A 288,358-nucleotide genomic window follows, 5' to 3' on the forward strand; every position below is an offset into this window, starting at 1 on the left:
GTGCACTGTTGCTACTTAGAGATACTGGTAAGACTAAATACAATACAGAACATTGAATGTAGAGTTCAGGAACAATATACTTAAGGGGCTGTTTAATTGTTTGAACTTGTATTCAGGCAAATATTAACAACAGCTCCCCACATCTTTTATGATTACTGCCTCTTGAGAAGCACTGCCACAGTGACCATTTTATAGAAGGAAAAACTGAGCCCCAGCAGACAGCTAAAGACATCCTCCTAAGGGCCTACAACCACTTTGGGAACATCTGCTATTAATATTGTGCTGTGTTAGCCCTGCTAGTCTCAGCCTCCCCTTGCAGGGATGCATGAGATAGGTAAATGCAGAATGGAAGACCAGGGACACGGAGGGAAGCCTTCCTCCCTTATTAGTAAAGGAGAATCAGTCCTTCATTCATATTTTGCAAGACACTGTTTAATCTCTATGGCATTTGCATATTTTATAGTTTTCAGTTTTACAAGGCCAGTCAGGGTTCTCCAGAGAAACAGAACCAATAGCATATATTCATATGTGTGTGTATAATGGTAATAAATATTATTTATTGTAAGAAACCGGCTCACACAATTATGTGGGGCTGGAAAGTCTGAATTTTGGAGGGAGGAAGAGGACCAACAAGATAGAGAAATGGCCCACAGAGTGGGGCAGGAAGGGAGTGCCCGCCAGAAAATGAAGGCAGGGCAGCAGCTGGGACAGGGCTGCTGTCCAGGACCAGGGCTCACCAGAGCTAGCAGGTCATTAAGGAGACTTGTTGTCAAGTGCACCCATCTAACATGGGCTTTCCCTTGGGTGCAGCTAATCCTGCTCTTAAATGGGCAAGAGTTGTTTCTAGGACTGTAAGGAAGAGATGGAGTCTGGTTCCATAAGGACAGTGTTGACATCTCCTTTGGTTCTGGATTAAAAGGAAGTACATCAAAATGTTAAACCCTAGTTACTTTTGACAATGCATAGTTTTAAAAAAAGTGCCTGTCTTCTGACAGATTTATAAGGAAGTGTTAAAATCAGAAGTCCGTAGAGCATAAAATACTAGAAGGCCGTTTGTAACTTCATTACATTTCAATGTTTTAATACAAGTTCATGCATTATCAAGTATTTTACTAGCTGCATTCCCAGTGTAGAAAGTTTTAAATAACTGGTTGCTTGTGATGTTTCTTATTCTAAAATATTTATGTTTAAAACCAGAAAAAGCATCAAAATGATAGCAGTCTTCAGCAGTAGGTTGGAGTTGCAGAATGGTTTGGAAAGATGTGAACTATACCTCCCAGCAGGCACCATGTTTTGAATCTCATCTTAGGTTTCTTAAATCAATCTGGTTCAGGAACCACAGATAAATATGATGAATTTTTAGATCCTGGTGGGCTGAGCACCAGTGGGGACAATAAATTTGCTCACAAATGATCTCAATTGCTTTCCAAAACCCTGTGAGGGATGTGCTATTCCCCTCATCTTACAGGTGGGGAAACTGAGGCTCTCAGAAGCTCAGTGATTCAAAGCATGTAAGGATTTAGCTGCCAGGATTCAAATTTGAACCCAGATCTTCTGACCTTGAATTGTCCATTGTTCATTCCATCTCCTTTGGTTCGTTTTGTTTATTGATTATTTATGCCTGTCTTTTTTCTTTAAAAAGGATTTGAAACGGCTTGGAGGTAAATATGGGTATCTTAAATACATGAAAGTAGAGTTTCTTATTTTCTTTTTCTCCCCAAATCAGGAAAAGGGAGAACGAGTTTCCCGTGGTGGTGGCCCCATCAGAACTGCTCTTTTCTCTGTTCCCATGTCTTCCATATGCTCTTTTTTTTTTTTTTTAACTTCTCTATGGATTCCTGTTTTCCCTGCCCCAGATTTAGATTTATAATATATTTGTTAGCACCCCAGTGCCAGACACTGTGTGAAGTTCTTTTACAGTATCCTTCATCCAATCTGAATATTTGCAGTTATACAGGGGCTGGGGGGGGGGAGATCTTTATTGTAATAACAAGAGTAGCATTTACTATTAGGTTCAGTTTCTTTTTTTTCCTTTAAGGCATTAAAATTGATACACATTTAATTTGTTGCTGTAGGGAAGGGGGAGAATGTGCAATATGGTGGGTGCATTGTTATAGGCAGCTGAGGGTACTTGTGTGATGAAAGACTTTGAGAAGTGCTTCTCCATTCTTCCTTCCATCTTTCCACTTGATGACTTACATTTTCTCATTTCTGTCCATTCAGGTTACTTTTTCTTCTCTTTTCCTTTTGCTCCTCTAATCACTAAAGTTTAATTTTCCTAGTCATGTAATTCACATACTTTAAATCTAAAATCTTCATTAATTTTAACAATCTACATTACAATCAAAACCCAAGCCAGAATACAGAGCTGAGTGAATTAAGAACTGTCCCTACCAAGATGCTACACGTCCTTTAGTTAATGACCAGCACTTTATTTCTTCAAAGACTTCATAAGTAATTTACACAATGCTCCTATAAGACAAGTACTGCTATCCTCACTTTGCAGATGGGAAAAATAAGAGATAGCTCACCCAAGGCAAGAGTGAGGCAGAATATCAGCAGAGAATAAAACACAGAAATCTTTTGCTTCTCATTTCATACCTTAAACAATAGATAAGGCTTTGTGGGAGCAAGTGCAATGTTTAAGACTATAACTTAATGTCCACTAAAGTTCAACCAGTTTGAGCTCTAACTCCTAAAGGGGTATTCCAAGAAACATCATTCTTTCTGTGGTTAACAGATATGCAATGAAGAGAAGAGATCTCCATTCACATGTGTTTAGGAAACTGTGGACTTAATGGAGTTAAATAGGTCTCCTTTCTACAGGACATCTCAGAGCCTTTTTTTAAAAACAGTTTTATTCACACACATACATTCCCTCCTGAATAAACAATCAGTGGTTCCTGGTAGAATCACATAGTTATGCATTCACCACACAATCTGTATAAGGACATTTCCATTTCTCCTGCAAGGAAAGAGGAAGAGGAGAAAAAAGACAAAAAGAAAAAGAAAAAATTGACGACTAAAAAATAAAATAAAAAATAAAATAAAATACAATAAAAAGATCAAAAAATACCACCACCACCGAGAATCCCATACCCCTCTCTTATATCCCCCTCTTATCGACAATTAGCTTTGGTATATTGCCTTTGTTACAATTAATGGAAGCATATTACAATGTTACTGTTAACTATTGACTGTAGTGTGCAATGATTGTATTTTTCCCCAATACCATCCCATTTCAACACCTTGCAAAGTTGACATTCATTTGTTCTCCTTCATGTAAAAGAGTTCTTGTGAAGAGAAAGCCACTGAAGAAAGAAGCTGAAAGCAAGAAAACCCAGAAGAAAAGGGAGACACCAGCAGACACTGCCATGAGCTTTGCCATGTGGTAGAGAAGCCAAGGATCACCAGCAGCCGATCTTTGGGAAGAAAGCATTGCCTTGATGAAGCCTTGATTTGAACATTCTCATGGCCTCAAAGTTACCTGGTGGTGGAGGGGCAAGATGGCGGCATAGAGAGGAGTGGAAGCTAAGTAGTCCCCCTGGAACAACTACAAAAAAACCAGAAACAACTAGTAAATAACCCAGAATAACTGCGGGGGGACAAACGAGACCATCCACTCATCATACACCAACCTGAATTGGGAGGAATGCCTGAGAACACAGCATAAAATCTGTAAGTAAAACCTGCGGATCCAGTCGTGAGACCCCCTCCCCCATTGCCCGAGCTGCAAAGCCTCGTGGTGCCAGAGAGAAGCTCTCTCCCAGCAAGCGAATACAGCTCAGCTGAGCTCCAGCTGGGGTTTTAAGTAGCGAGTGTGAACTGCTCACTACAGGTACGCATCCCCAAAAAACAGACAGAGGCTTTGGGTGACGACTGACCTGGGAGAGCCGGAGGGTCGCCTTGGACTCGGTCTGAAGGGGACCATCTGTTTCTTTTTTGGCTCAGTGGAGAAAGCCCCAGTCATTTTCAGTTTCCAGGGCTGTGACTCTGGGAAGGGTGGAGACAGCACAAGCAGAGAGAGAGACCATTGAAATGCTAATGACCTCCACCTGGGGGCTCTGTCTTCTCTAGGAGGAAAGGGGTGGGGCCCTTTCCATTCAGAACCGGACCCCAGAGCCTGGGGGAACACGGCCATACCTCCTCACACCAGTCAAGAATTATAGGCTAACAAGCATCACCTGCTGGGCAGAAAAGCACAGTGACCCGAGGCATCAAAGGGTGGAGCAATTTTCTAAGACACACCGGCAGGGAAACCAGATACTGAATATTTCTTCCCTCTGGGACCTGAGCCTGTTCTGGTCTGGGAAAACCTGATTTGGATAACCAAGGAAACCATGCCTACACAACAGAAAATTACAACCTACACTAAGAAAAATAAAGCTATGGCCCAGTCAAAGGAACAAACATACACTTCAACTGAGATACAGGAATTTAAACAACTAATGCTAAATCAATTCAAAAAATTTAGAGAAGATATTGCAAAAGAGATAGAGGCTGTAAAGGAAGCACTGGACATGTATACGGCAGAAATCAAAAGTTCAAAAAAACAACTAGTAGAATCTATGGAAATGAAAGGCACAACACAAGAGATGAAAGACACAATGGAAACATACAAGAGCAGATCTCAAGAGGCAGAAGAAAACACTCAGGAACTGGAGAACAAAACACCTGAAAGCCTACACGCAAAGGAGCAGATGGAGAAAAGAATAAAAAAATATGAGCAACGTCTCTGGGAACTCAAGGATGAAACAAAGTATAATAATGTACGTATCATTGGTGTCCCAGAAGGAGAAGAGAAGGGAAAGGGGGCAGAAGCAATAATAGAGGAAATAATTAATGAAAATTTCCCATCTCTTATGAAAGACATAAAGTTATAGATCCAAGAAGCACAGCGTACTCCAAACAGAAGAGATATGAATAGGTCTACGCCAGGACACTTAATAATCAGATTATCAAATGTCAAAGACAAAGAATCCTGAAAGCAGCAAGAGAAAAGCGATCCATTACATACAAAGGAAGCTTAATAAGACTATGTACGGATCTCTCAGCAGAAACCATGGAGGCAAGAAGGAAGTGGTGTGATATATTTAAGATACTGAAAGAGAAAAACCGCCAACCAAGAATCCTATATCCAGCAAAGCTGTCCTTCAAATATGAGGGAGAGCTCAAAATATTTTCTGACAAACAGGCAATGAGAGACTTTGTGAACAAGACACCTGTCCTACAGGAAATACTAAAGGGAGCATTACACGGTGATAGAAGACAGGAGTGTGTGGTTTGGAACACAATTTGGGGAGATGGTAGCACAACAATGTAAGTACACTGAACAAAGGTAACTATGAATACGGTTGAGAGAGGAAGATGGGGAGCATGTGAGACACCACAAGAAAGGAGGAAAGATAAAGACTGGGACTGTGTAACTTGGTGAAATCTAGAGTATTCAACAATTGTGATAAAATGTACAAGTATGTTGTTTTACGAGGGAGAACAAGCAAATGTCAACCTTGCAAGGTGTTAAAAATGGGGAGGCATTGGGGGAGGGATGCAATCAGCATAAACTAGAGACCGTAACTAATAGAATCATTGTATTATGCTTCCTTTAATGTAACAAAGGTGATATACCAAGGTGAATGCAGATAAGAGGGGCGGATAGGGGAGGCATGTTAGACACTTGACATTGGTGGTACTGTCTGATTCTTTATTCTACTTTGATTTAAGGTTATTTTTCCTTTTGCTGCTTCCTAGCTGTCTTTTTTTTTCCTCTTTCTTTTGCCTCTCTACCTACTTCGACTCTCCCTCCTGCCTTGTGGAAGAAATGTAGATGCTCTTATATAGATAATGGTGAAGGTGGTGAACACATAAATGTATGATCATGCAGAAAACCATCGATTATTTACTTGGGATGGAATGTATGGTGAGTGAACAAAACCATATTAAAAACAAATGGGTTGATGACAAAACCTCGAGGGCAATATACTGAGTGAAATAAGCAGACACATTAGGACAATTATTGCAAGGTCTCACTGATAGGAACTAATTATAATATGTAAACTCATAGACATGAAATATAAGGTACCAAGATATAGGACGAGGCTTAAGAATGGGGAGTGGTTGCTTAGTATGAGCAGAATGTTCAATTAGGATGAACTTAAATGTTTGCAAATGAACAGGGGTGTTGGTAGCAAGATGTGAGAATAACTAACAGTGCCGAACGGTGTGTGAATGAGGTGGAAAGGGGAAGCTCAGAGTCATATATGTCACCAGAAGGAAAGTTGGAGGTCAAAAGATGGGAATGTATAAAACTGAATCCTATGGTGGGCAATGTCCATGATCAACTGTACAAATACTAGAAGTCACTTCCATGAACCAGAACAAATGTATGACAATACAATTAGAAGTTAATAATAGAGGGGCATATAGGGAAGAACTATATACCTATTATAAACTATATACTACAGTTAGTAGTATTTCAACATTTTTTCATAAACAGTAACAAATGTACTATATCAATACTAGGAGTCAACAATTGAGGGGGGTTGGTTAGGGATAGGGGAGGATTAGAGTTTCCTTTTCTTTTTTTCTTTTTTCATCTTTCACTTTATTTCTTGTCTGGAGTAATGAAAAGTTTCTAAAAATTGAACAAAAATTAAGTGTGATGGATGCACAGCTGTATGAGGGTACCCAGGGGCAAGTGATTGTACACTTTGGATCTTTGGATAACTGTATGGTATCTGAACAATCTCAATAAAAATGGAAAAAAAAAAAAGAGTTCTTGTATTTGTGCATTTAATCGCAATCATTGACCACTCTATATTTCAGTAAGTTATACAGTCTCATCTTTGTCTTCTATCTTTCCTTCTGGTATCATACATACCCCTAACCTTCCTCTTTCAACCATACTCACAGTTATCTTTTTTCAGTGCACTTACAATATTGTGCTACCATCAAACAGTATTGTGCTATCCATTTGTGGATCTATACAATCAATCCTTTTGAACATTCTGTACTTCTTCAGCATCAAATGCCTGATCCCCACCATCTTTCTATCTCCCGATATCTTCATTTCTACACTCTTCTCCAAACCTCTCTCTCCTGTCTTTTCCTATCTGTCTGTAGCACTCCCTTTATTATTTCTTGTAGAGGGGGTCTCCTGTTCAAAAACTCTCTCAGTGTCTGTTTATCTGAAAATATTTTATACTCTCCCTCATTTTTGAAGGACAGTTTTGCTGGGTATAGGATTCTTGGTTGGCAGTTTTTCTCTTTCAGTTTCTTGCATATATCATACCACTGCCTTCTTGCCTCTGGGGTTTCTGCTGAGAGATCTGCACTTAGTCTTATTGAGCTTCCCTTGTATATGATGGGTTGCTTTTCTCTTTCTGCTTTCAGAATTCTCTCTTTGTCCTTGATATTTGAGAATCTGATTAGTAAATGTCTTGGAGTAGGTCTATTGAGATCAGTTATGTTTGGGGTATGCTGTGCTTCTTGGACCTGTAATTTTATGTCTTTCACAAGAGTTGGGAAATTTTCATTAATTATTTCCTCTATTATTCTTTCTGCCCCCTTTCCCTTCTCTTCTCCTTCTGGGACACCTATAACACATATATTCATGTGCTCCATGTCTCATTCAGTTCCCTGAGACCCTGCTCATATTTTTCATTTCTTTTCCCTATCTGTTCTTTTGTGTGTAGGATTTCAGATTCTTGACCTCCAATTCACTAATCCTTCATTCTGCCTTTCCCAGTCTGCTGTTGTATGTCTCCAGTGTGTTTTTCATCTCTTCTGTTGTGCCTTTTATTCCCATAAGTTCTGCCATTTATTTTTTCAAGCTTATGAATTCTTCCTTATGGTCATGCAATGTCTTCTTTACATCTTTCATCTCTTCTGTTAAGTTTTCCTTCAACTCACTGATTTGATTTAGAAGATTTGTGTGAACATTTTTAATTAGTTGTTTCAACTCCTGAATCTCAGTTGAGTTGTTAGTTTATGAGGCAGAGACCCAAGTTCTAGGACATAGAAGGCAGTTGCAATATAGCTAAGCATACCTACAGAGGCCAACTGGGTTATATTTTAAAAGGAAGCTCTAGCTTAGACTTCTAGAGGACCAGCCAACTGCTCTACTCATCTCTCATTGATCTCCTGAATGCCTGCTTCATGACAACTCCTGCCATGGAAGAACCTAGCAATGATCATCTTGACTTAGCACTATTTTAGGAATTTAAGGGCATCTCAGATTGGGTACACATGCCTGTAGGAAGGGGTGTGCAAAGTCACAGGATAAAAATAGGACAATTTTATCTGTAGATTTAAAAAAATTATTTTTGTGTTAATTTTCATATAGGGAAACATATATGTTGACCTAGAATAAAACACCTAATGAGTTTTCAAGATTTAATGTGAGATTTCATTGGAATTTTTGGTCCTCTATGGGCTTTGCCATTGGGATGGGAATGGGATAAAGATTTGGCTCTCCTGTACTTTTAGGGGCTCTTTGATGAAAGTTTTTGGAATTTTTAAATCTAGTCCAATTCTCATTTTAACTGAAGAAACTCAGGCCCAGAAATATTAAATACCTTGTCCTAAACCTTCAGCTTGGTCAATTGCAGATTGCCTACCCAATATCCATTCTCTACCCACCCCCCACTTTTTTTTTTAAACTACAGAACCCTAGTTCTGTTCAGACTGGCAATGTGCCTGGTTAAAAATACTTGCTTCCTCAGAATACCTTGCAGTTAGGAATAGACATGAAGTACAGTTCTGCACAATGGAACATAAATTGAGGTTGTCTGGAAAGTTTTTTTCTATCATGATTTAGATATTTCTCCTTCTCTCTCTCTCTCTCTCTTTTTTTTTTTTTTTTTGCTGTTCTTTCATCTTTCTGCCTGAAACAGAGGTGTGAGGTCTGGAGGTGCAGCAGCCATCTTTTAACTAGGAGGTAACAAGCTTAAGGATGAATGTCAACATGCTGAGGATGGTGAAGCAGGAAGGTAGAATGATCCTTGGCCCCCAACATTGTTGAGTAGTCACTCCAGCTCTGGACTACCTGGATCCAGGCTCTGTGATATGTGAGAATAATAGATGCTTGTTTTGAAGTCCCTTTAATTAGGTTTTTATTATAGCCAAATGAATTCTTGACTGATATGCCCAGCTAATTAATTTAGGCAGACAGAGTTTTTGGTTTCTTTTACAAGATACATAGTTATGTAAATATATCCAGAAAGGAATTTGCTTATAGAAGTTTGTGATTTATAAAAAAAGTACTCAAATAATTAATAATATTGATGACAAGATTTCTCACTAAGGTGTCCTTTAATTTGTATATGTTATAATTATGATTCAATATTATTTCAAACAGAACTATTAGCAGTTGTATAGGGTGCAATATTTTTGGAATGCTTTGTGGTGAATAAGTGGCCTCCTTCACTGACCAAGCCATAGGAATTACCTTGGGAATTGGTGGTTAGTACCATTCTGATCACTCAGGTCCGCAGGGTAGAGAAGAAGGAAGCCATGATAGAGCATAAGTCCCCACCCAACAGGAAGGGGAAGTGGAAGTTATTCTGGTTTGGAAGGAAAGTTTCATAACGTGACATGTCAAATGTGAGGATCCTGACTCTTCTCCTGGAGGCAAATAGCTAAGGGAGACTATGGGGAAAGGTAGGCATCCAAGGCAGACCAAAAGGAAAGCAAAAGAAGAAGCTCTTTTCCCCTTGTTTCTTTCATGGGACTCTGGGGAGACACCATCTCAAAGAGTGTTTCCTCCATCATCATGGAGAGGTCCTGACAGAAAAGAAATGGTGGTATAATGTGTTTAGGCAGAGAGAGCTGGGAGCATGAGCTGGAATCTCTGTTGATTCCAGGTTGGAGGGAAGCTAAGAGCTGAGAGCTAGGGAGCATACCAAAGAGCAGTGGCAAAATGTGAGGTGACTTTGTGCAGAAGTTGTGGGGTCCAGCCTAGCCAGGGCTAGCCAGCAAATATGGTGGATGCTTAGAGGTGGCAGAAATGGGGCTAGGTCCATAAGAGGGGACCAGCAGATCCAGCCTCTCCATAGCAGCCCTGAGCAGGCAGTGCCAGTAGGATGTCCAATGTCTGGCAAAAAAGAGGAGGGAGCAGGAGAGACCCTAAAAGAGAGGACGTTTACCTAAAGAAGCTTAGTTACCCCAAGGTAACTGAAAGAGGCTGCACTTCCTTTATCTGGTGAATGTAGGTCCTTGTGCCTGTTTGGATATATTATGTCCAAAACGCCATGTTCTTTGTGCAGTCTTGTGGGGGCAGCCATATTAGTGTTGACTAGGTTGGAAACCTTTGAGTGTTTCCATGGAGATGTGACTCAATCAGCTGGGCGAGATCTTTGATTAGATAATGTCCATGGAGGTGTTACCCCACCTATTCAGGGTCGGTCTTGATTGAATCACTGGAGTCCTATAAAAAGTTCACAGACAGAAGGAGCTTCCTGCAGCTGAGACAGACATTTTGAAGATGGCCATTGAAAGCTGACATTTTGGAGAACACCATTTTGAAATGCAACCTGGGAGCAAGCAGACACCAGCCACGTGACTTCCGAGCTAACAGAGGTTTTTCAGATGCCAGTGGCCTTTCTCCAGTGAAGGTACCTTATTGTTGATGCCTTACCTTGGACATTTAATGGCCTTAAGACTGTAACTTTGTAACCAAATAAACCCCTTTATAAAAGCCAATCCATTTCTGGAGTTTTGCAAAATGGCAGCATTAGCAAACCAGAACAGTTATCTTCCCGACAGCCTTGCCCCCCAGGGCCACTGACCCTAAATAGGAATGGTTACTTCAGAACAAACTCAAATCACTTCCAGGAAATTAAAAATGCCTTATGTATTTTTTCTGTATATATGAAAATACAGATATACAGAAAATTTTTTGTATATTTGTGGAAAATGTTCACCCCACCACATAAACTTCCATAATTAGCACAAAATAAAAGAAAAAAAAAGATGGAAGGAAAGAAGAGGGGAAGATCATAGTTCATAGTTCATTTTTTTTTTCAACAAGGCAGCGAGGGTGGAAAGATGATTCCCAATTGTGGATTCAGGGATGTGGCGGCCAAAGGCTGTCGCTGTGGGGAAAGCACCCTTTTGTTTTCCTGGCCCTCCTGCCTCTTTTCCGAACAAATGAGAGACAATGCTGCACAAGCTGGAAGGGCCGGAGGCCAAGGTCAGGGCTGATTTGTACTTTGCCTTGGCTTTGAAATCACGTCTTATTCTGTCTTTGGAAGTCAGAGGCAGCTGAAGCTGGAAGGCAAGAAGAATCGTGTTTGAAGCCACTGGGGGAGGTGAGTGGACGTGCGTTCTGACCGCTTGCTGACTCCTGCTGTTGGTGGAAGTTTCGGCTCTGTTGCCTCCATCCGTCCTGTAACATTTTCAATCCGTTTGTTCACAGCCAGCAGCTCTGCGGTCCCAGCCTCACGCCTTGCATCGCCATAGAAACAATCTTCTACCCTTTGGTATTTGTAAGGTATTTTCTTTAAAGGTCCTCTGTTCTTTATGTATCCATTTCATCTACTGTTTACTAACCCCTTTTGCTGTTTTTCTCAAGTCCGGATGTCTTTTATGCCTCAGTTCTAGCTCTGAATCCTGGGCTATTTCTTGTTTCCGGTACTGATGGGACTGACAAAGCTGCTCTCATCCCTCCTGGAAAATAACAGAAACAAAAAACAAAAGGTCGGCACTGATCTAGCTCAGTGTCTGCTTGACTGTGAGGGAGGAGAAGGAGATGGAGGTGGGACAGGGTAGGAGTGGCCCAGGACAAGTCAGCAGGGCAAGATTTCTCCAGTTCCAGACTTGCTGTTGGCAACGTGCCAGGGATTGCACCCCTCGCCCAGTGTCAGCTTTTAGGTGCATCATGGACACGGCTCCTGTTCACGGAAAAGGCAGGTTGACTCTTGTCTCCAAAACGATGACTACTAAGATGTGGTGTGTTATAGACAGAGTAATGAACGCCCCCATCCTGGTCCTAGAACCTGTGAATATATTACCTTACCTGGCAAAAGGATCTTTGCAGATGTGATGAATTAATAAGCTTGAGGCAGGGGGATTATCCTGGATTAGCTGGGTGGGTTCAAAATAATCACAAGGGTTCTTGCAGGAGGGAGACAGGAGGGTTGAGTCAGAAACAGATGTGAGCAGAGGTCAAGGTGAAGTGAGGAAGCAGCTACAAGCCAAGGACTTCCTTGCAAGAGGCATCCTAGAAACTGGAAAAAGCAAGGAAGCGGATTCTCTCCTAGAACCCCACTGAAGGAGCACAGCCCTGCTGACACCTTCGTTTTAGTACTTCCGACCTCTAGGCCTGTTAGAAAACAAATACGTTTGTGTTGTTTTAAGCTACTAAGTTTGTGGTAATTTGTTAAAGCACCTATTGGAAACGAATCAAGGGTGATATATCAGTTAGGATGAAATTTGGCTATCTGTCAGTGAATACTCAAATGGAGAGTGAATTTAACTCACACAGGATAGAAGTTTATTTTCTCCGTAAATAGGTGCCCAGAGGTAGGCGGTCCTAGGCTGGTGTGGTTGCTTCACCAACATCAGGGTTCTAGGTTCTTTCCATCTCTCAGCTCCACCTTCTTGGTGTGGGGCTTCCATTCTGAAGGTCACATCATAGGCAAGTTGGCTGCTGGGTTTCCAGCCAATCCATCTGCATTCTGGGCAGGAGGGAGGTGGGAAGGGGGAAAGGGCAAAGGAGATTTCCTCCTCAGTCTGTCTTCTTTTAAGGAACTGTGCCAGTTGGAATGTAGTATGTCCCCCAAAATGCCATTATCTTTGATGTAATCTTGTGTGTGCGGTCGCAGTTGATTCGTCTGGGGGGGGGGGTGGCGGCCGGTTGCTAAATCCTAGGCTCTCAGGATTGCTCGGAGGGTACCGGCGGCGGGGGCTCTTTCCCGGAGGCGAGGGCGAGGCGGGGGACTTGGCCAGGTCCCCGGCGGAGGCGTGCAAAGTATGGAGGGCGGCGAGAAAGGAACAGGCGGGACACGGTTCTTTTAGGGTGAAGAAACCAAGAGAGTTTATTAGGGGAGAGTACAAGCTTATATTGGGCGTTTAGAGGGCGGGGTAGCTGTAGAGGTTAAAGGCTTGGATTGGTTCTGAGAGGGCGCGGAGGTTGATTGAAAAGGGGCGAGAGTTGCTCCGGTAACGGTGTCTGGCAACAATGTATGCGCACTGGTGGTAATGGGAGTTGCACTGGCAACGGGGAGTGTCCGGGCAAGATAAGGGGGTGGGGAAAAGGCGGTTCCCTCCGGCAAGCCTCCCCTAACAGTGTTATTTTGGGTGAGGAAATGGGGCCTGCCTCCGGCCTCACTTTCCCAGGCCCGGGGGGCTGCGGAGGGCGCTGTCGCCCGTGCCCACCACCCTCCCCAGGGGCTGATCAGGTCCCCCAGCCCAGGCCCGCCAAGTTGAAGCACGTAATCAGTGTCCCGCAGTGTGGGCAGACGTTATCAGTGTTGATTAGATTGTAATTCTTTGAGTGTTTCCATGGAGATATGACCCACTCAACTGTAGGTGATAACTCTGGAAAATTTCCATCGAGGTGTGGCCCCGCCCATTCAGCGTGGGCCTTGATTAGTTTACTGGAGCACTATATAAGCTCAGACAGAAGAAGCGAGCTTGCTACAGCCAAGAGGGACACTTCAAAGAATGCACAGGAGCTGAGAGAGGAACTGCAGATGAGAGACAGTTTGAAGATGGCCGTTGAAAGCAGACTTTTGCTCTGGAGAAGGTAAGAGAGGACAAACACCCCAAGAGCAACCAAGAGTGATATTTTTGAGGAACTGCAGCCTAGAGAGGAACGCCCTGGGAGAAAGCCATTTTGAAACCAGAACTTTGGAGCAGACGCCAGCCACGTGGCTTCCCAGCTAACAGAGGTTTTCCCAACACCATTGGCCAAACTCCAGTGAAGGTACCCTTTGTTGATATGTTACCTTGGACACTTTATGGCCTTAAGACTGTAACTGTTTAATCAAATAACCCCCCTTTTATAAAAGCCAATCCGTTTCTGGTGTTTTGCGAAAAGGCAGCATTAGCAAACCAGAACAGGAACCTTCCCAGAAGTCCTTCCCAAAACATGTCCAATTAAATGTCATCGTCCAGAATGTAGTCCCATGGACACACCTAATAATAAGGGAGTCTGGGAAAATATTGTCTTTTAACTGGACATATCGCCGGTGCTGATGACATATGGATTCTGTAGTGAGGAGGAAGGGGAGAGTTGATGTTGGATAGTGACCACCACTCTGTCCTGGGTGGGGTGGGGTGAGGGTGGGCGGACTTCCATAGACCTTCTCCCAATAGGACCAAGCTCCTTACTGTATTCACACATATTCTGGATGCTTATTGCATTGAAAATGGGCTATTCAATTTTCCCAACTGGAAATGGGGAAATGGTAGAAGCACATGTCTGTGAACGCAAAGCACTGGGCCTGACTTTACCACTGGGAGGCAGAGAGCGGCATTGTCTCTGGTCATCTCTAATGCCATTCCAGATAAACCCCTTAGCAATAGTCTCCAGCAGCTAATTGTGCTTGGCTGCAGGGGCTCAGGGTGCAGCAGTGTCCTGAATGAAAAATAAAATCCTTCCACTAGACAGGGATCCCAGGACTGTTGATTCACTTTGGTTACCAAAGATAGCAGCAAAATAAAGGCTGCAGAATCAAGCATCTATATCAGAATTCAGCATAGTCTTTCTCCTTGCATTCCACTTAGCTGGATGTGGGCAAATAGAACCTATTAAGGAAGCATTGACCCTGGAGGCCTTTGCTGGGTAAAAGGCAGAGGTTTAGTAAGCGAGAGTGGAGGTGGGAATGGAAAACAGTTCCCTAAAGACAGTGGATTCTGCCTGAACCTTCCATTCAGTCAAAAGAAGTGTGCATGAAGCAGAACATTTGACCTGGAAGGGATTAAGAGATCATAAGGTCCAATCCCTTCATATTCAGATAAGAAACTGAGGCCTCGTTAGATTATGTGACTAGCCTGAAGACACGGGGCTGGAGACAGTAGGAGCAGAAGTGCAAGGTGCCCCCTGCTCACAGAAGCTTGTCTTTGGGGGCTAAGCTCTGGCTGGAGTTTGGTCTCTATCCCTGATTTGAGGGTGACTCGTACCTTATCAGTTCTCTAGCTCTGGCAGAATTATCGGTAACATGACAATAATGTCACCAGGAAGCCATCCCTGGAAGAAACGGAAGATGCAAGTACTAATGATTTGGCCAGCATGACTGTGGGATCTAAATACTAATGTGCATTTTTAATTTTATGCCCTCTGTGTCAGGCCGAGCTCTCCATGAGGTGCCAGAGTTTATTATCTCCAAAGGAGCTCTCAAGCCGAGCAATGCAGCTGCAGAGACTCCGTCAGCTCCACCTGCCTGCCCCTGGGCTGCAGCCTCGCTGTCAGACGGGGCTGTGTGTGCCGCATAGTGTTGCCCTGGAGTGCTTTCCTCCAGCAGGGAGATCACCATGTGGTTTGCACAGCAGGACATGCCGCCAGGCAGCTCCTGATGTCCCTCATGGGTGGTTACAGGCCTCTGGGTGACTTCATACAGAGCAAGTTTAATTACCCCACCCGGATCTTGGCTCAGCTGCCAGTGGGAGCATTTAGTTGCTGGAAGTTCTTGCTTTTCTTTGTCTTGCCACATGAGTTTTTACTCAGTAATGAATAAGGAAATACTGCCCCCCGCCTCCCCCCCCATATAAAGACTTGATGCTAAAGAAAGAAAAGACATCAGAGACCTCTGAATGCTTTATTCAATTTCATGATTGAATTGCTATATGAATTTGGGCCTTCCTTGCTCTGAATTTCATTTATGGAATGGAGACTGCTGCTGATATAACCAAAGTATGCTCTAGGAAGACGCAGTTTGGAGAGATGCTTGCCGTGAAAATACCTTGAGTGTCTTTATATGCTTATTCAGTGCTTAAACCTAGGCAAAGAATACCTGCCCTCAAGGAGCTTCCATTCTAGTAAAGTGTGGTAAGCCAAGACCCAGGTAACTGAAACACAAGCAGAGCATGATGTCGCTGGGTCAGGAGCGCCCCAGCCTCCGTGTGAACAAAGCAAGCAGATCACACGCTGTGCTGGAAGGAGTCAGGGGATGTTTCACAGCAGAGAGAGACTGAGCTGGTCCTGGGAGTATGGATCCTATTTTGACCAATGGAAATGGTGGAAGACGACATTCAAGAAAGAAGGAACAAGGAGAACAAATTTGTGGGGTCAAGAAAGGGTGCGGCACTCTTGGAGAAATGTTAGTAATTCATCAGGCAGGAGTGTTTGATAGAGCAGGGTGATGGGAGTAAGCTCCAAGGGAGATTGGGCCTGTGGAGAATAAAGTGTGACCCCATGGTTCAAGCTTCCAAAGAGGAAGAGATAAGGTGATGCATTGTGGTTTTTGGGGACTGATTGGTGCTGATGCAGGATAGATTGATGTAAGGGGAGACTAAGGGAGAAAGAGTCTAGGTAAGAAAGTCAGTGGTGGTCATCATGGAAAGCAGGGGATGGAGGGTAGTGACAATCTAAAAACAGAATCTACAAGAGAACTAACTTTCACCAAATGGCACTCTGGTCCTCTGGTCCATGCCATGCACCTACCCTGAGGGACATTACTAAAAGTAGCCTTAGGATGCTTCCATTTTTCTTCATCTCAAGCTCTTGGTCTGAAGCTTCATGTCATGGCACCAGGAATAGCTGGGTCTCTCTTGAATGATTTGTTTTTATCTTTGGGACATTGTGATTAGTGATACTGAACATGGTTTCCCTTTGCGTCAGCTGCTATGCACCTCAAACTGAACTCGGAGAGCTCCTTTAATAAGGGCCATTGTGATGTAGATTTTTGGTACCATATCCCTGGCTTTACCATATTTTTCTTGTGCTCATTTTCTCTCCCATCTCCCCCCTACTTATATGCTTTGAAATGTGTTATAATGTATGCAACTTTGCAAGTTACTTCAAGTCCTCTTTGGAATAAAGTGAGTATACATAGATTAATAATCAAATGGTCATGTCAACTGATTGCATGAAAGGTGCGATGGTTAGGTTTGTGTGTCAACTTGGCCAAGTGATGGTGCCCAGTTTCTGATCAAGCAAGCACTGGCCTAACCATTACTTCAAGGACATTTGCGACTGGTTAATAAATCAGAATGCTGATTTAAAGTCAATTGACTGCACCTGTGACTGATTACATCAACAAAGCGTATGTCTTCCACAATGAGAGAATTCAATCAACCAGATTTAATCCAATCAGTTGAAGACTTTTGAAGGAGAAGAGAGAACTTGCACTTCTTCAGCCATCCAGCCTCTCATGGGGAGTTCCTCGAAGACCTTCATCAGAGTTGTGGACTGCCCTACAGAATTTGGGCTCATACATCCCCACAGTTACGTGAGACTTTCATAAAATCTCATATTTACAGATATCTCCTATTGGTTCTGTTTCCCCAGAGAACCCTGACTAATACAGCTTAGTACCGGGAGTGTTTCTTGAGAAACAGAATCTTAAAAATGGGTTTTTGCCATTGGTTTCCTACTCGGATTAGATTCAAAGGCACTGATGACTCTATTTCCAAAATTCAAGATAGGACTAACAGTCCATGGAGTGAATTGACAATAGAGGGATACACAAAATATGACCATTTTATTCTGCTAATCATGTGCTTAAACAAGGCAAGGCTCTGAGTGACTGTTTTTGACACCTTAACAGAGTTTTCTGGAGTTAAAAGGTATAATGATGTTGGCTGGTTGCTCCTAGATATGCTGTATACAGTTATAAAAGAAAGCGATGAGTTGAAGGCCTCAAATTTGTGACTTAAATGCCGTATGAAAGAGGTAAGTGTTTCTATGTGTGCCCTAAAAGAAAATCTTATTTCCTGTGTCCGCAGACATGAGATCTCTGAAAACCAGACCTAGAGTCTCACTGTGCAAGTCACAGATTTACAATGTAAACTAAAATCTCAACCTCGTAGGGTGTCTGCTATTAAAGTAAAGGCATTGATTGGAAAAGAATGGGATCCTGAAACTTGGGATGGGAACATATGGATTGTTAATAATGGTAGTGAGGACATTGGAACCCTGGATTCTGCTGAGTCACTGTTAGATATACCTGTAGTGGTCTGCCCAGAGGAAAGAGCCCCCCCACCTCCAGTCTGCCCCGAGGAGCCTGCCATCCAACCTCCACCTAAAGAGATTAACCCTTCAGTGCCTGCTAAACCTGTAATCACCTCCCCTGAGGAAGCAGCCCTCACTCCTCTGTCTGGAGAGATTAATCCTGTTTCACCAGATGAAACTGCAGTGGAAAGCCCTGGGGTAATTTCCTTGAAGGACACTTTTAATTCTTTTCATGACCCATGCCACCACCACTCTTTTCGTCAAGATCTATAATTAGACTAAAGTCCCAAAAGGCCCCAAAAGGTGAGGCACACTCCAAAAGAACTGCATGAGTTTTCCAACTTATACAGACAGAAATCAAGAGAATATGTGTGGGAATGGATATTTAGGGTATAGAATAATAGTGGAAGGAATAAAAAGTTGGATCAGGCTGAATTTATTAATATGGACCTACTTAGCAGAGATTCTGCATTCAATGTTGTAGCTCGAGGGGCTAGAAAGGGCATTAATAGTTTGTTTGGGTCTTTGGCCGAAACATGTATCACAAGTTAGCCTAAATTACGTGAGGTTGAAATGCAAGAACTGCCCTGGTATAATATAGAGGAGGGGATCCAAAAGCTTAGGGAAATTGGAATGTTAGAGTAGATTTATCATGGAAGACCTGCTCACACACCCTAGGAGTGTCCAGAGGACACACCTTTTACCAGGACTGTGAGGAATAAATTTGTGAGACTGGCTCCTTCATCCCTGAAGAGCTCTGTAGTTGCCCTTCTCTGTAGGTCAGATATTACTGTAGGAACTGCTGTCACTAAGCTGGAATCCTTAAACACAATGGGGATAATTGGATTCTGAGTTGGCAGAAGCCACATGGCAGCAGTTAATTGCCAAAGACAAGGTGGGCGTGGCTACTATAATGGACAACAGACTCAAAACAGCAGTCAAAAGCATCTGACTCGCAGAGACTTATGGTGTTAGCTAGTAGATCATGGGGTACCTAGAAATAAAATAGCTGGGCAGCCTACTAAACTCTTATTTGATCTGTATAAACGGAGGAATAGAAGGTCAAGTGAACAAAAGTCTAACGTGAATTGCAAAAACAGAGAGTCATGGCCCCTTAATCAATTCCCAGATTTGAGAGTTTACAGACCGAGAGCCTCTTGAATGAAGGGAAGGCCGGGTACACTTAGGGAAGGACCTTGTTACACTGCCCCAAATTTATACTGTTAATCATCCTCTCAGCCTTCCCCAAGGGGACTTATGGCCGTTTACCAGGGTAACTGTGCACTGGGGAAAAGGAAATGATCATATATTTTGGGAATTATTAGACACTGGCTCAGAAGTGACATGAATTCCCGGAGACCCAAAACATCACTCTGGTCCACCAGTTAGAGTAAGGACTTATGGAGGTCAGGTGATTGATGGAGTTTTAGTTCAGGTCAGTCTCACAGTGGGTTCAGTGGGTCCCTGGACACATTCTTTGATTATTTCCCTAGCTCCAGAATGCGTAATTGGAATAAACATACTCAGTAACTGGCAGAATCCCCACATTGGTTCCCTGACTCATGGAGTGAGGGCTATTATGGTAGGAAAGGCCAAGTGGAAACCACTAGAGATTCCCCTGCCTAGCAAAATGGAAAATCAGAAGCAATACCAGATTCCTGGAGGGATTGCAGAGATTAATGCCACTCTTAAGGACCTGAAGGATGCAGGGGTGGTGATTCCCACCACATCCCCATTCAACTCTCCTATTTGGCCTGTGCAGAAAACAGATGGGTCTCAGAGGATGACAGTGGATTATCGTAAACTTAACCAGGTGGTGACTCCAATTGCAGCTGCTGTCCCAGATGTGGTATCGTTGCTTGAGCAAATCAACACATTCCCTTGTACCATGTATGCAGCTATTGATCTGGCAAATGCTTTTTTCTCAATAGCTGTTAGTAAGAACCACCAGAAACAGTTTGCTTTCAGCTGGCAAGCAGTATACCTTCACTGTCCTACCTCAGGGGTATAAGAACTCTCCAGCCCTATGTTATAATCTTGGCTGCAGTGAACTTCATCATTTCCCCTTCCCACAAGACATCACACTGGTCCATTATATTGATGATATGTTGATTGGATCTAGTGAGCAACAAGTAGCAACAACTACTCTACTTATTGGTAAGGCATTTGCATGTCAGAGGATGGGAGATAAATCCAACAAAAATACAGGGGCTTCCACCTCAGTGAAATTTCTAGGTGTCCAGTGGTGTGGGGCATGTCAAGGTATCCCTTCTAAGGTGAAGGAGAAGCTGTTGCATCAGGCCCCCGCTATGATCCAAAAAGAGGCACAATGCCTTGTTGGCCTCTTTGGATTTTGGAGACAGCATATTCCTCATTTGGGTGTGCTACCCCAGACCATTTACCGAGTGACCAGAAATTATAGTTTTGTGTGGGGACTGGAACAAGATGTGGCTCTGCTACAGGTCCAGGCTGCTGTGCAAACCACTCTGCACTTGGACCATATGATCCAGCTGATCCAGTGGTGCTGGAAGTATCAGTGGTAAATAGAGATGTTTTGTGGAGCCTTTGGCAGGCTCCTATAGGAGAATCACAATGCAGGCCCTTCAGCTTTTGGAGTAAAGCTTTACCAACCTCTGCAGATAACTACTCTCCTTTTGAGAAATAGCTTTGGCCTGCTATTGGGCCTTAGTAGAGACAGAATGCTTAACCATGGGCCACCAAGTTACCATGAGACCTGAATTGCCCATCATGAGCTGGGTGTTGTCTGACCCAGTAAGCCATAAAGTCAGGCATCCACAGCAGCACTCCATCATAAAGTGGAAATGGTATATATGAGTTAGAGCTCGAGTGGGTCCTGGAGGCACACGTAAGTTACATGAGGAAGTGGCCCAAATGCCTATGGCTCCCACTCCTGCCTCATAACCTTCTCTTTCCCAGTCTACAGCTATGGCCTCTTGGGGAGTTCCTTACAATAAATTGAGGAAGAGAAAACTCGGGCCTAGTTTACAGATTGTTCTGCACAATATGCAGGTACCACATGAAAGTGGACAGCTGCAGCACCACAGCCCCTTTCTGGGATGTCCCTGAAGGACGGTGGTGAGAGAAAATCCTCCCAGTGGGTGGAACCTCGAGCAGTGCACCTGGTTGTTCATTTTGCTTGGAAAGAGAATGGCCAGAGGTGCATCTGTATACTGATTAATGGGCTGTTGCTAATGGTTTGGCTGGATGGTCAGGGACTTGGAAGGAGAATGATTGGAAAATTGGTGACGAAGAAGTCTGGGGAAGAGATATGTGGATAGATCCTTCTGTTTGGGCAAAAAACATGATGATATTTGTGTTCCATATGAATGCCCACCAGAGGGTGACTTCAGCAGAGGAAGATTTTAATAATCAAGTGGATAAGGCGACCCATTCTGTAGATACCAGTCAGCCTCTTTCTCCAGCCACTACTGTCATTGCCCAATGGGCTTATGAACAAAGTTGTCATGGTGGTAGGGATGGAGGTTATGCATGGGCTCAGTAACATGGACTTCCACTCACCAAGGCCAACCTGGCCACAGCCACTGCCGAGTGCCCCATATGCCAGCAACAGAGACCCACCCTCAGTCCCCAATATGGCACCTTACCCCAGGTGATCAGCCTGCTACCTGGTGGCAGGTTGATTACATTGGACCACTTCCATCATGGAAGGGGCAGTGATTTGTTCTCACTGGAATAGACATATACTCTGGATATGGGTTTGCCTTCCCTGCATGCAATTCTTCTGCCAAAAGTACCATCCATGGAGTTACAGAATGCCTTATCCACCCTCATGGTATTCCACACAGCATTGATTCTGATCAAGAAACCCACTTCACAGCAAATGAAGTGTAAGAATGGGCACATGCACATGGAAGTCTCTGGTCTTACCATGTTTCCCATCATTCAGAGGCAGCTGCGTAGATAGAACAGTGGAATGGCCTTTTGAAGACTCAATTCTAGTGCCAACCAGGTGGCAATGCCTTGCAGGGCTGGTGCAGTGTTCTCCAGGAGGCTGTGTATGCTCCAAATCAGTGTCCACTCTGTGGTGCTGTTTCTCCCATAGCCAGGATTCACAGGTTCAGGAATCAATGGGTGGAAATGGGAGTGGCACCACTCACTATCACTCCTGGTGATCCGCTAGGAAAATTTTGCTTCCTATCTGTGCAACTTTAAGCTCTGCTGGTCTACAAGTCTTAGTTCCAAAAGAAGGAGTGCTCCAACCAGGAGATACAACAATAATTCCAGTGAACTGGATGTTAAGAATATTGCCTGGTCACTTTGGGCTTCTCATGCCTCTGAATCAACAGGCAAGGAGGGAGATTACTGTACTGGCTGGGATGATTTATCCTGACTATCAAGGGGAAATAGGACTGCAACTACACAGTGGAGATAAAGAAGAGTTTTCCTGTAATACAGGAGATCCCCTAGGGCATCTATTAGTACTACCATGCCCTCTAATTAAATTCAATGGAAAACTGCAACAACCTAATCCAAGCAGGACTACTAATAGCTCAGAAACTTGAGGAATGAAGGCAAAGAACCATGGCCAGCAGAAGTGCTTGCTGAAGGTAAAGGTAACATGGAATGGGTAGTGGAAGAAAGTAATGGTAAATAGGAACTACCACCATGTGACCAGTTACAGAAATGAGGACTGTGAGGTATTTAAGTTATAGGATATCAAGTTTAAGAGTGAATGTTACCCAAGGACTTGCACCCTATTCTGGAGAAATTTAGTTCATTTCTGGTTGTATATGGGACAGTTGAGTATTGTTAGGTGAAATTTATGTCTGTTATTGTGTTTGATTTAGAGATTAAGTATGGTTTAAGATGATGTGTCTGGCTGCCAAGTTGACACGGGTGGACTGTGGCGGTTAGGTTCATGAGTCAACTTGGCCGGGTGATGGTGCCCAGGTGACTGGTCAAGCAAGCACTGGCCTAACCATAACTGCAAGGACATTTGTGTTGGTTAACAAACCAGAAGGCTGGTTTATTAAATCATCAGTCTGTTGATTGAAACTGTGACTGATTACATTAACAAAGGGAGTGTCTTCTGCAATGAGAGAATTCAATCAGCTGGATTTAATCCAACCAGTTGAAGGCTTTTAAGGGAGAGAAGAGAGAACTTTCACTTCTTCTTCAGCCAGTCAGCCTCTCCTGGGGACTCATCAGAGTGCCAGCTCACAGCCTACCCTATGGAATTTCTCTTCTTCTGCCATCCAGCCTCTCCTGGAGAGTTCCTCGAAGACCTTCATCAGAGAGGCATCCTGCCCTTTAGAATTTGGACTCATACATCCTGATGGTTGCATGAGACACTTTTATAAAATCTCATATTTACAGATACCTCCTATCGGTGCCGTTTCCATAGAGAACCCTGACTAATTCAAAAGGTTTGAGAAAAAACAGAGAATCAAAAATGATTAAAAAAATCCTCATTACAGAGAGGAAAATCAGGAGTCAAGTTGGGTTTAGGGATGATTCTGAAAATGCATTTCATTTTAGAAGGGAGAGTTCCCCTGGACCCTGCCAATTCCTGCTGCCCAAATGATGTCTTCTCCCTGCAAGCTTCTCTCTTCCTGGGCTTTGGAACAATGAGAGTCAGACCTGTGTCAGCATACATTGGAAGCCCACTCCTTTCTCAGATTTGTCTGCTGCCCTCACAGTCTGTGTCTTTATGTGAACATGGACCTTCAGTCTCTTGAAACTTGCCACTGTGTTTGTAATACTGATCTCCTTGGGCCTTCTGCCCTGACTCTACTGCCCAGCTCTCTAGAGGTGCCCTGATCCTTTTGAGGAGTTCCTGCCAGTCCCTTTGCCCCCTGAACTGGACTTTGTTTATCATGAAAATCAACGCATACTAAATAATTCTCCCTGGTTTATTACTCAATAGACCAAATGTTGAGACTTACTTTGAAATGTTATATCAGAGCTTCCTGGGCTATGAATCCAAGTCTGGATTAGACCGAGTTTTCTCTGCTACCTTTGATTTGGTTTAGGATTGCCTTTTTCTCCCTGCAGAGGAGGATCTGCCTATGTTTGCCCAGGCTGTTTTCTCAGTCCTCACTCCACTGTAGCCTTAGAAAGGCCCCATCTTTCTGCCTTCTTCCTAAGGTGAGCTCTCAGCATATCTTGCAGCTAGGACCAAGCCAAGTGTCTTAAATTTGAGGTGCCAAAGGTAACCCAGGTTGAGATATGAGCCACACAGCTCAGAAATACTGTTTTTAGGCTACAGAGAATGGAGGGAGCAAGTTATATTTGTTTAGGAGATATCCTTATGGAAGGAATTAACTGTACAAATGGGAAAGTATTAAATTCCCCAAAGACTGATATTGGAGTAAGAAGAGAAGAAGGCCAAGAAGAGAATCTTGGGGGCAACATGTCTAATATGGAAACAGGAGAAGAGGGGAAGTCAGTAAAGTAGACATAGATGTTGGGATTAAGAAGACCCAGGGATTAATGAAGAGAATGTTTTCTGGGCCTTCTTATGGAATGTAGTTGAGGGTAGTTGTGTAGGTCACACAATAAATGTATTACAACATTCTTAATTCCCCAAGCCTTTGGATTGCTTCCTTACATCATGCCATGGAACTCTGGCATCTCTGCCACATTGAACATGGGTGTGCTGGTTTGGATATATTATATCCCCCAGAAAAGCTATATTCTTTAATGCAGTCTTGTGGGGCAGACTGATTAGTCTGTTGATTAGGGTGGAAACTCTGATTGAATTACTTCCATGGAGGTGTGGCCCTGCCCATTCAGGGTGGGGCTTGATTAGTTCACTGGAGTATTTAAAAGAGAAGCTAAGAGCAGACACAGATTCAGATGCTTGCTGACACTTAGAGATGCTTGGAGATGCAGACAGAAGGATGTCTGGAGATGCTAAGCTAAGAGATGAAGCCCAGATTTTGCCCTGGAGAAGCTAAGAGAGGGCTCCCAGATACCTAGAGAGAAAGCCACTGGAATCAGAAGCTGGAAGCAAAGCAACCGGGGAGCAAAGGACCAGCAGACGCCAGCCACGCGCCTTCCGAGCTAACAGAGGTGTTCCGGATGCTATCAGCCATTCTTCAGTGATAGTATCCTCTTGTTGATGCCTTAGTTTGGAAATTTTTATGGCCTTAAAACTGTCACCTAGTAACCTAATAAATCCCCATTGTAGAAGCCAATTCATTTCTGGTATTTTGCATAATGGCAGCTTTAGCAAAAAGGAATAATGGGCCACCACTGAGTTCAAGTATTAGTCAACCAATCAAGTAAGCTGTTAGCGTCATCTCAAACTACTTGAGCTAGCACATTATAATCAAGACTCTCTAGAAAATATGTCCATATCTATGAATTTAATCCTATCTAGTATTCTGCTTTTCTTGGTCTGATATCAATAGAATCCACTCCTACACATGTCACCTAGATTTCTGGCAATATATGTTAGCAAGATCTTGCAATTATTTTGGTGTGTAGGCTATTTGGGGGAAAAAAAAAAAAGACCTGTGGGGGACCAAGTGGGTAGAGTGGGTAGGAAGCCACTAGAGGAGAGAATTTCCAGAAGGAGAAGGCAGTGAGCAGTTACAAATACTGCAGAGAGGTCAAAGAAGAGAAGAAGGAGTGAGACCAGCTCATTGGACATGGAGACCACAAGGACACTGGTGACTTTTGTGGGTGTGGGTTCAATTGAATCATGGGCAAAAGTTTGACTGGATGGAGTTAAGGTATGAAAAAGTGATGAGGAAATGGGGAATTTATGGAAAGTCTACACTTTAAGAAACTCTTTGAAGGGAAAAAGAAAAAGAACTTTATCCAGGGAGGAAGAAACTGTAGGAGCACAGTGCTATAAAGCCTTTTATTATTGGTTTGTTTAATAGCAAACTGAGACTGCACAGTTCACAAAAGCTACGTGTCCATAATTTGGAGGGGAAAAAAAGCAACACAGTAAGTCTATATGTACATCTCTCACAAGACTGTATGCCCTTCCAAAATCTGATCAAAGGTATGAATTTCAGTATCTTTGAATACTCTACAAGGGGACCCAGGACAGATTTTTGATTCCTCATGAAACAGTTAACTTTGAGCTCTTAACCATGCTAGCTAATTGGGCAGGAGAATTTCATAGACATAGTCCTTGCTTTTTAGGAACTTGCAGTGCAGGACCTGGCTAGAATACCATTTAAATATATTCTATAATCCTATGTTGAGTCATATTTATGTGGACAATGGGACAGGATATTGGGGAAATCTGTGGCAAATGGTCATTAAAGGAGAGACCATATCATGAAATTAGAAATGAGCAGAGTTTGTGAGCAACTACACAAGAAGAGATTTGACAATTTAAATTCATATCCAAAAACATATGTAGTTTTATTCACTTGAGAATAAATTACTTTTAGAGTGACAGAAGATTAGCTGTGAAAGTCTCATCTGAATTTTAAGTCTTATCTTTCTCTATTTAATACTCTGAAATACAAGTCATGGGGAAATTGAGTTCTGCCACCTATAAATGGTCTCTATTGACCTTCACTGATCAAACTGGAAAACAAATTCAATTCTATAAGTACTAATGATGCTTTCACATTTTGGGGTTCCTCTTTCAAAGATATAGGTTGGGGGCAGATTTTTTAAAGTTGAGGAACTGAAAGATTTCTCTCCACTGGTTCCCTACAGCCATGTGCCTTGAATTCAAACTCTTGCTTCAAGGCTGCTCCTTATCCTTATCCGGCCTTGCCTCCAACTTTGTGTTTCCCGTGACCTGCAGGCATCTTGCCTCAGTTGGGCCATTCTGTCTACTGCTGGGCCCAATTTTTCCTCCATGTTGTTGTTTCTGTTGGATCTACCCCAATTTATCCATCTTTGAGTCCACAGCAAACAAAGTACATTCCATGACCAATAATGGTAAGCATCAGTCCCTTTTGCTCTATTTGAAGAGAGCAGTTTCTGTGGTTTTACTCTGGCTTATATTCAATTTCTGTCCCTCCTCCACCCCCACCCCCACTTTTTTTTACACATTGGGTTTATTAATTGATCTTGATTTTTCCAGTTCATCCCTTGGCCTTCCCCAGGTGACTTCAGCTGGAATTAACTCTGGCTCCTTTGCTCTGATTCTTTCCAGCAGGACACCACATTCTAACTCAGTCCCACTGAGCTCCAAATTATGTACTGGCCTGCTAGGCTAATGACCTGGACCCCTGAGTGAGAGAGAGAGAGAGAGAGAGAGAGAGAGAGAGAGAGAGAGAGTGCATGTGTGGCAGATGTGGTGTTTTCTCCATTAGGAATGACCACCTTCTTCTCTCTTACCTATCCAAGTCCTATTTTGGGCAAGTTGAGTAACCGCTCAGCACTTCGATATTCTTATTTTTTAAATGGGGTTAATAATCCTTTTTTTCCTAATGCTGTTGTGAGGATTTAACTAAACAACAATTACATTGTACCTAGCAGAGTCCCTGGCAAGTGTTAAATGCTCAAGAAGTGGATGATCATCTCAAATTTACCACTGTCATCATAATCATATTTCTCCAGCCAGACTTCTGGTGTTCTCTTCCTCCTCTGATATTCTGTAACACTTCAATCTGAACCACATAATTGATTATCCTCTTTTTTTCCAAATCAGATTGTAAAGACATCAAGAACAAGGATTATCCACTATGTTTTTCTGGACTCTCCAAAGAACTAGGCACACGAAAGACCCTCAATAAATAATTGATGACAATAGGGAAATAGAGAAGATAAGAAAACCAAGAGAGATCTAGGAGAATGCTCTTTAGAATGATGCCTGTAAAAGAGGTCCTTATCGAGAGAAAAGCAAATACTGATTAGCATACCAGATAAATTTCCAAGCTGCATTCCATTACTTTTCATTCTTCCCACTTTAAAACTCATAAAAACTCCATTCAAAGATTTTTAACGTTCATCCTTCCAAACCAAATATACCAATTTTTTACTTGTCTCCTTTTCTCCCTGTCATAGACACCGGATCTCAAGGACTCAGAAAACAGAATGCAGTACTTCCTCTCCAATAGAGTAGGGAGGGGGGCACCATCTAAAATGTTGTTGACATCCCAAATATTGCTATTTAGAGTCATAGGCCTGAAGGGGATGTAGAAACTCACCTAGTCTTGTTATTAACAGGATTCCATGAGCCATCTCTTTATCTTTACAATAACACTTCATCCCCTTTACTTGAATTAGTCAGAGGGTATCTGCTCCATGACTGGAACACCTGGGAAGGTGAATTTGGAAGCTGGAGGGTCTGTTTTGGGTGTTGAGAAGCTATGTGGGAACCACAGAATGGTGCTGACCCCCCCCCCCCCACACACACACACACAACTCAGGTGCATTTAAGACGGAATGCATGCTCCCTTCTCACCATTTTCCATTTGTCACAATAAATGATATTTTGCAAGAACTTACCCAGGGAAATGACAACAGAAAACCATTTGCAGAGAGCTTCTGTTGGTGGGCTCCCCTGGATGGGGGCTCATTTTGTCACAGAAGATACTCTACATTAGTGGGGTTACGTCGCATTTGAAAGGCTTGAGAATGAGCTCTTCATCTTACTCATCTTTGAAAGAAAGCCAAGTGAATACTAAGCACCACCTTGTTCTAATTCTGCTCATACAATTAAATTTTCTTTCTTTTCAGTCAATCCGATAACCAACAGCAGATTAGCAGATTCGTCGGTGTAGTTTTTCTGAATATTTCTAGGGTGGCTGCCCTTTTTTTTTTTTTTTCCCCTTTGTGTGGAAAGCCAGAGGAATTGGTCTGAGTTCATTATTCCTGTAAGAGAAAAAGCAGCATTTGCTCCCATCTCTTCTCTGCTGGAGTAGTAATCAGTTGCACCATTGAGTTCTTTTAGCAATTACAGCATCTTCTATTATGAGCTTGTTGAGAATTAGTTTGGATAAAATTTTGCCTATTTTCTTGCTCCACAGGAAAATCGAATTCTGTTCCTTTGCCCAAAGCAACTATGCCTCTAAACCTGTTTAGGGTATCTGGCCATTGAGATCAATGGTAACACAAACACAACTGGACTGTGTTTCTCTTATGAGCCAATCACAAATCTCAGCAGTGTCAGATTAAGTGAGCAACAACTGGGCAGAGCCATCCATCAAAACAAATCAGTCAACCCATAAATAAACTGCTGGTATACCTCATGGGGTTCAGAAGAATTTATTCTTGTCTCATTTTTCTTTTGTTCAATACACAATTCCTATAAAGAGAATAGTGGTACATGTTCCCTGCCAATTTACTCTACTGTCATGGGAGACTTGGCCCGAAGTATGGGCAGGGGCGATTTGTACTGAGCATACACCTGCATTTCTGCTGTTCAGTAGAGCCAGCTTGGAAAGAAATCATGTATCAAAGAGAAGGAATTTCTCAGTGTGTTCTGTGTATGACATCGATATGGGAGCCACACTTTCATCTCTCATAGCAGGTAATCAGTATTGCCTGAAACTGAAACATGTAGTTTAAAAAAGACACAAGGACTCAAAATTCTTAATGGTTCTTAGTCATTTTTCTTAAATGTGATAGAATATTTAAGGAACTTAATCTTGGGGAGAGGCATTTTTAAATCACCTATCCATTTGTCCATCCTCATGTTTAGGGTGATGTCACCAAATGTTGACATGGATTATTTCCAGGTATTGGGATTTTGAGTAAGGTGCTATTTTAGTCTTTTTACTTTTCTTTGTTGCTTGACTATTTAATGCTGTTCAAATGTTTATTTTGTAAAAACAAAGTCATTCCTCTAACAAAAGTGATGTGGCCACATGTCTTTAAGATTCCTACCACTTCATCAACCCTTTTTTTCTTATTGGTCAGATTTAGGTCTCAGGTAGCTTTCCTTCTAAGCACATCTTCTATTTTCTGAGACATGAAATTGTACACAAGACTAACCAAGAGCTTATCGAATTTCCTCTTTTTTAAGCTTATGAAGGTTAATGATATTACCATTTGAGACAGAATTTAGGAAAAGTCAGATGAATAGAAAAGAGGAGATGAGAAGGAAATTCTCCTTTTACCATGAAGAGTCTGACATGACTGTGAAAGTCCAGAGATGCTAAAGATGTCAGATTCATCTGAGTTACAGGAAGAACAAGAGATAAGGCATACCTTGGAGTCATGGTAACAGAGGCTGTCATTGAAATGTGTGACCACATGGGAATAAGATCAGAGGATACAGAGAATGTGAGACAGAGGATGGGGTATTAATGGGGCAATAAGGAAAGAGAGCGAGCTGTGTTAGGAGGAACACCAGAGTTCAGAGCATAAGAATCTTCAGTGCAGAACAGGATTAGTAAAATTCAGATTCTGCGCTGTATGTTGCCAGAGAAGGATGAGGTGTGGCTGGTTCATTGCAAGGCATCAAGATGGTAAACAATTAAAATATACTTCCCTCCAAGTCAAAAGTATGCAACCATTTTTAAATGTGAAGAATGCCAATATATACACAACTAAAACCTGAGGGAAATTCTGGGAAAATAAGACTTTTAAACAGTCAGTATAAGATCATTGGGAGCCTGATTGAAACCATTCATGGCCCAGAAATTCTTCTGAGAGACATCTTGAGTGGATGAGAATGTTATTTCATATACTTTATTTGGCTTTCTGAATGATGTATGTAAAATCCGGTTCTGGTCTCCTCAACTGGGGACAAAGATACAAGTACAAACTATAACAGCAACCACTACCACAAAAGCCACCAAGTGTCTAATTTTAGTTTCACAGCTATAAAAAGGATCCAGAAGAGAAAAAAAGCTGGAGAAAGACCTTAATCAATTGGAGTTTAACCTTTGGTTCAATGAAATTTTGTCTTGTGGTCAGAACTGAAAAGGCTGAGGCTGCTTTATTGTAAAAGTTGTGTTGATGACTTATCAAAAGTAGTTATATCTGGGAGATCATTCAGGTGCAAGAACACTCCAGAGTAATTTCTATTCTACTTAGCATTTATATAGCACCTGAGAGCTCTACCAGGTTATTAATATGCACTTTGTACTTTCAAAGCAATTTACAGTCATTTTGGATGGTACCCCTATCTGTGGGGCCCGAGGGAGTGGGTGGGCCCCAAGGAGTCAGACAGCTTGAGCCTCCTACTTTGGAACCATCTATTTACCATTCCTGTGGAGGGTGGGCCCCTCGGCTCGGAAATCCGCTTCCTCAGCAACACTGCCGTCATCCGTGAAGGACAGCCATCCCATCATTCTATTTATCCTCCGTGAGATGGACCAGTTACTGTCCATGAGGCCCAGAAAGGAGAGAAGGGACACCCAAAGGTACCCATCGTGTGGCCCTGGACAAGATGGGGGGTCGGGTGTATTCCCCTTGGCACCGACCTTGTTCCTGTTGAGACCAGCTCCTCATCCTCACTCTGACCAGGGCACTCAGGGACTTCAGGCTCCCCTGTGTCTTCCCAGAATCCCTCACTGGGCGTTCCTGCCCAGGAAGCAGCACCTCCTTCTCTAGAGGACTGCTGATTGGGCCTTTCTCTTGTCCTAGAATCAGAGCCAAAGTGGTAGAGCTGAAAACCATTCCCAAGTGAGCAGCTGGGGACTGCCAACAGCCTGGGCCAAGAAATCCCTCAGTGCTTAATAGAAGCAGCAGAACTGGCTCTATCTCACATCAACCGCCTTCCTCCAATCTGTAGGAGAAGACCAAGGAGAGAGGGGCGGGAAGGGAGAGAGCCCATGGGATTGTGCCCCTGGGGGAGGGGGTGTTAATAGTGTTCATTTTAAGAGGCCATTCCCTTCTTTTCCCAGAGCCAAATGAGGGGCCACTCCGAGAGAATTACTTCTCAGGGTTGGAGGTTCCCTTTGGAAGAGGAGACAGGCAGCATGGTCCTTAAAGGGTGTGCCAAGCCAGGGCACCCCAATAAAAAAATAATATGTCACAAGGTACAGGGCTTTGCAGCATCCTCTGCCCCCCTAGCAGAGGGTAGAGAGCAACCTCCCCAAGGAAACAAGCTCCTATTCCCTAGTTGGATACCTGTTTAAGCAATAAACTTGTTGATCTTCTCCTGTGTCTCCCAAACAAGGGTGGAGCGAGTTGGAGAGAAAGAGGTGGAAGAGGGAGAAAAGCAGTGGCTAAGGGGCAGCAGGTGACTTCAGAGTGTGATGTGACCAGGATACACGTTTCCCCTGGGTCGAGTGGGAATTGCAGAACATAGTAGGCCTTGAGCTATCTTGCTATACCCCATACAAGAGGGCTGTTTGCTGGGCCAGGTTCCTAGGGGTGGAATTTTAAGTGGGTGGAACATTCAGGCTAGCGCTGGCTCTCCCCCACACAGGGGAGGTATAATAATGGTCTTCAAGGAACCACACTAGTGACACTGCCACCCAGTGGGCTCGTCGGTGCAAGCCAGAGAAGCCAGGGGAGCCCCAGAGAGGGGCTGGAACAGCGCCTGGTCAAATAGAGACTTTACCTTTTGCCTCCATCCCTTCCCACTGCTACCAGAGAAATATTGGAAAATAGATATAAAATGCCATGTGAATCATACGACCTTGAACTTCTTTAACCTTCCTACTTCTAGACCTAAAGTCAAGTCATAGGAATATAAATTGTGGGCATATTGCTGTTCAGATTCTAATGTAACATTAAGTCTCATTTAACATCTGTAAGTTGTAATATCAGTGAAATGTACACATTAAAATCATCTTATTTTGGAATTTAAAAAGTAACTTTATATTTTTTGTTTGTAAAATGATACATATCTTCTATAGACCCTTTAGGAAGCACAGATACTTTCTTTTTCCATTTTTTTATCATGAACTTTAACATATATACATAACAGTGATAACTTTCAATTATGATTTCTCAAGTAGTTAAAGAGAAAATCTCAAAGAATGTCATGGGTCACAGTTCCACAACTTAAGCCAGTTCCATTACTGTAAAATATAACATACATATTGAAAGGTGTCATCTCTTGATGTAGAGCTCAACAAGCAGTCATATAGGTAATTTCAAAAATTGTTATGGGTTCCACAATTTCAGTTCTTGTAATACAAGGTATATATAGAAGGGTGAAGAACTTCAAGGCACAATTCAATGGCAGTTATAGAGCAAATCCCAAGGGCTAACAACAGAGTGGTATGGAAAAACTACCCATTATGTATTAATGGCTTCAGTTCCACCATGTCATTTACCCCCTTGCAGCCAAACTATATAAAGTTTCAGTATTCATAGACCTTTGTTCAATCTCATCTTGTTTGTTGCTACTCCTTCTTCTCACTTAATTTCTTTCTCCATCTTCAGGGTGTCTAGGCAGTGAGCATCCTAACTTGTTCATATTAAAAGGGGGTGTTGACAGTATGAGGGAGGGGGCTGCATCTGATAGTTGATCTTAAAGAGGCTATTGCCTCTGGGCTTTAGGACTTGTCTGGTATAGGAACACTCTAGTGGATTTAAGTTTCTTAAAATAAAACTTAGCAAGTGCATCTTTTATAGAATATCAGGAAGGGACCTAGGTATTTGGGGACTACTTTTGGTAAGGGCATGGCATACTGTGGCCATTTGGGATGTCTAGCTGGAGCTTGCATAACAGAAACCTCCAGGAATGCCTCTCAACTTTATTTGGGATCACTCAGCCACTGTGATCTCAGCTGTTACCTTTCTTTTTTTCCCCGTTTTGGTCAAGCAGGCATTTTCAGTCCCTCACTGCCAGGGCCAGGCTCATTCCCGGGAATCATGCCAAGGAGATTAATTCCCCTGGGAGCCATGTCCCTGGTTGGGGGCAGGTTAATGCCAACTTGGGCTCAGAGAGAGAAAGTCCACATCTGAGCAACAAAGGGTTGCCTGGAGGCACCTCTTAAGCATAATTATAGGAGGGCTCAGTCTCCTATTTACAACCCTAAGTTTCACAAGAGCAAGTCTCAAGTCAAGGGCTTGATTTATTAAGTAGTGGGTTTCTAAGTTGACTTAATAGATATTCTATCCCAAGATAAACAGTTGGTTTCTTACATTATCTTCACGTAGTTGTACAATCATCATCACTCTCAACTTTAAACAATTATCATAACATAATACAACCCAGAACTCTTAATAGCCACTAATTATTCATCCCTAGTATTAGTGTAGAGTTGGTAAGATATTCCTATTAAATATAGTCATTAATACATAATGGGTAGTTTTTCCATACCACTCTGTTGTTAGCCCTCCCCAGCAGTGTCATACCTTATAAGTATATCATGCTAACACTTATTTAGGTTTGTGGTGCTACCCTGTAGGTTACTAGCCTTTAAACAACCATTTACAAACGTGCTTACCTTCAATGCATCACTGATACTTATAATCCCATTAATGAACCATAGCCACTCCTGACCATTCCCATACCATTAAGAGCACCCTCATTATCACATCTGTACATGTTAGATTTTTGTTCCCTCTTCACTAGGTTCTGACTATTTCTAGGTCCCCTATATTCTACATTTTAAGACACTTATTTTACATTTTTCACAGACTTCACATTAGTGGTAACATACAATCTCTCTCCTTTTGTGTCTGGCTTATTTCACTCAGCATTACGTCTTCAAGGTTCATCCATGTCGTCATATGTTTCACGACCTCGTTCCTTCTTACTGCTGCATAGTATTCCATCGTGTGTATATACCACATTTTGTTTATCCACTCATCTGTTGAAGGACATTTGGGTTGTTTCCATCTCTTGGCAGTTGTGAACAATGCTGCTACAAACATCAGTGTGCAAATATCTATTTGTGTCACTGCTTTCAGATCTTCTGGGTATATACTGAGAAGTAAAATTCCTGGATCATAGGGTAACTTGATATCTAGTTTTCTGAGGAAATGCCAAACTATCCTCCAGAATGGCTGTACACATTATACAGTTTCACCAGCAATGAATAAGAGCTCCAATTTCTCCACATCCTCTCCAGCATTTGTAGTTTTCTGTTTGTTTAATGGCAGCTATTCTAATTGGTGTGAGATGATATCTCATTGTGGTCTTGATTTGCATCTCCCTAATAACTAGTAAAGATGAACAATTTTTCATGTGTTTTTTTAGCCATTTGTATTTCTTCTTCAAAGAAATGTCTTTTCATATCTTTTGCCCATTTTATAATTGAGCTGTTTGTAGGATTTCTTTACATATGCAAGATACATGGTTTCCAAAAATTTTTTCCAATTGAGTTTGCTGCCTTTTTACTTTTTTGACAAATTCCTTTGAGGTACAGAAGATCTTAAGTTTGAGGAATTCCCTTTTATCTATTTTTTTCTTTCAATGTTTGTGCTTTGTGTGGAAGGTCTAAGAAGTGACCTCCTAATACTAGGTCTTGAAGATGTTTCCCTACATTACCTTCTAGGAGTTTTATGGTACTGTCTTTTACATTGAGGTCTTTGATCCACTTTGAGTTAATTTTTGTGTAGGGTGTGAGGTAGGGGTCCTCTTTCATTCTTTTGGAAATGGATATCCAGTTCTCCCAGCCCCATTTGTTGAAGAGACTGTTGTGTCCGAGTTCAGTGAATTTGGGGGCCTTATCAAAAATCAGTCTACTGTAGATCTGGAGGACTATTTCCAAATTCTCAATTCAATTCCATTGATCAATATGTCTATCTTTATGCAATACCATGCTGTTTTGACTACTGTGGCTTTATAGGAAGCTTCCAAGTCAGGAAGTTTAAGACTTCCCACTTCATTTTTCTTTTTCAGAATGTTTTTTTAGCAATTCAAGGCATCTTTCCCTTCCAAATAAATTTGGTAACTAGCTTTTCCAAATCTGCAAAGTAGGTTGTTGGAATTTTGATTGGAAATGCATTGAATCTGTAGAACAGTTTGGGTAGGATTGACATCTTAATGATATTTAACCTTCCTATCCAAGAACATGGAACATTTTTCCATCTCTTTAGGTCCCCTTCTATTTCTTTTAGTAAAGTTGTATAATTTTCTGTGTAGAGGTCTTTTACATCCTTGGTTAAGTTTATTCCTAGGTACTCTATTTTTTAAGTTGCTGTTAAGAATGGAATCTTTTTCTTGAGTGACTCTTCAGTTAGGTCATTTCTAGTGTATAGGAACATTACTGACTTTGTGCATTAATCTTGTATCCTGTCACTTTGCTAAGTTTGTTTATTAGTTCAAGTAGCTGTGCCATTGATTTCTCAGGGTTTTCCAAATATTCAGTTACATTTTTAAAATTCTAAATGACTGAAATCCCACCACTGAGGAATAATCATGATTAAACTTTGGAGTAGTTGCTATTAATCATTGTTCTATGTATATGTGTGCTTGCATGCATGCATGTTTGTGTGTGTGTGTACAAGATGGGATCATACTGCACATGTTGTGTTGTAACCTACTTTTTATCATAACATTATAGTATAAACATGTCCCACAAAATTCTTCAGCAAAATTAATTTCCTGCTGGCTTGGCATTTTACTGTTGGATATTCTACAGATGGGAAAACCCACTTGGAAAGTCCTCATTGTTTCCCTAATAGTGTAGCCATTATTTTAATTCACTTTTTTAAAAGGAGATTTCATTTGGAGATCTCATATCATCCTATCTTTATAAACATGAAATCATCATTTCTTACAGCTCTTCAGTGACCCCAGGTCTGGTGGGCCTGCAGGGCTGGACTGCTGTGGGGGGCCTTTGGGTCAGGGCAGCAGGAGACAGGGTTGGGCTGGGAAGGTGGTGCTGCAGAACGAGGACAAAGCCCGGGAGAGAAGGTAGAAGGCGGGTGTGGGGCTGTGGTCCAGGCACGAACCGGTGAGGGGGCTGCTTGGAGTCCTCCAGGTAAGGCAGAGTGGAGGTCAGGTGATAGAAAAGACCATGGGTCCAATGAGGCAGGTGGTCTAGAATCAGGAAGGAATGTGGGGCATATGTAAATATTCACTCAAAAATCCTTTAGAGGATCTACCACATGCCAGACATTGAGCTACACTCTGATGATGAGGAGATGAGCAAAACCCCATACCAGTCCTAAGAAACCAACATTCCAGGGGGGGGAGGATGGAGGAGGCAATGAGTTTTGTTAAAATGGGATAAATTCCATTAAAGAAGCTTGAACAAAGCTCTGCAGGAGGCAAGAGGGGAAGGCCTCACATAGAGGGTGAGAGCTGAGTTGGGTCTGGTGGGGACTGGGGTGGTTTCCAAAGGGAGGAGCAGCACAAGGCTGGGAGCTCTGCTGACAAGCAAGGTTTGGAGGGGCAGGGCAAGAAGCCTGGTGTGTAGGGAAGAGAAGGAGGACATTCTAAAACTCAGATTTGATAAAATTGCAAGCAACTCTTTTCAAGATTTGCTGTAACAAGTTGTAATATAATGGACAGAATGTGGGTTTCATAGTCAGGTGAATTAAAATTTAATTTTTAGTGGTTCTTCCCAGGCGTGTACTTTTAGGCAAATTCTCCTTGCTGAGCTTTCCTTCCTCACCTGTAAAAAGAGGGGTGGCCACTAACTCTCTGGGTTATGGTAAGTACTAAATGAGACACCTTAAGTGAAAGCACCTAACACACTGGAGACCCAAAATACCACATGCTCAAGACCCAGGTAGAAGACGTCCTCACTGTTATCTGAAAGCAAAGTCACTTTATTTCTTTGCCTGCAGTCTGGAGCCCGTGAAAGCTGAGTCTGGAATGAGTGTTTCAGGACCAGGGAGAGGTCTAGAAGACGGAGACACCATTATGGCCATGTTTAATGTCAGGACAAGGCCCTCTCCACAGAGCTGTCCAAGCACATCCCCGCCATGTTGGATGCTCAGTGGAGCTGCCCGGGTTGCAGTTCCAAATGCCTTCCTAGCCTGGTGGGAAAGGGTTCACAGCCGAGGTTCAGCCCTCAGCAGCCTCCACAATGGTGGTAGGGGTGCAGGACAGTAGGAAACCCTGTTATTTGTACCTGTGTCTACCACTCAACCAGCCGATCTGTTCCCTGTCCTAGCCCAGCAGTCTTCACCCCTTTGTTTCCACTATGCTTGTCACCAATCAACTCAAACATCCTCTGTAAGAGCTCTTGTGCGTGTGGTATGTCTGGGGTTCTCCGGGCCTACCAGCTGAGGCTGGCTAGTATTCTTAAGAGGGTGGGAACATTCCTTCTGTTCACTCAAACCATGAATGAAGACTTCAACAACTTCCTCAACCCCACAGATCTCTCTTTCCTGTGTTCCTGTTATTTGAACCACCAGTGTGGGGCTTCCAAGTTTTCTGATTGCTTCATGCGTGTGTATCTGGGGCCTCTATTAGGGTATAAGCTCTGAAGCTGCTTCAGGAGGAGTCAGTATAATAAAGCTTTGGGGTCAGGGAAGCCTGGTTTTGAATTTCTATTCCAATTTTCCAGCTGTGTTACTTTGGGCAAGGTATGGAATCTTTCTGAACTTCTGTTTCCTCATTGGTAAAGTCGTCTGTAACTTCCTTGATAGCAGTAGTAACAGAATGAGGGCGTTCTTACGTGACTCCACAGAATGGACCAGGGAGGTAAACCTGACCCGAGGGTTCCTGGATGTTTTCTTTGCTCATGGTGGATGCCCTGTTCTTCCAGGCTGAACGTCCCAATGCCACCTTCATACCAAACCCTGGCTGCCTGCTGCCCTGCCTTATGGCTTTGTCTCCCCTGGCCTGGACTTCCTTTTAGCCTCCGTGTCAGGTGCCAACCCTGCATAATTTGTTCACCCAGGTGTGCCTTCACCCTGTGCTCAAATATTGCATCACAAGAGAGGGCAGCGGCAGTGAGGTCTTTAGCTTTTCTGCAGATACCTGAAGATTTCATCCTCATGCTGCAAGGCTTTTACCTCATGGTTGATGACTTCTGACTTCTAAAAGGGCCATTCTTTCACAAATGCTATTTTGGTGGGTTGAGCAGAGCCACTTTGTTTCTCTGACTTTCAAGAAGTATTGACAACCAAGACCTGAGTGCAAACCGCAAACGATGGTTATTGAACTCCAAATGTTATTGCTCTGCCAAACAGAACTATGGGGCTAAAATAAGTGTCTCAGTCAGCAGACAGGTGTTATTTTACAATTGAACAGATTTAAAATACAGGGAGCACATACTGGTTAAAAATAAAATCTCTAAGTTTTCAAAGAGGTCAGATGTAATTATTTTCTTTGAGTTCATAAATAATTCCCAAGGACAGATGAATCTTTTCTCAAAAATTTGATGGCAATCTCCTGCTACAGGAAACTCAAAGGGTAACTTTTTCATAGTCAATTAAGAAGAATCATCAAGATGTCTGTATAGGTGCATACAAAAGCCCTTCAGGGCTACCCACCTGGGTGGGCTTTACCTGTGAGACTTACCTAACCAGGAGTCTGGAATTTCAGTGATATGATGTTTTATTTTAAATTTCTTCTCAAAGGACCACTGTGTAATTCCCTCTGGGAAATGTGATGTGGGGGCCCAATCCTGGCACTTTTCAAAGACATGTGCAATCTGTCCTTTTATCCTGGATGAAACCGCAATGAGAATCTATAAAAAGCCAGAACGTAAATCTTAGCAGACTTCCTTTGTTAAGGTGTACAGAATTGTAAAGCTCACCTTGAGAGGTGGACAATTAGGATTTGAATACAATGCCTCCGTGAGAGGGCCTTTTCTGCACCCAAGCCGGCATGGAACTCGTGGCCCTGACTCACTGTCATCGAGTTTCCACTCCAGCCCCTCTATGAAGTGTTAATGGCTTCCTGAGCCTGACCTGCTTTCTGCACATTCACATCCTCATTTAGCAAGCTTGGGAGTCTTTCGTTTCCTAGTGGACAATTCAGTGGTTGGAGAGAAGAGGTGGGACCCCAGTTCTGCCAAAACCCTCTAATGGGTTTTGAGGGGCTTGAAGTGTACACAATTATGAAGGCCCTCTCTAAGGAAAAGACTAAAAATTATCTTACTTTTGCAAATTTTAGCAAAACCTACCATCATGTGAACACCCCATGAGGGCTCATCCTGGAGCCTTCCTCTTCTGACCCCCCAAGCTTCAGCTTCCTTAGCTGGACGTGCTGGCGGTGGGCCTGTCCCACCCGTCCCAGGCGTGCCGCAGGGTCAGTTATCCCTTACAGCTGCCTTTAGGCCATGGGCCTGTCAGTCCTCCCCAATCCCCGCCTACCCAAGGCTCATAAGAGGGACTTTCATTCTCAGTCCAACTTTTAGAGTTAGATTAAAAATTAGGCTCCACTATTTACTCTGAGTCTCAGTTTTTCTCTCCTCTAAAATGGGGGTTGGGGATATTATCTTTTATAAAGTGCCTGAAACATACTTGGCTCTCAGTAAAAGGCATCAATTATTCTGTGCCTATTTCTCAGACCACTTGCCTGAATTCCTGACCTCTCAGCAGCCCAGATTTCTATGTCTGGTTCCAACACAAAATTTTATTACAACTAAGAAGTGTAAGAAGAATTTCACTCTTCTTCCTACGGTGTGAAAAATAGCTACCTGAAGAGACCAAGGGCCATCAGGAATATAAATAGTGCATGCTTCAGAGGATGATAGAGACTGAAGCCTTGTTTACAATAGTAAATGACCAGATATAGCCAACCATAGGAGATTAGTAAAACTAAAGTATCATTATACAGTGAAATACATTGCTACCACAAAACCCATTTTAAGTGATATCAACTGTTCTCCAAAATATATTAAGTGGATAATACAGGCTAAAAACTGTATTTGCAGTATTATCTCATTTTTGTACAATAATATACTTTTTCGTACACATATATGTGATGAATCTTCAGTAAACTGAGCTGAAAGTTTAGTGTTTATATATGAAGTTTACAATATATACACATATATAGCTAGCTGGCTAAATAGCTAGGTATAGATATGCAAAACTGGAAGCATTTCTACCTGATGTTGACCATGGTTATTTCTGGAACAGGGAAAAAGGGGCTATTTTCTTCTCTTTGCTTTCCTGCTTTATAGTTAGGAATTCGGCTTCCAAAGAGAGGTCTAGCCTTTGTTTTGACTCCTGAGGAGTAAATTCTAACCACTTGGAATTTCCCGATTGATAGGTGCATCTTTATTATTTATAGTGCACCCCCCATCACCACACCTGATCGTTTATGCTAAGGCTTCTCACACCAAAAAGGCCAACCATGTGATTAGGGCGTTGGAGCTCTGAGCTGCTTATCAGCCCTACCTCCAGGAAGGAGAGGAGGCTGGAGATTGAGTTCAACCACGTGGACATGGATTCACTCCGTCATGCCTGTGTGATGAAACTGCAGTAGAAGCTGTGGATGCTGATGCTCGGAGGACCTTCCCTGGTTGTCCTGGGAGGGTGAAGCATTCTGATTCCACAGGGAGAAGACAATGGAGGCTTCATGTTTGAGAACCTCCCAGACCTTGCCTTGTGCACCCCTTCTTTTGGTGGTTCTGATTTGTATCCTTTTTGCTATAATGAAACTAATGGAAAGTATAGTGCTTTCCTGAGTTCTGTGAGTCATTATAGCAAACTATTGAAACTGGGGGGTGATGGGAACCCCCAAATTTGTAACTAGCTGGTCAGAAGCAAAGGTGACCCTGGGAAGCCCTGAACTTGAGGTTGGTGTCTGAGGTGAGGGCGATCTTATGAGGACTGTGCCCGTACCTGTGAAGCCTGGCTGACCTCCAGGTTGGCGTCAGATGTGGCTGTACTTGCATTTTCTGCAGGATCCTGGCACGGTGCTCTATGGCACACAGTGACCTGCTCCTTTCTTCTAGCCAACCCACCCCACTTGGACTTGTGGTGGTTTGGAGCTGTATGCCCCCAGAGAAATATGTTCTTAAAGTTAATCCACTCCTGTGAATGTGAACACATTGTAAGTAGAATCATTTGATGAGGTCGCTTCAGTTAAGGTATGACCCACCTCAGTCAGAATGGGTCTTAATCCTATTTCTGGAGTCATTTTCTGGTTTGCTAAAGCTGCCATTATGCAAAATACCAGAAATGGATTGGCTTTTATAAAGGGGGTATATTTGGTCACAAAGTTGTAGTCCCGAAGCCATAAAAGTGTCCAAACAAAGGCATCAACAGTAGGGTGCCTTCACTGAAGTACACTGATGGCATCTGGAAAACCTCTGTCAGCTGGGAAGGCACAGGCACATGGCTGGCATCTGCTCCAGGCATCTGGTTTCAAAATTACTTTCTTGCAGAATGTTTCTATCTAGGCATCTGGGAGTGTTCTCTTAGTTTCTCCCAGGCAAACTCCAGAGTAGCAATAGTCTACTTTCAATGGCAGTTTAGGGCTGGGAGAGCGGAGCAGCCCACACGCATGGAAAGGGTGAGTTTGCCCTGGAGGTCAAGGGCGGGCTTTCCACCTCGATGCTCTGGAAGACTTTTGCCATCTGAGGTCCCAAAGAGGGCAGAGCACATTCCCAGGGAATTGGGGAGAGCCTGGCTGCCACCACACTGTTCTGAAGGGGTTGAGCGTGTGCCCCGGAGATGGAAGGGAATCCGGGAGCTGCCCCGAGGTTTGAGGAGGGTGAGGCCGAGAAGGTGGTCTCCCCAATGTGTGGATATGTTGGAGCACTCACCCAAGCATTTGGAGAGAAAAGGGCTGCCACAAAGGCATTTAGGAAACGTTAGACTCCCGCTCTCTCAAGCCCCAAGGATGCAACATTGTTCTGTAAATGACTCTCGGACTTTGAAATCTAATGGAGTTTGTCCTGCGGGTTTTAGGAACTGTTTTGCTCCTGTTAACCCTGTTTTCCTTACTGTATGCAATGTTTTGGTTCTCAAATTATTTTTTAAAAACAGCTTTCTTGAGATATAATTCACATACCATGTAGTTCATCCATTTTAAGCATGCAACTCATGGTTTTTAGCATATTCAGAGTTGTGCAATCATCACCACAATCTTAATTTTAGAACATTTTTGTCACCTCAGACAGAAACTCTGTACCCATTAGCAGTCACTTCCCATTCCCCACTCCCAAACCCAACTCCCAGCCCTATGCAACCACTAATCTGCTTTCTGTTTCAATAGATCCACCTATTCTGAACATTTCATATAAATGGAATGGAACAATATGTAGTCTTTTGTGATTAGCTTCTTTGGCTCAGCATAATGTTTTCAAGATTCATCCATGTTGTAGCATGTATCAGAACTTCATTCCTTTTTATTGCGGAATAATATTCCATTAACCGGACATTCTACATTTTATTTATCCATTCATCAGCTGATGAATGCTTGGATTGTTCATTTGGCTACTTTGGTTGTTATGGATAATGCTGCTATGAATCTCCATGTACAAATTTTTGTGTGGATGCATGTTTTCAATTTTCTTGGATATATACACATGGGAGTGGAAATTTCTGTGTCATATGGTTAACTCTCTGCTTAACATTTTGAGGAACTGCCAGACTGTTTGCACAGCAATTGCACCATTTTATATTCCTACCAGCAATGTATGTGGGTTCCTATTTCTCCCCACCCTCCCAAACACTTGTAATTTTCTTCTTCTTTTTTTAATTATGCCATCCTACTGCACGTGAAGTCATAGCTCATTGTGGTTTTCATCTGCATTTTCCTAATGACTAATGATGTTTATCATCTTTTCATGTGCTTTCTGACCATTTGTATATCTTCTTTAGAGAAGTGTCTATTTAGATCCCTTGTCTGCTTTTTAATTGAGTTTTTTATCTTTTCTTAATTGAGTTGTTAAGAGTTCTTTATATATTCCTTATCAAATATATGACTTGCAAATATTTCCTTGTATTCTGTGTTGTCTTCTTACTTTCAGTGTGTTGTTTGCAGCACATAAGTTTTTAATCTTGATGAAGTCCATTTATCTACTTTTCCTTTGGTTGCTTGTGCTTTTGGTGTCATATCTAAGAATCTATTGATTTGCCCAAGGCCACAAAGATTTATTCCTATATTATCTTCTAAGAGTTTTATAGTTTACCTCTTACATTTAGGTGTCCATCCATTTTAAGTTAATTTATGTGTATGGTAGGGGAAAAGGTTTGGTTCCATTCATTTGCATGTGTATATCAAATTGTTATTCTTCATCCATTGAATTGTATTGGCACACTTCTCAAAAATCAGTTCACCACTAATTTAAAGGTTTATCTCTGGACAGTTTATCCTTATACCAGTACCATAACTATCTCAATTACTGAAGAAAGTTTTGAAAACTGAAAGTGTTTCTGAATTTGTTCTCCTTTTCACCACTGTTTTGGCTATTCCTAGTCCCTTGCATTTCCATATGAATTTTAGGATTAGTGTGTTAATTTCTTCAATACAAAACAAAAGAAAACAGCAACAAAAACAGCTTGGAATTTTGATGAGGATTGCATTGAATTTGTAAATCAATTGGGGAAGAATTTCCATGTTAACGAAATTAAGTTTTTCAATCCATGACCATGGGATGTCCTTCTATTTATTTAGATCTTTAATTTTTTTCAACAGTGTTTTGTAGTTTCCAGTGAACAAGTTTTGCACCTTGTGGTAGGTTGAATTATGTACCCCAGGAAGAAAATACGTTCTCAATCATAATTCATTCCTGTAGGTGTGAGCCCATTATACATAGGAACTTTTAAAGATCTTATGTTTAAAGTGTGGCCCAACTGAATGAGGTTGGGCTTAATCCTATTACTGGAGACTTTAGGAGAGAAAATCTCAGGAAGAGCAAGAAGCTGGAAGTCAATGGAACCCAGAAGAGAAAGGAAAAGATGTTGCCATGATTGCCATGTGATGGAAAAGCCAAGGACTCAAGGATTTCTGGCAGTCAGCCTTAGAATACCACAGTCTTCAGGGAGGAAGCCCCACCTTGCTGATGCCTTGATTTTGGATTTCTCCTAGCTTCAAAACCATGAGCCAATAAATTCCCATTGTTTAGCCAACCCATTTCATGATCACAGAGTCTTTTATTAAATCTATCTCTAAGCATAAGCAACAAAAGAAAAAATAAATTGTAATTCATCAAAATTAAAAACTTTTATGCATCAAAGGATATCATTAAAAAAATGAAAAGACAACCTACAGATTGGAAGAAATTAGTTGCAAACTATCCGATAATAGTTTAATATCCAGAATATACAATGAATGCTGTTCTAGTTTGCTAATGCTGCCGGAATGCAAAACACCAGAAATGGATTGGCATTTATAAAAGGGGGTTTATTTGGTTATACAGTTATAGTCTTAAGGCCATAAAGTGTCCAAGGTAATGCATCAACAATTGGGTACCTTCACTGGAGGATGGCCAATGGTGTCCAGAAAACCTCTGTTAGCTGGGAAGGCACATGGCTGGTGTCTGCTCCAGAGTTCTGGTTTCAGAATGACTTTCTCCCAGGACATGCCTCTCTAGGCTTCAGCTTCTCTTCAAAATGTCACTCTCAGTTGCTCTTGGGGCATTTGTCCTCTCTTAGCTTCTCCAGAGCAAAAGTCTGCTTTCAAAGGCCATTTCCAAAATGCCTCTGTAAACTGCAGTTCCTCTCTCAGCTCCTATGGATTCTTCAAAGTGTCCCTCTTGGCTGTAGCAAGCTCGGTCCTTTTGTGAGCTTTTATAGGGCTCCAGTGAACTAATCAAGGCCCATGCTGAATGGGCAGGGCTACATCTCCATGGAAATTATCCAATGAAAGATCTCACCCACAGTTGAGTGATCACATCTCCATAGAAACATCTAATCCAAAGTCTCCAACCCCATCAACACCAATACGTGTCCTGCCCTCACAAGACTGCATCAAAGATAATGGTGTTTTGGGGGACATAATACATCCAAACCAGCACAAATGCCTGTACCTCAACAACAAAAATAGAAACCAATTTAAAAAATGGACAAAGACTTGAGTAGACATTACTCCAAAGAATTTATACAAGTGGTCAATAAGGACATGAAAAGATGCTCAATGTCATTAGTCATTAGGGAAATACAAATCAAAACCACAATGAGATACCACTTCACATCTTCTAGGATAGCTACTATTTTGAAAACCCAGAAAATAACAAGCGTTAGCAAGGAGCCAGAGAAACAGGAACCCTCACTCATTGTTGGTGGGAATGTAAAATGGTGCGTCTGCTCTGGAAAACAGTTTGGTAGTGCCTCAAAAAGTTAAACATAGAATGACTCTGTGACACAGCAATTCCATTCCTAGGTATATACTGAAAATAGGAACTCAAACACATATTTGTACAACAATGTTCACAGCAGCATTATTGACAATAGCCAAAGGTAGGAAAAACTCAAGTGTCCTTCAACAGATGAATACATAAACAAACGTGGTCTAGCCATACAACGGAATGCTATTCAGTCATAAAAAGGAATGAAATTCTGATGCATGTGACAGCGTGGATGAACCTTGGAAACATAATGCTGAGTGAAATAAGCCAGACACAAAGGACAGACAGTGTATGATTTATGATTCCACTTATATTGAATATTGAGAATAAGCAAATGCATGGAGACAGAAAGTAGATTAAATGTTACCAGGGGCTGGGGGTAGGAAGGAATGGGAGTTACTGGTTAATGGGTATGGAGTTTCTGTTTGGAGTGATGAAAATGTTTTGATTGGTGGTGATAGGAGCACAACACAGAAAATATTATCAATGACACTGAATTATACACTTAAAAGTGGTTAAAATGAGAAATTTTGTGTTATGTATATGTTGCTACAATAAAAAATTCAACATAAAAATAAAATCATAAGTATTTTATTCTTTTTGATGCTATTTTAAGAAAAGTGCTTTCTTAATTTTATTTTTTGGATTGGTCATTGCTAGTGTATAGAAATACAATTGATTTTGTTTATTGATCATGTATCCTGTAACTTTGCTGAATTCATTATTAGTTCTAATAGTTTTTTAGGATTGCAAAATACCTTATAAACATTATTTAACTTGATCACCAGAAGTGGACTGTGAGTTATGTAGGACAGGCATTATTCTGACAATTTTACACATGAGGAAATTGAGGATTAAAGGGATAAATAATTTGTCTAAAATTCCACTATTATAAATGGCAGAGCCTTGACTATTTCTAAGGACAGCAACAGAAAACATGGCAGATCAACCACCAAAGTCAATTTTCTCTTTGTCCCAAAACTCTAAAGGAAAAAAAAGTATAACCTAGAAGGAAAAAGAGAATGAGAAAAGTGGCAAGAGTAGACATGAAGTTTCAACATATTTGCAAGATGGAAAATAGGACAGTTACTGACTTAGTGGAGCAGAAGGAGCCTTCGTTAGGGTGTCTCAGGAGGAGCTGAAGAAATTAGCATGTTCATAAGGTCATTTATAGATATAAGAAACGAAACAATTTTCTCCACTACTGAGAAAGCCTCAAGACTCTTTAAGTGAAGTGAGAATGATGTGAGGGGTGGGGGGTTGAATGAAATTTGTAAGCAGAGTGCTTAAATCCTCACTTATCCTCCAGCTGCCCAGTGCCTATCCCTCTACCCAGGAGGAGACAGAAGATTTATTCTCTGAAAAAGCTGACGGGGAACACCAGAGAGAGTGGGGGAAGTGGCAGGGTAATTTGGGGGAGGTGCTCCTTCCCGAATGCAGGCAGCTGGATTTATACCCTCTCCCCCTGCCATCTCCAGGTAGGCAAATAAGGAAAACGTCCTATACAGATGGTGACTGACATTTAGGGTCCCCCCACCCCAATGAAAAATATGGATCGTTGCCCAATCACCTGGTGGAGAAACCCATTGCTGAAGTTCCTCCACACATACACAGCTTACAATTTCTGATGTCTTTACTTCCAGTATAAACAAATATTTGAGGGAAGCCCTTAATAACAAAGAGAGAGATAAAAGCAAATAAATGGAAAAAAGGAGTCCAGAGGGAACGCAGGTAATGCAGGAAGCATAAAACTTAATATATATATATACACACACACACATACACACACACACACATATATATACATATATACACCTTAATGTCTTCAGGAAACATGAAAGACCTCTTGGAAATTTAAAATGGGATCTGAATATAAAAATTTCATGAGTAGGATTAGTTGAGGAAATATTCCAAAGACTTAGAATTGAGCAACAAAAACTAAGACATGGTAAATAGAAAAAAGGAAGAGAGAGAAGATTAGAGACTCAATCCAGCAGTTTCCATTTCTGATGAACAATTACAGACAGACTGCACAGAGAAGTTGGTGGAGGGGAAATTATCAAAGCCAAGATTCTAAAAACTTTTCCAGAGCTGAAGGTCACAAGCCTTCTAGCTGAAAGAGTCCAGAGAGTGCCCAGAATGATGAATTTTTAAAAAAATAAAAAGTATCATATCATCTTTTTAGACTACCAGGAATAAAGAGAAAAATTCTTAAAGCTTCCAGGGGTGGAGGGTGTGGTGAACGTGGTGGTGGTGGACAGTGGGTGATAAGTCAAATAAAATGGATTTGAAATACGAATAGCTTTGAAATTCTTAATAGCAAAATGGAAAGATAGAAGATAATTTTACAATAGCTTCAATATTCTGGGGGACGATGACTTTCAACCAGAATTCTATCCCCAGGCAAACTATTAATCAAGAGCAAGGGTAGGAGAAAGAAATTTTCAGAAAACCAGAGACTCAAAAATTTTACCTCCTATATACTTGTCTTAGGAAGATACACTTCAGCAAAAGAAGGAAATTAATCAAGAAAGAGGAAGACATGACATCTAGATAATGATGGTTTAACACAAGCGAACAGCCAAGGGACATCTCGGGATATTATTCAGCCTCCAGATTGGCAAAGGGGGTGAGGGGTCTCTGGGAAGGAATTCACCAGCAGAAACAAAAAAATTAAAAGCTGTATTTGAGTATGTGAATAATGCTATTGATTTTGGATCATTTGGAAAAAAAATAACCATCAAAACACAGAATACCTGACAAATGAGAAAAAAAAAAGGCAATTATTAACTCCAGTAAAAAAGAAAGATTTGTAGAAGAAAGGAGGTATGATCATAGTGGACTGTTGGGGTCAGTAGTGAAAAATATTTCAAAGTCATACTAATGAAAACAGTGCTTATTGACTTAATAAAAAATTGTTATGTAACTATGTTGGGAGATACGGGGAAGTGGGGGTGGAAGGTGAAGAGTGCTACATCTTCAATTCCCATGGTAGGGAGTCAAGAGACAAGATCTAAAATGGGTAAACTAAGATTTAGCAGTATAAACATATTTAGAAGTATAGAGGTTTAAATGAGGGAAAAAGCTAGATAAATTGAGAAAGCTTGCCTCTGAGGTGGTGGCAGGGGGACAAGAGAGCCTGGGAAATGTTTTGGGGTAGAGCAGGAGACTGGTGCTTTTTATTAGTAATCTTTTAGTAGTAGTTAGTTTTTTTAACTATATGCATTTTTTTTTTTTTTTTTTACTCCGAATGAGAAGGAAGGAAAGAAGGGGTGGGGGTGAGAAAGAGAAGGAACTGATTCTAGGTCCTGTGTTTTTCTATTATAGCCTAAGGCTGAACCACGGTACCTTCTCTGATGAGCAACCTTCTAAACCCTTTACATCAGCCTTTCCAGAGAGGAAACACTGTCTCCTCCCTTCCACCCACCGTCCCTCCTCCAAGCCACAAAGGATTCTAGAAAGCTCTATCACCACCCCCCCACCCCAAAACCCAGTTGCTGCAGGCAGCCCAGTTCTAGCTCAGTGCTTCTTTGAGCCCAATTTGGGTTTTATGCTTTCCCTAGAAGGTGTCTGGTTTCCTGATAATGAGGTATTTCTGGTTTCCCCTTTGGCTGTATTCAGAAAGCATAGCTGTTGACAGGAAGTCTGAAATCAACTCTCTAAGCTCTGTGTCTCAGTGAACCTTAGTGTGTCTGCTTCCATGCCTATGAAGAGGAGAGTCGGTGCAGAAAGTTGCTCTGCTGAGCCAAAAAGCTGGAAGTGAGACCCCAGGACCCCGGGACTTCGGAGATCTTGTGCACATGCGCTGACCTCACCCTGGCGGCTGCTTTGATTGAGAATGAGGGATGCAGGCTGCCTGGAGAAACTGACCTATGAAATATCTGGTTTGGTGGGCTTTGGGAAAGCTGGATTGGACTCAGAATTAGCCTCGCTGGTTGGTCCAATTGCTCTTCTGCATGACAGTAGACTAGATGATCACAGAACCCACCCACTCTGCTCAGACCAAACAACCTCCCCACCCTCAGCCAGTCACCCTGGTTAGTGCCTACATTTGAGGAACGGGACTGAATTGCTGCACCTGGGCGCTGAGGAGGTTGCTTTTAAAGCAACATCCTCAGTTCTTTTTTCTATAGTTGCATCTTTAAGTTGTGATTGACTTCATAGTTAATTACCCACGGTGTCTGAGCTTCCCCTCTCTATTGAATGGGAATAACTTGGCACCCACCTCTTAGAGATTCTGAGTAAGGCTTGCAATGCCCCTGAAAGGTAGTTTCATCCATCTATTTTTAAAAATGAAACACTGGGTATTTCTACTGGACTCAAGAAAAAAAATGGAATCTCTCTATTTACTCTTCAAGAGTTCCTACATTTTCTCCCTTCCCATTCTTCCATCAAAATTTATGAATCCAAATACTAAAAAAATGAAAATCTCTTCCACCTCCCAAGGATGGATTATATAATCATAAATATACATTGAACAATAAGTTCTCATGTGATATGATCAGGAAGCATCTTTATATTTGTATTCCACTTTCCTTGTAAAATTTATTCAGTAGTGGAAGTTCTTCCTCTGGATTAAAACTTGAGATGTGCCTTACATTTTCTGCTAATTCTTGGATAATGAAGACTCCTGTTGTCCTTTTAAGTCACAAACGCTGTCTCAATCCAGAAATGAGAATGTCCCATTCCTTGTAATAATAAAACTTCCACGTTCCATCAAAATGTAGTTTCTCTCTTTCTCCTCCAACTAGGTTCTGCAATGGGCCGACGGCTTATGGTGAGAAAGGGGTTGTGATGGATTCTTCTGCATTTACCTCCTGGCCCAGCTTCTAACCAAGGCTGTGGTTTTGGTTTGGGGAGGGGGCAAGGGACGAAAATGAAGCTGGTAAAGCCTCACCTGACTGGCATCTGTCAAAAGATGTTCTCACATTTAGGCAGACAGATGGTTGAAGTTGACATTTTCTCACTTGGTGTTTTCTTTGGTTCTTTAGAGGCTCCCGTTGGGAACATTTGATGTTTTCTTATGAAAAGGGAGAGGCTTTTTTTTTCTTCCTCATTAGTCCTCTCTCTCAAACTCTGTTTTTTAATGGCCCTCTCCTTTGTGGAGACACTTCTTGTCCCTGTGGTGTTTGAATTATGTACCCCAGAAAAATCTGTTCTTAATGTTAATCCCATTCTTGTGGGTGTGAACCCACTGTAAATGAAAACTTTTGAAGATGTTATTTTTAATTAAGGTGTGGCCAACTGGATCAGGATGAGTCTTAATCCTATTACTGGAGACCTTAAAAAGAGAAAGCTGTGGGAAGGGGCTGGAAGCTGAGCGTTAGTGGGACCCAAAAGAGAAAGGGGAGGCCATAGCCATGTGATGGGAAAGCCAAGGAACCCAAGGGTTGCCAGCCAGCCAGCTACCCGTCTGGAAAGAAGCAAGCCTTCTAGCCTCTGAAACCGTGAGCCAAGAAATTCCCATTGTTTAAGCTAACCCATTGTGTGGTGTTTGTTACAGCAGCCTGGAGAGTAAGCCAGGGTCCCACACCCCTCCAGCTGTCCTCTTGGGCATGCAGAGAGCTTGTTTACTTTCTGTCCTGGCACACATCTGTTGTGCTTTAACCACCCCAATTCAAATGATGCTGGCTGTTGCAACGTTCTTTACTCTTCTGCCCAAGCAGCTGGCCGGCCCAGCTCCCCGGCTCTCTGGACTTCTGAGGCGGGAGTTGTCCCCCTAACTAGATGCTGCACTTTAAGCTGTTCCTGTTGTCCCTTTGAAATCCCTCTCTTTGTGACTTGAGAGGAAGCACTCTGATTCCATTTCCCTTGGAAGAGGGATAGGTCCCTTAAGACTCCTTCTTTCTACCCTTTTATAATCTCAATGTGTGTTTTACAGTCCTCTAATAGATTTCCCCCATCCAATTCTGGAAACTTGTGATTTCTGCTGGGTAGCCAACTCAAAATTCACTTTAACATCTGATATCTATTGTCTCTTGATGCCTCAGGCAAAACTTCCAATTTAACCAAGATCCAAATCAGTCTTCAATTTTTGAGTTTTTGTGTTTTTTTTTTAATTAACCATTTGTGTGCTGCTTCCTCATCTACAAAATGGAGAAATGAAGTTGGACTAGATTCTCTGACCATCTTTGGGTCTATGATGTTAGACCCTGAAGGGGTGTCTTCCAGGGGTGATTGCAGGTATGGAGGCTGAGCCTGGCTTACTCTCCCCCAGAGCAGGGCTGAGTTCTCTCCTGGGTGATCCCTCTCCTGATGGTTGGTCCTTCCTTGACTGTTCAAGGCTCCTGCTTTCTTTTCAAAGGCCTGAATCCAGTATCTGAGTGGATACCACAACAGGCAGGTCCATTAAACAGACTGTGATGGACTGGCCAATCTATGTGGGCATTAAGGGACATCAGCCAGACAGTGCAGTGGGTGGCAGTGGGTGACACACTTTCATACAAGAGTGACTGAGACACTGGGTCTGGACTCCAATGGATATGGGATTGAATTCTGTCTCTGCCACTTATTGGGATGTGTAACCATGGGAGAGAGCCTACTCTCCCTCTCAGCCCATTTTCTCTTCAGATAATAGGGTTATTAATAGTATTTAGCTCGGGATTCTGTTGTTGATAGCACAACACTTGGCACATAGCAAACACCCAATAAATGATGGCCATCGTTATAACTTATATGTGATCCTCAAGGTCCCTCTAGGTCCTGTGATTCTCTGAGATAGTGCTTTGATGGAGAACATCTTCTTGACCAAAAAGGGGATGTGAAAGGAAATGAAATAAGCTTCAGTGGCAGAGAGATTCCAAAAGGAGCCGAGAGGTCACTCTGGTGGGCACTCTTATGCACACTTTAGACAACCCTTTTTAGGTTCTAGTGAATTCGAATAGCTAGCAGTAAATACCTGAAGCTATCTAACTACAACCCAGAACCCTTGAATCTTGAATACGATTGTATAAAAATGTAGCTTATGAGGGGTGACAGTGTGATTGGGAAAGCCATAAGGACCACACTCCACTTTGTCCAGTGTATGGATGGATGACTAGAAAAATGGGGACCAAAAAAAAAAAAAAAGGCACCCAGTGTTCTTTTTTACTTTAATTAATTGTTCCTTTTCAATTTAATTTTTATTCTTATTACTTCTATGTGTGTGGCAGTGAAAATGTTCAAAAATTAATTTTGGTGATGAACACACAACTATATAATGGTACTGTGAACAACTGATTGTATGCTTTGTATGACTACATGGTATGTGAATATATCTCAATAAAATTGAATTTAAAAAAAAAAGAAATAGTGCTTTGTTAGCTGACCATATCCCAATTTGGGCAATTATACAGAGGCATGCTGACATGAGAAAGCTGACTTTCTTGGAATTTCCCCTGCTTTTTCCATGGGTTGGTTCCAGGACACTGGGGTCTTCTGAGGGGCTCAGCTGACAAACTGCAGGATGGGCTCTGCTCATTATATGAGCTGCCTGAAGAAACTGGCAAAGTATTTCCGGGATATTCATTGCTGTTCCCTCTCCACTTGCATGCACAGTGAACCTCTCTTTTCTTAGCACGCTTACAACTGCAATAACAGCACCTGATGGTTGCCTTGCTGGGGTGCCTCTGAGCTTTTTCTGGATCCCTGTCTCTTTCTAAATGCTCTGGGCTTTGCACGTGTGCAGTGCGTGTTGCTGGCTCTGTCAAGCCACTCTCTGGGCATCTTGTCCCATTCCTTAACATACAGCTTCTTTGGGACATTTTGATAATGTCCCAGAAAGGGATAATAAGTAAACAACGTTGCAGATGAGGATCCTAATTAGGTGTACTGTTGGAGTGGTCTAGTTTTTGGAGGGGGCAGATATCGGGAGAAGCAAAATGGAAACAGAATCTGTGGAGAAAAAAATGGAGGAAGTGAGGACAAACCCTCTCTATTTTTTTATTCTTCCCTGGAATCCACTGCACTGCACAGGCAACCAACACAGAGGAGGGGGCTGGGACAGACACCCTTCCTTGCCCTGTCCCCCAGAAGCTCAGCTTGCTCCTCTCTCTCTGTCTCTCTGCCTCTCTCTCTCTCTCTCTCTTTCTCTCTCTCTCTCTCTCTCTCTCTCGGTCTCTCTGTCTGCCTGTCTCTCTAACAGCGTTACTCCATTTGCTTCTGCTGTCCCCAGATCCTCACAATTGGCTTACCACCAGAGCATCCAATCACCAGAGTCCAAATGTGCATGATTTCCCCTCTACCACTTCTCACCCTCCTCCTCCATTTAGGGGGGACTTAGATTTAAATACTTCTTTAGACCAGGAATCTTGTGTGCCCTGCCCCAGGCCCAATCTTTGCTGCCAACCTGGTCCAGGATCAGATGCACAAACTCAAGGCCGAGCCCTCGTAGTCCCCTTGCATTGACCCAGTCCCCAGGATTGGGGCTTGGGTCCTGGCTCCTTCCTCCAAAGCCCTGACTGGCTGCGCTGCTGGTGGAGAGAACAGATTTTGCAGGTTTTCCGTGCTCAGCCTCCTTCTGGGTTCTCACCAACTGAGAGATAGATATGAACAGCAGATGGAGGTTAAGAGAGCAGCTCCATTGGCACTCTCCAGCGCTTCACTAAGGACAGCTTGGAGGCCAAGATGGGGTTTCCTGCCATCTCTCGCCACCTGTGGAGGAAGTGTAGCGGACATGTGCCCTGCTAGCTGCTCAGCAGGTCCAGACTGATCCACAAATGGCTGAGCACAGGGCTTTTAGGCTTGGCTTGCTGACATGGATGTCTCACTCCTTGTTTTCATCAGACTAACTGCTCTGCTTGCCATGGGAAGGAGCCAGTAAGAAGGAGGGCTTGACAGAGGGGCAGGAATTGTTGCTTTCCATTGGCTTTCTTCACAACAATTCCCTGAGAAGGTGCTGGTTCACTTCTCTTTGGGACAAGCTGGGCACTTGGTCCTATTTCTGGGATACTCTCTTTCCCCAGTACCCTGGGAAGGGAGTCTAGCCTGTTTGACTGGGGCCCTGGAACTCCTCTAGCGTCCCCCGATTCCCTTTGCTGGGCCTGAACTCTGCTCCTTCCATCGTACTGATGACTGAGGGACTGGGGTTTGCCATCTGGACTGAGCTCTTGGAAACATAACCCCTGCCCTTTTTGGATCCGAGTGTTTGTTCACTACCTGGGTTCCCGCCTACCGCCACCACCACCAATGGCCGCCTGCTGCCCTGAATAGCTTTGGCATTAGCTACTTGCAACTGGGGCTGAAACTGTTGTGCTCCCCCAGACTCTGCACCTGGACATCCTGGCCGTATCTTCTGGAGCCAGCCTCCGTGGCCAGCTTGGGTCCCCCAGGCTCGTTATGGGATGCTTCTTCTGGCTTCTCAGGGTTGCCGATTGCCCCTTAGCTGCCCTGTTCCTGTCCAGCTAACCATGTCGTGAAGTAGTCTGGCCAAGTTATATTTCTCTCCCTCTTTTATTTCCCTCTTCTTACTGCTTTGTTTTCTTCCTTTTCTTTTCAATCCCATATGTCTTCCAGAATCTTCCAAGGTCACTGAAGATAGTCTCCAAAATAAAAAGATTGAGTTGTCCGGAGAGGAGCCTGTGGAAAAGGAGGCTATTTTAAATTCAGGAGGCATTATTGGGCACTCACTGTGTGTAAGACACTGTGCAACATTTTGTGGGGGGTGTGACTTTCTTTAAAGAGATCATATTCTAATAATATGATGCTCTGCAAAGTCTGTGGGGTTTATAGCTCCACTGCAAAAATCAGAAACAGGATGACCTCGGGGTCTTCTGGCTTGTAGGGTCCTCTTATTGTTCAGGGGGATCTAAGTGGGGGTCTGTGAGTTCTCCCTGCCTCCCTTTACATTCTTTGCTAGCTTGGGTTATTCAAACCTGTTCCCATTCCATGCCTAACCTCCGAGTCATGTTTGAAGTCTACCAGCCTCCTCTATTTTCTAATATAGGAAGTTTGGGGCTCTTATTGCCTTTGATATTAAATAAACCCCTCTTGCTCCTATTTGGCTTTGCCTGTAGCCTGATATTTCCTTCCGACGGTCCCAGAAAGCTGGGAGCACTTGCCTTATAAACATTAGCCACAAGGTGCTTTCCTTTTTGCAGCTGATAATTCCAGGGACTGGTGGAGCATTATATTTTCCTGTGACTATGCAAAAGAGAGGTTATTCCCACCCTTGAAATTGTCCTCACTGGGTCAGCTACAATGTTCTTGACTTCACAGTAAATGAAATGGTCATTGCTATTTATTTGGTGAGGAGTAATAATAAACATAGTAATGATGGAATCTATCCTCTAGGCAGCTCCCCTTGGCAGCCAAAGGGCAAACCTGGGAAATAGAGTGAATGAGATAATGGATGAAAAGTGCTTTGAAAATCAGTATATACATCAAGGGTTATTATAGGAAAGCATATTCTTTATCTCTTCTTGTTTACCTTTTCTCTCTGGGCTTGCTTAAAATGAATTTCTGTTCAGCAGTGGTATATACTAAAAGCTTTTCAGATACCACTAACTTCATCGAGTACATGGGCAGGATGGCAAATGAAGCTGACGGAAGGTATTAGTGGCACATAGTTGGCACTAAATGACTATTTGTTGAATGAATGACTGGAGAACAGAAAGGTGCTCCATTTGAAGCCCCTGCCAGGCCAGTGCTCCAAGACAAACTCTGGCTGAGTGGAAAATGCTGTGCGAGCCACTTTCCACTCAGTGGTATTGGCATCAAGCCTTTAAAGGTGCCCAAACCTGAGCTGATTTGGCAAAATGAACTTTACCTTCAAGAAGGTAAGTCCATACAGCAATTTGGTTGAAATTCCAATTTAAATTTAAAAATAGAATGAAAAAGAAAATTTCTACTTTTTTGTTCTCCTCCTCCTCCTCCTCTTCCTCCTCCTTCTCCTCCTCCTTTTACAAGGACCCATATTTGGTACTTACCATACTTAGTGATTTTGGTTGCTTTCTTCCCTTCTTCCTCTCTTCCCCTGGGCTTCTGGGTAAGAAATATGTGTCTCAGATAGAGGATTTCAATTTAGGTTTCCAAAATCACATCAAGATCATTGGTTTTAGAAACAAACATCTCCCAAAAGAAAATAAAAAACCCTAACGCAAATTACAGCACTGTTACTAGCGAACATTTGTTGAGCTCTTACTATGTGTGTTACATGGATGGTTTCATTTAATCTTCCCAGTACCTCCAAGGATATGGATGCAATTTTACATGTTATCATTATTTTGTGCTGCTTATAATTGTTTTAAAGATAAGACCAAAAGCAAGGTTGTCTTGCCCAAGATCACCCAGTTGGTGAGTCGCAGAGCTGGGAGTGGACGTGAGCCTCTCTTTGGAGCACAAGCAATTGGCCTTCTGCTGTCAACGTCTGAACGAGGGCTGTGCTCAGGGCTTCTTGCACCTTTCCTGGAACACTGCCTTCAGCTCTGGGCTTCCTATTTTCAGGGAATTTTAGATAAAGAGAGTGAATTCATAGGATATGGTGATATACCAGCCAATAGGCATCTTGGGTCTCATTCTCTAGAGCAGGGTTTCTCAATACAGGCACGATGACATTTTGTGCTGGGTAATCATTTGTTGAGGGGACTGCCCTGGGCATTGATGTTTAGCAGCATCCCTGGCCTATGTCCTCTACAGGCCAAAAACATACTCCACCCCTCACCCTACCTCCAGCTGTGACCACCAAAAGCACTTCCAGACATTGCCAACTGTCCCCTGGGAAGCAAAGTCGACGCTGGTTGAGAATCACTTACCTAGAGAAGTGAAGGCTGAGAGGAACATACTGTCATAAAATATTTACAAAGCATCACCAGGTGGGAGATGTTGACAAGGGCCCTGAGAAATCACCTGGGCTCTGAAAAGCTGGGTCTTCTTCAGAAATTTGGTGCATGGGTAGGAGTTAGCCAGAAGAAAGAGGGAAGCCGGGAAGGATGAATTACATGTATGGAAGTGGGAAAGGCCAGGGTGTAGTAATCAAACCACTTTACCGGGGGGTGAGATTCAATTCATTGAGAATTTTGTGTAAGGTTAAGTTATCAGATAATAAGGGGACTCAAGTTATAGTCTTTCTTTTGTTTCTGGATATTTAGTTAGATGGAGGTAAGTCTAGTTTTGTATTTCCTGTATTTGTTCAACAAACATTTATTGAGTGCCTACTATGTATATCGTTACACTGAACGCCACTCTTTCTTTCTGTTCTCATTCCTGGACCAGGGCCTGGCAGTGGGTGAATGCTCAGTAAGTACTTTTGAACCTGCTCTTGAATTGCTTAAGGAGGTAAATTGCCTGTGAAAATGGAAATGGGTTCCTTACTGCTTCTAGCCCTGCTAAGGTGTCTTTTATTGGTGGGTGGGTGGGTGAACTGCTTTCTCATGGTATTTGATGTCTAGTCATATCCGTACTGTAGTGGGTTGAATAGTGTCCCCCTTGCCACCCCCTACTCAAAGATATATTCACTGGGAAACTCGGAATGTGACCTCATTTGCAGTAAGGATCTTTGCAGATGTAATTAAGGTGAGGCAAGAATCTTGAGATGAGATCATCCAGATTAGCATGGGTTCTAAATCCAATAGCGGCCGTCCTTATAAGAGATAGAAAAGGAGAAGACACACAGGGAAGAAGGCCATGTGAAGAGGGAGCTAGAGATTGGAGTGACCTGTCCACAAGCCAAGGAACGCTAAGGATTGCTGACGGCCAGCAGGGCTACAAGAGAGGTGGGGAAGAGTCTCCCTCAGAGCCTCCAGAAGGAACCAACCCTGTCGACACCTTGATTTCAGACTTCTGGTCTCCAGAACTGTAAAAAAACAAATTTCTGTTGTTTCATGGCACACAGTTTGTGGTTATTTGTTACTGTAGCCTTAGGAAACTAAATACAAGAATTTATGTGTACAGTGAAAATGCAGTACATTTTGTTGGCCAACTTATCTCTCTCTCTAAATGTCTAACTTCCACCCCATGGTGCTCCCTGGTGTGTTGGAATTTAGAGGAAGCAGAATCTGCCAGACTGGTAATGGGGATGGTGATGGGTGTGAGGGCGATTACAATACAATATCAGGCTTTTTCTGCGATTGGGAGTAATGATGTGGGTTGAGGGTGGTCTCAGCAATGTGCATTCCCCTGAGAAGGGACCAAAAGAGGCTGGAGAAAGAAGCCAGGAATCCAAAGGCCAGAGGTAAAGTCATGTTAACAGGATGGGGCAAGGGACAAATCAGGCAAATTCCTATTTGCATTGACCTTTTATGAGAAAATTATCTATTAATGTCTATTTTTTTCTGGTTATAAAAAATTATGCAGGATTCTGGTAGGAAGAAAGTAGTAAATAAAGGAAAGCATACAGAACAAAATAAAAGTCAACTCTTATTTCATCACCCCAGGGATACCAGCTGTTAACATATGAATGCAGTACTTGGCAGTCTTTTCTGTATACATGTGGCTTCACATTATACTGTGAGCCCTTTCCCATGTCATTAAAAGTTAAACATCACTTTAAGTGGCTGCAAAATATTTTATTTGGTATTTATTGTTGCTTATTTAACCTTGTGCTTGTTTGAGGCATTTAACTTATTTTCCAGTTTTTCTCAATTGTAAATAATGCTATGATTTAAAAAACTTGGGCTGCGAGAAAGCTCAACATGAGGTCAGGGAGATGCTGCCTCTAAAAGGGTACACCCCTAGTATTCAAGCACAAAGGGGAAATGAATGAGATTATCCAGCTGCAGAAAATTAACCTTTTCTCAGAGATGGTTATGGGAGGGTTGCTGCTGAGGCTAAGTTGTCCTCCACTTGCAGGACCTCAGCATTGTGCAGAGGGCAGAATTCAAGCTTATTGCATGCAAATGGAGCACGCTGGAGGTGAGCAACACGCGTGTCCATCATGGAGATCTGCTACATCTCATCAATGCTACGAAGTGTAATATGGTAACTGAGTCCAGAGGAAGAATCAAAGAGCAGCAAATATTCAGTGCTCTTCCAGCAGGTGTTGAAGGAGGATACCCTAACTGGCTGATCTGAGACTTCTCATCCCCTAGATAGTTCCCTCCCTTTAGTTACAAGGGCGCGTCAGGCCATCCAGCCTAAGGATAATCTCACTTAACACCATCCCTTTTCCTTTGATCTGGTTCTGTTCTCTCCAACCAAACTTTTGATGGTAATTTGGATTCCCAAGAAGATTTTTCCATGGTGGAATCATTGAGTTGACTAATTAACACATGTTGGGAGTTATATTTCTCAGTGTAATATAAATTGAGACCCTGATTTCTCAGTCTCTAGTGATTTTTGCTGGAATGGAGTAGCTCTATCACATAGTGGGACCAACTCATCCCAGTTTGCCCAGGTCTTTTCTGGTTTAAAAAATGGAAGGTCCAGCATTTGGGAACCCCCTCAAGTCTTGGGCAAACTGGGACTGTTGGTCACCTTACCACCAGGACGCGAACTTCCAGAGAATCAAAGTTGAGGACCAGAATCTGGGTCCTTGTGCACAATTATCCAGTCCCATTCTCACACATTTGTTACTTCCACAAGAGGAGCTACAGCCTGCCAGGCACAGAGTGAGGCTCGCCATGTTTACTGAAGGACTCTTGATCTGCAAATATCTAGAAAGCAGATTTAAAGCCCAAAGGTTTTCATTACAAGTTTATATACAAGAATGATATTGCTAATAAGCAATGAGTAAGGAAACAGTTCCAATTTCTGAGCAGTGAGTTTCTTGTGTTCCTAGCACAGGCCAGTTGCAGCTGCTTTCCCCAGAGCAGTGCTTGTCAAAATTTACAACGAGATGGGGATGGTTAGAAAAGGAGATTCCTGGGCACTATTTCCCTGTATTCTGATTTAGTTCATCTAGGGAGAAAGCCCAGGATTCTGCATTTTTAATGAGATCTACCACTAATGGTGGTAGTCTGTAGAATATAGTTTGAGAAACACAGCCTTTAATTGGGAAGAGTCAAGATTGTTTCCTGATACTTGCAGTCTGTCTATATGCAGTAATCACATATATGATCTTCTATAATCTAACTAAATAAAATTGTATCCATTAAACATGCTTTAATATCTGTGCCTTTGCAATTTTTCATCTAAAAATTTATAAATCAGATAACTTATTTATTTGACTGTTGATTCCATTTTTTTTTTTTTTTTTTCGATTGTAGAAAAGGATCACTAAGTTCATAGAAGACGGGAGAAGACTTCAGGGCTTTATCTCTGTTGTAAACTGTGTTTCCTGCTGCCTGCTGCAAACTCTCAGGGACAGGAAAGTTGATCTCATTAGGACCACCTACCTGGACCTCTCCTTACCTGTTCCAGGTGCCTAAGGAGGGGTCAGGTGAGTGGCTATTAAGCAAAATGGGAACGCTGCTTTCTGGGGTGATGTTTCTCATAACTGGCCCAAAGCCGTCTATCTGTTGGTTTCTGCATTTAGAATTCATTCACATGGCATCAGCTGTCACTGATTCCTTTTTTATTCCCCTAAGAAGGAGACCATTAGAAGCAGGTGAAGGCACAATTGTAACAAGCCAAAATCAAATTGCTGTAGGGATTTCATGCAAGAAGAGTGTTTGTTTTCCTCTTCAAATGTCCTTGAATTCCTCCCGGATACATCAGGCTTCTGCCTCTGCTTTGCCAGCTCCCTGAAGCAGGCGCCAAACATTTTGCTGGGGTAGCCTATTATCAGAGCAAAACAAACACCTTCTGCCTCCAGTCTGGTTGTTTCAGTGCATATTGCAAGTTTATGAAATTGATTGGGCTTTAGAGAGAGACACATTTGGCTGCCTTTCCAACCTACTTAGCCTGGGCTTCATAAATCAAGTGACTTTTTTTTTTTTCCCAGTGGCCTTTAAAATTGCTAATTGGCTACTCTTTCTGTGGGGTCAGCTGGTATCACTTTTCTCCATTTTGTAGAAGATGACACCACAGCACCTCTTCCCTGAATAAATATGAATAACCCAGAATTCTATAACCAGTTAGGGTCAAATCCAGAAGTCTTTTCTCTGTGGAACAGAGATTTGAGGACTTTACACCTATGTGAAAGCACTAGTCACCTGGAGTGATTACAAAATGAGTTCACAGCACAAGGGTGGTTCCTGTACTCAAGAATCTCATCATCCACCTCACTTCTTTCTCTCCCCTGGAAAGGAATTAAAAGGTTGGAGTTTGTTTGCTGTCTACAACTCTTTGCTATGTGTTACCATATCCTCAAGACCTCTTGGAGTTTTTTTGGTTGCTCCCCTGGATGTGAACTTCATACCCACTGGCAGAAGTGATAAACTGGCACCTTTTTGGTGTGTTTTTTAATAAATAGAGTCACAGCAATAATACCTGGAAAGAATCTTTTGATACTGATGGTGTCTAGATCTTGGCATTTTGGATTGGATGGTGATTTTTGTCTTTACTTTAGGGAATTGATCTTCCTTGTTTCATCATTCAGGGGGCAAACCCAACCTACTTAGGCTGTCAGTGTGTTGGACGCTCCATCTGATGATCAGGCCCCGCGTGATTACCCACTGGAGTTTGATTTCTCAGGTGCCCCAAGCAGAGTCAGGAAAAGTCAAGGGACTTAGGGAAGTGGGGAGTAAGAGTAAAAAGATTAACCCCAAAATAAGAGGATATGAACAAAATTTTCAAAATTAAATTTTGCTTCTTATACCCAAAATATGAGAAACATACTGGATAGACAGTCCTCGCTTTGCATGGTTCTGATATGCATGGATTTCAGTAAACACAGTTTAATTAAATAATACCAGTCCCTTGACATGACAGCACAGTTCAAATTTCAGTTACCACAGTATATTAATTGCGAGTAATTGTGCAAAGTACGATCTTTGCAGCTAACTCTTTAGACCACAAATCACCTATGTAAATAACAGGTGAGCATCACCGTCAATGACTGAAGCTGTCACTTCTTTCAAACTTATTTCAGAGGTGATTGGTCATTGTGCATCTGTTAGTCAGGGCTTCAGTTTATACACAGCAAAGTGTGCAGTGGTGTCACCTCCATGTCTCCCAGTGATAAGCCCATGTGACACTTTACAAAAATGAAAGTTCGGCAAGGAAATAAAAAACAATTACTAGACATGAAATTGGATGTGATTAGAAGATTTGAAAATGACAACGCTAGGTAAATATAGGTTGGGACCTAGGCCTGCATGAAGCTACAGTATGAACCATATTGAAGAAGCCCAATGAATATTCAAAAATGTGGAAGCAATGCTGGCAAAGGCCTTTACATTAAAGGGACTCTTGGAGATATTTCACGACACTGAAAACACAAAGCATAAAATGTTGGAAGCTTATCTAAACTTAGAAAGGAGCATGACAATTCATCAAGGCGCAGAAAAGATGCTTACTCTGAATGGTAAATTATATCAAAAGAAGGCAGCCACTGTTCAAATTACTCTTAATGAGTTTTTTCTTTTTTACAAAGAAATAAAATACTTTAATTGTCAATGTTTCTAGTGTTTTAAATCACAGTGTACTATGCCCTCCCCCCTACGTGGGATCAGACACCCAGGGGAGTGAATCTCCCTGGCAACGTGGAATATGACTCCCAGGGAGGAATGTAGACCTGGCATCGTGGGACGGAGAACATCTTGTTGACCAAAAGGGGGATGTGAAAGGAAATGAAATAAGCTTCAGTGGCAGAGAGATTCCAAAAGGAGCCGAGAGGTCACTCTGGTGGGCACTCTTACGCACACTTTAGACAACCCTTTTTAGGTTCTAAAGAATTGGGGTAGCTGGTGGTGGATACCTGAAACTATCAAACTACAACCCAGAACCCATGAATCTCAAAGACAGTTGTATATAAATGTAGCTTATGAGGGGTGACAGTGGGATTGGGAAAGCCATAAGGACCACACTCCCCTTTGTCTAGTTTATGGATGGATGAGTAGAAAAATGGGGGAAGAGGGGGAAACAAAAAGGCACCCAGTGTTCTTTTTCACTTTAATTTTTATTCTTATTGTCCTTGTGTGTGTGATGGTGAAAATGTTAAAGATTAATTTTGGTGATGAATGCACAACTATATAATGGTACTATGAACAACTGAATGTATGCTTTGCTTTGTATGACTGCATGGTATGTGAATATATCTCAATAAAATGAATTAAAAAAATCACAGTATACTAAATAAATATTAGTTTTACTAGTTTTCCCTTTGCCTATGTATTTTATAATAACAGCTAAAGGGTTTTTAATATTTTGATGAAACTTTTTAATAGTCATGAAGCAATCATAATTTTTCCTATTGATTGTTAAGATCACTGCACGGTTTCAGCTTGTGTGATTGTCTTGAACTCCTCCTTACTGTGTAAGGTAAGAACTGCCTGTAGAGACTTGAATCACAGGGTTTGTACCATAGGTGAAGCAAGGTTAATCATCACAATTGTAATCTTTTGCAAATTATGAGGAATATAATCTTATTTTATGTAAAAAAAAAAAAGTGTGTGTGTAATTGAGAAGTTGGCAAGTGAACTGCCATCTGTTGAATGCTGGATGAAAATACCATGAGCCCCTTAATTCCTTCTCCAAGATGCCTGTGAAGTCCTGGGGTGTGGACAGGACAGGTCTTATATCCTTCTGATGTCCTTTACTTTTGGGGCTTCATCTTCCTCAAGGGCTGCCTTAGACACTGTGTATGATGTGAAATTGGCCTCTTTTTTCATTTCTGCAATATAAAACCCACTCACATCAAACATTCTGAGCTCAAGAAACTTTATTGAAGATATGGGGGGGCGGGTCGTAAAAAGTTACATGTACAGGGTACAGCCTTATCTCATTTCACTCCCTCCCTCTAAATAGTTCTCCTTCCCTCTCCCTCTTCCCTGTGGGATCACTAATTCCCTTCCCTGCATTATTGACAGCAGCTCCTCAACTGGCTCTCAGGTGTGGAAATGGGGTGGGAGTCTCCCAATTATTATCTACTTCAAGTCTTTAAGTATCTTTCCTAACCAAACCCCTTACATGCTTAAGTGCATTTCTGGTGCCAGCTGTTAGGATAATAAAGTTTACACACACACACACACACACACACACACACACACAAAGTACACATAAGAAATAAAAGAATTATATAATGTGAAAAAGTTAAACTACTGTAGATATCTCTGGGTGGTGAGGATTGCGGATGATTGTTATTTTCTTCCTCTTGCTTTTCTACAATGAAAATATTTTATAAAATGTGCACAGTGCATATATATTAAATTTTAATAAGAGAAAATTATTAAAATTGGCTGTGAGCAAGCCCTAACAAAGGCAAATTCACTAGGGCACAGAGGGTGGGAGAAAGTCTGCATTTGGCAGGGGATGGGGGGATCAGCTGGCAAGCTTAGGGAGTTTAAGAGGAGAGAAGTAGAGGGGAGGGGCCCTGAGAACAAGGGTATGGGGAAAGAGACAGTGGAACAAAGAAATGGGAAAAGAATCAAATCACCACTTTAAGGTAACATAATTTGGCTCCATTGTCTTCCTGCATTAGGAGGTTGACTAACAATTACAATCATAATTATAACAATTTTAGGTTCTTCTTTTGCACACTGTCGTTTCATTGTCCTCCAATGTATTGTGCTTTTTCCTAACATCCTGCTACTACAAAAGAAGAAACCTAATTGGTGCATCCTTCATTTAAGCTATATCCTATGCTTGGTGCTTTCACAATACCGTTTTCAAATGCCTGCATTCATTTAACTGAGAATTTCATTGCCCCACTTCACTGCAATCCATTCAACATTGTAGTAGGTTAAAAAAAGGGCCAATCAGTGGGGACCAGAAAGAGGGATGTGTGTTTCCAAAGGTGCAATACTCCTGCTGCCATTCTGCTCACTGCTTCCCATCTCACTCTTGTGCTTTTCTTTTCTTTGTGGCCAAGCCCAGAAGAACATGGGGCTTAGGGTTGTTGTCACTGGTGTTGGGCATGACTCCAGTAGCTGGGATTTAGAAATGACAGAGATTCTTTGAAGGGGAGGAGGTTGGCAATGGAATAACATGATCATGGAGGATAGATGAGTGGGCTAAGTTGCACCTCTCAAACCCCACAGCCACCCAAGGGTTAAAGGGTAGGGTGGGCAGTGAGCAGGTGGCAATTGGTAGTGATGGCAGGAAGTTGGGGGGGGGGGTCCACTGGAAACACTATAGAGCTATGCTCACAGTCCTTTTGCTTTTGACTCACTTGACTTTCATCCCACCCTTGCTTTTCCTACTTGGACCCTGAGAGGAACTCCAGCAGCAGTGGAAGTTATAGCCTTTGGCGCTGAAATTAGAGACCATTTTACCAAAAATCCTGTTAACATCTCTCTTTTAAAACCACCACTAAGATGTACTGTAATGCCTCTCTCCCATGCATGTCTCCAACTTCTCATCTGGGAGGAAAAAACGTTCTTCCCCTTTTCCAAGGGGAATCACTCTGCTGGTGCCCTGGACCATCTCCTTCTCATATCCTCTTGGAACTTGCTCCATTGGGTATCTCATTTCTGTTGTCGCTGTCTTTTCATGGTAAAAAAAAACTCAAGCCTTCCCATTCAAAACAATAAGCAAAACAAAAAGCAGAAAACCTTTCCTTCCTAGGTATCCTCTCCTAAGCTGCAACCATGTCCCTGTTTTTTTTCCTTATTAAATTCCTTAAAAGAGAGATCCCCACTTACTTTTTCATTCCTTGCCTTTCATTCATTCAAGACATTCCAGTCTAGATTCTGCGCCCACCACTGTATGCACTAATGAAATTGTTCTCAATGCTAAGGTCCTGTTTTCCAGCCATCATCCCAATTCCTCTTTCTGTAGTAGCCATCACTACTTCATCTTATTTCCTCAAACCTCCTTCTCTTCCAGCTCTCCCCATTCCTTGATTAATGGCCTCAACTAACACCTGGTTACCTGAGCTATAAATCTTGGCAAGATCCTCAAATCTTTCTTTGCCAACACCCCCACTTCTCCCCTACTTCCTATCCCCATTATCATTGGTCATATTGCATCTACATTAGGAACTTGTATAGAATCCATCTTCTTTTTTTTCTATTCCCAGTGCTACTTCTTTGGTTTAAACTTGCACAACCTTTGTGGGGGCTTGGAGTTATGTACCCCAGAAAAACATGTTTTTAATCTTAATGTATTCCTGTAGGTGTGAACCCATTATAAATAGGACCTTTTGAAGAGGTTACTTCAGTTAAGATGTGGCGCTGTGGAATCAGGATGGGTCTTAATTCTATTACTGCAGGCCTTACAGAGAAAGCCACTGAGAGAGGAAGCTATGGGGAGCAGTTGGAAGCTGGAAGTCAATGGAACCAGGAAGAGAAAGGAGAAGGTAGTGTCATGTGCATTGCCATGTGACAGAGAAGCCAAGAACCCCAGAGATTGCTGGCCTTCCAGAAGATACTGACCCTGGGAGGAAGCAAGCTTTCTAACCGCTGAAACTATGAGCCAATAAATTCCTGTTGTTAAACCAATCCATTGTATGGTATTTGTTTTAGCAGCCAGGAAAATAAAATAACCTTCATCTGAATGATCAATTCTCTGATCAAGTCACTGTTTTTAGCTGTATATTGTTATTGATTTCTAACTTAATTATATTGTGCTCAGGAACTGTGGTTTGGAGCACAATGATTCTTTGAAATTTGTTCAGTGATGCTTTATGGTCTTGTATGTGATTGGTTTTTGTGAATGTTCCATACATGCATGGAAATGAATGTGTATTCTAGAACTGTCATGTGCTATGTTTCATAAGTCTTCATCAGAATGATTTTATGCACATAATCTATATCCTTACTTATTTTTGTCCACTTGATATATCAATTATTGACAGAGGTATGACGAAATATCCCACTATGATAGTGTATTTATAAATCTCTCTTTGCAATTCTGTCAATTTTTATTCTATGTATTTTGTAGCTATGTTGTGAAGGGCATACAAATTTAGAATTGTTAAACTTTCTAGTGAACTGTACCTTTTATCAATATATAAAGGCTTTCATTATCACTGATAATTTATTTTTGCCTTAATGTCTGATATAAATATCATTATGCCAATTTTCTTTTGGTTACTATTTACCTGGTATATCTTTCTCCATCCTTTTACTTTCACATTTTCTGGTCATTATATAGGAGGTGGTATAATACAGTGGTTAAAAGTATAGACTCTAGGAGCATCTTGCCTGGATTCAAATCACCACTTGGCTACTTATTATTGTGTGATCTAGAGGAAAGTTATTTGACTTCTTTATGACCAAGTTTTCTCATCATTTGGTGACTTGGAGTTATGTACCCCAGAAAAACATGTTCTAGAGCTTAAGCCGTTCCTGTGGGTGTGAACCCATTGTAAATAGTACCTTAACATGAGGTTACTTCAGTCAGAATGTGGCCTGGGGGTCTTACCATGAAGGCCACAGGAAAAGGAGCCATGGGGAGCAGACAGAAGCTGGAAGTCAATGGAACCCAGAAGAGAAAGTAGACACTGCCGCCATGTGCATTGCCATTGATGGAAAAGCCAAAGAACCCCAAAGATCGCTGGCCAGCCAGAAGATACCAACCCTGGGAGGAAGCAAACCTTCTAGTCTCTGAAACCATGAACTAGTAAATTCCTGTTGTTAAGCCAACCCATTGTATGGTTTTTGTTTTAACAACTGGGGAACTAAAACACATTGAAATAGTGCTTTTCCATTGAGTTGCTAGGAGATTTTGTGCAAGCAAGAAATAAACCTTTGAGTGGTATTTTGGCTTCATTTTTCACTGCAGCATAACCTAGTCTATCCAATCTGGTATAACAGATATTTTTTTTTAGCACATTGAAAATATTCTATTGTCTTCGGAATACCATTATTGTTGATTCAGTCTGTCATTACTTTGTCGATAACGATTTTCTCTCAAGCAACTTTGGTATATTTTGGGGGCAGGGGGTGGAGAGAGATTGTTTAGAGTTTGCAGTCTGTCTGGATGTGCATTTCTTTTTATTACCTTACTTGAGATCCATTGACATTCTTGAATCTGAGGATTAGTGTTGTTCATCAGTTATGGAGAATTCTCAGCCATCCTCTCCACAAATAACTCTTCTCCACAGTCTCTATTGTGTCATTTTAGTGGTTACTGTTATTTTAGTGGTTACCCTAGATTTCTTTCTCTTTTATTTCTCTTGACACCTCCTGTGCTGGTTTGGATATATTATGTGTTCCACAAAGCCATGATCTTTTAATCCAATCTTGTGGGATATTTGGACTAGGTTGTTTCCATGGAGATGTGTCTCATCCAACTGTAGGTGATAATTTTGATTAGATTATTTCCATAGAGATGTGGCCCCACCCATTCAGTGTGGGGTTTGATTAGTTTACTGGAGTTCTTTAAAAGAGCCATCACAGGCCCAGACTCTGCAGCTGAGAGAGACATTTTGGAGATGGCCATAGACTTTTGCTAGCCCAGAGTTTTCCTGGGGAGAAAGTAAGAGAAAATCTCCAGATGCTTAGAGAGAAACATTCTGGGGGAAAGCCATTTTGGAACCAGAACCCCAGAGCAGATACCAGCCACATGCCTTCCCAGCTGACAGAGGTGGTCCAGCCACTATCAGACATTCTTCAGTGAAGTTACCCTAATATTAATGCCTTAGTTTCAACACTTTTATGGTCTTAGGACTGCAACTTTGTAACTGAATAAACTCCCTTTATAAAAGCCTATCCATTTCTGGTACTTTGCTTAACAGCAGCATTAGCACACCAGAACACCTCCCTTCATATTTTCCACCTTTGTCTCTCCATGTTTGTTTTAGTATGTCATTTCTTAATATTTATCTTCCAGTTCACTCATTCTTTCCTTGGCTGCATCTCTAACATCAGTTATATTTTTCCTTTCTAATAATTCTATTTGGTTATTTTTGGATCTGCCTGGTGATTTTACAGTTTCTTGTTCTGTAATTATATTTTTTGATATTTCTTTTATTTCTTTAATCATATCAAAATACTTATTTTGTTTTATGTATATGATAATTTTAATACCTGTTGTTTTTGCAGTACTTGTTCTGTAGTTTGTTGTTTCTGTTAACTCTCTCATGGTCAATTTTTTCCTCATGTATTTAGTGACTTTTGATTGTGAATTCAAGTCCCTTGAGCTTCTTAGAGATGTGTTCTCAAGAGAGAATTTACACTTGTTTATGCCAGCATCTGGGGCAGCAGCCACCTGGGATATCCGGTCTTGGGAGGTTTTTCTTCTTTTCTTTCTTTCTTTCTTTTTTTTAATAAGAAGTTTATTTAAACAACAAGATGCTTGACTTGAAGGGAAACCTATGTAGGATTCATTTCTTTTAGAGTAATTTATCCTAAAGACAGATTACCCTACATGTAACAGCTACATACAAAAAAGTTATAAAATTGTCCTTGGTTTTACAATGATAAATGAAAAATATTTAAATTTTCCAATCAAACAAGGTATGCAAGGATTTTTTATATTGTTGGTTTTCATTAAACAGCAAGAACAAGATAACTTACTGAAATATAAAGATAAGAGTTGAATGAGCATGCCACCAATGGAGAAAGGGGGTATTTTCACAGAACCGGTGTTTTTCCCCAAATCCTTTTGATGTCAATCAAAACATACCATTGGCCATTTAGTTAAAAAAAAAAAAAAAAAAAGCAATATGCTTGTGCACATACACCAGTTACTTTATGTACAATAAAGGAACAGGGAAGGGTAAAATGAAATAATAGAGAAGACTGCACTGTAGTAGTCAGGATGCAATGGAAACAAATTGCAGTTTTTCTGATTGAGAATGTATTCCTGGTCTGTAGGAACAGAGTTCTGGAGTGAAGCAGCAGGCTCCCTTTTAAATAGACGCCTCCCATCTGCTGCTGGAACCCATCAGTTGTATCTTCAACCTCCATTTCCATCTGTGCAGGTGTGTGTGTTTCATTGATTGGCTGCCTATCAAATCGGAATCTGATATGCCTCATTGACAAACCCTTTTGTTCACAATAGGCTTTCATTAGTTTGCTAAGTGGTGTATGCCTCTTAATCTTAAACTGCACCACAGAACCATCCTGAGCTGCCACCTTCAAATTAATATGGTCGTTGTTCTCAGTCTTGACTCCTTCCTTGGGTTTTTTCGTTGGCCAAGGTGCGAACCGGAGTCTCCTAAGCTGTCACTTCACAAAAGAGGTATCAGGTCCACACCGTACGAGCACACAACCAGCACGAGGAGCGGCAGAACGAGGCACTGGGCTTGGGAGTTTTAAGTTCATCCAAGTACTGTGAACTCAGCCTCTAAATCCATGTGGGTGTGGGCTAGTAGCTAGACATTTTCAGGTAGTAGGTAGTTATCGTCTCCACATTGCATCCCTCTAAAGGTGTTGCCCTTCAGGAATACTGGCTCTTTATGGGGAGAGCTCTGCTCTGACTTCCACCCTGCTCAGACACCAGGCTGTGCCTTCTCTCCCCTCCACATATGGTCTATTAAAACCCTGGCTTGAGTTCACCAGGGATTGGCACACAGTCTCAGGAAAAACATTAATTTTAATGTTCCTCTTACCTCCTGCACTGGCAGTTTCTTACATTTTTTTTTTTGGTCTGGGAAATGCATCCACTTTGCGACCATTGCAACCATGCATTCAAAAGAATGTTTTAAATATGTTCTCCATCAACTTTAGGTGTTCTGTACTTGGAGGGGTTTTTGGAAATGGAAGTTTCCTACTGTGTTCTACTATCTGTTCTAGGCAATGAGGATATAGGAAATAACAGACACAAAAATTCCTGTTCTTGTAGTACTTACATTCTAATGGGGAGGGGCAAAAATTGCAAATATAAATAAGTATATAATAATAGACAGTGAATAGTGTGAAAGACAAAATTAAAGGAGGGTAAGGGAATAGATGAATACCAGGAATGGGGAGCAATTTTAAGGAATCTGTTTACAGGAGACCTCACTAAGAATGAAATCTGAGCAAATACCTGAGGAGGTGAGGGTGGGATATGGAGATAGCTGGTGAAGGCTGCTAAAGACAGAAGGTATGTGACAACCTTCTGCTTGCAAACTCCCTTGGGTTTCCCATTGTCTCCATGATGAAGTTAAAACTGGCATGTGCCTCCATGTGAGGGTAGAGGGAGATCCAGGGAAATATGATGTGGGTGTTATGAAATATAGAGAAGCACTATTCTGAGTTTTATGGTCTGTATCTGCTCTTGGAGATACACAGAGATGCTCTTGGCTGCCATGAAGTGTAACTGGCATCAGGTATAATGTATGTTCTCTGTCCCACTCATCTAATGACAGTGACTACTTAGCCTCTGGTCTTTCATCTCTTCCTTTTTCTGCCCTGTCATTTCCCTCCACCTCACACACATATTTTCTCTCCTTAAGCACAATTTCTTCCACTGTGTTAGTCAGAGCCTTGTGATGTTTGTTTAATAAACAAATCTATCATGAATATGATATTAAGGAAGACCTAGACTGTCACATTGACCGATGATGGACGTGCAGTATTTCCCATGGTACTTAGCTTAAAAAAACACAAGGTGTCCTTTGGCATTCTTACTGTCTTACATCAAAAAATCTTATTTTTTCTTAAAAATTTCTTCACAGAGGAAGCTAAATTGCCTTTCCCTTATTTCACCCTCCTCCCCCGTTAGAGGAGTCCCTGTATCCCTCAGGAACTCTATGTGAGGATGGAAAAAAATGGTTTCTGCTATGTATCTAGGGGTTCAGGAGCAGCCAAATGTTCAAACTGAATATGCTGGAGCATGTCCTTGGCTTCCCAAAGGGGATGAGACTGGGGTGTGCAGGTGTGGGTTGGGTCACCCCCGAGTGGCTGCTTCTCTGCTCCCTCCAGGTGCCCTAGCAGGGTCTCCTTAGCAGGGTTCTCCTCTGTGAGTGTCCATTTGTCTGACTGGGCTTGGCCTTGGCAGTGGGAAGAAGCAGCAACTGTCTGCTCAGGGGACACTAGGGAAAGGATGGCAAGGATTTCCTTTGCCCCATCTTTCTAAAGTCTTCTCGAACAAAAAGGAAGAAAAATGATGTCTGTCCTTTAAATTCGTAAGTTGCTTGTGTTTTCTAGGGCTGCCATAACAGTTTTCCACAAACTGGATGTCTTAAACAAGTGAAATTTGTTCTCTCACAGTTCTGGAGGGTAGAAGATGGAAACTGAGGTGTCGGCAGGGACATGCTCCCATAGAGGGCTCTGGGGAAGAATCCTTCCTTGCCTCCTCATAGCTTCTATTGGTTGCCAGTAACCCTTGACTGCTTGTAGCTGCATCACTCCAATTTCTGACTCAAACTCCCACCCCCTCTCCCCTCTTCACATGACCTTCTTCCCTCTGTGTCCCTGTGTCTCTAAATCTCCCTCTCCTTATAAAGACACAAGTCGCTGGATTTAGGGTCCATACTAATCCATTATGACCTCATCTTAACTTGATCACATTTACAAAGACCATAATAAGGTCATATTCACAGGTACTGGGTGTTAGGTCTTCAACATTTTTGGCAAACACAATACAACCCGCAACAGATACCAATGGTCGTATTTTGATGGAGAATGGTGGAGTTCATGACTCTCCATCTTCTCCACCCAAGTAACTCTAACCAAAATCCTCTCCACCAACACAGACCTGGAGGTTTAGCATACAGTGACTCATCACATGACCAAAATTTCTTTGTAGAACTATGTGTTAGCTTCAAAATTCATGAGAAATTTTCGTCCTACTCCGTGATAAATCTCTGTGGGTTTTGCTGTAAATAACACATTTTATCATTAAAAATGTCAAGTAAATTTGATGCTCCAGGAAGATGTGGCATGTGTAGCCTGTGACTCTGCATGGCTTCAAGTTCACCACTGCCCGCCTCCCGGGGAGCCTGTGTCCCATCTCAGGAGCACAGGGAAGTGGAAAGAAGTGAGGACTGGGAGTCAGGAGGCGTTAGCCTGGCCCTGGCTCTGTCACAAACTTGCTGGACCACCTTGGGCAGTCATTTCATGTCTGGTCTTCAGTTTGCTTGTCTGTCACGGAAGCCTTGGGCCACACACTCGCCCTGATTCTCTGCTGCTTGAACATCCTGGGTTCTCTCTTTCTATGTGCAGTATTGTGTTGCATTTTATTAAATTGGAAAGAAACTTCTATCAGCAGCAAACATTTGCCGTTTGTTTTTAGCCCACTAATGGCATTTTTAGTGAAGTCAGTGGAAAATAGCTTTAGTTACTTCTAAATAGTGACAGGGAAAAATAATATTCTCTTCCTATTTAAAAAAAGGCTCAGATTTCTGCCAAGCCCAGCGTTAAGTGTCTGGGGAACACTACTCCAGGCTCCACATTATGCTAGAAGACAAGCATGCTTGGGATCTAAAGTAATGAAGCCACAACCCTGGCCACAGTCCCTCTCATCCAAAGTGCATCATGTAATTGCTCATGCCTCACTATTCCCTTGCCCACCCTGGGAAGCAGGGGATGGGATAGTATTCGGTTTTGGAGGCACAGAGTGGGAGAGACTTGCCAAGGTTTTAACAGGGCCTGTCTTAGAGCCAGGCGGTAGGAGAAAGTGGGTCTCTTGACTCCTTGTTTGGAATCCTTTTCACTTAGCACAGAAATGAAAGTCATACCATGAAAATACTCTTGATGTAATGACATCATATGTGCGGGAGCCCTTGCAAATTGTTAAGCGCTCTAGAAACACTGAGGGCTAATACTGGTGGGGTTTTATACGGAAAAGTGAGGTGCCTGTGTTACCTTCTTGATTAATTCTAAAATACCTCTTGTAACCCTTCCTTCTTTCAACATCTACTCCCCATTCTCTGTTTACATTGGCATGCAAATTAGTCTTTCCCTCTTCAAATGAGTCAGTTTAGTTATAAATGTCAAGTATAAGTAAGTAGATGTGCATTAATATTGTGCTAGTAAAAAATAAAAAAGCACTGCCCACCTTATTGGAATGTACTTTCACACACACAGAGGAAGCAAGACTGTTTTTATGACTGAAATAGAATCCTACTATATTATAGCTTCAAGGAATCTTAAAGATCATCTGGTTGTTGGGCATCCAGTGAAATGTGGCTTCCTTGGCCTGAGGCTTTGGCCTGTGTGATGGTTAGGTTCATGTGTCAACTTGGCCAGGTGACAGTACCCAGCTGTCTGGTCAAGCGAACACTGGCCTAACCATTGCTGTGAGGACATTTGTGGCTGGTTAATAAACCAACAGGCTGGTTTATTAAATCATCAGTCAATTGGCTGCAGCTGTGACTGATGACTCACCAAAGGGCGTGTCTTCCACAATGAGAGAATGCAATTGACTGGATTTAATCCAATTAATCAGTTGAAGACTTATAAGTGAGACAGATGGAGGACCTTCACTTCTTCAGCTGCCCAGCGAAGCATTTCCTGAGTTCGTTGAAGTTGCTGGTTCGTTTCCTAAGGAGTTCATCTGACATCTTCCTTGGAGTTGACAGTTTGCTGACTGCTCTGCAGAATTTGGACTCGTGCATACCCACAGTTGCATGAGTCACTTTTATAAATTTTATAGTCATAGAAACCTCTCATTGATTCTGTTTCCCTAGAGAACCCTAACTAATACAGCCTGTCTAAAATGTTTAGTTTAAAATGTGTTTTACCTCTTTGATCAGAATATGTGAACAAATAGGTTGGTTTGGCCTTCCCACTAATCCACCACCAGTCTCCTGGGAATGCCTGTTGCCAGGTGCCTCCCTAGCAAGACTGAGCCCGTGAATCATTGCAAATGAAGCTGCAGGTAATTACAAATATAATTTTGAGCTGTGCAAGTGAAATTCCCTACAAAGTATATCGTGAAACTGGGTGTTATGTAGAATTACTGGCAGGAGGAGATTGAGTATGAACACAGCCTCTTTCACTAACCTTTGATTCACATCCAATATTTGTATGCCAGTCACTGAGAGTTTTAGGTTTCTATGTCAGTCCAGACTAATTTGGTGAAACTTTCCCTGTTGGCAGATGACATGATTCTATATACCGAAAATCCTGAAAAATCCACACCAAAGCTACCAGAACTAATAAACAAATGGTACAAGATCAACACGCAAAAATTAGTAGTGTTTCTGTACTCTAGTAATGAACAACAGGGTGAAATAAGTCAAGAAAAAAGTTCCACTTACAATAGAACTAAAATAATCAAATATCTAGGAATAAATCTAACCAAGGATATAAAGGACTTGTACACAGAAAACTACAAATCATTGCTAAAAGAAATAGAAGAAGACCTAAATAAATGGAAGGACATTCTGTGTTCATGGATTGGAAGACTAAATATTGTTAAGATATCAATTCTTAACAAAGTGATTTACGGAATCAGCACAATCCCAATCAAAATTCCAGTAGCCTTCTTTGCAGAAATGGAAAAGACAATCATCAAATATATGGAATGGTAAGGGGCCCTAAATAGCTGTGCCAGTTTGAATGTTATTATGTCCCCCCAAACACCATTATCTTTGATGTAATCTTGTGTGGGCAGACGTTATCAGTGTTGATTAGATTGTAATTCTTGGAGTGTTTCTGTGGAAATGAGCCCCACCAGCTGTGGGTGATGACTCTGATTGGATAATTTCCATGGAGGTGTTGCTTCGCCCATTTGGCGTGGGCCTTGATCAGTGGAGCCACATAAATGAGCTGACGGGCAGAGGGAACTCAGTGCAGCTGAGAGTGAACTTTTGAAGAGGAGCTACAGCCAAGAGGGACACTTTGAAGAAAGCATAGGAGCTGCAGATGAGAGACATTTTGAAGACGGCTGTTGAAAGCAGACTCTTACTCCAGAGAAGCTAAGAGAGGACAGATACCCCAAGTGCAACTAAGAGTGACATTTTTGAGGAACTGCAGCCTAGAGAAGAATGTCCTGGGAGAAAGCCATTTTGAAACCAGAACTTTGGAGCAGACGCCAGCCATATGCCTTCCCAGCTAAGAGAGGTTTTCCGGACACCATTGGCCATCCTCCAGTGAAGGTACCCGATTGCTGATGTGTTACCTTGGACACTTTATGGCCTTAAGACTGTAACTGTGTAACCAAATAAACCCCCTTTTGTAAAAGCCAATCCATTTCTGGTGTTTTGCATTCCAGCAGCATTAGCAAACTAGAACAATAGCCAAAGCCATCTTGAAAAGGAGGAATGAAGTTAGAGGACTCACACTTCCCAATCTTGTAACTTACAACAAAGCCACAGTAATCAAGACAGCATGGTACTGGCATAAGGAGAGACACATATACCAATGGAATCAAACTGAGAGTTCAGAAATCAACCTTCATATTTATGGCCAACTGATTTTTGATAAGGGTATCAAATCCACTCAAGTGAGGCAGAATAGTCTCTTCAACAAATAGCTCTGGGGAAACCGGATATCCATATGCAAAAGAATGAAGGTGGACCCCTACCTTCCACCGTATACAAAAATCTACTCAAAATGGATCAAAGACCTAAATATAAGAACTAGAACTAAAATTCTTAGAAGAAAATGCAGGGAAGCATCTTCAGGACCTTGTGTTAGGCAGTGGTTTCTTAAATTTTATACCCAATGCACAGCAACAAAAGAAAAAACAGATAAAGGGGACCTCATCAAAATTAAAAACTTTTTTGCATCAAAGGACATTATCATAAAACTAAATGACATCCTACTCAGCGGGGGAAAATATTGGAAAACCACATCTGATAAGAGCTTAATATCCAGAATATATAAAGAAATCCTACAATTCAACAGCAAAAGGACAAACAACACAATTTAAAAATGGGTAAAAGCCTTGAATATATATTCTTCAAAGAAGATATACAAATAGCCAAAAAGTACATGATAAAGTGCTCAACATCATTAGCCAGCAGGGAAATGCAAATTAAAACCACAATGAGATACTATTTTACACCCACTAGAATGGCTACTATTTTTAAAAAATGGAAATTTACAAGTGTCGGAAAGACCATGGAGAAATAGGAACACTCATTCCTTGCTGGTGCCAATATAAAATGGTGCAGCTGCTGTGGAAGACAGTTTGTTGGTGTAATTCCTTAGAAAGTTGAGTATAGAATTACCCTGTGAACCACTTCTAGGTGTTCACCCAAAAGAATTGAAAGCAGCGCCTGGAACAGGTATTTGCACACCAAAATGTTCACATTGGCATTATTCACAGTTGCCAAAAGATGGAAACAATCCAAAGTGCTCATCAACCAATGAATGGATAAACACAGTTGCCAAAAGATGGAAACAATCCAAAGTGCTCATCAACCAATGAATGGATAAACAAATATGGTATAGACACACAATGGACAATTATTCAGCCGTAAAAAGGAATAAAGTTCTGATATATGCAACATCATGGATGAACCTTGAAAACAGCAAGTTGAGTGAATAAGCCATATACAAAAGGACAAATATTGTATAATCTGACTGACAGCAAATAATCAGAATTATCAAATTCATAAAGTCTGAATCTAGAACATAGATTACTAGGGACTGGGGTGGGGGTAGGGAATGGGGAATTAATGCTTAAAATCTACAGAGTCTCTATTTGGGTTGATGGAAGTTTTGGTCATGGATGGTGATGCTGGTAGCGCAGCACTGTGAGTATAATTAAGAATACTTAATTGTACATTTGAATGTGGTTAAAAGGGGAAATTTAAGATTGTATATGTTACTAGAAGTAAAATTTTTACAAAAATTGTAAAACTGTGCAACATAAACGGTGAATCCTCATGTAAACCATGGACTATAATTAATAGTGCAATTTTTTAAAAATGTGCTTTCAACGATGATAACAAATTTACCACAGCAATGCATGGTGTTATTAATAGGGTGGTATATGGGAACTCTGTATTTTATGCATGATTGTTCTGTAAACTCACAACTTCTCTAATTAAAAAGAGACTCATTTGGTATGGATTTCTGGTGAGATAAGGCGAGTTCCATGCCCTCATCCATGCCGTGCCTTTTGCTTACAACGGGAGCTGGACCTGGTGGACAAAGGAAGACTCTGCAGAGGAACAGGAAGTGATTTTAAGGGGCTAGAGGGAAAACTGGATCGGGAGGCTGGCGCCTGCCCAGGACAGTGGGTCAGTGAGGCATGGTATCTGTAGGCGGTGGCCAACATAGCAGAGGTTCAAGCAAGCCTGGTATCCGGGTCCCCAATCAGGGGGTGGGGTGTGGCAATGAGAGGTCCTTGTCCCCCGTCCCCTCCAGGCCAAGCTTCAGGCTGAGTCAGGCTGCAGCAGTTCTGGGTTCAGGAAAGGGCCAGCAGTGAACCGGACTCGCCATTTGGGATACTGAGCATGGAACCAAAGACATCCCAAGGCAGTGCCCAGTGGATGACTCTCAAAACCATCAGCCAGACACACAGGAATACATACAATAGGATTCCACACATATAAACTTCTAGAAAATGCAAACTCTAGTGACAGAAAGCAGAATAGCGGTTACCTGGAGCAAGAGGTGGAGGAGAGAGATGGACTGCACAGAGGCTGGAGGAAACGTCTTTGGAGTGATGGGACCAGCCCGTGTCTTTGCTAGGACAGTGGTGTCAAAGCTCATCAAACTGTATGCTTTAAATGAATGCAGTTTATTGTACATAAATTACACTGAAATAAAGTTGATTTAATGTTTTATTTAAAAATGTCACCAAGTGGCATAACGAATGCTGACGTTACACTCATTGCCTCTGTAATGACTAGATTCGGAACTATATGAAGGTTGGGTCCAATAACAACCACCATTTATTGAACCCCTACTTTGTGCCATGATCATGCTTGGCACTTTCCATACTTTATATCAATCTGTCCTTGTGCCAGTTCTCTGGGGTGGGTGTTTCGGACTCTCTGAGCACTGCTCTCTGTCCACGTATCCTTCCACGCTGTATCCCTGTTGATAAGTCATGACCCAGCCTTGTGGCCAAAGCCAACTGGACCAGGGTGGACCCAGCCAGACCCTGCCTAGAGACAGAGCCCAGGTCTTTCAATGTGGGCCTCTGTGCGGCTCTGGGAAAGCCAGGTCTCTGCAGGACACACTGGGTGACCAGTAGAAGAGCATGGGGAGACAGTGGGAAGGAACAGAGAGCTGAAGCCTGGGAGCTCTCTGCTTCCCTCCATGAGTCCCGCTGCTGGGTCCTAGGACCGTCTCCTACATCCATGAATCTCCCTTTCATGTGACCTTCTCTAAGAAAGCTTCTTTTCCTTACAACCAAATTAGCTCTAATAGAGTAGGTAATAATATCTGCATTCTACAGGTGAGGAAATTGAGGTCAAGAGAGGCTAAAATGCTTGATCAAGGTCATGTTGATAATTAGTAGCAGAGCCAAATTCATATATAAGTTTGTCAATATCCAGAGCTGTGTTCTTCACAACTGGGCTGTGATGTCCCTACAGGCTAAAGAAATAAAATTTCACTGTAGTCCATAGTGGTTTCCATGCTTCCTTCTTGAGCTGGCAGTCATCTCAGAAAGAAGATGCAAAAACTGGTAAAGCATTTAGTCATGACAGTTGTATAGTCACTGTCTAGGCTGCACTTCATGGGATGTTCTTCTGCCCTGGGTTAAAAGCAATAATCTATGTCAAGTGCCCAGAGTCCCACAGGTATCCATTACATACTTGTGGAGAACAAAAAGGTGGAGATGAAGCACTACCCAGCTGAGGTTTGGATGTAGAGCACAGAAGAACTGAAAATAATTACCCGTGAGGCCTGGGCAAGCAAGAATTAATATAATTTATAGTAAAAGTAGCTCTGTTTGTCTTGATAGTGAAAGCAGAAATGGGTTTAATGGTCTGATTAGAGAATTACCCCATGTGTTCAAAGAAGGAAACATCTTCCTGTCATTAACTCTAATAGAAATTTGCTGCTAAGGCTCCTTTCAAATGACCACACAACATAACGGACAGCATCTCCAATAGCAGTGTCACACACAGGGTTCAGAAACTGTCACGGGTCCCTTTCTTATAGCAAATCTTGATAAAAGCTTAAGGTTTAATGTTACGTTGTGATTTTCAAAGACAACTCCACAGCGAGCTGTTCTTTTCTTAGGAGGATGTAAGTACAAATTTAAAAAATAACTATGCAGAAATATTCTATGTAGAATGTGTGATGCACTTTCCCCCCCCTTCACTTTCCCACGCTGAGATTCTGCACAGGGGTTCCCAGCGGGGGTCTAATAGGTCTGGCTGGCGGTTGTCTCCCAAAACTGGAGTTCTCTGAGGAGGCTTTGCCATTTCCTATCACCTGGGAGACTAATTGAACAGCCTGCCGCTCGCTCCTTCCCTCAGAGGGGCGTTGCCTGCTTCTCTCAGCCTGAGCGGTGCCTGGCTGTCCCGGCTTCCCAGAGATGGCTTGGCAAAGGGCATTTTTAGCTGGCTGGTCAGAGCTGAGCCCCCAGGAAATGGTGTGCAGCTGTCAAGCCCCGAGAGCAAGGAGGCTCTTCTCTTTCAGAGGCAGATCTTGTCCCTCCTTCCTGCCTGCCCCCCAGACTTACTTCATCAGTCTCTCACTGCAAGTGTCAGTGATCATTACCCTGGGAAGCTTTAAAACAAATATGATGCCTGGGCCCCATTCCTAGAGATTCTGATTTAATTGGTCTGAGGAGGAGACTGCAGGTATGAGGACATTTCATTGTACAGCCAGGGTTGAGATGCACTGCAGTAGATGAAGGCCTGACTACTGCTGCCCTGGGAGGCTGACAGGTCTTACCCAATGAGGCAGCCGCAGAACAGTGGGAAAGACATTTTGGAAAGTTACAATCGATTTATTCTTCTCCCCTCCAGAGAAGGGAATAACTGTGCTGTTGGACATTAGTTCTTTTCTTCATTAAAAGAAAAAAGGATAATGTTATACTGACAATGAAAAAAGAAAAACTTTTCATGTACTTTAGAAGCTCATAGCTTTATTGGGCAATTCATGAATAGCAGCCTCCCATTCAGAAAGTAAAAGGGAGTTCAGCTGAGGGAGTGAAAAGGGGAAGCTCATTTAGGGAGAATGATGTTCTGATTGTCCGACCTTATGTTTTCATTGTACATAGGGGTGCTTTACAAAGTGGGGAGCAGTATGGTATGCTTGTCCATCCTGATAAGCCATCTCTACTGGTCTGAAACTAGTTTTATCACCAGGTATTACTGATTGGCAACCCTGTAGGGAATGTTCTGTTTTCTCAGAAAACCTTTGCAAGTCCATTGTTTTTTGTGTTCTGGAAAAGCCCTTCTCAGAAAGAGGTCTCCTCCAGACAATACCCAATGCAGGTGTCTATTTTATTTTACTAACAACAACATCCATCCACTCGTCCATCCATCCATCCATCCATCCATCCATCCATTGTTCCATTGTTCCATCTCTCCCATATACACCATATATCCAGCTGTGCTGGAGGAGCAGAGAGAAGAAGGCTGGGCAGAACATTGGGCAGTGATCTGGAAGTCTTGCACCTCCTAGGGGCCAGGTGGCTTGGGGCAAGTCCCTTAATAAAGCTGGGACATAGGTTAGCTGAGAATTGACGGCATCAGACTAAAAATCTCAAAGGATCTATATTTCTATTGATAGTCCTATGGATTTATAATATGTGGACCCTGCCATCCAAAAGGTTACAATATGATTGGCGATGTGACACATAGATATCTTGAAAATAGGAAGTTAAAGACCACAAGCATTTCACTTAGACGTAAATTCAGGGTCAAGTCCCTGTGGCAGATCAACTGCTTTCCTGTAAGTTGCAAGGGTGCTTTCCTGTATGAAAACACCCTATCCTGCAGACCTGGTGCCAGCAGAGTATGTGATTTGAGTTGTTTTTGCAGGGGTAGCTATAAGCTTGTGCTGTTTAACAAAAAGTAAACAGAATCTGGAAATAAGGTCAAAAGGAAGACTGCGTGTCTTTTCAGTGTCACACTGAAGCTTTAACAGGCCCATCCAATAATTATTTTATTTTCTGGGAGAATGTACCATTGCTTGACTTTGCTAATTAAGGCCTCAGATTCTTGGAGGTTACATGTTAGATTGTAGCACCTTGTCCGGTAGAGATGCAAATGACTTCTGTCTAGTGAGAAAAAGAGAGCCCATAGATTTATTGCCCTGTAGGGCATTAGCCAGATTTGTCTCAAATATTAAAAATCTTATTTTAGTGTGCCTTTCCCAATGGACTATGTAAATCCCAGTACCTCAAATGTAATTTGAACCAGCTTAACTGACTTGCTGGTTCCCTCATTAATTGACAAGTTGAATAAAATCTTGGCCATGTGTTCATTCTATTTTGAGAGTCATGTTTTTAACTTTTTGAAGATTTCTCTTTGATAGCACTGGTCCCCTCCTGACATGAGTGTACAGGAGAAGGTCCCAGCTGATGATGGAGAAAAGCAGCCGTTTGTGCTTAGTACCTGGAGGGACAGGAATGGTGTGCCAGTTTGAATATATTATGTCCCCCAAAATGCCATGTTCTTTGATGCAGTCTTGTGGGGGCAGACATATTAGTGTTGATTGGGTTGGAATCCTTTGATTGACTGTTTCCATGGAAATGTGACTCAATCAAGTGTGTGACACATTTGATTAAATTATTTCCATGGAGACATGGACCCTGCCCATTCAGGGTGGGTCTTGATTTAATCACTGGAGCCCTATAAAAGAGCTCACAAACAGAAGGACCTCAGAGCAGCTACAGCTTAGAGAGACATTTTGGAGACAGCCATTTTGAAAGCAGACTATTGCTGACGCTTGGGAGATGATAGCCCAGGATTTGCTCCGGAGAAGCTAAGAGAGGACACAACATCCCAAGAGCAACATTTCGAAGAACACACAGGAGCTGAGAGAGGAACTGGAACACAACCTGGGATCGGCAGATGCCAGTCATGAGCCTTCTCAGCTAACAGAGGTTTTCTGGATGCCATTGGCCTTCCTTAATTTGGACATTTTCATGGCCTTCAGAGTGTAAATTTGTAACCAAATGCCAAAATCAATTTCTGGTATTTTGCATAATGACAGCATTAGCAAACCGGAGTAGATGGTGACCCAGATTTGGTATGACCAGCTTCTCTCAGAAGCCTGCTTTAGCACAGAAAATGACTCAAGGTCGGGACCCTGGGGCTCCCAGGCTAATCAGAATGTATGGGACTAGGTAGGCCTCTTCCTCCTTCCCCAAACTGAGTAGTCCCACCCAGAAAACCCTTAAGATTTGTAGACAAGGAGGCAGAGGAAACTCTCTGGCCTGGCCAGGTGCACATTCCATTCCGTCCTTGAGTCTCCGGGTAGTTTGAAGGTGCATCCATAAAGGGAGCAGGGTGGGGCATTTGGGGCTCATCTGACTTAGCCCTTAAGGGAGTCTCATCCAGGAAGTCCAAAGGCCAAGAAAATACGATAAAAGCTGTCCCCACCCCCACCAAATAACTTATGAGAAGTTAATTTGCAACAAAGTATCCAAAATGATAGTAGAGATGTAAAAAGGGATGAAATCTCTTGGGGACAGCAATTTAGTAGCATGTGGCAAGTGTCTTTAACATATTCATATAACTTGTCCCAGTAATTCTACTTCTAAGAAACTCTTCTAAAGAAATCATCAGAGAAGAAAGCAAAGAACTTTGTGTAAAGATTGACATTGCAGTGTTGATTATAACAAAAATTAGGAAAAGCCTAAACATTCAATAATAGGGAACTAAAGTATGGCAGGGCCATAAAATGGAATATGTAGCCATTAAAAAATTGAAAAACAAATTTTAGTAAAAAGGAAACACTCTCTTTTTTTTCCTTTTTTTAAATTCAGTTTTAGTGAGATATATTCACATACCATACAATCATCCATGGTGTACAATTAACTGTTCACAGTACCATCATATAGTTGTGCATTCATCACCCCAATCTATTTTTGAACATTTTCGTTAAACCAGAAAGAATCAGAATAAGAATAAAAAATAAAAATAAAAAAGAACATCCAAATCATCCCCCCCATCCCACCCTATTTTTCATTTAGTTTTTGTCCCCATATATCTACTCATCCATCCACACACTGGATAAAGGGAGTGTGATCCACAAGGTTTTCACAATCACACTGTCACCCCTTGTAATCTACACTGTTATACAATCATCTTCCAGAGTCAAGGCTACTGGGTTGGTGCTTGGTAGATTCAGGTATTTACTTCTAGCTATTCCAATGCATTAAAACCTAAAAAGTGTTACCTATATAGTGCATAAGAATGTCCACCAGAGTGACCTCTCAACTCCGTTTGAAATCTCTCAGCTGCTGCAGCTTTACTTTGTTTCATTTTGCTTCTGCCTTTTGGTCAAGAAGATGTTCTCAATCCCATGATGCTGGGTCCAGATTCATCCCCAGGAGTCATATCCTGCGCTGGCAGGGAGATTTACACTCCTGGAAGTCAGGTCCCACGTAGAGGGGAGGGCAGTGAGATCACCTGCCAAGGTGGCTTAGTTAGAGAGAGAGAGAGGGCCACATCAGCGCAACAAAGAGCCTCTCAGGGGAAGACTCTTAGGCACAATTATAAGCAGGTTTAGCCTCTCCTTTGCAGTAACAAGCTTTATAGGGGCAAACCCCAAGACAGAGGGCTTAGCATGTCAAGCTGTCAGTCCCTAGTGATTGAAACACTCTCGTTTTTAAAAGTCCACCAGAAAAATTTGTAATAAAGATGATGCTAGTCTCCTAAAAAATGTTTAAATGTGCATGGAGAAAAGAATGGGAAAGAACTGTCCAGAGGTTGTATCTGGATAGTGAGAATACAGATGATCTTTATTTTCTCTTATACTTTTCTATATTTCCAACATGAGCACATGTTAAATTTATAACAAAAATGAACTCTTTAAGTGAGACGTCTTGGTTTTAGAATTTTGACTATAGTCTCAGTGTGCTGGTTTGAATCCATTATGTACCCCAGAAGAGGCCATGTTCTTTTAATCCAATCTAGTGGGGGTAGACCTGTAGTGGGTGGGACCTTTTGATTAGGTTGTTTCTATGGAGATGTGACCCCATCCATTCAAGGTGGGTCTTAATCCCCTTCCTGGAGCCCTCTATGAGAGGATAAAAGACAGAGACATTTTGGAGAGACCTTAGAGATGGAAGCTCAGAAACATTTTGGAGAAAGCCATGGAAACCAGAAGTTGAGCCCAGCAGAGAAGGACTAGCAGACGTCACCATGTGCCTTCCCATGTGACAGAGGAACCCCAGATGCCATTGGCCTTTCCTCAGAGAATGTTTCCTCTTATTGATGCCTTAATTGGGACATTTTCACAGCCTTAGAATTGTAACTTGTAACTTAATAAATCCCCATTGTTAAAAGTCAACCCATTTCTGGTATATTGCATTCCAGCAGCCTTAGCAAACTGGAACAGTCAGTTTGCCAGGGCTGTTGTAATAAATACTGGTTGGCTTAAACAACAGGAATTGATTGTCTTATAGTTTTAGAGGCTAGAGGTCCAAAATCAAGGTGTCAGCAGGATCGAGCTTCCTTGGAAGTCTAGCGTTTTGGTGGTAGCTGGTAGCGATGCGTAACTTGGCTTCTGCCTCCGTCACACGGCCGTCTGACTCCTTCTGTCTCCTCCTCCTGACTGTGTCCAAGTTTCCTCTGCTTATAAGGACTCCAGTCTTACTGGACTAAGGCCCACCCTGATTCCATCTGGCCTCACCTTAACCAATAACTTCTTCAAGAATGGGCTCACATCCATGGCAACAGGGGCTGCGACTCAGACTTGTCTTTGTGGGGGACATGATTCTATCCATAACAACTACCCAAAGAATACCTGTTTGTAATTTCACCTGGAGCAGGCCTTTCCTCAGTATCTGGTGACTGTTCTTTCTAGACGAGGCTGTCGGACACAGAACTAGTTTGCAGAACTCTCTCAGTCAGTCTGGATGAGTTCAGCAACCAGGGCCCTTTGCCTTCATCTGGCAGAATTGATCACTGATGGTGAATTAAATCCCAGACTCGTGTAACTGCTGCCAGTGGCAATCAATGAAGTCATTTATATTAATGTCCAATTTTCAGACAGATTAATAAACTTTCATGCCTCCCTTTAAACTTCTCCCAGTCTCTAGTGTCTCATCTGTGTCCCCAGTGGCAGTGGTATTTTTTTTCCTATCAGTTCTTGGGCTTTCTCTGCCTATCCTAAGACCTCCTGCTATTTCTTCCAGCAGTTTCTGATCAATGGATGTCTCCTGCGCTGTCCTCCCCTCACCATTCAGGCCCAAGGCAGAAATCTGCAGAGAAATTTCACTGTGCACAAACAAAACACAAAGCAACTTACTTGGTTTCTGAGTCTAAAGTATCTGTATTTGGGTCAGTGGTTACTTTACAGCTTTCTTCAAAAACAATGGTTGGAGCCTTGTTCATTAGGTTATTTTCTAGAACAAAGGAATAGTAAGCTTCTAAGACGCACCCAAGTCTGTGTGACATGGAAGCACCAAAGCCAAAGACATCCTCATAATAACAACCACTACTTAAGCAGTTTCCAGGTATCAGGTGAAATACGTTAAAAAATTATCTCATTTTACCATCCAGTAAAGGAATATCATTTCCATTTCACAGATGAGCACACTGAGGTTAAGTAATTTGCCCAAGGCCATAAGCTAGTTGGTAGCAGAAGCAGGATATTAACCCAGGGCTGTCCGCCCTTAACTGCAACCCTCTGCTGATGCCTCCTTTTCACATTTAACAAGGAGATTTGGGAATAATTGAAGTGCCAGGGGGTGAACGCCCAAGTGCTGCTAGCTCTGGCTGTCCCCAAGATCTTCCATCTCTGTGAGTCCCTCACCTGGAGCTTTCCTGCCAAGCCACAGGCTACCTCCAAGTGTCAGGGGATAGCTTACCTTTGCCACCAGGAACACCCCAGCATGTTTGAGCTCATTGAGTCCAATAACAACCAGGAGGCTCCAAAAGCAGGGAAATGCTCCCCCTTTATGCCATTTCAGGATTGTTTCTTGGCCTGGGCTCCTGCAAAGCAGAGCCCGAGACAAAGGATTACAAGCCAGTGGTGATCCCACATTGCTGAGAGAAGGAAAGTGGTGTGAATGGACTGGTGGGAAAGCCCACACAAGGACACCTTATCCAGTGGGCCACAGCTACGGTGGCTGGTGCTGCATCCCCTTGGGACCACAGTGGAAGCAGATGGGATGCCACTCAGAACCTCCCACCCAGGGGATGAAGAGGGCAACATTCATCTATGGGGGGTTGGAACCCCTCGTGCATTTCCAGGTGTGCATGTGTGTCTATTGAGGGGGGTTTCCTTGGGCATCCCATGTCTCAGCTTAGAGGAAGCTCTTGGGCAGGCTGCTGAGGTCTGCTGTGTGAGCCTGGGTTCAGAATGATCAGGCTACACCAGCTTGAAGCTGGATGAAGCCTGCACGGAATTGGGTACCACAGTAATGACTGCAGGAAGAGGTGAGGTCAGAAGATTCAAAGTGGTGCAGAAGGGCTATTGGGTACAGCCTGCCTGCCAAGTTCCCAGTTCCTCATCTAGAGGATGTGCATTTCCTTTAGAGAAACCATACCCCCTGCCCACAGGGATGAGGATCACCCGTCTGCCTCTTATCTTATGGATAGGGCCAACCATATACTCCAGCACCCAAAATCCAGGTTATTTGGTCTTAAATAACCCCATGTTGTAGGCCACCAGTTTTCAGCCAGGATGGCTCCAGCTGGGGCTACTCCAGGCCCCTGGTTTCTGTTCCTGATTTACCATGAGCACCTTTCTCATGTCCGCCAAAACAGGCATTTTAATTCCCTTTCAGCAAAAGCAGCCAAGGCTCGGGAGAGACAATCCCACTCTCCATCAGCCCCTTCACATCTGCCACACCAGATCCAACTCTTAGCTTCTCAGGCTAAAATGTATGTCTTCTGACTAATGGCACTAGCTCATTCAGGGGTATTTTCCAGAAAAAAGGAACCATCGCCTCCTAAGTAGTGTTTGAGTCCTCCTTTCGAATCCCTTGCAGCTTTGAGTAGTGTTTCCAGCTTCTGCTGGCCCCATTAGGGTTTAATGACCTTTGGTGGTTTGGCCCAGCATCCCTGTTGTACTTATGGTTTAGAGAGTTTTCTTCTGGGTTTAGCGATGGAAACACAGCTACGAGGTAAAGTTTTGTTTAAACCTCAGTTTTCATATTTACGTATTATGCAGGCGTCATTCACATGGCCCCAGTAATACTTCATGCTGTGGATTAGAGACGGTCGGTTTTGACCGCAATTCTTCCTCTCCCAGGCTGGGCCATGGGGAGTGGGAAGTGGGAGGGGAGCAGGTTGTCATCAGTCCATGAAGCTTCCAGGGATTAATGGGCTGGAGAGAGGAGAGAGAATTCCTGGGTGAGGCCGTCGCCCAGGGGCCCCCTTGGGAAAGGGGCATGTGGGGTGAAGCAGGTGACCTTCTGCAAATAATGATCCTGCAGATCACCCTGTGGGTGCCTGAGCAGGTGTGCTGGGCTGACTTCGAAAAGGTGAACAAAATTCTTCCAGCAGCTGCATCACACTACACGGAGACCTGAGCTCCTTCTCTACAGAAGGCGGGACTCATTGAAGTAGTTCCTACTTTCTTTCTTTCTAAAGGCAAAATAGTGACAGCTAACATTTAATGAATGCTTGGGGAGGATGGGACTTTTTCCTGAGACTTTTCAGGTATTAACTTCTTCAGAGCTCACAACCCCAGAGTGTGTATTGTTATCATCACCCCCAGGTTAAAGTTGAGGAAACTGAAGCACAGATAGGTAAAGGAACTTGGCTGCCCAAATGCAGCTAAGAAGTGGCAGAAGGGGAATTTGAACCCAGGCCCAGAGCCTGTGTATGTGGCTACATAGTTATATACTGCCCATCTCGGAGAGCCAAAGAGAGGTGGTGTGATGGTTAGATTCACGTGTCAACTTGGCCAGGTGATGGTGTCCAGGTGTCTGGTCAAGCAAGTGCTGGCCTAACCATTACTGCAAGGACATTTCATGGCTAGTTAATAAACCAGAAGGCTGGTTTATTAAATCATCAGTCGATTGCATCTGTGGCTGATAACACCTACAATCAATGAAGAACATGTCTTCTGCAATAAGAGAATAAAATCAGTTGGATTTAATCCAATCAGTTGAAGACTTTTAAGGGAGAAGAGAGGACTTTCACTTCTTCAGCCAGCCTCTCCTGGGAGAGTTCACTGAAGACTCCCATCAGAGTTGCCAGCTCATAGCCTGCCCTACAGAACTTGGACTCATGCATCCCCACAGTTGTGTGAGACACTTTCATAAAAATCTCCTAGATATCTACTGTTTGTTCTGTTTCCCTAGAGACCCCTGACTAATATATAGGAGAGGGGATGGTTTCCCTCCCTCTTGTAAACTGCTCTTAGAGAACCTTCTCACCACCCAAATCATTTGTCGAGAACAGGACAGCTGCCATTGAAGGGAACCATCCTTGCCTTCATGGCTAAGCTGGGCCCTGGCTGAGAGAGGCAGGCCAAGGTGGAGCTGAGGGGGAAACAAAAAGAGGACCAGGGATGTGGAAAGAAGAAGGGGAGAGATGATAAGCATCTTGAGGGCTGAGGCTGTGCCTTGATCATTTTTGAGCCCCCTGTGTCACCTAGCATTGGTACAGCAGTTTGTATTTTGCAAAGAGTTCACCCATAACTAATGGCATACAACTTTCACTGCTTTGCCTCTAAACACCCGGGGAGGATGTGAGTCCCATTTTATGGATGAAGAAACTCAGGTTCCAAGAGATGAAGTGATTTGCCCAAGATCAGAAAAATTCTGAGTGGCAGTGGCGGGCCCAGGACAGGGCCAGGAACGAGAGCCCTTTCTACGTGTGGTCCTGTTTGTTCTCACACCAGCCTTGGGTAGCAGGGGTTGAAGTCCTCACTTCCCAGATGCGGAAACAGAAATGAGGGTCAAAGGAGTACAGTGTCCCTCGCCAACTCACATAGCCTGGGTGGGCAGGAGCCAGCGTGTCCCATGCCCACCCGATGCCCTCCCCACCACAGGGTGCTGCCCTTCCACACTCAGACCAATCACTGCTGACTGCAGAAGGTGAGGTGGGACAAAGGGAATAAAGTGGCGCTCATTGGACAGTGGCCAAACCAAAGTGTAGGAGGAAAAGCAGCCCATTGAGTCAGACACATCAGGCTTCCAATTGCCAAGTATCAGTTGTCTGTCTTGGACAAAAAGAAATATAACCCCCTTTGAGTCTCAATGTCCTCCCGAGTGTGACAGGGATGACAACTGCTTGGCCGGTGGGTTATTCAGAGGGTTTAAGGTAAGTCCCCAGGCACAGGGCTCAGCAAACATGACCTCCTTCCCCCTTTTTCTTGGTGGGAAGGGATTGTGTCCCCCAGGAATCACCCCAGCAGCCACTGGGTGACCCCTGGGCTGGCTCGGCCCACTCTGGCACAGACCCTTACTCACTTTTCTCTTTCTCAATAACAAGAAGGGCAGCCGTCTGGTTTCCTGTGGTCAAGGCCACGAAGGGAGGAGAATTCTGAGAGGAATGCTTTAGGAGGATGCTGTACCATCCACAACAGTGGCCCGAGCTCTCTTGGCACACCACCTGTGAGTCACATTAACCCAAGTGTGAGTGTTCCATAAACAGCTGCAGGGAGTGACCTTGCCGAGGATCCTGCCTTGGAAACTCTCTGCAAAGGACATTGGATCCCCCATGAAAATTTATTTATATTCTAGGCAGGAATAGAATTCATGTTATCGAAAATACAGATTTTATGTATTTGTACATATCTATCCATGTGCATGCCTATAAATAAAATTTATGTTCGCCATCCGGCGGTCCAATCCCACCCGTGTCAGTCTGCATCTGATTTGTATGGTGGTTATTACCAGTGTCTGGGAACAAACCGTGGACCTCTTTGAAATATAATCTTTGTCAGTCCTGGGCCTTTAGAGCAGGGTGAGAGCTCTTTACTGTGGAATTATGGCATTCATATTAGCACGCCTGCTAAGAAATTCTTATGCTGGCAATGCACGCTTCCCTGAAGTGTTTCACGGAAATTAGATTTCGGGAGAGCAAAATAGCAGAGGGTTCAGAGATTACAGGAGGCGGGGATCTCTCTTTGTTACTCATTTGCCCAGTAATTAATTTCTTCCCTGGTGCAATTTGAAGGAATAGATTGTGTTCATTACTTTGTCGTCCACCTGTTTCTGAGAATTATTTTGATGGCTTTTTAACAGGAGACTCTGTATCCGGGAGGGAGATTTAATATCATCCCAAGAACTGGCACCTGAGTGCAATGGACCCTGTAACATGGAGTAATTTTCACAAAACAGAAACACATGGACTCAGGGGTAACTTTCACCCCAAAGTCCTGGGCAATCAGAGCCTTTCTGTGCAAAATCCCTCCTTGCAAGTCCAGCCTGGAACCTGCCCGGCCTCACTTCCCTCCAAGAATTTTAGGAAGATATTTTTGGGTCTTTGGCTAACACCACATACCCCACCCCTCTCTTTCCCTCTTTTCCACTCAAGATACATGAGTCATAAATGTCTAGAATTTGTCAGAAAAACCAGTCAAAATTAATCATAAATAATGGAAGCGCACACATATTTTCTGTGGCAAATCTGTTTATCTGTAACAAATAAGAAGGGCTTGAAATGACCGAATGAAACATTGCCTATCTCCTCCTTTTCAACTGCTTGTGATTTTTATTTAGATACAGGAATTACAGCTTGATAGCATTCAGAAAATTATATTTAACCCTCTTTTAGATTCAATCTGAATCAATCTAATGAAATGTGAATACTTTTCTAGATTTACAGAGCGAATAAAAAGAAATTTAAGCCAGAAAGAAAGGCTTTAGATTTTTTCCCCCTGGACCCAGCAGATGTAATACCAGGCTCTTTTGCCCATTACCAGGGCCATTTTCCTCAGCTATAAAAGGGGGAAAAGCATATCTCAGGGAAGCATGAACTGGGTGGGATTCAAGAGATTCACCCATCCAGCTATTCAGATATTTATTCAACAGATACACCTGGAGCCTGGCACTGAGCCGGCCCTGGGGGTAAGTGGAAGCAGAACACACTCCTTCCTCCTGTGCTTGTAGTCTAGGGGGAGAGGCTGATAGGAAGCGGTAACTGTGCTAGGCTGGGAGAAGAGGGACAAAAGTAGCTTAGGGGAAGGGGGTTTGTCCCAGTCTGGGAGGGCAGGAAAGTCTTCCCTGTGGATGTGACACTCTGCAGAGATCTAAAAGAAGTATGAACAGTGTCAACTGGAGGAAAGAGGGTGGGGAGGGGTGTTCCAGTCAAAGAACAGCGTGTGCAAAGGCACTACGCAGGCTAGAGGGAATGTGGCACACGTGAAAAACTTACTGAAGGCCTATGGGGCTGAGATGGAGAGGAAGGATGGACACAGCATGCAAAGGACTGCAGAGGTAGGAAGGGGCTGGCCCAAAGAGGGATTCGTGGACCATGGTCAGGAAGTTGTATTAGACGGAGACATTAATTTTCTTCCAACCTCAAGCCTCTCATAATCTGGGGTCAGGCTGCTGGGCTTGAATCCTGGCTCTGTCATATCCTACCTGGATGAATGCAGCCATGTCCTTTTAAGCTTTCTGTGTCTCAGTTTCCTAATCTATAAAATGGGGATAATAATACTACCTCTTCAGAAGGTGGATGTGAGGCTTAAATGAGTTCATACGCATAAAGTGCTTAGAACAGTACTTGGAACATCATGCGTACCATTGTCACCACTTTTTGTTATTATCTGCAACATAAGTGACTCCCACCAATCTCCAAGTGCTTTTCAGCTCCAACAGGCTAGACTTCTAAGAAACTGTGATTTTCATAATAACGCTTGCCCTTCAGAAATGAAGTGATACTGTAGCGCTGAAGACCTACTGTGTCCTAGGCAAAGATCCGAGGGTTTTGCAGGCCCTGATCTATGCAAAGCAATGGGATGGGATGAAATGACCCAGAGAAAGTATCTACAGTGAGAGGAGAGGGAGGTTGAACTTGGAACCTTGAGGATCACCAATACTTAAGGAGCAAAAAGAAAAGAAAACTGGGCAAAGAGATGAGAAAGAATCATCAATCCATTATTCAGATGTGATAACATTATAATTTAGAGGGAAGTGGCCAGTTTGCAGAAGGAGGGCAGACACTGGTGATAACTCAAGCAGGGGGATGACAGAGGTGAGGACCAGTGGGTCTGGTGACTTGGAGCTCATGTGTACCCAGGCCCTTATAGCATCTTTGTGCAAATTAGAGATGGGTTCCCATGGAGGAAATTGTCAAAATACAGAGATTTTATTGGACAGGATATGCTACTGCTCTCTGTTTGAACACGGTTGCAATAAATATAAACATTGACGATGCCTACAGTGTCAGTGACACCTTATAGCTTTGGTGCTCTCATACAGACCTCACCTGCCCAATTATGGGTGACAATCCTGTAGGCAACCTCTGAGAAAACAGCTCCAGAGTCAACCCAATTGGGTGGATTAGTGATGGGAGATGAGGAGATGGAGAAGTGAATTTAGATCAAGCCACCAAGAAGTCTGGTGGAGAAAAGGTGAGATGGGTGATGGTTTGGGGCAGAGGTCAGACCCAGCCTGGGAGAACTGTGGGCATATTTGCAGGGTGAGCAACAGGAGCTTGTGGAAAGGGGGAGAAACAGAGAGCAGAGAGCCAAAGAAAAAAATGTTTAATGGTGGGGCTTGAAGCCCTCTGCCATCCAGAGAGCTGGGGAGACAGCTGTGTAAAGGAGGAACGGTTCACGTTCTATTAACTTGCTTATGAGCCTGCTCTGTGTAGCATTTGCTCATTTGCTTTTTCTACATCTGCCTTGAAATAAAACCCTGAGGATATGACTGAAAAAAAATGGAATAAGTCTTATGTGCAAGCAACTTGGGAAGGTAAGCAGAGGAGTGTAACCCCTATAAATCAGTCCATCAGCAAACACTTACTGAATAAATGGGATGCTGTTTTTCAAAGTGGGATCCTGGACTGTTTGCATTAAAGTCTCCTAGAGTACCAAGGGGAGGGAGGTTCAGATTCCTGAGCCTCTGCTTGGAACTACTGAGGCAGAATCTGTATTTTTCCCATGCTCCCTGGGTGATTCTTCCACAACATAAAATTTGAGATCCACTGAGGAGGTTATCTAGACACCATGTGATGGAGGCAAAAGCATGTGGTCCCTTATTGGCTCTTAGGAGCTTGCAATGCCATTAAGAAAACAGTGATGGGCATAAGAAGGGAATGAATGACCCTGCATCCTAGATAAACCAGGGAGGAATTCTCAGAGATGGTGTTATTTATGCTAAGGGCCAACAACTAGCCCCATCAGTAGGGGCCCTGGTAAGGAGGGAGAGCCATACGGGCAGGGGGATCTGGAGGGCCACACAGAGGAGGTGGCTTGCAATCTGGACTTTGAAACCTGAGAAGAATCAGGGAAGCAGAAAGAGGAGGGGGCAATGAATAAATGCGCAGAGAGTGACTTGTTCAAGGAACACAAAATAGCCCACAAAAATGGCCCATAAGCGGGTTTGTGCAGAGAAATGAAAATGGGGAAACAAGGTTGAATAAGTGAGTTCCTGCTAAGTCGTTGTGGTTTGAAGGCCAGTGAAGGAGTGAAGCTCTACTGTTCCCATTCCATTCTGCTCATCAGGACTTTTTTTTTTTTTTTTACTTTTTATTTTTAAGCAACTTCAAACATACAGGAAAGTTTACAAAACAACACATAGAACTATAACATGTTCCCCACACAGATACCCAGATTTATCAACATTTAGCATTTTGTCACATTTGTTATATCATTCTATCATCTGTCATCTACCTATCATCTATCTATCTATCTATCTATCTATCATCTGTCTAAGTATCATCTATGTATCTGCCATCTATCTATATATCTATTTATCATCTATTATCTATCATCCTCTACATATTATCATCTCTATCATCTTCTAAACATTATCATATCTATCAATCAATCAATCATCTGATAAACATTTGAAAGTAGGTGGCATGAATCATGCTTCTCCAACACTTAACACTTCTATGTACCTTTTCTAAGAACAAGGGCACTCCTTTCTTAGTGCATACTCTATGCTGGCACAGAGCTGGATTGGGAAAATACATAAGATTAAGGTATAGTCTCTTTCCTCAACAGTGCACTACTGGATATGGACATATAGATAGTCTAATTTGGAGCAATGTGTGCAATAGTAGAGGAAGAACAGGTACAAGGTAGAAGGGGGAGTTGATAACCATTGGGGGGGAGGCTTCCCAGGCAGGACAAAATACTGTATTCCCTGAGTTTCAGAATGGAAAGCCCTGTACAAATATAACTTGTAGGCAGTGGAAGAGACCCACCAAGGGTTTCTGAGCAAAGGAGCCACATGATGAAAGTAGCATTTAAAAAATAGTAGAAAACCAACTACAAGATAATAAATGTGAACTCAACTATGGCTCCCAACTATCTCTTAGTAACCCATAATTCTCTATTATCCATTAATTATCTGAGTTCACTTCCCCTGTACATGTTCTACCCTCTGTCTTTTCCTTTATTGTCTTGAAAATTAAAGAAATTGAAAATAAGACATCTAATAGTTTGGAGATTTGGTCTCCATAGGCTGGCAGGCATTTATCCTGGGCATGACTGAAATATTTAAGACCAGAACTATCCACTTTCCTGGCAAGATTCTTACAGTTGAAGTCCTTCCTTCTCTTGGCCAAGGTCTGTAGGAGTAAGCTTATATGAAAAAGGGCTGGGAAATCGCTGCATGGAGGAGCCTAGATTTTTTATCTTCAGATTCCACGTAAGGGTAAAAGTGTGCATATCTTGAAAAGAAAATCAGGTCATCTTTTCTTATTGACCACATCCAATTAAAGTGCTGTGTCAGTCATTTAGGAACACAGAATAGCTTATAGTTTACTGACGTCAAGGTCCAGGTTGACAAGGGTTTGTTTCAAGGAAGGAGTGCAGCAAATTGTGTACCAATAGGCATGGAATTTTTCCCCTGTTGTAACATGACCTTGGCTCTGTTACTTAGACTCTCAGAAAATAATGACATCTGTCTTCTTTTTCATTCCCATGTGCAAAGAGTAAGATGACACCTCTAGATCTGAACTTCTGAAAGAAGGGTGCATGAAAGCCCACTTGCCCCTCTATTCATGAGCACCTCATCTCCAGAGCTTCCTGGCTTTGTTGGGTCCAAGACTGAGAGACAAATACTGACATAGGAAAGGGAAAGAGAGAAATGTGATATCTTTCTGACTGTATGTTAAATCTAAATGGGAATGATATTTCAACTATCTGTGACTTTGGATGGTCTGAAAGTTTTTTTTTAAATATTCATTTTATTGAGATATATTCACATACCATGCAGTCATACACAGTACCATTACATAGTTGTACATTCATCACCAAAATCAATCCCTGACACCTTCATTACCACACACACAAAAATAACAAGAATAATAATTAGAGTGAAAAAGAGCAGTTGAAGTAAAAAAGAACACTGGGTACCTTTGTCTGTTTGTTTCCTTCCCCTGTTTTTCTACTCATCCATCCATAAACTAGACAAAGTGGAGTGTGGTCCTTATGGCTTTCCCAATCCCATTGTCACCCCTCATAAGCTACATTTTTATACAACTGTCTTCGAGATTCATGGGTTCTGGGTTGTAGTTTGATAGTTTCAGGTATCCACCACCAGCTACCCCAGTTCTTTAGAACCTAAAAAGGGTTGTCTAAAGTGTGCGTAAGAGTGCCCACCAGAGTGACCTCTCGGCTCCTTTTGGAATCTCTCTGCCACTGAAGCTTATTTCATTTCCTCTCACATCCCCCTTTTGGTCAAGAAGATGTTCTCCATCCCACAATGCCGGGTCTACATTCCTCCCTGGGAGTCATATTCCACGTTGCCAGGGAGATTCACTCCCCTGGGTGTCTGATCCCACGTAGTGGGGAGGGCAGTGATTTCACCTTTCAAGTTGGCTTAGTTAGAGAGAGAGGGCCACATCTGAGCAACAAAGAGGCATTCGGGAGGAGGCTCTTAGGAACAATTATAGGGAGGCCTAGCCTCTCCTTTGCAGCAACAGTCTTCCCAAGGGCAAATCCCGTGGTAGAGGACTCAACCCATCAAACCACCAGTCCCCTATGTCTGTGAGCACATCAGCAAGGATGGTCTGATAATTTTACCCCAAGAAAACTGAGAGTTGGTTCTACAAGCCCTTACATGGGGTATGCATACTCAGCTGCAGGGCTTCTGGTGAAGTACTGGCCAAAAGAGATGCTATTCTGACCAAGAGCTCAGAAAGATCTAGGCTTTATGCCTGTTTTTGCCCACAGCGAGAATGTGTTTGTGATACCCCAGTCATATATTCTTGGAGATTTCTGGTTGGACTTAGAAGAGCAGTCTGAAGACAGAGAAGAGAATGAAGCTCCTGTGCATATTCAGAGTCCCTTACCTTGGCTCCTGGTGCCCAGTGAACTGCCCAGCTTGAGTGCAGGGGACATGTTCTGGGCTCCTCAACTGAGCCATGGGCTCAAGGCACAGCACATGCACTTCGGTGCTGGGAGCCCTGTTTCCTAGTCTTGGCTGTGACACTTCTTACCCTACCCCTAACACTGAGCTTGGCTTTAGTCTCAGTCCAGGAGGTTGAATGAGATGGATCCCTCCTATGTTGTCCATCTGGCTAACGCTCAACAGTCTTTCAAGCTTCTCAGAAAAGCTCAGGGTCGGTTAAAGGCTAGCTCTCCACACTCCCATCACCATGGGCTATCATGGCAATTACCTGGTGTGTGGAGACTAGCTGCATTTGGTCTGTCTGTCTGCTGGTGCTCTGGTGAGTTTCTAGGGCACAGAGGCCAAGTCCATCATCTTTGTAACTCCAGCATCACTCTTGGTGAACCAACTGACTTCAAATCTTTCTCCTTGTTGCTACAATCCAAACAATGGACTGAATTCTAAAAACAGAAATAGCTCAGCACTTTATAGGAACCTAGATGATAGCAAAGACAAGGAGATAAGGGCAAATGATGAGGAAATTCAGGGTAGGGGTGACTTAGTGTGTGCCCAGAGCAAGGAGAAAGGCAGTGTTAGCAAGGCCCAATGTCTGGGCACAGTGACCCATTGTGATTTCAGGGCACTGAAAGGCTACTCTCCTCAAAAGTATCTTTATAGTGGCCCTGCTATAGGTCCCTGCAGACTGGAGTCAATTTATTCTTTGAGTTAAGGAAACAAAAGTCACTATACAAAAGGAAATACAATTTATTTATTAGTTAATCCAAGAAACATTTACTGAGCACTTACTATGTGCTATCTTTTTCTGAGCTAGGGAACTGTGGACCTTGCCTTCTAGGAGGGTTCTATGAGGAGGGTTTCAAGCTAATTTCAGTCACTAGCATCCCTCAGGGATGAACCCAAATTGCCCAGCAGAATCCCAGGAGACTGGAGGTTGAGGCGAATCATTTCCAGGAGAAGGAAAGAAAAAGTTCTGCACAGGGTGCCCTTGCAGAAAGTTGGACCCAGTAGAACTCTGTTGGGACACAGGTGACTCTACGAAGCCAGAGAATAGCGCAAGACCCTTGGGCAGAGAGGAACTGAAAGAGAGGAAGAAGGAGGAAGGGAGATGCTGAAGTCAAACTGCCAGTCCTGCCCTCCCCAGCTGTTCTAGTTTGCTAATGGTGCCAGAATGCAAAACCACCAGAGTGGATTGGTTTTTATAAAAGAGGGTTTATTTGTTTACATAGTTACAGTCTTAAGGCCACAAAGTGTCCAAGGTAACGCATCAGCAATCAGGTACCTTCACTGGAGGATGGCCAGTGGTGTCCGGAAAACCTCTGTTAGCTGGGAAGGCACGTGGCTGGCATCTGCTCCAGAGTTCTGTTTTCAAAATGGCTTTCTCCCAGGACATTCCTCTCTAGGCTGCAGTTCCTCAAAAATGTCACTCATAGTTGCTCTTGGGGTGTTTGTCCTCTCTTTGCTTCTCTGGAGCAAGAGTCTGCTTTCAACAGCTGTCTTCAAACTGTCTCTCATCTGCAGCTACTCTCTCAGCTTCTGTGCATTCTTCAAAGTGTCCCTCTTGGCTGTAGCAAGCTTGCTCCTTCCATTTGAGCTTCTATAGGGCTCCAGTAAACTAATCAAGGCCCATGCTGAATGGGCGGGGCTACGCCTCCATGGAAATTATCCAGTGAAAGATCTCACCCTCAACTGAGTGATCACATCCCCACGGAAACATCCAATCAAAGTCTCCAACCCAATCAACACCAATACGTTTCCTGCCCACACAAGACTGCATCAAAGATAATGGCATTTTGGGGGACATAATACATCCAAACCAGCACACCAGCCAAGCTACACTTCAGTACAGTCAGGCATTTTCTTTCTTTAGAATCACAGACTCTGGATTGTCAGAGTGGGATAGAACCTCAGTGATCATTTAGTCCAGTGGTTCTCAAGCCTGGCTGTACATTAGAATCACCTTAGGAGATTTTTAAAATGTTGATGTCCAGACTCCACCCAAAGCTAATTATATCAGAATCTCTGGGGATGTGCTTGGGGCATCTGTATATGTTTTTAAAACTCCCCACGCTGGTCTGACTTCCTGATTGAGAGCAGAGACCCAGCCTGGTAAAGTGCTGGGCATAGGCAGGTGTTTGGCAGGTGTCTTCAGCTTGCCGCCTGCTGGCTTGAGTTTTCATCTACAGAGAAAGACTTGCCCCACTCCAAATATTCATCAACTTCACTGACCTAACAGTGAAGCACTCAGCTCCCCGGGTCAACAGAACATATGAGTCTATGGGAACAGGTGATGGGTTTCCAGGACAGCAGGTGCTAAGTTTCTAGAGCCACTGCAGTAGGTAGACTTGAGTCTCCTGGAGGGCCACAGAGGAGGATGAAAATCATTTTTATCAGGCTCAGTATGACTGGAGATTATATTCTACAGCCTTTTTTTTTTTTATCAAACTCACAAATTTTTCATATTCAGTTTTAAAGTGATATGTCATATCATTATAAAAAAGTCAAACAAATGTTATAAAAATTGTTCCTCCACAAAACATATCATTTCCATTTTCTTGACTCAAAATGAATCAATAAAAGCTTCTCCTCCAGTGGTATGCTTTTAAATCCTCCAACATTCCCCACAGCCCAGCCCAAGTTTCCAAACCTAACCAACCACCCCTCAACTTATCAACGTGGGAGAATTACTTTTGTAGCCCTGCCAAAATCTGTCCGTGGCTGCTTGGAAAGAAGGCACATCTGTACCGTCACCTTAATTCTTAGCCTTAAAATCAATGAAAAACAATGATCAAGGATAAACGTACTGGGGAATAAGAGAAATCTTAGTTAAGGAAGAGACCTTTTTATGGGGCAGTGGGGTTAAGGGACTTTACTTGTGGGTCACTGAGGAAGCTGGTGAAGCACTGGAACTAGAACCTGGCTTGTCTGATGCCCTGGAGCATTCTTCTCAGAGTAACACTGAATTCCTCAAGGGGTTGTCTGCTTTTCTTTACTTTTCTCTCTACTCCCAGTACACACGTATGTCAGCATGCATGTGTGTGGCACGTGAACACACACACATATACGCATGCAATTTCCCCCTTGCTGTCATATATGGAGCGTGTGCAGAGGAAAAGAGACTGAATGGATAGCAATGGGTTTCTCATTTCAGTCATTCAGTATCTTATATCCTTCTTCAATATTCTTAATAGCCCTGGGACTCTGTCTCCTCCTGTGAGAAGTGAATGGAGCTCAGTCTAGTAGAGTAGTTGATCTTATAGTCCTTGCCAGCTGTTTTCTTCTGAGTCTGCCTGTCTATGAGAAGAGTGAATGTGAGCCACTGACAGCTGATCTGAGTAGTCTTTGCCTAACTCTTTGTTCTCACAGGCTTCCCAGGTTTCTGCCTCCCTAGGGCCAATTTCTAGTGCTCCATTGGGCAAGGGCTGCTCTCAACAACTTGCACAAATATGGGAGGTGTGACTTCTTTGAAGGGCAGATTGTAAGGCATGTTTCTTTGTGTGAACCTCAGATTCAGCTGAAAGCTGTAAGCAACTTCCCAGCAGCAAGAAATAGGGTCTCAGTGGGACAGGCTTCTAAGGGTCGAGCAGGGCCATCCCTCTGAGAGCAACATAAAACAAGATGAGATGACACTCTTGCGTTAGCACCCCGGAGGAAACTGGATCCTTGGTGGGCTGGAGGATACGCTTTGGCTTATGAGTTTGACCATCTCACCCTGATGCCGATGTGGAGAGTCACAGGGATTTCCATCTCTCCCATATTAATTCAGCCAACTAGTTTGTTCTGCTGGCTGCTCACTGCTATAAATATTTACTAGCACCGACTGGGAGCTGTCCTCATCTATGTATTTCCCTCTCATCACTGCAGCAACTGTTCTCTGTGCGAGCTTCATGAATACAGAATGCCATGGGTAGGATGCCTTCTTGTAGAATAGATGTATGGGTGCTAAATGTTTTCAGTGAAGAGGACTTTATGGAAAAATATGGGAGGCAGAGTGTTGCCCAAGCAAATCCATTTGTCAGTTCACCTGAAGGATAGGATGGTTTACTCTACATAGCCTATGAGAGAGTTCTGCATTCCTTCAGACTTGTCTTTCCTCACCTTCGTGAACCTGTAGCTATGCTCTCATTGCACGGAAAGAACCCATTTCATTTATTCCTCTCTCTCATTCTTTAAGCAAATGGATGCTGAGTCCTTACCTTGTTCCAGGCACTGTGCAGGATGCGGGGCTGTGGATCAGCTATGGTCTCTGCTCGTGGAGATGGGTCCAGTGGGGGAAGCAGACATGTAAATAGGTAATGCTGTCATAGAGGCATGTGCAAAATGCTGTGAGAACATCTATCTAGAGGTGTTGACTGCCTGAAGGAGGTGGGCCTGAAGTGCTGAGAAGACATTTTCCAGGCATAGAAGGGGGAAGACATTCCACGTGAGAATCTCACGGACAGGTGGAACATTCCTTTGTGCAGGCCGATGGGAGATGACATTGACTCACTGTTGGGAGAAATGCCAGATCTCACCTTTGGAGCATTTGACCTATGTGAGAAGTTCTGCCCGCCTTGCCCAAGGCTAGAAGTGACCTGTGTAAAGTTATTCCTTGAACCCTTGGCCTTTGTTCTCCTCAGTGGCACAGACTTCCCCCACCTCAGGCATTCAGAAAACTTGTGGCCTCTCAGTTTCAATCTCCCTGCCATCCAAATCAGTTCTGATTACAGATCTCACTAAGGTATGAGGGAATGATTGCCCCTTATATGGTCACTTCCAGAGGCTTCTCTCACAGAGATCCAAGGAGTTAGAGAAAGAGAGTTGGAAGTAGGGGGTGGCACTGTAGGGCCCTCCTTGCTTCTCACCATGCAATATGGTGAATCTGAGCTGGCCCTGAGAACTTACAAGTCAGACAGGGAAAGCTCGAGATCTTCCCCAAGCGACAGAGGGAAAAGGTAAAGGAAACTAACATGCTTTGAGAACCCACTATGAATTAGACTCTTTAATAAACATTATCTTCTCATGACATCATTCATTGATTTATTCCTTTATTTGTTCATTATTTATTCACACGTTCAATTAATAAACATTTATCGAGTACATACTTTGTGTGCTAGGAGCTATTCTAGGTACTGGGTATAGAGTTTTGAATACAAAGAAACAAATTCCTGCCTTCACTGAGCTTATACTCTAGAGGAGAGAGACAAACAATATAAAATAAATAAGTAAAAGTTTATAGCATGACAATAGTGGAGTTAGGAGAAAAATAAATCGATGAAAGATTGTGTGAAATGGTGCATGTATAAGTGTGCATGGAATTTTATACAGGGCGTCCAGGAGGTGAATTTTGAGAAGACCAAAAGCAATTCTTTTCTTTGAGAAAAGAAAACTGTGGCGCTAACTGGCGGGAGAGCAATCCAGGCAGAGCTAACAGCAGGTGCAAAGGACCTGAGGCAGGAGAGCACCTGCCTGACTCAAGGACATTAGGAAACCCATGTGCATGTGCCTGGAGTGGAATGAAAGAAAGGGAGAGAGGTCAAAGAAGTAAAGGGGAAGTGGAGAGTGCAGAGGCAAAGGGGGGTAGATTCTGTAAAGCCTTTTAGGTCATTGGAAGAATGCGGGCAATTGTCTGAGTGAGATGGGGTCACTGGAGTGCTTTGAGTAAAGGAGTGCCGCCCTGCTCTATCTTACATATTTAACAGGATCACTCTCCTGCTATTGAGAATAAGACAGCATGCTGTTGGGAGAGACTGGATGGGCAAGGGCAGAAGGGGGGAGACCAGTCAGGGGGCTCTCACAGTGATCCAGGTGATGAAAAGTAGTCAAATTCTGGATGTATTTTGAAAATGGAGCTAACAGCATTTGCAGATGGACCAGATGCAGGGAATGAAAGAAGGAGAGGTGTCAAGCATGATTCAGTTTTTTCCTGAGTAACTGAAACTGTTGAGTTGTGTTTAACTGAGGAAGGGAAGTCTGAAAGAGGAGCTGATTTGGGGAGGAATACCAGGATTTTCGTTTGGGTCATGTGAAGCTGGGTATGACCAACAGCCATCCAAAAGGAGAGGTCAAGCTGGCAGTTCGATAGATGGGTCTGGCATTCAGGGAAGAGGTCTGGGATGGAAATGAACATTTGGAAGTCATCAGCATAGAGATTGCAATGAAAACCATGATTCAGCAAGACGTTATCTCATGAGTGAGGCTAGATAGAACAGAGGAAAGGCCCAAGGTCTGAGTCCTGGGACTCTGAAGCTCCTAGAGTTTGGGGAGATGGGATTGAACCTGCAAAATAGTCTGAGGAAGAATGGCCAGGAAAAGAGAAGAAAGCCAGGCACATACGGCATCACTGAAGCCGGGAGAAGAGGATGCATTAAGGAGGAGAGTGGTCAGCCCCCACACATGTTGCTGAGCAACCAAGCACTTTGAGGCTTGAGGAGTGACCATGAAATCTGGCCATGTGGGGTCATTGGTTGCCTTGGCAAGAGGTGTCATGGAGAGGAGGTGTGCACAAAAGCCTGACAGGAGAGAGTTCAAGGGAGAATGGGAGCCAGTGAGCATATTCACCTCTTTTAAGTAGTTTTGCTGTAATGGGAAAGGAGAAATGGAGGAGGAGCCGAAGGAAGAAATGGGGTCAGGAGAGAGTTACTCAAGATGGTGAGAAATAACAGCACGTTTTTATTACAACAATATTGCTTGGCATGTATGTACTTGTTGACGAGGAAAGACTAAGCATCTGGACCAAGATCACACACTAGCAAGAGATGGAGCTAGGACCTGGATCCGGTCGGTCCAACTCAGCACTGTTCTGCCCACTCTGTCTTGCCACATTTCTTTAGGCAACTTCCTATAATCCAAAAGCCATGGAACCTTTGTAAAGAGCCTGACTTTATGCCCTTAATGGCCCCTGTTTTCTAAATCGGTTTACAATTCCTCTCCTCTAGGAAGGCCCTCCAGAACAACATTGCTTGGCACCGGTCACTCACAAATGCCAAGCCCCGTAGAGCTGCCCCTTAGTCCAGCTCCCCTGTGGTATTGCACATGCACTGAGGTCAGCTCTGGGGCTGCAGTCTAGAGGAAGGTCCTGGAAGCCAGAGAATATGTTTGCTATTTTCTTTGTGTCTCCTGGAGATCTTTACCTGCCTAATTTCCTTCCCTTCCCTCTTATACAACACACACCTTCTTCCCACACAATACTATACACAAATGCTTGAATTGCATCTTGGGCTTCAAAACAGAAATCAGCATTTATAATCTCTGCTTCCGTTAGAAATGTCCTTAAAGAGAGCCAAGAAAGAGGCTTAGACTTTAGCACTGTTCTTGGGATGGGTAGAATGTATTCCAGATTAACTTGGCTCCTCTTTTACTCCCCTAATTCCTGCAGCACAAGTTCAGTAGATGCACAAGGAAACCTTCTGGTGGCATCCGCTTCGTGTCCTTCGTGGTTCAAGAACAGATTATTAACCTTGCTTTTTGCTTCTTTCTGACTCATTGTGAAGCTGTGTTCCCTAGAAAAACATGTTCTTAAAGTTAATCCATTCCTATGGATGTGAACCTGTCGTAAGTAGGACCTTTCGATGAAGTTACTCCAGTTAAGGTGGGACCCACCTCATTCACAATGGGTCTTAATCTTGTTACTGGAATCCTCTATAAGAGAATGAAATTCGGACAAAGAGAGAAAGCAATGAAAGCAAAAAGCGGACATCCACAAAACCCAGAATGGAAGAGAGAGACCAGCGGACGTCTCCATGTGCCTTGCCATGTGGCAGAGGAACCCAGCATCGCCAGCAGCCAGTCTTTGGGAAGAAAGCATCACCTTGATGATGCCTTGATTTGGGCATTTTTCTGAACTCTAACCATGATCGAATAAATTCGCATTGTCTAAGCCAACCCATTTCGTGGAATTTGCTTTGAGCAGCCTAACAAAACTAAAACAGGCTTTTTCAGTGTTTCCTTCTTTTAGTAATGACTTATAAAGTTGTTTGCCCTAATAATGATTTCTCACGGTTTTATTTGTCTAAAGTGTTCCATAAGAACAACATTATCCAGATTCCACTCTGCAAAAGAAGGCATATTTCCATTTCACAGATGGCAACTTTTGTGGATCCATTCAAAAACTATTTCAAGTGAGGAAAGAAGATCCATAAAGATTTATTGCTGTTGTTCTTCTCCCCAGCCTCACTTTCTTCCCTAGTATTTCTATTTTTCTCTTGTAATTCTTCCTATATACCTTTGATTAACTTTCTACTCAATATTTCAGCTGAAGTTATCAGGAACATAGCTTGGTTCCAATTTTAAAGCATACATGCCAATCTTGTCCTCTGTAAGATACTCGTAATGTGAAATTTAGGACACGATTCCTCCTTTAAGGCAACTGTTACAGGAATAAGTAATGGAAAGTTGCCTTTCACATCTCACTCATTTTAGACACATTCTAATTAACTCTGCCAGAAAAAAAAAAAATAATTGGCTTAGATCGGGTCAATCTGATTGAAGATCTAAATAAACTTGCTTGAGTGATATTTATATTTCAGCTTCTGGTTTTGGGTGAAGTTAGTATGCAGCTTGAATACTAATTGTCGACTCACTGGGCACAGAAATAATACGGAGGCGTATCAGATGATATCTACTCACTCCTAATCTCCCTGAAAATAGGTATACAGAGAATTTTTCAAAAGTTCATTTTGCATCATGGGCAGGTTCTCAAAATTTCATTTTAACTTGGTTGCTCTCAACTTGCAGTATTTCCCCAAAGAAATAATATTATGCTTATTGGTTAACTTCCCTGGTCATAATAATAATGAAAGTCAAATTCATCTAATCTCTAATGTAGCCAAGGTAAAGTATTTATAGAACTAGCCAGAGTCTTTGGTAGCACATGTTATTTAGTTCAGGAGAAAGGAAGACAAGGAGAAAGAGGATGCCCTCCCCCCATTTTCTAGGACACCCTCTATCAGTGCTCAGGGAGAGGTTGGCTCAGAATGGCATCCAGGACAAGAATGAGACTGGCCAGCGGGATGGCCAACAGTGCCAGGAGGGTGGCTGGCTGCCGGTGACTCCTGTTGTTGCCGGTGCTTGAGAAAGGCTCAACTCCAGTGTTCCAATTTGCTAAAGCTGCCGGAATGCAAAACACCAGAAATGGATTGACTTGGGGTTTATTTGGTTACACAGTTACAGTCTTAAGGCCATAAAGTGTCCATGGTAATGCATCGACAGTCAGGTACCTTCCCTGGAGGATGGCCAATGGTGTCTGGAAAACCTCTGTTAGCTGGGAAGGCATATGGCTGGTGTCTGCTTCCTCTCAGCTTGCATTTCAAAATGGCATTCTCCAAAATGTCTGCATCAGCTTCCAACGGCAGTCTTCAAACTTCTCTCATCTGCAGCTCTTCTCTCAGCTCCTGTGCGTTCTTCAAAGTGTCCCTCTTGGCTGTAGCAAGCTCGCTCCTTCTGTCTGAGCTTACACACTGCTCCAGTAGACTAATCATACTGAATGGGTGGGGCCATACACCCATGGAAGTTACCCAATCAGAGATATCACCTACAGTTGGGTGGGTCGCATCTTCATGGAAACACTCAATCAAAGAATTACAATCTAATCAACACTAATAAGTCTGCCCACACAAGATCTCATCAAAGATAATGGTGTTTGGGGGTGCATAATACATTCAAACCAGCACATCCAGGAACGAAGACTGAGTTAGCGTCAGGGAGTTGACTTAGGGACTGTGGCAAATTCTGAAGCTGAGTCTAGTAACTAAAACAGAGTAAAAAACCCAAGGTTGAGCATATGTATGTGAAATGCATTTCAAACTGAGGACCAGAGACTAGCAAGACAGGAGTAAGGATGGGGTTGGAGAAGGCAGTTGAGAGATCACAGTGTATTAAGAACCCAGACAGGATTCTGATGGATGAGATGGTTTAGTGGTAACAACTTCTTCAATATGAAGTATTTTCCTTTCTTATACCTTAAGGAAACCATGATTTAAGCACCAGTTTGAAATCAGTGCAATTTGTCATTGGCCTTCTTACACTTTTTGTGTTTTCTGCATCCTCGGTAGCCCTCTCCCTGGGCTTCCTGGTGACCCTTGTCTCTGCCACCCTAGCACCTTACTGTAACATCTTACCACATCTGTCTCTGTTCCTGCTTAAAACTTACCTACCTCCTCTCTCCCTTCCATGCTAGTCAAAACCTCCAGTCTCTCAGTGCAAATGAATTTAACCGTTTTTAGGAAGAAAAGGACTTATATCTCAATAGAAAGTATTAATAGTTCCTGGTAATCCTTTTAGAAGGGTTTGCATTCTAACAGTATGCTTGCTAACCAAGAGAAATCTATAAAGGATGGAATTCCAGAACTTGCAAAATGAAGGAAGTGGAGAGGAGTAGAGGCATGTGAAGAGGGAGGTCCTGCCCTCGAGTTTGCCCTTAGATCGCTCCGTCTGAATCAATGTTGCTTGCCCAAGCTTCCCTTCTTCCAGTTTGAGCCACAGGTTTTTCTAAAAGCTCTGAATTTTTGTTGCATCTCCCACTTCTTTAGTGGGGACTCCACTATGGGCGGGGTCAGGGAACATGATAATGACATTAACTAATATCTACCGAGCAACTCCTAGTTGCCAACAGCTGTTCTAAGTATTTTAATGCACAATACCTTTTAAGGCTCACAGTACTTATGAAGAGACTGTTATCCTCCCTCATGTTACAGATGAGGAAACAGAAGCACAGAGAGCTTAGGTAACTTGGACAGGGCCATGTTGCTAAAATGTGGCAGGGCCAAGATTTGAACCCAAGCCGGCTGACCCAGAGCTTACCATGACTCTTTGCTGCCTATAGAGGTGGATCAAGATCAGCTTGCAGACATGGTGCTGTGTAGCTTGGGTGAATTTTCAACCAGAGCCTGCCTACTTTTTCTAGTCAATGTGGTCCAGAAGTTGAGCAAGGAGATGTGGATGAGCAAAAGGGGGAAATCAGTGACGAGAAACCAGGGAAGTGAGCATCTGGCAGAAGGGAATGAACAATGACATTGGGTTCATGGAGATAGTCTAAGGAAGTTATGCAGAGGGGTAGGCAGTTGGGTGGGGGAGTGGCAGAGCAAACATTCAATAGAGAGAAAGACTGAGGATTCTCTCTGGAGAGAGCCTGGGAAAAGATTCAGTAGCTAAAGACTCTGGTATTTTGACAGGATTGAGGTCATAACTTTACCAAGATTAAGGATGAGGTAGCAGGTGAGGTGAGAGCATGTGAGGAAGGGCAGAAGAATGGAGAAACAGATAGGACTGATCACCACATCTGTCTCTGAAAAGGAAAATTTTCTGCAAAGAGGAGAGTCAGGTGATCCTAGAAGCTGAGCATGCAAAAGACCGCCTGGTTATCACCACATCAGGAACCTTGATGATGATAGAATTATGATTGTGGAGTGTGCACTATGTGCCCAGTACATGTGAAAGCTGATTTACATGCATTATTCTAAATCTCACAACCGTGCTTCATGATAGATACTAATACTTCCAATTTAACAACCGAGGAAATTGTCTTAGTTTACTGAAGCTGATGACATTCGATATACCAGAAATGGATTTTCTTTTACGATGGAGATTTATTAATTTACAAGTTTACAGTTCTGAGGCTGTGAAAAATGTCCAAATCCAGGCAGCAATAGGATGATACTTTCTTCCTGAAGAAAAGCTGCTGGCTCTCCAGGACTCCTCTGTCACATGGGAAGGCACATGGTGGTGTCTGCTGGTCCTTCTCTCCCACGTTTTGTTGCTTTCAGCTTCTGGTTTTTCTCTCTCAGCTTCTCTGTGCGTCTCTTTCTCTTCTCTGTCTGTCCTTTATCCTCTTATAGAGGACTCTAGTAAAAGACCCACCTTCAATGGTGAATCTCAACTGAAATAACCTAATATAAAAGATCCCACCCAGAACAGGTCTGCACCCACAGGAATGGATTAAAAGAACATGATCTTTTCTGGGGGACATACAGCTTCAAATCATCACAGAAATTAAGGCCCAGAATAGTTAAGCAACCTGCACAAAGTCACACAGGGAATTTAGAATCAGGACTAGCTGAAGGCATTAGTTAGGGCACAAGCTAAGCTGCTGGGACAAAGAGACCCAAAGAACAGTGACTTAAATAAGATGGAAGCTTATTTCCTTGTTGTACAACATATTGGAGGCAGAGGCCCAGGAAAGCGGGGTGGCTGTGCTTCATGATGTCATTTCAAAGACCCAGGTTTCTTCCCATGTGCAGTTCTTTGCCATTTTAGGGTGTTGCCCTCATCTTTGTGGTTGAAGCTGGGTCCTCGTTCTTGTGGGAAAGAGAACACTCCAACACAGGTGGCCTTAGTGTTAAATGGAAGAAAAACAACTTTGACAGCCCCACAGCTGCTGGTAGCAGAGAACAAAACAGCATCCTGGATTCCCAACTGGGGTAGATAGGAGTGAGGGAGGCTCACATTCATTAGCCCACACATGGTTGGATGTTCCCATCTGGTTGCAGGAGAGGCTGGTTCTGGAGTGAGGTGATCACATGTCCACCTAGAAGACAACTTTCAAAGCTTATCATATTTTGGCTTCTAGTTTTGAGATAAGTACTGGCAAGGAGAATTTTGAAAAGAGCCTAGTGACGCAGAGGCATGGTTTTGTTTAGGTTCAAGACAACCAGGTCTTTGTTATTTCTAGAGGGTGTTTGTCCATAACTCATAGATGTGGTGGTGGAGAGGGGGAATTCCTTGCTGATAATGAGGTATTTGGCTCATAAGAAGGGTTCAAGAAAGCTACCTTGGTAGAAAATGGGCAGAGGGGGGCTCACATTTTCTAAAAATTATCATAATTCATATTCATTATGGACAAAAATTTTAAATAGAGGAAGTACAAGGAAGAAAATTAAAATTACCTGTTATCTCCCCACCCAGAGATAACCCTTATTAATATTCTTTCTCCTAAGCAGACAAGGCACACTTTCTTTTGCAAAATTTGAACCACAGCAAACATACAATTTCATGCCTTGCTTTTCTCACTGAGGTATGACCGTTGGGGATAAGAAAACCTTACTTTGCATCTAGCGCTCTGCATTTCAGCCACTCATTGATGATAGGTCATTGTGAGAGTAGCTATTACTCCATTGAAGGCTGGGCAAAAGCCCCTTGGCACGGCTGGCTCACACAGGGTGAGGGTCTGAGTGGGGAGATTGAGGAAGAGGGTAAACTCGTGGTGCTTCCCAAGTTCCAGCTCTTCCTCAGTTCACCCTGATGTTGGTGCTCTAGATTCTTGGAGTTACCATTTCAAAGTTGTTTTTCTTCCATTTCTTTAGGACCTAAGGATCATTGCCTGTTTAAGCCAGTAAAAAGAGATGTATCATGAAATTCCAGGATGGAAGGGGACTTAGGATGACCTGGGCCAACTCCCTTATTTCCAGGCCTGGAGAGACAAGAGGGAGTTCTGGATCAAGATTGCACAGAGGATGATTGGCAAGTGGTCTGACTTCATTTTTGTGCCCTTCCCACCCACAATCCATCCTTCCCAAGGTTGGGAATAACAAACGTAAATACCTTCTGAACTGAGGATAGCCTTTATTCCATTAGACTAACCCTGGTTTCTACCATCTCGTCCCTGTTATTCATGCAACAGAAAGCTGCAAAGACGCAGACAAGCCAAACTCTTCATTCCAGACTTTGGCAAGTCTTGTCCTCATTCTCAATGGAGATACAGCAAATTTCTTTCTCTCAAGTGCATTTTGTAGAACACTTTAGAGTCACATGGAATCACTGCTGTTTTGAAAACTACCTGGACAATGCAATCAGCTTCCCTTCCAGGAGACCAGGCTGTCCCTAGATGGGAAACAGCCTTGGCCATGGGTTAGCGATGAGCAGTGGATGGGGAGCGCCAGTCTTCACTGTCCATTCCCTGATTAGCCCATGCTGCAGCTTGGAGTAGAACATGCCCCTTCTTCTCTTGACTGAGGGAGATGAGCCCCTGAGGCCACTCCTTTTTTTCATAATCCATTGCTCAACTTCATTAGCAATGGTGTGTTGAGGCTCCTCTCCAGTCTTTTTTGTAACTTCTATGTAGATTTTGTTTCTTTCAAAGAAAACAGAGGAGAACTAGGGAGGAGGGAACTCTGCTTCCCGGCCCGCAGCATCATTGTCAGCATTGGATGGTGAAACTCTCCTCCGTGGCTGCTATGGATTGGAGTACTCATCACTTCCTCTGATTTGAGAACAAGAGCTAACAGTAAAAGAGGGCTTACGATACGGCACTATTCTAAGCACTTTGCATCTATTAAGTCATTTCATCATCACAACAAAATATGGGCTCGGTTCTATTATGATTCCAATTTTACAGATGGGAAAACTGAGGCAGGTGCTGATGGCTACTCTGGGCTTCTACAAATGCACTTGCCACCCTTCCCCATTCAGGAGCCTCATCAGGAAAATGGAGGGAGGAAGGACTGGGAGGAAAGACACATGCTCTCCCTGGCTCCTCCCTGTGAGGTTGCCGTGGTTGCCTGTATTTCTCAACCCAAGGACACTGCTTCTTTCAAGGCTGTCTCTCTTTCTGGGCTCTGTTAATCTCTCTCTCCCTTGTTCCTTCTGGCCTCGGTGTGGTAACAACTTCACTACTGTTAGCTCCGAGTTCCTGTACTACTCCCTGTTGTTCCCCTATACCTTGCCCATATCTTTGAATTCAATCCATTTGAATTCAAAGATCCTAACTCTCCTAGGATTACTCTAATCTGGGTGTGCCATCTCATTCCTACTGGGACCCTCCCTAATACAGGCCCAGAGAGGTTAACCAAGTTGCCCAGTGCCATCCAGCCAGGAAGGAGCAGAGCAGATGTTTGAACCCAGGCAGTCTGTCTCTGATGTCCACACTTCTAACCACCACGTTGAAAACCTCGATGGCAAAAGCTCCGGCTGAGAATCCAGGATGCTGCTTTGCCCTCTGCTACCAGCCAGCTGTGTGGCTTTTAGCAAATAATTTTGTGTCTTTAGCTTCTGTTTTTCATGCATAAAATGAAGCTGCTGTGGTTCCTTTTAGTCCTAACGTGCTCTGGTCTCTCAGACCTGTTCTTCTCAGGGTCTGTCTCTCCTATTAGTTATCACTATGAAAGCTCACATTTAACTTAAAAAACAACCAAGGATGAAATTCATAGGGCCAGTGTTGCACTAAATAAAGTTGTGCTCTGTTGTAAGAGGTGCTGTGTCTCAGGAAATAGCTCCTTTCTCATTCCAGTTAAAATGTGTGCCCCAACTTGCTTGTCTTTATTTATTCCCCTTCCCTCTGAACTCCATTTAATTACAATAACAACAACAAAAAGAGTTTTATTCATTGTAAGCAGCTGCAGTCTTCATTCCGGAAAGTACCAAGGACACCAAAAGCGAGAAAAGTTTTTTGGCAATTCGGCGAAGACTGCTTTCTTTTCTGTAAGCACCAAGTGAGTAAATGCCAAACATGGAAATTAAGGATTTGGCTTGGGTTGGAAAAAGTAGTCAGGTGCATGGACCAAATCAAAGTTTTGTTATAGGGTTATAAGTCCAAATTTTGTGACTGAAGACCACAGTTCAGAGATGAATCTGGCCTTGAGAGTTCCCCAGTGAGTTGGGCAGGGAGTGATGGGGTAGATAGGAGTGAGGGAGGTTCAGATGGGATTGGAGGGGACACAGCCGTGGGGGTCACAGCATGGGAGAAGGGGATCACAATTTGGGGATATTTTGTAGGAATGACCACCACAAAGCAATGTAACTCATAAGAACTTCCACCAGCATCCCCACTCCAACATCTGGACAAGTGAAGGCTGAGGGGCACCAGACTTTATAGCATTTAATATGAAAAATATTGGAGGGTTTCAATACACCACAAGTTTGCAGAGGGGGTGATACTTTCCAATGAAGAGTTAAAGGGTCAGAAAATTTAGGGTTTTCACCCAAAGTTACATAGCTTGGACAAAGCCAGGATTCAAACCAGTAATACCTCATGGTAAAAAGTCCATGCTTATTTCTTTATACTATATGCTCCTTTCTGGTTTGCTAATGCTGCCATTATGCAAAATACCAGAAATGGATTGGCTTTTATAAAGGGGGTTTATTTCATTACAAAGTTATATTCCTATGGTCATAAAGTGTCCAAACAAAGTCATCAACAGTAGGGTACCTCCACTGAAGAACACCGATGGCGTCTGGAAAACTTCTGTTAGCTGGGAAGGCACATGGCTGGCATCTGCTAATCCTGGGTTGTGTTCCAGCTCCTCTCTCAGCTCCTGTGAATTCTTCAAAACAGTGCTCTCAGGACATTTTGTCCTTTCTTAGCTTCTCCAGATCAAACTCTGGGCTAGTATCTCCAAAGCGTCAACAAAAGTCTGCTTTTAACAGCCATCTCCAAAATGTCTCTCTAAGCTGCAGCCCTGAGCTCCTTCTATCTGAGCTTTTATACAGCTCCTGTAAACTAATCAAGACCCATGCTGAATGGGCGGGGCCACATCTCTATGGAAACAATCCAATCAAAGGTATTACCCACAATTGGGTGGGTCACATATCCATGGAAACAACCCAATCCAAAGATTCCAACCTAATAACACTAATATGTCTGCCCCCAGAAGATTGCATTGAAGAACATGGCATTTTGTGGGACATAATACATCCAAACCAGTACAGCAGCCAAACCTGAGGAATTGAAAAAAAAAAGTATAGACTATAGATAGATATAGCTATAGCTATAGATATCAGGCTTCACTCCTGATCTACTGAATCAGAAAATCTAGGGGAGTTGCTTAAAAGAATATCAAAATCATATAACTTAGGATGGGAAGGGCAAGATGGTGGCATGGAGAGGAGTGGAATTTAGTTAGTCCCCTGGAGCAACTAATAAACAACAAGGAGCAACTAGTAAATAATCTGGAATAACTGCTGGGGGACAACCATGACTGTCCACACATCATACACCAACCTGGATTGGGAGGAATGGCTGAGGTCACAGCCATTAAGTAAAAACTGAGGAACTGTGCCAGGAGCCCCCTTTCCCCATGGCAGGCTGAGCTGCAAAACCTCACTGTGGGAGAAACCAGCAGTCCCCAAGCAAGTGATTATAGCTCAGCCCAGCTCCAACTGAGGTTTTAATTAACAAATGTGGACTGCTGATTACAAGCTACAAACACAGACAAACCCCTAACAAGCAGACAGAGGCTTTTAGTGACAACTGACCTTAAAGAGCCAGAAGACTCCTGTGTCCCAGGATGGGGAGCCCAGAAGACCAGGTGCTTTCTCTGGCTGATGGGCAAAACTGGGGGGCCATGGACTGGCTCTGAAAGGGAGTTTTCTTTTCCTTTTTCTGTCTCTCAACCTGAGTGGTTCAGTGGAGAAAGTCTCAGCCATTTCCAGTTCACAGTACTCTGACCCAGACAGGGGTAGAGATAACAGAGTCAGAGAGACAAAGGAGTTATTCAAATGCAGAAGATGGCTCCCTACGGGTTGTATCTTTCCTAAAAGGAAGGAGGTGGGGCCCAGCTCTACTACAAGCCTTACTTTCAGAACTCAGACCCCAGAGCCTGGGGGAAAACAGCCAAAACAGAAACTAAAGGGGCTACATCTCCTTACACCAGTCAGGAGCAAGAGGCTGGCAGGCGCCACCTGCTGGGTAGGTTAGGAAAAGCACAGTGACTGGAGACCTCATAGGAAAGTCTGTGATTCTTCTAAGACACACCGTCAGGGAGACTTGAAACTGAATATAACCCCATTCTGAGATCTAAACCCTTTCTGGTCTGGGAAAATCTGATTGGGGTAACCAAAGAAACCAGATGCCTAGACAACAGAAAACTACTAACTACATTAGGAAAAATGAAGATATGGCCCAGTCAAAGGAATAAACTTACACATCATTAAAGATACAGTTGAGATATTGTTTCACTTTAATGAAACAATCAATTAAGGATTTTCAAAAATATGCTAAATCAAATAAAAAACCAAAGCAACAAGTTCAGGGAGGATACAGCAAAAGAAATGAAGTCTATAAAGAGAACACTGGGAGAACATAAGGTAGAAATCAAAAGTTTCTGAAAACAATGGGCAGAATCTATGGAAATGAAAGGCACAATGCAAGAGATGAAAAACACAAAGGAGACATACAACAGCAGATCTCAAGAGGCAGAAGAAAACACTTAGGAACTGGAGAACAAGACATCTGAAATCCTACACACTAAAGAACAGATAGGGAAAAGAATGGAAAAATATGAGCAATGTCTCAGAGAATTGAATGACAACATGAAGCAAATGAACGTATGTGTCATGGGTGCAGAAAGGCGTGTGAAAGTGGTGGAAAGGGGAAGCTTAGAGTTACATATGTCACCAGAAGGAAAGTTGGAGGTTAAAAGATGGGACTATATAAAATATTCTCTGACAAACAGACAATGACAGAGTTTGTGAACAAGATACTTGTGCTACAGGAAATACTAAAGAGAGCACTACAGACATAAGAAAATACAGGAGTGAGAGGTTTGGAACACAATTTAGGGTGATGGTAGCACAGCAATGTAAGTACACTGAACAAACATGACTGTGAGTATGGTTGAAAGAGGAAGGTTAGGAGCATGTGGGACACCAGAAGGAAAGAGGAAAGATAAAGACTGGGACTGTCTAACTCAGTGAAACCTAGAGTGCTCAGCAATTGTGATAAAATGTACAAATATGTTTTTACATGAGGGAGAACAAATGAATGTCAACCTTGCAAGGTGTTAAAAATAGGGTGGTATTGGGGGGAAAAATACCATCAATGCAACTAGAGACTATAGCTAACAGAAACATTGTATTATGCTTCCTTTAATGTAACAAAGGCAATATACCAAAGCTAAATGCCTTTAAGAGGGGGACATAAGGGAGGGGTATGGGACTCTTGGCATTGGTGATGTTGTCTGACTCTTTTATTCTACTCTAGTTTAATTCTATCTTTCCTTTTGTTGCTTTTTAGCTATCATGTTTTTTTCTTTCTTTTTCTTTTTCTTTTGTCTCTCTACCTTCTTTGACTCTTCCTCCTTCTTTGTGGAAGAAATGGAGATGTCCTTATATAGATAGTGGTGATGGTGGTGAAGGCATAAACACATGATTATACATGCTTACTTAGGGCAGAATGTATAGTGTGTGAACAAAACCATCCTTAAAAAATGGGTTGATGAAGAAACCTTGAGGGCACTATATTCAGTGAAATAAGTCAGACACATAAGGACAAGTATTGCATGGTCTCACTGATATGAACTAATTATAATATGTAAACTCAAAGACATGAAATATAAGTTACCAGGATATAGAATGAGGCTAAAGAATGGGGAGTGGTTGCTTATAATGAACAGAATGTTTAACTAGGTTGAACTTAAGTGTTTGGAAATGGACAGAGGTGATGGTAGCACGTTATTGTAAGAATAACTAACAGTGCAGAAGGGTGTGTAAAGTGGTGGAAAGGGTAAGCTCAGAGTCACGTATGTCACCAGAAGGAAAGCTGGATGTTAAAAGATGGGAATGTATAAAACAGTGAATCTTGTGGTGGACAATGTCTGTGATTAACTGTACAAATATTAGAAATCTCTTTCATGAATTAGAACAAATGTATGACACTATAACTAGAAGTTAATAATAGAGGCATATATAGGGAAAAATATACCTATTGCAAACTATGTACTACAGCTAGTCGTATTTTAACATTCTTTCATCAACAGTAACAAATGCAAAATACAAATACTATGAGTTAATAATGGAGGGGGGGGTGGTTAGGGGTATGGGAGGATTTGAATTTTCTTTTTTTGTCCTTATTTCTTTTCTGGAGTAATGAAAATGTCTTTAAAAATTGAAAAAAAAATAACTGTGGTAACAGATGCACAGCTATATGATGGTACCGTGGGCCATTGATTGTACTCTTTGGATCTTTGGATGATTGTATGGTATGTAAACAATCTCAATAAAATTAAATTTAAAAAAAATATATGACTTGGGATTGGTTTCAAAATAATCTGCTGTGGGGAGGGGAATGGGCAGGGCATAGGTGAAACAAAATTGGCTCTCAGTTGAGAGCTGCCAAAGCTGAGTGATAGATATATGAGGATTCATTTACTACTCTCCTTACGCTTCCATGATAAAAAAAAAAATGAAAAAAAAAAAAAAGAAAAGAAAAAAAGAATCATCAAGAGTTCTCTAGATCAACCAGGTTAGAGAACCCCTTATCCTATATTATATACTGGGTGGCCTCAACAAATCTGTGAAAAGGTATTGAGGGAAGAACTGAAGTAGAGTTTCATCTAAAAGGGATTATCTGCTCCCAAAGTAATCAGAAGAGCTATCACCAAAAAGCATTGCAGAATGTGAGAATTAAAGAGCCCGGGGATTTGCAAAGCCCAATCTCTCCCTTGCCTTCTGGCGTCATCACTGCAAATCACTCCCAGCAAGGAGATAATCTCTTTGGGGTATGGTTTGTTCTTTTCCTAGGCTTACTAAATAACCAGAGGAGGGACGCAACCAAGAAACTTTGGTGAATTGGATGTTTTCTCTTCCTCAGCACAACCAGCTGTAAAGACAGTCCAAGGGACTGCCTGGGAAACACAGGCAGGGAAAGAGCCGCCATGTGTTGGCGAATGGCCCACCCACCCAGCCCTGTATGCAGCTGGCACATGGAGGGGAAGTGGACACCTATATGTGTCCACCTGTCCAGATCACATCCAAGGAAGGGAGGCAGCAATAGGGCTGACACATGCTGGTCTGGGGGTGCCCAGACTTAGGATCAGCTCAGGTCTCAAACTGTGGACCAGTTGTTAAACCTCGCTGAGCTTTTCTTATCTGTAAAGAGAAAATCACAGCACACATGCAGGGAGTAAGGATTGTCAGAGGTGGTGCATGTAAAGCCTTCTGCAGGGTGCCTGACACATAATGAAGGATAGTTATTACTGTTAACCCACTTGGCTGGTTCTCCCCTACCTCCTGGTGCCCTGCCCACCCTCCTTGGCCTTTCCAGTTCAGCATTCCCCACCGACTTCCACCTCCCAGTGTCTGCATCTCTTTGCCAGAGACTTTTTCTATAGCCACAGAAGATTGCTTTGCCCCCAGCAGGTGGGAAGGAGGGAATTAACACCCCAGGAACAGTCCCCAAACCCTGACTGGTGAGATTTAGGGTATAAATGCCACAGCTGCCTCCCCCAAGGTGTGTGTATTACAACACTCTTTCTCCATTTCCCTGAAGATTAAGCTCCAGTCATCCCCAGTGCCTTGGCTGCCTTCCCTTTCCTATCTTGCTTCACCCCTCCCCTAAAGATGATTTCCTTCACCTCCCAGACAAATCACTCACCCCCTTGAATCACTTCTCAGGGACTGCTTCTAGGGTCACCCAAGCTAAGACACTCCCCTGCACCCCACCCCGCCTTCTCCTTATGTATCTAGGTTATCTCAGGCGTCTCACAGATGTTGACCACAGATCTCATGTTTCCCTCCTCCTGCCTCTGGTGGTGGCTGCTCTGTACAACTGTGCCATGCCAGCTAGAAATGGAGGCTCCTCACCACGGCAGCTGTGGCCAGTGCTAAGGTGAGAACGCTGCACCCCTACCTTGCATGCCCTCTGCTTGTGATCCCAGCCCAAACTATGAAATCCCTGAGGTGCCATTGGCACCATGTTTCCTTCAGTGCTCATTGCATTGTTGGAGGCATGCTGTATTCCTTGTAGAAGTGGGGGAAATGCTTCTTCTCTCCCCAGCTCTGTCACCTGGGCTCAAAGCAGCCCCTTTGGACACCCCTGAGCCCAGAGTTTTCCTTCAGGATTCCAGTCACCCATAGTGGTATCTGGCTTCACTTCCCAAATAAACTACTTGCACTTGAATCTTTGCCCCAGGGTCTGCTTCTGGAAGAACCCAATACTCAGTTGGTATTGGAAGTGGTCCTAGGGAGCAGGTCCTCCGGTAGGATTTTGGCATTGGATCGCTCAGTGGTCAGATGGCAATAAGGACCCATTCTTCGTGGTAAGTGAGATGAAAACCATCCTGGCATGCTGTAACATCAGAGTTACTTAGACTCTCTTCACTTGTGAAGAACATCTTAGTTAATAACCAGTCCACATACCAGGGTATAACTGGGTCTTTTAAACCCTGCTTTTCGATGCTAGGGCTGGAGCACTGAAAGCCACATTTCTGCTTTGTCATCTGGCCGCCAGTTAGGTTTGCCATTGGGGGTCCTGGAGTGGAGGGCTGGAGGAGGAAGAAGGGACTTGCTCCCTGATGCTTGCTTCCCATTTGTGTCAGGGGCACCTTAGCCATGGGCTCCAGTAGCAGCACTTGGTTCTGTTTTATAGCTTTACGCAGATTGGGTTCACGGTACCCCTCAGAGATTCCAGCACAAGGCAATTCGTGCCCTCTATCCAAAAGATCAAATCCCTGCTCTGCAGCGGCTCCTTTCAAGTTCTGGAAGCACCAGCACTAGACAGGCAGGGCCCTCCTTGGGGATTCTCTACCTAGCAGAGCCCCTTCTCCAAACTTCTATGATTTAACAATTCCAAAGTCTTCCTTTGTTCCCCAAGTCTTAGGGGGATTGTGTGATACATCAGTGTAGGGTAACCAACAGTCCTAGTTCTCCTGGAATTAAGGGTTTTCCTTAAACGTAGGACCAGTGCTAAAGCCAGGATCGTCCCAGGAAAATCGGGATGGTTGGGCACCTATTTTTTTTTTTTTTTAACATATTCTTCTCAAGTGCTCATGGAACATTTTCTAGGATAGACCACATGCTGGCTCACAAAGCAAGTCTCAACAATTTTTTTTATCTTCATTTTATTGAGATATATTCACATACCATGCAGTCATACAAAACAAATCGTACATTCGATTGTTCACAGTACCGTTACATAGTTGTACATTCATCACCTAAATCAATCCCTGACACCTTCGTTAGCACACACACAAAAATAACAAGAATAATAATTACAGTGAAAAAGAACAATTGAAGTAAAAAAGAACACTGGGTACCTTTGTCTGTCTGTTTGTTTGTTTCCTTCCCCTGTTTTTCTACTCATCCATCCATAAACTAGACAAAGGGGAGTTTGGTCCTTATGGCTTTCCCAATCCCATTGTCACCCCTCATAAGCTACATTTTTATACAATTGTCTTCGAGATTCATGGGTTCTGGGTTATAGTTTGATAGTTTCAGGTATCCACCACCAGCTACCCAATTCTTTAGAACCTAAAAAGGGTTGTCTAAATTGTGCGTAAGAGTGCCCACCAGAGTGACCTCTCGGCTCCTTTTGGAATCTCTCTGCCACTGAAGCTTATTTCATTTCCTTTCACATCCCCCTTTTGGTCAAGAAGATGTTCTCCGTCCCATGATGCCAGGTCTACATTCCTCCCCGGGAGTCATATTCCATGTTGCCAGGGAGATTCACTCCCCTGGGTGTCTGATCCCACGTAGGGGGGAGGGCAGTGATTTCACCTTTCAAGTTGGCCCAGCTAGAGAGAGAGGGCCACATCTGAGCAACAAAGAGGCATTCGGGAGGAGGCTCTTAGGCACAATTACAGGGAGGCCTAGCTTCTCCTTTGCAGCAACCGTCTTCCCAAGGGTAAATCCTATGGTAGAGGGCTCAATGCATCAAACCACCAGTCCCCTATGTCTGTGGTCATGTTAGCAACCATCGAGGTGGGGTAGGCCAATGCCCCTGCATTCTTGACAGGCTCCTCAAGGGGGCGCTACATATTTTTTTCCTTGTTTTTTATTTTTTTTTTTTATTTTTTTTTTTAATTTTTTTTTTTTTCATGCAGTTGGGCACCCTATTTTAAAGTGCCCCTTTAATAGGTTAGTTTTTCAAAACCTGGCTTAAAATTTTCTATATTAAATTTTCTGTTTAAAAAAAAAATTGGTGTGGTTTGTGTTTCCTGACCAGAGCCTGGCATGAGTTGGGGTACAGGTACTATCTTATGCAGTGGCTCTGGCATTTGAGAGATACAGTGATGATGGAATTAGAAGGACCACAGTGACGGGGATTGTTCAAGGCATCAATGCACTAAAGGAAGAAAATGGCAGGCCCAAGTCAGCCCACCACCAATGTAAGGCACAAAGTTAGAAGCCAGAAGGCCTCTATGGCAGCCAAAAAAAAGGATGGTCATATCCCACAGCTGGATGGCACATCATGCTGAATTGAAAGAGGATCAGAAGCCTGAATTTTTTACTCCAGCAAATGACCTATGCCAAAGTCAAGGCCCTGATAAGGAAAAGTGGGACCCCAGGACCTAGAATGGAGACATCTTGGTGATGTTTTGAGAACCTTGAATCCTTGGATTCTCTTTAACTCGCTGGGCTTGCAAAAGTGGCTTGTTCCCATTTGCTAGATGATAGCAGGTTCTCCTTGCTTGGAGACAACCCAGAGGCCTCTCCCAGGCAATGCGTTGCAAGATGATACTTACTTACTTTTCCTGAGATTTCCCCCATTAGCCCTCACAACTTCTAGGCCAGAGACCAGCAAACTTTTTCTATAAAGGGCCAGATAGTAAACAGTTTAGGCTTCAGAGGTTATGTAGTCTCCGTCAGAACTCCTCAACTCTGCCCTGTAGCACAAAAGCAGACCTAGATAATGTTTAAATGAATGAGCATGGCTGCATTTCCATAAAACTTTATTTATAAAAATAGGCTAAATTTGACCCCTAAGAGTAGTCTGTCAACTCCTGTTTTAGGCCAATAGCTAGGGACAAATCTCAGCATGGCCAGAGGGCAGAAAGGGCTGTCTTTGCTTTAGAGAGGGCCACAAAACTTAGCTAATACGTGCATGACCCAGGAGATCATGCCTGGGAAAGAATCTTAAGAGTGCTGTATGGGGAACACAATATAAGGCTGGATAAGGGAGCGTTTATTGATGTGCAGGCACTCTCCTGTGACTCAGGATCTAACACCCTGGCAAGGACACCTAGGGCTGGTTCTAATACGCTGCTGATATAGCACCCTGCAGCTTGGAAATAATGATCAGCCTCAGTAAATGAGATGTTAATCCCAGAACTGCCTTGGTAGCAGAAGGGGTGGAATATTCAGCGAGGTAGGCATGCAAAAATAGATTTATTATGTAAGAGCAGAGATTCTACCAATTAACTGGTCTCTGGGAGAGCCCAGGGGACACTTTCTCCACTCTCAAAATTAGGAATATACCAGTGAGGGAGCTGCCAGCATTATCGAGAAGCTCCTAGTGTTTGTTCTAGATAGGCCAGGGTTCACAGTAGGGGAGGCGGCTGAGGGACTGGGCTCCTCAGTGTCATTAGGGATGATAGGATTCAAGAAGAGCAAAGCACAGCTGGCAGAACTTAACCATCAAAGACAAGGTGGACAAATTATTGCAACAGCAGAAAAGTTGGAATGGCAACCTGACTCTTATCTGCAGGAATCAGGGACAGTGACGAATAGCTGTCGGTGTTTTTAGCAGTAATGTTGGAATGTGTTGCTTGAACTGTATAGTCAAAGATCAAGAGCAGGTGAGCCAAAGACTGATGCCAGATGCTACAATGGAAAATCGTGATCCAATGCCCAGTTTCCAGACCTGAGCCAGTTGTGAGACCAGAACTGATGTATTGGAAGAGAGTCTGGATGCCCTTGAGGAATGACCCTGCAATGTCACAGCACCCAACCCCCCAACTCTATCCCCAAAGGACCTCTGGCCATTTCTTCTGAGGAAAGCAGATGACTCAAGATCTTTCGAGGATCTGAGCCAAAATTGATACCAGGAGACTGGAAATGCCTTCACAGAGCCCTGTTGATGGGAAATTCCTGGCTCCAAATCCATCTCATAGTGAGTCCAGTGGAGCCACACCCCCACCTGGTATTCATTTCTCTTTCCCTAAGTACTTAATCAGAAAGGATATACTGAACACCTGGAAGGACTCGCCTATGGATTAAGTGCTATAATGGTAAGAAAGGCGAACAGGAAATGCTTGAAACTTCCTTCCCCTGGCCAAGACAGAAAATCGGAAGTAATATATCATCCTGAATTAGAAATAAACTAAAAGAAGTAAGGGATGGCAATGGCTTCCATCATATCCCCATTTAATTCACCAGTCCAGCCCCTGCAAAACCCAGACGGAGCACTGCCGATGAAGGTGGACTACTGACAAATTAACCAAGCGTTAGCCCCGATTGCAGCTGCTGGAACAGATCAACATGGCCTCTGTTACTAGGTATAATCTGGAAATGCAATCTTTTACGCCCCTAGTAGGAAAGAGAATCAGAAGAAGTTCGCATTAACTAGGAACAGACAATGGTATACATTCACAGTATTGCTCTGGGGCTACGTGAATCTCCTACTGCTTGTCAATACAGTCCAAAGAGAACTTCATTATCTAAATTTTCTGCAGAACATTATCTTGGTCGACTACACTGATTATGTGTTAATCAAGCATGGTGAGCAAGAAATGGCAAGTATGCTAAATGCATGGTATGATGAATGTGCACCAGTGAGTGGGAGAAACACCTTACAAATCCAGCAGCCTGCCACATTAGTGAAATTTGAAGGGGTCCAATGGTCAGGGCATTTCAGTTCTTCCCCTCCAAGACAAAGGGCAAGTTATTGCATTTTGCACCTCCTAGGTCTAAGAAAGAGAACAGCACTTGGTAGAACACTTCTGATTTTGAAGACGTATATGCCACACTTAGAAATACTGCTCCAGTCCATTTATTGGGTGATCCGAAAGGTTTCCAGCTCTAAGTGGAGCCCAGAGAAAGAGAAATATTTTTCCCTTGGTGAACTGACACCTTTATTATCATGCAATGTTGTTTTTTTATCCCTGGTACTATTCCTTGTTCTAGAATTTACTTTGCCTGATATTAACATAGTCACTCCAACTTTCTTTTGATGTGTTTTCACTTCCTATCCATTTACTTTTATTTTTAAACTATTTCTTTATAGTTAAAGTGAATTTGTTATAGATAGTATATAGAGACATGTTGCTTTTTAAACACCAATCTGACAATCTCTGCCTTTTATTTGGGACATTTAGACCTTTTATATCTAATGAAATTCTTGATATGATTGGATTTATGTCTACTATTTTGCTAGCTGTTTTCCATTAGCTACCTATTTTTTTGTTCTCTTTCCCCTTTTTTCCTTCTTGCTTTCTGGATTGAGTATTTTTTTATGATTTAGTCTATCTCCACAATTGGAATTACACATTTCCTTTTTATTTTTAGTGGTTGTCTTAGGGTTTCCAATATATATCTTTAATTTATCACAGTCTGCCTTCAAATCATTTAATGCCACTTCATCTATGGGGCAAGAACCTTACAATAGTGTACTTCTACTTCCTCCCTCCCATCTTTTATGTTGTTGCTGTCATAAACCCCACAGTGCATTGTAAAAATTTTTGCTTTAGACTAGGGATAGGCAAACTATGACCCATGCGCCAAATTTAGCTCATTATTTGCTTTTGTTTTTTTTTTTATCTTCATTTTATTGAGATATATTCACATACCACGCAGTCATAGAAAACAAATCGTACTTTCGATTCTTCACAGTACCATTACATAGTTGTACATTCATCACCCAAATCAATCCCTGACACCTTCATTAGCACACACACAAGAATAACAAGAATAAAAATTAGAGTGAAAAAGAGCAATTGAAGTAAAAAAGAACACTGGGTACCTTTGTCTGTTTGTTTCCTTCCCCTATTTTTCTACTCATCCATCCATAAACTAGACAAAGTGGAGTGTGGTCCTTATGGCTTTCCCAATCCCATTGTCACCCCTCATAAGCTACATTTTTATACAACTGTCTTCGAGATTCATGGGTTCTGGGTTGTAGTTTGATAGTTTCAGGTATCCACCACCAGCTACCCCAATTCTTTAGAACCTAAAAAGGGTTGTCTAAAGTGTGCGTAAGAGTGCCCACCAGAGTGACCTCTCGGCTCCTTTTGGATTCTCTGTGCCACTGAAGCTTATTTCATTTCCTTTCACATCCCCCTTTTGGTCAAGAAGATGTTCTCCGTCCCACGATGCCAGGTCTACATTCCTCCCCGGGAGTCATATTCCACGTTGCCAGGGAGATTCCCTCCCCTGGGTGTCTGATCCCACGTAGGGGGGAGGGCAGTGATTTCACCTTTCAAGTTGGCTTAGCTAGAGAGACAGGGCCACATCTGAGCAACAAAGAGGCATTCGGGCGGAGGCTCTTAGGCACAACCATAGGGAGACCTAGCCTCTCCTTTGCAGCAACCGTCTTCCCAAGGGTAAAACCTGTGGTAGAGGGCTCAACCCATCAAACCACCAGTCCCCTATGTCTGTGGTCATGTTAGCAACCATGGAGGTGGGGTAGGCGAATACCCCTGCATTCTCCACAGGCTCCTCAAGGGGGGACTGCATCTTTTTTTTTTCCTTGTTTTTTTTTTTTTTTTTTTTTTAACTTTCCCTTCTTTTTTAAATCAACTGTATGAAAAAAAAGTTAAAAAGAAAACAAACATACAATAAAAGAACATTTCAAAGAGACCATAACAAGGGAGTAAGAAAAAGACAACTAACCTAAGATAACTGTTTAACTTCCAACATGTTCCTACTTTACCCCAAGAAAGTTACCTAATATAGCAACATTTCTGTGAACTTGCTCCTACTATATCCATCAGAAATTAACAGACCATAATCATTCCTGGGCATCCCCAGAACGTTAAATAGCTTATCTGTTCTTCTTGGATTGTTGTTCCCCCTTCCTTAATTGCTCTCTATTGCTAGTTCCCCTACATTCTACATTATAAGCAATTTGTTTTATATTTTTCAAAGTTCACATTAGTGGTAGCATATAGTATTTCTCTTTTTGTGCCTGGCTTATTTCGCTTAGCATTATGTCTTCAAGGTTCATCCATGTTGTCATATGTTTCACGAGATCGTTCCTTCATACTGCCGCGTAGTATTCCAACGTGTGTATATACCACATTTTATTTATCCACTCATCTGTTGAAGGACATTTGGGTTGTTTCCATCTTTTGGCAATTGTGAATAATGCTGCTATGAACATTGGCGTGCAGATATCTGTTCGTGTCACTGTTTTCCGATCTTCTGGGTATATACCGAGAAGTGCAATCGCTGGGTCGAATGGTAACTCTATATCTAGTTTTCTAAGGAACTGCCAGACTGACTTCCAGAGTGGCTGAACCATTATACAGTCCCACCAACAGTGAATAAGAGTTCCAATTTCTCCACATCCCCTCCAGCATTTGTAGTTTCCTGTTTGTTTAATGGCAGCCATTTTAACCGGTGTTAGATGGTATCTCATTGTGGTCTTAATTTGCATCTCTCTAATAGCTAGTGAAGCTGAACATTTTTTCATGTGTTTCTTGGCCATTTGTATTTCCTCTTCAGAGAACTGTCTTTTCATATCTTTTGCCCATTTTATAATTGGGCCGACTGTACTTTTGTCATTGAGTTGTAGGATTTCTTTATATATGCAAGATATCAGTCTTTTGTCAGATACATGGTTTCCAAAAATTTTTTCCCATTGAGTTGGCTGCCTCTTTACCTTTTTGAGAAATTCCTTTGAGGTGCAGAAACCTCTAAGCTTGAGGAGTTCCCATTTATCTATTTTCTCTTTTGTTGCTTGTGCTTTGGGTGTAAAGTCTAGGAAGTGGCCGCCTAATACAAGGTCTTGAAGATGTTTTCCTACATTATCTTCTAGGAGTTTTATGGTACTTTCTTTTATATTGAGATCTTTGGTCCATTTTGAGTTAATTTTTGTGTAGGGGGTGAGGTAGGGGTCCTCTTTCATTCTTTTGGATATGGATATCCAACTCTCCCAGCCCCATTTGTTGAAAAGACCATTATGACTCAGTTCAGTGACTTTGGGTGCCTTATCAAAGATCAGTCGGCCATAGATCTGAGGGTCTATCTCCGAATTCTCAATTCGATTCCATTGATCTATATGTCTATCTTTGTGCCAGTACCATGCTGTTTTGGCAACTGTGACTTTATAATAAGCTTCAAAGTCAGGGAGTGTAAGTCCTCCCACTTCGTTTTTCTTTTTTAGAGTGTCTTTAGCAATTCGAGGCATCTTCCCTTTCCAAATAAATTTGATAACTAGCTTTTCCAAGTCTGCAAAGTAGGTTGTTGGAATTTTGATTGGGATTGCATTGAATCTGTAGATGAGTTTGGGTAGAATTGACATCGTAATGACATTTAGTCTTCCTATCCATGAACATGGAATATTTTTCCATCTTTTAATGTCCCCTTCTATTTCTTTTAGTAGAGTTATGTGGTTTTCTTTGTATAGGTCTTTTACATCTTTGGTTAAGTTTATTCCTAGGTACTTGATTTTTTTAGTTGCTATTGAAAATGGTATCTTTTTCTTGAGTGACTCTTCAGTTGTTCATTTCTAGCATATAGAAACATTGCTGACTTATGTGCATTAAGCTTGTATCCCGCTACTTTGCTAAATTTGTTTATTAGCTCTAGTAGGTGTATCGTTGATTTCTCAGGGTTTTCTAGATATAAGATCATATCATCTGCAAACAATGACAGTTTTACTTCTTCTTTTCCAATTTGGATGCCTTTTATTTCTTTGTCTTGCCGGATTGCCCTGGCTAGCACTTCCAGCACAATGTTGAATAACAGTGGTGATAGCGGGCTTCCTTGTCTTGTTCCTGATCTTAGAGGGAAGGCTTTCAGTCTCTCTCCATTGAGTACTATGCTGGCTGTGGGTTTTTCATATATGCTCTTTATCATGTTGAGGAAGTTTCCTTCAATTCCTACCTTTTGAAGTGTTTTTATCAAAAAGGGATGTTGGATTTTGTCAAATGCTTTTTCAGCATCTATTGAGATGATCAATTGATTTTTCCCTTTTGACTTGTTAATGTGTTGTAATACACTGATTGATTTTCTTATGTTGAACCATCCTTGCATGCCTGGAATAAACCCCACTTGGTCATGGTGTATGATTTTTTTAATGTGTCTTTGGATTCGATTTGCAAGTATTTTGTTGAGGATTTTTGCATCTATATTCATTAGGGAGATTGGCTGGTAGTTTTCCTTTTTTGTAACATCTTTGCCTGGTTTTGGTATTAGATTGATGTTAGCTTCATAAAATGAGTTAGGTAGTGTTCCATTTTCTTCAATGTTTTGAAAGAGTTTGAGTAAGATTGGTGTCAGTTCTTTCTGGAAAGTTTGGTAGAATTCCCCTGTGAAGCCATCTGGCCCTGGGCATTTATTTGTGGGAAGATTTTTGATGACTGATTGGATCTCTTTGCTTGTGATGGGTTGGTTGAGGTCTTCTATTTCTTCTCTGGTCAGTCTAGGTTGTTCATATGTTTCCAGGAAATTGTCCATTTCCTCTACATTATCCAGTTTGTTGCCATACAGTTGTTCATAGTATCCTCTTATAATTTTTTTAATTTCTTCAGGATCTGCAGTTAAGTCACCTTTTTCATTCATTATTTTGTTCATATGGGTCTTCTCTCTTTTTGATTTTATCAGTCTAGCTAGGGGCTTGTCAATCTTGTTGATCTTCTCAAAGAACCAACTTTTGGTGATATTTATCCTCTCTATTGTTTTTTTGTTCTCTATGTCATTTATTTCTGCTTTAATCCTTGTTATTTCTTTTCTTCTACTTGGTTTAGGATTGGTTTGCTGTTCATTTTCTAGCTTCTTCAGTTGATCCATTAGTTCTTTGATTTTGGCTCTTTCTTCCTTTTTAATATATGCGTTTAGTGCTATAAATTTCCCCCTTAGCACTGCTTTTGCTGCATCCCATAGGTTTTGGTATGCTGTGTTGTCATTTTCGTTCGTCTCTATATATTTAGCAATTTCTCTTGCTATTTCTTCTTTAACCAACTGATTGTTTAGGAGTGTGTTGTTTAACCTCCAGGTATTTGTGAATTTTCTAAGTCTCTGATGGTTATTGACTTCTAATTGTATTCCATTGTGGTCAGAGAATGTGCTTTGAATAATTTCAATCTTTTTAAATTTATTGAGGCTTGTTTTATGTCCCAGCATTATGATCTATTCTGGAGAAAGTTCCATGAGCACTAGAAAAGTATGTGTAACCTGGTGATTTGGGATGTAATGTACTGTATATGTCTGTTAAATCTAATTCATTTATCAGATTGTTTAGGTTTTCAATTTCCTTATTGGTCTTCTGTCTGGTTGATCTATCTATAGGAGAGAGTGATGTGTTGAAGTCTCCCACAATTATTGTGGAAACATCAATTGCTTCCTTTAGTTTTGCCAGTGTTTCTCTCATGTATTTTGTGGCACCTTGGTTGGGTGCATAGACATTTATGATTGTTATTTCTTCTTGCTGAATTGCCCCTTTTATTAGTATGTAGTGGCCTTCTTTGTCTCTCAAAACATCCCTGCATTTGAAGTCTATTTTATCTGAGATTAATATTGCTACACCTGCTTTCTTTTGGCTGTAGCTTGCATGAAATATTTTTTCCATCCTTTCACTTTCAGTTTCTTTGTGTCCCTGTGTCTAAGATGAGTCTCTTGTATGCAACATATTGATGGTTCGTTTTTTTTGATCCATTCTGCGAATCTATATCTTTTAATTGGGGAGTTTAATCCATTTACATTCAACGTTATAACCGTGAAGGCATTTCTTGTATCAGCCATCTTATCCTTTGGTTTATGTTTGTCATATTTTTCCCCTCTGTCTATTAATATCCTTTATTGTACCCATACCGAATCTCTTTAGTACTGAACCTTTCTCCAAGTCTCTCTGTCCTTTCTTTGTTTCTCTGTCTGTAGGGCTCCCTTGAGTATCTCCAGTAGGGCAGGTCTCTTGTTAGCAAATTCTCTCAGCATTTGTTTGTCTGTGAAAAATTTAAGCTCTCCCTCAAATTTGAAGGAGAGCTTTGCTGGATAAAGTATTCTTGGCTGGAAATTTTTCTCACTCAGAATTTTAAATATGTCGTGCCACTGCCTTCTTGCCTCCATGGTGGCTGCTGAGTAGTCACTGCTTAGTCTTATGCTGTTTCCTTTGTATGTGGTGAATTGCTTTTCTCTTGCTGCTTTCAGAACTTGCTCCTTCTCTTCTGTGTTTGATAGTGTGATCAGTATATGTCTTGGAGTGGGTTTATTTGGATTTATTCTATTTGGAGTTCGCTGAGCATTTATGATTTGTGTATTTATGTTGTTTAGAAGATTTGGGAAGTTTTCCCCAACAATTTCTTTGAATACTCTTCCTAGACCTTTACCCTTTTCTTCCCCTTCTGGGACACCAATTAGTCTTATATTTGGACGTTTCATATTATCTATCATATCCCTGAGGTCCATTTCGATTTTTTCAATTTTTTTCCCCATTCTTTCTTTTATGCTTTCATTTTCCATTCTGTCATCTTCCAGGTCACTGATTCGTTGTTCAACTTCCTCTAGTCTTGTACTATGAGTGTCCAGAATCTTTTTAATTTGGTCAACAGTTTCTTTAATTTCCATAAGATCATCCATTTTTTTATTTAGTCTTGCAATGTCTTCTTTATGCTCTTCTAGGGTCTTCTTGATTTCCTTTATCTCCCGTACTATGGTCTCATTGTTCATCTTTAGTTCTTTGAGTAGCTGCTCTAGGTGCTGTGTCTCTTCTGGTCTTTTGATTTGGGTGCTTGGGCTTGGGTTATCCATATCGTCTGGTTTTTTCATATGCTTTATAATTTTCTGTTGTTTTTGGCCTCGTTGCATTTGCTGAACTTGATAGGGTTCTTTTAGGATTTGTAGACCAATTGAAGTCCTTATCTCTAATTTATCAGATCTACAGCTTCGTGGAGTACACTTTCTCTAACTAACCAGCAGGTGGCGTCCACGAGCCACCTGTTCTCCACAAGCCAGTTCTCCCCTGCTTAGCCTTTTTGGTGAGTGGGGGAGTGAGTCTTGTGGGGTCCAATTGGTGTACCAAGCTTGCGTGTATAGTTGGTGTTGCCTGCCCTGTATACGGGGCGTGTTTCTGGGCAGTCAGGGAGGGGGGGTGTGGCTCTAACAATCAAATCTCCCTGGTGATCCTAGAGTTTTAAAGCTGCTGCAATAGTCTAATCCTTCAGTTCAGTCCTGCCACAGTTTGTCTCTGCCACTGACCCACAAGTCCTTGGTATTGGCGTATGGCTCCTGAGACTTGCAAGTGGGCCCCTCTTCCAGGCCGTGCACCCCGGGTCCTCTGTTGAGGGATGACTGTGCTATGTCACAGGTGAGTGCCATCCCCCCAGGGCAGTTCTGGGCTGCTGGGCTGTGTAGGGAGGCTCCCAGTCTGCTCAAATGATGGCTGAATGGGGCTTTGTTAATTCACACTGCTCTACCTTCCCAACTCTGGGACAATCAGCTGAGGTTGCAGGGAAGGCTAATGTCCACGCCCAGTTTTGTGGTGTGTGCCTGTTATTTGAAGCACTTCCGTCACACTGGGTTGTCTGGGGCAGATCTGGGCTATGGGGCTGGCGATGGGCAGGAGTGTTTCCTGTCCACCAGGATGATGGCTGTGAGCGGACACCCCCCTTTTCTTGGGAAGTTGTGGTGTTTAGTGAATTTTCTCAGCCACTGGATTATTGCGTTTTGTCTCAGAGCTCTCCGAGTTCTGCTCTTGACTTGACCTGCCCAAATAGCAAGTCTTTGAAGCTTTCTGTATTGGGCTTCTTAGAGTAATTGTTTTAGAAAAAGAAAAAAGGATTAAAAAAAATAATAAAAAAAAAAACAAAAAAAAAAAAAACGGGCCCTCCTCAGAGATCTAATGGGTTATTGAAATGCTAAGAGACAAAGCAACCAGGGCCATTAAGGAAAGGTCCACAGGGCAGAGAGATCAGCTTTTCTTCAGGATTTGCATATGTACCTTAGGGCCTGAGCTCTGCCCTTCCCCTTTCTGTGTTCACCAGAACTCCAAAAATCCTCTGCTTTTATTTTGGAGTTTTTCGTGTTGTTTTTTTTTTTCTATGCCTGTCTCCTGGGCTGGCTGCTCTCAGATTCTCTGGTGTCTGGTCTCAGTCTATCTATGGTTGGAGTCTGTATCAGTAGAATGAGTTTCCGATAAGGGCTGCCACTGCAGTTCTCCCTTCTCCTTCCCGGAGCTGACAGCCCCTCCTCCCCCAGGAGTGAGCCTGGCAGGGAGGGGTGCAGGTCCCCTAGCCGCAAAAACTTACAGATTTTGCTGATCTCAGCAGTTCCACGTTTTCATGAGTGTTGTATGAAGTATGCCCAAAGTCAGATTGCTCTGTGGTGTCCAGTCCACGCAGTTCCTGGCTTTCTACCTACTTTCCTGGAGGAGTAACTAAAACATACAGCTCACCAGTCTGCCATCTTCCATATATCTCATTATTTGTTTTTGTAAATAAAGTTTTATTGGAACACAGCCAGCCATGCCCATTTGTTTATGTATTGTCCATGACTGCTTTCATCCACAACCCCAAGAGCTGAGTGATTGCAATAGAGACCATGTGGCCCACAAAACCTAAAATATTTATTATCTAGCCTGCTATAGAAAAGAAGTTTACCAACTTCTGCTTTACATAGTCAACTATTTTTAGAGCAATTAAGAATAAACAAAAAACAACAACAACAACAAAAAAAACAAAACCCTGATATTTATAGTTCCTTTTCTGGAGCACTTTATTTTTTGTGTGTAGATCCAAGTTCCTGACTGGCATCATACTCCTTCTGTCTGAAGAGCTTCCTTTAGCATTTCTTGCAGGTCAGTTCTACTGGCAGTGAATTATTCCAGTATTTACTTGTCTGAAAAGGTCTTTATTTCACCTTAATTTTAAAAGATATTTTCCCTAGATATAGAATTCCCTGTTCACAGCCTTTTCTTTCAGTACTTTAAAAATGTTCCTCCCTTGCCTTCTGGCTTCCATTATTTCTGGTCTTCTACAATTCACTGAAATTTTAGTTGATTTCTTCTTACCTGCTTGTAAGGTGACTGCCCCATTCTCTCATGCTGTGACACAGATGAGCTTGTCCATATATTTCATCGCTCTTTGGAGGGGCATGTTCCCCCTTTGGAATTAGGGCACTGAGTTGCCCCAGGACTTCAGCTCTCTGATGAATTCAAGGAAAGTTATCATTTTAAAAATTTTATTTGGCATATTCTTGCTGTTAGGAAGGGAGTGAAACTCTTTTCAGCTATCTACATCCTATGTGGAAGAGGAATCAAGCTAAGAATTTTTAACAGAAAAGTTCAAGGCAGTCTTAAAAGTGTGGTCCCAATTATAAATCAAATTATGCAACTCCTTTGAACATTTAAAATTGCATTTATAAATTTAGTATATTTTATTTTAATTTTAAGGTACTTCAATTGCCTGATGGACAAACAAAATCTTGCCAGGGTTCTTAGATAATTTTCATAAATCTAATTAATTGCAATTATAAATAGGATGAATCTAGGTGCTCTTAAATGTTCCTATACTGTTTATAAACTTAGTAAATTTCAATTTAAAAATTGCAAGTTTAAATCAATTAATTAAACCTTTGAATACAGAATCACAAGGCTGGGTCTATAACTTGCATAGGCCAAGTACTTCAAGAACATACATGCCAAATATGAATAGAACACTGTTAAAATAAAATATTAGACAAGATATCATTTATGAGTTTATTTGGGCTTATGATTCATGAATTTACGATTCATGAATTGGGAAGCATCCAAACTGTCCATGGAAAGGTGCTCCAATGAGAGGGTAGAAAGGGGGAGCTTCAATAGGGCAAAATCAAAAGCAGGTGAGGAAATGTTCTGATTGGCTGGTGTTGCGTTTCCATTTTACATGGTGGGGTGTGGGTCTTACAAAGTGGGGGGCAAATGTGCATTGATGAGTACGGTATGTTTGTCCATTCTGATAAGCCATCTCTACTGAACCGAAACTGGTTTATCTCCAGGTGTGGTTTCTCTGCAGTCCTGTAGGGCACGTTCCATTGTTCCATTTTCTTAGAAAGCCCCTTCAGGTCAATAGTTTTTGTCTTCTGGAAAATCCTTTCTCAGAAAGGAGTCCCTCCCGGTAATGCCCTATGTGGTGGACATTTTATTCCACCTAACAGTACTTATGTCAAGAACTAGGGAGGGTCTGAGATTTTACCCTATTTGCAGTCTAACAGGTTTCATGGATGCTGGCAAAAGACATGAGCCTCCCAGGTAAGAGACAAAGGATTTTGTTACTCCCAGCAATAGTAGTAGTAGTTCCCTTAGTCCCAATTCCCACAGTATTATTCGAGGAGGGCATGAACTTAGGGAAATTAAATCTTTTATAATGAGTAATAAACCTGCTTGACCTTTGCTTTGGAAGGAGATATTTTTTCTATTATTCTGTAAAGTAAACAAGTTTACCTTCTGTTTTGGAGAGAGACACCATCTCAGTCTTCCATGGCTGTTCACTAAACAAACATCCTTGGAAAGAGAGTCCAGAAGTGAAGCAGTTAATACTTCTGTTCACAAGACATTCAGAATCCTAAGTGACCCATCGAAATTTGTCTCTCAATGCCTTAGCCACAAAATAGTATTACTATCAGTTGACTCTCTTAAACATTTCTATATTTAAATCTCAACCTTTCTGTGATTGAAAGATGTTCCCCTACTAAGGGATCAATTGTTATTCTAATCATTTTTGGAGTTATCTTCCCATACAATTTTTGTGGTTGCCTCTCAGCTAGCTCAGGGTTTTTTTTAAACAATCAGTGGGTCTCTGGCTGGAACATTCCTGGGTTCTTGTCAGTGTCCTTGACTGTCAGCTTCAGTATCTTCCAATTGGGGTGACATGCTGTATGTCTCACCTAGGCTTTTGTCATGCATGACCTTATTCTGCCAACTCTTCTTAGAATAGTTATACCTCAGGCCAGGCTGCCACATCCTTTGATTTGATTCAACGCCTTTATTTACTTCTTTGTTCTCTTCCAAGTTCTTTTCATAGTATCCCAATCTTTTAGCCACAAACCTCACAGCTATGTTTGACTTTATGGTCTTAATTTTTAGATCATTCCATCAAGTTTGATGGGGAAAAGAAGGTATTCTTTCACTTGATTCTTCCCAGTTCTAGAAAGTGCTGAAATGTACCACTGGGGATGAGGATAAGAGAAAAATCCTTCCTGTGGAGGTTTCTCAGTCTCTTATAACAGTTACAGCAGCAGCCGCTGCTGCAGTGTCAGGGAGTTTGGGGCGAAACTCGGGGGGCCTGGCCTGTGCACCACCACCAGCTGCTCTGCCCATCGATGGAAGTGCCCCAGCCCCACCCCAGGAGGAACACCTGCCAGTGTGGCCGAGTACAGCAAGGAACCCGTCCGGCATGGGACTGTTTACTGTTGCAGTGCAGAAGACAGCACCTAGGGAGAAGGGAGCTCTGACTACCCCCAGAGTCATGCTCACAGTGCTGTCTTCCTCCTTCCACACATTTATCTCTCAGACCACAAGCTGTGCACTAATCGCTGTAATAAATGGAGAAAGGGCAGATAGAAAGGGCAGCATGCTGGAATGGAGCTTACTTTTTATAGGTACGTGGTTTTGATTGGAATGTGAGAAGTAATCACTGCCTTAAGGCAGCATCTGGTTTGACCAGCTTGAAACAACCAAGGCTTCTCCTCATTTCAAATTCTAAATTAATTATAGCCTAAGTGTAGTGTGTTAGTCAGCCTTCATTATCCACTCAGTTTGAAGGCCAGACTCCAAGCACTTCAGCTCTGACAGCATGTCTGAATTCTGGATTCCCAGAGTAAAATTTCAGACGGTGTCTCCTTTTCCTCTGTTAATGGCTAAATAAAGAGAATCTCAGTGGGAAAGGGTCCTGTTGGTGACAGGGATGGTCTCCACATCCAAGCTGGGAAGGTCTTACATTCAGTGTGGAGTGGCAAGAGGGGGGAGCATCTGAGCTGGATCCTCCTGAGGGTCTACCCGGGCCTGAGCTGCAGGGGGGTTAGACTTCTGAGTGGCCCAGAGACATTTTCTTGATTTCACAGTTACCTTCTTTTGCCAGACTGTATGGCCAACCGAGATGCTCTTACTTCTGCATTTTGGTGGTTCTTGCTGTGACAAGGGCTTCGAGGTTCTTGGGAACTGCATGGCAGGTACTAGATACTAGATTTCCAGTCCCATCACCACTGCTCACTGTCGCTGTCATTGAACAAGCCACTCTATTAGGTTACTAGTTCATCAATGGGTGTAGTTATACCTGCTCTTCTTATATCTCAGGATCGGTAGATTTGTTGGAATCGTTAAATAATAGGAGAATAGATACGAATGTGCTTTGTGAGGTATTATCATTATTCTAGATGGGAGACCGGAGGGTCCCGTTCTGTTCTTAGCACAAGCTGACTTGCTCAGGGCCTGGGAACAAAGGCCTGAGAACCAGGGCTCTTGGTTTGAAACTACACCCCAGGGATTGAAAGCATGGCCATGACCTTCTACCCGGAGGTGTATTGAGACTGGAAGAAAAGAGGCTGGAATCTGCCACGGCCTGGCTGTGAGCACAGAGGCAGCTGCTCACTGCTCTCCTGGCTCCACTTTGTCACACCAGAAGGACAGCAGGGCCGAGGAACTTAGGATTTCCCACCAGCTGGAAACCCCTGCATTTATAAACATGGATTTTCCAATGGAATTGAAGGCATTTTAACCTAAGGTTTAAAATAAAGATACTTTATATTATACACATGCACTATATACATAGTGCATATATTAGAGTGAGAGCACAAGGGATTAAACAAACAACATCTTCACTCCCGTGCAGGAATATTTTGGGGTCATTGAGTATGCACAGAAGGACTGTCCTAAGCAAACAAATACTGTGAAAGGTGATGAGGGTAGAGGTGAGGACAGGGAGGGCTTGTACATCAGCAAGGGAGAAGGTCTCAAGGCTTTAAGCCCTTCCAGGAACTCTGAGATTCGGACAGCCTGGTTTGCTCACCACAGTGCCTTCCTCTATCCATGCTGGGTCAAGTGGCTAAAAAGACTGACCCTATACACCTTTAAAATGTATTGATCAATTTGTGATCCTGTCAACTCCAGGAAGATCAGGACTACAGAGAAAGGAGATTGCAGCAGAGCACAAACACTGCTAAGGGAATAGGGGAAGAAGGAAGCATATTCAGTTAGAGAAATCCGGCATACAGACTTGGGAATCACAGCCTTACAGTCCAGGATTAAGGTTATAAAGGTAGCTGAGTTCACCCAGGGAGAGAATGCGAGGAGAAAGAGCAGTGAACCAGTTTTTAGGAAGCAGAAAAGAAGAGATATCAGCAAAGGACTGAGAGGTATAAGGAGATCCAGGATGATATGGTGCTGGTTTTGCCCTCTAGATGTATCCAGAACCCCACGACTTCTCACCGTCTCCACCACTGCCTTCCATATCCATCATCTCACACTTGGATTACTGCAGAGGCTCCTAAGGGGTCTACCCGCTTCTATCCCAGGCATCCTCTACCATCCTGTTCTCAACAGAAGCTGGTGTTCACACAAGCCACATTCTGCTCCACTGCTACTCAAAGCCCTCGAGTAGCTCCTTTTCATTCAGACCAAGAGCCCAAATCTTCACAATGACCTGCAAAGCCCACTACCTCTCAGCTCTCATCTCCCACCGCTCTCTCCCTGCTCTTAGCTTCTCTCCAAAATGTCCGTCTCAGCTGCTCTGAGCTCCTTCTGTTTGTGAGCTCCTTCTGTTTGTGAGCTCCTTTATAGTACCCCAGTGATTAAATCAGAACCACCCTGAATGGGTGGGGCCCATATCTAGGGGGAAATTATTTAATCAAATGTTTCACCCACAGTTGATTGAGTCACATCTCCATGGAAACACTCAATCAAAAGAATCCAACCTAATACATCTAATACATCTGCCCCCACAAGATTGCATTAAAGAATATGGCTTTTGGGGGGACATAATATATCCAAACTGGCACAGTGGGGTTAGGCTCATTGTAGTCTTGTGGGGTTTTTCTATCACAGTTCACCTGCACTGGAGCAGAGCAAGAAAAAGTGGGCAAGTCAGGGGTGACAAATTGAGATATTCAGAGAGCAAAGGTGGTGAAGGGAGATTCTGTGGCTCTATCATTCGTTTCATGAGTCATGATTGAATCACCTCATAGGGCTTGGGGTAGACTCCTGCTCTGTGGGAGGATTTGAGGTGCTGTGGCTGGTCAGGCTTGTTGTGTCCACATTCTTTTCGTGTGTGTGTGTGTGTGTGTGTGTGTGCGCGCGCGCGCGCACGCACCTGTGTGCTTCAACTACCTTTCATATAGGGAAAAGCTGAGTTTGGTGCTTTTCAAGTCCCACTGGCCCAGACAGCTTTTCCAAGAACTGAGAGGGATTGTTTACCCAACATCAATCTAACAAATATTTAGTGAGTGCTGTCTTATAGGCTCTGCCCCAGCGATAATACCACTGAGGTTTTTCTGGTTCAGTGAGAGAGATAGGCATAGAAACTGCTCGTCACAACACATACTGTACAACCCGTGTTATACTCTAAGGAGAGCTGTGTTCATATTTGTTTTAAACATTTTTAGGGCATAGACCTCTTTAAGAACCTGGTTTAAACGATTGATTTCTCCCTCCTGTATATGGTACAGATTCCCATATACAAAAAAAAAAAAACTCTGCATATCATTTCAGGGAATATACCGGCTCGCTGAGAACAACTGGTGGATCCCTGGAGCTCTCTGTAGTAAATGTTTTTGCAAAAGTGTTGTGGGAAGAGAGAGAAAGACATGACAGGCTTGTTCTGGGAGAATGAGGGAGGCCCCAGAGGAGATGTCAGCTGAGCTGGGCCTTGGAGGGTGACCAGAACTTATATTCTCACCCCCAAAAGGTAGCAAGACCTACCCTGCTGAGCACACAGACAGGAACCTGGAATGACGGTGTCCTGGGGAGTGGGAGCTGCTGGGTCTAACCGCCCTCCATCCTTGAGATTGCCATTTCACCCCTGGTTTCAGGCAGAGAGTGCTGAGCTCCCTAATCCCAGCAAGCCTGAGATGATGCAGATAAACGAGGTGAGGAGGGCTGGGTCTCTGGCAGAGCCATCGCAACTGAAGAGGCTTCCCTGATGGAAGTATAGGGTTTTCATAAGAAGAGCCAGATTATCTGACAGAGACAGGAAGCTGGCGAATGAGGCAGAGAGAGAGGTGTCTCTCCATGGATGGGGTCCCGGCTGTTTGGCCACATCTGTTTTGATTTGGTTCTCAGGCTAGGGATTCATTTAACAGATGAGACCTTTCAGCAGGCTCCATTTTATATCCCTCATCAGGCACCGATTTAGGGAGGCCCGGCTGATTCTCTGAGCTTGTTTGGCTTTGAGGAATGGAAAATGTGATTCCTTTAACATCCCTTTCATCGGCAGGCGGTTTGGGAGTGGGGGTAGTTGGGGGTGGGGGCAGGGATCACCACGGCCCAACGAATAGCTACTGGTCTTTTTCCATCTTCGTTCCTCTTTCTCATTACTCCTCTGACAGTCCCCCGGGGAGGATGGGAATGTTAGAACAATTGAGTTTCTCTGCTCCAGACCCATCAGCATCCAATAAGCTGACGGCTCTGTCTGGCTCTACTTCAGCCACTGTAGGATGAACTGCTGGCAGGGGGGACTACTGGGGGCAGAGCTAGTCAAGAGAAAGATTTAAATCAGCTGGCAGATATTTCATTCTCCTTTTGGCTAGCAAATCCCGCGTCTGTGTGTGTGTGTGCACATGTGCCCAACTGCATAAACTGCTTATGATTCTGGCACCTGATCTTGCTGTTTTAAAACAGGGAAGTTCAGGAGTTTTCTGATATGAGGCATCAATAATGACAAAAATCACATCTACGTTCTCATTGCACTTTACAGGTTTTAAAGTACTTTCACAACTGTGATCTTATAATAGCCCCAAGAAGCAGGCAGAGAAAGCATTATAAAAATCCTGTTTTGCAGATGGGCAAATTGAGGTCCCTGGATGTAATTTGTCATTACCACACTGTTAGTAAGTAGCATATATTATTCTAGAGCTATTCTCCTGCAACCTAAGGCATATACTCTGAGGAAAGAGGTTAATCTTCTTTGCTTTTCTGTGGTTTGATACTTAATCTTCAAAATCATACAGTCTCTTCCTGAATAAACTGTCATTGATTTTCAGCCACTCTAGAAATAAAAGAAGTTGAGATCATATTTTAAACCCTATCCCCAGGTTAACCAAGTAAATATGAATAGCTAACACTTTTAAGCTTTTACCATATGCAAACACTAATCTAAGGTGATTATATTAATTATCAAATGCATTTAATCCACATAGCAAGACTGTTAGATATGTTTTACAAATGAGGAAGCAGAGGTGTAGAGGTTAAGTAATGTACCCAAGGATACCCAGCTAATAAGAGCTCGGATTTGAACTTAGGCAGCTTGATTTCAGAGTCAAAGAGAGCTCAGTAGTTGGGTTAATCAGACAAATCAATAATTCAGAGGAAAGGGACTAAGAATTATCTTCTCTACTCAAGGCTTGAAGTTCATCTTTGAAGCATGGAATTGAACTTTCATTTCCAGTGGTGACAGAGGGAAATTTGGAGCAATGCTTCTATTGAGAACAATTACAAAATCTGGAAAACCATATATACAACATTTGAAAGCACTAGAGAGCCAACGGAACAGTCAAGAATTGGACAGCAAAAATTACAACTTTTTTGGCAAGTGATATGATTGTGTATACAGAGAATTTTAAAAAATCTACCAATAAATTAGTACAATAAATTGTCAGATACAAAATCAATATAGAAAACACAAAAATAGTTGTATTTTTATACAGCAGCAAAAAACGTAAAATAAAATTTAAAAATGGATGCTATACACAACAGCATGTAAAAATCAAATAATTAGGATTAAACCTAACAAAAGATTTCCAAAATAATGAAACAATATTGAGAGAAACTAAAGAATACATAAACAAATGGAGGAATGTACAATGCTCATGAATTGAAAGAATTTTGTAAAGATATTGAGATCTAGAAAGAGACAAACATATAGCGAAAGCTTTGTGAAGATAATCATTCTTCTCAAATCAATTGAGAGATTCAGTAAAATCCCAATCAAAATCCCCACAGATATGTGTGGGTGTGAAAATGGACAAGCTGATTCTAAAACCCATATGGAAATGGAATTGACAGGACATTCTAAAGAATAACCATGTGGAAAATATCAAGACTTATTATAAAGCTAGAGTGGATGGTACTAGTGTGATGATAGACAAATAAACCAACAAAACAGAACAGAGTCCAGAAAGAGAACCAGGAACATTTGTACTTAGGAGTAGGACAGCAGAGCAATAAGAGGTGAGTCTTCAATAATAGGTACTGCATCAATTAGATATTCCAACGGAGAAAAAATGAGACCACCCCCCTTACCTCACATCTTTTATGAAAATGAATTCCAGGTTGATTGTAGATGTAAGTGTGGAAGGTAAAACAATAAGTTGTCATGAAAATACATAGAAGAGTTTCTTCATGACCTTGAAGTAGGTAAGGATTTTTAAAACCAGTCACAGAAACCACTAGCCATAACGGAAAAGGTTGATAAATGTTACTACATTGAAATGAAAAAAGTGCGGTCATCAACTTAAGTGAGAACATAGTGTGAATACTGATTAATAAAACCTGTGCAATACTTAGATCATCAGAGTAGAGGTAAAGGATGAGTGTGTTGTCTTTTTGCAGTGTCTGTAATTCAGAGGCCATGAGGGATGTCAAAGCAAAGAGAGAAAATTTTCTCAGACTTTCGAGGACAAATAAAAGAATCACAAGAGGCAAGAATTTTAAGACATTTATGTCCCGTGGAGAACTCTCTACTCTGCAAGGTCTTCTGGGTCTAATAGACCTGTCTGTCCACAGAGAGCTGCCAGTCTCTCCACAGAGTTCTCCTTATCAACCCGCTGTTGGTTTTTTGCCCCTTGGTAGTAGGTCATGGCTCTTCCCAGGTTGCAAATGTTGATCTAGAGGCCTGAAAAAGGGTCAGGTATAGAGAGTAAGAGTCATCAGTTACGACTAAAGAAACCGTGACAAGCCCTCAGGGTCATACTTTGGTAACCATTACTCCACAAAGCTCAAGTGCCAAGTCATTGGAAGTTGTGTAGTAAAAAATGGTGTCAAACTGAGCCAGGGTTTAGATCAGTGAAGTCAAAATTCTTTAAGCACCATTTTGAACCCAGGAGGGAATATACAGATATTCACAGAGAAGTCTTGGAATTTTTTCTAAGGGCTGACTTCGGAGAGAACAAATGGAATGTTCATGCTACCTTGCCCACTATAATTTCCAGGTAATTTTGTCCCCCATGTGCCCCTTCCCACCCACTGCTTTTTTTCTGTTTCTCTTCCTTTCTTCTCATCTCTGTCTTCCTTTTCTCCCTCTTTTACATTCTAATTCTCTCCCTATCTTTGTCTCTTTCTATCTCTCGATTCCCAATTGTTCCTTTCTCTACATTTCTTGCTCTTTCTCTTTATAGTACCCAATTTCTCATTTTCTATGTTTTTTACAGTCTTTCTTTGTCTTTCACTCTTTCTAGATCTCTTTCTCCTTCTGGGTTTCATTCTTTTTTCTCTCTTATTAGCACTTTTGCCCCTTTTCTCTCTCTCACCCTCCTTTCCCACCTCCGGATTTATTAGATCTAGAGATAACTTTAGTTAATCAATCACTCTCATGCAGGTAATGTCAGAGCTGCCATCCACAGTGCTCTCACTTTTCTTACCTCTGCAGACACATTAGCCTGTGAAATCTCCCGTAATTCTCTCTGGATCCTTTCTGAAGGATGCATGGCAGCAGGTGTAAGCAGAGGGCTGTAAGGGAGGGGGGATAGCATGATATCTTACAATTGCCTAGGATAACTGGCATCATCCACCAACAAGAGATTTTATCATCCAGCTGTAAACCACCCCATGGTATTTCATGGCTGTGGGATTTTGTGCATAATAAACGCAATGAGCTCACACAGGTTTATTGACTTCTGAGCTGCTGCATCCCTGCCACACACGCCAAGCAGAATGTGTGAGATGAGGCAAGAGGGAAAGAATAAGAAGGGGAAGAAATCGTGCTTTCAACCTAACTTTAAACGCCTGGGCCAGGGCAGGCTTACTGCTGAGTGCATCTATTTTCCATCTCACAAGGTTCCAAATAATAACCTAAGTTCCTTCCTTCACTTTATTCTTGCCCATGTGCCTTTCTCTTTTTGATAGGAAAAAAAAAATAGCCTGAATCCAGTTGCAGTGTGGTTCATTAAATCAATTTTAAAAATCACTTAAGCAATTAACCAACAAGAAATCTTTTGAGTTAACAGCATGCCCAAACAATTTATGAGTTGGCAATGTCTTGATTAAATTAATTAATCAGGAGTTAACTATTTTAGCTGCCAATCCTGGCTTTGATGATTGCTGCCATCAAATCGCCTACTATATGCTCTGATGGTCAGAGATGATGTATCACTTTGATCAGAGACCCACCCTGCTCATTAGAATACGCTGCAGGTAGAAATGGGCATGGAATCCATGTTAGGGCAGATTAATCTATGAGGACTACAAGGTCTAACCCAGGATAGAGTAGAGCTGAAAAGCAGGGTCCACAGAGCAGAAATGGTGGGATGGAGACAAGGGGATGTAAGGGAGGGAAGAAGGAAAGACTAATCCCAACGATGGTGGGCATTTTTATGAACACTGTGTCCCACACACTTTCCATGTGCAAAAGAAAAAAGGGAGTAATTTTGGAGGAGTTGAATAACCTGCCTGGGGTCAAGGAGCTATAAAAGGGCAGATCCAATGTTCACATTCAGGTCTCTGCAGGCCTCCACCACACAGGACTCCCTGTGTCCCTGGGAAGGGCTGTGGGGAGTAGGCAGGATAGAGGCCCAGGGAGGAAAACCCTCATCTACCTCACAGTCTACAAAGTACCAGCCACAAAATTATTGCTCAAAATCAGGCTTCTATTGTTGGCTTTCCAGCGGCTTAGCTGCAGTGAGGAATTTTGATGCAAATAAAGCCAGGTTTGAATTCTGCTTCTAGCATTTTCTGTCTCTCTGGCATTTAGCAAGTTACATGACCTCCCAGGGCTTCAGTTTCCTCCAGAGGATGGCTCGCAGCCTGTTGTGGGAGTAAAGGGGTGGGAGTGGGTAAAGTGCCTAGCCCGCAGAAGGCCCTCAACCAGGAGTTCACTTTATTATTATAACTAGCAAATCAGAACACAGAAGTCTCCCCCGGTTCCCCTAAAATCTTTTTCATTTTCTCCTAGGTAAGTAGATGCCTTCAGAAAGTCCTTGTCTCACATCTAAAGCAGCTCTCCCATCTCCCAGCTATTCTCTAGTCTATCACCCTATTTATTTTCTTCACTGCCCTCCTCTGTCATTCTTTATATATGCACTTGTTTATTTGTTTATTGACTGTCTTCTCCACTAGGATATGTGTCCATGAAGGCAGGACCTTGTCTGTGTCTCCAAAGCTGCTATACTGCCTGGCCCATTGTAGGCTCTCAGCAAATATTTGCTGAAGGAACAGATTAATTAATCAATTAACCTCTTCAAATTATTCAGATAAATAAGTGTAAAATATCATCCTCTCTCCTGGAGATGATTTTGAGGATGACAGTACTAGTAAGACACTTTGTGTTTCATTAATGAAGTACCAGTCACCCAGCATTTTGCAGAAAGCCCCTGGATAAAAGGGCTGTCATCATAGCAAAACACATCTTCTGTTCAGACTCACACAGCATGCTCCCATCTTTTTGCTCTGATTTGTGTCCTTCTAAAAGTGATGCACATGAGTCCAAAGTGTTGCTATGAATATCATTTTCAATTATCCTCCCAATGAAGATTCCAAAGTCTGCCTTGTTTGGCTCCTGAAGACTGATAAACAACATCCATTTGGGATGAAATTTGAGGAAAGACGATACCCATGTAATCCTCTTTTATTTGTGAATTTCTCCTTCTTTTAAGAAAAAATATAGAAGGTTGTCCATAGGATGTAAGAAATAATATTTTAAAATATATTTCCGGTTTGCTAAGCTGCCATTATGCAAAACACTAGAAATGGATTGGCTTTTGTAAAGGGGGTTTATTTGGTTACAAAGTTACAGTCTTAAGGCCATACAGTGTCCAAGGTAAGGCATCAACAATAGGGTACCTTCACTGGAGGATGGCCAATGGTGTCCGGAAAACCTCTGTCAGCTGGAAAGGCACTTGGCTGGCATCTGCTTGCTCCCAGGTTGCATTTCAAAATGGCATGCTCCAAAATGTTAGAGTCAGCTTTCAGTGGCTTCAAAATGTCTCTCTCACTTCTCTGAGTTCCTTCTGCTTGTCAGCTCTTTTATATGGCTCCAGTGATTTAATTACAACCCACCCTGAATGAGTGGGGCAACACCTTCATGGAAATAATCCAATCAGAGTTATCACCTACAGTTGGGTGGGTCACATCTCCATGGAAACACTCAATCAAAATGTTCCAACCTAATCAAGACTAAATATGTCTGCCCCACAAGATTGCATCAAGGAACATGGAGTTTTGGGGGACATACTACATCCAAACCGGCACAAATATATTATGAAGTCAGATAATATAAGCATCAGCAGAGAGGAGGTTGCTATTCTTAAACGTGTTCCTGGATGACACCTATTTCTTTCTTAATTCTGGGGCACCTGTTTCAGGGTAGTGAGCAGTTATTGGAATACATGATTAGAGAAAAAGTACACAGGGCAGGTAAACTGAAGTTCTTGCCCTGACTTTGTGCCAAGGGGATCCCCATGCTCCTTTCTCACCTCTTTGGCACTTGTCATCCACTGACTATGGTCTGCCTTAATTATGGGTAATTATGCCCTTGCCTGTCTTCTCCCTTGACTTTAAGACCCCTAAAGACAGGGACCTGCTTCGTCTACCTTGCTTTATGTCATATACCCACCACCCGCCTCAGCGCTTACCATACTGTACCACAGTCATACACTGCGTATTGAGTTGAAATGAGGCAAATATGAAAACTGCCCAGATGTAAGAAATTTTCTGGAGCCCTTTCTAGGTGAAGGAGTAAAAGGGAGACTTAAAGGCAAACATTGGCGGGTGGAAAGGAGTCAAAAAGTCAGTACCCACAGGTTCCAGTCAGAGATAAATATTTAAATTGGCTGACTTGGTGTAATCTGAGGTTCTTAAGGACTCCTTTATCTTATGGTTTATTTTGCTTTAGTGAATTTCACAGCTCATGCTCTAAGTTATGTGTATGGAAAGTTTCATGGATGTCAGACTTTACTGGCTGAGTGCTTTGGTTCTCTAATAAAATGAAAAATATAAAGAGAGGAGAACAAGAACTTTATTAACTGTAATGATTAATGAATATTTTATTTATAGATCCATGGCCCCCCATGGTACTATGGATGTAGTATAATAAAAATACATGATACGAATACCAAAATAGTAATTTAATAAAGCCACCCTAATAAAACTGCAAAGATACATGGAATGTTGCAAGAATGGACAGGATAGCTTATAAATATGAGTAAAAATGGTTACAGCTAATGTTCTTTCCCTTGTGTGTGGGTGTGTGTGTGTCTGAGTGTGCAGTGTGTGGTATGTGAATGTGTAGTGTTTATAGGCTCATGTATATGTGTGTGTGAGTAGATAAGTGTATGGGTGTAGGGGGTGAGTGTATGTGTTGCATATGTTGTGTATGTGTTTGTGATAAATATATGAATATGCATGAGTAAGAGATCAGAGTGGGGGAGGACCTTGGGAGTGCTCATACTTTAATATCTTTCAGACATGACAACCAATGGACAGCAGGAGAAAGTACTAACAGGGCCAGAGATAACGTGTCCTCACCTCTTATAGAGGCTACCCTGTAGCCACCTGACTCTGGCTGCATGTGGGCTCAGAATCAGTGAATGGTCCTGATTTTCCTTTTTTTTTAATTAAAAAAAATTTTTATTAGGGAAGTTGTGGGTTTACAGAATAATCATGCATAAAAAACAGGATTCCTATATACCACCCCCCCACCACCACTTGCATTGGTAAGGAAAATTTGTTACAATTGATGATAGCACTTCTTTTTGTAATTCTACTATTTTTTAAATAGTAGTTGCATTTGTTACAATTGATGAAAGATTATTAAAGTAATGCTATTAATTATCGTCCTTAGGTTATGTAGGGGTATTTTCCCCCATATTCCCAACCTATTTTTTTTTCGTGAATTTATTTTATTATTCATCTAACTATACACTGGATAAAAGGGATGTCAGTCACAAGGATTTTACAATCACACTGTCACAAGATGAAAGCTATAGAGTTATACAATCATTATCAAAGATCAAGGCTACTGGATTACAGTTCAACAATTTCAGATATTTCTATCTGGCTATTCTAACACACTAGAAACAAAAAAGAAATATCTATATAATGAGTCAGTAGTCATAATCATTTGTTAAATCCTAACTTCTCAGTTACACCTCCTCCCTCTCATTTGATCATACGCTGAATCTTCAGGGTCATCTAGGCAGTGACCATTCTAACTTCTTCATGCTGAAAAGGGGTGTTGACATTACGGGTTAGAGGAATGAAACTAGTTGATGCTCTTAAGATAGACTGGTACCTCTGGGTTTAAGGGCTTTTCTGGCATAGGAGCCATCTGGAGGCTTTAAATTTCTGAGAAAATAAACTTAATAGATTAAAATTTTTATTGACTCTTAGATAGAGCCCAGGGTATTCTTTAAGGTTTTCAGGAATACTGTTGCTTGGGACTTGGCATACTGTGGCAATCTGCAATATCTGGCTTAAGCTTGCACAAGCATAACCTCCAGAATGACCTCTAGACTCTATTTGAAATTTCAAAGCCACTGAAGCTTTATTTTGTTTCATTTCTCTTCCCCCATTGGTCAAGAAGGCATTGTCAATCCCACAATGCCAAGACCAGGCTCATCTCTCAGAGTCATGTCCCAAATTGCCAGGGAGACGTGTACCCCTGGGAGTCACGTCACACATAGGAGGGATGGTAGTAAATTTATTTGCAGAGTTTGGCTTAGAGAGAGCGGCCACATCTGAACAACAAAACAGTTTCTCTGGGGGTGACTCTAGGGCATAATTATAAGTAGACTTAGCTTCTCCATTACAGAAATAAGTTTCATAAGGGCAAGCCTCAAGATCGAGGGCTTGACTTATTAAATTGGGAGTCCCTAATGCTTGACAGAATATCAAGAATTCCCCAGGTGGGGTAGTTCCACATTTTTTCTCCAGTCCCTCAAGGGACTTTGCAAATACTTTTTTATTTTCTGCCCAAATACTCTGGAATGTATTAGGATATTACATTAACCTGTACAAAATAACAAGATTTCTTTCCTTATTCTAGGTTCCATGTAATTAGTTTGTTTAAATAAACTGACCAGACAGGTTAAATTAGTGTGCTATAGAAAATTTAAATTTTGGACAAAATAAACATCTCTTCCTTTGGTCTCACACAGAAGTTGAAGTTTTAAAATATAGACAATATCATTCTTTACCCTGTATTCTGATTTACCTTAGTCCTAACCAGATCAGCTTCATTCATATCTCTAATTGAAGTCTGATCTCTTTTTCAGCTCCTTTAACAGTTGCTGTATGGAGTAATGCTGACTTTCAGAGCTGCAAAACTCTCTCTGAGTCTCAGGTGTCACACAGATACCCAAATTTCCAGGTAACTACCAGGTTATAAACAAAGAGCACAACATCTCAGAATTTGGAGATAACAGTTAAAACTCAGTAATAAATGTGACTGCTGTAAGAGCTTACAATCTAGGAACCTTTACAATGGACCTTATTGAACATCTGTATTCCTTAATCATCGATTGCCCAATCTCTGCCCACTTTCTGTCTCCTAAAAACTTATGCTCTTGAATTTAATTCTCAGAGTTTGCTCATTATAGTTAGTTTATGTTAGTGAGGCCACACATCATTTGTTCTTTTGTTTCTGGCTTATTTCACTCAACATAATGTCCTCATGGTTCATTCACCTTGTTTCATGTGAATTTTCCTTTCTTCCCAAACCAACAAGAGCTATTTCCAACCTCCCCTCCATTAAAAAAAAAAAAACCTTTGTCTGCTCAATCCTGTGGTTTCACATCAGAGAGTAGGTGTCATGGGAGTATAAATTATTGTTACAACCTCTCAGAAAAGCAATATGAAAATATTTTTCAAGAGCCTTAAAAATCTTTAATCTGTTTATGCTTGTCATTTCTCTCCTGGTAATCTAATTTAGGAAAAAATCCAAAATGTAAACCAATATTTCTGTATGAGATTTTCACCAAAAATGAGCTACTAAATAAAAAACTATGAGAAACCTGAATTTCCAATAATAAGGAAATAAGAACTACAATACAACCACTGTATTATGATCCCCCAAAAGGGGACCCCATTGTGGGTCCCCAGAAATGATATTTATAAGAGCTTTTAGAAATGCAAAGGTCTTAGGAAATAATGTTAGATTACAAAAGGATGCTTTTTAAATACTTTTTATGGGACAATAATTTCAGAAAAATTGCAAAGAAAGAAAGCTAAAAGGAAATAACCTGTAATCAATGATAGCCCGTGGTTGATTAGATACTAGGAATTTTTTCTGCCTTTTCAAATTTCGCCATACATTTCTAATTTTCTATAATGGGCCTGTCTTATTTTGTAATTGGTAAAAACAAGAAATAGAAAGGTATAAGTACTTGTGGTGAGCTTGTTCTCGAAAGAAGCTCCTCTTTACTTTTACTGAGTTCCTTAATTTTCCAGGCTGCTATGACAAATACCACACAGTGGGTTGGCTTAAACAATGGGAATTTTTGGACTCATGATTTCAGAAGGTAGAAGGCTTGTTTCCTCTCAGGGTCAGTAGTACTCTGGTTGGCTGGTAATACTTGGATTCCTTGGCTTTCTCATAACATGGAGATGTCCTCTCCTTTCTCTTCTGTATCCCACTGACTTCCAACATCCTTAACTTTCTCTGAGGGTGTCTGAATTTCTTCTGCATATAAAAGACTCCAGTAATCTGGATGAAGACAACTCTCAGCTGTGCTACACCTTAACTGAAATAACATCTTCAACAGGTCATATTTATGATGGGTTCATACCCACAGGAGTGTGAATTAAGGTTAAGAACATATCTAAGTTGAGGTACATAATTCCGTCTACTACAGTCAGCTATCCTGGAGCTGCCTGGCTATAATTTGAAGCCTGCCAAAGATGGGGATAATAAGAGCAGCACAGACTTCTGTTTCTGTCTGTATGTCCAATGCCTTAAAAAAAACTGAAATGTTCACAAAATAAAATCTGGACAACTCAATAAATTATCACAAAGCAAGCAGCAATGTAACCTGATCCAGGTCAGGGAAAAGGACATTACAGCACCCCAGAAGCCTTGTTCATGGCCCTTCTCAAGCACTGTATTCTCCCTCCAAAACTAACCAGTATCCTGATATCTAACACTATTTTTAAATTTCCTATTTATTGAATTGTGCAAAGAGAACCATACATTTTAACTCTTTGGTGTCTGACTTCTTTTGCTCAACATTGTTCTCTGAGATTTATTCATGTTGTTGCATTTATCAGTTTCGCTGCTGTGGTAGGAATCTGTATTGTGCCATTCTACTGTTGATCATTTTGTTTGTTTCCAGGTTTTTAATCATTTTTTTTTATTGTGGAATATAACATATATACATAGAAGTGATAACTTTCCAAGTGCAATTTAACAAGTAGTTAGGGAGCAAATTTCAATGACTGTTATGGGTTACAGTTCCACAGTTTCAGTTATTTCCTTATTGTGAAATATAACATATATGTGAAACAGTAATAATTTTCGAAGTACACTTTAACAAGTAGTTATATAGGAAATTTCCAAAAATGTTATGAGCTACAGTGTCATTGTTTCAGTTATTTCTTCATTGTGAAATATAACATATACAAAAAGGTGATAACTTTCAAATTACAATTTAACAAGCAGCTGTAGAACAAATTTCAAAGAATGCTATGGGTTATCATTCCACCATTTCAATTCTTTACTTCTAGCAATTCTAGTACCCTAGCAACTAATAAAAAGAAAATTATATAGAGATTCATTATTCATAATCCTTTATTAAATTCCATCTTGTATGTTGCTATCGTTTCCTCTAGTTTAATCACTTTCCCAATCTTCAGGGATATCTAGGCAGTGACCACCCTACTTGTTTATGTTGAAAAGGGGTGTTGACATTATGGGAAAAGGGGACACATCTGGTTGATGTTCTTAAAAAGGCTGTTGCCTCTGGGTTTTAGGACTTGTCTGGCATAGGAACACTCTGGTGGATTTAAGTTGCTGAAGAATAAACTTTGTGAGTGAAACTTTTATAGATCTCAGATAGGGATCTGAGTATTCTTGAGGGTTTTGGGGACTACTATTGACTTGGGCTTATCATACTGGGGTCATTTGGCATATCTAGCTGAAGCTTGCATAGTGGTAACCTCCATGACAGCCTCTCAACCCTACTGAATTCTCTTACCACTGAAACCTTATTTTGTTGCCTTTCTTTTCCCCCTTTTGGACAAAAAGGCATTCTCAATCCTTTGATGTCAGGGTCAGGCTCATTCCCAGAATCTGTGTCCCACATCGCCAGGGAGACTCATTCATCTGGAGGGTCCTGTCCCACGTTGTGGTGGGGGGGGGGGTGGTGAATTTATATGCAGAGTTGGGCTGAGAGAGAGAAAGCCCACATTTGAGCAACCAATGAGGTTCTATGGAGGTAACTCCTAGGCATAATTACAAGGTGGGCTTAGCCTCCCCTTTTACAACTGTAAGATATTTACCTATTTCTCTTGCAGTTTCTTCTTTGACCCACTCGTTGTTTAGGAGTGTGTTGTTTAATCTCCATATATTTGTGAGAGGTCTGGTTCTTTGGTGGTTTTGATTTCTAGTTTAATTCCATTATTGTCAGAGAATGTGCTTTGAATAATTTCAGTCTTTTCAAATGTATTAAGACTTCTTTTGTGTCCCAGTATATGATCTATTCTGGAAAACATACCATGGGTGCTAGAGAAGAATGTGTAACCTTGTACTTTGGGCTATAATGATCTATATATGTCTGTTAAGTCTAATTCATTGATCATATTGTTTAGGTTCTCAATTTCCTTATTGGTCCTCTATCTAGTTGTTCTATCTATAGGAGAGAGTGATGTACTGAAACCTCCCACTATTATTGTAGATGTGTCTATTGCTCCCTTCAGTTTAGCCAATGTTTGTCCAATGTATTTTGGAGTTCCTTGATTGGTACATAAACATTTATGATTGTTATTTATTCTTGGTGAATTGTCCCTTTTATTAATATATAGTGTCCTCTTTGTCTCTTATGACATCTTTGCATTTAAATCCTATTTTCTCTGATATTAGTATATCTACCCCTGCTTTCTTTTGGTTGCAGTTTACATAGAATCTTTTTTTCCATCCTTTCACTTTCAGTCTCTTTGTATCAGAGGTTCTAAGACGAGTCTCTTGTAAACAGCATATCAATGGTTCATACTTTTTTATCCATTCTACCAGTCTATATCTTTTAACTGGAGAGTGTAATCCATTCACATTCAGAGTTATTACTGTGAAGGGAGTTCTTGAACCAGCCATCCTAGCCTTTGGTTTTTAGTTGTCAGATCTATATATTTTCCTCTTTCTCTTTTTCTTCCTTACTAATGTTCTTCATTTCTGTGCCCTTCTCCAGTCTTCTCTCTTCTTTCTTTTCTTCTCAGCCAGTAGAGCTCTCTTTAGTATTTCTTGTAGGGCAGGTCTCTTTTTAACAAATTGTCTCAGCATTTGTTTGTGAAAGTTTTAAACTCTCCCTCAATTTTGAAAGACAGCTTTGCTGGATAAAGAATTCTTAGCTGGCATTTTTTCTCTTTCAGAATCTTAAACATGTCATACCACTGCCTTCTTGCTTCCATGGTGCCCACTGAGTCATCAATACTTACTCATATGTTGTTTCCCTTGTATGTGGTGAATTTCTTCTCTCTTGCTGCTTTCAGAACTTTCTCCTTCTCTTCAGCATTTGACAATCTGATTAGTAAAAGTCTCAGAGTGGATTTATTTGGATTTATTCTATTTTGAGTTCATTGGGCATCTTTGATTTGCAAATTCATGTCATTTAGAAGGGTTGGGAAGTTTTTCCCAACTATGTCTTGAAACACTCTTCCTAGCCCTTTACTCTTCTCTTCTACTTCTGGGGCACCAATGATGCTTGTACTTGTTTGCATCATATTATCCATCATTTCCCTGAGATCCATTTCAAATTTTCAATTTTTTTCACCGTTTGTTCTTTTGTGGATTCACATTCTATTGCTTTGTCCTCTAGTTCACCAATTCTTTCTTCTGCTTCTTTAAGTATGCTGTGTGTGTCTCTAGTATATTTGTAATTTGATCCACAGTATCTTTTATTTCCATAAGATCTGTTATTTTTTATTTACTCTTTCAAATTCTTCTTTGTGCTCTTGTAGAGTCTTTTTCATGTTGTTTAGCCACCTCATTGAAATTGTTTTGGGGATTTGTTGTGTAATTCTTCAATTGCTCCAAATTTTGTGTCTCTTCCAGTTTTTAAATTTGTTCATTTGGCTTGTCCATATCTTCTAGAGTCTTCAAATGCTTTATGATTTTCTGTTGGCTTCAGGGCATTTGCTTGTCTTGATAAGATTGTTTTGGGAAATTCAGGACTATTTGAGCATTTACTTATAATTTGGAGAGCTACAGCTTGCTGGAGTGCTGTTTCCCTATCCTATCAGCAGGTGGCGCTCTCAAGCTGCCTTTTACTCCCAAGCTGGTTTTCCCCAAACTTCTCCTATGCGCTGGGCAGGGTCCAAACCAGGTGGGGAACCAAACAGTGCCCCAGTTCTCTGTGTGCACTGGGGACTGCCTGCCCTGGGGTTGCAATGTGGATCCTGTGCAGTTTGACAGGGAGTCTGCTCAAGCTCACCCCCCAGTGCAAATGTGCCCCACTCCCTGAGATCCTTTGGGGTGTGGAAAGGGGCTCCTTATGCCTCTATATGGCACCCTTTCTTAACCCTGCTTCTTGCCGGTGCATCCCCCAGACTTCTGTGGAGAGAGTAAATGCTGCCTCTCAGGTTCCCTCACCAGAGCTCCTGGCTGTATGGCTATAGAAGATCACCTTCCCATCTAACTGTCAGGGTGGGTGCATGGGAGTGGAGAGCCACTGCTCACTTCCTTGCCTGGCAGCAAGTCTTACCACTGCTAGCCCTGGAGTTGGTCCTGGCCAAATTCACCCCATCTCTCAAGGCAACATCTCTCCATTTTTTCCCATATTCCCACCACCTACTGTAGTGGTCCCCCTATGGCAGGTCATACCCCAAAACCATGGATCCAGGAGCCCTTCAGCCCCTCTCTGGTTTCTTTCACAGAGGAGAAGCCCACTCCACCTCACCCACTCCACCATCTTCCTGGAAGTCCCTGTTTCCAGGTTTGGAGTGTTATAAATATATAATGCTACTGTGAACACTATTGTGCATTTCTTTCTGTACTTATGCATGCATTTGGGTGTGTATATAACTAAGATGAAAAAGCCAGGTGAAAGGCTATGCATATATTCACCTTATATAGACAATGACAAATTATAGTCCAAAAAGTTATATCAATTTACATTCCCACTAACACTAGATAAGGGTGCCTGGTGCTGTACATCCTCATTGACAATTGGTGTTAACTCTTTTTAATTTTAGGCATTCTGGAGGGTGATTAATAGTATATTATTGTACATTTCATTTCCATTTCCTTGACTACCAGTGAGGTTGAAGATACGTTTGTTGGCCATTTGAATATCATCTTTTGTGAATTGCCTGTTCAAATCACTTGTCCATTTGTCTATTGGATTACATATCCTTTTTCATTAATATATAGAAATCTTTCATCCTTTTAACATATTGGTTATATAAATGTTGAAAATATCCTCTCCCATTCTATGACTTGCATTTTCAGTCATTTTATAGTGTCTTTTAATGCATAGAGTTCTTAAATGTAATAAAATCCAATTTATCAATCTTTTCCTTTATGGTTAGTGTTTTGGTGTCCTGTTTAGGAAATATTTCCCTGCCATGACTCATGAAGATATTTTACCCTCTAAGTGCTTTATTTTTTGTTTTTCATATTTGTATCTATCATCAAACTGGAATTAATTTTTATGTTTTATGCAATGGGTCATTTTCCCATATGAGAAGTCAATTGTCAGGCACAATTTATTAAAGATACTCTCCTTTTCCCTTCCTCTGCAGTGGCAAAATGGTCATAAATCAGGTATCCATGTATAAGTTGGTCAGTTTCTGGGCTGTCTCTTCTATCCCATGGGGGTCTAGTTGTCTATCTTTGGGCCAATACTACAATTTCTTAACTGCTGTAGCTTTGTAATAGGTATCGATATCTGATAGAGTAAATCCTTTTACCTCATTCTTCTTTAAGAAGAAGACTTTTCTTGGACTTTTGCATTTCCATAGATGTTTTAGATTAATCATAATAAGTTCCAGGAAAAAAATAGCTATTGAGATTTTGATTGACATTGCATTGAATCTATTAATTTATTTGGGGATAATTTATATCTTTATGATATTGAATCTTCCAATCCAGGAATTTTGTATATATCTCTTTTACTTAGACCTTCTTTAGTTTGTCTAAAAAAATGTTTCATTGTTTCTATATAGAAAGGTTATACAACATTTCTTAGGTCTATTTCTAAGTCTTTGATATTTTTGGTTCTATTGTGAATGGTTTCTTTTATAAATTTCACTTTGTTTCTAATATATGTAAATGTAAATGATTTTCAGTTATTGACCTTGTAGCCAGAAACCTTATTAAATTCACTTATTAGTTCTGATTATTTACCTACAATTTAAAAATTTTTACAAGTACTCAATCATATCATGTGAGATATTCATACTTTTCCATTCTGATACATATTTTGTGGTTTTTTTCTTTCATCACCCCACTTTACAGGCATTTCACTACAATGTTGGAAAGAAGAGGTGATAGCAGGTATTGCTGTGTGTTTCTGATCTCAAAGGAAAAGTTTTCCATTTTATAACATTGAGTATAATTTTTTGATAAAGGTTTTATTTATATCCTTTGTCAGATTAAGGAAATTTTTTCCTAATTCTGGTTAGCTAAAAGTGTTTGTCATGAATGGATTTTGAATTTCATCAGATGTGTTTTCTGCATTTATTTAAAATAACACAAAAGTAGTCTATTTTGTTGTTTTAATTTTTAAAATTATATTGATGGATTTTCAAAAGTTAAGCTGGTCTTATATTCTTGGAATAAACCCAATTTGCTAATAATGTGTTATCTTTTCCCTGTATTTCTAGATTCAGTTTGCTATTATATTTCTTAAGGTTTCATATCAAGCCTACATAAGACTCCTAAAATGAGTTGAAGAGTACTATTTTATATTCTATTTTAGGGTTTAGTATTTAGTATTTTATTTTCTATTTTCGTAAGATTGAAATCATTTCTTCCTTAAAAGTTGCGTAGAATTCACTTAATTGGCCATGTGGACTTGGGATTTTCTTTCTATTCAGATTATTTACATTTCTTCTTGTGTCATTTTTGTTAATGTGCCTATATCTAGAAGTTTTTAATTTCAACTGAATTTTGAAATTTCTTATTAAATTGTGCCTAATTTCCTCTAATAATCTGTTTAATTTACTAAATATCCATAGTGATGCCTCTTTATTCATCCTTGATATTGATTTATGTTTTCTTTTTCTTGACTAGTCTTCCAAGGAGTTAAATTTACATTTACTTTTTTCAAGGAGTTAGTTTTTGTCTTAGTAGATCTTCTCTATTGTATGTTGTTTTTCTATTTAATTTCTGCTATTACTTTTCTCTTACTTTTGTGAAGTTTAATTTGCTGGGTTTCTCTCTAACTTCTTGATATAGGTACTTAAATTATTGAGTTTCAGTCTTTCTTTTACAATATATGCATTTAAGTGTAAAAATATCCCTCTAAGCATACCTTTAGCTGTATCTCACAAGTTCTGATATGCAGTATTTTTATTATTATCCAGTTAAATTTTTTCTTAATTTATACCATATATATTAGAAAATATACTGCTATATAACCCATGGATCAAAGAAGAATTTATAATATATAAACTAAGAAAGCACATATATTAAAGTGAAGAAATACTGAAACACAATAATCAAAGTATCCATACCAAGAAGTTAGAAAAAGAATGCCTTATGACCCAGCTTCTGATGAATCTGTGCAATGATCTACCTATGTCAACTAGGTTAAGTTTGCTCATTTTATTCTTCCAATCTTCTAAATCCTTACTGATTTTTAGCCTGCTTATGCTATCTATTGCTGAGAGAAGTGTGTTATAAACTCCCATTTTGACTGTGGATTTGTCTATTTTTTCTTGATATTTTGTCAATTTTTGCCTCATTTACTTTTGGGACATGTTACTAGGTGCACAAATATTTAGAATTGAATTATTATACCTTCCTAGTGAATTGAGCTCTTAATCATTATGAAATGATCTTTATCTTTATTAATGAGTTTTGCCTATATTAGCTATTAATAGATCTACACTAGCTTTCTTTTGGTTAGTGATTCAATGATTGATTTTTGCCAATATTTAACTTTCAATTTTCTATATCCTTGAAGTTAGATATATCTGTTTTAAACAGCATATAGTTTGGATCTATTGTTGTGTACAGTATGTATGGATATGGCAATTCAGTACATTTGCATTTAATACCATATCTGACTGTGCCAGTTTGAATGTATTATGTCCCCCAAAATGCCATTATCTTTGATGCAATCTTGTGTGGGCAGGCATATTAGTGTTGATTAGATTGTAATTCTTTGAGCATTTCCATGGAGATGCCCCCCACCCACCTGTAGGTGATAACTCTGATTGGATAATTTCCATGGAGGTGTAGCCCTGCCCATTCAGCATGGGCCTTGATTAGTTTATTAGAGCACTATGTAAGCTCAGACAGAGGAGCAAGCTTGCTACAGCCAAGAGGGACACTTTGAAGAATGCACAGGAGCTGAGAGAGTAGCTGCAGTTTACAGAGACATTTTGGAGATGGCCTTTGAAAGCAGACTTTTGCTCCAGGGAAGCAAAGAGGGGACAAACACGCCAAGAACAACTAAGAGTGAGATTTTTGAGCAGCTGAAGCCTAGAGAAAAACATCCTGGGAGAAAGCCATTTTGAAACCAGAACTCTGGAGCAGATGCCAGCCACGTGCCTTCCCAGCTAACAGAGGTTTTCCGGACACCATTGGCCATCCTCCAGAGAAGGTACCCGATTGTTGATGCATTACCTTGGATACTTTATGGCCTTAATACTGTAACTGTGTAACCAAATAAACACCCTTTATAAAAGGCAATCCAGAGAAACTAAGATGGCGGCTAGGTGAGACAGGGCAAAAAAAAACACCTCCGTGAAACACACTAGCTAAAAACCAGAAAGTGACCCAGAATACCGGTAACAGCAATGTGCCAGCTGGACAAGGTCTCCTAGTTCCAGAGGAGACATATACTTGGTGAAACCGGGAGTCTGCATTCTGAAACAAGTGAGTAAGCTGGCTGGAAGACCTGCAGCCACGCGGCAGTCTGGGAAAGCCAGGGTTCGGCATTTGGAGACCGGCTGGCTTTTTAAAAAAAAACAAAAAAAAGGGAAAAACCCAGGAGCAGCTGCAGCTGCAATAGGGGGAACCACGCAGTAAAACGCAGCAAGAGGGGGCTAGGCCAGCCTCTCAGTGTCTGGCTGGGAAGATAGCCCGCTGCAGATACCCTTGGGTTCGGGGGAACAGAGGGGAGAGACGGAAACAGTAAGAAACCCCACGGCTAGCAGCTGGCTCCCCGGAGGGCTGGATAAACTCCTGCCCGGGGCCATGCCCACAGCCCAGAGCCCCGCCAGTTGTCTGGGAGCTGGGAAGGAGGAACTGTGAGAGGAGGAGGGGTTTGAGATGCCCCATTTGGGCATTTTGGCTTCAGGCTGAGAGCGCGCCACCACACAGCCCAGCGGCCCAGGGCTTCCCTTGAGGGACGGTGCGCACTGGTGATGTAGCACAGCATTCCCTCAGCTGAGCTCCTGGAGGATCATGGCTAGGACGGGGGACCCGCTTGGAGAACCCAGGGACACTATGCCAAGTCCAGTGGTTTGTGGGTCAGCAAGAGAGAGGGTCTGGGGCTGAACTGAAATGAAGGCTTAGACTCTTGTGGCAGCCTTGAATCTCTGGGATCCTGGGGCATTTGAACATTAAAACTGCCCTTCCTCCCTGGCCACCCAGACACACGCCCCACATTCAGGGCGGACAGCTCCAGCAACACATCCAAACTGAGTTCTCCAACTGAACCCTCAAGAATCATTTCCCCACACACCACAGGAGCAAGGTTGAGAACTGACTTGAGGGATATACATGACTCACAGATGCCATCTGCTGGTTACTTAGACAAAGTGTACGTCACCAAACTGCGTTTCTGAAAAATTAGATCAATATCCTTTTTTTTTTTTTTACAACTTGAAAGAACCCTATCAAGCAAAACAAATGCCAAGAGGCCAAAAACAACAGAAAATCTTAATGCATATGATAAAACCAGACGATATGGAGAATCCAACTCCAAACACACAAATCAAGATTTTGGAAGAAACGTTATACCTCGCAAATTTAATTAAAGAACTACAATCAAAGAATGAAAACATGGCAAAGGATTTAAAGGACATCAAGAAGACCATGGCCCAGGATATAAGCGACATAAAGAAGACCCTAGAAGAGCATAGAGAAGACATTGCAAGAGTAAATAAAAAAAACAGAAGATCTTATGGAAATAAAAGAAACTGTTGGCCAAATTAAAAAGACTCTGGATATTCACAATACAAGACTAGAGGAAGCTGAACAACATCTCAGTGTCCTAGAAGTCCACAGAACAGAAAATGAAAGAACAAAAGACAGAATGAAGAAAAAAATCGAAATGGATCTCAGGGATACGATAGATAAAATAAAATGTCCAAACTTAAGACTCATTGGTGTCCCAGAAGGGAAAGAGAAGGAGAAAGGTCTAGAAAGAGTATTCAAAGAAATTGTTGGGGAAAACTTCCCCAACCTTCTACACAATATAAATACACAAAGCATAAATGCCTAGCAAACTCCAAATAGAATATATCCAAATAAACACACTCCGAGACATATTCTGATCAGGCTGTCAAATACTGAAGAGAAAGAGCAAGTTCTGAAAGCAGCAAGAGAAAAGCAATTCACCACATACAAAGGAAACAACATAAGACTAAGTAATGACTACTCAGCGGCCACCATGGAGGTGAGAAGGCAGTGGCATGACATATTTAAAATTCTCGGAGAGAAAAATTTCCAACCAAGAATACTTTGTCCAGCAAAACTCTCCTTCAAATTTGAGGGAGAGCTTAAATTTTTCACAGACAAACAAATGCTGAGAAACTTTGCCAATAAAAGACCTGCCCTACTTCAGATTCTAAAGGGAGTCCTACCAACAGAGAAACAAAGATAGGAGAAAGAGATATAGAGAATTTTAACAGACATATATAGTACCTTACATCCCAAACCACCACGACACTCATTTTTCTCTAGTGATCACAGATCTTTCTCCAGAAGGGACCATAAGCTGGCACATAAAACAAGCCTCAAGAAATTAAAAAAAAAAATTGAATATAGTCAAAGCACATTCTCCAACCACAATGGAATACAAATAGAAGTCAATAATTTTTGAACTGTAACTCCCCTATTTACTTCCTACATGATATAAAATACACAAACTTTAAGGACAGATCAGTGGTTTCGAACTCAATGTAAAATATGTAATTTTAGACAACTATATAAAGGTGGGGGAATGAAGGAGTATAGGAACATTGTTTATGTGTCCTATTGAAGTGAAGGTGGTATCAAAGAAAAACAAGATTGTTATGGATTTAAGAGGTTAATTTTAAGCCCCACAGTAAACACAAAGAAATTATCAGAGAATATAACCATAGAGATGAAAAGTAGAGTTTGGGTTAAGAGAAATGGGGGAAGGGGCAAAGGGGAGTTAAGAAATGAGTGTAGGGTTGCTGTTTGAGGTGAGGGGAAATTTCTACTAATAGATGGTGGGAAAGAGCATTACAACATTCTAAATGTGATTAATCCCACTAATGGAAGGCTAGGGAGGGGATGGAATGGGAAGATTTAGGCTGTATATATGTTTCTGCAACTGAAAAAAAAAAAAGACAGTCTAAATAGATGACAATTGAATGCCAAGGATGACCCCGGATGGGATTGGAGGATAGAGGACAGGTGGCTCAAAGGGACACAGTTGAGACCTAAGGAAAAGGAAATATAGAATGTAAGCTTTGCATCATTGTTGAATCTCTTGTACTTCTTAGCTGCGCTTAATGGAATTGCATAAAAGAATGTTCTTGTTCATGGGAAGAGTATAAGTGAATTATAGTGTATGTTCAAGGATGTGTGCAGCTAACTTTCATATGTTCAGAAGACAGAGCAATAGATGAAGGATGATAGATAGGGAGGGAAAGAAATAGTGATGTGGCAGCATGTTAAAGTTGGTGGATTGAGCTATCGGGGGAGGGGGATCAGGGTATGATGGAATTCTGTGTATGGGGCTAGTATTGTTTTTGCTACTGTTCCTATAATTTTGAATTTATTTCAAAATAAAATTAAAAAAAAAAAAAAGGCAATCCATTTCTGGTGTTTTGCGAAAAGGCGGCATTAGAAAACCAGAACACTGATATACTGGGACCCAAATCTGCCATCTTACTCTGCTTTTTATTTCTTCCTAATCATCTGTGTTCCTTTTCTTCTTTTTGTCTTTCTTTTGGATTTATTATTTTTAACTTTTTTTGAAGGGTAAAATATGTACAGAAATATGGCAAATAAATATCAATGAGTTTTCACAAATTGAACAGAAAACCAGCTCCTTATCAAGAGAGATAACACTACCAGCATCTCCAGAGGCCTCTCACATGCAGCCTTCCAGTACTACTCCTTCCTAAGGATAACACTGTCCTGACTTCTAACAGTATTAGAATGCAAAATACCAGAAATGGATTGGCTTTTACAATGGGTGTTTATTAGTTCACAAATTTACAGTTGTAAGGCCATGAAAATGTCCCAATTAAGACATCAGTAGGACAATACCTTCTCTGAAGAAAGGCCAATGGCATCTGTGTTCCTCTGTCAGCTGGGAAGGCACATGGCTGGAATCTGCTCAGCCTCTCCCAGGCTTAGCTTCTCATTTCTATTGCTTTCTGCAAAATGTCTCAGCTTCTCTCTCTCAGCTCCTTTGCATCCTTGTTTGTTCCTTCCAGGGCATTTCTCTCTATGTGTCTGGGGGTCCACCCTTAGCTTCTCCAGGACAAGCTCTGGGCTTCATCTCTTAATTTAGCATCTCCAAACGTCTTTCTGTCTGCATCTCCAAGCATCTGGGTCTGTGTTGGCTCACAGCTCTCTCTCCCTGAGCTCTCTTAAGGACTCCAGTAAACTAATTAAGATCCACCTTGAGTGGGTGGGTTCACACTTCCATGGAAAATCTAATCCAAAGGTCTCACCCACAATTGGGTGGGTGACATATCCATGGAAACAACCTAATAAAAAGATCCCACCCACAATAGGTCTGCCCACAAGATTGGATTAAAAGAACATGGCTTTTCTGGGATACATAACAGATTCAAACCAGCACAAACACCATAGATGAGCTTTGACTCTTTGTGATATTTACATAAATGGAGTCATATAGTGTGTACTCTTTTGTGTCTGGCTACTTTTCCTCAACATTTTATTTGTGAGATTCATTCATATGGTTGTATGTAGTTGTAACTTATATGTTGACATTGGTGTTTAGGATTCCATTGGGTGATTACATCAAGATTATCTTATCCATTCTATTGTTGGTGAACATAAGAGTAGTTTCCAGTTTGAAGCTATTTTGAATAGTGCTGATATGAACATCCAATATACATTTATCCAGTCAGGTACCAAGCTAAGTCATGGGTCACAATTTTGGTAAGATTTCATTCTCTTCTGTTTTTCCTCTGTTTTTAGGGTGTGTTCCTCCAAGATTTTCAAGTGAGAGCCTAATGGGTCTTTGTCTACTCAACACCAAGAGACTGTGAAAATTTTCTCTCTGCTTTTCAGAGTTTTTTGGTTTAGCTCTTTAGCCTCTTACCTCAGGATAAATTTAGAATTTGGCAAATTTCTGAAGGGGAGACTGGCTGTGTCTATTTTTTTTTTTACTCTGGCCCACAAAATTTCAAAAAGCTCTTATAGTTTCTATCCCTCATATGTCCAACCACACAGTGTCTCTGCCTAAGCCAAACACTAGCCTCTAGCCTAGGCCCAGAAGTGAATACTCAAAAAGATGGCTGCTTATTCTTAGCTCATCTCTGAAAGTTTCTCCACTTTCTGTAATTTTATTTCTCCTGGACCTCCTTGTTTCCAAGGTGTCTTAACAAATATGATTTGTTTTCAGCAAGAATATTTGCCTGCCACTAATTGTTCCACCTACTTAGATGTGGTCTTACTGAATACTTTTTTATCATTCCAATGTTCCCCCTCTATTAGTATTCTTTTTGTGGTTGTCCTAGATATTATAATATGTACCCTTGATTTATAAAATCTAAAGTTAAGTGACATTTATACCTCTTTATGGACATTAAAAAAAAAACAGAACAATTTAATTTCATTTATCATCTCCTGATTTATATACTACACTTGATATATTTTATTTTCCTGTATATTGGAAATTCCACAAGATACCATTATTATTTTATACAATTAATATTTATTTAGATTTATCCATGTACTTACGATTTTCATTGCTCCCCTCCCTCCTTCCCTCCCTCCCTCCCTCCCTCCCTTCCTTCCTTCTTTTCCTACTTCCTTCCTTTATCTCTGGCCTTCTGTCTGGGATCATTTTCCTTTGTCTTCCGTAATGCACTTAATATTCCTTAAGCACAGGATGGCTGGTGTCTGAAAATATCTTTAAATTGCCTTCAGTCTTGAAGAATATTTTCACTGGGTATAGAATTCTAAGGTGTTAGTTTATTTCTTTCTGCATTTTAAAGATATCCATTGTCTTCTAGACCCCATTTTTCCATTTGAAAAGTCAGTTGTCAGCATTATTGCTGTTCCTCTGAAGGTACACCTTTATCCACTCTGGCTGCTTTTAGCAGGTAAGTTTTTTTTCTCTGATTTTCATTCTTTTATCTATCATGTTTCTATATAAAGAATTTGTGTCATATTTGGTGTTTAATGGGCTTATTGAACCAGTGGCTTTATGTCTTAATCAATTTTGAGTAATTCTCAGCCATTGACTCTTAAAATATTTCCTTTACACTATTTTATGTCTAGTCTCTTTGGAAATCTATTAGAATTTTCCCTCTGTCCTCTGTCTGTGTGAACTTTATGTCCTGATTGTCCAGAACAGTCACAATTTATGCCTACTGACATTGAATAACTTATCCTTTTAAGCATTTGTTTGTTTTTTCATATTTAATAGAGTATTTTTAAAAATATTTTTTATTGAGATTGTTCAGATACTGTACAACTATCCAAAGATCCAAAGTATACAATCAATTGCCCATGGCACCACCATACAGCTGTGCATCCATCAACATAATTAATTTTTTTCAATTTTTAGAACATTGTTATTACTCCAGAAAAGAAATAAAGACAAAAAAAAAGAAGGAAACTCAGATCCTCCCATAACCCTAACCATGCCCCCCTCAATTATTGATTCATAGTTTTGGTATAGTACATTTGCTACTGTTGATGAAAGAATGTTAAAATTCTAACCGTAGTATGTAGTTTGCAATAGGTATATATTTTTCCCTATATGCCTATTATTAACTTCTAGTTATAGTGACATATATTTATTCTAGCTTGTGAGAGAGATTTCTAATATTTGCAAAGTTAATCATGGACATTGTCCACCATAAGGTTCACTGTTTTATACATTCCCATCTTTTAACCTCCAACTTTGCTTCTGGTGACATACATGACTCTGAGCTTACCCTTTCCACCACCTTCACTCAATAGAGTATTTTTATAAATAATAACATTAAAATGAGTTAAGATGTATTTGGTAGATCTCTATACTTCAAATTCTGCCATGGCATCATCAAGTAATTGGAGAAATTTGTGTGAAATTAGCAGATTCCTCACTTTACTAGGTGATTAAATATGAAATATGAACAGTAAGAGCCCATCCATTTTCCTAACCCTTTCCAAATGCAATGCAATACACTCTTCCCTTTTAAGGACAACATGCAGGGGCTTGATGGTAGAAAAACGTATGCTCAGAACCAAGGAACTTGGGGACACTAACTCCTTTCAGTCTTTGGTGGTGGTGGCAGAAGTGTTTGATGTTGTGATCCTAATTGACCATCAACCAGCTGTGCCATTTCCCATGCTGTGGCCTGTGAGGGTCATGAAACTGCCAGGCCCAGTCAGTGGAGTCAGCAGGAGTGTGGGAAATTACATTTAGACATATGTGATACATGTGTGGGAAATGGCAACAGAGCCCACCTTCCATAAATGAAAATCTCAGAGTCTAAATGTTCTTGCCACTGTGGCTTTGTCATTATTGCATGGTGTAAGTTTAGAACTGTTTATTTTATTGTTGATAATGTTTTTTATTTTGCAATAAACCCCTTTGACAGGAATGAGCTAAAACAATAAAAAATATATGTTTAATAAAAAGATAAGAAGTAAAATTCCTTTTCAAGATAGGTGATGATAAATGTATAACTTGTACAAAATGTTTGTCAAAATTTAATGTGTACCACAGGGGTGTAGTGACATCACTGACCACATGGAAACCAGATATCAGCTGAAAAGGCATCAGCATTTACTTCAAAAGTTAATAGTTACATTAAGAAGACTGTATTTAAAAATGGCATACTAAAATGTTCAGCAGCAGCAGGTTTGTTTACATATTATTCTGTGAAGCAAGATTTTCATTGAGCTCAAATAACTGGTCTTCTATTGATTTTACCTATTTGCAATTCTATGATTTTTGAATTTTTTTCGAAAAGTAAAATGATAGCAGTTCATGTTGTTTTGGCTCTATTAGCAGAAGAGATAAAAGCAGTGTTATAACAGTCTTGTCAGAGTCTTCAAAAAGAAAATAATTTAAGCAAGCTACAATGATGAGATTTTCTCATACACCTTAGAGAATCAAAGTATAGCTTTTGAACGTTCATTTTGCCAAAGATGAAACATATGACATTATTGTAAATGCTAGTATAAATTAAGTTTAAAAGTTTAATATTAGAGATAAAATAATTTAGTTTTGAGATGGTAATACAAGTATGAATTCTGATGGAGTACAGCATTGTCTTAAAAACATACTCACACTAGTTAAGAAACTTACAGAGCAAAAATGTATTTTGCATTGGTTGTGCTTCATGCATATTTCATAATTATAGCCAAAAAAGTTGTGTGGTATTCTATCAATTGAAATAAAAATGATAGTCATCAAAATAATAATAATAATATATAACTAGAGTTAACTATAAAATTTTTGTATAAAGCTTATATGGATAAAAAATTACTTCAGTATGAACTTTCTCTCTTTACTGTCCATCACTAATCAGATTTTTAAAATGTCTAAACTTTTGAAGTATTAATTTGTAAACTGACCTGAGAGTCCTACAATGATTTTGAAGTCTTATATAAATAAGTCCTCTGAGTTTTTGTTTGCATTTTTTTTTTCAAAATCACTTGAAAATCTTTAATCACAAAAATCAATGCATGAAGCACTGGAAACTTCTTTTGACACATTTAGAACTTTTGATACTTTCAGAGAATTTCATTTACTGAAAACAAGACTCACAAATAGGAAGACATTAAATGTACCTCTACAGAAGCAAGGGAAAGGACCTAAGGAAAGAAAAGATGAGAGCTTAACCAGTGTACAAGATTTAGTTTTGCAATCTTATAATTGAGCTTTGGAAAATTTTGAGTCTTTAGATGGGGCTCCTATTTTTAACAAAATGAATTTTATTTTACTGGAATAGAATGAAATTGAGAAAAGCTGTGATCTTTGTAGTATCTAAACTTGGCAAAACATTTAAAAAGAATCAACATAGAGACAACTTATTTGGAAAATTTTGTCTCAGAAAAATGTTTGTCAAAGAAAGTGTGCTGGTTTGAATCTATTATGTACCTCAGAAAAAGCCATGTTCTTAAATGCAATCTTGTGGGGGCAGACATATTAGTGTTTATTAGGTTGGAATCTTTGGATTAGGTTGTTTCCATGGAGATGTGACCCACCCAACTGTGGGTGAAACCTTTTGATTAGATTATTTCCGTGGAGGTGTGACCCAACCCATTCAAGGTGGGACTTGATTAGTTTACTGGAGTCCTTAAGAGAGCTCAGGGGCCAACACAGACCCAGACATTTAGAGATGCAGATAGAAAGACATTTGGAGATGCTAAGCTAAGAGATGAAGCCCAGAGTTTGCCCCAGAAAAGCTAAGAGAGAACCCCTAGATCCTGAGAGAGAAATGCCCTGGGAGAACAAGCAAGGATGCACTGGAGCTGAGAGAGAGAAGCTAAGAGAGCTAGAAGCCCAAAGACATTTTGGTGAAAGGCATTCTGAAACACAACCCGGGAGCAAAGGCTCAGCAGACACCAGCCATGTGCCTTTCCAGCTGACAGAGGTGTCTCAGATGCCATTGGCCTTTCCTCAGTGAAGGTATCCTCTTGTTGATGCCTTAGTTTGGACATTTTTATGGCCTTAGACTGTAAATCTGTAACTTAATAAATCCTCATTATAAAATCCAATCCATTTCTGGTAATTTGCATAATGGCAGCTTTAGCAAGCCAGAACAGAAAGGTGTTCTGAATAAAGGCAGAAAGACAACACCTGTGTGAATATTTGGACTGAACCATTTACATATACAGTGTAAAAATTATTGAAATTGAGAATATCCTCCATTTAACAGAATATAATCTGTGCTTATCAGGTACCTCAACACCTATAGAGAGGGTATTTTCTTAACTAAAAATTTATAGTCTACAGACCTTGCCTGCACCCACCCCTAGGCAGTGGTTCTCCATGCACCCAGCATCCAGTCAGACTCGCAGTGTGCAGACAAAGCGGACACAGACAAAGCGACAGTGGCTAGGCGCGGCCGGGGCTGCAGCTTCTGCTGTCTTACCCATGCAGATGTATTCAAATCAAACAAGTGTCACAACACTTTCAAGTAACTCCTCCCAGAATGCCTCAGCCGCCCCAAGTCCAGCTAATGCCACCACCCCAGGAGGCGGCAGTGCCCCACAGTCTACAGCCAGCCTCCTTGTGGTCTGCTCTCTCTTTTACATCTCTACTGTTAAGAGAGTCAGGACAAGGGAAACATTGATGCTTCCCCATCTTCTGAGACTGATCCAAATGGCATCTAAAATCCAGTGTGGCAAGGAAAAAACAGGTCTTCTTTGAATCTACTGGTTCCATACCTTATTGATGCAGAAAATGTTGAGAATTAGATGATGAATGCCAACATTAAATCTGCTGGAGTGTCACGTAGAAGATGAAAAAAACCCAAAATGAAGAGATGATTTCCTTATATGTGACTTAAGAAACAGGGACACTTAAAATTCTACCTTGAAAAAACAAGTAGATTTTCTCTTACCTAGAAAGAAACTATGTGGTATGGAATGCAGAGTCAGTTTTCATTTGGTACATGAAATATATAGGGTCATGAAATATTACATAATATAAAAGCTTCCATGATTCTGTTTGTAGGTACATTAGAAGGAACCTCCAGGTATTACTGTAAATACTTCATGTATTGTTTCACCAATACTAATTTAATGCTGACAAACTCTAGATAAAAGTTTTACATTGTTAAGCTATCTCTGTTCTCTTGGGAACTGAAATCTTATTTCTGAGGCTTTGAATTTGACATTATATTTGACTTTTTATTTAGTAATTGACATGTGCCAATGCAATGATGTGTTGGAATCTACCCCCCAATAAAGGAATAATGAATAAATCTTGCTTATACACTTATGAAATGGTAGGCATTTCCCATCACATTCCCATCCACCAACAGCACCACATTCATTTAGCTGAACTGATTTCAAAGAGTAGAAGTGCATTGACCTCAACCAGTTTCAAAATGCTGCTTTTTTTTTTTTTTGTTCCTGCATATGTTGAATCTTTTTTGCAATTTAATAAGTGATCTGTTTAGAAAGTAAAATTGACAGGTCTTGAAATTTAAAAGGCAAATTTGAAGGAGCCAAAAATAATGTAAATCCAGTATTTGGGAAGTGAAGGCTGGAACCTGTCCTGCATTAAATTCACAAAAACTTTTATACTCTTTCTGTAAATACATTTTTTTTAACCTATGAATCAAAATAGTCACATTTGGAACACTTTCTCTATCAGTTAATAGTTTTAGATAGTTGGAACTTGATCTTAAGCCTAAAATCAGCTTGATTCTGGAAAGTAAATCTTTTACAACTGCCTAATGCACAGAAACCTTTTTAAAAATACATGCCCCATGAAGATTTTGTTCACCTGGTCACACACTGATGCGCTGATGTTCCAGCATCTAATATGGCCATAGTAGTCTCGATAGCCAGTCATTTTTTTCCATCTTTAGAAAGCTACACAGGAACAACCAGATCTAAAAGATCTCATGCTGTTGTGTGTAAATGAACATTCCCTTTTGCTTCTTATCTAAATGTTATACATCTGTTTTGGGTTGTATATTGTGTTTGTGTATTTATGCTTTGATTCATAGTAAGTTCTTATGTTATGGAATTGATGTGCACTGGACACAAACTATAAATAATAAATGGCTGGAAGAGCAATCCATTGGGGGGAACATTTATGTTCTACAGAAAGGTATCAACTGAAGATAGCAACAATTACAAGTTAATTAAATATCAAATGCAAGTTTGGAGAAGATTGTGGAAAATTCCTTGAAAAAAATCTAAAATAATAAAACCACTTCGAAAAAAAAGTTCTTCAGAGCAGTAACAGTATCAGAGATAGATATGGCTAAGAAACTAAAATATGTGAAAATATATCAAGAATAATGGTACTGTTTATGTTATTTTTAATATTCAGATCAGTACAAAGAAGTTACTTTTTGGAGAGAAAATGAGGAGTTTTTGCTTGGTGGGTATAGAGTGTTTTATAAATAATAGTTAATATAAATAAATCCTATTGAAGATTTTAAAAATTTTGCTCCAAAGTATATGGGCATATGGTGTTTTAAAAAAAATTTTAGAAAGAATTTTTCTTTTAAAATAGCTCAAAAGAAGACTATATGGTAGATCTATCAACATAAGAAACCAATTTGCAGTTAGTAAATAAATAATTTTAATAATTATGTATTTTAAATTATGTTAGTATCCTCTTTTACTCTCAAAATTGCTTTGATTTAGTGGCTTAATTCGATGGTGACTTAGCTATATATCTCTTCTTTCTTCAACATTTTCTACCTTTAGGCTGTGGGAATCTGAGCTCTAGTCCTCTTCTTACTCTCCCTCCCCATTAACAACTTGCTTTACACGAAGTTTCATGGACAAACTCATTCACCATCTTGCATTATAGACTACACAGCTTGATGCCATTTTTGTGACTCTCTAAAGTGGGAATCCAATATATTCACCATTTACTAGTTTTTCCCCCTTAATTTCTAGTACCTATATCATTTTCATTATTTACTCTTTCATCCATTCATTCAACAAATCATCTTCCCAGACGTCGGGTGCTGAAGGCACTGAGAAAAATGAGGCATGGCTCTGCCCGTGAGAGACTTACTCAGTAGGCTGTTTGGGGAACTCAGGACTCCTTCCCATTGCTCTGAAATGTGTGATTCTCTGCCTACAGGTGAAGCCTGCCCTGCAGACTGTAGGACAAGTGTAGCTTGAGTTATACAGCATGCAGTCCCCAGCTCCCTTGCCTACAGAGAAAAAGAAGAAGAAATTACAGACAGACCCTACCCACATTTTGAGTTCTCCAGGAGGTCACTGAAGTAGCAAAGTTGCAAAATCTCCCTGCCACAGTCCTCACAGGCCTGGAAGGTGTTTCTCCATGGGAGGGTTCTCTTTCCTCTGTCAACTTCGGTCCTGTCAGCTGCTACTGCTGCCTCCCACCCCTCCAAGTGCTACAACCAGAAATGTCCTTCGACTCTCATTGCCTAAATTCTGTGATTACTCTTTAAGGTGGCAGCACAGGGTTAGCTCTGAGGCTGAGAACCAAAGTCTTAGCCACAGGGTCACTCCTGTCCACCTCTGCCTGGGCTGGGGGTGTCCCTCTCAAGCCTGTGTTATAACTCCCATGGCCTTAGGGTTGTGCAGCAGACATGGGAATACACACCCACTTAATGTCAGGGGTGCATTTACCCCCTGTTGTAGCTTCCACCCATACAAAATGTCCCTCCTTACTCTTCTCCCTCTTAACCAGCTTCCATGCCCCTGTCCCACCCCAGCCTGCCCTTCCAAGCTAAAACTCTTCCTACTTTTATACCACACTATACCATAGTGGACCTCAGCTCTTTCCTAGGCACCCCAAACTGAGATCTCTTCTCTTTCCTTCACTAATAGCCTGAGTAGTTGTTTCACAATCTCTCTTTGGTTCTTGTGTTCCCTTCTTATTATTTTTAAAAAAGGTTAGTATTCTGGTTTGTTTACTAGGGACGCTAGACAATATCATAATTGAAAGTATACAAAATGTATATAAAATGTAAATTAAAAATTTACTAAAAATGTAAATTAAATACAACAACAACAAAAAAAGCCTGCATTAGGAATTTTAAAAGAAAGAAGAAAGAAAGGAAATGGTAGAGTATAAAGGCCAAAGAGATCTGACACTGGCAATCAGGAAAGTCCCAGACCATGATCTATAATTGAAAGGGAGAGCTGATGACTCAGTGGAGGTAAAGAATAGGCCTCTCATTTCCCAGCTGAGTAAACTGAGTTCCGTGGCCCCTGCGATGGTCTCTGGCCCTAAGAGAAAAAAATCATGGATGAGAAGATGTCTGAGACATCTATTTGCCCAGCCTACAGGCAAGGCTTGGTGTGCATGTGAATCATCCGGCTCCTTTGGATAACTCCCTGGGCACCAAAGTAACCTCAGCCCCAGGGTGGCAACCACTGTTCTAATTCACTAATTCTTTTATTGGTGCAAGTGCACAGTGATGCTGTACAAAGTGCGCTGAATCAGCAGCACTATATTCAAGCCCTAAATCAGCACTAACTAGCTGGGCAATCTTGACTGAAGTTCCTTAAAGACTTGGGAGTTTTGTCTTGTTTTTATCCCTTTCTTTTTGCTTATATATGTTTTCTGACAGCTGCACCATAGACATATATTACCTGTAAAATTTTAAGTTATTTTTAAGGGAGAAACTCCTTTTGATTTTATTTATCAAATACTTAAATATTATTAACTATATGTGCAGTCCTTTGCTAAGCACTTTTTGCCTATTAATTCCAATCTTCACAACAGCACATTTACGTAGATTATACCCATTTTACAGAGGGGGGAAAGGAGGCACAGAGAGATTAAAAGATTTGCTCAAGGTCGCACAGCCAGTAAGGGACAGAGCAGGAATATGAATCAGGCAGTCCGGCTCCAAACAAAGAGTCCTTGTGTCTAGACCCTACTCCATGCTACTTTATATGTGAAAAGATTAAAATCACTGGATAAAAAGCGAATAGATTACAAAGATTTTTACGAGATTGCAGTGAATGGGAAAATTAGGGCCGAAGCAAAATAGCTTATGGAACGCTTTATATTACAAGAAATGCCAGAGTGAAAAACAGACCATCTGCCCTTGAGAAGGTGTGATAACGAAAAAACAGAGCTGGGAGTTCTGATTATGAGAGAGCACCCATTATGGAGAAGAGGAGACGGAAAAAGAGAAGAGGAAAGAATGAAAATTTGATTCGAGTGTTTATGAGAAATAGATGTGATCAAGTCTAAAAATATTTTCTTTTATCTGGGAGTTGTTTGTAATCACACAGAACTTCTGAGCACCTTTATAATTAGACTCTGAGAATTAATGAGTTCATAGCTGGAAAGTCCTCCTAGTTATTTAGAAAAACGTCTTTCCTGTTTCTGTGGGTTCTCAGCATTGAAGTGATGAAGCAAGAAACCATGTCCTTGCATTAACCCATCCCAGGGAGAATGATATTTGATTGTTGTTAAAGTCATCTAATAGACCCAAACGGTACAGGAACCAGGGCATTGCTGAATATTCACAAGAATAAATTTCTTTTACCTTTGCCTTCTTGAGCAACTCTGGGGACCACTATATCCCCCTCTGACTCTCCTCCCTTGGCTTGGAGTCACTACAGTACATGAATCACTAACTCTTTTCCAGTAGAGAATTAAAGCAATAATTATTTCTTCATTTTCACTCAACAAAGGGAATGCTATATCATATTATAAGAATCAAATGAGGGCATTTGCTTTGCTTTTGTAATGCTTCATAATCTAAGACTTGCTTTTTAGCTGTTAGCACTTTAACAGGCTTTTTGCCTGGAGTTTTTCCCCCTTTTTCCCTGCTGATTTCTATTAATTCCTTTTATTCTCTGTCATGTTATAGCAGAGTTTGGAGACTTAGGTAATTCATATATATTTTTAAATCAATATGTGGTTTTCTGCCCTAAAGAATATTTAAAAAATAGAATTTCCTTTTGGCAAGAGAGCGAAGTGTGATTTATGACTGGAGTTTGATAAGCTACATATATTTGACCGTAGAGGATAACATCCGTGGTGTTCTTGACTAATAACTTGTCTCAAGTGGAATTCGTGGCTTTTGATAAATTGATGATCTTGTTTGACAGAATAATTAAATTGCCATCCTGAGCTCAGAGGAAAGCTGGTTTATCCAAATGCCTCTAGTAGCCTTTTTAGTTCTGAGAAACCAACAATTTCCTTTTTCTGGAAGAAAAAGCAAGCTCTTGGAGCAGGCAATAGATAAATCTGAACTTCTGAATCCTATGATCTGTCACACTTAAGAGGAACAGAAATGGCAATACAGGGATGGGAACAGGGCTGGATTATAGTGGGCAGTATGTTGGATTCTCTTCCACAGTGGTGAGGCATCTCCAGGATTCCAACCCCTGCATAGTAGGTCCCTGCTTCCCAAGGCCAAAAGCTCTAGGAGAAGAGGCAAATCAAGACGAAGAAAAGAGGAAGACAGAGAGGATGCCAGCAGTCTTTACCAGGCATGTGGGTTAGTTCAACATTAAGGGATTGCACAGGGGAATACAATATTTTTTTGTATTGGAGAGCAGTAAAGCAATCACACAAAGAAGCAAATAAACACCCAAGCCAGCAATACATAGGCCCCACCAGATACTCCTTTATTGCCACAGAACTGCTCTAACAGCCACCACCACCTCCAAACCCCTCACCACCAAATATCACTGCAACCATAGAAACTCAAAAGAATAAGGAACACAGGAAAAGAGAGCCACAGGCTTCTCTGGCAGACATGTTGAATTTACAGGAGGGGATTATTCATGAGTATCCAAGACAGCCAAGATAGTTGGATTCAATTAATACTTCAATTTAACTGAATAAGAAAACATTTTCCTGGGTCTCAATTAGCTACCAGGCACTGTTGGAGGATCAGAGGAATGGGGATGAAAAATAGAGGTCATTGCCCTCAAAAGTCCACATCTACTGAGAATCACACGGTGCTTGTTGGTCATATATTGTTTGTCTGCCCCCATTCCTTCCCCACTGAGGAAAGGACACAGAAGCCAGAGTCTACTAAAGCCTCCCCTGGGATTTCAGAGGGGCAAGGTCTCACTCTCTGTTGATTTACAAATAATAAGAACAAAGACTTGGAGCTGTCAATAGACAACTTTCCAACCAAGTGAAGAGAGCTTACCCATCATGTAAAATCAACAGAGAGGGAAGCAGAGGAGAGAAAAAGAGAGAGAAACCTAACAGGATCATTTAACCTCTGGTTCAAGCTTTTCCAAGCCTGTTACACCTTCTTGATTTGCCAGTTACTTGAGATTGTTTGTGTTGAGTTCCTGAAATTAGCAATTTATAGAGTCTCGACTATTGTATTTTCTAAGGTTTGGGACTTCAAATTAGAGTGAGAGAAAGAGAAGACGATGGTCAACTCTACGGTGTTCCAGATGGGTAGGACTAGTGAGAAAATTCCTCGGGCTTTCTAGGAAAGAAAGGAGGACATAAGGATCTCATTTATAGGGGGAAGAAAAGGTAAATGGAAACCGAAGAATGGTAGCTAAGAAAAGACTAGAAACGAACTCTGGACAAAAGACTTAAATATATGACATATATATTGATGTCATATGCCAAGATTCCCAAGTCCCACCCAGATGTCAGTGCACTGATGTTAATTCTCATTTTGAGGATTTACACCCTATGATCTTACCTCCAAAATACTTTCGATATCACATAAACTCAGATGTAAATTCTGACCCATACTTCTGAATTCTGGTGACATTATTGAAAAACCTAACCATGTCCATCTATACATGTGGCTATGCTTGACTATTAGGTCAACTGAAAAAGCACAGCAGTGGTTTAATTGAATTGACCTTTTGGTTATATAGAAAATTAATTATTCTTATGGACAATCCAATATATGTATTGACACAGCCTATAATGAACTTGATTGTCTGTGGTAAATAGAATTTCAAGTAAGTTACTTCACTTTTCTCAGCCTGGTTTTTTTGTTTTGTTTTGTTTTTTGAGATCTGGAGAAGCAAACTAAAAATATCTGGTACAATTAGGAAAGTATACAGGATGTCCCTAGTAGAATTTTATATAATAGAAAAAAAATTGCTTATCACCTAAATATGCATCAAAAAGATTAAATGAAATATAGTGGATTCATATGCAGCATTTAAAACAATACAGCCTGTATATGCATGGAAAAACTAGGTTATGTGACAACATGTACACCATGGTCCTATTTAATATTTATATTTATACATATAGGTTTACATATGCATGGAAAGATACAACCAACTGTTAATGAGGGTTATCTGTAGTAGATTACGGAGGGAATTGGAAGAGATTAATTACAAAGGAATCTTTATTTTATACATATATTACATATATTTCTGTATTCTTTTTGTTTGTTTGTTTTATAACCAGCATGTGTTATTTTTATAATTTAAAAAACTCAATAAATATATCTCCATTTTAGAAAAAACATCATCTTCATTTGCTTTTGTTAAGATAGTACATGTAAAAGACTCATCAAAGGGCCAGGATCATAGAAAGTGTTTTATTATAACAACAGTTACTGTTTCTACTATTAAACACTGGACGCCTCCTTCCCTCATGCTTCACTCCCTTAACTTCTTCATGTCTTTATGAAAATTTCACCTTTTCATTGAAGCTTTCCCTGAGCTCCCTATGTGAATTGACACCCCCTTTCACCTCACACAAACACACACACACAGGCACACTCACTCTATCCCCCTTCCCCCTTAGATTGATGTCCTTATAATATTTCTGTTTAACATGCTATGTTGTTTACTTATTTGCCTAGTATATTGTCTCTTTCCTCCCCCCGGAATGTGAGCTCTAAGAGGGCAGGGAATTTTTGTCAGTTTTTCTCAGCCTAGCACCTAGACCAGGCCTGTCACATAGTAGGCCCTCAATTAATATTTGATAAATGGACAAATGAATAACAATGCCTACCCCACAAGGCTACTGCACATATGGAATAAGCTCATGTATGTAGAGTGTGTGGACCACAGAAGGAGTAGAGTATCGTGGTTATGGAAAGCATGGCTCTGGTGTCCGACTGCCCAGGTGTGAACACCGGCCTCCTGGGTAAAGCTAAACTGTCTCTTTAAGTCACAGAATCCTCATCTATAAAACAAGGTGAAAAAGTCAGAGACACTTCTGTTTCTAGCCAAGATGGAGTAAGAGAGACCAGATTTGCCCTAAAAAAAAAAAAGGGACAAAATAACGACACAATGGTTTTCAAGATACTGGTCATCAGGCCACAAAGGACAGTATCCCTGGGAGATGGGAAACAAATCTTGGGACCCTGCCTACAACTGTCCCAGCTTACTGCCTTGAGAGAGTTTCCCTGCTGTGGCACTTGGAGGTGAAACCCAGAGTCTGGTGTATTTCCTCAACTGGGGCGATGGGCTTGAGATGTTTTCTCATCAATTGCAACAAAAATGCCACACTAAATGCAAGATGTTAATAATAGAGTGGTATATGGAAACTCAATATTTTGTGCATGATTTTTCTGCAAACCTACAAGTTCTTTAACAAAAAAAAAATTTTTTTAAAGAAAGCCAGACTGTGTGTATTAATATCAAACGAAGTAGATTTCAGAGGAAAGAATATTACCAGGGATAGAAAGGTTTTTTCGTAATGATAAGGCTTCAATTCACCAAGAGAACATAATAATCCTAAATATGTATATACCTAATAAAGGGCTTCAAAATATATGAAGCAAAGATTAATAGAACTGCAAGGAGAACTAGACAAATCCACAATTATAGGCAGACATTTCAATACCCTGCTTCAATAATAGAAGAAGTAGACAGAAAATCAGTAAGGATATAGAAGATTTGAACAACATTATCAACCAATTTAACAAAATTGGCATTCATATAACACTCCAACCAAGAACAGCGGAATACATATTCTTTTCAAATGCACACAGAATACTTACCAAGATAGACCATGTTCTGGGCCATAAAACAAGTCTCAATAAACTTAAAAGGATTTAAGTAATGCAAAGTGTATCCTTTAACTGCAGTGGAATTAAAGCATTTATCACTAAGGAAAGATCACTGGCAAATTTCCAAATATTTGGAAACTAAATAACATACCTCCAAAAACTCAGGGGTCCAAAAATAAATAAATAAATAAATAAAGGTAAAAGGAAAAGTAGAAAATATTTTGAACTGAAGGAAAATGAAACATATCAAAATTTATGGAATGCTGCTAAAGCAGTACTTACAGGGAATTTTATCACACTGAACTCCTACATTAAAAAAGAAAGGGTTCAAATCAATGACCTCAGCCTTTAAGAAACTTAAAAAGAAGAGCAAATTAAATCAAAATGTTAGAGGAAATAATGCATATTAGAGTAGAAATCAATGAAATAGAAAAACAGAAAAGCAATGAACCCAAAAGCTGGTTCTTTGATAAGATCAATAAAATTGATAAAAACAAGCCAGGCACGACGTGGGACATGACTCCCAAGAATGAGCGTGGCCCTGGAATTGAGGGATTGAAAATGCCTTCTTGACCAAAAGGAGAAAAAGTAAGGTAACTAAATAAGGTTACAGTGTCTAAGAGACTTCAAATAGAGTGGAGAGGCTATCCTGGAGGTTACTCTTATGCGAGCTCCTGCTAGATATCCCAAATGGCTACAGTATGCCAAGCCCTAACCAACAATAGTCCCGAAATATCTGTCCCTATCTGAGACTCTATAAAAGTTTCACTCACTAAGTTTATTTTTCAGAAACTTAAATCCACCAGAGTGTTCCTATGCCAGACAAGTCCTAAAACCCAGGGACAACAGCCTTTTTAAGAACATCAACCAGATGCAGCCCTCTTCCCCATAATTTTGACACCCCTTTTTAATATGAACAACTTAGGGAGATCACTGCCTAGAAACCCCTGAAGCTCGAGAAAGTGATTAGATGAGAGTAATGGGTAGCAACAAGACAAGACAGGATTTAACAAAGGATTATGAATGCTGAATCTTTACATTCATATGTGTGTGTGTGTGTGTGTGTGTGTGTGTGTGTATTGCTTCAGCAAAGAGAGAGCAACTAAGAGTGAAATTTTGGAGGAGTTGCAACTAAGAGAGGACAAAATGCCCCAAGAGTGACATCTTAGAGAACACTGTTTTGAAACATAACCTGGGAGTAAGCAGATGCCAGCCACGAGCTTTCCAAGCTAACAGAGGTTTTCTGGACACTAATGGCCATCCTTCAGTGAAGGTACCCCCTTACCTTGGACACTTTATGGCCATAAGACTGTAACTTTGTAACCAAATAAACCCCCCTTTATAAAAGCCAATCCATTCTGGTGTTTTGCAAATTGGCAGCATTAGTAAACTGGAACTAGATGCTAAGGTATTAGAATAGCTAGAAGAAAATAACTGAAATGGTGAAAATGTAACCCATAATATTCTTTGAAATTTGCTCTATAGCTACTCATTAAATTGTACTTTGAAAGTTATTACTGTTCTGTATATATGATAAATTTCACAATAAAAAATGTATTAAAAAAATAAATAAAGCCAGGCAGATTAGGAAAAAGAAAAGGGAATTCACAAATTACCAATATCAGGAATGAGAGAGGCAATATCCCTACAGATTCTACATATATCAGAAGGATAATCAGGGAATATTATGAACAACTTTATGCCAAAATATTCAACAATTTAGACAACCAAGTTCCTTGCAAGACACAAGCTACCAGATCTCACTCAAGAAGAAACAGATAACCCAAGTAGCCCTATATTTATTAAAGATTAAAGAAATCAAAGTTGTAGTTAAAAACTTTTCCACATAGGGAACTCTAGGGAAGGAACTCTACAACTCTTCCAGAAAATAAAGAGGAGACAGTATTTCTCCACTCATTGTATGAAGCCAGTATTACTCTGGTACTCTGATACCAGACAGACATTATAAGAAAGGAAAACTATGGGCAAATATCTCACATGAACAAGATTTCTTAATGAAATTTTAGTTAATTGAATCCAGATATCTGGAAAGGATAATGCATCATAATCAAGTGGGGTTTATCCCAGGAATATAAGTTTGGTTTAATATTTGAAAATCAATTGATGTAATTCACCATACTAGCAGATTGAAAAAGAAAAGCCATATGATCATCTCAACAGACATATAAAAAGCACTTGCCAATATCCAATATCCATTCCCAATAAAAGCTATCAGCAAACTAGGAATAGAAGGTAATTTTCTCAACCTAATAAAGGGCATCTATGAACAACCTACAGCTAACCACATACTTAATGATGAAAGATTGAATCATTCCTCCTATTGTCAAGAATAAGACAAGAGTATCTTTTCTCATCACTTCTATTCAACATGTTGCTGGGGTTCTAACCAATGCAATCAGTCAAAGAAAAGAAATAAAAGGAATCCAGACTGGAAAGAAGTAAACTTGTTTTTATTCCAGATGACTACATCATCTTTGTAGCAAATCTGATGAATCTAAACACACACACACACACACACACACACACACACACACACACACACACAGAAAACTATTAAACTGGAAAGAAACTTTAGCAAGGACACAGGACACAAGGTCAATACACAAAAATTGATTGTATTTCTACATTGACTAAAACAATGTTTAATAGCAACAAACAACTAGAAATTGAAATTTCTTAAATTTAAAATAGCATCAAAAATATGAAACACTTAGAAATAAATCTGACTATATATGTGCAAAACTGGTTCATTGAAAACTAGAAAACATTGTTGAGATAAATTAAAGAAGACAAATAAACAGAGAGCTATACTTTACTCATTGTTAGATGTCAATTTTCCCCAAATAGATGTATAGGTTTAACAAAGTCCCAATCAAGATTTTTGTAGAAATGGACAAGTTGACTCTAAAATTCATGTGGAAATGCAATGGACCTACAATAGCCAAGATAACGCTGAATAGAAAAGCAAAGTTGGAGAACTAGCACTACCTGATTTCAAGAATTATTATAAATCTACAGTAATCAAAACAGTGTGGTGTTGCTATAAACATAGACAAAAATATCAATGGAACTGAATAAAGAGTCCAAAAATAGAACCACACACATACAGACAACTGATTAAAATAAAAAGGCAAGTCAGTGAAGAAAGTATAGTCTTTCCAACAAATAGTACTATAGCAATGGATATAAATATACAAAAAAAGAACCTTATCTATACCTCACACATTTATAAAATTAATTCAAAATGGTTCATAAACCTAAATATAAAACCTAGAACTATAAAAATTCTAGAAGACAAAATAGGAGAAAACTTTTGTTACCCTGAGTTAGGCAGAGATATTTTAGACGTGGTACCAAAAACACAATATATAAAAGTAGAAAATGAGTTAGATTTTATCAAAATTTAAAAACTTCCACTTTCAAAAGACACTAAAAGGGGGGTTATGTCATCAACATGGCCACACAAACAGCTACCAAAAACTCCTCTCCAGAGATTCAATGAAAAAAAGGACAATTCTGAATTGTTTGAAACTCTAGAAGAGGATATAGACTGGAGAAGGGCCCTGCAGATGCCAAATTGAAGAAAGAGAAGAAATATTAGGTAGGAATCGTCTGTCCCAGACCAGCCTCCTCTCCCCCTCACTTGGGCTCAGTGTGGGAAAGGCACAGAATCAGCAGATGGGAACCCTCCCACCAGGGACACAGATATTAAAGTCTCTCACAGTGGTGAGACATACCCCCACTATTTGAAGACCCAGGGGGACAGGGGAAGACATTTCAAGGCCCAGGTCAGTGAGGGGCAAAGAGACTGCAAAAATGTGGTCAGAGACTGTGTTTCCACCCCAGAGTCTCAAAACCCTTTTCCCACCCTCCCTTGAGTGAAATAGCAGCCAGCAACCATTTCCTTGCCCTGGGGATGGCTGGAGTACTGGGTCAGCAGAGAGAGTGCTCAGCCACAGGTGTAGCCCCACATCAAACCAGATTTTGGCGGCAAAGTGAGGGCATAGGAATCCTGTAGTTTCAGCTCACTTGTGTAGATGCAGCCTGTGCTCAGAGGCAAAGCAGCCTGTGAGGATGATTAAGTTACTGAACAGTGCCATCTTCTGGACAGTCCAGAAAGTGCAAGGGAATAGAAGCCCTCCTAAAAAGATGCTTCACACCCTTCATTAGAGCCACAGAAACTCGTCTACATACCCTGCACAGAATGCCAGCCCAGTTTTGACTGAGAAATACAGAAAACCCAACCATCAAAGCAGGGCTCTAAAACAAACTCAGGTCTTGCTGACTGGTGGAGAGCAGAGCAATACTGGAGGCCAGCAGATCTATATTACACACACAGTGAATTTGCTGGGGTGCCCAGTGCCTGCCTCCCATCCCTGTAGCAGGCCACAGTGGCTGCCTGATTCTGTGGGAAGACTGGGGGTCAGAGCCAATCTGACAATTGACCAGTGAGAGAAACAAAGAAATATAGAGACAAAAGAAAACCAACAAGAAAACCCAAGGCAAAAGAGAAAAAACAACCTCCAGAATAAACTAATCAAGAAAATCAGATGCCTAGAGGGCAAAAAAATCATGAGCCACACCAGGAAACTCAAAGATATGGCCCAGTCAAAGGAAAAAACTAACACCTCAACTGAGATTCAAGAGTTGAAACAACTAATTAAAGATGTACAAACAAACTTTCTAAATCAAATCAATGAGTTGAAAGAAAATGTGACAAAATAGATGAAAGATATAAAGATGACACTGGGTGCCCATAGGGAAGAATCTATAAGCCTGCAAAAAACAAATGGCAGTACTTATGGGAATGAAAGGCACAATATAAGAGATGAAAAACACAATCGAGACACAACAGCAGACTTGGAGAGGCAGAAGAAAGGATTACTGAACTAGAGGACAGAACATCTGAAATCTTACACACAAAAGAACAGATAGGGAAAAGAATGAAAAAATATGAGCAGGGGTCAGGGAACTGAATGACAACGTGAAGCACATGAACATTCATGGTATAGGTGTCCCAGAAGGAGAAGAGAAGGGAAAAGGGGCAGAAAGAATAATAGAGGAAATAATCAATGAAAATTTCCCAACTTTTATGAAAGACATAAAATTACAGGTCCAAAAAGCATAGCATACCCCAAACAGAACTGATTCAAAGAGACCTACTCCAAGACACTTACTGTTCAGATTGCCAAATGTCAAAGACAAAGAGAATTTTGAAAGCAGCAAAAGAAAAGCAATTCATCACATTCCAGAACAGCTCAATAAGACTAAGTGTGGATTAATCAGTAGAAACCATGGAGGCAAGAAAGCAGTGGTATGATATAGTCAGATACTGTAAGAGAAAAACTGTCAACCAAGAATCCTATATCTGGCAAAACTGACCTTAAAAAATGAGGGAGAATTTAAAATATTTACAGATAAGCAGACAATGAGAGTGTTTGTGAACAGGATACCTCCTCTATAAGAAATGCTAAAGGGAGTGCTACAGACAGATAGGAAAAGACAGGAGAGAGGTTTGGGGAAGAGTGTAGAAATGAAGATACCAGGAGATAGAAAGAGGGTAAAGATCAGGCATTTGATGCTGAAGGAGTACCGAGTGTTCAACAGGATTGATTGTATAGATCCAGAAATGGATATCACAATATTGGGTGATGGTACATACAATATTGTATATACTCTAAACAAAGATGACTGTGAGTATGGTTGAAAGATGAAGGTTACAGGCATGTAGGACACCAGAAGGAAAGATAGAAGATAAAGACTGGGATGGTATAACTTAGTGAAACCTAGAGTTGTCAATGATTGTGATTAAATGTACAAATATAAGAATGTTTTTACATGAGGGAGAACAAATGAATGTCAGCTTTTCAAGATGTTAAAAATGGGATGATATTGGGGAAAAAACAGTCAATTCAAACTAGAGTCCATAGTTAACAGTAACATTGTAATATGCCTCTATTAATTGTAACAAAAGCAACATACCAAAACTAAATGTCTATAAGAGGGGAGTATAAGGGAGGGGTATGGGATTCTTGATGTTGGTGTTGTTGTCTGACCTTTTAATTGTATTTTATTTTAATTTTTTCTTTTGTTGCTTTTTAGTTGTCATTTTTTTCTTTCTTTTTCTTTTTTTTTTTTTCTCCTCTTCCTCTTTCTTTGTGGAAGAAATGAAAATGTCCTTATATAGATAGTGGTGTTAAATGCATAACTAGAACTAAGATAAATCAGACTAAAGAGTAAAGGATAATATTTATGATGTTTTAAAACTTCAACTTCTGTGTGAGACTAAATGAAGAGATGTTTATTAGGTGCAAAATCTATATTTTTGTAGCACACTATATAGTTTAACTTGTATGGTCATTTATTCAAACAACATAATTACATGGAACATTGAATAGGGACTGAAATTTGGTTGGTTTTTACAGATTAGTGTGAAGCCCTGATACATCCCAGAATAATTTGGGCAGAGAGTAAAAATGTATTTGCAAAGCCCCTTGAGGGACTGGAAGAAAATGTGGAAATATTAAATTTCCCCACTTGGGGAATTAATGATATTCTCACAAGCATTGAGGACTACCAATTTAGAAGGCCAAGACCTTGATCTTGGGACTTGCCCTTTTGAAGCTTGTTACTGCAAAGAAGAGACTAAGCGTCACCCCCAGAGAACCTCGTCTGTTGCTCAGATGTGGCCTCTCTCTCTAAGCCAACTCTGCACGTAAACTCACTGCCCTCCCCGCTACATGGGACATAAGTCCCAAGGGTGTAAATCTCCCTGGAAACATGGGACATGACTCACAAGGATGAGCTTGGCCCTGGCTTTTTGGGATTATGAAAGCTTTCTTGGACCAAAAAAGGGAAGAGAAATGAAACAAAATAATGTTTAAGTGGCTGAGAGATCACAAATAGAGTTGAGAGATCATTCTGGAGTTTATTCTTATGCATTATATAGATATCCCTTTTTAGTTTTTAGTGTGTTGGACTAGCTAGAAGGAAATACCTGAAACTGTTGAATTGCAACTCAGTAGCCTTGATTCTTGAAGATGATTGTTTAACTACATAGCTTACACTGTGTGACTGCGTGATTGTGGAAACTTTGTGGCTCACATTCCCTTTATCTAGTGTATGGACAGCTGAGTAGAAAAATGAGGGCAAAAGTAAGTGAATAATAGGGAGGGATGGGGGGTACGAGATGTTTTGGGTGTCCTTTTATACTTTAACTTTTATTCTTATTCTTTTGTGTGTGTGTGATAATGAAAATGTTCAAAAATTGATTGTGGTAATGAATACACAACTATATAATGGTGCTGTGAACAATTAATTGTACACTGTGGATGACTGTATGGTTTGTGACTATATCGCAGTAAAATTGAATTATAAAAAAATCATTAACTCTGAAAAAAAGACACTAAGAGAGTGAGAAGACTGGAAGAAAATCTCTGCAAATCATGTATCTCATAAAGGACTAGTATCCAGAATACATAAAGAAATCTCAAAAATCAATAATAAGAAAAGAAGCAACATAATTTTTTTAAAATGGGCATGATATTTGAAAAGACACTTCCAAGAAGTTATATGTGTGGCAAATAAGCACATGAAAAGATCCTCGACATCATTAGGCATTAGGGAAAAGCAAATTAGAACTACAATGAGATAGTACTATGCACCTATTAGAAGGGTTAGAATTCAACAGCTGACTCTACCATGTGTTGGTGAGGATATGCAGGCACTAGAACTTTCATACACCACTGTTGGAAATGTAAAATGGCACATCCAATTTGGGAAGGAATTTTGCCCTTTCTTAAAAGGGTAGACATACACTTATCATATGATACAGCCATTCTACTCCTAAATATGACCTCAAGAAAAATGTAAATGTTCCTACAATAATATGTACAAAAATGTTTTTAGCAACTTGTTTTATAATAGCCCCAAACTGGAAACAATCCAAATGTCAAGAGGTAAAAGGATAAACAATGGCAATATCCATACTATTGTATTCTATTCAGCAATTAAGAGGAATGAAGTATGGTACATGTTACGTATGAATGGATTTCAAAATAAGTATATTGATTGAAAAAATACAGAAAAAAGAACAGATTATATGATTCCATTTATATAAAATTGTAGGAATTACATGCTAATGTATAATGATAGCATCAGTGGATGTCTGGGGAGGGGGCGATGAGAGAGGGCAAGGACTGGTGGGAGAGAGAACGAGATTACAAAGGGGCAGGAGGAAACTTTTGGTGGTGACAGATATGTTCATTATCTTGATTGTTGTGATGGTGTCATAGGTGTTTATATATGTAAAAACTTTTATTCTTTTTTTTTTATCTTCATTTTATTGAGATGTATTCACATACCACGCAGTCATACAAAACAAATCATACATTCGATCGTTCACAGTACCATTACATAGTTGTGCATTCATCACCTAAATCAATCCCTGACACCTTCATTAGCACACACACAAAAATAACAAGAATAATAATTAAAGTGAAAAAGAGCAATTAAAGTAAAAAAGAACACTGGGTACCTTTGTCTGTCTGTTTCCTTCCCCTATTTTTCTACTCATCCATCCATAAACTAGACAAAGTGGAGTGTGGTCCTTATGGCTTTCCCAATCCCATTGTCACCCCTCATAAGCTACATTTTTATACAATTGTCTTCGAGATTCATGTGTTCTGGGTTGTAGTTTGATAGTTTCAGGTATCCACCACCAGCTACCCCAAATCTTTAGAACCTAAAATGGGTTGTCTAAAGTGTGCGTAAGAGTGCCCACCAGAGTGACCTCTCAGCTCCTTTTGGAATCTCTCTGCCACTGAAGCTTATTTCATTTCCTTTCACATCCCCCTTTTGGTCAAAAAGATGTTCTCCATCCCACGATGCCAGGTCTACATTCCTCCCTGGGAGTCATATTCCATGTTGCCAGGGAGATTCACTCCCCTGGGTGTCTGATCCCACGTAGAGGGGAGGGCAGTGATTTCACCTTTCAAGTTGGCTTAGCTAGAGAGAGAGGGCCACATCTGAGCAACAAAGAGGCATTCGGGAGGGGGCTCTTAGGCACAACTATAGGGAGGCCTAGCCTCTCCTTTGCAGCAACCGTCTTCCCAAGGGTAAAACCTATGGTAGAGGGCTCAACCCATCAAACCACCAGTCCCCTACATCTGTGGTCATGTTAGCAACCATCGAGGTGGGGTAGGCCAATACCCCTGCATTCTCCACAGGCTCCGCAAGGGGGCACTACATATTTTTTTTCTTGTTTTTCTTTTCTTTTCTTTTTTTTTAACATTCCCTTCTTTGTTAATCAACTGTATGAAAAAAAAATTAAAAAAAAAACGTACAATAAAAGAACATTTCAAAGAGACCATAACAAGGGAGTAAGAAAAAGACAACCAACCTAAGATAACTGCTTAAGTTCCAACCTGTTTCTACTTTACCCCAAGAAAGTTACCTAATATAGCAACATTTCCGTGAACTTGTTCCTACTATATCCATCAGAAATTAACAGACCATAGTCATTCCTGGACATCCCCAGAACATTAAATAGCTTATCTGTTCTTCTTGGATTATTGTTCCCCCTTCCTTAATTGCTCTCTATTGCTAGTTCCCCTACATTCTACATTATACACCATTTGTTTTACATTTTTCAAAGTTCACATTAGTGGTAGCATATAATATTTCTCTTTTTGTGCCTGGCTTATTTCACTCAGCATTATGTCTTCAAGGTTCATCCATGTTGTCATATGTTTCACAACATCGTTCCTTCTTTTTTTTTAATCTTCATTTTATTGAGATATATTCACATACCATGCAGTCATACAAAACAAATCATACTTTCGATTGTTTACAGTACCATTACATAGTGGTACATTCATCACCCAAATCAATCCCTGACACCTTCATTAGCACACACACAAAAATAACAAGAATAATAATTAGAGTGAAAAAGAGCAGTTGAAGTAAAAAAGAACACTGTGGTACCTTTGTCTGTTTGTTTCCTTCCCCTATTTTTCTACTCATCCATCCATAAACTAGACAAAGTGGAGTGTGGTCCTTATGGCTTTCCCAATCCCATTGTCACCCCTCATAAGCCACATTTTTATACAACTGTCTTCAAGATTCATGGGTTCTGGGTTGTAGTTTGATAGTTTCAGGTATCCACCACCAGCTACCCCAATTCTTTAGAACCTAAAAAGGGTTGCCTAAAGTGTGCATAAGAGTGCCCACCAGAGTGAACTCTCGGCTCCTTTTGGATTCTCTCTGCCACTGAAGCTTATTTCATTTCCTTTCCTTTCACATCCCCCTTTTGGTCAAGAAGATGTTCTCCGTCCCACGATGCCAGGTCTACATTCCTCCCCGGGAGTCATATTCCACGTTGCCAGGGAGATTCACTCCCCTGGGTGTCTGATCCCACATAGGGGGGAGGGCAGTGATTTCACCTTTCAAGTTGGCTTAGCTAGAGAGAGAGGGCCACATCTGAGCAACAAAGAGGCATTCGGGAGGAGGCTCTTAGGCACAACCATAGGGAGGCCTAGCCTCTCCTTTGCAGCAACCGTCTTCCCAAGGGTAAAACCTGTGGTAGAGAGCTCAACCCATCAAACCACCAGTCCCCTATGTCTGTGGTCATGTTAGCAACCATGGAGGTGGGGTAGGCGAATACCCCTGCATTCTCCACAGGCTCCTCAAGGGGGCACTACATCTTCTTTTTTTTCCTTGTTTTTTTTTTTTTTTTTAACTTTCCCTTCTTTTTTAAATCAACTGTATGAAAAAAAAGTTAAAAAGAGAACAAACATACAATAAAAGAACATTTCAAAGAGACCATAACAAGGGAGTAAGAAAAAGACAACTAACCTAAGATAACTGCTTAACTTCCAACATGTTCCTACTTTAACACAAAAAAGTTACCAAATATAGCAACATTTCTGTGAACTTGCTCCTACTATATCCATCAGAAATTAACAGACCATAGTCATTCCTGGGCATCCCCAGAACGTTAAATAGCTTATCTGTTCTTCTTAGATTATTGTTCCCCCTTCCTTAATTGCTCTCTATTGCTAGTTCCCCTACATTCTACATTATAAGCCATTTGTTTTACATTTTTCAAAGTTCACATTAGTGGTAGCATATATTTCTCTTTTTGTGCCTGGCTTATTTTGCTCAGCATTATGTCTTCAAGGTTCATCCATGTTGTCATATGTTTCACGAGATCGTTCCTTCTTACTGCCGCGTAGTATTCCATCGTGTGTATATACCACATTTTATTTATCCACTCATCTGTTGAAGGACATTTGGGTTGTTTCCATCTCTTGGAAATTGTGAATAATGCTGCTATGAACATTGGCATGCAGATATCTGTTCGTGTCACTGCTTTCCGATCTTCCGGGTATATACCGAGAAGTGCAATTGCTGGATCGAATGGTAACTCCATATCTAGTTTTCTAAGGAACTGCCAGACTGACTTCCAGAGTGGCTGAACCATTATACAGTCCCACCAACAATGAATAAGAGTTCCAATTTCTCCACATCCCCTCCAGCATTTGTAGTTTCCTGTTTGTTTAATGGCAGCCATTCTAATCAGTGTGAGATGGTATGTCATTGTGGTCTTAATTTGCAACTCTCTAATAGCTAGTGAAGCTGAACATTTTTTCATGTGTTTCTTGGCCATTTGTATTTCCTCTTCAGAGAACTATCTTTTCATATCTTTTGCCCATTTTATAATTGGGCTGTCTGTACTATTGTCATTGAGTTGTAGGATTTCTTTATATATGCAAGATATCAGTCTTTTGTCAGATACATGGTTTCCAAATATTTTTTCCCATTGAGTTGGCTGCCTCTTTACCTTTTTGAGAAATTTCTTTGAGGTGCAGAAACTTCTAAGCTTCAGGAGTTCCCATTTATCTATTTTTTCTTTTGTTGCTTGTGCTTTGGGTGTAAAGTCTAGGAAGTGGCCGCCTAATACAAGGTCTTGAAGATGTTTTCCTACATTATCTTCTAGGAGTTTTATGGTACTTTCTTTTATATTGAGATCTTTCATCCATTTTGAGTTAATTTTTGTGTAGGGGGTGAGGTAGGGGTCCTCTTTCATTCTTTTGGATATGGATATCCAACTCTCCCAGCCTCATTTGTTGAAAAGACCATTATGACCCAGTTCAGTGACTTTGGGGGCCTTATCAAAGATCAGTCGGCCATAGATCTGAGGGTCTATCTCTGAATTCTCAATTCGATTCCATTGATCTATATGTCTATCTTTGTGCCAGTACCATGCTGTTTTGACAACTGTGGCTTTATAATAAGCTTCAAAGTCAGGGAGTGTAAGTCCTCCCACTTTGTTTTTCTTTTTTAGAGTGTCTTTAGCAATTCGAGGCATCTTCCCTTTCCAAATAAATTTGATAACAAGCTTTTCCAAGTCTGCAAAGTAGGTTGTTGGAATTTTGATTGGGATTGCATTGAATCTGTAGATGAGTTTCGGTAGAATTGACATCTTAATGACATTTAGCCTTCCTATCCATGAACATGGAATATTTTTCCATCTTTTAAGGTCCCCTTCTATTTCTTTTAGTAGAGTTATGTAGTTTTCTTTGTATAGGTCTTTTACATCTTTGGTTAAGTTTATTCCTAGGTACTTGATTTTTTTAGTTGCTATTGAAAATGGTATCTTTTTCTTGAGTGTCTCTTCAGTTTGTTCATTTCTAGCAAATAGAAACATTACTGACTTATGTGCATTAATCTTGTATCCCGCTACTTTGCTAAATTTGTTTATTAGCTCTAGTAGCTGTATCATCGATTTCTCAGGGTTTTCTAGATATAAGATCATATCGTCTGCAAACAATGACAGTTTTACTTCTTCTTTTCCAATTTGGATGCCTTTTATTTCTTTGTCTTGCCGGATTGCCCTGGCTAGCACTTCCAGCACAATGTTGAATAACAGTGGTGACAGCGGGCATCCTTGTCTTGTTCCTGATCTTAGAGGGAAGGCTTTCAGTCTCTCACCATTGAGTACTATGCTGGCTGTGGGTTTTTCATATATGCTCTTTATCATATTGAGGAAGTTTCCTTCAATTCCTACCTTTTGAAGTGTTTTTATCAAAAAGGGATGTTGGATTTTGTCAAATGCTTTTTCAGCATCTATTGGGATGATCATTTGGTTTTTCCCTTTCGAATTGTTAATGTGTTGTAATACATTGATTGATTTTCTTATGTTGAACCATCCTTGCATGCCTGGAATGAACCCCACTTGGTCATGGTGCATGATTTTTTTAATGTGTCTTTGGATTCAATTTGCAAGTATTTTGTTGAGGATTTTTGCATCTATATTCATTAGGGAGATTGGCCGGAAGTATTCCTTTTTTGTAGCATCTTTGCCCGGTTTTGTTATTAGATTGATGTTAGCTTCATAAAATGAGTTAGGTAGTGTTCCATTTTCTTCAATGTTTTGAAAGAGTTTGAGTAAGATTGGTGTCAGTTCTTTCTGGAAAGTTTGGTAGAATTCCCCTGTGAAGCCATCTGGCCCTGGGCATTTATTTGTGGGAAGATTTTTGATGACTGATTGGATCTCTTTGCTTGTGATGGGTTGGTTGAGGTCTTCTATTTCTTCTCTGGTCAGTCTAGGTTGTTCATATGTTTTCAGGAAATTGTCCATTTCCTCTATATTATCCAGTTTGTTGCCATACAGTTGTTCATAGTATCCTCTTATAATTTTTTTAATTTCTTCAGGATCTGCAGTTATGTCACCTTTTTCATTCATTATTTTGTTTATATGGGTCTTCTCTCTTTTTGATTTTGTCAGTCTAGCTAGGGGCTTGTCAATCTTGTTGATCTTCTCAAAGAACCAACTTTTGGTGATATTTATCCTCTCTATTGTTTTTTTGTTCTCTATGTCATTTATTTCTGCTTTAATCCTTGTTATTTCTTTTCTTCTACTTGGTTTAGGATTGGTTTGCTGTTCATTTTCTAGCTTCTTCAGTTGATCCATTAGTTCTTTGATTTTGGCTCTTTCTTCCTATTTAATATATGCGTTTAGTGCTATAAATTTCCCCCTCAGCACTGCTTTTGCTGCATCCCATAAGTTTTGGTATGTTGTGTTCTCATTTTCATTTGTCTCTATATATTTAGCAATTTCTCTTGCTACGTCTTCTTTAACCTACTGATTATTTAGGAGTGTGTTGTTTAACCTCCAGGTATTTGTGAATTTTCTAAGTCTCTGATGGTTATTGACTTCTAATTGTATTCCTTTCTGGTCAGAGAATGTGCTTTGAATAATTTCAATCTTTTTAAATTTATTGAGCCTTGTTTTATGTCCCAGCATATGATCTATTCTGGAGAATGTTCCGTGAGCACTAGAAAAGTATGTGTATCCTGGTGATTTGGGATGTAATGTCCTGTATATGTCTGTTAAATCTAATTCATTTATCAGATTATTTAGGTTTTCAATTTCCTTATTGGTCTTCTGTCTGGTTGATCTATCTATAGGAGAGAGTGCTGTGTTGAAGTCTCCCACAATTATTGTGGAAACATCAATTGCTTCCTTAAGTTTTGCCAATGTTTCTCTCATGTATTTTGTGGCACCTTGATTGGGTGCATAGACATTTACGATTGTTATTTCTTCTTGTTGAATTGCCCCTTTTACTAGTATGTAGTGGCCTTCTTTGTCTCTCAAAACATCCCTGCATTTGAAGTCTATTTTATCTGAGATTAATATTGCTACACCTGCTTTCTTTTGGCTGTAGCTTGCATTAAATATTTTTTTCCATCCTTTCACTTTCAATTTCTTTGTGTCCCTGTGTCTAAGATGAGTCTCCTGTATGCAACATATTGATGGCTCATTTTTTTTGATCCATTCTGCGAATCTATATCTTTTAATTGGGGAGTTTAATCCATTTACATTCAACATTATAACCGTGAAGGCATTTCTTGAATCAGCCATCTTATCCTTTGGTTTATGTTTGTCATATTTTTCCCCTCTCTCTATTAATATCCTTTATTGTACCCATACCAAATCTCTTTAGTACTGAACCTTTCTCCAAGTCTCTCTGTCCTTTCTTTGTTTCTCTGTCTGTAGGGCTCCCTGTAGTATCTCCAGTAGGGTAGGTCTCTTGCTAGCAAATTCTCTCAGCATTTGTTTGTCTGTGAAAAATTTAAGCTCTCCCTCAAATTTGAAGGAGAGTTTTGCTGGATAAAGTATTCTTGGTTGGAAATTTTTCTCACTCAGAATTTTAAATATATCGTGCCACTGCCTTCTCGCCTCCATGGTGGCTGCTGAGTAGTCACTACTTAGTCTTATGCTGTTTCCTTTGTATGTGGTGAATTGCTTTCCTCTTGCTGCTTTCAGAACTTGGTCCTTCTCTTCCGTGTTTGACAGTGTGATCAGACTATGTCTCGGAGTGGGTTTATTTGGATTTATTCTATTTGGAATTCGCTGAGCATTTATGATTTGTGTATTTATGTTGTTTAGAAGATTTGGGAAGTTTTTCCCAACAATTTCTTTGAATACTCTTCCTAGACCTTTACCCTTTTCTTCCCCTTCTGAAACACCAATGAGTCTTATATTCGGACGTTTTATATTATCTATCATATCCCTGAGGTCCGTTTCGATTTTTTCAATTTTTTTCCCCATTCTTTCTTTTATGCTTTCATTTTCCATTTTGTCATCTTCCAGGTCACTGATTCGTTGTTCAACTTCCTCTAGTCTTGTACTATGAGTGTCCAGAATCTTTTTAATTTGGTCAACAGTTTCTTTAATTTCCATAAGATCATCTATTTTTTTATTTAGTCTTGCAATGTCTTCTTTATGCTCTTCTAGGGTCTTCTTGATATCCTTTGTATCCCGTACTATGGTCTCATTGTTCATCTTTAGTTCTTTGAGTAGCTGCTCTAGGTGGTGTATCTCTTCTGATCTTTTGATTTGGGTGCTTGGGCTTGGGTTATCCATATCGTCTGGTTTTTTCATATGCTTTATAATTTTCTGTTGTTTTTGGCCTCTTGGCATTTGCTGAACTTGATAGGGTTCTTTTAGGATTTGTAAACCAATTGAAGTCCTTATCTCTAATTTATCAGATCTACAGCTTCGTGGAGTACACTTTCTCTAAGTAACCAGCAGGTGGCGTCCATAAGCCACCTGTTCTCCACAAGCCAGTTCTCCCCTGCTTAGCCTTTGTGGTGAGTGGGGGAGTGAGTCTTGTGGGTTCTAATTGGTGTACCAAGCTTGTGTGTGTAGTTGGTGTTGCCCGACCTGTATATGGGGCATGTTTCTGGGCTGTCAGGGAGGAGGGGTGGCTCTAACAATCAAATCTCCCTGGTGATCCTAGAGTTTTAAAGCTGCTGCAATAGTCTAATCCTTCAGTTCAGTCCTGTCACAGTTTGTCCCTGCCACTGACCCACAAGTCCTTGGTATTGGCGTATGGCTCCTGAGACTTGCAAGTGGGCCCCTCTTCCAGGCCGTGCACCCCGTGTCCTCTGTTGAGGGATGACTGTGTTATGTCACAGGTGAGTGCCGTCCCCCCCAGGACAGTTCTGGGCTGCTGGGCTGTGTAGGGAGGCTCCCAGTCTGCTGAAATGATGGCTGAATGGGGGCTTTGTTAATTCCCACTGCTCCACCTTCCAAACTCTGGGACAATCAGCTGAGGTTGCAGGGAAGGCAAATGTCCACACCCAGTTTTGTGGTGTGTGCCTGTTATTTGAAGCACTTCCGTCACACTGGGTTGTCTGGGGCAGCTCTGGGCTATGGGGCTGGTGATGGGCAGGAGTGTTTCCTGTCCACCAGGATGATGGCTGTGAGCGGACACCCCCTTTTCTTGGGAAGTTGTGGTGTTTAGTGAATTTTCTCAGCCACTGGATTATTGCCTTTTGTCTCAGAGCTCTCTTAGTTCTGCTCTTGTCTTGACCTGCCCAAATTGCAAGTCTTTGAAGATTTCTGTATTGGGCTTCTTAGAGTAATTGTTTTAGAAAAAGAAAAAAGGATTTAAAGAAAAAAAAAAGGGGCCCTCCTCAGAGATTTAATGGGTGATTGAAATGCTAAGAGACAAAGCAACCAGGGCCATTAAGGAAAGGTCCACAGGGCAGAGAGATCAGCTTTTCTTCAGGATTTGCATATGCGCCTCAGGGCCCTTCCCCTTTCTATGTTCACCAGAACTCCAAAAATCCTCTGCTTTTATTTTGGAGTTTTTCGTGTTGTTTTTTTTCTATGCCTGTCTCCTCTCTGCTGGGCTGGCTGCTCTCAGATTCTCTGGTGTCTGGTCTCAGTCTATCAATGGTTGGAGTTTGGATCAGTAGAATGAGTTTCCGATAAGGGCTGCCACTGCAGTTCTCCCTTCTCCTTTCCGGAGCTGACAGCCCCTCCTCCCACGGGACTGAGCCTGGCAGGGAGGGGTGCGGGTCCCCTGGCCACAAAAACTTACAGATTTTGTTGATCTCAGCAGTTCCACGATTTCATGAGTGTTGTATGAAGTATGCCCAAAGTCAGATTACTCTGCGGTGTCCAGTCCACACAGTTCCTGGCTTTCTACCTACTTTCCTGGAGGAGTAACTAAAACATACAGCTCACCAGTCCGCCATCTTGCCCCGCCTCCCAAAACTTTTATTCTTTAAATGTATGCAGCTTATTTGATGCCAAGAATACTTCAATAAAGCTATTTTTTAAAAGTCTCAGAGTCTTAATCTCAGGATTATTAAGAGCAATAAATGAGTGAATATATATATAAAGTGCCTAGTGCATAAGTGTTTTTGAAATGCTAGTAATTATTTCAGTAGACATTAAGTGTTGATTTCTTTCCCCATTCTTTTATGTATGTATCTATGTTTTCATTTGGATATAACTTACATACAGTAAGTTGCACAGATATTAAGCTTGATAAACTTTTGCAAATGTTTCCAGAACCCCAGGAAGTTCCCTCATGCCCCCTTCCAGTTAATCCTCCCCTCAAAAACATCCATTAGCCTGACCCATATCACCATATAATAGTTTTGCCAATTTTTGAATGTCAAATAAATGAAATCATACAGTATGTACTCTTTTCCTGTACTCCTTTTCTTTGTCTTCTTTCACCCATCATTATGACTGAGCTTCATCCCTTTTGTTGCATGTGGTCATTGTTAAAACTTATTCTATATTTTGTCATATTCCACTGTATGGAATGATAGTGTATTCATCTATTCTACCAATGATGGGCATTAGGTTATTTCTAGTTTGGGGTGACTGTGAATAACACTGTGATAAATAATTTTGTATGTCTTTTGGAGGGCACAAGCTCCTGTATCTGATTGACAGAACCTGGGCAAGGGAAGCTGGGAAAGTGAGGACCTCACATTTTCAGCTTCAGTATCAGGGAGGTGGGCTCTGTTTCCAACCAAGATTCATTAAGTGGGGGCTTACCTCAAATCCAGGAAGAGGGATCAGGTGCTGATCATCCAAAAAGAATGACAAATGCCTCCTACTCTATCCCTCAGTGCTTAGTACTTATAATTTGTAAGAAGCAACAATTGGAAGAACTCTCACCCTCCTATCTCTATATCATCCCCCAAAGAGTTGGGAAAATCAAATCCCTAACTTTATCAAATCTACCTGTTGAAGTGTTGCCTAAATTTGTGTTCTATGGGGGAGCACTGCTCAAAAAAGAAAGGGTTCCAAGGTCTGATACATTTGGAAATGACTGCACCTTATATGCCCCCACCCCTCCATCAGAGATTCATAATCTATATTAGCATATTAGAGATTCTGCGATATCCTACAGTAAAGAAACCTGTTTTAATCTAGCATTTCCAAAAATGCATTTTCAGCCATTTCTTTCTGTGGAACTAACGTTTCTCAGAACATGCCTTAGGAAATAGTGATCTTCTGATCTTGGAAAATCCTTTCCCTTTTCCTTCTTTAGATTTTGCTTCTCAGTATCTTTGCTGGTTTGAAACTGTTATGTATCCCAGAAAATGCCATGTTCTTTTAATACATTCTTGTGGGTGCAGACCTGTTGTGAGTGGGACCTTTTAATTAGGTTGTTTCTGTAGAGATGTGACCCACCCAATTCCAGGTGGGTCTTAATTCTTCACTGGAGTCCTCTAAGAGAGCTCAGAGAAGCTAAGAGATGAAATCCAGAGTTTGCTCTGGAGATGCAAAGAAAGGATCCACAGGAACTGAGAGAGAAATGCCCAGAGACATTTGGAGACAGTCATTGAACTCAGAAGCTGGAAGCAGACTCAGAAGACAGCAGTCGTCACCAAGCACCTCCCATGTGACAGAGGAACCCCGGATGCCATCAGCCTTTCTCCAAAGAAGGTATTGCCCTGTTGATGCCTTAATTGACATTTTCATGGCCTTAGAACTGTAAATTTGTAACCTTATAAAACCCCATTGAGGGACAACTGGATGAAAAGTAGGGTGGGGGGGGTGATTTGGGTGTTCTTTTTTGCTTTTGTTTTTTATTCTTATTCTGATTCTTTCTGATGTAAGGAAAATGTTCAGAAGTAGATTGTGATGAGTGCATAGCTATATGCTGGTACTGTGAACAGTTGATTGTGCACCATAGATGGTTTTATGGTGTGTGAATATATTTCAATAAAACTGAATTTAATTAAAAAAAAAAAACATTGAAAAAGTCAATCTATTTCTGGTATATTTGCATCCTGGCAGTTTTTGCAAACAGAAACAGTATCTAATAGCCAAAATCATCTCACCAGTATGCAGTGCAGACAGCAGCCCACATGCAGGATTTGAGACATTTAGGAAAGACTTTTGCCCCAAAGGTTTCAACCTACAGAAATTAATCTGCTTTTAAAAGCACAACTTGGACTCCGGGATCTTTGTCTTAATTTCTGGCTGCTGTGACAAATACTGCACAGTGAGCTGGCTTGAAACAGGAATTTATTGGCTCATGGTTTCAGAGACTAGAAGTCCTGCTGCCTCCCAGGGTCAGGAGCTTTCCAGCTGGCTGGTAATACTTGAGTTCCTTGGCTTTCCCATCACATCGTGACATCCTCTGCCTTCTCTGCTGACTTCTGGCTTCTGGCTCCTCCCCATGGCTTTCTCTTTATGAGGTCTCAAGTGCTAGTATTAAGACCTGTCCTGAGTCAGACCTTAACTAAAAATATCATCTTCAAAAGGTTCTATGTACAATGGATTCACACCCACAGGAATGGATTAAAATTAAGAATATGATTTTTTTCTGGGGTACATAACTCAATCTGCCACTGTCTTCCCATAAAAGTTGCTATTTTTTGACTGGGTAACAAATAAAATCCTTAACTCCTTAGCTTTGAGACACTATACAGGCAAATAGACTGTAAAGGACTGAGAGAGGGAAGATTCTGAAATGGGTCAAGTGGGGATGGAAAGAGGATTCAGTCAAGAACGGAAGTCCAGGCACTGAGGGTCCTGGGGGTAAACAGCTGGGGGTGAGCAGAGCCTTGGGCATCCCTTAGACAAAGGCAAAGTGATTTTTTTGGGAGTATTAAGACCTGGGGTGGCACAAGGAGAGGTGGTGGGGAAATCAAATACACATAGAACTTACTTGTTGAGAGGCTGAAAAACAAATTCTGGTTCGAGGTGGATTTACTTTTAAACTAAGGATGCTAAAGCATTTCAGCCCTCACTTGTACTGATCACTTCCAACTTCCAACACCCCTGACGTAATTTTATAATTCTCAGTACTGTATTATTTTTCTTATAAAGGACCCATAAATTTGGATCTGCCCTTGTCTGGGTATTTGTACTAACGATACTAAAAAGTATCTTTCTTCTTTACCTTTTCCTTCTTTTTTTCCTCTCCTTCTCTGACCTTTGTGTTCCCATCCTTTTATGGAAAGTGGTGTGTGTGTGTGTGTGTGTGTGTGTGTGTGTGCATCAGGAACACAGGAAGGTCTGAATTTTCATTGAAACTGTACACATTTTCCAGGCTTCGCCCTACTGTGCTGAATGCATTTTTCTCCAACTCAAGAAAACCCAGACACACAGCACAAAGCTGTCAGCCCATTTCCCCAGCACAGCCCAAACTTATTCAAGTCACACTGAAAATGGCTCGCAACATGATTAAGGCACCTTTTTTCAGCTCCCTGTACATTTTTCTCTCTCCAGATAATGTCCTGGAAATGATGCAGAAGACAACGGAATCAAAGAGAACGGGGTCCTGGGCTTTGCCAAATTCCAAAGATGCCTTGAGATGTTTATCACAATAAGGGGTAGCCGCCCTCCCCATGACAAGCTCCTCTTTGAAAGGAGCTGTGCAAAGCTGGCATGAGCCCTGGGCTAACCACAGCCCACGCACAGTGGCCTCTTCCAAGCCAGCCTGGGGCCAAGTCAACATATTCATTTTATGGCAATGTTTTAAATAACTTTTCCTTCCACAGGAAAAGTAATCTGGCATTCCTGGTTCACTGAAATATGCTTCATCCCAGGATATCTTTTAGCAAAGTGAAGTGCACTATGACAGCCAAAGAAGGGTGGTTCAAAATGGTAAACTAAAATGTATTTCTGCTTTTAGAGGCTCCTCTCCAGCCCACCATTGCTGGGTTAATGGGAGCGTTCAGCCTATAAATCCCGGATTAACTCTGCTTTGCTTTTGCTTCCCAGCTCACCTTTACAAAATCTTTGCCTGTAGCTCTGCTAGGCTCAGGGCTGATAAGAGAAAAATACTTTGCTTATGTGTGTCGTTCCTGACCCTGAGGGACTGGAAAATATGACAGGTGTGAAAGGTGAGAGTGTCAAAAAATGTCTACAGTTTGGACACCGCTGCCTGGGTGGCGATGAATGGAGAGAAGGGTAGGAAGGGCAAAGCCGGGGGACCCTGGGCAGGGCAGAGTTAGGGGACAGAGGGACTACGTGTGAACAGAGAGAAGAGAAGACCAGAAAGGAGGAGTAAGGGGCTTTGGTCATTTATCCATTATTCTCCAGCTACCACCCAAAAGGGTTTGAAATGGCTTCCAGTAAAATGTGCCAGATACTGCAAAGCTGAGTAAAAACTTAGCTTGTATATTGAAGGGGAGGGAGGATAATTACATCCAAAAATCTAAGATAAGGAGAACTACTAAAAATAAAAACAAACTTCAGCTCTAAGCTTCCAGAAACTCAAGTGGAAAAGGGAAGTGCCACATGTCACACAGTTTTCTTTGTTTAACAGGACTCAGTGGAAGCAAGGGCCTTACCTGAAGGCTCAGTGGGCGGCACAGGACCCAGCACACAGGAAATTCCTGGTAAACATTTGTTGATTGAATAAATGAGCCAAGAAGCCTGCATGTTTGCCTGTGGGGAGTCTGCAAAAAATGTCATATACAGCTGGCAAAAAAGCAGTAATTCTGAACCCTCTGTCAAAGAGGCTGGTTGCAGAAATTGAACGTGCATGATTTCTTTTTTTCCATTTTTAAAAAATGTTATGAAATATAATATAGTAAAGGAAACGTGCACAAAACATGTATGGACAATTTAATTACAAAATACAATATGCACTCTTGTAACCACCAGCTAAATCAAGAAATGAAATATTATTATCACCACCTTAGAAGCCCCCGGCATGTCCCACCCCAATCTCTTCTTTCCCTCCCACTACAGGTAATTCATTATCTTCTTGTTTAGCACAATTATTTCCTTGCTTTTCCTTATAATTTTACCCCCTATGTATTAAAATCTATGATATTTAGTACAGCTTTGCCTATTTATGAACTTTAAATGAATGGGATTATATCACATTTATTCTTTTGTGTCTTAATTCTTTTGCCCAATATCATGCTTGTAGGATTCTTCTGTGTTTTTATGGGTGTACTTTGTGCATTTCCTTGTTGTGTGATTTGAACCACAATTTGTCTATACCGTCTCCTGTCAATGGACACTTGGGTTTTGCTTCAGTCTTTGGCAGCCCACAATGAGTTTTCAAGCCAACTCTGAGTTAAGTGCCCATGATCTCTCCCTACGTTGACATGTGCTCAAGCTTTCTTGGCCATCAGAAAACACCCTTGGTTACTGTCAGCAGCTCAGGGACTCTCATGAGGCTCTGACTCCCTATTTGTCTCCCAAACTTTGCATTTGGAGTTACCCAGGCACTGCCTCACGGCCTCAGACCTTGTGCTGCCCCCCGGCTCAAACACTCCATGGGCTTTGACTTCCACCAGTTTTCCCTTGTCACCTCTGCATTCTGTTTTCTAACCCATGGGCTAAAGCTACCCACCCCGCCTTATAACTGTGGCCAGATTCAGCTTCTCATAATTTATAAAGGGAATTCAAACCATATGTCTGTCCTCTACCTGTGCCCACACCCACATTCACTGCCTGGGCCCTCTGAACAGAACCAAATAGGGTTTTTTGTTTCGTTTTGTTTTGTTTAATGTTTTACTCTGAAATACTTTCAAACTTACAGGACAATTACAAAACTAATACAAACACCATACAGAGAACTCCAACATACCCCTATTCTTCCAGGGACCCAGATCCACCAATTTTAACGTTTTGCCACATTTGCTGTATCATTCTATCTATCCATCTATCTGTATCTGTCTATTTATCAATCCATTTTGTGAACACTTGAGTGTACATTGCATGCATCATGCTCCTCACTACTGCCATGTACATTTCCTAACAAGTATATTTATCACTTATGTAACCACCTTATGTGCAGTTATCAAGTTTGAGAAATTTAACATTGATATAAAGCTTGCAAAATATATTCCATTTTTTCATATGTCCCTATAATGTCCCTCTGAGCCTTTTCTCCTCCCATGCTAAATCCCATCCAGTATCATGTATTATGTTTGTCATTGTCTCTAAGCTGCTAGCTCTTTTTTCTCCCCCCCCTAAATTGTGGGAACATATATACAACAAAGTTTCTCATCCCAACCACTCCCCAGCACACTCTTCAGTGGGATGAAATACATTCACAATGTTGCGGTACCCACCTCCTTGAATTACTAAAATTTCTCATCTCCTCATATAGAAACCCTGCACCTATTATGCATTAACTTCACGTTCCCCCAACTCTCTGTCCTGACAATGTGTATTCTAATTTCTGTGTCTATGGGTTTGCATATTCTACAGTATTTTCTTTGTTGTTACCATGCGGCTTAAATTTAACATCCGAAATCTATAATAATCTCATTTACTCTGATACCAACTTTAACAGTATGCACAAACTGTCTTCCTATACTCCTTTCTTCCCCCACCTTTACATAGTTCTTGTCACAAATTACATGCTTATACATTATGAGTCCCAAACCACTAATATATCATTACATTTTATGCATTTGCCTTTTGCATCTGGTAGGAAGTAAAAAGTAGAGTTACAAACCAAATATACAATAATGCTGGCATTTATATATACCCCTGTCATTACCCTCACCAGACATCTTTATTTCATCATGTGGCTTCAATCTATTGTCTATTTTCTTTCTTTTCAACCTGCAGAACTCTCTTTAGCATCTCTTGAAGGGCCAGTCTAGTAATCACAAACTCCCTCATCTTTTGTTTACCTGAGAATGTCTTAATCTCTTCATTTTTGAATGGCAGTTTTGCAGGATATAGAATGCTTGGTTGTCAGTTTTTTGCTTTCAGCACTTTAAATATGCCATCCCACTGCCTTCTTGCTCCATGGTTTCTGATGAGAAATCACCGAATCTTACTGAGACTCCCTTGTATGTGACACATTTCTTCTGTCTTGCAGTTTTCAGAATTCTCTCTTTATCTTGGGCATTCAGCAGTTAGATTTTAATATGCCATAGTGTTGGTCTATTTCAGTTTATCTTGTCTATAGTTCATTGAGCATATTGGATGTATATATGCATGTCTTTTGCCAAATTTAGGAACTTGGCAGCCATTATTTCTTTGACTATTCTCTCTTCCCCCTTCTGACTTTCTTCTTCTTCTGGGACTCCCACAATGCCAACAGTTTCTGCAGACTCTGTTCTCTTTTCTTTATTCCTTATTCTTTCTGTTCCTCAGACCAGATGATTCCAATTGTCTTATCTTCAAGTTCACTGATTCTTCATTCTGTTAGCTCCAATCTGCTATGGAACTGTTCTAGGGAATATTTAATTTCTGTTACTATGGTCTTCAGTTCTGTTTTCTTCCTTTTCAAAATTTCCATCTCTCTACTAATATTCTCTTTGCATCTCTTTGAGCATATTTAGGACCATTTTTAAAAGTCTGGTATGCCTTAGTTCTGGTCTTCCTCCTTGTTGGTGTCTAATACTTTAATCTTCTCTTTTGCCTGGGCCATTGCTTCCTGTTTCTTTGGATGTCTTGTAACCTTTTATCAAAATTGGATAGCTCAATATTCCAATATGTTATCACTGGAATTTAGACTCTGAGGAGTCTTTCCTTAAGCTTTTATCCAGTTAGTGTTATGTCAGAGCTTTCCTTGACTGCCAGTAGCTAACGAAGAAAGAAAGAGGAGGAAGAAGAGGTAGAGGAGAAAATGAAAACACCTTTCGCAATCTTTGCAGATTGACCTGTGCAGGTGCTCTCCTTCAGACCTTAGCCATACAATGAGTTTAGAGAACAGCTGGAAGTGGAAGCACAGGGGTGCCCTGATCCTTTCTGCTCATGTGTCTTGTCTTGGGCATGCACATGTGGCCCTAGGAATTCCCCTGTTTACACGGTTATGAATGTGCCCTCTTCCCTAGGAAACAGCTTCCTCACGTTCCTGGGCACTGCACTGTATGTCTTACAGCCAGCAATCCCTTGCCCCAGGCAGCACAACTTAACTGCTCTTCCACAGTGTTCTATAGAAGAGTTCTGTGAGCTGCCTTCTGTTCTTGAAGGGCAAGTTCTGGGACAGCAAGCCCCCCAGGCCACCACCAGAAGGATTGGGCCAGACATACATCCCCCAGTATGTGCATGAGGTTTATCTGCTCCTCCACAAACATTACCAGGGGTCCTCACTGGGAGTGTGGGTGGCTCTGTGCTGAGCTGGTAAGGTTTGGAGGAAGGGCCAACCAGGATGCCGGAAATCCTACTCGTAAGTGGCCTTTTTCTTGATTAGGTACTCACCCTTTTAATGCAGTCTTTTAGCTGTTTTGGGAAGCTCTTAGAACGATGTTTCTGCCAGGTCTTGCTGGTTGTTCAAAGCTTTTGTAGGGAGACAGAATCTTAAAGGATCTTACTCTGCCATCTTAATTGGGGTGGGGTCCCACACTCTTGGAGTTCTTAGTTTTAAGAGCATGAACTATGTCTAATGCATCTTTTTAGCCAACTGAAAAATGACCAATCAGCCAGAATCAAAACATTCCAAAGTCATAAAATATAAATGTAAAACTTCCCCATTATTTCTTGCAGTCACCATCGCTTAATTATTTCATTAAGCAAGTTAAAAACACTGTTTTTATAATCCACTAAATATGAATAATGGAGGAAATTAGGTTCATTGATTCAATTAACCAACATTTGTTGTGCATTTACTATGTCCCAGACACATTGTTAAGTGAATAAGATGATGAAGACAAAGAAAATAAGATGGGGAGAGTATATTGTTTAAATTGCAACCAGTTTCATATTCTTACAATGGTACTGGAATTCATATTTAGAATATCCATGACATAGAGTTTTTGCTTATGCAAAACATACTGGCCTGGTGTCCAGTATGGCAGAGGTAGGGAAAAAAGAGGGGATCAGTGTGTCCTAACTTTTCAGTGCATTCTAGCGGAAGACTGTCTTCATAGCAAGAGGGCAGCCCAAGAACCACAAGAGATTACTGTCTGGATGCACAGTATGGGTGGATGTGGTCTGGAGTGTGGAGTGCCAGGGGAGGGAGGGTTGAAGGGGAGACCCTTATTTGAGCTGGAGTGGATCCCTAGAAGCACGGCTCCTAGCCAGAATTAAGAAGATTGATGGCCTGTGGAAGATTCTAAGACAAAGTAAGGTGGGAGAAGTATAGAAGCAGCAATATTTGCTCAAGAGTTTTTTTTCTGAGGCTTTCAGTTTCTAGGTTGTTATTAACCCAATGTTGTCTTCCACCTTTAGTAAAGTTTCACTAAACCCTATGGCTTCAGGTTAGCAAGGCTGGGTAGGCTCCAAGATGTGTCTGAAAGTGTGCAAAGGGGCACAGCAGCAGCTCTAAGAGCATAAACTCACCCAGAGCCAAGGCTGAGAGCAAGAGGAACAAGGGGCTTCCGGGAGGAGAATGTTTGGGGTGATCCCTGCCTTCCTACGTGCACATGCCAGGGGAGCTTAGATTGTTGGATTGCGATTATTTGATATCTAGTGATGGATAACCCAGGAGTGTGGAGTACTTGGGACACCTGGGTTAAACAGAATGAATCTAAGAGTCCCTACCCTCCAGGAGTTACTGCCCAGGTAAAGAAACCAGTATGAAAACAGATAAAGCAGAGTACAATGTGCTAGGTGTGATCCAAGTACCTGGGAACAAAGAGGAAGACGCATCTGGGAAGGCTTCCTGGAGGAGGTAGTATTGAGGAATTAGCCATCTAGAGCTCTGCAAGACAGCTGCGGGTAGATATGCAAAGGCAGGAGGATGGGAGCATTTGGTGTAGAGCTAACAGCTGTGGCCATGGCACACAGGATATGGGAGGGGGGATAGCAGCAGAAGGAGAGATAGGAAGATCAGCATTTAAGTGCTGAGTCACCCATTTTTTTTTTTTTATTACCCAGGTTTTCTACCCATTAGGTTTATTACCCATTGTTAAATGGGTTTATTACCCATTCTTTCTATCAGCCTGCTTCAAGGCGTCCCCAGAGGATGGGCACAGGAGAAGAAACTTGAATACCACAGATCAGTGCCAAATGTGCAGCTTTAGCAAAAAGTTGAATGATGCAAGAGGCCAAAACTCGTAGCTCACAAAAGGTTTATGGATTGACTGAGGATGCCATCTGTTCATCCCATCGCTGGGTCCTATGACAGCCTTGGCTCTGCTTTTGAGCTCCGGCTGCCATCACTGCAGTGCAGGGGGATGTGGGTTTACTCCTGCAATGCTGTGAGTGCTTTTCTGGTTAGAGTTTACTTTTCCTTTCCCCTCCCACCTGTCTTCCAGGGACTTCCCAGATGCTGCACTCTCTGAAAGAATTCCCAAGATGCCTCTGAGTGTATCTGTTTTCTAGGCAGCTGACCCAGCTCTGACCAAGTCACTAACTCAGGCTTAAAACTTTTCAACAAAAGAAGCATTTTTCTCAACCAGTTACTTGTTTCTGCTGTGGTTCGGAAGAAGCTGATGCTTTATGTCTTGCTGACCATTTTTTTAAAGTGGTTCCTCTTCTAATTGATAAATGATTGCCAGATGCTAAAATAATTTGTGTTTTTATTGCTTTCCTGAAAGACTAATTCTCCCCTTCTCATGGACCAGGCTATGCCATATTTGAGACACTTTTGAGAGGACAGTGAAATCCAGCATTTCCAGTGTCATTATTGTACTTTGAAAAAAACAAAAAACAAAATGGAATTCCTTTGAATTGGCGATTAATTTCATGCTATTATGGGGAGTCAAGGGTCCTTGATTCTTGCATGGGCTCTGCTAGAAATGAGTGTTTTCGTTTTGGACAGGTCAGCTCATCTTTCTTTGACTTAATTTTTCCCTTTTTAAAAATCGAAATAATATAATTCTCAACCTTTCTTTTCCTAAAGGGATGTTAAAATCCAAAATCCCCACCCCCCACCCCCCGAATTGGAGCCATTTCTTGACTTGATGACAATGACATTCTGACTCTCCTGGATGTCCTAGTCTGAATCCACATTCACTGGGCCTCAAAGTTCAGTCAACCCTTTCTCTTTACAACCTCCCACTACCCTGCCACTTATGCACTTCCCAGTGTCATCAGCTGTACTCTAGTCCTCATCTAACTATTGCATTAGCTTCCTACCTGCCTCCTTCAGTGTTTCCCTCTTCTAACTTCCTACTGCCGGTCATCTCCCTAAACTGTCCTCTTCACAGATTGTCCTTTATGCCAGTGGTTCTTTTTTTTTGTTATGGTTAATTGATATTTAAAAAAAACACTTTTTGTCATGGTAATAGATATACAACTCAAAATTTCCCACTTTATCCACTTTTAAGTGTACAATTCAGTAGTATTAATTATATTCACAATATTGTGCTACCATCACCATGCAACAGCGGTTCTTAACCAAGGTTGATTTGGCCCACCCCCACCCCCCTGGGAACAATTTGGCAATGTCTGGAAACATTTTTAGTGTTCACAACCAGGCATGGGGATGCTACTGGTATCTAGTGGCTGGAGGCCGCAGATGCTGCTAAACATCTATTTTGGTTTGCTAAGGCTGCGGGAATGCAACTTACCAGAAATGGGTTGGCTTTTAACAATGGGGATGTATTAAGTTACAAGTTACAATTCTAAGGACATGCAAATGTCCAGATTAAGGCATCAAGAAGAGGATACCTTCTCGGAGGAAAGGCTGATGGCATCTGGGGCTCCTCTGTCACATGGGAAAGCACATGGCGATGTCTGCTGGTCCTTCTCTCCCAGGCTCTGGTTTCAAAATGGCTTTCTCCCAGGCATTTTCTTTCTTAGCTTCTCTTCAAAATGTCTCTGCCTTTTATCCTCTTATAGAGGACTCCAGCAAGGGAATTAAGGCCCAACTTGAATTGGGTGGGTTCACATCTCCATGGAAACAACGTAATCAAAAGTTCCCACCCACAATAGGTCTGCCCCCACAAGATCAGATTAAAGAACATAGGCTTTTCTGGGGTACATAAGCAGCTTTAAACCAGCACAATGTTCGATGATGTCCAGGCCAACCGCCACAGCAGATTACCTGGTCCAAAATATCAGTAGTGCTGAGGTTGAGAAACTCTGCTCTACACAAAAAGTGGCTCTCCTTGATCTCTCTGTCTGGGGGAAGCAAGCTACCATGCTCTAGCAGCCTTATGGAGAGGTCCATAAAGGAACTAAAGCCAAGAGCCAGCAGTGAACTGAGACCTGCCAACAACCATGTGACTGAAGTTGGAAATAGATTCTCCAAAACTGCAACCTCATAAGAAATTTTGAGCCAAAACTACTCAATTAAGTCACTCTTGGAATCCTGACCCTCAGAGACTATGTGAGATAATAAATGTTTCTCACTTTTAAGATGCTAAGTTTGGGGGTTATTTGTTATGCAGCAATAGAAAATTATGAAGGAGAAAAATCATGTGATAATCTTGTTAGAGATAGAGAAAGTATTTGATATTGATAATATTTAACACCTACTTAATACTAAAAACAAAAGAAAACAAAACAAAAAAACACCACACAAAAACAACCTCTCAGTCAACCAGGAATAGAAGGGAATGTTTTTATCTACTAAAGCTAACTATCAGAAAGAAAAAAAAAAAAAAAACTTTAAAATTGTCACAGCCAATGATGAAGTATAAAAATCTTTCCCTCTGAATGCAGGGGTATTGGCCTGCCTTACCTCGATGGTTGCTAACATGCCCACAGACATAGGGGACTGGTGGTTTGATGGATTGAGCCCTTTACCACGGGATTTGCCCTTGGGAAGACTGTAGCTGCAAAGGAGAGGCTAGGCCTCCCTATAATTGTGCCTAAGAGCCTCCTCCCGAATGCCTCTTTGTTGCTCAGATGTGGCCCTCTCTCTCTGGCTAAGCCAACTTGAAAGGTGAAATCACTGCCCTCCCCTCTACGTGGAATATGACTCCCGGGGAGGAATGTAGACCTGGCATCGTGGGACGGAGAACATCTTCTTGACCAAAAGGGGGATGTGAAAGGAAATGAAATAAGCTTCAGTGGCAGAGAGATTCCAAAAGGAGCCGAGAGGTCACTCTGGTGGGCACTCTTACGCACACTTTAGACAACCCTTTTTAGGTTCTAAAGAATTGGGGTAGCTGGTGGTGGATACCTGAAACTATCAAACTACAACCCAGAACCCATGAATCTCGAAAACAATTGTATAAAAATGTGGCTCATGAGGGGGGACAGTGGGATTGGGGGTCCATAGGGATCACACTCCCATTTGTCTAGTTTGTGGATGGATGAGTGGAAAGGTGGGGGAAGGAAACAAACAAACAAACAGACAGACAAGGGCGCCCAGTGTTCTTTTTTACTTTAGTTGCTCTTTTTCACTTTAATGATTATTCTTGTTATTTTTGTGCATGTGGTAATGAGGGTGTTGGGGAATGATTTTGATAATGAATGTACAACTATGTAATGGTACTGTGAACAATCAAATGTATGGTTTGTTTTGTATGACTGCGTGGTATGTGAATATATCTCAATAAACTGAATAAAAAAAAATCTTTCCCTCTGAAATTAGAAATGAGATAAGGATGCTTGCTATTACCACTTCAACACAACATTTTACTGGAGGCCTTAGCCAGTGAGATTAAAGAAAAGAAATAAAAGGAATAAAAACTGGATGGAGAGAAATTAACTATTGTCATTTGCAGATGACATGATTTTGTGCATAGAAAATCCAAAAGAATCTGCAGATAAACTATTAGAATTAATAGGTGAACTTAGCCAGGTATCTGGGTAAAATGTCGATAAAAATCAATTATATTTCTTTATATTAGCAACAATTAGAAAAAGAAATTTAAAATTATACTATATATAATAGTATTTTAAAAATAAAATACCGGTGATCGGGGCAAGATGGAGGCATAGAGAGGAGTGGAAGCTAAGTAGTCCCCCTGGAACAACTACAAAAAACCAGAAACAACTAGTAAATAATCCAGAATAACTGCGGGGGGACAAACGAGACCATCCACTCATCATACACCAACCTGAATTGGGAGGAATGCCTGAGAACACAGCATAAAATCTGTAAGTAAAACCTGCAGAAACAGGTCGGGAGACCCCCTCCCCCATAGCCTGAGCTGCGGAGCCGTGTGGTGCCACAGAGAAGCTCTCTCCCAGCAAGCGAATACAGCTCAGCTGAGCTCCAACTGGGGTTTTAAGTAGCGAGTGTGAACTGCTCACTACAGGTACTCAGCCCCAAAAAACAGACAGAGGCTTTGGGTGACGACTGACCTGGGAGAGCTGGAGGGTTGCCTCGGACTGGGTCTGAAGGGGACTATCTGTTTCTTTTTTGGCTCAGTGGAGAAAGCCCCAGTCATTTTCAGTTTCCAGGGCTGTGACTCTGGGAAGGGTGGAGACACCACAAGCAGAGAGCAAGACCATTGAAATGCTAATGACCTCCACCTGAGGGGTCTGTCTTCTCTAGGAGGAAAGGGGTGGGGCCCTTTCCATTCAGAACCAGACCCCAGACCCTGGGGGAACATGGCCATACCTCCTCACACCAGTCAAGAATTATAGGTTAACAGGCATCACCTGCTGGGCAGAAAAGCACAGTGACCCGAGGCATCAAAGGGTGGAGCAATTTTCTAAGACACACCCGCAGGGAAACCAGATACTGAATATTTCTTCCCTCTGGGACCTGAGCCTGTTCTGGTCTGGGAAAACCTGATTTGGATAACCAAGGAAACCATGCCTAGACAACAGAAAATTACAACCTACACTAAGAAAAACAAAGTTATGGCCCAGTCAAAGGAACAAACGTACACTTCAACTGAGATACAGGAATTTAAACAACTAATGCTAAATCAATTCAAAAAGTTTAGAGAAGATATTGCAAAAGAGATAGAGGCTGTAAAGGAAGAACTGGACATGTATACAGCAGAAATCAAAAGTTCAAAAAACCTACTAGTAGAATCTATGGAAATGAAAGGCACAACACAAGAGATGAAAGACACAATGGAAACATACAACAGCAGATCTCAAGAGGCAGAAGAAAATACTCAGGAACTGGAGAACAAAACACCTGAAAGCCTACATGCAAAGGAGCAGATGGAGAAAAGAATGAAAAAATATGAGCAATGTCTCCGGGAACTCAAGGATGAAACAAAGTACAATAATGTACGTATCATTGGTGTCCCAGAAGGAGAAGAGAAGGGAAAGGGGGCAGAAGCAATAATAGAGGAAATAATTAATGAAAATTTCCCATCTCTTATGAAAGACATAAAATTACAGATCCAAGAAGCGCAGCGTACTCCAAACAGAAGAGATATGAATAGGCCTACGCCAAGACACTTAATAATCAGATTATCAAATGTCAAAGACAAAGAGAGAATCTTGAAAGCAGCAAGAGAAAAGCAATCCATTACATACAAAGGAAGCTTAATAAGACTATGTGCGGATCTCTCAGCAGAAACCATGGAGGCAAGAAGGAAGTGGTGTGATATATTTAAGATACTGAAAGAGAAAAACCACCAACCAAGAATCCTATATCCAGCAAAGCTGTCCTTCAAATATGAGGGAGAGCTCAAAATATTTTCTGACAAACAGACAATGAGAGACTTTGTGAACAAGACACCTGCCCTACAGGAAATACTAAAGGGAGCACTACAGGGTGATAGAAGACAGGAGTGTGTGGTTTGGAACACAATTTTGGGAGATGGTAGCACAACAATGTAAGTACACTGAACAAAGGTAACTATGAATATGGTTGAGAGAGAAAGATGGGGAGCATGTGAGACACCACAAGAAAGGAGGAAAGATAAAGACTGGGACTGTGTAACTTGGTGAAATCTAGAGTGTTCAACAATTGTGATAAAATGTACAAATATGTTCTTTTACGAGGGAGAACAAGCAAATGTCAACCTTGCAAGGTGTTAAAAATGGGGAGGCATTGGGGGAGGGATGCAATCAGCATAAACTAGAGACTGTAACTAATAGAATCATTGTATTGTGCTTCCTTTAATGTAACAAAGGTGATATACCAAGGTGAATGCAGATAAGGGGGGGGGATAGGGGAGGCATGTTAGACACTTGACATTGGTGGTATTGTCTGATTCTTTATTCTGCTTTGATTTATGGTTATTTTTCCTTTTGCTGCTTCCTAGCTGTCATTTTTTTTTTGTTTCCTCTTTCTTTTGCCTCTCTACCTTCTTTGACTCTCCCTCCTGCCTTGTGGAAGAAATGTAGATGCTGTTGCTTAGTATGAGCAGAATGTTCAATTAGGATGAACTTAAATGTTTGGAAATGAACAGGGGTGTTGGTAGCAAGATGTGAGAATAACTAACAGTGCCGAATGGTGTGTGAATGAGGTGGAAAGGGGAAGCTCAGAGTCATATATGTCACCAGAAGGAAAGTTGGAGGTCAAAAGATGGGAATGTATAAAACTGAATCCTATGGTGGGCAATGTCCATGATCAACCGTACAAATACTAGAAATCGCTTCCATGAACCAGAACAAATGGATGACAATACAATTAGAAGTTAATAATAGAGGGGCATATAGGGAAGAACTATATACCTATTATAAACTATATACTACAGTTAGTATTTCAACATTTTTTCATAAACAGTAACAAACGTACTATATCAATACTAGGAGTCAACAATTGAGGGGGGTTGGTTAGGGATAGGGGAGGTTTAGAGTTTCCTTTTCTTTTTTTCTTTTTTCATCTTTCATTTTATTTCTTGTCTGGAGTAATGAAAAGTTTCTAAAAATTGAACAAAAATTAAGTGTGATTGGATGCACAGCTGTATGAGGGTACCCAGGGGCAAGTGATTGTACACTTTGGATCTTTGGATAATTGTATGGTATCTGAACAATCTCAATAAAAATGAAAAAAAAAAAAAAAAAAAAACCTAGGAATCAATCTAAAGATGTGCAAGACCTCTGCACAATGAATTATAAAACACTATTAAGAGAATTTAATGCATCAATCAACCACTCATGTTCAGAGATTTGAAGGCTCAAGATTTTAAAAATGTCAATTCCCCACAAAGAGATCTACAGACAGTGCAATCCAGTTAAAATCCTAGCAGGCTGTTAAAAAAGAGATTTGATAAGCTGATTCTAAAATGTATATGGAAATGCTAAGGGCCAATAATAAGCAAGACATTTTTGAAGGAAGAACAAAGTTGTAGAATTTGTGCTACCACATAAATATAAGGACAGTATAAAATGATAGTAAGATTGTGGTAATGGTGCAAGGATGGACAATGGACCAATGGAGAGATCAGCAACAGACCCACCTATGTATCGCCACTTGATTTGTGACAAACATAACACTGCAGAACAGTGTTGAAAGGACAGTCTTTCCAACAAATGGTACTAGGTCAATTGGTTACTTATATGAAAATAGATGGAAATTGACGCTTACCTCAAACGACACACAAAAATCAATTCCAGGTGGGTTGTAGATCTAAACGTGAAAGATGAAGCAATAAATCTTCTAGAACAGAACTGCCCAATGGAAATATAATAGAAGCCATACATTAGAACCACATAAGTAATTTTAAATGTAATAAGATTTTAAAAAGTAATTTTAAAATTATTAAAAAGTTATGAGAAACAGACAAAATAGATTTTAATGATATACTTTATTTAACTCAATATATCCAAAATATTATCATTTCATGTATCAATATAAAAATTACTTATGAGAGCATTTACTTTATTAATGCTAGGGCTTTGAAATCTGGTGCGTATTACAGTTACAGGTAACCTCAGCTTGGACCAACCATACTTCTGTGTGGCTATTGGCTGCAGTACTTGTGTGTGGCTATTGGCTGCAGTACTGTACAGTACAGTTTTAGAATATAACAAGGATAATATCTTCATGACATCTGAGTAGGGCAAAAATGTCTTAAACAGGACACACAAACCCACATAATTTAAATATAAATTGGACTAGCTTAAAATTAAAAGGATAGTCTATCAAGTTGTATGTTGAGCACAGTGTAAGGATTCATTAATAGAATCTGTGGAATGGAAAGTATGTAAGTAGAAAATAGGTGTGATGTCTTTCTTTCAGTTTCTGTAATTGAAGTCTCAAGTAGAAACACAAAGTTAAATGAGAAAAATTTCCTAGAATATCCATAGCAGCATTATTCATAATAGTAAAAACTGGAAACAATCCAAAAGTCCATCAGCTGTAGAATGGATGAATCAATTGTATATTCATACAATGAACAAAATGTTGAGCAAAAGAAGCTGGACACAAAACAGTACTTATGATATGACTCCTTTTACATAAAGTTCAAACACAGGCAGAATTAATCTGTCATGTAGAGGAAGGGGCAATGATTACCTCTAGGGAGAAGGGAGGGCACAGTGACTGGGGACAGGCACGAGGGGAGCATGTGGGCTATGGTTTGTTCTCTTTCTTGTCATCGGTAGTGGTTACATGGATATTTTCGTTTTGTGATAATCATTAGGCTGTGCATTTATGATTGAAACATTTAAATAAATGTATGTTTATTAAACATAATTCATATTTAAACTTCTCCTCAGAGTATCCCATTGAAAGCATGGCCTAATGTACCTAAAGTCAGGAATCAGAAGTCTTTCTCTGGGTGAGCAGAAGGGACTCCGACAATTGTCATTTGTTAGATCAAAATGATGCCCATTGGTAATTGCAGCACCTCCTGCAGCTTTACAGTCAGGCAGTCTGTTTAACAAGCATTTATTAAATACTCCACTCCCTGTTCTTATGAACTTCAGGTCCAGACTGAGGTAAGACAGCAACCTGGCCAACCTGCAGAGTGAAGAGCTTCCTGCTGCTAAAGCCAAGCAAGAACTTCTAAGACTCTACCTTCAGGGATTTTTCTCAGCTCGCCCTCTGACCTAAAATGCACTTGAAGTCCACGAAGAGAGTCTGGGGAAAGGAAGAACTGAAGCAAAATCTCAGGACGAGAGATCAAAGGTTAGAGAAGCAATCATACAACAGTCCAGACAGTAAAGTCAAGTTATTTATCAAGGAAAGGGGTTCAGATTTGCACCAGATTTCTTCATGTCTAGAGACTAGAATATGGTAATTCAACATTTACAGATTATGAAGAGAAAAATCTTGCAACCCAAGAATCCTCTACTCAATCAAGATATTATTCACTGATCAATGTGCAAGAAAAATATTTGAGAATTTGCAAGAATTTGGAGTCTACTTCACTCATACACCTAGGGTGTATTATACAACTTATTATACAACTCCAGTGAGGGAAATCTACATATAACCCATCCAACAAGAAACACTTGAGAATCCACTAACCAAACAAAAAGTGAATCAAAACAAAGTCTTCAAGATTTGGGAATACAAAGACAAAAGGAGACAAGATATGCCTAGCAGTGTGTCTTTTCTCACTTGGACACAATGGAAACCAGAACTTAAAAAAAAAAAAAAAAGAGAAAAAGTAGAGCTTTCACACGCCATTTTTTAAAAAATCACAAGTCAATAAAAGTAGAAAAAATGAGAATAAAGAGGAAGTCAAAAACTTAACTATTATAAAATTAAGAAACATACTCATGGCTCAACGAGGAAATCAAGAGTACAATTATGAATAGTCTAGAAAACAATGGAAAGGAGGAGACACCCTGTCAAAATGCATGTGCATAGCAAAAGCTATAGTCAGAGAAGTATTTGTGATTTTAAATGCTCTTTTTTTGTTAAAGAAAAAAGAAATCTAAAAAAGGACATTCTATTTGTCCATAAAAATGAGAAAAAGAATAGCAAAATTATCCCCCAAAAAGGCAAGAAGGAATTAAATAGGAAACAAAAGACAAATTTTGAAAGGAGAAATAATTACCAAAGCTGGTTTTTGAAAAGACTAACCACAGCTAACTCTCATGGACTTGGTTTAGGGACAGGAAGGAAGGATATGAGGGAGAGAGGGAGGAAAAAGAAAGTGTGAGCAAAAAGGCAGGGTGCAGCTGATCATGGAGTGCCTTGAATGAAAATATGCTCTGATTCTGTAGGTGCAGAGTCACTGCCCTTGAAGGCAGAACTTTTTAAATATCTTCCTTGTGGGTGATTCATCTGATTCATCTGATTCATCTGATTCTTAACCACTCATTTGGCGTCTGACATCCATCCTTTGAAAGTATGTGGCAAAACTCCCAATTTAACATTTGGTCAAATGTATGTTTATTTTCACTAAAATAGAATCATTATACTGTAACTTGCTCTTTTTACCTGTAATGTTAAGTCTATCCCCTCAGGGTCCATAGAGAGATCTACTTCATGGGATGGCACGTGGGCTGGCACCTGACACACACCTGACTGAGAAGTCTCACTGCATGGCCCAGCTGCAGGGGACACCAGTCACATTGCATTTTATGTGAATCGTACCCCCTCCCCTTGAGGCTTTGGCCATCAGCTGAAAGGAGACATGGCAAGAGAAAGATTTGTCATTGGGAAGTAACCACACTCCTGTAGGAGAGAAACAAGGGTCAGAGAAACCCAGGGAGCAAGTGTGGAACCTGCAGGAGGAATATCAGCCTGGGTATTTTTCAAGGAATCCTGTCCAAGAGGGTATTTCCAAAGCGAGTGGCCCCTTCTCAGATAGCGATGTGCACGGACTGTGAGAAAACCTATGCTGAGGGGGAACTGGGGGGAGCCAGCCCCAAGAAGAGGCATTGTCTGTGCCATGGGGGTTGCAGAGGAGAGAGCAGGGGCCTCCAAGGAGCCCACTCACAAGAGAGCATGTGCCATCTTACAACAGTCCCAGGCAAGTAAAAGCTTCTGCCCTCTTTGCCCTCCTTCCCACCCCCATCCTAGAAGAGTCAGTGACAGAGCTGGGAAGGGAGGAAGAAGCTGAGAAGCAATGAGAAAAGAAGCCCATGTCTTCTCTCCTGAAGACCCCACCCCATCCACAGGTTCTGGCTGGAGGTGGGGGGTGGGGGTAGGGATAATGAGGTGAGTAGATATCTCAATTTTGAATGAATGGTGTATTTTAATTTTTGAATAGAGACTGAGTTTTGCCATGTGGCATGACTAAGACTTTCTAATACCTACGGAAGATGAGAACAATCATGAGGCCACTGGAAGGGGCAAAATTCCTCCCCTGAATAAATTTTAAAGGGAGAGTGAAGACAAAACAGGGTTGTGCTTTGATCATATCCCGCAAGTCCTGCTTGTACAACAAGCCAGTTATGCAAACCAGCAAAATAACCTTGTATTTGTGTGTGTCCTAGAGGCGTATGAGTTGTATGAACAAGGAGAAAATGTGGCAGGACATGAACCATGCTGTTAAGATTGTTTACTTTTGGATGGGGAGGGAGGATGTCAAGAGAGTATGAAAGAAGAACGTACTGAGGTATAGACTTGGAGAGAAAAAGAAGGGGAGGCTGAGCATTTCAGAAGGCAAATGGAAACAGTTCACAGTTTTGCCCAGGGCTAGGCCTGTCAATATTTAGTGAACTGCAGCCAGCCCTGGAGGCCTGTGGAGAAGCCAGGAGCCCTGGGATTTACCCTGAAGATCCTCCACCTCTTTTTATCAGCTTCAGTCCTGCACAAGGACGACTGGGCACTCCAGGCCTCAGCCCCTCTTGGGAAAGGAGAAGTGGTGTTGGGAGAGAGCCGCACCAGGCCTCCAGTTTCACCGTCTGTGACTGCAAAACTGAACGGCTTCCTGAGAAGGATGGAGAGAAAAAGGCTTCTTTAACTGTCACCTCAGCACCTTGATTTCCATTACAGACAGAACTTTCCATATTTTATCAAAATTTTATGCTTGTATGTCTGTTTCTTAGAAACAGACAGTCCCCTCAGGTAAGGGGCGATTCGTGTTCATCTTTGCATATTCAATAATTGCCTCATGGGTACTAATAAATGTAATTTTTACTGAACTGAACACGTACAGATTCCTTGTTGGAAGATTCCAAACTAACTCATTTATAGATGACAGTCCAAACCCTTTCTGATGGCTGAACCTTCGATGACCAGGAATAAGAACACAGAGTTCTGCTCTGCCATGGGGTCAGAGTACCCCAGGGGCATTGGGGCATCTTCCCAGGGCCCATGTTAGTTATTTTGTAGTGCCTCTCCCCTCCTCTGGAATATAAGTCCAGGAACATTCTCTAATTTGTTACCATCATCCCCAGGACTCAGAACAGCACATTGTGGATGCTCAGTATTAGTTGAATGAATAAACAAATGAATGGATGGACTTTTTTTTCCAGAAGATTTACTCAGTGCCAGCCATGATCACCAGGGTTTTTGTGCAGGGATTCAGAGAGATACAAGACACAGTCCTTACCCTCGAGATGAGGGAGGAAAGGATGGAAACAAATAATTATGAGTCAGAGAGTTACCTTATAACAGCAGAGGTTTTTAGGGGGGTAGATGGGAGGGATGCCAGGGCAGAAGGGGGTAGAGGTAGGAGGCAGCCATGGTGGTGGACTGGCAAATCCCCCTGTGCCAGTTTGAATGTATTATGTCCCCCAAAACACTATTTTCTTTGATGCAGTCTTGTGTGGGCAGGAAATGTATTGGTGTTGATTGGGTTGGAGACTTTCGATTGGATGTTTCCATGGAGGTGTGGCCCCACCCATTCAGCATGGGCCTTGATTAGTTTGCTGGAGCACTTTACAAGTTCAGACAGAAGGAGCGAGCTTGCTACAGCCAAGAGGGACACTTTGAAGAACTCACAGGAGCTGAGAGAGGAGCTTCAGTTTACAGAGACATTTTGGAGATGACCTTTGAAAGCAGACTTTTGCTCAGAGAAACTAAGAGAGGACAAATGCCCCAAGAGCAACTAAGAGTGACATTTTTTGAGGAGCTGAAGCCTAGGGAGGAACACAACCTGGGAGAAAGCCATTTTGAAACCAGAACTCTGGAGCAGACACCAGCCACGTGCCTTCCCAGCTAACAGAGGTTTTCAAGATGCCATTGGCCATCCTCCAGTGAAGGTACCCGATTGCTGATGTGTTACCTTGAACAAAGTATGGACTTAAGACTCTAACTGTATAATCAAATAAACTCCTTTTTATAAAAGCCAATCCATTTCTGGTGTTTTGCATTCTGGCAGCATTAGCAAACTAGAACACCCCCCCCCCCATTCCCTCTAGTTCTGTGCCAGGGCCATGCAGACTTGAGGGCTGCCCCAGACTGAATGGGGAGCTGTGGGGTATGATTCAAGGGGCTACAAGAATCCAAAGCACCTCACTCTAGACTGCCACATTGCCACAAATTCCTACCCTACTCTCTCATTTCTTTGATTAAGACACAGAGAGCCCTGCTGGAATATTAATTCCCCCCTAAAATGCATCTAGAACAGTGTCAGATTCTGCAGAATTGGAAGCCTGGACCTATAAAAATGTTCGTACGTTGCGAGAAAAGTGCTAAGGGGCAATATTAAGACACTCAAATCTACAGTTGTTTTTCTTTAGTAAACATGCGCACACACACACACACACACACACACACACACACACACAAATTGAACCTTCAAGCTTGGTTAATAGTTTGGCTACTATAGAATTCTAAGTTGGAACAATATTCCTCCTAATTTTAAAGGCAATTCTTTACTATCTTATAGCTTCTTGTGTTGCTTCTGGTTTCCAATCTTTTGAATGTGACCAGGTTCTCCCCTCCCCTCCTGAAGCATAATCTTTATCTCCAGCTTTCTGTAGATATACACCTTGATGTCTCTTTACTTTCATTCATTGAGAGAGGTACTTGGTGGGCCCTTTTAATCCAGAGGTCATGTTTTTTATCTCTTTCCCTCTACATTCTGTGATAGTGCCCAAGTTTTATATTCCAATCTTTCTACTGGGTTTTTATTTTCTGCTACCATTGTTTTTTTATTTTGTTTCATAGTTTTCAGGAGCTCTTTCATATTCCTTGATTGTTCCTTTTTTGAAGCATCTTGTTTTTGCTTCAGTTTCAATGCATTCTGTAAGCTATTAAAAACAGTTTTCTTAAGATTTCCTTTTCTGAAGGACATTTTCTCCAATTTACTTTTTATTTGTTCACTCATTTGCATGCTTATTCATCTTGCACTATATCTTTTGTGATACACATTTTCCTCAGGTGTCTGGTAATCCTTGGTTGCTTGCTCATATTTAAAAATGGGGGACTAAAGTCTGAGAGGAAGATCTAAGCATGTGGAGAAAGACTTGACACAGTGGATTTACTCTAGGGTGCTCTGGCTGATCCTTTAATTAGGGTAGACACCTTTTCAGAATAAAAGCCCTAGGTTTCTGCTAGCAGTGAAGAGGGGCAGTTACCTGACTGAACAGAGTTGGAAAGGATATCTAGGACTCCAATTGCTTTGTAAATAGATATTCAACTAATATACCTCCTTTGAGCATCCTGTGTTACCCATCCTACCAGGCGTACACAGTACCTCCAACTGCTGAGCCTTTGGGGGATTCAGAAGTTTAAGCCAAATTACTTTCTTAGTTTTCCCCATTACTGGTAAAGATTCAGCCTTTTATGATCTATAAACCTTTCATCCATCTGCCTTGAAGCATCCAAATTTTATTGCCATTGACTTCCCTACAGTTCTCCCTCTTCTTATGGGGAATTGTGCTTATTTTACAATCCAGACTTCCACTTCCCAACTGTGGTGAGCAAAATAATGGCCCCCAAATATGTTCATACCCCAATTCCTGGAACTTGTGAACATTTTACCTTACATGGTAAGGGGGAATTAAGGTTGCAGATGGAATTAAGTTTGCTAATAAGCTGGCTTTACTATTGTAAGTTATTGCAAATTATCCAGGTTTATCTAGGTGGGATCAATGTAATCACCGAGGTCCATAAGGGTGGAAAAGGGAGAGAGAAGAGGAGGTCAGAGTGATATAATGAGAGAAGGATTTGATCTACAGTCAATGGTTTTTAAGATAGAAGGAGACCACCAGCCAAGGAATGTGAGTGGCCTCTAGAAGCTGAAAAAGGTAAGAAAACAGATTCTCCCCTAGAGCCTCCAGAAAGGAATGCAGCCCTGCCAACATCTTGGTTTTAACATTTTAAGACCCATATTGAACTGGTGTACACAGTGGTAAGATAGTACATTTGAGTTGTATTAAACCTCTAAGTTTGTAACAATTTGTTATAACAGTCATAGAAAACTAATACACCAACCATGAAAGGTTAACTTCTATGTAAAGTAGATTAGAGGTTAGTGTGGGATGAGGAAAGGGGGAGAAAGGAGAGTGTTTGCTTGGCAGGTATAGGGTGTTTGTGAAAAAAAAAAGATATATATATATATATATATATGACACAATTGTTTTTAGACATTGACATTAGACAGCAAAGGACCATGATCCCTGAGGCTTGGCACACAAATGAAGTGAGCCCTATGATTGTCCCAGCTCTCTGTCCAGATACAATTAGCAGGCTGCAGTGCTCAGAGGGAAACCCATCGGAGCCCAGTAGTCTCACAAAAATGAAGAGTCAGAGATCAGGTTTAGAGTGGCTAAGAGAGCTAGTATTTGTAGTATAGAATACCAGAGAGTTTGGAGTTACATAGAGCAAGATCCCAGGAATCCATATAGGCATCCCCTTGAGCATTTGTAAGAATGCCAATCTGCCTATAGTGTTAAACTCTATGAGGCCAGGTGGAAAACTCTGGAAGAAAAACAAATTACTGGGGAGCTGTAAGTTGAATGATTCCTAGAGCTCACATAGGAATCACACAGGCAGGAAATCACTGAGTTCCCACAAACCACAATGGGTAGATCTCAAAGAATACATGGGGTCCTAGAAGTCACATGCTTTAGTAGTGGGACTAAACTAATCTTGGAATAAACGTAACTGTAGATCCACTCTAAAATAAAAGGTTATAAACAAGACCCAAAAGTTTTAAGTAATGAAATTGTGTGGTAGAATTAAGTTAAAACTCTCTAAAGGAATAGTATACTCAACAGTATAAAATTTATAAAGTGCAGCATCCTATAAAAATTATTAGATACATGAAGAAGCAGGAATATGTGACCCAAAACCAGGAGAAAAATCAATCTGTAGAAACAGTTTCTGTAGAAACAGTTCCAGAAATAAGAGGGTGAGTGCAAATAGCAAAGACTTTAATCATCTACTTATATGTTATAAACATGTACAAGAATTTTCTTTAAAAACAGGAACATGAGAAAAATTGAAGATTTGATAAAGAGTCAAATTGAACTTTGGAGCTGAAAAATAGTGTATGAAATGAAATATTCACTAAATGAGATTAATGGTGGATTTGACACTGCAGAAGAAAAGATCAGTGAATTGGAAGTCATAGTAATAGAAGACTATCCAGGAAAAAAAGAATGAAAACAAAAACAAATACAAAAAAACATGAAAACAATGAACTGATCATCAGTGACCAGTATAACACACATGTAATTGGAGCCCTATTTGGAGAATGAGGGGGAAGGGACAGAAAAATGCCAAAAATTTTTCACATTTGATGAAAAGCTATAAACCCAGAGATTCCAGATGATCAAGAAAACCCAGTGAAGATAAACATAAAGCAAACCACTTCAAAGTGCATCATAATCAAATGGCTGAAAACAGTAAGAAAAAGAAAAATGTTAAAATTATTCAGAGAAAAAGACCATTATATACTAATGCTCAAAGGTAAGAATTGCTACAGACTTCTTTTCAGAAATTAGGCAAGCCAGGAGACAATGAGATAACACATTTAGAGTTCTGAAGAAGAAAAAATGTCAAACAGAATTCTACACCCAGAAAAAATATCTTTAAAAATTGAAGTTGAAGTAAAGACTTTTTAAGATAAACAAAAGCTAAGAAATTTCTTTGCCAACAGACCTGCACTACAAAAAATGTTAAAGGAAGTCCTTAAAGCAGAAAGAAAATTATACCAGATGGAAATTCAGCTCAACACAAAAGAGAGCAGGAAGGATGCATACAAAGTGGGATGAGAAAACTTTTGTGGATTACAGATATATTCATTATCTTTACTGTGGTGATGATTTCAGGGTACACACATATGTCAAAACTCATCAAATTATAATCATAAATACGTGAAATTTAGTATACATTAATTATATCTCAATAAAGCTGTAAAAGGGCAAGCCATAGACTTGGAGAAAATATTCTCCATGTATATCTGAAAAGGAACTGTATGCAGAGTAAGTGTGAGTGTTGTGTGTGCATGCATGCGCATGTGTATACTCTTACAGACCATATGGCAAAAGGGTTCTGGGTGAGGGCTCCCTGAGCCAGAAGATGGGTTAAACCTTGAGGTATGTCCAGGTTGATCTAGGAGAGTGAGTCTCCAAGCCCAGTGTGTCTGTCCAACTTTCTCTGGTCCTTGCTGTTTAGCATCTGACTAATTCCCTCGCTTTCCACAGACAGTACTGCAGGCACCTTAGGAAAAAAGCCTGAGAGACACACCCCTTAGCCACAGGGACTCTGCAGGTTCCAATTCAGGACATCTTACCCTGTAATTCAGTGTCTAAATCCCCACACTGAGCACCTGCTCTCCACCTCTCCCCCGAACCTCTGCGGACTTTATGTGACTGTTTTAGCCTCTGTTTGGCTTGGTTTCCAAATTCACCCTGGATCTTTCAGATTTTGCTGTGCAGGCACCGCAATGTGTAAAGCTGAGGCCAGCCCTCGGTGCCCTGTGTCCACCGCACCCCCAGCCACACCCAGGCACTGACCAGGCAGGGCAGGTACCTGGGTCGATCTTGCCCAGGAGGGGAAGAGGCAGCCCCTGTCTCCTTGCTGGAGCTTCACAGGGCTATCCTCCCCTCCTGCTCTAGGTCAGTCCAGGACACACATCCATGCGCAAGTCTTATCTCACTGTTCAACATCCCTGCTAGTTTTAGAAACTGGTCATAGCCTCAAAGGGCTGACAGAGAGTTGCATATCAGACTTCTCTCCTCTTATATCTACCCTTATGAAGACTTAGTAGCTTTAGGGCTCAGGCCCAAAAAATTAGCTCATATTTCAAAAACATGTCAGCCTCCATCAGGACAAAGAATAAACGGAACATTTTTGTTACCACAACAAATATTTGATAGAGGTTTTAAATAACTCATACCAACTACCCAGCCAGATGTATTATCACACAGCCTACAGATGGGGATTTGCCTACGCAGCACTTCTTTTCCTGGACCACACCCTCCACTCAGATTTTGAGGATTGAATTATGATTCAAGGCTCCTTAAGGCAAATCGGTTCTCCACCCAGTGGTTCTGGGCCTGCCAACTCACTGGGTCTTCTGATGGGAAGCTGTTATTCTTTCTCTCTTAGTAAGATGGATAAATAACAAATTATACCCTCTCTTGGAAAACCAAAACTGATAAACTTTGGAATTGCAAAGGGAGCCGGGACCACAAGTCATTACACTTCCCTGACCCATGCCTGTGTCTGTGGTAGTACCAGTCCTTAGAAGCTTCCAGTAGTCGTTGCTGCTGCTGAATCCTTGAGGAGGTTCTGGGCAGCTGCTTCCGGCAGCAGGCGGCTCCCCTGGCCCGGCAGCTCCTCCAGGTGACAACACTGGGAGCCACCAGCAGGGCACCCCCTACCCCACAATACCTCAAACTTTGCTGGAGTCCCCTAAGCCTGCAGTCTCCCTCACCTGTGCTAAAACAGTGTCCACACCACTTAGCTGTGTCATTGCTGCACTCCCCAGTTGGGAAATGATCCCTGATCAATTTACAATCAGGAAGAAGTCCCACACCATACCACATAGTGTCCCACACACGAAGCCACCTCCTTAGTTCTCTCTTGTTTGTACTGGGACAGGACACAAACAGACCAACTCTTCACTCCTCCTTGTTTACTGAGCAACATCGGCCTCTCCCCAGGAATTTCAGGATTGTCATATGACCCACAAATTCCTCTTCCTAACCTTCCTACACCTCTCATCTCCCCACGGGGATGTGCATGCAAATCAAGTCCCAGCCTGGGGCGATTGTCCAAGGGTCCCCCAGCTGGGCACTGCTCCTACCCTGGGGTGCATGGCACTCACGAGGCTGAGTAACCTGATTTGGAAAAATCACCAGCGAGAGGGTTTGGAGCAGAGGGCCAGCTTCCCTGATGCTCTGGGCTTTTATTATTTTTCTCTTCTGCTTTTCTTTTAAAGAAGCAGCATAAGATCTTTTAAAACACACATTTTTAAATATTCCAGTGCTTTTCTACAACACACAGAGTAACAGTTCCAAAATAACTCAGCATCTGTAATCCAAAATTTATCATTCAAATTTGTTGTGTTCAATTATTCATATCCTGCAACAGGGTGTCTCTGAAGAGGCAAACAAACTAAAAGAGAAATCTGACAAAATGTAGATGAAAAAATAAGCAAGTGTTGCAATGAAGTTATAGAGATGGGGCAGGAAAAGGAGAGGGAATGAACAGATGTGACCAGAAAGAATTCCATAGAAGATTTTTTCCAGATCTGACATTGATATTGGCTGCCATGTTCTTTTGTTTTGGGGGGTGGCAGTGGAAAGAAGTGGTGGTGTTCATACACTATTTTTTATTCCTAGCACAGGTATCACCGACAACTCTCCCACCATTTTTAGGGGACAGAATTCAATCAACATTTCTACAAATATTTATCTGTTAACCGTCTACAATGTGCCATGCACTATGGCTGGCATAAAAAGATGAATACGATATAAATCTTGACTTTGAGGAACCTGCAACTGGGTAGGGAGGGCAGAAAATAAACAAACTACATCAATGGCAGTTCAGTAAATGAGATAATAGAATGAAATGGGAAACCAGATGTGGGAGCAATAGATCCTATCTATAGGAAGTGTTCAAAGGTGGCTTCACAGAGGGGAGAACTTTTTCTTGGGGCCTTGAAGGGGAGAGTCTTCAGATGATTAAAGTGAGGAGGGATAATTGTATAAGGCAAAAGTACAAACTTGCCAAAGCCTAGAGGCTTGGAAATATAGAATTTCTATTAATTTGCACTTTAGATTTCAATAAAGTCCATGTAATTAATTTGAACTAATCCTTTCAGGAAGGTATTTATATGTGAAGTCTAAGAACTAGACTGTGAGCTACATGATTATTGGCACTATGCTCATTAAAGCATTTTTATATTAAGAAAAAAATTAGAGGTAACCTAAATGTTAATCAACAGGGAAGAAATTAAGTAAATCCAGTGGAAAAAATCCATCCAGTGGAAAATACAATAGCACAAAAAAAATAGCAGTGTCTACACTGTTCTTTCATTCATGCAACAAATATTTGTTGAGCCCTAGGAACACAGCAGTGAGCAAAACAAGTGAAGTCTGGGGCTTATATTCAACTGGAGGAGAGAGCCAATAAACCAATAAGTGTATTATATGTTATCAGACAGTGATAGAGATGGTGGTCATGGGGAATCAATGAAGAGGCAACAGTTGAGTAGAGACCTGAATGAAATAGAAGAATGATTGATGCAAAGATGGGAAAATGCACATTCAGTGCAGAGGACACAGCAAGTGCAAAGACGCAGAGGCTGGGGAGTGCTTACAAGGAAGTCAGTGCTGGCTCACAAAGAAGCAAGGGAAGAAGAGGAAGAAATAAGATTAGGATGACAGGCAGGGGCCAGAGGAACTTGAAAGGAATTAGACTCATTCTGAGTGCCATAAGAAATTTTGGAATGTTATGAGCAAAGATGTGACATTATCTTAAGTCTTTAAAAGACCCTTCTAGATACTGCAAAGAGATTTGATTACAGGGAATAAGAGTAGAAAGAGGGAAACCAACTAAGAGGCTGATTCAGTAGTCTAGCTGAGAGGCGATGGACTTAGCCAAGCTTAAAATATTTGCTGCTGGTGTGAACGTGAGGTGTAAAGGAAAGAGAAGGGTTGATGTGACCCCCAGGATTTGGCTTGAGCATCTGGGTGAATGGTGATGCTATTTACTGAAAAGGAAACAATACAGGAAGATCCGTTTCAGGTGTGAAATTAAGAGCTCTGTTTCAGATGTGTTAGGTTTGAGCTGCTTATTAGTCATCCAAGTTGAAGTGTTGAGGTGGCAGATGCATATACAAATCTGTGTCTCTGGAGAGAAGTCAGAGCTGGAGATGAAATTTCAAAACCATCAAATTTCAGTCACAGGACTGTAAATAGCATTTCTCTTTATAAGAACTCCAGTCACATTGGATTAAGGCCCACTCTGATTCAGTATGGCCTCATCTTAGCTACTAACATTGTCAAATATCCTTTTTACAAATGGAGTCACGTCCACAGGATTTGGGGTTAGCATGTCTTTATGGGGGACATGATTCCTTCTGTAACACGCTGTAAACATTCTCTGTCATTTGCTTTTTCCACTCAACATGATGGTTTTGAGATTTCCCCACAATGATGCAAGTAGCAATCACTCTTCTACTTTTATGACTAGGTAACAGTCCATGATATAAATATACAACAATTTGGTTACCCATTTCACTCTTGATGGACATTTCAATATAATTTTGTTAGGTAAACCTTATGTTCTCCTATGAGATTTTGCTTTCTGATCCACAAGACCTTTCTTCCCTCTCTGAAAAACTGAGCTCATGTAAATCAAAAGTTTCAGTCCTCTGAGCTACTGTATTTGAAATAAGCTCCAACAGTCTGTTTTGACAATCAAGGTGACCAGTGAGTCTGGCTTTCTCATTACCTTACTTGTAACAGTCCTAAATCTTTACAGGTAGAGATTTCTCAGCCTAAGAAAGGAGGAAGGGGGTCACTTATGAGGAAGTGCAGACAAGAGGAGTACATTCTACTATCTTGGTTCACTTTTATAATTAAAAAGTGAAGAATACCTCATGCAAAGTATAGTCATGAGGTTAAACAGAATATCTGAAAGTGATTTGAAACTATAAATTCCTGTACCAATATTTGTGCTAAAATTGGTCATCCCCAATTTTCTAGAGAGTCCACAGTCCAGGGTTTTATTTCTAGCTTGGAAATCTGTGATGCATTGTTAGGAAATTGTTAATTCCTTTTCCTCCATGCAGTGTTTTAGGGTGAATTTCTGTATCTTTCATGTAAAGTGAGGATTTATAAAGCATCAAGTGTACTGAGTTCATAATGTACTTTGTAGTGTTCATTAGTACTTAGTGAAATAGGGTAAAATTGAAGACTAAATGCCTCATTTTGAACTCTTTAAAATAAGATGGGGAGAAACTAAGATGGCGGCTAGCTGAGACAGGGCCAAAAAAATGCCTCCGTGAAAAACACTAGCTAAAACCCAGAAAGTGACCTAGAATACCAGTTACAGTGATGCACCAGCTGGAAGAGGGCTCCTAGCTCCAGAGGGGCAGTATACTTGGTGAAACCGGGAGTCTGCATTCTGAAACGAGTGAGTAAGCTGGCTGGAAGACCCATAGCCACGCTGCAGGCTGGGGAAGCCAGGGTTCAGCGTTTGGAGACCAGCTGGCTCTTTAAAAAAAAAAAAAAAAGGAGCAGCTCCAGCAGCAATTGTGGGAACCACGCAGTAAAACAGCAAGAGGGAGCTGGGCCGGCCTCTCGGTGTCTGGTTGGGAAGATAGCCCACAGCAGATACTCTTGGGTTTGGGGGAATGGAGGGGAGAGCCGGAAGCAGGAAGAAATCCCGCAGCTCGCAGCTGGCCCCCTGGAGGGCTGGATAAACTCCTACCCGGGGCCGTGTCCACAGCCCAGAGCCCCGACAGTTATCCCAGAGCTGGGAAGGAGGAACTGTGCGAGGAGGAGGGTGCTGAGACGCCCTGTTCAGCCATTTTTCCTCAAGCTGAGAGCGCCCCTGCATGGCCCAGCAGCCCAGGGCTTCCCTTGTGGGATGGTGCACACTGGTGACGTAGCACGGCATTCCCTCGGCTGAGCTCCTGGAGGAGCGTGGCTGGGAGGGGGGACCCGCTCAGAGAACCCAGGGAGGCTACGCCAAGTCCAGTGGTTTGTGGATCAGCGAGAGAAAGGGTCTGGGGCTGAACTGAAATGAAGGCTTAGACTCTTGTGGCAGCCTTGAATCTCTGGGATCCTGGGGGATTTGAACACTAGGACTGCCCTTCTTCCCTGGCTACCCGTACACATGCCCCACATTCAGGGCGGACAGCTCCAGCAACACACCCAAACTGAGTTCTCCAACTGAAACCACAAGAACCATTTCCCCACACACCACAGGAACAAGGTTGAGAACTGACTTGAGGGATATAGGTGACTCACAGGCACCATCTGCTGGTTCATTAGAGAAAGTGTACGTCACCAAACTGTGTTCCTGAAAAATTAGATCGATATCCCTTTTTCTTTACAACTTGAAAGAACCCTATCAAGCAAAACAAATGCCAAGAGGCCAAAAACAACAGAAAATCTTAATGCATATGATAAAACCAGAAGATATGGAGAATCCAACTACAAACACACAAATCAAAATATAGGAAGATACATTATACCTCGCAAAATTAATCAAAGAACTACAATCGAGGAATGAAAACATGGCAAAGGATTTAAAGGACATCAAGAAGACCATGGCCCAGGATATAAGTGACATAAAGAAGACCCTAGAAGAGCATAAAGAAGACATTGCAAGAGTAAATAAAAAAACAGAAGATCTTATGGAAATAAAAGAAACTGTTGGCCAAATTAAAAAGACTCTGGATATTCACAATACAAGACTAGAGAAAGCTGAACAACATCTCAGTGTCCTAGAAGCCCACAGAACAGAAAATGAAAGAACAAAAGAAAGAAAACAATCAAACAAATTGAAATGGATCTCAGGGATACGATAGATAAAATAAAACGTCCAAACTTAAGACTCATTGGTGTCCCAGAAGGGGAAGAGAAGGATAAGGGTCTAGAAAGAGTATTCAAAGAAAGTTTTGGGGAAAACTTCCCCAACATTCTGCACAATATAAACACACAAAGCATAAATGCCCAGCAAACTCCAAATAAAATCAATCCAAATAAACCCACTCCAAGACATATTCTGATCAGACTCTCAAATACTGAAGAGAAGGAGCGAGTTCTGAAAGAAGCAAGAAAAAAGCAATTCACCACATACAAAGGAAACAACATAAGACTAAGTAGTGACTACTCAGCAGCCACCATGGAAGCAAGAAGGCAGTGGCATGACATATTTAAAATTCTGAGAGAGAAAAATTTCCAACCAAGAATACTTTATCCAGCAAAACTCTCCTTCAGATTTGAAGGAGAGCTTAAATTTTTCACAGACAAACAAATGCTGAGAGACTTTGCCGATGAAAGACCTGCCCTGCTTCAGATTCTGAGGGGAGCCCTGCTGGTGGAGAGACAGGAAAAGGAGAAAGAGATATAGAGAATTTTAACAGACATATATAGTACCTTACATCCCAAATCACCAGGACACTCACTTTTCTCTAGTGATCACAGATCTTTCTTCAGAAGGGAGCATAAGCTGGGACATAAAACAAGCCTGAATAAATTAAAAAAAAAAAAAAAATTTGAATATACTCAAAACACATTCTCCAACCACAATGGAATACAAATAGAAGTCAATAATTTTTGAACTGTAATTCCACTAGTTACTTCCTATATGATATAAAATACACAAACTCTAAGGACAAATCAGTGGTTTTGAACTCAATGTAAAATATGTAATTTTAGACAACTATATAAAGGTGGGGGGATGGAGGAGTATAGGAACATAGTTTATGTGTCCTATTGAAGTGAAGGGGGTATCAAAGAAAAACAAGATTGATACGGATTTAAGAGGTTAATTTTAAGCCCCACAGTAAACACAAAGAAATTATCAGAGAATATAACCATAGAGATGAAAAGTAGAGTTTGGGTTAAGAGAAATGGGGGAAGGGGCAAAGGGGAGTTAAGAAATGAGTGTAGGGTTGCTGTTTGAGGTGAAGGGAAATTTCTAGTAATGGATGGTGGGAAAGAGCATTACAGCATTCTAAATGTGACTAATCCCGCTAATGGAAGGCTAGGGAGGGGGTGGAATGGGAAGATTTAGGCTGTATATATGTTTCCACAACTGAAAAAAAAAAAGACAGTCTAACTAGATGACAATTGAATGCCAAGGATGACCTTGGATGGGATCTGAGGATGGAGGACAGGAGGCTCAAAGGGACACAGTTGAGACATAAGGAAAAGGAAATATAGAATGTAAGCTTTGTATCATTGTTGAATCTCTTGTACTTCTTAGCTGCACTTAATGGGATTGCATAAAAGAATGTTCTTGTTCATGGGAAGTGTATATGTGAATTATAGTGTATGTTCAAGGATGTGTGCAGCTAGCTCTCATATGTTCAGAAGACAGCAATAGATTATGGATGATAGATAGGGAGGGAGGGAGGGAAAGAAATAGCGATGTGATAGCATGTTAAAGTTAGTGGATCGGGGTATCGGGGGGGGGGTCAGGGAACGCTGGAGTTCTGTGTATGGGGAGTGTATTGTTTTTGCAACTGTTCCTATAACTTTGAATTTATTTCAAAATAAAATGTAAACACAAAACAAAAAACATATGCTTAGTGCCATGATAGAGATTTGCTAGGGGTGGAAAAGGAGACCAGGAGTTAGCACCAAACTCCACCTATTGGGGACATCCTTTCTGAAGCATTTTGAAGGATGGCTATGATTTTTTATCCCATATATATCTCATACATACTTGCATATTTCTTATTGCAATCTCAATTTTGCAGGTGGGGAAACTAAGACAAAAGAAAAATGGAGCTGTCCCTGAGTCTGCTGTGAACCAATGGAGAGTCTAAGCCAGAATCCAGACTCCAGCCTTGAGTCTAGTACATTTTCTGGTCAACCCAACAAGAGACTGACCCTGCTGTGCAGCACTGACTCACCAGAAGAAGTGGAGGCACCTACTATGGTGCCAAGAATGGGCTTCTCAGGAAGGAAATAGAAACTCTCTATAACCATGCCTACCCATCTCTCTCTTGCTATCCTTTACGGAGCATTTTAATCAGCTGACTGAAAACAGCAAGAAAATGTGCTCAAGGGGAATGGATTTAAATGGAGGCCTAATGCTACAGACCACCTGTTTTGATCCTTTAAGAAAATAATGCCTTGGGAAACTGCACTTAAATTCCTAAGACTCTATTGAATGTCTATTATCTTTCGAGCACTCTCGAAGAGAAAAGGACAAGAGGAAGTGATCCTCAAGTTTATAGTCTGGTAGGGGAGACGAAGCAATACAAAGACAACCATGGCACAGGCAGAGAGGAATAAGGATATAAGGAGTATAAACGATGTGCTAAGGGAGTACTGAGGAGACAGGGCTTACTTTTGGCTTCTGGAATATTCTGAGAGTTTGCATGAATTAGGTGGCTTTTGAAGGGATGGTGGAATTTATATACCCAATGGTGAGGGTGGGGATAGTCCAAGCACAGGGAAAAGCTGGAGCAAAGTTCTGGAGGTTGAAAAATGTAAAGCAGGTCAGGAAAGTTCAGCTTGGTTAAGGCAGGCTGAAGAATGTTTATGGAAAAGGGTCTTTGAATGCCAGGCTAGGAAATGTTATTCTGTAGGCAGTAGGCACACATTTGACAGATAACTGACCAGGGTAAGGGATACACCCTGTATTTATGAAAACTACAAAACTGATTGGCCATCGTGTGGCAGAGCACTCAGGGTGGCCCAACAAGCACTGAGCAACTAGCTTTGCAATGAACCCAGGGTGCAGCCAAGATGGGGCTTCCTCCAGTAAAATTAGCATGGACAATCAATAAGAAGAAAATTAAGCATACTTTCTAAGCAAAAGAATTGTCAGTAGCAGGGAACTGATCAATACCAAGCCACAAAAGGCAAGCTCTGAAGTCTAGACAAGCTACTTCCTCCTTCCACTGGGTCTCTATTTATATCTTTCATCCAGGAGGGCTGTCTGCTCTCTAATACCATCAGATGGCACAAGCCTACCCCTTTGGGATTCCAGCCAAAAAGCCTTGCGGCAGTGGTCGCTCCGTTTCAGCAGGCTAGAACCGTCTCCACTAAGACTGCTTCCTGAAGGGCAAATCCATCACGGTGTCAGCTCCCCACTGCCGCATTTCCATAATGGCCTCTTATCGTCACTTTAGCAAGCTGAAAGGCATATCACCAAGCCACTATATAAACTGCACAGTAAGTGCTCCTTGTCCCTGTGAACTCAATTTATGTTTATTCAGAGTTTGCTTCGTTTTAGCATGCTTTGCTCCCATTTCCAGCATGCAATTGGAGAGCTGATGCTTGGCATAGGTCTGCCTTGCTGGGCTTATTTCCCACTACTCTCCTATACAAGCCTTCAGTCCAGCCAAATGGAGCTACTCGCCATCCCCAGAACACGCTTTGCTGGCTCCTGCCTCCTGTCTTTGCTTGCAGCCTTCTGCTCTACTTCATCTGCTCACTGGCCCATTCTTCATGACCCAATTCCAGCTCCAACGTACCTACCTAGGGGTAGCAAGCAATTCAGGGCATGCCTGTCTTTCCAAGGACCTGGGGCTCCAGTAAACAGCACAACCAATTGGAATTAGGCAGACGCCAGGTCTACAAACTGGACAACATGAGGGGGTGGGAGAACTGTGAATTCCAGACAACTTAAGATTCCCAAAGTTGATTGCTCACAGCAGGGGGCAGATCCAGGCTATTGTGGGGCCTGAAGCTAATATAATTTTGAGAGTCCATTTTAAGAGAAAAAACACCAAAATATCTTACTTTTACAAATTTTCAAAAATCTATGTCCATATGTACACATTTGCTAGGACCTTTTCCCATGGCCTGGAAGGGGTCTGAGAAAGTGAAAGACCTGGAGCTTAAGTTTAATTAGCTTCACAGTTTCCCTCCCCTCCTCACCTGCACTAGATCCCAGCTGTAGTTTGGTAGTGAGGGAGGGACAGGGTAGGGATAAGGTGGGAACCCATTGGTCATCACTGGACCGATCGAGTCCGTTCACTCATTCATTCATTCATTCACTCACTTGTGCCCCAACCGGCCTGGTTGTACCTTTTACTCTTACTCCCATTCTTAAGGGAAAGGACACTGTGCACACCGTGCCTTTGAGAGAATTAGGCCAGTGTGTATGTCCTCAGCGCAGCACATACGGCTTGGCAAATGGAGCCTGGCTTGGATTTCAGGCCCAATTCACCCCCAACCACGTTCAAACCCAGCCACACCAGGTGGCCCTGTACCCTCCCCATTCACACATGCTGTCGTCCCCTCTGCCATCCCACCCACCCGCCACCCCCTTCCCATGCCCACCTGGCAAACTCTTTCAAGACTCAAGCCAAGCAGATTTTCTTCCAGGAGACTTTCTCTGACCTGCCTACCTAAGCAGTTTCAACCATGGCTTCCATGTGTCCTTCTATGCGCCTATTATCATTGCCCGGGTGTTACCTCGCCATTATTTATGTGTTTTCCTGCCTCCCTGCAAATAGGAGGTATCAGTGTGTTTAGGTGACAGCTTGTGCAGTGAATCTGTTAATATTCACTCTTGTGCACCTGAACAAATGCATTAGTTCCTCCAAAAATCCCTTGTTGGGCACTTACCATGTGTCAGACACTTTGCACAACGTCCCACAAATACTGGAAATGAACAGGGCTAGAGCTTTTTATATACTCCCTGTCAGTCAGAATTGGCTCAAGGCCTGGGGTGGACTGAGGCTACTGTGAGAGGCATCAGAGAGCTGAGGCAGAAGGCAGAGACGGCGTGGGGGGCGGAAACTGACATGCATTTGGCACTTACCACTTTCCGCGCCATACGACCTGTCCTTCATATGATACATTCCTATGGATGCATGAGCTCCTTATCAGCAGTGACCGTATTTCACAATTCATTATATGTTCTTTAATAAGCAGCATGGGGCTTGCACAGAGTGGTTGGTGAATAAATACTTGTGGAGTGCTTGGTTGTCAGGATCCAAAAGTGGGCAGCATCACATTGAATCACACAGCTGAGGGCTGACCTCATCCATCTTCCCACTTTCAAGCAGCTACGCACAAAGATGACTCACTTTGGCCTTCGACAGAGACTCCCCAGCATTTATCAGAACTCTCTGTCACCACGTGCTAGTCACCCACAGACTTTGCTGAAGGAAGTGACCAAGGAAGTCCAGCATACTACAACCTTCTATGCCAAATCAAACAAACATTCAGCCCTGTGTCCTAATTTACCTATAAACTTGACACAAGTCACATTTCATTGTGATAGACATATTCCACTCCACAAATTCATTTAATGCACAAGCTACAAGCATAAGACGAAAAGTACCTGGATTTGAAAAATAAGGGAAATGCACACTCATTTTCTAAAATGTGTCTTCAGAGAGAATATACTTTAATAAAAAGAACACTGGCATGAATTTCAGCACCAGTACCGGTTCCATTGATAATTGGAAACTTCATGTTTGGTAGGGTTGGTGAACTGTTGCAGGTTTTATGCACACATAAACAAACAAATGGTAAATTAAGTTAACTTGGTGAAACTATTCAAATACCAAGTACCACCTTTGTAAATCTTTCTTTAGCCTCCCAATGGTAGTTGATATCACACTCCTGTTGAGTTCTTTAATGCTTTATATCTCTCTTATGTCTCCCTGTCATTCCTAGATTCATTCAACAAACCCAAGCTGAACACCTATTACTGCTTGACACATTCTGGGTGCTAGCAACACTGCAGGGAACAAGTCAGGGAATTCCCTGCACTCATGGAACTTGCATTTTTGTGAGACAGGTAAGCAGTAAACAAGAAAATGAATAAATACAAGAGCAAGCTTCTTCTGCCCCAGAAGACTGCAAGCTCTTTGAGGGCAGGATCCACATCTGAAGAAGCAAAACAGAACCGAATCACAGAGAAGCCTTTTGAATCGTTGGTTCCTACTACATAGACAGCTTACCTGGTGGAACTGCATGATCTAGGCAGCTGAGGGGCTGTGCATACAGCCCGAAGCCTTGTTCAGGGGCCATGCCACTGCAGTATCCCATCCCAGGAACCACCTGAGACATCACATGTGCCAGGCAGCCTGAGCCCTTTCCTGCCAGCCCTGAAGCTTACTCCCTTGCTCTGAGAGGGAATGGGGGAGGCTGGATTAACATGTCAGAGAGGAAGGCACTTGGGAATGTAAAAGTAATTTGGTTCATTGACCTATAAATATTGAAAATCTTTCTATGGTTTATGTGTGAAAATAACTAAGGCACAGGGAGAATATCAATAAACTTGAAGGTCATCAAAAGAGTCATTATATCCACTTCTAGTCACCAGAAACAAAAGCAGCCATCCCTTTCCCCTTCCTGCCTTCTTTGTCTACTTCCACCCTTTAACACACTCATCAATAATGTCGCTGGCCCCAGCCAGCTCTGTGAGAGTCTAGGAAAGTGATGGCAAGATGGATGGACAACATATTTCCCGTGATTAAGGGTAGAGGAGCCAAAGGGCAGGGCAGGATTGAGTTTTGCCTCGTAAATCTATGTTTTTAGGGATTCCTTCCAGCACTGAACCCTTGGTCTCCAGAGAAAAGAAAGAGAAGGGCCTCGAAGGCAGTTCCCTCTGGCGCCAGCATCCGGATGCACCCTGTGGAGCGCTCAAGAACAGGTCCTGGAATGCTTTCTGTGAATTCCCCTATTTTAGTAATCTTCCTCCATTTAAGGCAGCATTCTCTTTGGGGTAGGAGCCATAGAGCACTCACCACCACCACAGACCCTTCCAGACGACCCATGGCACACATTTTCCAAAACACTCTCAGAAGAGGTTCTATATGCAGAGCTCCCTCAAGGTAAATGCATAGTTCTGAGCGAATCGGAGCCTTACTTCTCGAATACGCAACAATTTATGCAATGTAGGGAAAACGCCTTGCTTTGTGAAATTTGAATGTAAATTTGGCATCCCTTGAGTACCATGAAGGTGGGGAGGATGAACTACTAAGTCTATTTACGTATTCTGCCACATTCATAAATGTTTCACGTTGTGATCACCTAGGGGTATGATAATTAAGAGTTATTTAACCTTCTGACTTTCACAGTACTGTCTCTTATCTCCTATAAATTTTAGTGACTATTGCTGAAGACATTGGGGATCCCCATAGCTATTCCAGTCTTCTAAATGTCCTGTTTTTGAGCTAATTGAAATACGTGAGGCTCTGGGAAACTATGGTATATTTTTTTTTTCATCTCTAAATTATTTTCTTATCTTGCTGGATCACCTATTCCAGCCTCAGCTGACAATGAGTTCTGGGTTCTCAGATGTGTTCTGTTCTCTTTTGGACAGCATAAAATGTGGACCCTCCCCTGCTCACAGCTTTCTCGGGAAACTACCAGAGCCCAGCTCCCCCCACCCTCCACCAACCCTCCCCCCCCCCACACACAATGCAGAACTCCACCCACAAAGATGAAGCTGTCCTGAGCCCTCTTACCCTCCCAGCACCTTCAGAAAACTCTCAGTTGGCACATCTGTGTAATGGGTATAATAGCATAGTATCTAACTGGTAGCTTTAGTGAGGACTAAATGGGTACAGATCTGAATCATAAGTTCAATTAATGTTAGCTATTATTTTTATTGCTGCTGATTGCTATTGATTGATGTTGGCTGGGGAGCATGACACCTATATAAATTCGTTCCTTTTCAGCAGCGAGAAGTCAACAAAAGCTTCCTAAGGTGCTCAGTGTTCCCTGGAGAGAAGTATTCTTAACTGCAATTTATGATTGTGGGAGACATGTATGAAACTCGATGCTCCTTAAAAGAAACGCACCTTATAAATAGATGCTATTTCTATTTTCCTGGCAGATTTTCCATGAGTTCTTTTCTTGAGTCTCCTTGTTTTATCTCCCCTTCTAAATTCTAGAAGGGCTGGATGCACAAAATATTTTTGGAGCTCATATATCAGAAGAAAAATGGTCAGAAATAAAGCATTCACTTTCCTGTTATTAATACTGACATTAATAATTAATGAAATAGCATTTGGCACTTATGTAACTGTGCTTTCCATCTCCAAGGGATTTGCTAGCATTGACTAGTTCTTCCAAGCATTACTTCTGTAAGATAGGAAAGCATTCTCTCTTCTCCATTTGTCAAAATATCACAAACACCCACTAAAAGAACCTCATGCTTTGTTGTTGTTCTTGCGTTTTGTATTTTTTTTTCTTTAATATGCAAGAGTGAAAGTTACTTCTTGGCTGTTGTATGTATTCAAGATTTTATTATTTTTAAGCACTGAGTCTCCCTACTAAGGGGATCTTTGCTAAATCTATGTCAGAAAATTCTGACTAGGGCAGTCTTGCCTTTTTTGAGCCCCTACACCTAGTTAGCTGGTTTGCGGAAAAAATGTTTTGCTCTGTTTGTTTTCACACAAAAAGAACCAGGTAAGACCCTAAACCAGAGCTGATCGATAGAACTTTCTGCGGCGAAATCTGCACTGTTCTCTAATCTGCACTGTTGAGTACAGAAGCCACTAGCCTGTTGAACTATTGAGCACTTGAGATGCGGCTACTGTGATTGAGGGACTGCATTTTTAATTGCTTAGTATTAACTTAGATTTGGATTTAAGCAACCCCACGTGGCTAGTGGCTACCATGTCCAGCAGTGTAGTTTCCAACAACTCAGTGTAAAAAGCTATTTCCACAGGTGAGACAGACTGAATCCATGAGTGAAGTATTGGTATATCCCTGTTTTAAAATTTTGCCTTTAAAATGATTTTCAGATCTTTAAAAGAAAAATATCTGGCTGCTTTAAAAGGCTCTAGAAAAGTCAGGCTTGAAAACTACTAGCAATCTTAGGGTGGTTCATACATAATCAATCTTTAATGCTCTGTTCAAAGTAATCTCCATATCAAGGTGGATTCAAGGTGAAGGGAGTGTGTGTATTGATAAGCAGGCTTGGGAGGAAATCCTCTGCTAGCGTTTCCTTTCCTTGTGGAGCTCTTCTATAACTGATTTTTGTTTTTAACTATGAATGGTGGCTGCAAATTAATGGCTTTCCTGGCAAAAGAGTCTGCCATTGCCAACTACTGATTTTCTGTTCTCTATCAATTTGTTATTAAATTATACACTTAAGCATAAAATATCGATGAAGAAGAGCCCACAAAGTGGTAGGCCTTGGACTGGAGTTGTGGGTCCAGTAGAAACAAAACAAAATAAAACAAAATCTTTGTCCCATTTGGAAAGAAAACAATCACAATTCATTTATACCACTACCAGTGCATCTGTGGGGACCCTGTCTTCCCTTTCTTCTGGCTGGAAACACAAGTTCCATGGAGTAGACCATTGGGAACCCTCAGAGGAGGGCAGGGTGGATGGAAGGTCCTCTCGGCACACAGCTTTACAACTGAGGAGGCAACTGATGCCTGCTCTAAGCTCAGGGGAAGGCAGGTAGTTAACCCCAAACTCTTTTGAGAAGCCCTGACAAGTTAAATAGGCTGGAATGGCCAGCTAGGGAGCTATGAATGAGATACGGGACTCACTGTCATTCAAAAAGTATAAATGAGCATGTTAATAATTTCTCCTTAAAGAAAAAGAGGGAACAAACAATTATCGATAATAGTTAAAGCCGAGATAGAAGGTACTAATTTGCATTAAGGTGTGCATATTTATAGCTCACTCTATATTATACTATCTTAAGAATTTTGCTGAGACTTAGCAGTTTTGGTCTGCACATTTGATAAAAATATTAGTTATCTAATGATGCACAACAAATTGCCCCAAACTTAGTGGCTTAATACAATAATAATCATTTATCATCTTGCGCAATTTCTGAAAATCAGGAATTCAGGAGTGGTACAGTTGGGCGGTTCTGGCCCCAGGGTTTTTGTGAGGTTGCGGGGAGATGTCAGCTGGGGCCACAGTGATCTGAAGGCCTGAATGGGGTTGGAGAATCCACTTCTAAGGCAGCTTGCTCACACAGCTGGCAAGGCGGTGCTGACTGGTTGGTTTTCTCCATGTGGGCCTCTCAACACAGTGTCCATACAATATGGTGGCCGGCTTCCCCCAAACAGGTGATCCAAGAGCCAGTGCATTTCTGAGCTCACCTGAGCAGTCAAATGCACGCATTGTTTCTGCTATGTCCCATTGGTCATACAGCCCATCCAAGATGCACTGTGGGAAAGAATAAAAAAGGGCATGAAGTTAAGGATCTATCTTGGAGCCATCCTAGAGCTAGCTACTGCAATGAAAACTGTATTTTAAGAATAAAGGCATAATTAACAAGAAATTGAAGCAACAAGGATATACCATTTTTTATTCTGCAGATAAGGGGAAAAAAATGGAAAAGAATAATACCCAACACTGGCCTGTGGGGGGAAGGAGAGAGGGAACAGGGAGAAAAGGTGTGCTCCTGGTGGTTGATGGTAAATTAGTACTAATTTCCTGAAGAACAAAGTAGCTCTCAAAATTTTAAAAGTGCGTGACCTTCAACCCTGCTTTTTGATCCCTAGGTATGTATTCTAGAGATGTTCCCAAGTATGTTCACAAAGAGACATAGACAAGAATGTTCACAGTAGCTTTTTGTTTTGGTTTTGTTTTGTTTTGGGGAACAGTAACAGGTTAGAAACAGCTCAAATGTTTCTTCATAAGTAACTGGTTATAAAACTGTTACAGTTTTATAAATCACTGAATTGTAGACTTTAAATGGGTGAATTTTATGGTACATGAGTTATTTCAAAATAAAGCTTTTTTATGAAAACAAACCCAAAGCTATGTTACAGCTACAGAAGGGATTACATGCAATGCAGCTGGAAAAAAAGCAATAATGAATAAATTCTCCAGGATATAAGAAGTGAGGAAACAAATAGTGGTGTTTCCAGTGTGCTACCTTTTGGGTAAAAAAGGGTAGAAAATAATAATATATATTCATATTTGCTTATGTCTACATAAAGAGACACTGGAAGGATACAGATGAAACAGAAGTGACGACAAGGCAGATGGGGGAGGAAGGAGATAGACCAGGATGCAGTAAAAAGAAGGATTCTTGGTGTTTATCTTTGCTGTATCATTTGGATTTTTGAATGATCTGTGTTACACAATGCAAAATACAATAAAATAATATAAAATTTCTACAAGTTCCAGTTCTGACTCAATTACTAACCTGCTATGTAATCTTAAAAATGTCCTTTTACCCTTCTGAGTTTCAGTTTAGTTCTCTTTAAAGTGGATTCATTGGTCTCTGAGCTCTTGGCTGTTACTAAAAGTCACATATGAATGTATGAAGGTGTGTGTATATACGTGTACATATACATATCTACATGTATGTACATATGTGCATATATTTATACATGTTTAAAATGAGAAAAAGAAAAGCATAATTGATTAGATCATAGGCCAGACTGTGCTCCCTTAGCCATCTATGCCTGGAAAAATACCTGCCTGGCTATTCTCCATGGCCACACTCCATCTTTTAACTGAAGTAAAGCTCTAGTGTCTGAAAGAAGCCCCTAGAGTACTGACTCATAAATCTGCATCTCTATGGAACAGTCTCACCAAATAACCACTGAATGGAAAGGGACATTAATAAATAAGAATAAGAGTAATGTTTGGTCCTATAGTTAAAAAGAGTAAAAATGGATAATGGGGGAGAAACCCAATTTTGCAACAGCAAGAAGTGGCTAGAACAATGCAAGAACCAAGGCAATGGAATATTAGACCTACAAGATGGTGATGTTCTGCTATCTCAGGCCATCATCTCAGTTTTAGGATTCACTATAGATGTGGATAAAAAAATAGACCTCTGAAGATCCTCCAAGGCTGTCAATCCACCAGCACATTTCAAGCAGCTTTAATTCCCACCATCACAGTGACAGCTGGATCAAGGCCTCATCTCCAGAAGACTCCTGTTAAAACCTTAGGCACAGGAAATGTTGGACTTCCCCACCTAGGTTATTACTGATATTCTCACAGGCATTGGGGACTACTAATTTAGTAGACTGAGCCCTCGACCTTGGGACTTGCCCTTGTGAAGCTTGTTGCTGCAAAGGACAGGCTAAGACTACCTATAATTGTGCCTAAGAGTAACCGCCCCCCCCCCCCCTCCAAGAGAACCTCTTTGTTGCTCAGATATGGCCTCTCTCTCTCTAAGCCAACTCAGCAGGTAAACTCACTGCCCTCCCCATTACATGGGACATGACTCCCAGGGGTGTAAATCTCCCTGGCAATGCAGAACATGACTCCTGAGGATGAGCCTAGACTCCCCAACATCATGGGATTGAGAAAATGTTCTTGACCAAAAGGGAGAAGTGAAATGAAACAAAATAGTTTCAGCAGCTGAGAGATTTCAAATGGAGTCAACAGGTCACTCTGGATGGCATTCGTATGTGCTATACAGATATCCCTTTTTAGGTTTTACTGTATTGGAATGGCTAGAAGGAGATACCTGAAACTGTTGAACTGCAACCCAGTAGCCTTGATTCTTGAAGACGATTGCATAACTATGTAGCTTACATGGTGTGACACTGTGATTGTGAAAACCTGGTGGCTCACATTCCCTTTATCCAGTGCATGGACAGATGAATAGAAAAATGGGGACAAAAACAAAATGAAAAACAGGGTGGGATGGGAACATAGAATGTTTTAGGTGTTCTTTTTTATTTTTATTTTTTTGGAGTAAGGAAAATGTTCAAAAATTGGTTGGGGTGATGAATGCACAACTATATGACAGTGCTGTGAACAGTTGATTACACAGTGTGAATGACTGTATGGTATGCAAATATATCTCAATAAAACTGAATTTATACTAATGAAAAAAAAACATAGGCAAGGCCCAAGAAACCCACTGACCCACTGGCGCTCCTGAACACATCAGCATGGGACGAGTACAGCCCTTCAGTTAGCTCCAATCTGGAAGGAAATGGGCCCCGAATGAAAACAGCAGAGAGGTAAGGGCTGATGTGCAAGGAGGCCTGGGAAGGCACCACCCTGAGGGCAGCCAAAAGGCAGGAAGGAGGCCCTGGTCACCTCAGGAGTTTGGGGACCAGCAAAGACCAGATTTGCCCATTTTACACTGTAAATATACTTGCCTTCAAATGCTTCAAAGGTTGTCATATTGATGAAAGAGTCAAGTTTTACTTTTCCAGAAGGTTTGCTGAACTGGTAGAAATTAGGAGGAGGAGGAATGCAGCCTTCTGACAGAGTGGAGCCATCTGACAACAGAGAAGGGGGCCCTTGATGTAACGGGCTTCCTGACAGTTGGCTCAAGCAGGCTGGAGGTCAAGGATGACGTGGAGACTGGGGTAGCTCAGGAGTTTCCACACCCAGATGCAAATCAGAATCACCCAGAGGAGCTTGTTAAAAATCTGCTTCCCAGACCCCATCTCCAGAGATTCTGATTTAGCAGAATTAAAGGGGGGACCTTTGATTCTGCTAGATCAGAATCTCTGGAGATGGGGTTTCTGGTTTAGTAGAATTAACGGGGGGACCTCAGAATCAAAGGAGGACCTCAAAATGTGTATTCTAAACAAGCACCCCCAGGTGATCCAGATACAGCCAGTGCATGAACAGACATTTGGGAACCACTAAGACAAGCAATCTAAAAATGGTTCATTTCAAGGTTTATTTTATTTTATAGTTTGCCCTGCTCCAAGGAGAACTAAATCATAACAATCCTTTCTATTTCTTTCCAAGGAGGAAAAGGACTTGGTTCGGCAACTCTTATTTAGCTCAGTAAAATTTCTTTCTGAATTCTGTATTTCTTAGCTCATATCTTAACACCACAACTCCCTTAGAACTCTGCAGGGGAGAGAACACTATAATCAACCCCAGGGGACAAGCTCTGTTACTATGCTAATACACCAGAGCATAATATTTCTCTTCCCGGGAATAGAAACCTGTCATCTTCAAAGGCAGCCTTGTCATCTCATCCCCAGGCATCTGGATACATAGTGTGACAGGATGAAAATGCACCGTGCTGGGGTTAGAGGATCAGGATGCTAGTCTTGACTTGACCTTTGGTAGCTATGTAGCCTGACCTTGGGCATATCATCAGACTTAGCTAAGCCTTGGTTTTCCACCTGTAAACTAAAGTAGTTGCACTAAGTGATTTTTCAGATAACTTTTAATTCATTTATTAAGTGCCTACCATACCATGTACCAGTGTGTGCTATTTCTCACATATATATGATACATATATTACATATAATGTGATTATACAGGTCATTTATGTATGTATGTATATGTAGTTTTCCTAATGCACACACAAACTCCAAAGTTATTATTAGCCTCATTTTTCTAGTGCAGAAAGTGGAGCTTAGAGATAGCAGACGTCCTTAGTCAGGTCATAGCTGGTAAGTGATTGAATCAGCTTGTGAATTCAGTTCTTCCTGGCTTAAAAACCCAGAATCTCCTACCCTCTTCTACCTCTGTGAAGGATCCAGGGTCCTGGGAACTCTTGCCTCAGTGGGAAGCTCTGGTTGGAGCATGATGCTGAGGTCAACTTTGGCAAACTTGCTCTGATTTTCCTGCAGGCTCCTTGGCTTACTCACGGCCCTGTAACTGTGGCCCCATTTTCTGAGTTGCCCAGTCCTTCCCACGCTGTGAAGCTGCTGCTTGAAGCTGGTCCCGTAGAGCTGGCTTGCCTCGCAGGATTTGCAAACTCCACAGCTGCCCCTTCCCTTTGCACACCTGCCTGGTTGTTTCTGTTTCTTGTTTTTAGCTTTGTTTCCCTCCCATTGGGTCCCACTTGGTTTCTCACTGTCCTAACTTTCTCATTTGCTTCTCGCTCCCAACTTGAACCAGTTTGCATTTCCTCTGTGGGTTGAGTTCCTGTTTCTGAGCCAGCCATGCCCCAGAATCCCTTCCCTCTGAGACCCTTTACACGGGTCACAAGTTCTCCTTTCACATTGGGTCCAACCTAGCGAGTCTCCAAAGACCCTACGAAAAGCTCCCATACTCTGCCTACCGCTGGCCGGGCCTCATAGACCCAGGCACCCTACACCTTGTCTACTGATGCCCTTTCGCAGTTGGCTTCAGATGCCTTTTGTCTTGCATTTGCCTCCATGGACACAACATCTTGACTGGTTCTTTGCATCTTTTTTCTTTTTTTTTAATTTTTAGTGTGGTGACATGAAAAAAACATGCAATTTCCCATTTTAACCCCTTTCAAGTGTGCTATTTGTGATATTAATTACACTCACAATGTTGTATCACCATCACCACCATGCTCTACCAAAACATTTTCATCACCCCAAACAGAAACTCTGTATCCATTGAGCAATAATTTCCCACCACCCACCCCACTCCATGCCCCTTGGTAATCTGTATTCTAGTTTCTGTCTCTATGAATTTCCATTCTAGTTATTTTACATAAGTGAAATCATAACATATTTGCCCTTTTGTGTCTGGATTATTTCACCTGACATAATGTCTTCAAGGTTCATCCATGTTGAAGTATGTATCAGAACTTCATTCCTTTTTATGGCTGTGAATAATATTCCATTGTATGTATATATCACATTTTGTTTATCCATTCATCAGTTGATGGACAATTGGGTTGCTTCCATCTTTGGGCAATTTCTGAATTGTGCTGCTATGAGCACAGTGTACAAGTATCTGTTTGAGTCCCTGCTTTCAACTCTTTTGGATATATACCTAGAAGTAGAATTGCCAGGTCATATGTTAATTCTATACTTAACTTTCTGAGGAACTGCCAAACTGTTTTCCACATTGGCTACACCATTTTATATTCCCCCACCAACAATGTACAAGTGTTGCTATTTCTCCAAATCCTCACCAACACTTGTTATTTTTTGTTTTTAAAGAATAGCCATTCTAGGAGATGTGAAATGTAGTGGTATCTCATTATGGTTAAAGTTAATATTTTCCTAACATCTAATGATGTTAAATATCATAAGCATATTGGCCATGTGTATATCTCCTTTGGAGGAATGTTTAGTCAAGTCCTTTTCCCATTTTTAAATCGGGTTGTTTGTCTTTTTGTTGTTGAGATATAAGAGTTCTTTATATATTCTAGATATTAAACCCTTATCGGGTTTATGGTTTCCAAATATTTTCTTCCATTCAGTGGGTTGTCTTTTCACTTTCTTGATAATGTCCTTTGAGGCACAAAAGATTTATCTTTTTTTTTTCTTTTTTTGCTCATGTTGTGGTATAAAATCTAAGAATTCATTGCTTAATACAAGGTCCTAAAGATATTTGCTTTAGGTTTTCTTCTATGAGTTTTATCATTGTAACTCTTATGTGTAGGTTTTTGGTCCATTTTGAGTTAATTTTTGGATATGGTGTGAGGTAAGGGTCCACTTTCATTCTTTTGCATGTGGAAATCCAGTTGTCCTAACACCATTTGTTGAAGAAACCATTCTTTCCCCATTGAGAGGACTTGCCACCCATGTTGAAAATCAATTGGTCGTACAGGTGTGTTGCCCTTTGTATCTTAAATCTATTTGTCCCAGGATCACAGACTTTAGTCTCCCTCAGCTTGGCATTCTATAGTCTCCAACCCTGACCACACTGGCCCCAAGATCCCAGGCCCCATTTGGGGCAAATCTATTCAACTTCCCTTCCTACCTCTCATTTGTACAGGAAGGAAGATGAGCAGGCTGTTTGATTTGACAATGACATCACCAAAGAGAGCATTAGCATCCTCCTGACCTCCATCAACAACCCTTCCCTACCCAAATCAACTCTAAGTAGCACATAGAGTATGCAGATTCAAGACAATCTTCTATAACTAACTGGCAAACATCAAAAAGCTTGATTATGTATTGCATGGGTGAAGGTGTGGGGAAATAGTCACTCATATATTGCTGATGAGATTATACATTGGTAATCCTTCCAATGAGAGCAATTTGAAAGTATCTGTCAAAATTTTAATTATGTATAGCCTTTGACCCAGCTATTCCACTTGTAGATAGCATTATATTCGTTGTCCATTGCTTCTGTAACAGATGATCACAAATTTAGTGGTTTAAAACAACACAAATGTATTATCTCATAGTTCTGTAGGTCAGAAGTCCAGTAGGCTCTGCTCCTTTCTCTGCTCTGTGTTCCACAAAGCTGAAATCAAGGTGTTGGCTGGCCTAGGCTCTTATCTTGGAGGGTCTGGGAGGAAAATCTGCTTCTAGGCTTATTCAGGTTGTTGGCAGAATCCAGTTCCATGCAGTGGTAAGACTGAGGACCCTGTTTCCTTGCTGACTGTCAGCCAGGCTCATTCTCAGCTTCTAGAAGCTGCTTATATTCCCTGGCTCGTGGCCCCCTCCATCTTCAAAGCCAGCAACAGCAGGCTTTCAATCCTTCTCATGATTAAAATCTCTCTGGAATTCCCTTTTCCCTCATCTCTCCTGATTCCAGCCAAAGTAAGCTCAGTGCTTTTAATGGCTCATCAGATTAAATTGTTCCCACCTAGATAATTTAGGATAATCGCCCTTTCTTAAGGTCTATAGCTTTAATTACATTTTCAAAGCTCCTTTTGCATGTAATGTAACATATTCACAAATTCCAAGAATGGGGTGTAGATTTGGGGGATGGGAAGGCAATCTCCCTGTCACAAGTCTCATGTGTATAAAATGGTGTGTTTACAAGAATATTCAAGGTAGCAGTACAATACAATGATATGATACTGGAAACAACTAAATGTGCATTCGTAAGAGTGTAGTTTATAAATTATGGTAGAGTCAAACCCAATGGAATACACTATGCAGTTGTTATTTATAAAGCATAGGTGGCTCTATATGAATTGATATGGAAAGATCATATTATTTAGTGGAAAAAGGAAAAGTATACATGCCATGAATTGTCTAAAGAATGACAGACTATATATATTATATATATTATGTGTGTATTTATATGCATATGTGTGTGTTTTGTTTTCTGTTGCTGCCTCATCAGTAGGAGTCCACTCATAGCTTTAGCAGTTATAAGGAGCCATGTCAAACCAGGACCACTTTTCTACTCCTTCCTCATATACTCGCCTTAAATGACTCCAGATTTTAGGATTCATGGGACAGATTCTTCTTGAATTAGGCTTTTAACCACACTCTGCCTCTTGTTTTTCAGCTGTGAAAGGGGAGTAATAATATTGATCAGTTTCCCCAAAAGAGCAGTGAGGCATTTTGGCTATGTACAATTTCCTGAAGCTCTGAGAAATGGCCTCAAAGAAATACAAAAACCTTTTTAGAAGCAGTTATAACTGGCTGCCAAGGAAAGTTCTAGGCCATGATTCCTTACAGGGAAAATTCAGACTTTCCCATGATTAATCAAAAGGGAAATAGGGGAAAAGGAAATAGGGAATTTGTATTAAACACCACACTTGGAACAGATGCTGTGATCTTGGCAATTCTTTCTCGGCACTATTTCTGCCAAATGGGAAAAAAAAAAGGAAATAATACATTGACAATTTTCTTCTCTCTTTCCTTCTCTCTGTCTTCTGATTTCTTACTTTTTTCTTCTAAAGGTCAAACCTATTGGCCGAGCTGCCTCAAGAAATACCTGTGTTCCACTTGGAAGCTGAAATGTCATTGCTGAAAATGAGGCAATTGGATAAAGCAGAAAGACTGGAGGGCCAGTGCATCCTGATGGCCAGCCCTGGCAAGGACATTCTCCTCATGGAAACTCTATTTCAGCATTTGCAGAAGCAAACACTGTAATCAAGGTTGCACGATTTCTGTTCCCTTTTTTTCCTCTTTTTTGACTACATATTTTATTTCAGCCTCAGGGTGATTATTTATTTGGGGTGGAAGTAGGAGAAAGTGAGGAGAATCTGGCCTCTTGGGATTAAGGCGAATGTAAGAAGATACACACTGCAGTGTGCTTTTTCAGCTGTGAAACTGAAAACATGAGTCTATTTTTTTTTAAAATTTATTATACTACAGGTAATGTCAATGGATATTTGTGGAAGTGGGGCTTTTGTATCGCTGCCAACATGTAGTAGCAATCTGCCAGGATGTGACCAACGCGCAAATCCTGGAGGGCCATGTCCCAGTCAAGCAGAGGAGAAGCACATTCTCCAAATCTGGGTGCCAGAGCTAAGAAAAGGCCTGGGTTTTGCTAATTTGGTTGTTTCTCACCTCCTAAACAAGATGGGATATAAGTCCTCTCTGAATGAGGGCTTGTCCTGGCTTCACAGGAACTGGATATGGAATCAGGACCCTGTACTTAAAAAGCCAATCTTGTTTCTAATGGGGTCGGCTTACCTGTCCCAGCACATGCACAGGTGGGACTCACCCAACATGCCTACCACTGTTACATCAGGTGCTTCTGAAAGGCTGCAGCAGAGCACTCTAAAAGAGTGGACACAGCTTCCAAGGAGTCCCATGCCTGATGAGCCATGAGAGAAAGTGCTTCCGTTTGACTAATTTGTAACAGTCAATGTTGTTTTGGGTCCAACTTCCAGTGTTTGTGTAACATTAAGTAAAGCACTACTCTAATTTCTCTGTCAGCTCTGTGTTAGGAATTAGATGGAAGGCAGCAGAAAACCGAGTCCAGGGAGCTCATTATAAGACGCAGAGAGTTGGAGAGCGGGGCAGTTGTCCACAGAGACCACCTGCTCTTTTGGAGCTCACTGGCCACAGGAAAAGTCAACTCCTGGCTGAGAGTTAACAATCAGACAACAATTTTATTTTTTGTTTCTACATTTTATGATGTTCTTTTTTGATTGACTGGGAGACGTAGTTCATTAAGAACAACACAAATATACTATAGAGTTAATTCAGTGTACATTCATCTTGGAACCAGACTATCTGGGATCAAATTTCTGCCAACGCATCTACTAACCCTGTGAGTGTCAACACTTCATGTACGTTAAGTTTTGACATTTCATAACACCCCCACAAGGTCGGTACTTTAATTATCCCCATTTTACAGACACAGAAACTGAAACCGACAAAGGCTTAATGAGTGAGCAGGGATTTGATTCCAGGTAGTCTGATTCCAAAATGAATGGAACCTGAATGGAGACTGGAACAGAGGCTATTATAAACACCCCCATTTTTCAGTTGTGGAAGTTGAGGCACAGAATCATAAAGTGACATAAAAAGAAATAGGAATTTGAAGCCAAGCAGACCTGTTCTAGCATCCTCCCTCTTAAACTCTACTACACTGCTTCCCAGCCTCTTGCACTGGATTGCCCCACTCCTTTACAATTGAGGCTGTGATGACTGAAGTGAGAAAATAAGGGTCCTGGGGCTTAGGAGAGTTGATGTTTTGCTAGTATCAGCACATTATATCAAAGGCAAGAAAACAAAGGTACGCAAGGAGATTAAGTGTCTGATCTAAGAGCTTACAATAAGTCTGCAGGGAGAAAAGAACTGGAAGGCAAGCCTCTGGGTTAGATCCTTCTAAGGGAGCGGCTGTTTCCAGATTCTAAACTCTGGTCCTGTAAAGAGCTCAGGTCTGGAGTCAGACAGAGTAGGTTCTTATGTGACCCTGGGCAAGTTACTTAAACAATTTGAACCTCAGGTCCCTCAATGAGAACGACACAATAGGCTCACCGTGGGTGTTATTTGAGATAAGCCAAGTTTAAATCCCTGTGCATGACGTAAGCTGTCATGATTGAGATCAGCTCATGTCCCAAGCCGTCTTCAGGAACAGCAGGAGCAAGGAGAATGGGTGGCAGTGTCCACTCTGTGGAGGAAGTGACCTCAGGCTGCAGTTGGGGAGCTTGGTGTGAGTCACAACCTCCCTAGAAATGAGGTAGCTGGAGGATTCATTTGCGCCTGCTTTCAGTATCCCCTGGGTTGTAGGCAAGGCCACAAATGCTTGGATGCTTAAAATTCCAGACTGATTCTTCCTCTCCAGTGGTTTGCAAAAGCTGCGGTTTTAAAAGAAACAGATTCAAACTTGGAGAATCAAAGGGGGCAGAGAGGAATGGGCGATGACAGCATCATCTCCTGACAAAGCCCCAGGTGGCATAGGCCATGTCTGGCCTCTACTCAGACTGGGGGGAGAGCAATATTGCCTTGGCCAGGAACCAAATTCATGTTGGTTTCCTGCCCCGGGACCTCAGGGGAGGCCCTAGAATGAGCCATTGTTTCGTGGGAAGGAGGAGGAGGCCCGGGAAACCTGTCCCTGAGGACTGTGAGGCCAGGAGGGAACCTCGCTGTGCACGGAACTGGGTTAGCACACTGGCTCCAGGCACATCCGGGGCTTCAGCTAGCTGGATCTGTGACCCTGCGTAGGCCTTTTAACTCACTTCACAGAGGAGCCTTGCTCTTCATCTATGAAATAAAGTTCATATGATCAGCCCTGCCCATCCCTCACAGGGACATTGGGAGGATTAAATAAAGTGTAATATGTGAAAGTAACTGAAAGGTACTCCACAGAGTCCAAGACATTCATGCTCTTGGGTATTTGGGCATCACCCAAAGAGGCAGCCCAGCCACGTGGGCCTCCCAGGTTACCCCTGGGCAGGTTATACAGCTCAAAGCAATTCATGCTGCTTAAACTAGTGGGAAAATATAAGTGCACTGAGCTCAGAGCAACACATTTTCTTTTCTTCTTTCTCAGAGAAAGAAAATCATGAGCTCCATCAAATTCACAATTTAGCCAGCACTTCTGGAGAACCAACTAGGTGTAAGACCATGTTGGTTGCTGGGAAGAAGTCCAAGACAGTCAAACACAGTTCTTATCTTCAAGATGCTTATAAACTAGAGTTAGAAAGGCAGCTTTAATTGTATTCACTTGTTCATTCTTTCTCCTATTCCATCAATAAGCATCTATTTAGTACCTATTGTCAAGCACTGTGTCAAGTGCTCACATGCTACTATCTACAATACAAAATTCTTGAATGTGATACATCATTTGACAGAAGAACAGAGTATCAAGGGAGCATAGAGAAGGGAAAGTTAATTCTGACTCAGGAAATCAGTGAAAATTCCCAGAGAAGGCAATGCTTGAGCTAGTCTTAAATGACGGCTAGCCTTTTAACACTCAGGGATGGGAGAAGAGCCTCTCAGTTGCAGAAGAGAGTGTGAACAAAGGCAATGAGGCAGGAGGGCTCATGGTGAACACCTTGTGGCTGGGTGTCCACGTCGGTGGGGCAGGAGCCACGAGAGTAGTCAGTCCCTGCTCAGAGCTGTCAGTTGGCCTTGCTTCTCCATCCTCTGGCTCCACAGCTGACCCCTCATCTCTCTTTCCCAAGATTCAACTTTGCCCAAATTCCCACACAAGCCAGAGGTGATGAAGGGAATTCTTAATGCCTACCACTCCCTCCACTGTCCACCCATCACCACTGCTGTCTGTCGGGGACCTGGGACACCATACCCCTTCTCACTGGACTACCACTGCAGGCTCTGGCTTGCCTTTGCTCTATTTCCAACCCAGGATACTGAGGGGCCACAGGGGCACCAATAGGTTCCTTGAGCTTGTTCCCCAGTTCTCTTGTCATCCTCAGGCCTGAGACTGGCCGCACCTCTTGTCCCCCCAGTGCTGTGTGTAGCTCCCAGTTCTCCGCTCGCTTGCTCTCTCTCCTGTGTTCCTTTGGATGTCTCATAGTGGAACAGATACAAGTCCAAGATGGCCTCTTTTTATAACATAATTCTGAGTTAACATTATGCTAACAGAGTAACAGTTTCATTCCTTCCTTTTGCTAAACCCTCCACAAGGGGCTGGTAGGGGGAATAATCTCTGCTTCCCACATATGCCATGTCACATTCCCTATTCTAGATTGCAGAGCATCTTCAAAACAATACTAAGGAGCCACTGATGGGTTTTGAGCTTGGCAGCTGAACTTTCTGAAGGTCACTGCAGGGATGAGTGAAGATAGACTGGGAACAGGGAAGTCAAATCAGAAGGCTGCTGGAATGGTCCAAATGAGATACACTGCAGACATGAATTCTGAAAAATCCAACTGGAATGGAAATAAATAAGAGAGAAGTTGCCAGGGAGACTCAGCAAGATTTGCCCGTAGCCTACAATTGGCAGATTAGGATGAAGCAAGAGTTAAAGATGATGCTGACGTTTTAAGGGTGGTTGATAAGGAGAATGACTGTGCCATCAATTGAACTAAGAAAGGAAAGGAAATGAGGAATTCTGGAGTGTGTGTGGGAACAGGGAGGCATGGGGGTGAAGAACAAGTTTATTGAGAGACCAGTTGAACAGAGTAATGCAGGGTGTCTCTGCCATTGCTACAGAAGGCATTGACAGGTTGGATGGCCAACCTGGGCCAACCTGGGGCCAACCTGGGCTAACCTACAGTCAACCTGGGGCCATCAACTCACTACACTTAGCACAAAGTCAAGCCATAGGCTTCAGAGGGAAGAATGGGGGTAGCAAAGGAGTAGATAGAAAGGTGACTTCTAAGGGCTTCAGAAATGGCTGTAGAAGGTCCTGCCAGCACGCCCTGCACTGTAGGTCCCTCCCTCCACCCACTAGAGTTCCACTCATAAGAAAAAAATCACGAGAAAATCCCAACTTAAGTATAGGGGGCTCAAATGTGCTGTGCTCTCAGATTAACATTACTCATGCTGTTCACAGTAATTTCTCCTGTACATAGTCATATTAAACATTCTGGGATTTTTGTAGATATTCTACTGTGAAACTACAATTTCAGAGAGAGTCACCCTTTCTTTCAGAGAGACCATTTGGAAAAATAATGAATTATCATAAGAGATTTTTTCATATAACATGGGGATAAAAATTCATCAGAAATCCTACAGGAAGGCAGGTAGGTGGCAGATAAAATACTGAGTTTTGCCAAAAGTGAATTAGGCATGATAGGAGTTCATATTTCTTGCCAGTGACTGGTTATCACTGGTCGTTTTTGTCTCCATCCTGCTTCACATAACAATATGAATCATCTTAACTTCCTGCTTCATGGTGTGAGCAGATTGCCTGAGGGAGTCTTGAAGGAGCCTAGCTTTCTTTCTATCTAGATCACTTGTGCAGATAGGTGAAATTCAGAATAGAACTGAAGTTAGAGGAGGCAAATATTTCCCCTTAATCCCTTGGAGAAGTAGGGGCTGGCCACGGCTGGAAACTGGTTGATCCTGAGTGGCCCTCATGATGGCTCACTTTCATGGATTGCCAACCTCTAGGGAGTCTGATTCAAGGCCCCCAGTCTCCTTGGTATGAGGCTCTGTTCCAGTATGTTCCCCATCTGGTTCCATATTCCTACTCTCTTTCTCTTGCAAAATTTTTTCACAAAGCCTTGGTGCATAGGGATAAATGACTGATAAAAAAAACTTACAGTGCCCCTCTCCTGAAGTATATACAATTGTAAAATAGGGTCAGAGTAGGATCAGAATCTTCAACAACTGGAATGAAGCTCAATTAGCATACATATAGATCCCAGTCGAGGCTTACTTCAGTATCAGGGCTTTCTGGAGCTCAGAAATCTTAATAGAACTAGCCCTTCCCACTTTGTCCTTGCAAGGCCAGTTCTGCTCAAACCCAACAGTATTCCATTCCCTGGAGACCTAGAAGCACTGAGACATCCCACCTGTCTAGGATGATCTTCTCCCAAAAGATTTTCATCTATCATGATTTAGATGTTGCTCATCCATCCATTTTAAATACCCCTTTAAATAAATACTATTTGGAGAAACAGACAGGGCCTTGGTCAGTGTGAAAGAAGAGATATCATTCTGTTCCTTGAGCTTTCTGCTGATTAAATTGTTTCCCTTTGTACTTATAAATTGCCTTCCCTGCTTGACATCTTTCTCTGATCCCTCACCCACGAGATTCTGGAAGGGCTCCCCTGTGGTTCATATTAGACTCCAGAGGACTGAGTAAAGAAAAGAGCTATGCAAATAGCCAGGCGTGGGTGAGGCAGCCATGGAGCCACCATCCACAGCTCCCAAAGCTTGAGGGCTAGCCATAAGAGCCTGGTTTAGAAGTCACTAAATAGAGTAAGACCAGTTTGCTGAACCCTCTCTCCACTCCTCCAAAGGGAGAGTCAGAATCTCTACAGGAGAGAATTTTGGGTGCCAGCATGGCTGGAAGGAAGAACGTTGGGCCTTACCTTGGAGCTACATTCATACAGCATTCTTTTTTTAAAAGAATATTCTCATTTTTAAGATAACTGGCCATTACAGAGGGGATTAAAGTCCACACAAGCTTTGTCAGTGTTGTGGACCCTCCTTAACATAGGTCCCACATTCCCAGGCCCTAACTCTTCCCTGAAAACCCCTCCTTCTCTTCTAGTTGACCAAGAGGGCTGAAGGCAGCATAAGATGCACCATGGTTCCATTCCCCCACAGAATCTTGGAACAACTAATGATAACTGTGTTTCGGTTTGCTAAAGCTGCTGAAATGCAATATACAAGTAATGGGTTGGCTTTTATAATGGGGATTCATTAGCTTCCAAATTTACAGTTCTACGTCCATGCAAATGTCCAACTCAAGGCATCAGCAGGATGATACCTGGACTCTGAAGACAGGCTGCTGGTATCTGGGACATCTCTCACATGGGAAGGCACTTGGCTGGTCCCTTGCTCCTGGGTTTCATTGCTTTCAGCTTCTGTTTCCAGTGCTTCCTCTCTGAGCTTCTGTGGGTTCTCTCCTAGCTTCTCTGGGACTTTCTTGTAGCTTCTGTCTGTTATCCTCTTGCAAAGGACTCCAGCAAGGGGATTAAGACCAACCTTGAATGGGGTGGGTCACATCTCAAATGAAATAATCTAATCAAAAGGTCCCACCTACAATAGGTCTGCACCCATAGGGATGGATTAAAAGAACAGCCTTTTCTGGAGTACATAACAACTTCAAACTAACACAAACTGGTAGAGCCATCTTTCTCAAAACTCTGGAAAACAGTTAAAGGATGCAGTAACCAGAAGAGTGCCAAATCTAGAAAAATCCAACTGAAAAAATGGTAGGAGAACCTTGTGGCACCCTTACTGATACCCCCCACCCCCACCCCAGGCATGGTGTGGAGGCTGCCTGCCCTCCCATTGTGGGTTTCTGGTCCTGTTTAGGAGGTTGCAGAGTAACTCCTGTGAGCATACCAGGGTGCCTGTATGTTGGTGCCAATCAACTTGGTGGCAGCCTAATGACTAAACCTAACCAGGAGTCTCCTCTCTGACTCACCTTGGCAGAATTTGCCCTGCAGGCAGAAGCAACTTGTTGACAGCAAAAGCGGTGTAAGCAACAATTAAAGCAACCTGGGGCAGAGGATTACCTGCTGTAAGACATATAATAGAGCACCTGGGACAGGGGGAGTCTATCTTACAGGGAGTAGAGGAGCCACACCATGATCAAGTCGGATTTATCCCAGATACGCAAGGGTGGTTCATGATAAGAAAATCAATTAATGTAAGACACTAAATTAATAGAATGAAGGGAGAAAACTATATGATCTCCTCAATTGATGCAGAAAAGGCATTTAACAAAATGCAGCACCCTTTCTTGGTAAAAATACTTAAAAAACTAGGAATAGAAGGAAATTTCCTCAACATGATAAAGGGCATACATGAAAAATCCACAGCTACTACCATAATCAATGTTAAAAGACTGAAAGCTTTCCCTTCTAATATCAGGAGCAAGTCAAGGATACCCATTGTCACCACTGTTATTCAACATTGCATTGGAAGTGCTAGCCATTAGGCAAGGAAAAGAGCAATTAGTCAAGAAAAGGAAATAAAAAAACATCCAAATAGGAAAGAGCAAGTAAAACATTCCCTATTTGCAGATGACATGAGCCTGTACATAGAGAATCCTGAAAAACCCACAACAAATTTACTAGAGCTAATAAACAAATTCAGCAAAGCCGTGGGATCAACACACAAAAATCAGTAGTGTTTCTATACACTAGTAATGGAAAATCCAAAGGGGAAATCAAGAAAAATATTGCATATACAATACCAACTAAAAGAATCAAATGTCTAGGAATAAATTTAACCAAGGATGTACAGGACTTGTACAAGGAAAACTACAAAATATTGCTGAAAGAAATTAAAGAAGACCTTGAAGGGTATTCTGTGTACATGGATGAAGACTAAATATTGTCAAGATGTCGATTCTACCCAAAACGATTTCCAGATTCAAAGCAATCCCAGACAATAATACAATAACCTTTCTTGCAGAAATGGGAGAGCCAGTCATCAAATTTATATGGAAAGGTAAGTGGCCCTGAATAGTGGTTTTGGATGAAAAAGAATGATGTTGGAGGACTCACACTTCCCAATTTTAATGCTTACCACAAAGCTACAGTAATCAAAACAGCATGTTACTGGCACAAAGACAGACATATAGGCCAATGAAATCAAACTGAGTATTCAGAAACAATCGCTAACATCTATGACCAATTGATTTTTGACAAGGTTGCGAGTTCACTCACTGGGGAAACAATGGCCTCTTCAACAAATGCTGCTAGGACAACTGGATTTCCACTTGCAAGAGAATGAAGGTGGACCTGTACCTCACACCATTTGCAAAAATTAATTCAAAACAGATCAAAGACCTAAATATAAGAATCCAAACTATAAAACTCCTATAGGAAAATGTAGGGAAACATCTTCAGGACCTCGTGTTAAGCAACGGTTTCTTAGATTTTATACCAAAGGCACAAACAACAAAAGAAAAATAGATAAATGGGACTTCAACAAAATTAAAAACTTTTACACATAAAAACTTACAAACTTCATAATGAAAGTAAAAAGACAACCTACTCAGTGGGAGAATATTTGGAAACCACATAGCTGATAAATGTTTAATATCCAGAATCTATAAAGTTCTACAACTCAACAATAAAAAGAAACAATCCAATTTAAAAATCGGTAAAAAACTGAATAGACATTTCTCCAAAGAAGATATACAAATGGCCAAAAAGCACATGAAGATGCTCCATCATTAGCCATTAGAGAAATGCAAATCAAAACCATAATGAGTTACCATTTTAAATCCACTAAAATGACTGCTGTTAAAATATGGAAAATAACAGGTATTGGAGAGAATGTGGCAAAATAGGGACTCTCATTCATTGTTGGTGGGAATAGTAAAATGGTGCAACCTCTGTGGAAAACATTTGGCAGTTCCTCAGAAAGTTAAGTATAGAATTACTATTTGACCTGGTAATCCCATTTCTAGGTAAATATCCAAAAGAATTGAAAGCAGGGACTCAACCAGGTCTTTGCACCCTGATGTTCATAGTGGCATGATTCACAATTACCAAAAGGTGGAAGCAACCCAAGTGCCCATCAGCCAATGAACGAATAAACAAAATGGGGTATATACATGCAATGGAATATTATTCAGCTATAAAAAGGGATGAAGTTCAGATATATGCGACAACATGGATGAACCTTGAAGACATCATATTGAGTGAAATAAGCCAGTCACAAAAGGATAAATATTGTATGATCTCACTACATGAAATAATTAGAATTAGCAAGTTCAGTCAGAAACTAGAATACAGATTGCCAGGGGCTGGGGAGGATAGAACGGAATGGGGACTTAGTGCTTAATTGGTACAGAGTTTCTGTTTGGGGTGATGGAAAATTTTTGGTAATGGACGATGGTGATGGTAGCACAATACTGAGAATTCAATTAACACCACTGAATTGTATATTTGAAACTCATTCAATATATAAAAGGGGAAATTTCAAATTGTGTATATTTTACCATATTAAAAATGTAAAAATGTACAAAAAAAAAACAGAATTATATAACACAGTGAACCCTAATATAAACTATGAACTGTTTCATCAATTGTAACAAAGTTACTCACACTTTTAACACTTGAATGCAAAGTGTTAATCATAAGGAAAACTATATGTGTGAGGGGGATTTATGGGAACACTGTACTTTCTGTATGGTTTTCTGTATAACTACAACTTCCCTAATTTAAAAAACAACAACAAAAAAAATCCCAACTTCCTCTTTGTCCATTTTCTACCTGTCGCCCATTGTCAGTTGCTTCCACTGTATCCCCAATTCCTCCCTCCTTCATCCTTTCCTTCCCCGGTTGAAGCCCCCCTTCCATCCCTGGACCTCAGTCTCTGGACACAGCATAAAAAAGGGTGATTCCCTGGCCTCCAGCTAAAGGGATTCTTCCAGAGGTCACCTTCCTCCTTCCTGCTAAGAAACTCCTCCTGTATCTTCACACTTCAGTTCCCAAGCTGCTTAGCCCTTGCTTCTTGATATTTGGGTCTTGTTTTATCTAGTTTAGATTTGTTAATCTGCCTCTGTGTCCTTAGTCTTAATTCTGCTGACACAGCCTGTAAACACAATATTCTACACTCAAGGGCCCGGGGTATATACACTGGCCCCAGCTAAAGCTAGGACACTGACATCTGTTGACCCCAGCTCTCTGCTGGTTGTGTGATTCGGTCTTTCCCTTTGCTTCTGGCCTCCTCGGTTTTCCCACGTGTAAAATGGGGATCGAAATAGTGTCTACCTCACAAGATTGTTGGGATGAGGCAATGAGGCAATCCATGTGAAGCACTTAGCATGGTGCCTGACACCAAGAAAGCCCTGGCTGAATCTCAGGTGTTGTCAATATTATTATCACTGTTAATGTGATACATGATGTCAACATAGCCTTGCCAGAACCACAGAGAATGATGGCGCTCAAATGCTTTCCATTCTGATGGGGAGGGTCTTGGTTTGGGTTCCCCACAAGGCAGATCCTGAGACGCGTACTTGGGCGAGGTGAAGATCCTGGAAACAGCAGCGAGGAAGCAGGGAGAGAGAGAAGGAAAAGCCAATGGAAGAACGTGCTCTCGAGGCCATCTCCATGGGCAAAGGGAGCTTGATTCTGCCAGACCCCCTGACAAGGACACAGAACGCCTCCCAGAATTGTCACCCCAAAGGACAGTTTATCCACCTGATCCTGGTACTGTTTCCTGGTTGCTCCCTGAGGCTTTTATTCCCCTGTACGTCTCAGGCTGTCAGACTCCTGGGACATTGGTAAAGGTCCTGGCGTGGATAGCGGAAGGACATAGTTCTCTGACAAGACGCTCATTGCTTGAGGTGAGTCAGCTCACCCGGAAGTAAAATCGAGCTGGGCGGAGAGATGTGTCACGGGGCCCCAAGGGCCTCTGGGAGCGAAATCAGAAAACCAGGTGACCGTACGCATGGCAGTTGTGTATGTGTAAGTTTTAACATCTTTATTTTGGTTTGTTTGCTTTATTTTGTTTTACAAATGTAATACATGCTCATGGTAAAAATTAAATAATGTATAAGGTTGTCAAGTGGAAAGTAAATAAAAAATGCCACCTCTCCCCCAAACCTTTATCCCCAGACTCTAGACGTAACTTCATTTTACAATTTATAGTTTCTTTCTGAGTGTTCTATGCATATATAAGCATAAGTACCCATTTCTACTCTTTTCTCTTTTATCCAAAATGGATTACAACCATACTTACTGCTCTTTTTCTGGGATAACATCTCTCAGAGATTGTTTCATATCAGCACGCATAGATCTAGCTCATTCTTCTTAGCAGCTGAATAATAAGCCATGGGACAATAAGTGGTTGTACTCTGATTTATGTAACTGTCTGCTATGCATGGACATTTAGGGTTTTTCCAGATCTTACTACTACAAACCGTGCTGGAAGGGCTATTCTTATGCATGTATCTTTTGATTGTTTCTTTATATATATCTGCTGAATAAAATCCTTAAAAGTGAAATTGCTTCATCAAAGGTATGTTTGTTTAAAATTTTGGTAAATATCACTCAATTGCTTTCCAAAAACATTGCATCAGTTTGCACACCCATCAAGAGGAGGCAAGCATGCCCCTTTCCTCATACCCTGCTGGTGCTAAGAATTATCAAATGTTTTAATCTTTGCCAATTCGTTGTGTAAGAAACAAGTATACCTGTTTGCTTTGATTTTTTGATTCTTTATTAGAAGCTATTTTTCACATAGTTTTGTCCATTGTGTTTCTCTCTTGTTTAATGAAACTGCCTTTGCCTATATTTCTATGGAGTTGTTCACATTTTCCTTACTGGTTTATAAGGGTTCTTTGTAAGTTGATAGGGTTTTAGTGATTGAATCCACAGTGGGAGACTTTTTCTTGGGATTCCTTGTATCAGTTTCACCCTGACCTGGCTTATCGTCTGAAATCACCTGGAAACCTTAATAAAATACACATTCCTGGACTCTCTCCCAGAGCTCTCAATCCAGTATGTTCTGGGGTGGGACCCAAATATTTGTAGCCTTTTTTTTAAAGCTCCCCAGGTGACTCTGATTATCAGATCAGTCAGTATTTGGCATGGTGACAGCAGAATTCACTACATCAATTCTAATTTCTTGAAATAAGACAGGTTTCCATATCCTTAGGACAAACCATGAGAGCCTTAAGGTTTCAAGTTTCTAGTGCCTTCAGAATTGGCTCAGCTCAGGTGTTTTATCACAAAAGGTCAGAGGACCCAGAGAATGGAAAGTGAGGTCAGGGCTTGGAAGGGCACAGTGGTGTCTCACATTCAAAATACACCCCTTGAGGAGAGCACTGCCCAGGTCAAAGAAGGCTCTCGCAGACAGCAGGCATCCCAGCTGGCCATTCCCAGGTCTCTCAGCCAGGCTGCTGAGGCTTGTGTTTTGCCCTTGCCATGACCCACTCATTGCCAATGCAGAAATAACTGTCTGCTTACTCACAGCAGAGTTCAGGTGTGGCTCACCTTTTCTTGCTTGGTTGGTTGGTTTCCCCAAGGCACTAGTTGGCTTGCTGTCATCTTCAGTGGTGTTATCAGTGACTTATTCTCCTTAGCTTGTTTGTGTGTGCTTATTCCCATCACCCACCCTGAGCCAAATCCAGCTCTTCAATACTGCCGAGTGTTCTGGGGGTGGGGAGCAAAGCATGTTTCTCTAAATGAAGCAGGAAGGTACCCTCTTTCTTTTCCATTCCATGTCATTGTTATCTGGGTTTGTATCTCTCCTGCATGGCTTTTATAAGCAATCCCTCACTTCTTAATGGATGGGGTTCCAAAAATGGATTAAAGTCAGCTGTTTGGAACTCAGAATTCATTTTCTCACAGAGACCCTGTGCAAATGGAAGCTAACTGCCAACATAGACTCTGTGAAAGTCCATTTTTGCCCATGACACGGGTGAATGTCAGTTCTCAGGGTACCATGTGGGAAAGACAACAGAGGGTCCCCCTTCTGTCTCCTAGCTTTTGCATCAGCGAGAGCATGAGGGGTCCTCAACCTGGCTCAGCCCAACAGCAGGGCCTAGAAAGGGAAGGTATTTCCCAGCAATGACTGGGAAGGCAGCAGAGGGGATCTTCTATCCCAGAAACTCTTTTGTAAATATTGTTTATCAATTCAAAACATTCAAATTTTACAAGGTAAGGACCTCTGATATTGGGCAATAGTTCTGCTTCAAAGTCTGAGTAACACCATACAAGCTCAGCCTATTTTATGCAAAGGAACAGGAAAAAAGATAGATCATGTTTAAGTTCGTAAATGAAACTGATTTATAGACTGTAAAATCTACTTTTTTAAAACTCTGGCATTAAAACTAATTTACAACTGGCCACAACCCGCAAAATCTGTTTCATGCTGTCCTTCCAAAGGGTTTGATTTAAACTCATTTCTTCCCAAACCCTTCCAAATGCCAAATTTTTAATAACATTCCAACTTATCAAGACCCTCTTAGTTCCGTGGATGTCCTGCCCAGTTAGACTGCCCCACCTTCCCTAAAGCTGTGAGGAAGGTAGATTTGCAGCAAGCCACCCTTCACTCCCCCCATCCCCTACCCCCCCAACTACCCAGGGGTGATTTTCTTGACTTCCCGTGACTTTGCCCCTTGTACTAATCTTTATGGATTTTCCCTTATGGAGGAGGTCAGGAATGGCCTTTCATAGTATCAGACCCTTTACATTTATCACATCAGATCCTTTCTCTCTCTTTTTTTAAGTCACTTTGGATTAGAAAAGAAAAAAAAAGAGAAGCAGTCGGGTCTCTAAGATAGTAGGCAGAGATGGAAACAAAAGGTCTCTACACCCAGCCTCACGGTATCTCTACTGCAGATAATCCAGCACAATCATCCTTTTAGAAGACTAGACTCAAACCATAATGAGAGGGCTTTATTTATCCCTGCACTCCCTTCCAAAATTCCTTAGTCCCCTTCCCTGCTTTATTTTTCTCCTTCATGTGTCATCATGTAGCATGCTAGATATTTTACTTATTTGCTTGTGACCTTCATGACCTTCATAAGGGCAGTCCTTTTTGCCTGTTTTATTCAACCCTGTATTACCAGCACCTAAAATGGTTCCTGGCACCTTTTTTTTAATGCAATTTTATCAAGATATATTCACATACCAGATAATCATCCAAAGTGTACAATCTGTGGTTCACGGAATTATCATGTAGTTGTGCATTCATCACCAGAGTCAAGTTTTGATCACTTCATTATTCAAAAAAAGAATAAAAATTAAAATTAAAAAACCACCCAAAACATCCCATTTACCTTATTATTTATTCAGTTTTTGTCTTTTGTTTTCTTACTCATCTGTCCATACGCTGGATAAAGGGAGTGTCAGTCACAAGGTTTTCACAATTACACAGTCACACCTTAAGAGCTATATTGTTATACGGTCGTCTTCAAGAATCAAGGCTACTGGATTGCAGTTCAACAGTTTCAGGTATTTCCTTCTAGCTATAATGATACCCTAAAATCTAAAAAGGGATCTCTATTTAATGCATAAGAATAACCTCCAGAATAACCTTTCGATGCCATTTGAAATCTCTCAGCCACTGAAACTTTATTTTATTTCGTTTTTCTTCCCTCTTTTGGTCCAAAAAGGCTTTTTTCAATCCCACGATGCCAGGTCCAAGTGTATCCCCAGGAGTCATGTCCCATGTTGCCAGGGACCTGACACATTTTAAATATTCAGTAAATATTTGTTGAATGGATGAATGTTAAGAATACTACTTAAGCTCTATTTGTGTTTGTTTTAGACAGTGAATGTTTCTGTAGATTTACTCCTTTGTTTACAAATTTTGTTCACCATTCCTTCCTGCATCTCATACTTTACTTGTGGATTTAATTTCTTTATTCCTGAAGTATATATCTAGTAGTCCTTTCAAGGAGATTCTGCTAGCAGTAAAGTATTTTAATACTTGTTTGTCTAAAAATACCCTTATTTTGCCCTCACTCTTGAGTAATGATTTATAATGGCAAAGATGTCTAGGATATCAGTGATCTTCTCTTAGTACTTTGAAATGAAATTCCGATGCATTCTGTCTTCTGTTGTTGCTATTGAGAATGTACAGTCATTCTAACAGTACTTATGTTTTATATAATTTTTCTTTTTTCTGTGGTCATTTTTAAGATATTATTTTTGGTTATTCTGCAGGTTCACTATGATGAGTCTACATGTGAATTTATTTTTATTTATCTTGCTTGGGACTCATTGCACTTCATGAATCTGAGGATTTGCCTCTTAAAACATTTCTGGCAAATTCTCAGCCATTATCTCTTTGAATATTAACCCTCCTCCATTCTCTCTATTCTCTCATGGAACTATTACATAGCTATTTGTTTTTGCCTTCTGGAGAGTCTCCCTATTTGCTTGGAAGTTTATTTATGCATTTCAAAAGGTAATTGTTATATTTTGATTATTATTTCTATGAGTTCTATATTAGGCTTTAGAATATTGCCAAAAAGAAAGTCCTTATTATCACAGGTGAATAATGAAAAAATTGTTAGTTTCCTTGTTGGGACTGTCTTGCTGACCTTTTTACCTCTTGGTTTCACTTTATGTATTTCTTAATATGCAGCACAAAGAAAAGAGTCTTGCAAATCAGAGTGGGTCCAAGAGTAACAACACTCCCATCTACCTACCCACGTTGTATTTATTCATTCACTCTCTCATGAATGTCAACAAACATTTATCAAGCACCTACTATGTGTCAGGCACTGAGACAGAAACAAGGAAAACAAAGATGAGAAGAAGTACTCTGAACCCTCAGGGTAGTTACAGCCTAGCTGTGAACATTTTGTGGTGACAAATGTGAGCAAAATCATTTGGGGAGCACAAGGCATGAACTGGGAAGTTGGGGAAAGCTTTGCAACATCTGTGGCATTTGAATTTAGTTTTGCGAGCTGAGTATTCAGCCTGCTCTGCTTCAGGAACCACACTGGGCCTGGGGATACAATGTTAAATAAGGCAGGTGTGGTCTCTGCCTCTAAGATGCTTCTGGTCTAGTCGGGGACCAGTAGACATAACACACTGATGAAACACGTGTGTCAGACATATCATGGGTGCCTCTGCAGATCTCTTGCTGCCAACAGCTCCAGGACCCTGAGCAGCTTGCTTTGTCCTAGCTATGGCCATGGCCATCTGACCCCTCCTGGGCCCATGCACTGCTGCCTCTGGGGCTGGGCAGTCACATGTCCTGGGAATGCCCGGGCCTCTCACTTGGCTGCCACTGTGCAGCTGGACCAACCAGCCATATGCTCGGAGTCCGTGTCTTCTCTTGCCACTTCCAGACTGAGTTAAAATGGAACCATACTGGTCATGACATCTGGCTTTCAAGCAGCTGCAAGAGCAGCTGGAGAATGCAACGTAGAGTGTGGAGAACTCTGAACAGTGGGAATCAGGAGATGAGAAGGAGCAGGACAGATAAATCCCTGCTCCTTTCTCCTTTGCGCTGACTTCTCTGAGGTCAGGTGCCTCCTTGTAGCCTGTGCTGAGCCGACCCGTGTGACTGAATGGGGTGTTCCTGCAGAATGGCTGGCTGTGTCTCTTTGAAACTAATCATAAAGCTGTAGTCAGCAGAGTAATGCATGACCGTGCACTGGGCCCATCTTTCCTGCTTTGCTTCCTTTACCCATCACTCTCACTGCCCTGAGATTGAACTTCCCAAACAAAGCATTTGCACTAAATCCTTGCATTGTTCTGCTTTCTGTGAAACTATAGCTGCATTCATTTCCTGTGGCTACCACACCAAATTTCAACAAACTTGGTGGCTTAAAACAACAGAGATGTATTCTGGATCCCATAAGTCTGAAATCAAGGTGTCTGTAGGGCTGCATTCCCTCCAAAGATTCTATGGGAGAAATTGTTCCTTGCTTCTCCCAGCTGCTAGGGGTTTCCAGAGTTCCTTGGCTTGCAGCTGCATCACTCTAATCTCTGCCTCTGTCTTCACATGACCTTCTCTCTGTGTTTATCTCAAATCTCCCTCTGCCTTTCTCTTATAAGACCCTTGCCAGTGGATTTAGGGCCACCTGGATATTCTGGGATGATATAGTCTTGAGATCCTTAATTAATTGCATCTGCAAAGACCCTTTTCTAAATAAGTTCACAGGTTCTGGGGATGAGGACATGGAGAAATCTTTTGGAGGGCCACCATTCAATCCCCTAAAGTAACTAAGACAATAATTATAACTTGTGATAAGTTCATTGAAGGGAATAAAAAGAAAGTTCTTCTCAGACCATTGCATTCTCCAAGGAGGTGATAGTTAAACTGAGCCTTGAACAATGAGAGGGATGTAGCTACGAGTTATTAGCAGGGAGAAGAGTGGTCCTGGCAGTGGGAACAGCAAGTTCAAAGACCCACAGGGTCAATCGAGTCTGCTGGACTCCAAGAACTGTCAAAAGCTGAAGTGGCTGGAGCAGTGAGATGTTGGGTCTGTCCCATCCCAGAATCACACCCTGTGATGTGGATTGAATTGTGTGCACCAATTTGGACATGTTCTTGGTCTTGTCCACAGGGTGATATGTGCAGACCTATTAGAAATAAGATCTCCTAAAGATGTTACTTTAGTTAAGGTGTGGCCTAACTGAATCAGGTTGGGCTTTAATCCAGATTACTGAAATCCATTATAAGCAGAATGAAAGACAGTGCAGCCACAGGGAGCAACCAGAAGCTGGAAGTTAATGGAACCCAGAGGAGAAAGAAGATACCACAATGTGCATTGCCTTGTGATGGAAAAGACAGGGAATTCCAAAGATTGCCAGCCAGCCATAAGGCTGGGAGGAAGCAAGCCTTCTAGATTGAAACTGTGAGCCAACAAATTCCTATTGTAAAACCAACCCTTTGGATGGTATTTGTTTTAGCAGCCAGGAAACAAAAACATCTGTTATGGATTTCTTTACTCATTCCCACTCCTCGCTTCTCCCTTTGTCCCACCTCTTGTTCATTGATTTCTAGGGTAAATTCGTATCCCTATTCCAAGAGACACGGTCATCCATTCATTCAAGAAGTGTATGATGCATTTATTAAGTATATGCTATGGGAGGCTCTGTTACACTGTTACAAGGCAATAGAGGGCATTTCAGGAAAAAGCAGTTTAATTCAAAGGAACAGCCCCATTGAGAAGAATAATAAGCTCACCACGGGAACCTGTTGGAAGAGATAATTGCAGGAAGTTGGAAGCACACTTACTAAAGCTGAGGATCTGCCCTGCGAGCTGCTGTACCTTTGTCTCTCCAACAATTCCCACGAGGCTCGGGCTCCTCTCAGTTTTTATGGATCTCTTTTTATACTTGTCCCCTTTATTAAAAAAAAAACAAACTAATTAGACTTTTGACTTTGCTTCCAGACAGTTTGGATCAGAGGGTGATTATCAAGCTGGTGTGTATCATCGGGTCTCCTAGTTTTGCTTTTCATTCAGATCATGAACAGTCTCTTGGCTCTGCCAAGAGATTTGGATTTTGTATCAGTGTAAGTCAATAGAAAGCTGTAGATGGGTTTAAAAGACAGGAGTGGTTTTAAGATTTCCCTGGCAGCAATGAGAGTGTCCTGGAGGAGAGCAGCCAGTGTAGAATCTGTTATAAGAGAGAACCGATGAGTCCTTGAAGAAGGCAGATACAGCAGGAATGAAAATATGATGGATTTGAAATATATTCAGGAGGTAGGAATGACGTGAGTTGGCAAATGATTAGAAATGGGAGGTAAGTTTGGGTCACTGTGTGAATGATGGTGGTATTCATTAAAAGAAAAAAAATATAAGGAGAAGGAAAATATTTAGAGTAAAGGGCAATGAGTTTTGATTTTGGACAGATTGAATTTGAAAGTGCCTGAGAGACATTTGATTGGAGATTAAGTAACGATGAGCTCTTTGGGTCTGGAGTTCCAAAGGGAGGCTCTACGTTACGCACTGAGGTTTGACAATCACCATGAAATTAGATAAAAAATGTCCACATTTAAAAGGCAGGGAGATAAAAAAGATCTTGCAAATAATTCTAAGGAGGAACAGCTATAGATGGGAGGAAAATGAGGATAGCTATGGCCTGGGGGCCAGAAGAGGGAATGTTTTCTGGAAAAGTCAAATAAAAAAGAATTTAAAACGCCACTTTGGATTTAACAATTGGAATTCAGTAGGGAACCTAGGTAAGACTCTTTTAGAGGAATCGTGAAAGCCAAGTTCTTGTAGGTTGGTGAGTGAACGGGAAATGAGAAAGATACCACAGACAGCTAATGTGATCATTTTTCAAGTGGGAAGTTGTTGGGAAGGGAAGGAAAGCAAGAAAGAAGGTGTAGCTAGAAGAGAACAGGATCACAGGAAGATCTTTTGATTTTTCAAAAATATTAGAGAGCACTTTCTGTAACTTTTTTTTCCCCCTTCCATACTGCCCTGGGGATATATATATCCCACCCTCACAACAAACAAGGCTGAAAAAAAGGAGTCTTTAGTAAAACTGAAAAAAGGCAGCCTCAATGAACCAAATCACACTACAAACATAACAAAAGAAAGTTTGTTTTCTCTTGTAGCTGTTGCATTTTGAGGCTGGACCAGGAGAGACTATTTTTCTTTGTCACCGCCTTCCAACCACAAGACCTAGAAACACCTGAAGCTTCCTCCATCCCAGCTGCAGAACCAGACAGCACCTGTTGAAACAGCACCAGCATCCGAGACCCAGAGCTCCAGAGGGAAAGCAGCTCAGCCCCAGGGTTGGGCAGAAGACAGCAGGGCAAGTGGCAGGGCAGGAGGGAGGGAGGGCAGCCTAGGAGAGCCCATAGAGGTGCAACTCTTTATGGCTCGAGGTAACTAACGGGGAAAAATGAAGAACTGTGTTTGCTCCAAATGGAAAGCTTCAATTCTCTTTCTGTTAATGAACTGTACCTTTCCCTCCAAATGTTGTGTCGGGTGTGATGCTTATGAAACAACAGGAAAGAGCTGGTGAAGAGGGAGAAGTTGGAGGTTCAGAGGAAGAAGGAATAAGCCACAGATCCAGGTTCCCAAGATAGCGGAGTGAATGGGGTCCAGAGCACAGGTAGGAGGACAGCCCCTCCCCCGAGGCAGGAGGGAGGAAGGCACAGAGGGGGCGGGTTTGGTTTTGTTTAAGGAGCCAGGGGAGTTGGAGGATGTTGCTACCAGGTGGTCTCCACTTTCTCGGTCGTTCTGGGAAGGAGGCGGGAGGAAATCTGAGGAAAGTAAAGGTTTGAAATACTGATGGACAGGAAGGTGGGAGAGAGACAGTTAGGGACAAGAAAAGGGAGGCCTGCCTGGATCTGGAGAGGTCTCCGTCTCCACCATTGTGTGCCTGTCTCTGGCAGGGATCAGAACCGGGTTGGGAACAGAGAAGGGGACAGCCAGGCCCCCCTGGGGTCTGGGCCAGAGGCCAGGGGCAGATGAGGAAGCAAGAAAGGGAGAGAAGACACTGGCAAGAAAGGGACAGATCCAACTGATGGATTCTGTGGTGGGGCGGGGAGGAGGGGAAGAAGGCAGGAGGGCTGGTGGGCTAGAGGAAAATGAAGAGACCACATGAGGGTGGCCCACAAATTAGTGAGAATGTGAAAAACAGAACACTGAACTCAAAGTCCAAGAGGAGGCAAGAGTTTAAAACATCGCTTTTAGCTCTCATTTCCATAAAAGGCTCGTAGAATATACTCTGCAGGAATTTTCAGTTTAATGTTGGGGCAGTCGATTCAATTGTTTCCATGACGGCTTTGTGAATTCTAAAGTTTGGAGATTAATGGTTTGTATTTCAGCATCTTCACAGATTGAAGATTCAGCTGTTTCCTCTAAAACGTCACACCTTTGTTGATTTCCTCTTTGGCAACAGGAAGATCGATTCTGCTTTTCTTCATTAGGGATGTTGAGAATCACATGTGAAATGGTCCTGGAGGTTAAAAAGTCAGTAATGATTTCAGGGCACCAGGGTGAGTTGACCAGGCTCCCTCGAACCCACAAACATTTCCTGCGATGTCCAAGACCAAACTTGGGTGGGAAGAATTGTGGGTTGTGGGTAGGGGGTTACTGGAAAGATAAAGCCATTGCTATCAGAATTCCAGTATGGGATTTTTAATTTGCTTATTGCCTGTCCCACCCTTTCCCTAGAGGCCAATTCCCCCGTCCTTCTATCATCATCTTCCAGGTGAGACCCACACCTCTAATCCCAACACCTTCATTTTAGAAGTGAGTAAACTGAAGCCCAGAAAGATGAGGCCACCTCTCAAAGTGACAGGACCAGCCAGTAAGAGAGCAGCAACTGGAATCCCAGCTTCCTGAGCATCTCTCTGTATCACGCTTATTCAACCAACAGTGAAATCCTTTCTTGCTTCTACCCAGTAGCATATGTGGGAGAGAATGAAACGATAAGGACTTGGGTTTCTAGTCATCTTGTTTTCAAACTCAGAACACATGGGAAGTGAGCATTTTTAAAGTCTCCCTCCCCCAAATCTCTGGGTCCCTGGCTGCAGGTGCCACTTACTAGCCCTGTTGGGGCTGATGAAGACTGTCAGACAAAGCCTTGTGTTTTGTCTCTGACAACAAAATGGCTCCTTACAGACATCTCCCCAGACAGATGCATTGTGTTCCTGAAGTCATTCTTAGTGAATCCTCTTTGTCCTAAGAAGCTTTGAATAGACAGAGGCTTCAGGAGGCTTAGAACAGGACTTCCACCCACATAAAGGAACTGGGGCTCATACAGGCAGGCCCCAGGTTTTAAGCCAGACGTGTCCACTTGTAATCTGGTCGCCTGGATCTGGGACAGCACCGGAACCTACCTTAGGCTCACCCTCCCCAAACTCTGAAGAAGGGTCTCTGATCTGGGCACACCGGAGCTCAAACCTCCCAATCTGCTTTCCAAATATGGCTCTGCTCATTAGCATCCCCTGGAAACAGAGGGAAAGACTTATTCCTTCTCCTTGGGTCTGTTTTCAAGGGCAGTGACTCCACACCTACATCCAGAGCACTTCATGATCTGACAGCAAACTGACTTCTTGCTTGCTTGCTTCCTTCTTTCCTTCCTTCCTTTTCCCTCCCTCCCTCTTTCCCTCCCTCCTTCCTTTCCTCCCTTCTTCCTTCCTCCCTCCTTCATTCCTTTCTTCTTTCCTTCCCTCTCTCTCTCCTTTCCTCTCTCTCCCTCCTTCCCCTCTCTCCATCTCTCTCTCACTCTCCCTTCCTTCCTTCCTTCCTTCCTTCCTTCCTTCCTTTTAATGCTTCCTCTCTTTTCAGAGTGCTGTTCAGAGTTGTCCAGCCTGCCCCATGCATTCTTGCCTTGAGGCGTCTGCTCAGTGCCTGATACAGGTCAGACACACAGGGTCCTTAGTTGAGAAAATCATTTCCCAAAGGAATGAATGAATGCATGGTGCAATTCTGTCTGCCTGGAAGATCTTCCTCACAGCTTTACAATCCCTACTCTCCTCAGACATTATCTAGTTCTATTCAGAGCTCACTTGGCACTCCTTGTCCAAAGTTACCTCCTTGACCTCTTCCATGCCAGAATACACATTACCAGCTCTGTCCCTTTGCTAGATTGTGGGAAAATATGTGTTGACTAATTTATTCAACTGCTTTCTATGACAGTTTTAATATATAACTAGTCTCATGCAATAAAAATAACTAACACCTATATAGTGCTTTGGAGTTTACAAAGTGCCCAGGCATAAATGACTTCAGTTGGTCCCCACAGCAGCTGTGTGTGATGGGTAGGAAGAGGGGGCTTGATTGGATAAGAAAACTGAAGATCCCACAAGGTCACATGGTAGTAGATGGCCCAGATGACCTTCTGGGTAAAATTCGCTGCTCCTTCCACTAGCTAGGGCTGCAGGAGTAAGCCTGGTAGAAACAGTTGGTCACCCCAACCCCAGCCCCATGTGTGCACGACAGGGTTTCCCACAGCTCTCCTGGTGTCCCTAAACCAGAGCTTCTGGTCAATGGATGGAAACCTCAGTGTTCCCGGACACCCAGGCCCTTGGCAGCATGCCTTGGTCTTCCTCCTGAATTAATTCTGCCTTCCCCCCTCTCAAACGGCTTGCTCCCAGAAGGGAGTAATTATTAGGCACTTTGCAACTGGTAATTATTCTGGTAAATATATTTTTTTTCTTAATTTGTACACTAAGCAGAGGATGGAAACCCTGGCTTTCCATCTTGCATTGCCTGCTTCACCTGATTAAGTTTTAAATTAAATTAAGTTGTTCACTAGTCAGACGGAACGCAAAAATAAATTGATAGGCTGAGGCATGAATGTGCTTAGGATGTTCAGGTTTGAAAACAGCTAGATGGAGGGAAGGAGGAAAAACAGGACATAAAAACTGTGTTCATTTATGCTGGTTTTCGTTGAGCCAACAAAAAGGAGGGGCTTCCAGTCATTTTTTTCTGAAATCATTGGGGACTGTAGGGAAGTTGGACCAGCAGGCAAAGGAAGCCTGGCACACCCCTAGAAGTCTGGCTGTCCAAGTAGGAGATCTTTCTCATCAACATTTCCTTCAGCTTGAAGTTCCAGTTCATTTAACTGCAAATGTCCCTGGCCATGGTGACACTTTAGGGTATTATCAGTAATCTGTGCATTTTCTCTGTGAGTACTGGGTGCCAGTGAGGGGGAGGGAGACAAGGCCCCAAAGAAAAACTTCTTAGTTTTGCATATCAGTCCGGTTAAGCATAAGCCAGTTTTCAGTAGAACCCAGTTTGCACCCTAGAAGGATTAAGAACCAGGCCCCATTTAAGTTTCATATCTTTTTAGGTTAAGCTTTTTCTTAAATGTTTTCATTTTGTACTAGGGAGGTGGGCGAAATGTCATGTTGTGGTTACTTCTCTTCCAAAAGCAAATTAAAGGAAAGCTTGGCTTCACCTGTTTGTGTTTACCCTGTGTCCTCCTGGAGCTTAATTTGCAAGTCTCAGCATGCTCTGCCTGGGCCTCTGGAGAAGGCCTGCTGCTCTGGAAGATTTGATGTTCATTCACCCCATTCTACTTAACTGTCTGCTCCCTGTAGCTTTAAAGGCCCCCAGACTGGGGTTGCAGGGAAGAAAGTCAGGTTCCTCCCCCACTCCACCCCCGTTCTGGGTGTGCGGGATGGCTGATTATGCTGTTAGGCAATTAATGGAGGAGTGATTACCTGGGACCTCCCAGTAGCTCTCAAATGGAAACATGGATCTCAGCACGCAGCTTTATCTTTCTTCTCACTTTGTCATTCAACATGCTTGGGATGCTCAGGGGCCTGGCAATGTCAAGTCTTAGTCAACATCATGCAATAAATTAAGGGAAACTGACTGTGGCACATTGATCAATGGAAGAACCATAGGTCAGGCTTCCTGTGGCTCTCTCAAGGCTAAGCCCCACTTCTGCCAACTTCAAGTGTGCCCCACTTTTAATCCTTTGAAGCAAGCACAGGATGAATCACCTTCTTTTCATTCAATTCAGGTATTTTCAAACACCCTTCTGTTTGCTACTCCCCTGCTATTGCTAAGCCACCTCTATTTCTCTAGTGTGATGGAGACATGGCCAGTGCAAGCCCAAGTATAGCCTCACTCAGAGACATCCAATTGTACAGGTGTGCCCCTCTCTCTGGACCACCCCCTAATAGGACTGGTGCTTGTCTCCTGGAGACCACATCCTTTCCTTTTGCAATGGGCCAACAGGAATCTAGGAAACCCTAAAACAAGCCCTTGGAGGCCTTTGGGTTGCTAAGATCTTTCATTAGCCAGAATTAACCTCCCTTCAGAGGTCTTAGATTTTAACCTCCTAGGACCCTTTGATTTCTACTGGGCTTCGCCCAGATAATATCAGGGCCCATTTTTTCCCTCTTTATCTGAACGCTGCCTCAGAATCCATCTCAGAATTCTGGCTATTCCTAATTGATTACTGTTGGTGCAACAATTGAAACCTGCTAAGCTTCCTTATCATAACCTCTCTAATGACTGAAGGACTTATCAAAGGAATTCATGCCAGACAGCCACTAAGGCCGGAGAAGAGGGTTTTAGTACAATGTGGTACAATTCATTAATTTTTGCAGAGAGGCAATGTGTTTTACCCAGAAAGAGGGTAAAGATATAAAATAACATTAGGTTTTGATAAATTAGGAATATATATGTTGTGATTCCTAAGGTAACAAGTGAAAGAATAGATGCAGGCTGCATAACTCCCCAACCAACAGAGAGAAATTGCATGAACCACAGAGTTGGAAACTGAACTCAAGTGAACCTGGAGGTTAGAAGCCAGAGATTAGAACACCAGCAGATAGTTGGGACTATAGAATGGATGTAGCCATTGTTGCTCTTTGGAAGGGAGTGAAGGACTCTAGGAAAACACAAAATATTACTGGACAACTGCAGCTTCCCTTGTGCTTGATTAACGCTTGATCTCCCCTTTTGATGTTGTATTCAGAGCTCCAGCAGTCTTACTTCTATGGCTCCAAGATGCCTTCAGCAAGGAAGGTGGGTTGAAGGCATTAGAGAGAAACTGTTTCCCCTGAAACAATTTGACTTCTGGTAACATTTTAAAGGGTTTTTTTTACTAGAGCTTAATTTCCCCCTATATTTTTTATTTTATTCTCCCCTATATTTTACCTATTTTGATTAGAGTTCCATGTGGTGGTGTGGAACTATGTACCCCAGAAAAACATGTTCTTATACTTATTCCATTCCTGTGGGTGTGAACTCTTGTAAATAGGACTTTTTGATGGGGTTGCTTCAGTAAAGGTGTGGCCCACCCGATGGGTCTTAATCTTATTACTGAAGTCCTTAAAGGGAAGGTCACAGAGAGAGGAAAAGGCACAGGCAGCAGTCAGAAGCTGAATGTCAGTGGAACCCAGAAGAGGAGGGAGAAGCCAGGAGAAGCCACCATGTGCTTTATTACCATGTGACAGAAAAACCAAGGAAGAAGGATCGTTGGCAGCCAGCCCCAGAGCACCACAGTCTTCTGGGAAAAACAATCACCTTGCTGACGCCTTGATTTTGGACTTCTAGCCTCAAAACCATGAGCCAATAAATTCCCACTGTTTACCATGAGCCAATAAATTCCCAATGTTTAAGTCAACCCATTGCATGGTATTTGCTTTAGCAAAAATGAAACGGAAACATCAACAATTACCTGCACCACCCCTAAGAATAACAAGAAGACTGATCTTAGGAAATAATCCCTAATATAACAGATATGCCAGAGAGTATCTGTGCAGCTTTCTGTGCAGATATGAAGGAGAGAACAGTTTAGACAAATGTCTAATGACTAATTATGTTTCATGAAAGTCTGCATTCAATCAACTAATTTTTATTCTGTGCCGCCTACTAGGTAAAATTATAACTAACATTTATTGAGCATGTATTTATGCACTTGGTCTTCTCAGCAACCCTAAGGAGTAGATATTATTATTATGTTCATTTAATGCATGAAAAAACTGAGTCACAGAGATGTTAAATAACTTGTATAAAATAGTGAATAAGTTAGTAAAGGAGCAGAACTTGGAATTAAACACAGACTATCTGGCTCCACTTCATGATTCTGAGTATGAGGTGGTTCCCAGGACAGTCTCTGCCCTCAGTAAGGCTAAGGAAGAAGCAGGTACATAGATAACTCTGAACCAAGGCAGACTGTGAAGAAAAACATAAAAGAATTATAAGTGATGAAAGAGAAGAGAGATAGATCATGTGATGTTTAGGAAGGGAGTGGGTTTTGAAGGTTAAGTAGGATGTGATCAGCTTCTCATCAATATATATTAGTCATAGAGTTAGTCATATGAAGAGAGGGGGCAAACATGCCAAGGTAGAAAATAGTGGGAGCAAAGACTTAGATCCAGAAACCAAGCTATGTTTGAGAAATGGCCAGCAAGGCTAGATGGCCTGGAATGGAGCAAAAACAATAACTACATCATAAAAAGTAACAATAACAATAAAAATAAAAGTAATTAACATGCAACATGCCAGGCACAAGTCTAAGCACTTTATGTATATTAGCTAATTTAATTCTCACAATAACCCCATGAGATATTATTATTATCCTTATTTTATAGGTGAGGAAATGGATGCAGACAAGGACCAATAACTTGCATGAGGTCACAAAACAAAGCATAAAGCTGAGATTCAAATCCAGGCAGATTGGCTCCAGCTTGTGTGATCTTAATCAGGAACCTTGGCTGCCTCTCTCTTATTGAGGTTGGGTAGAGCATTAGTGAGAAATTCACTGAGAAAAGGAACAGACTTTGCAGATCTTGATTCAGATACCCATTTATCAGTGATGTGACCCAGGGCAAGTTATTGAACCTCTCCCCAAATCAATTTCCATCCTTAGAAAATGAAGACAGTGCTACCTACCTATGTTGGAGCACTGTGAGGATTAGTGATGACGCATGCAAGCCACCTGGGATATAACTGGAGGAAGGGTCTTGGACTGCCAGATTAAGGAATACATATTGCTTCAGTAGATGCTTTAATAGTGTCTAATAGTAGACGCTGTCAGAGGCCTTTGACAAGTGACAGGGTTTCAGCTGAGCTTTAGGAAGAACTGCTTGAGGGGAGCTCAGTGGAGGAACTGTCAGGGCATCAGGTGGGCAGACACTTTAATAGTGCCGGTGAGAAGTAGTTATGGAGTTGAACTAATGTTCAGGAAAGGATACGTGTATGACCTTACGAAGGATGACTAATCAACTAGGAGGAAGAGGTCCAAAAGGAAGGTGTCAAAGAGAACTGAGTTGTGAAGACTGTATCACTGGAAGAATTGTGATACCATTAAGAACAACAAGGAAATCAGGAGACGGAATTGGTTTGATAGGTGTGGTAGACTGAATTATTTACCTCCAACAAAAGACAAGATTAAGATTAATTTTATTCTCCATTCCTTTGGGTGTAATCCCATTTGCAAATAGAATCCTTTGAAGATATATTATTAGTTAAGGTGTGGACTCATTTGTGAATAGGATCTTTTAAGATCCTATTTAAGAGTGGCCAAACTCAAGGAGGATGGGCCTTAATCCATATGAGAGAAGACCTTATTAGGAGAGGAAATTTGGATACAAAGTCAGAAGATCCAGAAGTCGGTGGAAACAAGAAGAGCAGACCCTTGATGAGAGAGAGTGCACCATGTGACAGGAGGCAGAGAAGCAAGCCAAGCGATCCCAAGGATTGCAGCAAGCCAGCACCGGAATTCTACAGACCGTGAGAAAGCATGGCCTTGCCAACACCTTGATTTGGGACTTCTAGCCTCCAAAACCATGAGACAATAAATGCTTGTTGTTCAAACCAACCCATTGTGGGGTATTTGCCATAGAAGCTCTGGCAGACTAAGATGATATGGAAGATAGTGAATTGGGTTTTAGATGTATTGGGTTTGACCAGTCCATGGGATATCCATGAGGAAAAGCTCAGCAGGTGTCTTGGAACTATGTGAAGGACAATTTGAAGAGATTTGGATGGCAAATGGAGACTCAGAAGTTTTCAACAGAGAGCTGACAGATGAAGCCCGGGAAAAAGTATCTTATCCCAAAATGAAGGAGAGATTCAGGTTTGAGGGCATGATGAAGTATATCAAATACAATAGAGAGTTCAAGGGTTGTGATGCCAGAGGGGAAAAATTATCTATATTAGAAATAATTGTTTTGGTGATATAAGTAGGAATCAAATTTCGAGATTATAGAAGTGTTTTAATGAGAAAAATGGGAACATGGAAAGTTAGTTAAAGACAGTGTGGAAAGTTTTAGTATGCTAGAATATATAATTGAGATTCAATTATTCTGTATTATATTTCTAATTCAGTGACCTGCCTGCTATTCCATATGAGAGTAACTTTTTTTTTCCATTCTGTTTCTCCACAATGGAGCTAGTTGCTGTCTTCCTTTTGCAGAAGATTGTTGCAAATGCTCCATTGCTAGGAGTTACAGTAGTTATAGTCACCCTTTGTCACATAAAAATCCCAAGTAGAAAGTCATTGCTGGCAGAGAAAATAAGGTAGATATGATTCTTCTGACATGTATCTTTTTCTGAGTGCTTCTTAATCAATATAAGCAAAAATACAAATTTAACACATTCAAAACACATTGATTGAGGGCATGCTGTGAGCAAAGTTCCGTATTAAATGGTGTAAAGAATGGTATTGACCCATAAGGACCTTACCACCTAATGGGGGAGGAAGTCAGCTACCAAACTAATCATATCACAAGACGGAGTTTGGTAAGTATTGCAATAGTTTTTAACTGAGGGTTATAATAAGAAGACTAACAACATTAGGTTACATTTGTTGAGCACTTTTTATATGCTACATACTATTCTAGGAGCTTTAAATGTATTCTCAGTTAATTTTCAAAATGATTCTATGAGGTAGGTACTATTATTACACAGAGGAATAAACTGAAGCACAAAGGTGAAAGAGAGAGCATTTCTGATTAGAGGAATAGGAAGGACTGACGAAAGACTCTTGAATGGAATGTCCTAGATGTTGAAGGGAATTTCCAAAGTCCTTCAAGTTTGTTTCATCAAAAATTACAGGCATATCATCCAGGAATTCATCCTATGGAAACAGAGATGTGCTAAAGATGAAAATATAAGGATGTGTTATTTATATTAGGAAATAAACAGAAACAATGAAATATATATTTAGATAGTGTCTGCACTATGTACGTGATGCAGTCATGTGATGGACTGCTAAAAGACATTAAAATGTGTTTTCCATCGCCTAGATGATAAAGGAAAATGTTCATGGTGAATTATTAGAAGTGAAAAAAGAAGCAGATTGTTAAAAATATATACAGTATGGCCTCCTAAATATGCATTTATCTGTGTACAAATGCTTAAAAAACTGAAAAGCTATAAAGCAATGTTAACAGTAATTCTTGACAAGTAGTATTATGGGTAATTTTAGTGTTCTTTGTTGTATATTCTCTAGTTGCCACATTTTCTGAGGAAACATAGTGCTTTTTACATAAGAAAAAATGTTTAAATTTTGAAAAATAAGTTTTAAAATCGTGTATGTACAACTTTAATTGGGAGATGTTTGCTAACAGTAATAAATACACAAGAGGGGAGCAATTCTGGAAACATACATTTGTTCAATATGTCAGGTTACCTACCAGGTGTTTTATTTCGTTTCACTTTTATGTTATTGTATGTTGGCTGCTTTTGTGTTTAGTGTAAGGATTCAGAAAGTAAAACAAGTTAGAGCAAACAGAAGTACTAAATTCATTTTCTTTGCTAAACTTTTTAAGACCTGAGGAGATGGGCACTCCAGATCTGTGCCCTGTGTGAGGAGACCATCTACAGTGAGGCATTAATAAAGGTAGCGGAAGAGGTATTTGTTTTGCTACCATGAAAACGGAGAGTGTGGGTGGGTGGGTGGGGAATGCAGACTTTTATCTTACTGCTGGCTTTCTCTCTGTTTCAAAAAATCTTCGTGTCACAGCAGAAAAACATTAAATTATTAAAGCCTGTGCTTAAGAAGCTGAGGAGAGGTGTTTTATGAACACCACTGTGACCATTAAATCCATCTTACTGTGGACTGTGATTTTATTTTCTTAGATTCATGGTGACATGCTACTTTGAATCATGTAGGGTAGCAGGCACATTGCTTTATGAAGTAGCTTTCTGGTTTTTAAAAGCACCCTGAAACCTTCAAGATACCAAGTGGCCAAGGTGTAGACTCTCCCGACTGGAAAATGTTCCAAGTGGGTGGACTGCCTCACAGCCAAGGGCTCAGCCTTAGGGAGGGATAGAGTTGTCACACTGATTAATAGTGGCTTCTGGGGTCCAGAAGAAAAGTTCCAGGGAAGTTAACGCTATCTTTTTTGGAGTTATACAGCAGAGATATTATCTGTGTGACTTTAAAATACAGACCCAGAGATTAGATTAAAAGGCAGTGATTATAAATTTTCATTGGCGTTCAACACTAATGTTCATTTCATTGTTACCATAATCATTTTTTTCTCATGCATTCCCTCCACTTGTGTGGTATATACTGGATTTAAATTAAAGCAAATTTAAATTAATTTGTTTTCAGGTTTTCTTTGTATCCCTTGACATAATTGAAGATGCCGGGGGGGAGGGGTTGCCAAGGCTGGATTGAGCTCTGGGTGGTTGTTTTTGGAAGTGGTGAGTGAGATCATGTGAGGGGATGAGGTCACCCATGACCAGCATTTAGTGAGAAGAGCAGAAAACTAAAATCAAAGATCATAATGTTGAAGACGAATGGCCAAGGGCAGATAAAGAACTAGAAACTTGGAAAGGACACCAAAATGAAGCAGACAGAATGGTGCAAGCAGTCAGGAGGGAGGGATATTAAGAAAGTCAGCAGATAAAAGAGTATCAACAGCATCAAACGTTGCAGAGAGATTAATCAGGGTGAAGACTGAAGTAAGAGGCAACAGGTGAACCTAGAAAAGTCTCCTAGAAAGGTGGGGACATGACACAGATGGCTGTGTGTGCTGAATTGAGATTGGGAGGTGAAGCTGCAAAAAATGTTGAGTTACTATCTCTTTTTTTTTAATCAGCTTTATTAATATATAATTTATAAATGATAAAATTCACCAATTTTAAGTTTGCAATTTGATGAATTTTGACAAATGTACATATGTAAACACCACCATAATCATAGTATTGAACAATTTCATTATCCCAAAAAGTTCCCTTGTGGCCTTTTGCAGTTAGTCCTCTCTCCCCATCATAGGCCCCTTGAAAACACTGATCTGCTTCTAAATCCATGAATGTGATATATCTCTCCATTTATTTAGGGCTTTTCTAATTTGTCTTAGCACTGTTTTGTAGTTTTCAGTGTACATGTCTTACACATATTTTATGAAATCTATTACTAAATATCTCGTGTTTTTGATGCCATTATAAATTATATCACATTTAAATTTAATTTTCCAATTGTTTACTGCTAAATATAGAAAAAAAGTTGACATTTATATATTGACATTGCTGAACTCACCCATTAGTTCTGCTACCATTTTTGTAAATTTCTTAGTATTTTATACATATACAAACATGTCACATTATCTGTAAACACAAGTTTTATTTTTTGCTTTTCAACCTGTATGCATTTGACTTCTTTTCTTGCCATATTGCACTCTCAAGGATGTTCAGTACAATATAAAATGGAAAAAGCAAGAACAGACATCCTTGCCTTGCTCCAGAACTTAGGGGTGAAAGACTTTGTTTTACATCACTAAGTACTGATATTAGCTTTATCGGATTAAGGAAATTCCCTTCTAGTACCAGCTTGCTGAGAGTTTTTATGATGAATGGGTATTAAATTCTGCCAAATGCCTTTTCTGCCTCTATTGAGGATAACCATATGGTCTTTCTTTTTTATAATCCTTAATATGGTGAATTACATTAATGTTCACATATTAAACCAACGTTGCATTCCTGGGATAAACCCTACTTGATAATGCATTCTGGATTATATCACTGGATTCAATTTTTTTTTTTCCCATGAATAAGAACATTCTTTTATGCAATCCCATTAAGCGCAGCTAAGACGTACAAGAGATTCAACAATGATACAAAGCTTGCGTTCTATATTTCCTTTTCCTTATGTCTCAACTGTGTCCCTTTGAGCCTCCTGTCCTCCATCCTCCAATCCCATCCAGGCTCATCCTTGGCATTCAATTGTCATCTACTTAGACTGTGTTTTTTTTTTTTTTTTCAGTTGTGGAAACATGTATACAGCCTAAATCTTCCCATTCCACCCCCTCCCTAGCCTTCCATTAATGGGATTAATCATGTTTAGAATGTTGTAATGCTCTTTCCCATCATCCATTATTAGAAATTTCCCTTCACCTCAGACAGCAACCCTACACTCATTTCTTAACTCCCCATTGCCCCTTCCCCCATTTCTCTTAACCCAAACTCTACTTTTCATCTCTATGGTCATATTCTCTGATAATTTCTTTGTGTTTATTTTAGGGCTTAAAATTAACCTCTTAAATCCATAATAATCTTGTTTTTCTTTGATACCACCTTCATTTCAATAGGACACATAAACTATGTTCCTATACTCCTCCATTCCCCCACCTTTATATAGTTGTCTAAAATTACATATTTTACGTTGAGTTCAAAACCACTGATTTGTCATCAGAGTTTGTGTATTTTATAGCATGTAGGAAGTAAATAGTGGAGTTACAGTTCAAAAATTATTGACTTCTATTTGTATTCCATTGTGGTTGGAGAATGTGCTTTTAGTATATTCAATTTTTTTTTTTTAAATTTATTCAGGCTTGTTTTATGTCCCAGCTTATGGTCCCTTCTGGAGAAAGATCCGTGAACCCTAGAGGAAAATGAGTGTCCTGGTGATTTGGGATGTAAGGTACCATATATGTCTGTTAAAATTCTCTATATCTCTTTCTCCTTTCTTTGTTTTTCTGTTGGTAGGGCTCCCTTTAGAATCTGAAGTAGGGCAGGTCTTTTATTGGCAAAGTCTCTCAGCATTTGTTTGTCTGTGAAAAATTTAAGCTCTCTCTCAAATTTGAAGGAGAGTTTTGCTGTATAAAGTACTCTTGGTTGGAAATTTTTCTCTCTCAGAATTTTAAATATGTCATGCCACTGCCTTCTCACCTCCATGGTGGCCGCTGAGTAGTCACAACTTGGTCTTATGTTGTTTCCTTTGTATGTGGTGAATTGCTTTTCTCTTTCTGCTTTCAGAACTTGCTCCTTCTCTTCAGTATTTGACAGTCTGTTCAGAATATGTCTCAGAGTGGGTTTATTTGGATTTATTCTATTTGGAGTACGCTGGACATTTATGCTTTGTGTATTTATATTGTGTAGAAGGTTTGGGAAGTTTTCCCCCAAAATTTCTTTGAATACTCTTTCTAGACCTTTACCCTTCTCTTCCCCTTCTGGGACACCAGTGAGTCTTAAGTTTGGATGTTTTATTTTATCTATCATATCCCTGAGATCCATTTCGATTTTTTCGATTTTTTTCTCCATTGTTTCTTTTGTTCTTTCATTTTCTGTTCTGTGGACTTCTAGGACACTGAGACGTTGTTCAACTTCCTCTAATCTTGTATTGTGAATATCCAGAGTCTTTTTAATTTAGCCAACAGTTTCTTTTATTTCCATAAGATCTTCTGTTTTTTTATTTACTCTTGCAATGTCTTCTTTATGCTCTTCTAGGGTCTTCTTTATGTCGCTTATATCCTGGGCCATGGTCTTCTTGATGTCGTTTAAATCCTTTGCCATGTTTTCATTCCTCGATTGTAGTTCTTTGATTAATTCTGCCAAGTACCATGTCTATTCTGATATCTTAATTTGTGTGTTTGGAGTTGGATTCTCCATATCGTCTGGTTTTATCATATGCATTAAGATTTTCTGTTGTTTTTGGCCTCTTGCATTTGCTTTGCTTGATAGGGTTCTTTCAAGTTGTAAAAAAAAAGATGCCAATCTAATTTTTCAGAAACACAGTTTAGTGACATACACTTTCTGTAACTAACCAGCAGATGGCATCTGTGAGTCACCTATGCCCCTCAAGTCAGTTCTCAACCTTGTTCCCAGGTGTGTGGGGAAATGATTCTTGTGGGTTCAGTTGGAGAACTCAGTTTGGGTGTGTTGCTGGAGCCGTCTGCCCTGAATGTGGGGCATGTGTCCAGGTGGCCAGGGAGGAAGGACAGCTTTAATATTCAAATCCCCCGGTTCCCAGAGATTCAAGGCTGCCGCAAGTGTCTAAGCGTTCATTTCATTTCAGCCCCAGACCTCTCTCTCGCTATCCCACAAACCACTGGACTTGGCGTAGTGTCCCTGAGTTCTCCAAGTGGGTCTCCCCTCCCAGCCACAATCCTCCAGGAGCTCTGCCAAGGGAATGCTGTGCTATGTCACAAGTGCGCACTGTCCCTCAAGGGAATCCCCAGGCTGCCGGGCCGTGCAGTGGCACTCTCAGCCTGAAGCAGAAATGGCCAATCGGGGCATCTCAGCCCCCTCCTCCTTGCACAGTTCCTCCTTCCCAGCTCCGGGACAACTGGCGGGGCTGTGGGCTGTGGGCACGGCCGTGGGCAGGAGTTTATCCAGCCCTCCGGGGAGCCAGCTGCTAGCCGTGGGGTTTCTTTCAGCTTCCAGCTTTCCCCTCCGTTCCCCCCGCCCCGAGGGTATCTGCTGTGGGCTGTCTTCCAGCCCAGACACCAAGAGGCCGGCCCAGCCCCCTCTTGCTGTGTTTTACTGCGCGGTTCCCACTCCCACAACTGCAGCTGCTCCTGGGTTTTTCCTTTTTTTTTTTTTTTTAGAAGAGCCAGTCGGTCTCCAAACGCCAAGCCCTGGCTTCCCCACACCGCCGCGCGGCTGCAGGTCTTCCAGCCAGCTTACTCACTTGTTTCAGAATGCAGACTCCTGGTTTCACCAAATATACGGCCCCTGTGATACTAGCAGACCTCGTCCAGCTGGCGCATTGCTATAACCAGTATTCTGCGTCACTTTCTGGTTTTTATCTAGTGTTTTTCACAGAGGTGTTTTTTTGCTCTGTCTCACCTAGCCACCATCTTAGTTTCTTCCTCTGGATTCAATTTGCTAAGCTTTTGTTAAGAATTTCTGTATCTATGTGCTTGAAGGACATTGGCCTATAATTTTCTTTTCTGGTAATGTTTTTGTATAATTTTAGTATTGGCCTCAAAATGAGTTGGAAATTCTCATTCTTCTTCTATTATCAGGAAAGAGTTTGTATGGATTTGGTACTATTTCTTTTTTAAGTGTTTGATAAAATTCTCAATGAAGCCATCTGGGCGTGGAGTTTTCTTTGTGGCTTTTTTTTTTTTTAAGCAAAGTTTTTATTTCAAAATAGTTTTAGATTTATAAAAAAGTTGAAGATACTACAGAAAGTTCCCATATACTCCACACCCAGTTTCTCCTATTTTTAACATTTTGCATTAATATAGTACATTTTTCACAACTATTAACTGATATTGATAAATTAGTGTTAACTAAAGCCTGTACTTCATTCAGATTTCCTTCATTTATGCCTAGTTCTGTTTCTAATCTAAGATCCCATCCATATTGCCTTAAGTCATCATGTCTCCTTGGGCTCCTCTTGGCTCTACAGTTTCTCAGAATTTCCTTGTCTTTGAAGGCCTTGACAATTTTGAGTTTTGCTAGTAACTACTTCCTGATATTAGTAATTTGGGTTTTTTCTTGTTGTATTCTTTTTTTTCTTTATCTTTTAATCTTTTGTCTTTTAATCTCTTATTTGTCAGTCCAGCTGAAGGTTATCAATTTTATGGATCTTTTCACAGTATTAGGTTTCATTGACTGTCCTCTATTGTTATTTTTTTATTTCATTTTATCCATTTCTCCTTCTTTTAAAAATATTATTTCCTGTCTTCTGCTTACCAGGCCTTAATTTGCTCTTCCTATTTTAGTTTGTATAGGTGTAAACCTAGTTCATTTGTTAGAGCTGTCTATCTATCTAATATAAGCATATAATGCTATGAACTTCCCTCTACTGCTTTAGCTATAACAACAAATTTTAATGTTTTCATTTTTATTCGATTCAAATATTTTTCTAATTCCCCTTGAGATTTCTTCTTTGATCCATGAGTTATTTAAAAATGTATTATCTAGTTTTCAAATTTTTGAGGATTTTCCAGATACATTTCTGTAATTGATTTCCAATTTAATACCTTTGGAGTCAGAGAACATACTTTGCATGACTTACATTTTTTTTAAATTTATTGAGACTTTCTATGGTCCAGAATATGGTAAATAGTAAATGGATACATGTGCACTTGAAAAGAATGCATATTCTGCTGTTCATGGGTGGTGGGTTATATAAATGACAATTTGTGGTAGTGTTATTCAAGTTTTCTATATTCTTATTGATTTTCTGTCTTCTTGTACTATTGATTATGAAGAGAGAGGATGCTGAAATCTCCAACTATAATGGCAAATTTATTTATTTCTCCTATCAGTTCTATTAGTTTTTGCTTTATGTATTTTGAAGCTCAGTTATTAGTCTCATACATATTTAGGAGTTTGATGTCTTCTTGATTAACTGATCCCTTTATATTATGAAATGACCCTCTTTGTTTTCTTTGCTCTGATAACAGAATGTTAGATATTTTTTCACATATCATGGATACTCTGTTCATTTTTTCCTCTCTGTATTTGATTTTAGAGAGTTTCCATTGCTATATCTTTAAATTCACTGATATTTTTCTTCTGCTATAGATAATCAACACTTAGTTAAAGTGTATTTTTATTTTAGATACTGTATTCTCCATCTTTAGAAATTCCATCTTGGCCTTTTTATGTCTTCCGTTACTTGCCTCATCATATTTCTCTTTTCCCTTATGTCCTTGAACAATGGATCATATTTATAATATCTATCTTAACATTCTTTGCTAATTCCATCATCTGTCATTTCTAAGTCTGTTTCTATTGGTTCCTTTTTCTCCTAATAATGGTTTATATTTTCTTGCTTTTTGCTTGCCTAGTAATTTTTTATTGGGTGCTGAACATTATGAAGCTTTCATTTTGGATGGTGCTGGATTTTTCTATGTTCCTAAAAACATAGTTAAGTTACTCAGAATCAGTTTTCCCCTTACAAGACTTGCTGCTAATCATTCTTAGGGCAAGTCTGACTCAGCCTTTATTCTAGGACTAAATTATCCCAACTACTAAGGTGCCACCTTTCTAAATACTCTACCTAATGTCCTGGGTACTACAAGGTCTGTCCACTATGGCTGTTGGGAGCATACATTATTCCTATCCTCTTGTGAGCCTACTGCTTTTCAGCATCAAGTAGTTTCATTCACACATGGGCAGATCAGTATTCATCTTAAGACCTGAGTGTCCCTTCTACAAATCCCCAGAGGCCTTTCTCTGGGTAGCTCCCTTTTTTCAGTATTTTGTCTCACAAATCCTAGACATCTTGCCTCCTGCCTACCAATTCTGGTCTATTTCTCCTGAACTCAACATTACAATCAAACTCTGTTTGGGAACCCCTTCCTGCACTACAGCCTGGATGATGCCTCCAGGTACTAAACTGGGGAAGTTGTAGGGCTTATCTTTGTTGTTATCCTTCACTCAGCAGTCTGTTCTGTAGTGTTCAATGTCTGAAAAAACATGTTTCTTATAAATTTTTCTAGTTTTCTAGTTGTTTAATGCAAGAGGTTAAATCCAGTCCCTATACCCCATCATGGGCAGAAGCAGAAGTCTATGATACTCTTTCAAGAATTTCTGTGGTAAAAAGAAAATAATAATAACAAAGATGGAGTAGTGGCTTGAGGGGTCATACAGAATCAAGGGAATATTTTTCTTTAGTTTGAAAAAGATATTTCCTTCCAGGAACAAGAGAGAATGTGGAAACAATTGACGCCAGTAGAGCTCAAGTCTGGAATAATGGGTAGAAAGTATCAAGGAGCTCATTCATGGTAACATTTATTTTCTCTGTGATGTGGGAGGTACAGTCATCCAGTGAAATGCTAGGAAATATATGAAAACGGTTAAGATTTAAGAAGCAAATTGTAGGGCAGCAGGGAGTATAAAGTACAGCTAATTAGGAAAGAGAAAAAAAGACTGGTGAACAGATTAGAGGAACCATATCGGAAGCCATAAACTTGTAATGATGTCAATCAAAGAGAAAGGAGATTTGAATGGCAGAAGTAGACCCTGTCTGAAATGATAGCCTTGATCATGAGACTGCCACTCAAAGCCGAGGTTCATATCTGCTGAATCTTATTAAAAGGTCACTCTTCTGGGCTGCCTCAGCCACTGGACATGCAAATAAGATTGACAATCAGTGCTTAAACACCATTAGTGCACGGTTCTGCGTTTTCATCGGGCTGGCTGTAAAGCCTTCCCCAGATCCTTGGCTTCTATTATTCTATTTAAAATAGAGGAAAGTTCATACATGGTCAGACACTGAGGTCAGAGCTTGCCTTTAGCTCTTGCAAAAGAGCACCCACAGGGTGGGGACTTGGAGCTTTCAAAGAGGCACTATTAGAACAAGCCCTAGCCCAGCTGGCTTCACCTAGACTGACCACACACGAGCCCTTTACTGTGTGCTTATTTTCCTGCCAGTCTTTGCTACCTTTAGATTGTGGATTTGTCTA

Source organism: Choloepus didactylus, chromosome 2 (assembly GCF_015220235.1).
Source record: "Choloepus didactylus isolate mChoDid1 chromosome 2, mChoDid1.pri, whole genome shotgun sequence".
In the NCBI taxonomy this organism is placed as follows: Eukaryota; Metazoa; Chordata; class Mammalia; order Pilosa; family Megalonychidae; genus Choloepus; species Choloepus didactylus.